This window comes from Lissotriton vulgaris, chromosome 7 (assembly GCF_964263255.1).
Source record: "Lissotriton vulgaris chromosome 7, aLisVul1.2, whole genome shotgun sequence".
In the NCBI taxonomy this organism is placed as follows: domain Eukaryota; kingdom Metazoa; phylum Chordata; class Amphibia; order Caudata; family Salamandridae; genus Lissotriton; species Lissotriton vulgaris.
In genome coordinates, this window is record NC_141695.1 from 176,099,451 (window position 1) to 176,343,243 (window position 243,793).

General features: G+C 46.3%; 2 protein-coding genes across 3 annotated transcripts; one reads left to right on the forward strand and one right to left on the reverse strand.

The window, feature by feature from the left end:
• Window positions 1-29,467: 29,467 nt before the first annotated feature.
• Window positions 29,468-237,753, reverse strand: LOC147701127 (uncharacterized). Of its 2 annotated transcripts, none has more exons than XM_086929894.1 (15): window positions 237,338-237,753; window positions 224,386-224,476; window positions 214,691-214,791; window positions 205,921-206,153; window positions 153,701-153,848; window positions 149,256-149,411; window positions 138,921-139,035; window positions 137,313-137,383; window positions 136,838-136,972; window positions 135,996-136,169; window positions 135,145-135,205; window positions 119,608-119,762; window positions 100,211-100,353; window positions 82,715-82,806; window positions 29,468-35,170 (listed from the first exon to the last, which is right to left on the reverse strand). In XM_086929894.1, the coding sequence occupies exons 1-15, from the start codon at window positions 237,413-237,415 to the stop codon at window positions 35,154-35,156; spliced, it is 1,770 nt and encodes a 589-aa protein (XP_086786020.1). In that variant the 5' UTR covers window positions 237,416-237,753; the 3' UTR covers window positions 29,468-35,153. The 2 variants fall into 2 exon arrangements, with proteins under 2 accessions (XP_086786020.1, XP_086786019.1); XM_086929893.1 differs by having other exon boundaries at window positions 29,468-31,804; window positions 237,338-237,746.
• A 91-nt stretch (window positions 237,754-237,844) lies between these two features.
• LOC147701128 (histone-lysine N-methyltransferase SMYD3-like) lies at window positions 237,845-240,604 on the forward strand. Its single transcript, XM_086929895.1, has one exon. The coding sequence runs from the start codon at window positions 238,041-238,043 to the stop codon at window positions 239,328-239,330; it is 1,290 nt and encodes a 429-aa protein (XP_086786021.1). The 5' UTR covers window positions 237,845-238,040; the 3' UTR covers window positions 239,331-240,604.
• The last annotated feature ends 3,189 nt before the right edge of the window (window positions 240,605-243,793 follow it).

The following is a 243,793-nucleotide window of genomic DNA, read 5'->3' on the forward strand; positions in this document are numbered from 1 at the left end:
TGTGCCCAATGGATGAAAATGAAGAAGTCGCAGTTGCAGTTTTACAGGAGGATCTTTAAGAAACCCTTTGGAAGGCAGAATGTTGGAGAGCCACCTCATCCGTGGATGCCCTAGGAACCACGTTACCTGCACCAGAGAACCGAGTGCATAGGGGTGAAATGAGGTTGGAACCTGCCGTAGACAGCAATGGGAGACTTTGAAGGAGATGCATCTGAAGAAGACTGTGAGGAAGTCCGGTAGGAATGCCAAGAGGAAATGAAGAACCTGCAAGCAGAGGAGACAGAGTCTATGCCACTCGGAGGTGACCAGGAGGCACGGAAGCATAATGCCCACCGAGGTTGAGATGTTCTGATGAGTCGAAGGTGACCTTGTTGCTGCGAGGACCAGGCAATGCTGAAAAAAGACCAGGAGCCATGCACAAGCTGTCCCACATCGGATGTCGGTGTCTAGGTGGTTGGTGTCTGGCTAGAGCACCAACAGGCCTTAGTAGCTGCAACTGGCATGGAAGACGAAAAGGAGCAAACATTGGGACCAGCAAGGTCCAAGGGACTCACCAACAGCAGAAGAGTCCGAGCAGGCTCCGAGCAAGCAAGGGAGTCCACTGAAGCAAAGGAACACAGTCGAGAGGACCCAGACACTGAAGGCACAGGAGTCGCAAGAGGACCTCAAGTAGCTATCCAAAGATGGAGGTCCATGATGCAGAGGATGCAGTGAGGACGCAGATCTTCGACGGAAGAGGTGCTGGATGCTGGAGCTTCTTGTGGCCTGATGATCTCTGGAGTGCAGAGCAAACAAGTCTTGGAAACAGCAAGTTGACGACGTGCACAGGGTTTTGTACCAGATGTTCTGACAAGATACTGGCCTCAAAATTGCAGAGAGGACAGGTCAGGCCGCAAGGAAGTTGCAGAACCACCCCTTTGTTGCGGAGCCTCAGGAAGTCCGCAGGACAACAGGAGCAGCAAACCAGTCAGCTTCGTTGTAGTGCCTGCAGATACAGGGGAGTGACTCCTTCATCCCAGGGGAGATTTCTTCGGGTGTCCTTGATGCCCACAGGTCTGGTGAAGAACCTGGATGAATCACAGACAACAAAGAAGACTTGAAGAACAGGGAGACCAGGAGCAACAGGAGTTTTCCTTTGTGCAGTCTCAGTTCTAAACAAAGTCCAAATGTCCAGAAGATTGAAGAGCAATGTAGTTTCACGGTTGAGTCTTGGTCCATGATGAATCGGAGGACCCACCCACAGGGTAGCCCTTAAGTATTGCTAGGAATGGGTTGGAACTACTTGGGGGTCCCTCCCAGAGAAGAGGCTGGACAGAGGGGAGAGTACTCCCATGTCTTTTGTCCAGTTTCGTGCAAGAGTGGGAACCAAGGAATCCTGAATTGATGATGTATTTAAAAAGCGCAACAATACCCTAAAGTATTTAGGAGTTAACCTTAGAGCAAATGGATTCGGCTCCAATATATTAAGTGTTATGCCCAACCAGCCATATTTTTAGACCCTTTCTAAATGTTTGCAGATCTGTCTCTTTTTTGAATGAGGTTGGTAGAGAGTTCCACAGTTTAACTGTTGTATTGGTGAAGCTCTTACCATCCCACCTGGCCCTTCTTATTCTCGGGATGACAAGATTCAAGAGCTTAGCTGACCTAAAGGATCTTGCTGGGATGTAGGGTTTAAAATGGTTAGCCAGCTGCATTGGCCACAGATTGTTCAATGATACTGGCAACCAGTGGAGATGAAATAAGGCTTTGGTAACAGAGTTAAATTGAGAGATTCCCAAGAGTACTCTTGCTGCAGCATTTTGAACAGTTTGCAGTTTTTCGATACTGGGTAAGGAGTAGTTTATTACCTGCGACTCCAGTTCTGTAGTAGGGGTATCTCTGTTATAGTCATAATCTAGTGAATAGTCCCGCCCATGTGCGTGGACCCCGGAGCAATCAAAAATAATTCTCTTAAGCTGTCTTCTGTGCAGTCCTGCATAGACACTTAAGAGAAAATTAAAGACAAATAATGCAGCCTATACCTACAAGGCTACACTGTCCAGTACTTCAACTAGAAATGCAAAGGATATCCCACCAATATCACATTCAACCCAAACTGCTAAGTTTCACCCAAAGAGAAACTTCCCCTTCACAAACTCCTTGGAACGATAGAGAGGAAGGGATGGCCATTATGTGTCTGGAAAAGGGATACCGTGCCTTTAAGGAACTCTCCAGAGACCCTCGGTATCCCAGAATGCACAGCCAAAGTCCTTTTACTTTCAGTTCTTTTTGAAGGTGTATAAAGCAAGGCCTGTAGCAGACAGTACAGTACCATTTTCTCCACCGGGGAGGAGGGCGGGCGCTTATGACTACAACAGAGATACCCCTACTACAGAACTGGAGTTACAGGTAAGAAACTACTCCTTCTGTAGTAAGGGATCTCTGTGTGTAGTCATAATCTAGTAAATAGAATGGCAAGCCCATCCCAACAACTTATCCGGCGGTGGAGAAAAAAAGACCACACCACTACTGTGCAAACAGATTTCTTAACAAAGCCTGCCCAACCTGAGCATCTGCTCTGGCATCAGAGTCCAGACAGTAGTGCTTAGCAAAGGTATGGACTGACCTCCACGTGGCAGCCCTGCAGATATCTGCAATGGGAACATTACGTAGCACAGCCGTCGTAGCCACTTTGCCCCAGGTGGAATGAGCCTTAGGCTTATCCCCTAAGGTCTTATTAGCCTTGAGGTAACATATTTGGATATAGGACACAATCCACCTAGAGATGGACTGTTTAGAGGTAGCAAGACCAGTCCTAACCGACCCATAGTTGACAAACAATTGGTCTGTCCTACGAATATCCTTGGTCTTATCCAGATAGAATTTCAACACCCTTCTGACATCCAGGGAATGAAGAGATCTTTCCGCTGGAGTGGAAGGATTCTGGAAAAACATAGGTAAAGTTATAGTCTGATTTATATGAAAATCAGAGATCACCTTAGGAAGGAACTTAGGGTGAGTACGCATCACCACCTTAGCAGCATGAAATACAGTATAAGGTTCCTGGCAATACAATGCCTGAATTTCACTCACCCTGCGGGCCGATGTAATGGCCACGGGGAACGCCGCCTTCCACAATAGGTGCTGCAGTGAAGCCTTATGAATAGGTTCAAAATGTTCGTTCATCAACCTGGACAGCACCACATTCAGTTCCCACGAAGGCGAAGGAAACCGAACAGGAGGAAACACTTTCTTCAATCCTTCCAAAAAATCCTTTATTACAGGAATCCGCAAGAAGGATGTCTGTGAAGGGCATTTCCTGTACGCAGTTAATGCTGCGAGGTGAACCTTAATGGAATGAAAATTAAGGCCAGACTGAGCCAAATGCAAAAGGTATTGAAGGATGACATCTTCCTTGCAGGTATTAGACGTGCAACAGATTCAGAACCTCTTCCACTTGTAAGCGTAAGAAGACCTAGTGGAGGGTTGCTTAACCTCCTTCAATATGTCCGTGCAATCCTCAGGAGCCATGCCGCCAAACTCAACGATGAGAGGTTGGGGTGCACCATCTGCCTCCTGAACTTCGTGAGAAGGTCCGGCCGACGCGGCAGTCGCATGTGAGGCAGGAGAGACCGGTGAAGCAGGTCCGTGAACCACCACTGTCTGGGCCATTCCGGAGCGATGAGGATCATCCGTGCCCTGGACTGACACCGCTTGATGAGCACCGTCGGAATCAGGGGAATGGGTGGAAAAGCGTACAGAAAGCTGTTCGACCAGCTGATCCATAACGCGTTCCCCAGAGTCCCCGGTTGGTAATACCTGGCGGCGAAGTCTCTGCATTTTCTGTTTTCGGCGGTGGCGAACAGATCCACGTCTGGAGTGCCCCACCTGGCGAAGATGTCTTCGAGCACCTCGTCGTTTATGACCCACTCATGGTTTTCTTGGATCATCCTGCTGAGTGCGTCCGCCTGAGCATTCTGCACACTTGGCAGATGAGTAGCTGTTATCGTCAGTCCTCTAGCTAGCAGCCAGTGCCAGATCGCCTGCGCATCTTGTGACAGTGTGCGCGATCTCGAGCCCCCCTGCTTGTTGAGGTAATACATTGTGGTTGTATTGTCCGTCTGCCCAGGCGAGGAGTTCGTCTGGAAGGACGGATGAAAGGCCTTCAGTGCCAAGTGAACAGCTCTGAGTTCCAGGAAATTGATGTGATACGTGGATTCCGCTGGGGACCACGTTCCCTGGATCTGTAGATGGTCGGAATGCACTTCCCAGCCATGGAGAGAAGCATCCGTAACGATAGTCTGAATGAGAATGTCCTTGTGAAATGGAACCCCTTTGAGCAGATTCTCTGCTGAGCACCACCATCTCAGGGACTGTTGAGCATGAAGGGACAGCCGGATCCTGTCGTCCCAGCTCCCCCGCTTCTGGTCCCACTGATCCTCCAGACATTCCTGCAGCGGCCTCATGTGGAGGCGTGCATGTGGCGTGAAGAAGATGCAGGAGGCCATCGACCCCAATAGAGAAGACACCGTCCTTACTGTCGTAGTTGGAACCGCCATGAGAGCCTGAGCCTTCCGAAGGATCGATAAGCGTCGCTCCTCCGAAGGAGACACGCTTGCTGTAGGAGTATCGATGGAGGCTCCCAAGTACTGTAGGCACTGGACAGGAGTCTGAACAGACTTGGACATGTTTATTTGCAACCCCAGCTGGCTCAACAGAACGGCAGTCCTGTTGAAGTGCAATTGCGCTTCCTGGAAGGTGGAGGCTTTGATCAACCAGTCGTCCAGGTACGGGTAGACAAACACCTTGTTCTTTCTCAGGTGAGCCGCCACCACTGCCATGCACTTTGAAAAGGTCCTGGGCGCAGACTTCAGTCCAAACGGTAGTACGGTGTACTGATAGTGATTGGTGTCACCCAGAAATCGCAGGAACTTCCGATGTTTCTGTGCAATGGGCACATGGAAGTATGCATCTTGCAGATCTATTGTGCAAAGCAGGTCTCCTCTTTGCAGCTGAGGATAAATCTGGTGCAGAGACGGCATACGAAACTTCTCCCTGCAAATCCATTTGTTTGCTTGTCGCAAATCCAGAATGGGCCTGAACTCGTTCTTGTCTTTCTTGCGCACCAGAAAGAACCAGGAGTAAAGACTCTTTCCCCTTTGAGACAAAGGGACGTCTTCTATCGCCCTTTTTCTTAACAGGGTATCGGCCTCCGCTTGGAGCTCGAGCAGCTGGAACTGCGAGCAAACCGGTGGAATCTCTGGAGGAGGGCTGACGAAAGAATGTATCCATTGCAAACAATATTCAGCACCCCCTTGTCCGGAGTAATTTTTCTCCACTCTGCCAAGTAATGTTGTATGCTTCCCCCCACCGAAGCGGGTAACGGACGAGGAGGAAGTAACACCTCAGGGCCTAGATCCAGCCAGGCCCTTGGGCGTCTAGGAGGACTGCTGGCCGCCTCTGCCCCTCTGGTGCTTCTGGAATGGCCCCCGCTGGTACTGCTGCTGCTGTTGTTGCTGCTGGCCAGCTTGACGACCTTGCCCCCTTCCCTGGGCACCGAAACGTCTCTGGAAGGGACGGAAGGTCTTCCTCTGCTCTTTTGGCTTTTCTAACCCGACGGCCGTCAGGGTTTCTGCCTCTGCCTTCATGCGGGCCATCTCCTAATCCGCATGCTTTCCAAAGAGCGTCGACCCAGAGAACGGCAAGTTGGCAACTCTCTGCTGCGCCTCTGGTTTCAGCGAGGTCAGGCGCAACCAGGCATGGCGCCTCAGGTTAATCCCGTGGCAGTATCCATGAGCCACCAAGAGAGGATTCTGCAGCCGAGCTGATCACCTGATTGGATACCATAAGTGCCCTCATTGATGATTTCCTGGAAGTCCTCCCTCTTGTCCCTAGGAAGGTGCTCCAGAAACTGCTGCAGGACTCCCACAAACACCGGTCGTACCGACCCAAGAGAACTGCGGCGCTAGCAGCTTTCATGGAAGTAGCAGCCGTACCGCAGACTTTTCTTCCCACTGAATCCATCTGACGGCTCTCCTTATCTGGAGGCACCGTAGAAGACGGGGCAGTAGCGTGCTGCTTCCTGGCCGCAGTGACGATTACTGAATCCGGCACTGGGTCTGATCTAAGGAACGCCGGATCGGAGTCTGGGGGCCTGTACTTTTTCTGCAGCCGGGAAGGAGCAGATTTAGTTGTCGCCAGAGTCAGGAAGAGCTCCATAGCCGGTTCCTCCAGCCCTGGCACCAAGGGCAACAAGGGTCGATTGTGCAATGTCTCGAAGATCACCGATGTAGAAGGTGTGGGTACCGTTAGAGTAACCCCCAGCTTTGCTGCCCCTCTCAATAACACCTCTTGAAACGATACGATGTCATCCACCGGTGACACTCTCATATGGGGGAATCCGATAAGGTGGGCGAATATCCCCGGGCACTGGAAGAGTCTGTACGACGGTGCCTTGACCTGTCCCTCCGGTGACGATGTCGGGACCATGTCGAAGATCGAAAGTCACTCCTTGATCGGTGTCTCCGACTGGACCGTGACCTAGACCTCCTAGGCCTCGGGCGATCCACTGGCCGTACAGGAGGCGGAAGCTGCAGAGGTAGAACCGGAATCCTAGGCTGTGGCGGCCCCTTAGGAGGCGAAGGAAAGCGCGGCAGAAATGGAGACCGTGGAGGAGGCCGCGGTGTAAGAAGAGGAGGACGATGAGGACGATGAGGAGGAGGAGGAGGAGGAGGACGAGGAGGAGTCTCCTTGGGCAATGGACGAGGTGTAGGCGTCCTGGGCCTAGAAGACGAATAGGTCTGAGAATATACAGAGTCCGGAGACCTAACCACTCTCCTCTTCTTCTGCGCAGGCCTTGACGAGGATATTCTCGAGGTCGACCTCTTCTCAGACGAGCGCCGGCGCCGCCTCGACCGTGCGCTCGTGGATGCAGAAGACAGGCTGACCACTGAGGCACTGGACACAGTCCTGGCCCGTGATCGCCCACTCAACGTGGCCTTCTCCTTCCTCGACCTCTTTTTCGACGTCGAACGTCACAACGTCGATACGTCCCTCGCCGTCAACCCTCCTCTCCTCGACATCGAGTCGACCTCAACGGCGGTGTCGCCTCGACGGCGAGCGCCGGTGCCTCTTGGACCTATCTCGATATCGATGGAGTCCTCGACGTTAACCTCGTCTGAGGTCTCGACATCAGTCCCCTCGACGTCGAACGGCGACGTTGCTTCGACCCAGAGCCCTGGGGCGACGGGGAGCAGATGGTGGTCATCCCTCTCGACGTCGAAGTCGAAGCCATTGACGTCGACGGAGATCTGTGCCTTTTCCTGGCCTTTTCTTGACTGGGGAGCCCCCCAGAGGCCGAAGCAGGGGCAGAGGACGAAGACCAAGTCCCTCCATGCCCAGACCCACCTGGTTCCTGATGTCTCCTTAGTTCTTCCAGGCCTTGGAGACTAATTTTCTTCCTGGAGAAGGATTGACAAATCTCACAGTCTTCAGGGACATGGGAGGAAGGAAGACAGAGGATACACACTCTTTGAGCGTCCGATTTAGCCTTCTTCCTGGCACACTCAGGGCACTTGTCGAATATAGCTGGCATATTCGACAAAAGAGTGGGCAAAACTGGCCAAAAACCCCAGCAAAAGGAAGAAGCAGTCAGACGTCGAGTGAAACACTCAAAACACTTGAAAAGTGCCAAAAAATTAAAAAACACCCAATGCTCCAGGGTCCTGCTAGTAGGAGCCGGAAAAAAGAACTGAAAGTAAAAGGACTTTGGCTGTGCACTCTGGGATACCGAGGGTCTCTGGAGAGTTCCTTAAAGGCACGGTATCCCTTTTCCAGACACATAATGGCAGCCTATGGGGGCTTGTCTGTCCATCCCTTCCTCTCTATCATTTCAAGGAGTTTGTGAAGGGGAAGTTTCTCTTTGGGTGAAACTTAGCAGTTTGGGTTAAATGTGATATTGGTGGAAATATCCTTTGCATTTCTAATTGAAGTACTAGACAGTGTAGCCTTGTAGGTATAGGCTGCATTATTTGTCTTTAAATTTCTCTTAAGTGTTTATGCAGGACTGCACAGAAGACAGCTTAAGAGAATTATTTTTTATTGCTCCGGGGTCGATGCACATGGGCGGGACTATTCACTAGATTATGACTATACACAGAGATCCCCTACTACAGAAACAGAGCATTGCAGTAATCCAGCCTTGATGATATCAATACGGATACCACAGTTTTCCTTAACTCCGAAGGAATGAAGGGGAGTATTGTCCTGAGAATTTTAAGAATGAAGAAGCGGACCGAAGTGGTGGAGTTGATCTGTGCTTCAAAAGAGAGCTTGGCATCTACAATGACTCCTAGATTTTTGGCTTTAGGTACTGGCTTAGGAAAAGAGCCAAGTTGGACAGGCCAGAGTCAGTCTAGATGGAGGGATTATTACCAAATATAAGGACCTTGGTTTAGAGGAGTTAAGTTTCAGACAGTTGTCTGTCATCCAGCTACCTATGTGGTTCATACAGTCATGAAATCTAGTGGTTGTAGAACTGGGTGAACTGCTCACCGATACAATTATCTAAGTATCGTCCGAGTACGATACAAGAGCATAACCATTGGTTCAAACTGGCGTATGCAAGGAGGGCACCAAATGTGCCCTTCAAAGCAGTCAGGTGGCACTGGCAAGAGCCCCCTCCCTAGCCCAATACACTACCTCCTGTCTGGGAGGGGGGTCACACCTTCCTGTGACCGGAAACCTATTGTTCTACTTGTCCCAGCTCAGCAGCAAAAGGGCAGGACTGTGTCAATGTGGTCAGCAGCAGAACTAGCTTGCTTGCAGACCCTGAAAGGAGGTTACCAGGCGTACAGTCGGGTTCCCTTAGGAGCACCTCAGTACATGGGATCAAACTTCCAACACTGGAATCAGTATTGGGGTATGCATACAACATGCTTGATAACAAACAAGACCAGATCGACATCTCATAATGACTGATGTACACTATAGGTCTAAAAATGGCAGACTGCACGTACAACGCCTGGAGAATAGACTCTGGGGTTTGTAGGAGTGTCCTGCTCATGCAGGGGCACCCTTACGGTTGTAAGCAAGCACCCTTTCCTCAAGACTGAAGCGCCTGCCATAGGGCTGACATATGTTTTAAGTGCAGTGAACTTAGATATAAGGAAACAGATCTGTCGTGAGAGGTGCATCACCAACTCACACAGGCTGCAATGTCAGGCCTGTAGTCACAGTTTGCGTGGACTCCCATGGGTGGCACAATACATGCCGCAGCCCATGGGAGACCCCTGGTGTACCTATGGGTACCATATACTAGGGACTTACAAGGGTCTGCAGTAGCTAAGTGTGCAGGTACTAAAGTACTTACCATGACAATTTAGGGTAGTGAGCACAGTTGCTGGGATCATGATTAGCATGATCCCAGCAGACAAGGTCAAAAACCCACTGACTCCAAACAGAAAAGCAGATTCTACTTTCCTATAGCAAGAAGAACAAACAGGAGAATCTGAAATTAGAGGGCAGAAAGGGGATCAATGTGTTTTGTGTGCATAGACCATAAATGTTGCCCAGCAGCCAACGTAAACTGTCTTGGTAGAGGGAGGCCTGGCTGTCAAGATAACGTTGCAGAGTTCGGAAGTAAGGTCGAAAGCGGTCAACTGTTGTCAATCTCCACACAAGAAGAGGGAGCATTGAGAGGTTCAGGTAGAAAAGCTCCTCCTCCCCTCCCCCACCCTGCTCGACAGAAGATCCTCCCGAAGTGGCAGCCTGATCAGAGGGCCAATGGTCATGCTCAACAGCTCAGGATGCCATACTCTCCATGCTCAATCTAGAGCCACAAGAATGATTCCGGCACGGTCGTTCATGATCTTCTTGAGAACTCTAGGAAGGAGTGATACGGGCAGAAGGCGTACAGGAGGTCTGAGCTACACTCAAGACGAAAAGGGTCCAGAAGTGCTGAAATTGAGCGTTTTTGTCAGTGTCGAACTGATCTAACCAAGGCTTTCCGCACTGTAGAAAGACCTTGCACCACCTCTGGGTGGAGACGCCATTTGTGATCTGCCAGGCATCTTTGGCTGAGTTTGTCCACTCCTGCAATCCGACAACCTGCCAGAAGTTGAACAACTAGGAATATGCCCTGCTTTTCTAGCAATGTCCAGAGATGCAGGGCCTCTGACAAAGGTTCCACGATCCCCACCCCTCTCTGCTTCTTCCATTCCCATATGGCAGTGTAGTCCTTTGTTAACACTTGCATTGGTTTTCCCTGGATGGAGGGTAGAAAGTCTTCGGATTCCGATGGAGACCAGAGTCCTCTGATCTTTGTGAGAAAGTGGCTCTATATACACTGGACCAGAATAAGGTACAGTGTGTATAGAGTCCACAAACCCCAGAGGTATAACAGAGGTTAAAGCCAGGTGTGACCTTACTCTCTAAAGTGGTAGCTTGGTCGAGCAGTAAGACAATACCAGAGGACAGTGTAAAGCATTTGTTGTACACACTCAGTCAGCAAAGGGTTTCACACACTCAAAGACTGAACTCCAGGCCAATTCTTTTTATATCATAGATATAGTTGTTTTATTTTTAGAACCAACAGGTATCAAAACATACTGTTCTCAATATAAAAGGTCTCAGATGAGAACTTTGCAGAAAGTCAATAAACTATGTAAACACCATAGGTACAGGGGTTGCAGAAGGCAACGCAATTCTACACACAATTTAGCATTGAGCTCAACAGGTTTTTCTATATAAACACAGTTGATTACTTTGTAGATTACTTTGGTTGTTCCAGGACTGGAGGTCTAAACTGAAAACAATTTAGTACAAACGTTTAAGTTATTGAAGTGATTTTTCAGGAATATAAAGCTATTTTAAAAGTTCACACTTAGAAACTTTTCAACAGAAATCTGGCAATGTTATCCAATGGGAGAAAATTCAGGTTGCAGGTAAAGTATGATCTTGTTACTTTTGTAATCCAGTACTGGGGCTCCTAGGTCCAGCACTGGGGTCTCAGCTTAAAACAGGTAAGTAATTACGTTTCAGAATTTTTAAAGAATAATTCAAGTTTTCAAAAGAAGACAGAAGAAATTTCACAGAAAAGCACACATTGGATTCCTATCGAGAAAATTCAAGTTACTAGTAAACCCGACTAGGATTACTTTTGCGGAACAGTACTGGGCGACAAGATGCAGTAATGGCTTCTCTCCTGATCACAGGTGAGTACTTCGGAATTCGGTTGATTTTATTTGAATATTTTAAGTTTTCAAAAGTAGGCACTTAAAAGTTTTTTTGAGTCAAACCAGTCAATGTTATCCAATGGCAGGTAAGTGAGTTACCGGTTGCCCGGTGAGTACTCAGCTTTGGAATTTAGGGCTCTGGGCATAGACTCAGGGGTCCCCCAGGGTCAGGTAGGTACAGTTGGTTCACCCTCAGCAGCACAGGGGCAGCCGGGTGCAGAGGTAGTTAGGCCCAATGTTATCCAATGAAGGGCAGGGGGCCTCAAGTTGGTGGCTGCTGGCTAGCAGGCCACGCGGCTGTGGGAGCTGGGCTCCTGGTCACTTGCTCAGGGCAAATGGGGAAGTAGGATAGGGCACAGGTTGTGCTGCCAGGGGCACTCGGGCGGCTGGGTGCAGGGTGCCTTTGAGCCGTTGGGCGCTAAATGTTATTCAATGGGAAAGGTAAAAAGGGAAAAAAGCTGCAGACTCGGGACGGTGATTCTTCAGGTTCGACCACCACTTTAAGAGGTAAGTTGGGATCCTGGAGAAGAAGTAGGTACCCCAAAGGGAGGCCAGGGGGTCGCAGGGCGCCGCGTGCATGGGTGTCTTTGGGTGTCAGGAAATCTTACCCTCGGCTGGTCGTGGTTGGCGATGTTCCTGGTTCTGAGGCTGCAGGCGTCGTCTGATTAGTCGAGGAGGGTCTTTGGGCACTGGAATTCGGGTCCCAGTCACCGGGGGGACGTCCTCGTTGTCTTGGATCACTTGGGCATGGGCCGGGCTCAGCGAGTGCAGAGTCGGCAGTTCTTGAGCTTCCTGGCTGGCACCAAGGGTTGGTTGTTGAAGCAGAGACTCTGCTTATGGGAGTCCCAGTCTTTAAGAGGGTCAAGGCAGGCAGGTCCTCCGGGTGTCCCAAGGTTGCTGTCTGCAGGAGTCGCCGGGATTAAGCAGGAGGAGGTTCCAGGATCGACAGGCCGGTAGGGCTGGGGCCAAGTCAGAGGGTGTAGTCCTGTTATTAGCTGCACAGCGGGTCTTCTTCTTGATCTTCTTTCTTCTTTTCTTATCGGGATCTGAGGAAGGAAGGTTCAGGGTGCCCCTAAATACTAAACTTAATGGCGTTACAGGTAGGGCAAGGGCAGAGACCCTGTCCTGGGGTGGGTACACCCCCTAGCCTGCTCCTCTCCTGTGGGAGGGGGGCAGGAGCCTAGCTGTGATTTGGCAGGGCTCCCCATCCTCAAGATGGGCGGAGTCCAGGGTCGTGCTGCACCTCGCCTCTCCCACCTGAGGGGTGGGGTTGGCACAGGCTGGCACACCCCCCTTCCTGACGTAGGGTTTCCCGCCAGAGTGGGGGTTAGAACCGGTGGGGGCCAGTTGCTGAGTACAGCAAATGGTCTGGAGAAGCTCACAGAGGCGGCATGCCTTTGAAGCTTCCCCCTGCCCATCCTGGTGGAGGAGACCTAGCACCTCGCTCAGGATGGGCATTGTTGCAGGGCCAGGAGAGCGGGGGGCTCTCCACCCAGGGGTCCAGCAAAAGGTCTGCTGTGTGGCAGCCTCTGCAGCCACTCAGGCCAGACTTAGATTGTAGCATAGGTTTTCAGGGGGCATCTCTAAGATGCCCTCTGGTGCATTTTACATTAAATCCCACACTGGCATCACTGCGGGTTTAATGTGCCGAGAAGTTTGGTAGGAAACTTGTCAGTCTTCAGTGTAGCCATTATGGTGCTGTGGAATTTGTACTGACATCCTCCCAGCACCATATACTCTTAATGGCATCACTACACTTACAATGCCCAGGAATGGCCCTCTGTACTGTAGGGGCACAGGGCTCATGCACCTGTGCCTATACCTCTGGCATAGGACACCCAGCTAGAGGGGTGACTGATGTATGCCAGGGCAGTGGGTTCTGTGGGCATGGCACACAGGGATGTGTGCCATGTCGACTCTTTGTTTAGATCTGCACTTAGCCTGCAAAGGCAGTGTGTGGGTGTCAGGGTACAGGGCCCCTGAGGGTGGCACAATAAGTGCTGCAGCCCTCAGGGGTCTTCTCTGGTCACCATGCCCCGAGTACCTAGGGTACCATTTACTAGGGGCTGACAGGTGGCCAGAGAGGCCAATTGGGTTTTAGTTTCAACACAGTTTTTGGGAAGGAACACAGGCCCTTGGTACCTGGTTGACAGGAGCTCAGGGAACACTCAGACAAAGCACATCAGCAGTTCAGAAAAAAAGTGGGGGCATACCAATGCAAGAAAGATGGCACTTTCTCACAATCTTCACATCTCCCTGATGGCCACCCCGTCCCAGGAGTGACACATCTGTCACTAGTATCAGATCTGGTTGGGGAAGGGAGAGGGGTCTGTTGCTGATCCAATCACAGATCATAACCCAACACTCAGTTCCTTTGAAGTTTGTCATGTTATGTTAAATGCATTTGTTTAGCGCTAGAATACCCGAGAGTGTCTTGGCGCTGGCTACAGAGTTCCTCTGAGTTCTGGACTATGTCGCAGAGATTTAACTGATGCTACGTCCAGTGGAATTTCAGGTCCCACTGCAGAGCCCTCATATGCTGTGTCACAACCCAGAAGACCATGAGGCCCAAGATCATCAGAATCGCTTTCACCGAAATTCAGTAAACATCGGTATTATAGACCGAATATCCTGGACTCGCAATTCTGGAGGATAGGCCAGAAACTGCACCATGTCCAGCACAGCACCAATGTAAAGGAATGTCTCAAATGGAATTTAGGTGCGACTTTGGCACATTGATAATAAACCCAAGCACATGAAGGAGTTCTGCCAGTTTGGAGGTGGGAGACGACAGCCTGGGGCGAGACAGAGGAAGACTAGCACCCTTGTCTCTGAAGATGAGCTGCAACCACAACCATCACCTTGGTGAATACCCAAGGGGCGCTGATGAGGCCATAAGGGAGCACAGCGAACTGAATGTTCATGGCCCCCCGTAAACCACAGGTAATGCCTGTGGGCAGGCAGGCAGGAAATGTGGAAGTTTGTGTCCTGCAAGTCCAACAACACAATCTAGTCTTTAGGGTCCAGGGCAGACAGGACCTGTGCAAGAGTTAGCATTGTGAATATCTCCTCCTTGAGGAAAAAGTGAGAGCGCAAGTCAAGGATAGGACGAAGGTCTCCATCCTTGTAAGGCACCAAAAAGTAGCGGAAATAGCAACCAAAACCTCTGGCGTCAGCATTCTCTCTATGGCTCGTTTTGCTAAAAAAGCAGTCACTTCCCGTCGAACAATAGATAGGCGGTCTTCTATCAGCCTGTCGTAAATAGGTGGCATTTAGGAAGGTGTAGGTTCAAAGGGAAGACAATAGACCCTTCTGACAATCTCCAAAACCCACCTGTCGATGCAATGGACTTCCAGCAAGGCAGGCAAGAGAGAATGCTGCCACCAACAGTGTGCCCATGATGGTAAACTGGCAGACTAGGAGGTTTGGAGGCTTCGGCTGATGGGTGGTTTGAAGGCTGACTCGAACGGTGGTCACCTGACCCATGGAGCCAGTAGGAACTGTGTACGCTGCTACATAGGGGCTGGAAAGCTTGTGCACCGCAGTGGCTGGGTGGGTAAGGATGCAGCTGTAAACCCCTTCCGCGGACACTAAAGAAGAGAAATGCAGATAGAGGGTGAAGATGGGCCTTAGAAAGGCCCAAGGACCTGGTCGTAGCCCTGCTGTACATCAAACGTTCCAGCGACTAATCCGCCTCATATCCGAAGAGACAAGAATAATCAAAGGGCATGTCCAAGAGTGGTGGCTGGATATTTACACTGTTGACAAATCTGCTCTGCTGAGTGAGTCAGTGGTGTCTAGTTCACAGAAAATGGTGAACTTGGCTTTACGGAAAAGGAAAAATTATTGAGGAGGCCCCCTTTAGGTAGTTGTCTGGGACAAGGGGGAATAAGTGTAAGAAAAGTAGGATGTCCCATGTTTATGGTTTCACATACGAACGCTGTGACGAGGAGCAGGGAGGCCGTATTTACTCTAAAAGAGCACTGTGGCAAAAGAAAAACCGGAACAGGAGGACAATCTTCAAAAAACTTCCTGGGCATATCCCGGAATAGGTGCAGCCTACTGCAGCGGTTTGCAACCATAACAATTGAAGGAAACTCTACACCAAAGGATATAACGGTGGCTCCCTCGTACAGTGCATAAGGCCTGTCATCCAAAGAAAAAAGATAATCTTCCTTAGAACCTATTGATTTGAGGCCAACAGATCGTATTAGACTGGGGCAACACTTTCCACTGACATTGACAAAAGTGGACGATAAGAGAAAATTATGAACTCTTAAGAATCGGTCCTGAAGAAGGTGTCACATAAAGAAAACCGAAACGCCGCGTCGACCTAAATCTTCGATTCTTGATGTCATGTACCCAAATTGTTTTTATTTATATGCATAATATTGTGTTCATTGATATTCATGTTTTTTACTACTGTTTTTAATATCACGATATATTTTAACTTGTATCAAAAGAATACATTTTTACTTTTTCTACCAGAACTTAATTTGTATTCATATCAGTTTTTATTTAGAGTCACCCTGCAGTAAAAGTATTTTATGTTTTTTCCAATTATGTTTTTTCCAATTTGTTTTTTTATTATGTTTTCCAAGGGTTTATGATTGCCTATATACAAATAAGCATACCAAATAACAACCGTATATCGCTGCCAAATCCAAACTAGATCACCCTAAACTCATACACACGCAGATTTGTCCTATTGGATAACAGGATCTGTGAATCCATAAACGTGGGACATCCTACTTTTCTTGAACTTGGCTTTACCCCTCCCATCGGAAACAGCTTGGGAGAGCAGGGCACAGGCCTCCTTCTGGACCGTGGGCAACACCTGTGCAACCACAACCACAGAGCATAAAAATAGCAGCCCAAAAGACATGCTGTGTTAATGGACCATAATGCCAGGCTGGCATAAGAAAACATTTTCTTTCCTAAGTTGTTCAGCAAAATGGATTCCAGAGAAAATGCGCTAGGATAACTTGGGTTGTGAAGGCCTGGAACACCAAGCTTTCCAGAGTGGGGCAATAGGTGAGGAAGTTTGGGTCCTTTGGAGTCGGGCGGTGGCCTTAATTCTAAGGTAATGAATCGGTGACTATAAGTCTCTATCAGATATCAGCAAGCAAAAAGCTATCAGCTTCTAATCTGTCTCCAAAGCCATAAGAGCACAGCCCAAATTACCTAACACTTTGAACTCTATTCAAACTGTATTGTAACTGACAGTCTACAATCTAATGACCAAAACGTCATGGTTACAACCATACCTCAGAATGTAACATATAAATGATACTTTATCTACTGAAACCAATACACTCCAACCTCCCTTGAGATTAATGTAAGCATGCCCTGCAAAATATCCCCATCTGTACATTTTTGTAGGGTTTGATGTGCTACTGATACTCAGATAAATGTATTGGTTTGGCTTCACTGGATTCAGACACAAGTGGTGAACCTGATGGAGACAATTTACTCTTTGCAGATAATAATTCCAGCCTACAGGACCAGGAAGAAACATAAAAACATCAAAGCCAAGCCTTAGCGCAAGGTTTCCGGAAAGTTTTACTCAAATTTCTGAATCATCTGGTGATAGGTTAGTGCAGTGGTTTTTAACTATTTGCCCTCTGTAAACCCCAAGCAAATCACTATTGGAAAGTGCTGTTGTTGACCCCCACCTAGTAATTTCTATTGCTCAAATTTCGAACCAATACACAAACAATTTACCGAACAAATATACAATTAGGAAATACTGTATTTAATCCAGAATCACAGCAATGCCTTGAGGTATTTCAAGAACTGCTGATAATCTCTATATATTGAGATGGTAAAAACCCACATCGTCCCAAATGTATATTAAGGCCTCAATCAAGAGGAGCGGGGGGTGGGTGAGAGGATGGGGGTACTAACTTGGGCATGAATGCTTCGATTATCCTGGGGACAAGTTTATCCAGAAAGGAGGTCCTACGGAAAAAACATGGAGTTCACTCACTTACCTGGCTGACGTTATGGCAATAGGGGATGTTGTTTTGATGGTAAGCATATGGAGAGTACAACTTTACACTGGCTCGAAGGTGAGTACCAAATTAAGGTCACACTGCAGCATCACATATAGTGCAGGCAGAAACATGTGGATCAGCCACTTTAAAAAACACAACAGGTGACTTGAAGAGGGGTGGTGAAACAAGTAAACATAAGGGTGACAGTTAAGCTTTCACTGTTGCTACAACAAGACTGACAAAAGCGGAGAACATTGGATAGGTCGAAAGCAGTCAACTGTCGCTGCTCGATCTCCAAGCATTTAGGAAAATGCTCAAAGCATGGTTGTTCTAGACAGTTTTACTTGCCTGCTCGGCGCTAGTGCTGAGATACTCCTACAGGAGTGATTTGTGTGCATTATCAAGTACATATAACATAGGTGCTTGTTGTGCAGGCCCAGGTGCAGGACACAGCCCTGCTGCTGTGAAAGGAGGTCCTCCCGAAGGGGCAGCTGAAACCGTGGATATGTGTACATGGTCAGGAAGTCCGGGTATAACAATCTCCTTGCTCAGCCCGAAACCACTAGGAAGACTTAAGCCCGGTCTTTCCTGATCTTTTACATCACTCTGGGCAGGCGAGGGAGGGGCAGAAAGGCATACAGGAGTCCTGATCCCTAATGCTGGCGAACTCCAATACACAAAACTTTTGACAGTGTGTTCTATGCGGTGGCGAATAGATTGAGACAGGGCTCTCCCTGTTCCTGGAAGACAGCCTTTGTCACCTCCAATAGATCCGCTAAGAGCAATCGGCTGAGTTTGTCTGCCTTGGTGTTTAAAGATAATTTTGGGTGTTGGGCAATTCGTGAGATGCCATGAGAGTTCAGCTACTTTCAGAGGTGCAGGTCCTCTTGGCACAGGACCATTATGCCCCGTTTGCTGCAATACCACATAGCAGTCGTGTTGTCTGTGAGAACCTGCACCCAGTTCCCCTCGATAGCTGTGAGGAAAGCCTTCAGTGTCAATTAAATTGTTCGCAACTTCAAGCTGATGCTGAGGTGATCCACTGCCAGAGATTAGAGTCCTCTGATTTCCACCTTTCCGACATAACCTCTACAAACTGCACGGAGGCATCCGTCATGGCTGTTAGCTCTGGTAGCGGTAGGGCGAAGGGTCTGCCACCGGTCCAATCGCGGTTGAGGAGCCACCATTGCAGATCTATTGCAGTTCTCTTTAAAACATCATCGCTGCTGATGGTTTTCCCCTCCTGTGCTGCTTCCCACTGTTCATGATGAGCTCAGCTCGTCATAAGCACAGCTCAACCGTGCCTCATGACGAGCTGAGCTCGTCATGAGCATCGAAGGGGTTAACAACTGGATGGACCTGGATCTGCTCCTTGGTGCAGAGTCTCCAGATCCCACTTCAGAGCCTGCATATGCACCTGGCATAGTCCACAAGCAGGAGGCTAAGAGATCAAAAAGCCTTAGACCTGCTCTCACCTAGACCCGAAGTCAAGGGTTGAAACATCGGTATCATAGCCCAACTGTATTGAACTCGATCAGGAAGAAGGTTGGCTCAGAAGAACACAGTATTTAGGATGGTTCAGATAAAAGGAAGCCATTATGAAGCAGTAAGGTGTTACTTTGGGAAATGAATGGAAAAATCTAACAATGTCAATAGGTTGACCGTTGTCTGGAGAAAGTTTACGACAGTTTAAGGCAAGCCCGCCTTCAGTAGCCAGTCGAGATATGGGAAGGCTGGTACCACTGCAGATGGGCTGCAATCACCACCATTATCTTTGTGAACACATGAGGTGCACTAGTAAAGCAAAGGAGAGCACAGTGGAAGTGCTCTTGGCCTATCTGAAAAAGCAAGAATCGTCTGGGAAGTAAAAATGTGTGTCCTGCAAGTCCAACGTTACAATCCTGTCTTCTACATCCAGAACTTGGGCCAGGGTGAGCATTTTGAACAGTTCTTTAATGAGGAAGAAGTTCAGAGGGTGAGGGTCTAGTATAGGAGTGACTTCTTCGGCACTATAAAGGGAATAACAATCAGTCCAAATTTCTCATCTTTGCCCCCTCTGTACTGCTCCATAGGCTAAGAGAAATTGCACTTCTGTACGAAGTATGGACAACAGATACTCAGGGAGGTGTTGTGGGGTGGGTTAAGGAGTAGCAGTTTTGTACTATCTTGAGCATCTATTTTTTGGACGCAATACTCCTCTAGCAGGGAAGGTGATGTGACCCCCCCCCATCCCTACTGACTGGGTATGTACTTACAAGGACAAATTAAAGTGGTTTTGCGGCAGCCACAATGGGAGCGGTTGGGGTCTGGATAGCACATTGCCTTAGTGGGGTCTGGACACTGCTGAGGGGAATTCCTGACCTTGCCCTCAAAAGGACAGGAGGCTGTTGCTGCTGAGGCCATTATTGGTGCTGCCTTTTCTGCCAACCCCTACTGAAGACTCATGTGGGATGCTGTTGTCTTGGAAACTGCCAAATCCGCTGACCTAGTCTTAGAACCTGTAGTGGTCATGCACACTTTCAAAGAGCTCCAAGGCAGAGTCAGCCTAAGCTCTGAACAGCCCGGTATGGTCAAAGGGCATATCCATGAAGGACCACTAAAGGTCTGATGAGAAGCAGTTGAGCGAATCCAGCCAGGTCACCCAAGTACTACTGCCCTACTGAGACAGTTGACGGTGTCCAGGCTAGACCTGATTTAATATTTCACTCCATCCTGTCCATCCAAAATTAGATTTTGCAAGGCTGGGCGAATTTCCTTTGGGACAGCAGGCAAGATGTCCACCACTGTGTCAATTACTGCGTGTGCATATCTTTCCAGGAGGCGGGATGTGCTTCCGAACCGAAGGGCAATGTCCTTGAGTCAGTAAGGGAAAAAGAAAACTCTTAGCCGTACCTGTTAGACCGGGCATCTTTTGGCGTGTTTCCCCTGTCTTTTTGCTTTCTGAACTCGTTGTTTGGACTCTGTTTTTGCTGGTTTAGTGTCTCTGTGCACTTTCTCACTGCTGTTCAGTGTTAAACGGCAAGTGCTTCAACTGTAAATTAAGTTATGGATTGGTGTTTCTATGATCGGCATTTTTGATATACTGCCAAGTCTCTAGTAAGGTGCACTGGGAGTGCCAGGGCCTGTAAATCAAATGCTACTAGTGTGCCTGCATCACGGAGTGTACCACCCACAAGAGTAGCTCTGTAAAGGTATCTCAAACCTCTCACTGCAGTCTCTGCGTGCAGTTTTTACTGCCATGTCAGCTTGGCAAGCACACCCACTTGGCAAGCCCTAACTTGCCCTTTTATTACATGTAAGTCACCCCAAAGGTAGGCCTAAGGTACCCCTATGGACAGGGTGTAGTGTAGGTGAAAGGTAGGACATGTACTGGTGCGTGACATGTCCTGATAGTGAAATACAGTGTATTTCATTTTTTTCACTAATGAAAGGCTATCTGTCCCAAAGAATGAGAGAAATGTTGTAACATCTTGCAAGCATAACTTCCCATTGGAACAAGATAGATAAATGGAGTTTAGTATGCCTGAACTCACAATGTAAAAATGCATCTTTTAGTTAAGATTTTTATATTGTGTGGTTGAAAATGCCAATTAAGCATTTTCTTGCTCAACCATCCTGTGTGCCTCTGCTGGGATGTGGATTAACTGTCTGGCTTTGGAGTGACAGGGGCTGGGGATGTGTATCCACTGTAGACAGCCACGGGGGTGGGGGAGTTTTGAGGTGTGTCCTGCCTTTCCTGAATGATTCAGGCCTGGGATGAATAGACCTGGGCTGGATTTAGAGTAGTGGGAGGAGATTCATTGCATCTGAATAGGCCTGGTCTGCCTTATAGAATTCTGTCCCCACCTCCTACCAGGAAGCTGGGCCAGAGAGGACAAAACTGGTATGGACTAAGCACAGAGACTCTCTGCCACATAGGTGCAAAAGAAAAGGCTGTATAAATATTGGGGCCCAGACCCCAAATATTTAGAACTCTTATGGCCTGCAGTGGCTGCTTCTGTCTTGGGCAGAGAAAGGACTGGACTGAAATTTCTGCAACTTCTTTGTTTGAGTTTCTCCAACGGCTTGAGGTAGAGCTTACCCCCCCGTTCAAGAAGTTTCAGGAACAGGAAAGACTTCACCTTCCTCTGGGACAGCGTCTCTCAGTTGCCACAGATGGAAATAGAAACCCGATGCAGTCCCCAAGACCGCAGGCAGCTCTGTAACCTGAAGGAACACCACACTCGGCACTACATCCCTGGTCTCCCTGAATACAACTGCCACCGCCACTGAGACACTGCTTGCAGCGCGACCTGTGGGCACTGCACTCCGTACCACCTCGCTTCACTCTGCCATGCTGGTCATACTGACAATGCCATTGCCAGCTAACATTGCTGCGGTGACCTGGGGGCAGCGCTCGTAAGCTACACGCACCACTGCCTCGTCCCACACTGCAGTTCACAGACGCCACTCCCATTGACCGTCGATTTTCGAAGGCCACTGAAGCTTGCACTGTCAGTTAGCACCGCAACAAGCACCACCCGCACCGCAGCACTGGTCTCAAAGATGCCGCTGGACGACCACCACTGACCATCTGCCTGCACAGCGACCTGAGGGCACACACGCAACTCCGCTTCACACTGCAACCCAGAAGACCGCTGCAGTTGGATGGAACAAAAGGTACTGTTTACAAGTCCTCTGATAGCAATGCTGGATCGCCAAAACTGTTGGATACGGGTGTTTTCAGCACTGCAGTAGCACCAGACAGAGCTAAGGACTTCAAGGAATTGCATTTTTAAGGTTATTCTTGCAAAGTGCCTATGTGGATAATTGTATGTTGGATTTTTTATTTTCCTGGTCTTGTTTTACACGGATAAATATTGGATATTTTTCTAAACTGGTGTGGTGTCCTTTTGTAGTGTTTTCACTGTATTAATGTATGTTATGTGCAAATGTTTTTCACACTGCGGTTGAGAGCAGCCTGACTGCTCGAGCCAAGCTACAAAGGTAGTGAGCAGGGGTTATTTTAATTGGACAGGGCAACAACCAGCCAACTAAAGACCCAATTTCTAACACTCCCTATCAGCATTAGTGTTATGGAATGCTTCGTAGTACAACCAGCTAATAAGGGGGCTTGAACCCTCCGGCTCTGCAGATTGGAGAAATTGGGAGTATAATATCTGCATTCAGGGAACAGGCCTGTGTCATCTTGCCACCTGTTTAGTCACTGGAAGGCAAGATCCTGGCGTGGCCCAGGCACCCACCAGAATATCAGTGAGGGCTTCGGAGAACGGAAATAGGGTTGTCCTATAGGGTTGTCCTGATCCCTGGACAACCCAGTCAGGAGACTGGGTTGTCCAGGGATCAGGACCTCAGTCAATACATTAGATTAGAACTCTTGAGCAGAAAGAGTGAAGTCTAGTACATGTACCCGCTCCCTTTATGATAATGGCAAAGGAGGTGGACTCCTCAGATGTTCTTGCCAGATTTGGGGACGAAAGGTCAGTATCTGGCAAGGTACTGAGATTACTGCAATCTTGCAAGACATGAAACAGGTTCTCATCGCCATAATATGCATAGTCCTTGTGAGAAACGTGGTACCCTGGGTGCCTAGGGTCTGGAGGCTGAAGAGGGTCCCCCCCGAGACCCCTTCACTAGGACCGTGCCACTGTCCCTGCAGCTGACATGCCCCTGTGAGGAGAAAAAAATTATCCATTCGAAATGCCACACTGACTGTTTGTCATGCTAGCCAGCAATGCCTAAGATACAAGTCAGTCACCCCTCTAGCAGGCCTTACTAGCCCTGAGGCAGGGTGCACTATATCCCAGGTGTGGGCATATCTGCATGACCAGATATGCCCATACAATATTAGGGTCTATTCCTTAATGTTGTTAGTGCCAGGTAAGCAATAGAGAGTACATGGGCTAGGAACTTAGTTCAACAGATCCATGAAGGCTTCACTGAACCCAGAAGTGTTTGTTACCAAACAGCTCTTAGTAATAAACCATACTGATACCAATATGAGATGTCTCCGAGGGCACTTCAGAGGTGCACCCTGAAAACCTACGGATCCTAATGTGGGCACTGACTGGCATTAGGCACTTGCCACACACAGACATGTTTCTGGACCCTGGGTAGAGAGCCTCCGCTCTCTGAGACCAGAAACTATGCACATCCTGGGCAGAGGTGTCACACCTCCGCCGCTAGGATTGATGGGTAACCATGTGGAAGTGCTCTGGCAGTACGTATAAATTTAACAGTCTGAGATTGGTCGTAGAGACCTACGACCCATCCTTTTTGGGGATCAGGAAGTAAAGTGAGTAAACTCCTGACCCTCGATGTTTTAACGGAACTGGTTCTATAGCTCCTTTTGTTAGAAGAGGTTGTACTTCTTGTTTGAGAAGCTGTTGGTGTTGTAGCAAGAGTTTGTGAATACGAGGTGGAATAATGGGAGGATTGCTGGTAAGCCCCAGGCAATAACCATGTTGGATAATACCCAAAACCCATTTGTCTGTTGTGATGGATTGCCAGATGGGTAGAAACTATTGTAATCTTCCCAAGACAGGTGATAAATGATCGGGGGAAGTGGTAGCAAGTCCCTGTTTGTTAGAGGACTGGGAGGTACGTGTTGGTTTACCTTTTCCTTCAAAATTCTTTCCTCTATAGTTACCCATGTAGAATCCTCTAGAGGGGGATGGTAGTGTTTGTGTGTTATATGAAGATGCAGCTGCATCTGAGGTGTTAAGAGTTATTGTTGATGCCTGCTCTGTGAAAGGAGAGATGAAAGGAACGTCTGGTAGGAGATTGTAGTGCTCCCATAGAATTTGCTACTTGGATGCCTTTTTTCACAGGACTGATCTATTTGAGGCCCAACAAGGTGTTCTTTATCAAATGGTGCATTAAGAATGGTTTGTTGCACCTCTGGTTTGAAACCAGAAATTCTGGGCCATGCATGTTTCCGGAGCATAATGCTAGTGTTGATTTCTCTAGCTGATGTATGTGCAGCATCTAATGCACACCTGATAGATGAATTAGAAATAAATGTCCCCTCTTGAACTATTTCTTGTCCCCTCTTTTTGTGTTCTTCTGGGAGATATTTTAATAATTCTTCAATCTCATCCCAGTGAGCTCTATCGTACCTGGACAAGAGACCCTATGTATTAGCTATGCGCCAATGGTTGGCTGATTGAGCAACTACTCTTCTCTCTGATGCATCTTTAAGTTTGGATTCTTTGTCTGAGGTGGTGCTTCCCCTGATGTTTGGGAATTTGCTCTGCTCTTTTACGGGCAGTAAAGACCACTAATGATTCCAAAGGCAACTGACCCTTGATGAAAACCGGGTCAGATGGAAGGGGTTTATATTTTTTACCTATTCTAGCTGTTAACATACATGCTCTAACTGGGTCTTTAAAAAATATGATTAGTAGGTCTCAAAATACTTTTAAGCATATGCAACATGTGTTGTTCTGTATGTGTTCCCTAATGTTTCAAATAAAAAATCTTTCTCCAGTGCTTCTTTGTGTAAAGGTACTTCATGGTAATTAGCTGTCCTAGCAATTAATTCCTCATATGCAGTATTATCATCAGGAGGGGAAGGTTTGGCTGGATTTAGTTCTGGGCCTGTATCTTGAGGTGAATCTATGTTAGTCATCCCAGGGATCTGGTTGTGGGCGATTATAATTGTTCTCACACCCTCCTACATCAGGATTTGTATGTAATGTGTAGAGGTTCGTTATGTGGTAGTGGGTGTTGGGGAAGAAGGTGCAGGAGTTTAGGGAATATGAATAGGGCTAGCAGGTATGTCCTTTTTCTTCTTGAGAGGAATTATATATTCAGTGTCCGATTTCCTCTTTAAAGGTATTACTGGTTTTGCGGTTATTTGACCTGTATCAGGATTTATGTGAATTTTCCTTAATTTTTCCCCCAAGATCGGCTACAGTAGTTGTAAAGTAGCGTCTTTTTGTTTCGGTTACGAGCTGGATTTCCGTTTTTTCTCTTTTGATCAAGGACGTTTCAGATTTGAAGGGGTGTCATCTCGGCTCGGGCCGACCCAGTAGGCTTGACATGCTGTTTCGGTGCTGAGCAAGAAGGCTGGGTTTTTGAATGAGTCTCTCGGTGCCGACCATGTTATGTTATGTTATGGTAACCTCAATTTATAACGCGCACGGCTACTCGGAAGTGTCCCGGCGCGAAAGCCAACTGGAGGAGACAGACAGGGGCGGACCCGGCTGAAAGATTACTTAAATAACAACGTTTTTGATAGTTTTTTAAACAGTCTGAGGTGGCCAGTGTTCTGCAGTTCAAAGGGCAAGGCATTCCAAGCCCTGGCCACTCGGACAGAAAGGGAGCTGGCCTGCAGGCAATGGTGGCTCAATATCCTTTTGTTTTAGTGGAGTAGGTTTAGTGGGCAAAGGGGCATGGTTACTCATGACACCCTATCCAGCCGGAATGTCTGGGAACTGTAGTTTGATCTCTGAATCAGAGAGCTGGGGAGAGAAGGCCTCTTCTACTTTTGATGCCCTTTCTTCCTGCTCAATATCTTCACCAAAGATATCGAGTGTGTGCTCGATACCTTGTCTTTGCATGTCTCTCTGTTGAGACAATTGGTCCTGTAGAGTCTTCCTCTTAATGTGCTGGGGAGAGACAGACTGTGCACCCCTTATGCTGGTCGGTGCATAGATATTTGGCATGGCATCAAGGACAGAATTTAAACTGTGTCCATGAGAAGCTGGCCTAGTATAAGACGTCCAATAACATAAGTGGGCACCTTGCATCAGTCCAGACAATCATTATGAGGATTTAAGAGGACTTGGACAACCTTAAAAAGCTCACTGAGTGGTAGCTGTGGAGAGCAGCCTTCAGGATAGTCCAGAAGGAGTGTAAAGCAGCTTGTTTTACCAGAATGCATTCTTCTAGTATAGATAAATCGAAAAAGAACCACAAAGTAGTTATAAAAATAATTATTTATTATATAACACCCTTTAACACATAGAAAAATCTCCTACCCAGAGATAAGCACAATGCACACAATACTTTAGCGAAGAAACACAGTAAATAGCACGAAATACAGTGGCTCCATGGGAGGACCAAACCATATACTAAGAAAGTGGTATAAGAACCACAAGACAGTGTTGAGAGGACGTAGAAGTGCTGGGGTCCCAAGGAACCACACAAGGCAAGTAGATAGAGACCACACAGAGAGCGTGTGCAGTGTGAGTACACAACTGTGTGTTCCGCACAACTCTACATGTAAGTCTCAGTCGGATTTTTAAACATTAAGGACCCTTCCCAGTGGACCCTGAAGAAACTTAGTGGAAGACAGAAGGTTGGAGAGCCACCCTACCTGTCTATACCCTAGTACCCATGTTACCTACACCAGGGAAGCTGGGCGCATACATTTTAAGTGGTGTCGGAAACCACAGTAGTTTCCAATGGAGGACTTCAGGAAAGTGCTGCTACTGGAAGAGGAGAAAGTGTCCAGTGGAATCCGAAATTCGAATCTTAATAAGAGGTACCTGCAAGCAGGAGTGACCAGAAGACTTGCAAGACGAATGGCCTCCGATGTTGGGTGATGTAGGATGGCTGACAGTGACCTTGACTCTGCAACTGTGAGGACCAGGCGACACTGAGGAAGACCAGGAGCCATGCACGAGCTGTCCCCAAGAAGGATGTCAAGTACTGAGGGGTCGGTGTCTGGCAGGAGCACCAACAACCCTTGGCAAAGGCAAGCCACGAAGGAATCAAAAGGAGCAACGTCGGGACCAGCAAGTTCAGGGGAGTCAGGGCAGGCCCGAGCAAACAGGGGAGGCCAAGAGAAGCAAAGGTGACCCTCAAATGGACACACAGGCCAGAGGCACAGGAGTCGCTCACAAAAAGATGCAGGCCATGATGCGGTGTGTATGAAGATTCTGGTCACAGCAGATGCTCGAAGTTGGGGCTATTTGGAGCCCGAAGATCTTCTTGGAAAGAAGTCAACAAGCCTTTGCAACTGCAAGTTGACACGATACACAGGGGTTTGGTTATTGCAACCCCCACAAGGAATACTGGCCTCAAACTTGGTGAGAGGGTAGAGCAGGCCTTGGGAGCTGTGGAAAACCACCTCCTGTTTTGTAAAGCCGTTCGGAGTCTGGAGGAGCTCAGGGTCAGCAGACAGGTCGACTTAATTGCTGTGCCTGCGAATGCAGGGGAGTGACTCCTTCACTCCACTTGAGATTCCTTCAGGTGTCTTTGATGCTTCACAGGCCTTGGAAGGTTCCTGTATGATGCACAGGCACAGATGATGCAGCAGACTGGAAGGGAGATGATGCCAGGCCCAAACTAAGTCCTGAGTGCCCAGACGGTCGAAGTGCAGTGATGTCGGATCTGAATCCTATCCCACAATGAATCTAGGGACCCTCACCCAGGTAAGCCCTTAAGTACCCCAGGGAAAGGGTTGGGAAGAACCAGGGGAGGGTCTGGGTAGGGGGGAGGTTGCTCCCATGTCCTTTGTCCAGTTGTGTGCCAGAGCGGGAACAAATGGCTCCCAGAACTGGTTTGAACTGGCCTATGCACAGGGACACCAACTGAGCCCCTCATTCAGACAGAGTAGCGCTGGCAAGCGCACCCACCCAGTCCCAATACCATAAATCCTGTCTGGGAGGTGGTCACAGCTCCCATTGTCCTACCTTCCTCTGCTCGAGCCTGGCTCAGCAACAGGAGGGCAGAATCGTGTCTTTGGTCTGCAGTAACCATTTTGTGCTGTCCGGGTCTAGAAGGCTGGTACCGGGAACACTGAGATCCTAACGGAGGGCTCTTACAGTGGTTGGAATCATACTCTCACACGGTTTACGAGGTGAGGGTATGATTCCAAAATGTTTGATGCCAAACATGATAGGATTCGTTGCAGCCATTCGAGATTGTCATGGAGTAATTACGCTGTGCTCCTCTATATAGTATATGGCTGCTTCACTGACAACCCGGGAGAATGGACTCCGTAGGCTGCAGGGGTGTCCTGCTCATACAGGGGCACCCTCTCACTTAGAACCAAGCACCCTGCCTTTAGAATTGCAAAGGCCTGCTATAGGGGTGACAGGTTTTTAAGTGCAGTGACCCTAGATATAGTAACCCTATATCTTTATTAAGTGATGGTACCACCATTTTACAAGGCTGCTATGGCAGGCCTGTAGTTCCATTCTGAATGGTCTCTCATGGGTGGCATAATACCTGCTCCAGCCCATGGGAGACCTCTGCCATGGGTACCTTAGTACCATATACTAGGGACTGATAAGGGTACCCCAGCATCCAATCTAGGATGTATCTAAGTACAGAAAACAACAGTTTAGGGTGACAACAGATAGATTTGGGTCCTGATTAGCAGGATCCCAGTCAGACTAGTCAAATACAGCTTAGCGCCAGGCAGAAAGGGGGGGATAACCATAGAAGTAGATCCTACTTTCCTACAGTTTCCGTTCTGTTGAGAGAAGGGGACAGAACATGTGGGCCCGAAGGCTGCAGTTAGCGTTTTTTCGAGGATTTACATCAAGTTCTCCTAAATTGCGACACGAAAACGTGGAAGGAGCAATCGAAACAATACAGACGAGGGTAGAGTTAATTGCGCACCAAAGGAATCCCAATTGACTGTTTCAATATGGGAGCGCAGCAATACACGTCTGAACCCGATGGCGGAAAGAAAACAATCTAACAATGGAGTTGATGCCCATTATTAATATCACCGAAAGGAGGAGTCACCTCACCTTGTGACTGGAAAAGACATCTTCAAAGAAAAACAACTTGCAAACATCGGAACCCAACACTAGATGGCAGGAGTATGCCAAGCATGTGTATCTACAGCAGACATGCCTCTTACTAAGGTATTCTCCCTAATCTTGACATTAAGATGGTTCTAGGTCTTAAAAAACGCAGGTGCCTGTGGAAAATGCCAAGGGCACCAAGATGTCCAGTAGAGAGAAACTTTAGCTGGCCCAGAGTAGCGGTCAACATATTACGGTCAAGTGAGCTTCATCTACGTTAGGAGAGTTTTAGCAGATCTTACCAACCCGATTCAGCCTATCAAGGTACATCATCAGGGGAATCTGCTGTTGGTAGTGCAAAAGCATTAGCTGATAACAGTAAAGGGTAAAGTTTCCAGATGCAGTCAGCAGTGTCACATACATGATAGAAGCTAGGTTTCCAATACATCTCCCTCAGGTTAACACATATTTTCAGTTTATCCTTCGGCATCTTCGTTGATTATGGCCAAACACATTAAATATCGTAAACAAGAGAAAGACTTGAACAGGATGGGGTTGTCATTTTTTGTTTATTATTCATTAAACAAAAACAATGCATACAGAACACAACTGACAGAGCTATATATTTGATTAATCAGTAACAGTGCAATTTTAACAGCCATTCTGTATTGTATATTGCAAGTAATAAACTACTAGACATATGAGTCTGCAATGGGTTTAAAATGCAATATTTGCAGACACCAATGTAATTCCATCTTACCTCATTCTCGATTTCTTAGACTAGATATTTTACTTGCCTTCTCCAGTCTTGCAGCTGCACTACAAAAACCCTGGCAGAGCAGTTCTTACTACTCACTATTCTGCAGTTACTACTCAATTTTGTGCGGTCAATCTACTGACAGTTATCCGTCAAAAACTCCCATGCAGAGAAAGACGCTCGTGTCAGTGCAATACTAACGATTTGCTTTAGAAAATAGGATGCTGCATCAAAATCAGAGAATAGATATAACAGCCTGCTAATAACTTTACCACATAAAGTCTGAGTCATATCATCGCAGGCCCACTGGATTAAAATTAATTCAAACTAGGAAAGGAATACAAAATAACATTAAAAAAAATCTCGAAGGCTGCCTTTTCAAAAGGGTGCCAAGCCGGTATTTCCTTTAGATTTGAACAATACACTGCCTCAAAGTTTCTGGCAATACAAGGATAATTATTTTTTTTTTAAACTTGTACGGTATTTGGAAATCTCGTTGTATGGCTCGTGTGCGGTACTGCTGAAGAAGGGACAATAGGGCCGATTCGCAGCATTATAAGAGCCCACATCCAAAAGGAGCATACACAGTCCTTCGATAGTCACACCAAGATATTCGGTGTTCTACAACTTATTTTCAAATGGTGTGCCTTTTTTTATGTAGTGCAACATTGTTTGGGCAAATTTACATAAACTATGGTTAACATAAAATCACATATTGTTCAATTTAAAGTAACTTACTTATACTCCAGCATTTTTCTGCAGTTGCACAATTCTAGACCACACTGACTACCACCCCACTGCCTCGCCCCAAGTACACCAAATAAAAAACTACCTGATTGTAAAAACACTAATTTGGACAAAATCTACAGAACATGAAGATTCATAAAGCAGCACTCACTAGGAAGATATTGCAAGTCTTATCTTCTATATAGTTGATTCCACACCCTACTTCTGAACACAACCCTTCCTGCGAGTTCGCTGTACTACCTATTATCTCACGTATGCATTGAGCGGTGTAAGGATGACCTTTCAGTTCCCTAGGCGAAAGGGAAAACTCTGAAAACAGAATACCCATTGTCCTCAGGGTAATGCAAGAATTTCAGTACACAGAATAGATAACATAAGGAAGACGCCAATCTTTCAAAAATCTAAGCTAACTTGGTATCTGACTAACTTTAGACTGGTTTCAAGTATTCTTTTGCTCTAACACCAAGCTATAACACTGTTGAAGATGGAGTGCATTTATTTTTTCAAAGCAAAATATCTGCTTGTTTTCAATCATTGTGACTCTAATCTTGATAATCAAAAAGATCTTGCTTTATACAATAATATAAGAAATCTCTCTCACCATCGAAAAGATGTGTAGGTGCTTACAGAAGAAAAGAAAGAAAAAAAATCGGCCCAGCCTCTACAGAAGGAATCCGCTTTGGTAAAGAAACAAACCAAGTACAAAGGTAGTATAGACAGGAATGCTGCTTTGAGCACTTTTCTGCTGCACTGGTACAGTGTGGTAAATTGGACGATATGAAACTTTTATTAGTCAGTCAAATCGAAAAATCAGTATACGACCGAACCCAGTGCAACCGTTATCACCAACGTTTTGTGTCAAAAATCGGAAGCGTATGCTGCGTTCCAACTTTTAGAAAACCCACCCATGTCACTATATAGGGTTCAAAAGCAGGCAGAAGAAAGAGCAGCTGCAATCGCAACACGTACATTCAACATCCTGTATGTGGGACAAAATCTAGCATGTGGGCAAGAGTGGGAGAAAAAGCAGCAAAACATCTACAATGTGTGGACAGAATTACCTGCACAAAGTGCAGCCGTGCCCCACCCCTGAAGTGCTACATTAGATCCACTGGACAGCAATCATACAACTGATTAATAATCTTGCAGCCAAAGCCACGAAAACAGTCTTGACAGCCACCATTTATATATGTGCAACAGGCTACAAAGCAGAAAACCACAGCTTGTATCCCATTACACTTAGCGAGATGTGTGTCTCAAATGAAAATAGCATATTTTGTCGTTTAAACACTTTTCATGGGCATTTGAAAACAATTCTGAAGGGAACACCAGTTTAGCTCCACTCCATCAAGCTTTGTTGGTCTGATGCCTCTGAGATGACGGCTGCAAGAAAAGAAACAGCAGAAATGGGAAACAATCCTTGAATTAGTCTACTCTTGCCAAAGATCTATGAGACCATTAGTAAATAGACATTTTGGGAAAGGGATACAAGAACTATCAGTGTTGTCTAGGCACTAAAAGGTGTTTAGACATCCAAGACTTCCTGCAATTAACACTCTTCTCAGGCGCCATAGCCTGCTTACACCAATGGAAACACCACACAGTTCAATGATGTGAAAGTGTCTAAGAATTGCAAACAGAACTGTTCTACAAGAGTTCAACACCAAGCTTTTATACATGCAAGTCGATGCTTATTTTTGTGTGTGCATATTTTTTACATCTTACCCCATCCTCCCTCTCCCACTCTGAAGCTATTGCATAGTCTGGGCGATTACTTTTTCTATGTGCAATTTTTTGTAAGATAGAAAATTGATGAGTTATGTAGGTTTGTCTCTCTTACAAAAAATTGCACATAAAAAAAGTAATTGTCCAGTCTATGCAATAGCTTGACGTAGGAATAAAATAAGTCACAAGCCTGCAAGGGAAGGTGCTTCTTAAGCGACAAATTACTCTACTCGTAACTTCTTGTAATCTATACATTAACTTAGGACACCTTTGCACACAAGCTGCGCGGGTCACTCCCTACTGTATCCATAAGTAGCAAAGCTAAGCTTTATGAAGAGAGGATCCACCATTTCCTTAGGAGGGTTTTCAAATAGACCATACTGCAAATAACCAAGCAGCATAATACCCACTTTGATTGGTCCACTACCTTGATAAAATAAAAGCTACTCACCTGCAGTAGCACCATTACTATTTATCTATAGGTCCCCTTCCACTACCAGCTACTCTCTATCTTTAGTCATTACCAGAAACACAAAGTTAGCCTTTTAAAATGCAGTGAAACCAATGTAATGCACATCAGCCACACCTAATTATAAACGCAGCTCAAAATATTATAAGTCACATGGAATAACCTCTAAGCAGTAAAGTGGCAGGGCAGAATTCGGTACTCAATTTTTCATTTCAGACTATAAACCTGCACCCTTAAGCAAACCGATGAACGTAGGTAGGCTGCACCTTGCTTGCTGATCCTGTTCAACTCTGAGATGAAGGCCAGAATATCAGTCAATAGCTGAATTTAGTTCTCAATTTAATTTTTTTTTGATAATAGTAATGGATTTATCGTACTAACCAAGCTAAAATAACCAGTCTATAGGTGAATCTCTTCTTGCTAATTTATTTGCAAGTGTGACAGGGCAAAAATATACACTGCTTTGACTGCTAAATGCAATAAATAGCAGAGACATTACTAAACAGCAGACCCAGTTAGTCCTAGTAGAGCATGTGATATGAGAGAGGGAATTAAATAAAGGTATGCTTGCTTTCAGCATCTTCTGTCCAGAGTCATTAGGACGTGCTTATATAAAGCCAATTGATCCTTCCTCCTGTGGGGTGCTTTGCATGGCAACATGCACAGACGTACACCAACCTCCTACATCCACGCACAAAGTCAGAATGCCTCAAAAACTGTAATAGAACCCGCTAAAAACCCGCTCCTCACCAGCCAGTGCAAGAGCAGAAGACATAAGATGAGGTTAAAGACCATCCTCTGGCAACATGAGCAGGAATGGGAATCTGTTGGAGCTTAGGCCAACCTCAGCCAGAAAGTATTTTTGCTACCAACAACTCTTCGCTCCAACCAGACATGAGAACTGCATTGGGGTGATAAATCGTGGAGTAAAGAGAAATCAGTTGTTAAACACTACATGCTGGTGAGCCCTTAACCAATATACTGCTACCAGCACAACACCATCTTTATGACTGTAGGTCCTCAATGTTACACAGAGAAGTCAATTATTTAATCAACTAGTATATTCTCGATGAACTACCAGGTGCCAACAGGGTGCAGCAGCAAGGAATCAGAAGAAGGGTTAGAATTTGAGAGTTGACTAACACAACCTAAAAAGACCTTAAGCGTAATCAGGCTGCAGGATGGAGCAAAGAGCACACTAGAGGTAAGAAAGCATGCACTTTACGGAGAAAAATAGAACTCACAAAAGCCTATCCTAAATATCGTTTTCCAGAAGTGGTAGAAAGGATTAAATTAGGAGTGGGGGGTTTCACAGATTTTAAAACGATACTGCACAGTTTCAGGTCCTGCTACAAATTTGCTAAAGTCGGGCAATACTTTGGAAGGTAATCTTTTGTAAAAATAATGCACCCTTTTTTCGTTTCTGCAATTCGCATGCACATTAGATGTCTTCAGACAAAAAATATTCAATCGATAACAAAAAACAAGCTTCTGGAAGAAAGTACCAGATCTGCCTTAATATGGTTTTTCTTTGTATAAATATATACACCAGGACACAAAAATAACAAAGTAGTACTGTTGAGACATGTTCATAGCACAAATGAGGCACTGGCACAGTTTTTCCATTGCTCACAACAGTAACTAATGAGGATACCTCATTAGTCTTCTAACAATTCAAGAAAGACACTGCTTGAGCGTTCACTGGCGTTCCAAGGATGTAACTGGGCTATCAAGGAATGTAGCATGACAGCACCTATCCTTATTTCATAATCCTACTAACCTTCCGTCACTGTGGATGGGATTAGTATCTTATGACAATGGAGGGGAAAACGTATGTTTTACAAAATGAGATCAGTGTTTACAAAGGTGCTCTGTGCATTCCTTCATGTTATAGTGTGCAACGTGTTCCTTTAGCACCGCCCTCCCTACAACTCCTCATGTGCCGACCGAGGTTCAAGCGAACCAGGTTATCAGCGAGTACCTATCCAGATCAGTTTAGTAACAGGCAAGGCATTGCATTTTGGTTGAACACAACACACCAATCCAAGCGAGAAACGATCATCTCTGGTTTAATAAGATCAGTTACAATACAGAATTGATCACAAGGTGTTTGATAAAAATAGAAAGCTATGTTTTCATTACGGCTCTGAAGTGTTGCTTTTCTTCGCCTTCCTCCTCGGAATGAAAGGCACAACAGTCACTTTTGCATACAGGATATTTAGCAACATGAACAGAAGGGGCAGGGTTGCAAATCGGATGGATGGATACCAACTGCTGGAAACATTCTTGGTCTGATCTTTCAAGCAAAGCAAGCAGTGTAGGCTGAGAAGCTGTGCGCAGACACGTAGAAGCCAAGACTTAGGTTCCGAAGGACGACAAAGCTGAGCCTGCGCCGCCGAACAACTCAAGCGGAGGGTCTCCTCAAAACTCAAAACAAAACCATGCAGAATGTAAATCAGTGCTTTTAGAGTGCAGGTGCATGGTGTCGCTGGGCTTTAAAGTTAAACGTGAGCCAGGAGGAGATTCTGAGCCACATCTTCAGGCTACAGCCAACGCTAGGAAGGAAAGGAGAAAAGAATCAAGTCAGGAGGGCGACTTTACTGTGTTCACTTCAAATACTGCAGGCTGCTCTACTGCTCTCACATCACTTTCCTGCAGTTAAATTGTTTTACACAACAGACCACAGGCCAATATAAACAACCACATGACAGAATTGTGCACTCCATTTACGGCAAGAGAACCCCAGGGAGAGCAGAAGGGATTTGCAATGGGCGCACAGAGAAGAGGTTTTAAAGTTTGGGATCCTTGGGCCAATTTTACAGGTCACTTGTTGACCAGGAGTAAACTATGAAGGAATAATACAAGAAAGCATTCCACAACGGCTAATAGTAAACGTCTGGAGAACAGAAAAAAGGAGAGACATTTTAACATAAAATAAGGTGAAAAGGGGAAAGATAATGGAGGACTTCGAAACCAAGCATTCTGACCATCTTTCCCGTGGGCGATGGGAGAGGTTTGAGGTAAGTTATAAATACATCAAGCTGCGGGACTGTTAATATTACATAACAAAAAGTAAAGCTCGCCGATTGCCACCAAAAACAAAATGTAAGAAAAATCGGCCGTCTACACTAAATTACTTTTACGCTCTAAGACAAGAAACTATTAGGAAGGAAATGTACAATCACATAAGACTCCCCAGGACCATAAAGACAGCACTTTAAAGTACACCCAGTATGACCTACAAATCTAACACAAGGCCTCGTTTCCTTACGTGTTTTTCAAGTAATTTAAGAACAAGTAACTACTTACTCTAATGTCCCTTCCAATGTGTAGAAAAATAAGAGTATTCTGTTGCAAAATGGACATTACTGCATGGCTGTAAATGTATTTTGGGTTTGTGAAACCTCTAAACGGGAGCAAAAGCACAAATGTGTCAGCTTGTCACACCAATAAATGGCATGTATGCAACAATGCTTTCAAGAGATTCTCAGATTGTAGTCGAGCTAAACATTGAAGAGAGCTCCCAGCTACAATACAGCAGTAAACCTTTACTGGCCACAAACATTCTACCAAAACAGAGGCCTTCCGAGGGCAGCAATGGGAAATAGGAGATCTCAAACATGGCTTAAGTTCGTAATCCTACTTTTTTTCTCCTACAACAGGAGTCTAATGCAAATATACCAAAAATACAAATCTTTATGCACCTCAGAATATACCTAGCCGGCAAGAAGGAAAATGGGAGGCATGCCTGGGGGAAGTGGGGGTGTAATAGGGGCAGGCAGCAAGTACCACCTGAAAAGGCAATTAACAAACCAATATGTTATATAACAAGGAAGACTAACTTGTCTCAACTCCGAGATTTATAATCACCAAGCAGTGCAGAAATATGGAAAGAGAAGACAAGGCAAGATTGACTTTTGGTAGTCAATGATGACTTGGGTACCTGGTTAGCCAGGTATCTTGTACTGACTTTGTAATATGAATCGAAAAAGTAATACATAAAATGGGCAGATGAGACGTCTTCACCACTGCATAATCTAATAAAATATACCTTTGATTAGGGTCTCCTATAAAAGTCAAAGTTGGGGACCGCCGTAATGTATGGCCCACCCCCTCAATGAGATTGTGAAGACCAAACACTGCTCAGCAGTTCCAGCAGACGCCGGAAAACTGTGATAAGCAGTGGTTCAATAGAAAATGTGGTTTATTACTGAGCATTTCTATAATCTACATTCAAGTGGGTTTGAATAGGTGGGCTAAAACTAGCTTTGTTTAATAAATTGTACACTTGATGGTCATCGTCACACATGCTTATTTTTCTCTGCTATAAACAGACGTTTGAAAAGACAGCTCAGCATCGGCACTGTGCGTATGAAGGACCAACCTTGTGAGCACCTGCACATAAAAAGTGAACCACAAATGGATTCTTGACATTTTTTGATAAGGACACCAGATGCTACCAAAGCAGGCATTCTAATGCAATGCGGCTCACGTGAGAGTAGCAAACATGAATTGTCAATAGCAATACAGTCTGTTCACCATCATAATGTAAAATAATGCATCTCTCCAGACGTCAAATGCCATGCTGTCAGTTTCCATTACTGGCACTCTAGAATAGTTGGTGAATGAATTTAGCGACAAAGTGGCAAGCTAAGAAAATTCTGATTCAGAGGCAGGTTAGTGAAACATCACCAGAAAGAACACAGTACTTACCTTGGTTGACACATTTTCTGGTGAAGACTATCTTACTGCAGATTCCTCACCTTGTGCATTTCCCCAAACGCCAGACTGGGTGTGAAAAATGTCGAAAGCAATTCCTTCACGAGTCGATAGGTGGAGCTGAGCAGCTGTACACCGGATCCTTCCCAGAGCGGGTGTGATGTTGGTGCCACTATATCTGCGCCACCTTCGCACGCCGAGGTCAGTTTCTTTCTGATCTTTGCCTGCGTCGCCATATGTGGAGCCAATAAAAATCTGAAGCACAGTGTGCAGATCTGTAAATTGGGATTAACGAATAGACTACACTAATCCATTCCACAGACGGGGAGAAGGGTGGGAGTCCTGAGGAATTTTCCGTTATAGTCTCGAACACAAAAGTCGTTAATGAAGGTAACTTGTTCTACAGATACAATACCTAACCAGGTGGTGAGTTTGTGGAATGTCTCAGACCAGGTAATCCTGCAGGACAGATATAGTGAAGTTACCTTCCTACCGGACCTGGCTGTCCAGGAAGTAGTGCTTTATAAACATCGAATGAAGCAGCCGGGAAATGTCTAGAAATGGCACACCGCGCACTTGTGCAGTGGTAACAGCTCTTGCGCTGATGGAATGAATACACAATCCTCCTGGGGGTGGCTTCTTGGCTAGCCCATAGGAGATCTTAATGCATTAAAAATCCACTGACAGATGGTTCTCTACTGCACTACTTTGCACTTTTTGACTCCTGGGACACCAACAAAAAGTTGGTCATCCAGACGATGAACCTTAGCACGAACTACATAGAAAGTAGAGAGCCACTTAGGGCCTAGGTGGTGGAGCCATTCTTCCTCCCTGGAGAGATGGAGCATAGAAAGTCAGCAAGCTAATGGATAATCTTATGTGAAAGGGCACGACTACCTTTGGCAGGAATGCAGCTTTTGTCCAGAAAACAAGTATGCCCACAAAGATAAAGTCTGAAATTCGCTCACTTGTCTGGCAAATGTTGTGGCGATTAATGCAGTCTTGATGCTCAGTAAGTAGAGAGGACAATGTGCATCGGTTCAAAGGTAGTTCACATCAGGTAGGTGACAACTAGATTGAGGACCCACTGAGGTATCCAGAAAAGTGTTGATGGTAACATGTGGACTACGCCTTTCTTAAAAGGCATCAGAACAGGTGATTTAAAAAGGGATAGCTGATTTGGCAAAAGTGCGAAGGCTGAAAAATAACCATTAACTGCGGCCACAGCAACGCCTTGATGGGCTAAAGAGAGGCAAAACAAGAGAAAATTAGAGAACTTTGAGTTCAAGGGCTGAATGTTACAGTTTTGGTAGATGCACACCTTGCTGCCAATATTACACCAAATATTTAGGGAGGAGTATCGAAAACCATAAACTGTCACTGTTCGATCTCCATGCATGAAGGTAGAAGTTGTGCGTGACCCAGCCCTGCTGCTGCGACAGGAGATCCTCCTGAAGGGGCAGTTGGATCGGAGGACAAATGCTCATCGTCTGAAGTTCCAGGCACTTTACACTCCTCTGTAGTATCTTAGTATCCTGTCCATGTTAATGTTACACCATTTTCACCACCCACTCAGCCAGGGGAATGTTGCAGTGATGATGCGCTTAGGAATGTTGGGAGCCTGTGAGGAGAAGTCACAGTTGAGTGGGCTGAGCAGCATGCTGGCTGCTCCTGGTGGGGATGATTTACATAACATGTAACCAACTACAATAAAACATCCTGAACTAAATCAACCTGCGTGGACCTCATTACTACATCCCCACCGAGTCCGTAGCCCCTAGGATAACTTGGGCCCAGTCTTTCTTGACCTCTTTCAGTACTCTGGGCAGAAGAGGTAGGAATAAAAAGGCGTGCAGGAGTCTCGAGGTCCAGTTCATCGAGTAAAAAAACCGGGGGCAACTCTAACACGCATACGTTTTGACACTGTGCATTTTCTGCTGTGGCGACTAAATCAAGCAAGGGTTCTCACCCATTTTGGTATATATTCTGCACCACGCAGAGTGCAACTGCCATTCGTGATCCGCTCCGTGTTCTGTGTTCGTCCTCCATGGTGTTTAAAAGATTCTGCCAGGTGGTGGGCGACCTAGGAGAGGCTCTGAGCATTCAGCCATTTCCAGAGTTTTAGAGCCTCCAGGCATAGGAACCATAAAATAGCGCCACCCTGTTTGTTGCAGTATCCCATGGCGCTGTGTTGTCTGTAAGCACGTGTACAGCTGCCATTCCACTTGTGGTCGAACAGCCACCACTGCAGGTCTTTAGAAGTCCACTTCAATACCTGGACAGGACTCCTTGCTGAGCCGACAGACTTCACATTCCACTGCAGAGCCGCATGTGCAACCTGACATGGACTGTTAGCAGGATGCAGTAGGCCAAGAGGTCAGGAGCTTTAGATCTGCTCTCACCGAGAACCAGGTCAAGGGCTGAAACATTGGTATCCTAGCCCAAATGTCCTGGACTCATTGAGGCAGAGGGAAGGCTCGGAAGGGCACAGTATCCAGGATGGCCCGGATGAAGGAGAGCCATTGTGAAGGAGTCAGGTGTGACTTCGGCAAGTAGATGGAGAAACTCAAATAGGTCAACAGGTCAGTCTTTGTCTGGAGGTGGCTTATGACTGCTTAAAACGAGTCCACCTTCAGTAACCAGTGGTTGAGGTATGGAAAGACTGGTAATCCTCCATCTCTGCTGATCGGCTGCGACCACCATCATCACCTTCGTGAACACCTAAGGTGCACTGATCAGGCTATAGGCAAGCAAAGTGCACAGAAAGTGCTTGTGGCCTCCCTGAAACCACATATAGTGTCTGTGGGACTGCAGGGCGTGGATATGGAAATGGGCACGTTGCCGATCCAATGCCCCCATCTAGGCGCCTAGATGCACTCAGACAGATGGACTATTTTACGGTGTCCTAGCCATCAGCGATTGGGTGTTGCAGTGTGCGCCAGGTGTCATTTGGGACAGCTGGCAAATATACAGCACTCTGTCCCATTATGCATGCAAATATCAGCCCAGGAGGCAAATGTGTTGACAGACCTGAGGGAAAAGCGGTCAGGAGGAATCTTGGGAAAACCACTGGAGTTCAGGCAACTAGCAGATGAGTCTACACTAGGATCTACGAGGGTGGGGTGCTGAAGCGTTAAATAGGGATCTAGAAGGGCGGGTTTAGGTAGTCTTGCCACATGTCTATTCACTGGCAGACAAGATCCTGACTTTGCCCAGATGTCCCACAAGAACATCAGTGAGGGCCGCAGACCAAGTGACCAGACACTACAGGATACATCATCATATAGCGACACAGCCCAGTAATAGATCTGTGAGAGATGATGTGTAACCATACTTGGAGGAATAGAACCTAAATGAAAATGATGTTCTATAACTGTCGCTGATGTGTAACAATTGCATATGTGATGATGGAAATGTGATCAGTCTGACGTCCCACATGGGAATCTTAAATGTAAAACCCTAATAAAAAGATTTAAACAAAAAAATAAAATCAGTGAGGGCCGCAGAGAAAGGCAACAATGGTTCTTGGTTGGTTTGTTCTGGGTTAAGGACCTCAGTGAGAACATTAGTTTTCACATTAGTTGTGGGAAGGGTGAGGTCTAATACCACTGCCATCCTCCTGATTATTGTCATAAAAGAAGCAAGAGTCATCAGTTGCCATGGCTGGGTTTGGGAAGAAAAGGGCAGGCCACTGGCCTCCTGAAGGTCATCAAAACAGGCCCCATCACCAAAAGGGTCATCATAGGTATTGTCAGTTGCCTCATCATTATGGAGGGGAGAATACATTTATGGGTTTGGCATTGGGCATATTGTTGTGGCTTCTGGTGTGGGGGGAGGGCGATGGGATTGAAAGTCAGACACACCTATCTGATCAAATTTCAGCACAGGCGTTGAGTTGTATTTGCAGCATCGGCCGCAGGGCCAAGGGAGTGTTGGATGTTACACCGGATCTTGGGTCGGCGACGGCGCGTGCCAGAAGAACAGGCCGAACTCAGATCAAGGCCAAGTGGCACAATCAGCATCAAGGATGGGTCCGCCAGTGGTAACCCAACTGGAGGCCACCTCAGATTTTTGGGGCCCGAAGACAGACCAAATGGACATGCTGGAGCACTGTCATCTCTTGGAGCTGTTGCGGCATGCAGACAGCCCGGGAAAGTCAGGGTGCATTGGGATCAGTTTCGAAGTAAGAGAACGACTCCTCGGGCTGAGAGTGCCCGGGGAGTTCCACAACTCCAAATGGTGAGTGGTGGGACAATGGACATCCATGTTTGGATCTTAGTTTTTTTAATACTATTTTGACCTACTGAAGCCCCGTGACTTCGATGATGACCGGTCAGAGGAGCAACTGCACAAACGCCCCCTCAACTTCATCCAGGACTGCTTCTGCGATCTTTTACAAAGTACTGCAAGGGAGAGTTTTGTATCGGGGTCGCAGATACCCATGTGATTAATTTTCGACAACCCTCACATGACCCAGAGTCATATCTGGATCCAAGACACCAAAGGAGCTCAAGGTCTCAGTCAGAAGGTGTGCAAAGAAAGTAACAGACATCAGCATGCAAATGTGGCGCAGATAGAGTGGGCCTGATGTCACATCTATGATGGGAAGAATCAGGTTCAGTCACACTCGTCACCTACCGACGGGAAAGGGAATAGAAATTGAAAGTTTCCGGTTTCAGTGGGACACATGGATAAATTAACAAGGTGATGAACCTGGGGTTAGAAATCTTATCAGGACAATGCCTACTTACTCTTTATGACTGCTAGATGTGCACCGAGGAGCTGCAGCTATATTTGCCTCATAGGATAAGAGACTCCCATTAAGCATCAAAGCATTTCGAGCAGCTCCTTTCCAGATAAGGACTAATTAACAATGTAGCAACTTTGGTGGTTTGTGCCACAGATCAACCTGCAACTCAATATGCAACACCACATGCCAGCTTTGCACTGTCCTCGGCTTCTTTTCTCTACATCTAATAGGATGGAATGAACTAGACAATTTGTGTAGACGGGATAGTTGGCAAGCAGGAGAATAGGGTTGAACTGATTGCAGACGTAAAATAGGTTATGGGGGATGTTTGTGTAGTGGCTTTAAAGGAAGCTGAATTGTCTGCTCCCATCTGTTTGGAGGCTCCTCTGTAGAAGGAGCGACTAAAGGAGCCTCGTGTTTGTGGGGACTGTAAAGCTCCCATGAATTTGGCAGTCTCCGTATCTTTCTTCATTTTTCCCAGTGCAGTGTCCACAGCCGGGCCAAATAACTGTTGTTGGTTGAACGTCTGGTTAAGGATAGTGGTTTGAACCTCCTTCTTGAAACCTGAGATGCGGAGCCAGGCATGACGCCTAAGGAGCACACTGGTATTAATGGATCTAGAGGCAGTGTCTGCTGCATCAAGTGCACATTTTATTGACGCATTTGAAATTAGTTTACCCTCTTAAATAAGATCATTTGCTTGTGTTTTATATTGGTCAAGCAAATGTAGTAGGGTTTCCAACTGGTCGCAGTGGGCCCGATCATATCTTGCGAGCAGTGCTTGAGTGTTAGCTATGCGCCAGTTGTTAGCTGCTTGGGCAGCTATACTTTTACCAGAAGCGTCTAACAACTTGGACTCTTTATCAGGTGGTGGCGCTTCTCCTGAGGTTTGGGAGGTAGTGCGCTTCCTAGCGTTAGAAACTACCAGAGAATCTAAAGGCAGTTGTCCCTTAATGTAGGCAGGATCTGCGGGGGCAGGCCTATACTTTATTCTAGGGTTTAGAATCCTGGCACGTACTGGATCTTTAAACACTTCAGGGGCATGCTTAATGACTCTTAATCATTTTCAATATTTGCACTGACTTTTGGGACTGCTCAAAGGTATCTAAGAAAGTCCTCTTCTGCCTCAGCTGAGTGCATTGTGACACCATGATAGCTGGCAGCCCTATTAATTAACTGTCCAAAACCAATATGGTCATCTGGAGGAGATGGTTTTGAGGGGTATGTGTGCGGAATTGTGACGTCTGGTATGTCTTGTGGGATAGGGTACTCCCAATAAGGTGGGTCAGTTGACGTGAAAGGGTCATCAGGGTCACCCACTACCCTTATGTCGTCGTCGTCATCATCATCCTCATCATGATGTGGAGATGTAGGAGGTGGAGAAAAATGAGGTGGGAAAGTGTCAATTGGAGGTGTAATAGGTTTAGGTAGAGAAAGTGGGTTAGAAGGAAGTATAGGAGAAGAAGGGGTCATAGGCGATGTGGCAGAGTCCTTCTTCTTTACAGGCACTGGAGGAACATGTGCTGTGTCTAACTTCCTCTTCCTATATGGTCCAGTAGTGACATGTCCTGTCTCTGGATCAATATAAATCTTTTTCTGTTTTGGGTCGACTGGATTCGGATGAAAAAGTTCCTCTTCCTCAGAAACCGCTCTTAGCACCGTTTTTTTCAGTTTGGAGCGGGGTTGGTGTTTGTCTTTGTATTTAGCCGTAGGAGGCGTGATAGTGTCCTTTGGCGTAGCTTTTGGCTCCGAGGATTTTGGTTTTGGAGTTAAAGCTGGTTTCTTCGGTATGGAAACATTAAAAGCATGTTAGTCTACGGGCTTTGAATTTTCAGGCCCGTTTGTCTTTTGAAGGGACGGCTTCGGAACAGATTTCGGAGCCGGGACTTCTTTCATTTTAGGTGCCAAAGGTGCTGGTGGGATCGGTACATGCTGTCGGCTCGGTCCCGAGCTACCGGAAGGCTTTTCGATCTGCCTCAGAGCCGGGCTCGAAGGCAGGGCTTCTGAAGTGTGTTTTCAGTCACGACTGGGCCCAGCAGGCGGAGTCTTGACCTTTGCCTTTGATTTAGGTGGTGGGGTTGGGGTAGGGGTAGGGGCAGTAGTAATCACTCTTTGACCTGGAGTGATGGGGACATCTGAGTCATCTGCCTCTGACACGATTTTGAGATCTTCGGAATCTTCTTCTGGGACATCTGGGCCTTTGTCGAAGATGTCCACTGGTTCCGGAGCGGATTTCTTTATGATGTGTCTTCGGGCCCTTCGATCTCGAATGGTCGTCTTCGATCAAAAGGACGCGCAGGCTGGACAGCTGGACTCGTCGTGTTCAGGTGATAGGCACAAGTTGCAGACCTTGTGCGGAAATTTTGCTCCACACTGGGGGCATTTCTTGAATGGCGTCCTTTCCATGAGTTGTAGGCGTCATGGCGTGGGTAGGCCCAACGGCCCGAGTCGATGACCAGAATCGAGCCGATGAAGTCGCGGCGAAGGTCGAGATGTTTGGAAGTTGACCCGAAGAGTTAAGGAACTTTTTTCGCGTCGAACCGAAGCGGAAAAGTTACATCCAAACCCAATGACGGAAAAAAAAACAATCTAAGGATGAGTCAGTGCCCATGCGCACTATTGTCCAAGGGAGGAGTCACCAATCTCGTGACTACAAAGACTTCTTCCAAGACAACAACAACCTGCAAGCATCTGAGCCCAACACCAGATGGCGATCTAATGCTAAGTGTGAGATCTGCAGCTCATATGCCTCGAACAAAGTTTAATATGCCTGAACTCAGAATGTTAAAATGCATCTTTCAGTGAGGGTGACTTGTATATTCTGTGTTTGTAAGTACCACTTTTGGAAAGTAGGTATTTTCTTGGCTAACTATCCAGTGTGCCTGATAGGGTTGTGTATTGCATGTGGATGACAGGGGCTGGAGATGGGCAGTGGCTCCAGAAGTTTGATGAGTCAGGGCTGGGCTGAATAGTCCTGGGCTGCATTTAGAGTACGGGGAGATTTCCTTTTCACCTGAATAGGCATGGTCTGCCTTCAACAATGCTGTCTCAGTCTCCTGCCAGATAGCTGCACCAGTGAGGACAGAACTGGTTTTGGCTGTGCATAAAAAGTGGGGCCCAGACCGTAGACTTTTGGATCACTTCTTGGAAATCAAGAGGAACCTTTACCAAGGAAAAGAGCCAGAGAAGCGGAGGAGGAATACTGCCCCTGTGCTGTTTGCTGTCTGGGGTTGGCCTGCAGTGGCTGCTTGCTGCCAAGGAAAGGAAACAAAGGACTTTGCTGTTTGGTTTGTCACCTGCTTGATGAAAAGATTTCCAAGGGCTTAAAACTGAACTTGCCTCCTGTTCTGAAATCTCTGGAACACAAAGACTTCACCCATTACGTCTCTCTGCATCTGGAGCTACTGTTTCTGCTGCCACAGAAGGAAACTGCAACACAGACGCCGGTGAGCGACGCTGTAACCTGGACTGAAGCTGTGAGCGCCACTCGTAACGAGCGCAACGCATCACCCGACTTGCAGCGTAGGCCCGATGCCTGCTTCAACATGCCACATCCACCCTGAAGCAGATATTGCGGCCGATGCCTACAATAAAGCAGAGAACGCCGCTTGTAACGTCCCGAGCCGTATCGTAGCCCCGATGCTACATCAACGCGGAGCAGATTCTCGACGTGGGTGACTCCCGAATGCATCGACGTTGCACCGTCGTAAGGAACAGATGCCTCACAGCCTTCGTGACGTCACCTCCCCGACACAGTAAGGAACAGACGCCTCACCTCTCCTGCGCCACAGTAAGGAACATAGGCTTCACCTACCATGGGGTCGTAAGGAACCTACACCGCTCAGCGCCAACGAAGCATCACGTCTCAGACGCCGTGCTGAGTCTTTGCTTTCATCCTTTCCAAGGTACTGTTCTTTGTGGGCCCAACCTTGCGCACTTCACGGTCAGCGAAGTTCTTTGGGATTTTCGTCTAACATGATATTGTTATAACTCCATGTGGAGTCATTTGTTGCTACAAGCTTTATTTGAGTGAATAGCCTATTTTAAGGGTATCTTCATAACTGCATTGTGGATTTTTTTTTCGTTTGGTCTTGTTTGGTTTAGATAAAGAGGACTTATTTTTCTAAAATGGTGTGGTGTCCATTTGTAGTGTTTTCACTGCATTACTGTATGTGCTCACAAATGCTTTACACACTGCCTCCGAGATAAGCCTGATTGCTTGTGCCAAGCTACCAAGGGGGTGAGCAGGGCTTATTTTAGAAGTGTATCCCCCTTACCCGGACTAGAAGCAAGGGTCCCTATTTGGACTAAGGTACCTACCTCTGCAAACTAGAGACCCCCATTTCTAACAGACTTAATATCTATGAGGCAGGGTGCATAATATTTCAAAGTAAGACTTGCAAAAATGTAATGTTGAGCATATTCTTACAATGAAAAGGCACCTGAAGCTTTTTTTCATTGTAGGAGGGCTAATTGTTCAGTAGGAAAGCATTGGGATACAATATTACATTTAATATTATCTTCAAGTAGGCAACACCTACACATTTCATTTCTGGAGTACCTGAAATATTGCTTACGAGCCCATTTTACTGGTGAATTTAGATTTGCAATAAATATTTTGTAAAAAAGGACTGTTTAAAAAGTTATCTTTTACCTGCTTAAGGCTCTGGAGGCGCATTTGTATGAACTTTAACTCTCACCTGGCAGATAAACAGGCCCCTTGATGAGGTGTGAACTTGCTCAAGAGCTGACACACAGGCTTGGGCGTAGGGAGGTGTACTGTTCCTCTGGAAGGATGCCCAACTAAATGAGCTTTAAAAAGGGCTACCCTGTCACAGACAAATGCTAGCTGACACCTAGACGGGGCCATTCTTTTGTCAACCTTGTCAGGCAGGCTCCAATTCCAGTGTGTGTGTGGGGGGGAAGGGGGGTTGGGGGCTACCCCAGAACTTGCAAAGACTGACCACAAAGGAGGCTCTTGGATTTAGACTTAGAGGGGCTGTTTGCAGTAGGGCACACAGGAAGTGCTGTAAAAGTTTGTAGGGCTTCTACTGGGAATGTTTACACTATTGATTAAGGAGTGGCCAACAGTCACTCCCGACCACAAGCTGGTGCCAATTATAAATAAATGAGGCACCGTCAATATTCACCACAGAACACTTGGACTTTTGGAAGAATAAAAGGGGACTGGAACGGCTGTCTGTGATCTAAGAAAAACCTAGAAGACTGAGCTTGTTTTCCGTTTTGTACCTTTGAGTCTCCAAGTGAACCCCTGAGGACCTTGGGGGCTTTATAAGAATCCCTTTGAGGTGGATTGGGACTTACATCAGAAGGTAAAACCTTTCATTAGGATGAACCTGGTTAGTGTATCCGACCAGCGCTCTATCAAGGGCCAGCATCAAATTACACCAAGGTCCTATTCTACTGCAACCACTGTCATTAACACTGTGCTTCTCAACACATTTTCTACTTAAAACGTTAAAAAATCATATCTCCAGTTCCCCATATTGGATTTTTTCCATTCTGGAGTAATTTTTAAATTACATTTTGTTGAAATTTCTCTACTTCGTTTTGTATTTTTTTTATTGTTTTGCATTTAGATTGTATTACTATTTTGGTATTGCATAAATACTTTACAAATTGCCTCTAAGATGAGTGTCTGTGATGCATCAGGGGTTTGAGCAAAAGCTTGTTAAATTACTTTAGTGATTCACTCTGACAAGGCTAGTTATTATTACTGGAGGTGGACTCCCCTGTAAGTCCCAAGTAAATAGTACCCTAGGTCCTAGGTGCTGAAGAGGGTCCACTGGAACCCATTACTGGGACCATGCCACTGCCCTTGCAGCTTACATGGCCCTGTGAGGAGGGAAACAACAACATTGATATGGCACCCTGCCTGGGTGCCATGCCAGCAGCACTGCCTGGAGCCATAGTTAAGTCACCCCTCTAGCAGGCCTCACAGCCCTAAGGCAGGGTGCACTATACATCAGGTGAGGACATATCTGTGAGAAAGTGGCTCTATATATATATATACTGGACCAAAGTAAGGTACAGGGTGTATAGAGGCCACCAACCCCAGAGGTATAACAGAGGTTACAGTCAGGGCTGACCTTATTCTCAAAAGTGGTAGCTTGGTCGAGCAGTAAGGCAGTACCAGAGGACAGTGTAAAGCATTTGTTGTACACACTCAGTCAGCAAAAGGTTTCACACACTCAAAGACTGAACTCCAGGCCAATTGTTTTTATATCCAAAGATATAGTTGTGGTATTTTTAGAACCAACAGGTATCAAAATATACTTTTCTCAATTAGGAGTGTTCTCAGGTAATTACTTTGAAGAAGGGAAATTACTTTGTAAACACAACAGGTACAAGGGTTGCAGTAGGCAACACAATTCTGAACACAATCTAGCATTGAGCTCAATGGGGTTTTCTACAAAAATGCAGTTAATTACTTTGTAGATTACTTTTGTAATTCAAGGACTGGATCCTAGATTCAGTCCTGGGGTGTAAGCTGAAAACAGTTTGGTAAAAACGTTTTGGTTATTAAAATGCTTTTTAAGGAATATAAAGGTATTTTAAAAGTTCACACTTAGAAACTTTTCAGAGAAAATCTAGCAACGTTACAAAATGGGAGAAAATTCAGGTTACAGGTAAAGTATGTTCTCGTTACTTTTGTAATCCAGTACTGGGCTCCTAGGTCCAGCACTGGGATCTCTACTTAAGTCAGGTGAATAATTACGTTCCAGTAGTTGGTACGATTTTTAAGGAATATTTCAAGTTTTCAAAAGTAGACAGAAGACATTTCATAGAAAAGCAGTCAATGGATTCCTATGGAGAATATTCAGGTTACTAGTAAACCCCGGTTAGGATTACTTTGGCGGTTCAGTACTGAGCTACAAGGTACAGTACTGGCTTCTCTCCTGATCACAGGCGAGTACTTCGAAATTCGGTATTCGGCTGATTTTATAGAAATATTTTAGAGTTTCAAAACTTCACACTTAGAAGATCTTTCGAGTCAAACCAGTCAATGTTATCCTATGGCAGGAAAGGGAGTTATCGGCTTCCAGGTGAGTACTCGACCAGTGAAGTTAAGGTTCTAGGTATAGACTCAGGGGTCCCCCAGGGTCAGGTAGGTATAATTGGTATACCCTCAGCGGCACAGGGGCAGCCGGGTGCAGAGGTAGTTAGGCTCAATGTTATCCAATGAGAAGCAGGGGGCCTTCAGTTGGTGCCTGCTGGCTAGCGGGCCACGCAGCTGTGGGAGCTGATCTCCTGGTCACTTGCTCAGGGCAAATGGGGAAGCAGGATAGGACACAGGGTGCACGGCCAGGGGTACTCGGGCTGCTGGGTGTAGGGCGCTTTTGAGGCGTTGGGCACTCACTGTTATTCAATGGGAAAGGTAACAAGCATTTGCAATGCAATAGGTCTCGCATTAGGAAAGTTTGAGCTATTGGTCTTGTAAATGACAATTTTTTTATTTATGTGTCGATTTTAAAAATAGCTAAATTAATAGTTTTGTCATTTACAATGCCAATAGTTATAACTTTTGCAAATGTGACACCTATAGCATTTGTAATGCAACATGTTTTGTATTTACGTGACTTAGATGTATTGATATTACAAATAACAATGGCTTTTAATTTTTTTAAATAATTAATACTGAAATAAAAGTGATTGTAATTTATAATGGCAATAGCTTAAACTTTTGTAAATAACTTTTGTGAAGATTATGTTCTTGGATTTTCATCACAATAAAATACACTGAACAGAAGTGAAATATTAACATCTTTTTGTGACATTTGTAATAAAGCTTGAAACATTGCGAGAACATATTTGAACCAGTTGTTGAATGGTTGCACAGATTGATGCTGTGATGGCGTGGAGTGATGGTGTGGTGGCGACGAGTGATGGTGTGGCGGCGACGAGTGATGCTGTGGTGGTGTAGAGTGATGCTGTGGTGGTGTAGAGTGATGCTGTGGTGGTGTAGAGTGATGCTGTGGTGGTGTAGAGTGATGCTGTGGTGGTGTAGAGTGATGCTGTGGTGGTGTAGAGTGATGCTGTGGTGGTGTAGAGTGATGCTGTGGTGGTGTAGAGTGATGCTGTGGTGGTGTAGAGTGATGCTGTGGTGGTGTAGAGTGATGCTGTGGTGGTGTAGAGTGATGCTGTGGTGGTGTAGAGTGATGCTGTGGTGGTGTAGAGTGATGCTGTGGTGGTGTAGAGTGATGCTGTGGTGGTGTAGAGTGATGCTGTGGTGGTGTAGAGTGATGCTGTGGTGGTGTAGAGTGATGCTGTGGTGGTGTAGAGTGATGCTGTGGTGGTGCTGAGTGATGCTGTGGTGGTGCTGAGTGGTGCTGAGTGATGCTGTGGTGGTGGTGCTGAGTGATGCTGTGGTGGTGGTGCTGAGTGATGCTGTGGTGGTGGTGCTGAGTGATGCTGTGGTGGTGCTGAGTGATGCTGTGGTGGTGCTGAGTGATGCTGTGGTGGTGCTGAGTGATGCTGTGGTGGTGCTGAGTGATGCTGTGGTGGTGCTGAGTGATGCTGTGGTGGTGCTGAGTGATGCTGTGGTGGTGCTGAGTGATGCTGTGGTGGTGCTGAGTGATGCTGTGGTGGTGCTGAGTGATGCTGTGGTGGTGCTGAGTGATGCTGTGGTGGTGCTGAGTGATGATGTGGTGATGCTGAGTGGTGCTGTGGTGGTGCCAAGTGGTGCTGTGGTGGTGCCAAGTGGTGCTGTGGTGGTGCCAAGTGGTGCTGTGGTGGTGCGTGGTGGTGCTGGGGTGGCACTGAGTGAAGCTGTGGCGGTGCTGAGTGATGCTGTGGTGGTGCTGAGTGATGCTGTGGTGGTGCTGAGTGATGCTGTGGTGGTGCTGAGTGATGCTGTGGTGGTGCTGAGTGATGCTGTGGTGGTGCTGAGTGATGCTGTGGTGGTGCTGAGTGATGCTGTGGTGGTGCTGAGTGATGCTGTGGTGGTGCTGAGTGATGCTGTGGTGGTGCTGTGGTGATGCGGACGTCTGGTGGTGTGGCGGTGTTTGTGCCCGGTGAAAGCGTGCACTGATGGCTGGTGGTGTCAGTGCCTGGTGAAAGTGTGCAGTGACGGCCGGTGGTGTGTATGCCTGGTGAAAGCGTGCACTGATGGCTGGAGGTGTGTGTGTGTGCCTGTTGAAAGCGTGCACTGACGGCTGGTGATGTGTGTGTGTCTGGAAGTGTGCACTGAAGGCTGGTGGTGTGTGTGCCTGGTGAAAGTGTGCATTGACGGCTGGTGTTGTGTGTGCCCGTTGAAAGCGTGCACTGACAGCTGGTCGTGTGTGTGCCTGGTGGCAAAGCGTGCAGTGACGGCCAGTGGTGTGTGTGTGTCTGGAAACTTGCACTGACGTCTGGTGGTGTGTGTGTGGTGGAAGCTTGCACTGACGGCTGGTGGCGTTTGTGCCCGGTAAAAGCGTGCACTGACGGCTGGTGGTGTGTGTGCCTGGTGGAAGTGTGCATTGCCAGCTGGTGGTATGTGTGCCTGGTGGAAGCGTGCACTGACGGCTGGTGGTAATAAATGTACCTGTGGGTTTATTGTTATGTGTTGTAATGTTATATTTGGCTGCTTATTTGGTTTAACACAACAGGCACCAAAGTAAGTGTGCATGTTTATCAGTTAAATGCCGAAATATAAAATTTTACACCTTCATTAATTCACAAAACACATAATAGATATGGATAAATACCAGTAAGATGGCCAGAAAATAAATATGGATAAATAAATTGGGAAATTATTTTAAAAAAATGCAATAAAACCCAGAGCCCTGTTTATAGCATGCAAGAAAAAAAATGCAGCAGATGTGCTAGAAGTTGGGGCAACTTTGATTCCCATGCAGGAATCAAAAGCACAAGTACCAAGGGCCTCGTTCTGGAATGTGAATATGGCTAATTACAGTGCGCTGCACCTCCAGTACTCCTGCATGCAGGCCCTGGCTACAACCCGGAAAGTGCAGGTTCATAGTCTGGTGCCATCTCTGCGTGGGTGCAGCTCAGTACTTGCTGCCACCAGGGACCACGCTCACAGAATCTAGTAAGGGCTCTGGGCAGCTGGGTTATGCGTGTGTCCCAGGCCAGCTGTGGCCCGCAGTCGTGACTTCTTCATGCAGAGGCGTTTGCGTGGCACATTACCGGCCAGCCAGACAGGTTGGTGACTCGTGAATGTGGACTGTAACATTTGTAAAGAAGTTCACAATATTTGATCAAATGCCAAAACCACGGTTAAAACCCAGCTATTGAGGTTCAATTGTGAGCAACCTTGCCAGCAGAGCGCATCCCTCCCTGCCCTGCAGTTTATGAAGCACCCAAGAACTGGAAAGCTTTAGTAGAAGTTTCAATTTCGCTTTTGTTTTATTTCCCCGGCTAGTAAAAATAATTGCGATTGTACTTCTTATCTAATAACAAATCTGGAGACCAGTATGCCGGCGTGTAAGTGACGCTATGCCAAACGCACCGATAGCTACTTATACTTTAGTGCCTTCATTTTATTCTGGCAGTTCTAGGTGTTACGGAAAAGAGAAGTACCATGTTTTATAGCTCAGTTTGAGTCATTTGAAGACATCAATAGTCCTGAAGATTACTTTTGCATTTTGCACTGTGGCACGGCGAGGAGGGATGCTGAGAAGTGGTGACCTAACAAATTAACACAGAGAGGGGAGGCAAGCGGAGTCTTAAAGCAGGCGCCTGCTCCGGCCCAGAGTCTTCGGCATGTAATCACACACAAGCATTCGCGCACAGCTCACTGAGAAGATCAAAGCGGCTGAAAGAGGAGAAAGGAGGGGTGAATGCAAGCCGAGGTGACAATAAGGACCGCAAGACTCTCGGTGGAGGGGGAGGGGCAAGCAAGACAGAGGCAGAGCGAGCCAGCGATGCGGAGGAAGAGATCATAAACTAGGCATATCACAGAACTGCATTAAGTAGTACTTATATAAAGTTTTATTTTTGTAAAACTGGCAGTCTGAACTCACATATGTTGAAGTGCTTTCATGCACTATGTGAACTGGCATCAATACATGGTCCAGAAAAAGCAAACAACTGCAATGCTGGCTATGGAATCACACATGCAGGGGAGAACTAACATCACAGAGGTAATTCAAAGACTGTTAACGGGGGCTTTATGTGCCACTCGCCCAAAGCCTGACACTCTGGCCGTTGAAATGTCTGCATGGAGTATATATTGAGATACCAACGGGATTAAATGTTGAAATACAATACCAGTGGCCGGCATGTGGGTGCTGTTTATTTCAGCAACAAATACCAGTAATGTGGCTGTTTTACACAAATAACTTCCGAGCACCTACAATCACATAGAGGTAAAAATATGGCTGTACAGCCCCTAGAGTCTTTTAGACCGTAAGAATGCGCCATTGATTATCCCTGACAAAAGAACCAGAATTTCCCAATTTTGCTTGGTCCGCCGACCCAGTGTGTTTAAAATGAAGCGTTTTTCAGCCATTCTGTTACAACTCCTTTAGAAAATCCCTAAACCCCTGTAAAGAATATGTAGCTGACACCAACATTAGTGGCCTGTGGTACATTATTGACTAAATATGAGCTCAGAAAGAACGTCCCTTATTATGTAGTGTGCCACAAGAGTGAAAGGACCCCGCAAGTAATTGTCCATGGGTTCTGAAGAAAGCCCGCCCCCGTTCAAATTGTTAGTCCCCCACTAAAGTTTATGTCCAATTGTGCCCCTGACAGCAGATGCAGTGTTTTAAACTCTTGTTATGCGAGAGTTGTGGATGGAGGCCTGCGTGCACAATTGTGTTCACACAAAAAATCAAGGATGACAGACATTGCAGAGCTCTGGGGCCTTGTAATTAACTCCCAACCCGGAAGGCGTCTATCTGTACAGTATGATTCCTGGCCACGAGTGAAGAATAACCCACGCATGCCACACCTTCTGGAAGGGACACCATTACCACAGAACGTGGACAGCATGGAAAAGTATCTACAGTTGCACAGTAATTAGTGTGAGCAGAGGGAGAACATGAAGAAATTATGCTATACAGAGCACTGCGATGAGGACAGGTGGGGAGGCAAGTGGAATGCAGAGGGGTGCGGGTGGGGTGAGAGGGCAGGGAAGGTCAGGGAGTGCAGCCCTAGTGAGCCGGAGACAGCAGGGTGAGAGGAAGAGGGGAGTAGGTGTTTTTAGCAAGATGGACAAAGCGGGAAAGTGGAGAGCTGTGAATGCAACAAGCTGCCGTGAAGTGCAGGCGGGGGGCGGGGGGCACAGCCTTTGAAGAGCCAGAGTCAGTGAAGTGAATAATTAGGGGAGGAGAACTGGCAGGCTGATAGGCAGAAGGCTCAGGCAAGCTCGTGCACGAGGCGTGCACTTCCCAAAATCCGCTGGAGAGCCCTTGGCCTTAAGTATGGTTTGGCTGCATTAGGGCTCTTTTCCTATTCCTGCGGAATAGGAAAGGGGCGAGCCCTAAAAGGGAACAAAGGCTGCAGACTTGGGGGACAGTGATTCTTCAGGTGCGACCACCACTTCGAGAGGTAAGTTGGGATCTTGAAGATGAGCTAGGTACCCCAAAGGAAGGCACAGGGCGCCGGGTGCAGGGGTGTCTTTGGGCATCGGGAAATCTTACCCTCGGCTGGTCCCGGTTGGAGAGGTCCTTGGTTCTGAGGCTGCAGGCGTCGTCTGGTTCACCGAGGAGGGTCTTTGGGCACTTGACTTCGGGTCCCAGTCACCGGGGGGACGTCCTCGTGGTCTTGGTTCACTCGGGCCGGACTCGGCGGGTGCGGAGTGAGATGGTCTGGTGTTTCTGGGCTGGCACCCAGAGTATGGTTGTTGAGCAGAGCCTCTGCTTATGGGAGTCCCAGTCTTCAAGAGGGTCCAGGCAGGCAGGTCCTCCGGGGGTCCCAAGGTTGCTGTCTGCAGGAGTCACCGGGATTAAGCAGGAGCAGGTTCCAGGATCGACAGGCCAGTAGGGCTGAGGCCAAGTCGGCTGGGGCCAAGTCAGTTGGGGAAGTCCTGTTAGCAGCTGCACGGCGGGTCTCCTTCTACTTGATCTTCTTTCTTCTTTTCTTATCGGGATCCGAGGAAGGAAGGTTCAGGGAGCCCCTAAATACTGAGTTTAGGGGTGTTACAGGTAGGGTCCTGGGGTGGGTACACCCCCTAGTCTGCTCCTCTCTTGTGGGAGGGGGGCAGGAGCCTAGCTGTGATTGGGCAGGGCTCCCCATCTTCAAGATGGCCGGAGCCCGGGGTCATGCTTCACACCGGCTTTCCCACCTGAGGGGTGGGGTTGGCACCCCCACCCCCCTTCCTGATGTAGGGTTTCCCGCCAGAGTGGGGGTCAGAACCGGTGGGGGCCAGTTGCTGGGTACAGCAAATGGTCTGGAAAAGCTCACAGAGGCGGCAGGCCTTTGAAGCTTGCCCCTGCCCATCCTGGTGGAGGAGACCTAGCACCTCGCCCAGGATGTGCATTGTTGCAGGCCCAGGAGAGCGGGGGGGATCTCCGCCCGGGGGTCCAGCAACATGTCTGCTGTGGGGCAGCCTAGGCAGCCTCTAAGTCCAGACGTTGATTGTAGGTTAGGTTTCAGGGGGCATCTCTAAGATGCTCTCTGGTGCATTTTACATTAAATCTCACACTGGCATCAGTGCGGGTTTAATGTGCTGAGAAGTTTGATACCAAACTTCTCAGTCTTCAGTTGGGCCATCATGGTGCTGTGGAGTTCGTAATGTCGACCTCCCAGTACCATATACTCTTAATGGCACACTGCACTTACAGTGCCCAGGAATAGCCCTGGGTACTGTAGGGGCACAGGGCTCATGCACCTGTGCCCACAGCACTGGCATAGGGCACCCAGCTAGAGGGGTGATTGAGGTATGCCAGGGCAGTGGGTCTTGTGGGCATGGCACACAGGGATGTGTACCATGTCGACTCTTTGTTTAGTTCTGTACTTAGACCCTCAGCCTGCAAAGGCAGTGTGTGGGAGTCAGGGTACAGGGCCCCTAAGGGTGTCACAATAAGTGCTGCAGCCCTTAGGGGTCTTCTCTGGTCACCATGCCCTGGGTACCTAGGGTACAATTTACTAGGGGCTGACAGGTGGCCAGAGACGCCAATTGGGTTTTAGGTTCAACACAGTTTTAGGGAAGGAACACAGGTCCTAGGTACCTGGTTGTCAGGAGCCCAGGGAACACTAAGTCAAAGCACACCAGCAGTTCAGAAAAAAAGTGGGCATCATACCAATGTAAGAAAGATGGCACTTTCTCACACAATCTGCAAAAGCATATAAGCCGCTACAATATTGGAGTCCATTCCTTAATATTGTAAGTGTCAGGGAAGCCATAGAGAGTACATGAGCTAGAAACACGACAACTCTAGATCCAAAGCAACCTGATGGCTTCATTGAACACAGGACTTTTTAGTACCAATCTACTCCTTTCAATAAATCCACACTGATGCCAGTGTGGGATTTATTGTACCATATACCCAGAGGGTACCTCAGAGGTGCCTTCTAAAAACCTACCAACTCAGATGTGGTCGCCTACAGGCTGTAGGCAGCCAGCCACCACCAGAAATGTTTCTGGACCCCTGGGTAGAGAACCCATGCTCACTGGGACCAGAAACAATGCACATCCTGTGCAGAGATGTCACACATCCTCAAACAGGATGGGCCAGTGATCGAAAGGGAAGTTTCAAAGGCCTGCCGCCTTTGTAGTGTGACCTACAAGCCTCTGCTGCTAGCAGCAGATGGCAGCCTCTGGTTTACACCCCTCACTCTGGGCGGGAAAACTCAGGCGAATAGGAGGTGAGACCACCTCTGCCTACTCCACCTCTAAGGTGGGGGAGGTGAAGCACACCTTTCAGCCCCCGCAATCTTGAAGATGGGAAGATCCCTCCAATCAGGGCTAGGTCTATGCCCCCTCCCAAAGGATGATGGCATAATAGAGGGTTTAGTAACCCAGGTAAGGTGCCCATTGGCCCTACATGCTACTCCCCGAAAGCCCTTCCTAAATCTAGGTGGCTCCCCCAGACCTAGAAACTATATCTGCGACGACCTAAGAAGACATCCCTGCAGAGAAGACTGAAGACGACGACTGTCTTGGCTCCAGCAAACCTGCGACCGGTCTTGCAGCCCGCGACTTCTGAAACCCTGGGAGGACTGCTGCCTTCAAAAAAGGCTCCAATCTCCAGTGGACAGAAGACCTGTCCAGAAGAAACAGATTTCAAGGGCTCCGGATCCAGCAGGAACCACGATCTCTGCCGACTCTGCACCCAACGCCCATGGAACGAGTCTAAGTGGCTCACCTGTGCAGTGAAGTCTAACCAGTGATCTGGACCTCATGTTCAGCAGTGGCTGACCTCTCCTGATCTCCATGACGGCGCCTGCAGTGTGAATCTAGAGTCTCTCCCTTGACCACAACCGGCACCAGTAAGACGACTACGACGTCATAATGCACTACTGAACCCGAAGCCCCTTGGCCCTTTGTGAGCTGAACCGAAAGTGCCTCTACAACTTTTCTCATCTGTACTTACCTCTGCGGTCGTTGGTCTCCCTCCAGTAACCTCTGATGCCACGCCTGCAGCCTATTTGCCAAAACAAGAATCCCCAATAAAAAGCACAGGGCACAAGACATAAAAATTACGCCCTGCATCCTGCCGCCACTGTGCCACTGGTGTTGCATGCTTGGTGCTGCTGTGTGGTCCCCCAGTGCTTGTCCTAACCTCCAAAGCTTGGCCCCTGTAACGGATCTAATTACCTACAAGCAGTGTGGCTCCAGGCACCCCCAGTCTCCATTGAAAAGCATAGGGCCGAACTGTGATTTTGACCTCTGCACCTGGCCGCCCCTGAGCCACTGGTAGTGCAGGTCTAATACTCACCTGACCTAAGACTAGAATTGTAAGTGCATTACTTACCTGTTTAACAGCGCTATTGTGTTCCCCATAGGATAACACCGAACTGTGTTGAAAAGTTTCTTAGTGTTGATCTTTCAAAGTAAAAATGTATTTTATTTATAAACATACTTACAGTATTGCAAAGGTCTTGGTCTTAAAATACATGAAAAACAAAGTATAATTTTCTACAACTGGTCTGTATCTCCTTCTGGAGTCGTGTGTCCTTTATTGATCACCGTTATGCAATAAATGTCCTACACTCGTCTGTGTTAGGCCTAAGGCTGGTCGCCCACACAACCACTAGTAGAGCACTTTGGGTTTTACATTGAGCCCTGCATACTTTTGGGGAGCCCCTGGACTATGTGCATGGTATAACCACCGAATTGTAATACAATATACAGAGCCAGCTTCCTACAGTATGTTTTTGCTATGATATCACTTAAGATCCCTGAAATCCAACTGTTCGGTATTGACGCAAGCATTAAAATAGCTCAATACATGGATCTGGGGGGTGGGGGGGGGGATCAGGAGGGAACTATACGTAGACTTAAAGCCTCTAAGCTGTAGGAGACAATAATGAAGGAGGGGGGTCTAGCCTATTACATACTGAAAGCTATTATAATCTCCCACCAGTTGTAATATAGAACTTCTATACGGCTAGGATTTCTAAAAAAACATAAAAAAGGAAATTTGTTATTACTTGAATTGGGAGGCACTCTGGGGCTGAAAACGGACAAATAGGTGCTTTGTTGTGTAGGAATCTGGCACTTTATATAGTGCACCAAAAAGAGGTACACTGTGTAGAGTCCAGGCAAACCCCAATTGGCTTACAGAGGTACACGTAACACAAATGCTCTCTAGTGTGGTAGTGTGGGCGAGCAATTAGGCTTATCAGAGGGTAGTGCTATATATTTATTGCACACACAAAGAAAGTAAGTGAAACACACACAAAATAGAAATCGGACACCAAATTAAAAAAAATACAGATTTTTATATGAATTTAGATACTAAGACCATCAGAACCAGGTAAGTGATTAATTTTTATACGTTTCAGAAGTTGACAGTATAATTTCTGGAGCCTTAATATTATCCCACTGGTGAAAAACATACTGCTTTTGGGCACTTGTCAGCGCTTACGGGACTTTTCTCCTGGACTAAGATGAGCATGGGCAAGGTCCAAGGCAGCACAACAGGTCACTTCGGGCACCACTGAGGTGATCGGGTGCAGAGATGCGTAACAGCGTCAGGTGCCCGACTCACTTCAATGGAGTTTGGTCTGGTTAGAAAGAGGCTACAAACAGGGACTGAGGGGCTAGTCAGGGTGACCCAACAGGGGACTCGGACCTTGAGATACTCAGGCATGTAGGGATACTGCTGGTCCACTTCACCTCGTGCTGTGGGGCACGGGTGCAATGGTGACTTTAAGCGGTGGGTGTGCGCAGCAAGAGACTTTCGGGTTTTGAAGAGGCCTGCAAAAGAGGCTGCAGGCATCGACTGGGAGTCTCGTCTGGACAACTCCAAGGGTAGGTTCAGTCTTTGAGAGTCCCAGGACCCCGTTAGAACTATGGGGCGTGGGTGCAGAGGTGCTTTGAGTTGTCAGGTGGCAGTGGTTGGAGGGTCTTTCTCTTGATTCTGCAGACAAGGGGCAGACAGGACAGCTGTGCCACACTATGTGGATCTCACTGTCCCTGAAGTCCCTCGAAGAGCAGGTCGGACTTCCTCAGCTTTGGTGTTCAGGCGGGACACAATAAGCCTTGGTTGCTGCAAGGGGGTCCTGGAGTCCCCACACTTGGAGGGAGGACAGATCTGACCTGTAGGACTTGCTGTGCATCTGCAGTGTCAGTAGTCTCGGTAAGTGGCAGGATGGAGAACCAAACCTTGCTACTTTGGTGCCTGCGCTGCAGGTTAGTAGCTGTTCTACTCCAAGGGAGTTCTCTGGTAATTTACAGAGCACTTCAAGCCCTCCGGGTTTTTTTGGAGTCTGCATAACGGCAGGACGAGTCAGATTCTCCATGAGGGTTGGGTGGAGCTGGCAAGGCTGGCGCTAGACCAGTAGTTGCTACACGTGTCAATTGTGGCATGTTTTTCTGCCTGCTTATGATCTGTCCAAAGGGGACATTATATTTTGACATATTGTCTTTTGGAACCCTACCCCTTTGGTTGTTGAGGTCCCTCTCTTGGATTAGAGCCATTAGCAGGCGGCCATCTTGACAGGGTGACGCTCCAGCCCTTCTAAGAACCCAATCTACTTAGGTCACATGTCACCACCGCGCAGCGGGAGCGCCGTAGAAGCGCCGAAGAGGCGCCTAAGAAGCCAGTCTGCGCCAGTCCGCGCACCCAGATCCCAGGATCCCTGGTAATGTGGCCGGGAACTTAATCATCTATGATTCCCCATCTTTGCACGAGTTAAGAGCAGTCGTTAACTTTCAATGTCTGCATTCCATGCGCCTCACGGGCACTATGACCAATTGCACTTATTGCAATTGGGAGTTACCATCTAACACCATAGGGAGATACTCCGCTTATAGCACATGGAGGATGTTCCTCCTCAACTGCAGATCATTGCCTAAACATCATACTGAGCTAGCCCTTCTAATAGAAGAACACAAGCCCGATGTACTCTTCCTAACGGAGACTAGGCTCCAATTGGAAGCCGATCCTGCCACTGTATGGGCAATCCCACAAGGCTATACTATAAAGAGATCTGACCGCAATATGGGCAGAGGAGGTGGTCTAGCCATCATTTATAGAGTATAAATGTCGTATTACCCCCACCACATCATCAGTCTGTGAAAGCATGTTCGCTAGAACTATCCCCGACAAACACCTTTACAGGTCTCCTGGTTTATTGACCACCCGGAACGCTAGGTCAGTTTATTTCGAACATGGCTGACCTAGGCGCCAATTTGGCGCTTACCTCGGCGAATTTTACAGTGCTGGGTGATCTAAATCTGCATTTAGATGATCCACGTGATTCCGCAGCCAACAGTCTTCGGCTGAGCTTTCAAGCGATTGATCTGGCTCAAAAGGGATTCCTCCCGACACATAAGGGCCATCTTTTAGATCATGTGTATAGTAATCTTGATGCCCTGAACACTGAAACGCCTCTGCCATTACCCTGGACTGACCACTATTTAATACCTCTTACTTGGGTAACGGGGAGCCCCTCTCCTGCCCAAGAACCCAAAAAACACTGGGGTAGAAAGTGGTCTAAACTTTCTTCCACCAAATGGGAATTTGCGCTTGTCGAACTTAAACCTCTGAAGGCTTCTAATCCTGACACAGCCAGTAGTCATTTTGACAACTGGATCCATAACTCCCTTGACTCAGTCCTCCCGAAGGAATCCTTGCATTGTATAAAGAAGCAAAAAGTAGCCCCCGGTATACCCCTAGAGTAAGGGACATGAAACAATCATGCCGTAAGCTAGAAAGGATCTGGAAACAAGATCGTTCACAGCACAGGAAGGCAGATTATAGAGCCGCAATTAGGCTTTATAAAACCGAAATTAAGGCGGTTCAAGTCCGGTTTTATGAAACAAAAATTAATCTAGCTGCAAACGCTCCTAAGGAAATTTTCTTGATAGCCAAGTCACTGATTTCCCCTCCCCCAGAGCGAGCACCATTAGATGGGGCACTTGCTCATTGTAACAATTTAGCAACTTTTTTTTATCAGAAGATTCAGACCATCTACGCATCTTTTGCCTCTGATAAAATTGAACCTGACACAGCTACAACAGTGAGCTCCAGCACACTGGCAACCTGTATGCTAGAAAAATTTACCCTCCTAGACTCTGTCTCCTTGGATAAAATAATTCCCAATGTCACCTCAGGATCCCCCAGGGACCCAGCACGCCACAGTTCCTTACCTCGGTCATTGATTTAATTCGTCCAGTCATTCTTGATGTTCTTAACACCTCAATCATCTCGAGCAGAGTTCCTACATCTTGGAAATGTGCAATGGTCAGGGCCCTCTTAAAAAAGCCCAATTTGGACCAAAGCAATGTATCCAATTTTCGCCCTATTTCCCTGTTGCCCTGGATGAGCAAACTGGTCGAGAAGCACATTAACAACATCCTAGTGGAATACTTAGAATCCAACGATCTGCTGTGTGCCTCCCAGACGGGATTTTGTCCCCAACATGGGACCGAGACAGCCCTGCTGGCAGTGACCGAGGAAACAAGAATTGTGCTGGACCAGGGAGGGAAGGCAGCCATCATACTGTTAGATCTCAGCGCCGCGTTCGACACGGTTAACCATGCCACTTTATTACATCGACTTAATGGCATGGGATTGTCGGGCGCGGCTCTGACATGGCTCACCTCCTTCCTGGACGAGCGCTTCTTTCAGGTCTTTGAAGGAGAGGCTGTATCCACCAAGCAGCCACTCAGTTGTGGGGTCCCCCAGGGCTCTGCCCTGAGCCCCACACTTTTTAATGTTTACATGAGGCCCCTGGCGGAGATAGTCCATCCATTTGGCGTTCGAATTGTCACCTATGCAGACGACACCCAGCTTGTGGTTTCATTGAACCACGCTGAGGGGTCGTCTAGCACTCTGAGCCCTTGTTTAGAGGCAGTAGCCAGATGGATGGAACTCTCCTTCCTCAGATTAAATGGGGAAAAAACGGAAATCATGTTATTGGGCAATCCTTCACCTACCATCCTGGCCCCCATCTGGCCTATGTGCCTAGGACCCCCCCCCCCCCCCCCCCCCCCCCTTCCAAACCACAGATAAAAAGCCTGGGAGTTTGGCTGGATAGTTCAACTTGATTTCACATTCCAGGCCACCAAAACGTCATCCACCTGCTTTGGTCTGATGAGAATGCTCCGGAAGGTTCTCCCTTTGCTTCCGTTCCAGAAGAATCATGGTTCGGCTCTGATACTTTCCAACCTGGATTACGGTAATGCTCTTTACCTGGGAGCTCCGGTGGCTGCGATCAACAAACTCCAGGTTACCCAAAACTGTGCGGCCCGACTACTTTTCCAAATTCCACGCTGGCAGTCGGCCAAACCTGCTTTGAGGAAGCTGCACTGGCTTCCCGTGGCAGCTAGAATACAGTTTAAAGCCACGTGTCTGTTCCAGAAAGCTATACGGAGAACAGGTCCAGCCATAATGCACCCTCTAGTCACCCCCTACCTCCCCCATAGAGCTCTTCGCTTCAGCTCATTACACTCTGGCCACCACTACTAAGATAAACAAGGCCCGCTGGGGTGGCCGCTCATTCTCACACAATGCTGCGAGAATATGGAATTCCCTTCCTCTTACACTCAGAGAGAACAACAATCTGCTGGCATTTAGAAAGCTTTTAAAAACTCATTTGTTCGGAATAACCTCTTAGCGCCCTGTCCTGTCGCCTTTCTATTTCTAGCCAAAGCGCTGCAAGGCCTCAGGGTAGATTATGCGCTATATAAATATAATTTTCATTTAATTTCATTTCACGGTCTTGTTTTGGGGAAAGAACACTGGCACCAAGGACATGTTTAGCAGGAACCAAGTGCACTTCAGTCAACGTTGCATCAAATACCTGGCAAAAAGTGGGGGGGACTACTGAAACAAAAACCCAGTTACCTACATGTTGATACCTGGTTTGAGGCAGACACTGACCAATGGCTTGTTTGATAATGGGAAGGAGCATGGAAGCCCTTTGAGACCCTGCGCAACAAGTATAGACTCGTCTATTCACAAACACGGAAATACACCAACTTAAACACTGCATAAAGGCGAAGGAATAGTTTCTTAACTAACTCCAGTTCTCTCATAGGGGAATTTCCATGGGGAATTTCCATTATAGATCATAAGCACTGAATGGTCCTGCCCACGTGCGTGGACACCAGAGCACTTTTTCATATTATATCTTAAGTGTAAATGTTCGCCCTTCTTCAGGAAGGCCTGCAGAGTCACTTAAGAATATATTATGCAGCCAATAGGATTAGGCCACAATGGTCCAAAACTTCATCTTTTACTTGAAAAAGGGTCCAGAAGAATTATCTATAGGTATAATTTCATGATGTTTTAAAACAACAAATATCTTTCACAAACCCTTTTATTGGTAGAGCAGAGAGAGGACGGAGAGCAGGACAGTGTAGCCCCATAGGCTGTCATTATACAAGCTACAAATAGAGACTGTGCCTTTAAGAACCCATAAACCACCAGTATCCCATCATGCGGAGCAGGTGGCAGTTGTTTCAGTACTTTTGAGGCAATGTGTGATAATATAAAGGTTCCCTGGTTACTTCTGTCCATTCCACCGGGGAGGAGGGAGGGTTGCATATGACTAGAATGGAAATTCTCCTACAAGAGAACTGGAGTTACAGGTAAGAAACTATTCCTTCTCTCGTTGGGGATTTCCATTTATAGTCATAAGCAGTGAATAGAGTAACAAGTCCATCCCTACTTAAAGTGGTGGAGAAGACACAGTGAACTAAGGCCTAATTTTAAGCAAATGGATTTCTGGGGAAGGCCTGTCCTACTTAAGTGTCCGCTCTAGAATCAGAGTACAGGCAGTAATGCTTGATAAATGTATGAACAGATCTCCATTTGGCTGTGAAGCAAGTATCGGGAATGGGGATATTCCTTAATATAGCAGCTGTAGCCGTTTAAAACTCTAGTGGAGTGTGCTGAAGGTTTAGCTGATAAGAGTTATTAGCTTTCTAATATCACAAAAGGATGCAGGAAACTATCCATCGGGAGATGGAGTTTTTGAATTGGCTAAACCCGTACAGACCGGACCATAGTTGATAAACAACTGGTTCAATTTGAGTATGTCTCGTGTCTTATCGAGGCAGAATTTCAAAACTCTTCTCACATCCAGGGAATGAAGAGTTCTTTCAGCTGGAGTAGAGGTATTCTGAAAGAATGTAGGTAAAGAAATGGTCTGGTTAACATGGAAATCCGAAATAACCTTCGGGAGGAAATTCTCGGGAGTTGTCCTAACCACTTTGCTAGAGCCGAAGACTGAACAGTTCATGAGAATCAAGAGCTTGGATATCGTTAACCCTGCGAGCTGATATTCTACCTACAAGGAAAGTTGTTTTCCAAGAAAGGTGTTCCAGATTACCCTTACTATACAACTTAGATTGCCCATTTGTCTTTGATTATTTACTGTCACTGGTGTGTGTGAAAACATCGTAAACCAACTTCCTGACAATGGTTAGAGAGAGAAGGATATTTCTGGTATTCTGAAGGTTGGTTTCCAAAGCAATTGGACTCATCACTGCTGGGTTTAAGGTTTCTGCTGCTAGCTAACATTTGCTTCTCTATACAGTGATAGAGTGCATTATTTATTTGCTAGGCTTGCCGTCTTTAAAAAGGAGAGATTATTTTCATCCTACGGACCTTGCGGTTCAAATACTCATCAAACAGAGGAAACTGAGAAGGCCAGCTCCTGTGAGATGAAGGGAGAAAGTGCTGTGTATGGAGACACAAGTATACCCATTTGCTTAAAGGTCAGCCATCTATGTGGCCACCATTACCTCTAACAAGCTCTATGGAGCCCTTGCCTCTTATCTTTGCAAACCATTCACATGAGACAGGGACTGAATGTTTCTTTCAAATAGTGAAGGAATCTCCAACCTTTCTGAGCACTGCATCTATATCCATAAAGGATTATACGAATGGATACTTATTTTAAACTGCAGCACTACAACGGTCTAGAAGAGGGTTACTGCTCAGGCTCTCCTCACACATCTGCCTGCTCCAAGATTCCACGCACAACAAGGAGGGATAGGACAATCTGGGAAAGCAACAACTTGGAAGGCCCTAGGCAATCTGCGCTTATTTTGAAAATAAATGTGCCATATAACTCGGTATAAGATGCAGAAAAGTCAAAGAGGATGACAAACAGGATTAGTTACTTACCTGTAATCGTAGTTCTCTTCCAGGGGTATCCTCATCGAAGTCATAAGGATAAGTTACTTACCTGTAATCCTAGTTCTCTTCCAGAGGTATCCTCATCAAAGTCATAAGCACTGAATATTCCCGCCCATGTGCGGGACCCCGGAAACAATATAAAAATATATATGTAAAAACACATATCAGTCGGGGGCAATCCGGATCATTGTGCACGAGTGGCTCAGCTTGCTCACCACCTTCGGGATCAGCGGAAGGGGTGGAAAGGCGTACACAAATTCCCCATACCAGTCGATCAAAAGAGCATTCCCTCTCGTTCCTGGTCGGTAGAACCTTGAGGCGAAGCTTGGGCATTTGCTGTTTACGTCGTCCGCGAAGAGATCTATGGAAGGACGACCCCAATACTGGAAAATGTCTTCTGGCACTTGGTCGTTGAGAACCCAGTCCTCTCTGTCCTCGAAGTGCCGACTTAGTGCGCCCGCCCTCACGTTCTGCTCTCCTGGGAGGTAGACTGCTTGAACAGACAACTTGCGAGCCAGAAGCCAATGCCAGATGCACTGAGCTTCCCGTGATAGAGTCCTTGAGTGTGTTCTTCCCTGCTTGTTCAAATAGTACATCGTGGTGGTATTGTCCGTTTGTACTAGAACCACTTCCTCCTGAAGCGAGGGAAGGAACGCTTTGAGAGCCAGGTGGACTGCTCTCAATTCCAGCAAGTTGATGTGGTAGGTGCTTTCTTTGGACGACCACAGACCCTGCACTTGGAGAGGCCCCATGTGAGCCCCCCAGCCTTGCAAAGACGCGTCTGTGATGATCGTTTGTGCAGGAGGAGGTTGATGTAAGAGAACTCCCACCTGCATGTTCTGCTTCTTTGTCCACCACGGGATGGAAGATCGAGCTACCTCCGACAAAGTGATCTGATCGTCCCAGCGATCTGATTGCTGGTCCCATTTGTCCTCCAGATCCTGCTGAAGAGGGCGCATCCGAAGTCTGGCGTTCGGTACTAAGAAGATGCATGAAGCCATCGACCCTAAGAGGGAAGCTATCTTTCGCACTTTTTGAGTCCTGTTGCGAAGAACTTGCTGGCACTTGAGCGTTATCGAAAACTGTCTCTCTTCTGAAGGAAACACTTTTCCTACCTCGGAGTCTAGCAGAGCTCCTAGGAAGTGAATCTTCTGAGTGGGTTGGGAGACAGACTTGCTGTAGTTGACATGCAGGCCTAGACGCTGACATGTCTGGAATTGATTCCTTACATTGTCTGTAGTTGGACCTTTCAACAGCCAATCGTCTAAGTATGGGTATACGAAGACTCCCCTGCGGCGTAGAGCTGCCGCCACCACTGCGACACACTTCGTGAACACCTTGGGGGCCGACTTCAACCCAAACGGCAGGACTATGAACTGGTAGTGGGAGGTCCCCACCCGGAATCGAAGGAATCTCCTGTGATCGGGCCGTATCGGGACATGAAAATACGCATCTTGAAGGTCCATCGAACACAACCAATCCCCCTTCCTGAGATGTGGATATATTTGGTGAAGCGCCAACATGCGAAACTTTTCTTTTCGTACATGTAGATTGAGGGTTCTCAAGTCCAGAATGGGCCTGTATTCCGCCTTTTGGCGCTTTTTTCTGACCAGAAAATACCTCGAATATACTCCTTTCCCCCTTTGAGCCACCGGCACCCTCTCGATGGCTGATTTTTCGAGGAGTGTTGCTACTTCTTTCTTTAACATTTGTAGCTGGTGGCTTGACGTTGGCATCGGAGGAACGGGTGGAGGTAGACGATGGAAACGAAGACAGTACCCATTCTGCAGCGTAGACAAGACCCATTGGTCTTTTGAAATGGCCTGCCACTCTGTCCTGTGATGTGCAATGCTTCCCCCCACTGGAGTGGACAACGGCGCTGGGGGAAGTGAAGACTCATTGCTTCTGCTGAGGCTTATTGAAGCTGTTGCCTTGGCGCTGATTTCCGTTTCCTTTGGAATTGCGCTTGCCTTTATATTGCGACTTTTGTTGGCTTTGCTGGTTCTGGCCCTTCTGCCAGTGAGGGGTTTGAACCCTCTGCTTCGAAGAGCCCTTGTTGTCAGAACGAACTTCTTCCGGAATACCTTTTTCTTTTCAAGCCCCACGGCTTTAAGGGTGTCTAACTTTGTTTTAATCCTTTGCATCTCCTCTTCAGCACTCGCCCCAAAGAGAGATGTGCCTGAAAAAGGAAATTTAGTATTCTGGCTTGAGCCTCGGGTTTCAATGCTGTAAGGCGCAACCACGAGGATCTCCTCGCTGTGATTCCATGCGCATAACCATGCGCAGCCAGCGTTGCTCCATCTGCCGCCGCCCCTATAATCTGATTGGAGACTTGACTGCCCTCCATCAGAATCTCCTCGAAGTCCTTTCTATCTTCTTGAGGAAGTTTTGCAGAAAACCTCTGAAGCGAATCCCACAGAGATCTATCATATCTGCCCAGCAGAGCTTCCGCATTGGAGACCTTGAGGAAAGAAGCTGAGGTGTTACATACTCTTCTCCCCCATGAGTCTTGTAACTTGCTGTCCTAATCCGGCAGTACCGTGGATGAGGAGGCCACCGCATTGGATTTTATAGCCGCCGCAATAATTACTAAATCTGGCGGCGGATCGGACTTGAGGAACAGAGGATCCTCTTCAGGAGGGCGATATTTCTTGAGAATCCTCGCTGGGACTGACTTCACCGTTGCCGGAGTCAGGAAGACTTCATTAACCGGATCCATTATACCCGGGACCAACGGCAATAAGGGTTTGGGTGCCGTTCTGTGCTGCAGGGTTTCGAAGAGGACCATCGTCTTGATCTGCGGAGCTGTCATAGGCACTCCTAGCTTCAGGGCTCCCCTGCCCAAGATGTCTTGGAACGAGAAAATATCCTCAGGTGGAGATACTCTTGAGCGTGGACTGTTTGTTAGGGTCAGAGAGTAATTCCTGTGAGATCGGGTCCTCGATGAACTTTAAGAGCTATGAGTCCGCCTGGACCTAGATCTTCTACTTGACTGTGTTCTAGAACGAGATCGCTCCCTGTGACTAGATCTTCTTTTACTTGAATGCCCTCTAGAACGAGACCGTTCACTGCGGCGGGAGGTTTGATCTCGATACGCCCTCAACCGATCCGCTGTCTCCTTGTCCTTGGCCCAGTGGTGAAGAGGTCTATACCACCTTGGGGAAAGACCAACAGGAGGAGATTTTTGGGTGCGATCCTTCACTGGCGAACGTGAACATGGAGGAAGCTGATCCGCTTGATCCCGCTGCGACCTTGCAGGGGACTTTGACCTCTCCCTATCCGAATAGCTGTTTTCCCCATCCGAGGATCTGCCACTTCGAGATGCCAAGGAGGATGAGGATAGGCTCACTAGAGACCGTCTAGAGGAAGACCTCGACCGACCTCTCTCTTCTTAGACCCTCCTTCTCTAGGCGGGAGGATCCTGTAATGGTGATTGTTCCACCTCCGCAGCCGATGCTGATCCTGGGGACCCAGTTGAGACCTTAGGACTTGAGACTGGTCCAATGGTTCACTCTCCATCTCATGCACCACCTGCCTCAAAGGCGACCTCTCCTGTGATCTTGTAGGAGAGATGTTCACTGGCTGCGAGTCGCCCCGCTCCCTGGATCTCCGCTGATCCGTCGACGGTGGCTGTTTGGACGCCGAGCAGATAGACGCCCTCTCGACGTCGATCGTGTTCTCCTCGACGCCGACCTCGAGTGTCGATGACTGTCCTTCGACATAGAGCGCCTCGCCGTTGAAGTATGCCTGCTCGATGACGACGGAGGCTGCTTCGACGCCGACCGCCGGTGCTCTGGCGGCGACGGAAGGTGCCTCGACGTCGAATGCCGCTTGACTGAATGCGACGGAGGCTGCCTCGACGTCGAACGCCATTGACAGGGTGTCGACGTGGGCTGCTTCGACGCCGATCGACGATGTGTCGGCAGAGGCTCCCTCGACGCCGAACGACCACGACTAGTCGTTGACGGAGGTTGTCTCGACGCCGAACGCCGGTGGCCAGGCGTCGACGGAGAATGCCTCGACGTCACAGCATGACGATGCTGTTTCAACGTCAGTTGGCTCGCAGTCGAGCTCTTCTGCTTCGACGGCAACCTACCCCTCGACGCTGTCTGTAGCGGAGGTACCTTGGATGTCGACGCTGAAGAAGTCTTCTTCGTCACCGTCGACTGCTTCTTCGACGCCGATCCCGACGCCGAAGGTGAACAAGTCGGGGCTTCTTTCGACGTCCACCGCGCCTTCCGACTTTTCTGCTTCTTGGGCGATCTTCCTCTCTCAGAAAGTCCATAAACTCGTTTGAGAGTTCTGGATGTTAAAACCTGGCAGTGTTCACAGGTTTTCGAAGAATGAGAGTCTGGTAGGCACAGGATACACACTGAATGAGTGTCAGTCTTGGCCATCTTCCTTCCACATGAAGGGCATTTGTCAAAGAGAGAAGGCATTTTGACAGAAAAAACACCTTTTTTAAGCCTAAAAAAGGTAGTAGTAGCACCCTAGGTCTAAAAGACGTTGAGTGAAAGCAAAAATTGTACATTAACAAGAATATTTTTTGACAGAAAGTCAAAAAGAAAGGGAGTTGTTTCACCAGGGTCCTGACTGAAGGAGCCGGAAAGAACAACTGGCCTGACACCCCTGAGGCATGATGGGAAGCCTGGGGTCAGGGCTGCCTTAAAGGCACGGTGCCAGTTTTTTGTTGAAAATGGTTTCATTTTCTATGCTATTGTTTTACAATGCAGCCTGAGGGCTACCAATGTCTATTTATAAGCAATTTTCAGGATTTAGGAGTGGTTTTACTCATTAAAACACAAAGTTCAAGGGAAATTTGATCTAATGTGTTTTTTGTTTCCTTACTAATTGCAGTACATGTACATGTGTTTACATTGTTTTAGCCTCAGTTTTGGAGCTGCATTGGTGTGAGAAAAATAATATATGTATGTACATATATGGGGAGCGAGATATATGTGTTTTTTACATATATATTTTTATATTGTTTCCGGGGTCCCGCACATGGGCGGGAATATTCAGTGCTTATGACTATTGATGAGGATCCCCTGGAAGAGAAGCACTAGAATATTTCCGCCCATTCGTAGGACCCCGGAAACAAAAATATAATATATATATATATATATATATATATATATATATATATATATATATATATATATATATATATATTCACTGAAAAAACCAGAGGTTTCACACCAGTTATAGTTAGGAATTAGCATTTAAAAAACCTATTAAATTCACTGAAAAAAAACAGAGGTTTCACACCAGTTATAGTTAGCTGGAAATTTTACTGACATAAAACCATTGAAATTCCCACGTTATAGTTAGTTGGACTCACTATAACTTGCGCGCCTGCAATGCACTGCTGATGACGTCACATATTACATCACTCATGACATGGTCAGTGACATCACTCATGACATCACTGATGACACCATCCACTGAATGTGTGTCTTTCTCAAAAATAAATATGTTTTATATATGTATATGTAAAGGTCGATGGAAGAATACATGTTTAAATAAAAGTCTTAATGTATGGTTTTTTTTTTTAATTGATTGGTTAACTGACTTATTAAGTGTATCTTACTGAATACATATATTAGTGAGTATTGTTTAAATATTTAAATGTTTGTATCAGTGTTTCACTTTGTGTATAAGTGGCTGGATGGGTTGGTGAGTAGCTACATGTGTGTGTATATGGGTTATTAGATTTTTTTTTTAGTATCAGTATGAGTGTGTGTATGGTTTGGTGGGGGTGTTAGCACATAGATGCATAATTGACTGACTCTCTGTATGTGTTTTGAAAACAGCATTTGTGCAGGACTGTATGGGTGTATGAGTGTGTATATGTGTATGTTAGTGAGTGAATGACTGTCTTACTAGTGTCTTTATCAGTAACTACATATGTTTTAATCTAGTATATATGAACATTGATGTATGTTATGTTATGTTATTTATATTTCTATAGCGCACAGCTGCCCCAGCAAAGGGGCGTCCTGGCGCTTTGACAGGCACTATAACATAACACACAATAAAAGAAAGGGACGACTATTCAGAGGCGGGAAACAGGAAGGTTTTAATCGCCTGCCTAAAGGCGAGCAAGTCATTAAGGGCTCGGATGCACACCGGGAGCGAGTTCCATAGCCCTGCTGCGAGCACCCGGAATGAGCGGCCACCCATTCTACTCAATTTAAAACGGGAGCAAACAGCCAAATGGAGAGCCTCTGATCTCAATGATCTCAGAGGGATGTAGGGAGTAAGTAAATTGGCAAGTGCCGGCGGCGAGGAAAATTTCAGAATTTTAAAGGCCAGGCACAGTGCTTTGAACTTGATCCGCTGTCTGACCGGAAGCCAGTGTAGGGCCGAGATGGTACCAGACACAGAACAGTGTCTGGGGAGGCCCACAATGGCCCGCGCCGCGGCATTTTGCACCCTTTGGAGCCTGGAGGCCTCCGCCTGATTCATCCCTAACATCAGTGAACTTCCGTAGTCCAGCCGCGATAAAATCGATGCCTGGACTACGAGCTGTCTGGTGGGGGGATCAAAGTACTTTAAGACCGGCCTTATGCCCCGCAGGATGCCATAACACGTGGCAGCCACCTTCTTAGTGTGGTCCGTAAAAGTGAGCGCGGGGTCCAGCCAGATGCCTAGATTTTTCACTCCAGAGGCCGGAATCGGAGTAACGCCCAGCTCTGGTGGCCACCACTGGTTTCCCCATAGCTCAGCGTGCTTCCCCAATACCAACACCTCCGTTTTGGTGGCATTCAACTGTAGGCAGTTGGTGCGAAGCCAGCTTGCTACTGCCACAAGACCCGCACGGAATCTGGGGGCCTCCACCTCAGGGTCTCCACTAAGTGTCACCGCCAGCTGCGTGTCGTCAGCATATGAGGTCATCGTCAAACCCCACTGTTTGACGACTGCAGCTAACGGTTTCACATACAGGTTGAACATTGTGGGGCTCAACGAGGAGCCCTGTGGGACTCCCAGCTCCAAGGGATGAGTGATGGATTGGCCTGGTGGTATTGCCACTTTAAAGGTTCGATCAGACAAAAATGATCGAAACCACTGGAGAGCGATGTCAGTGACTCCAGCTTCCTCTAAGCGTTGGATCAGTATATGGTGGGACACAGTATCGAAGGCAGCGCTTAGATCTAATAGCAGAAGCGCTGCTGTACGTCCGGAGTCAAGTACCTGGCGAAGATGTTCAGTGATGTAAAGTAATGCCGTCTCGGTACTGTGTCCTGGCCGGAAGCCATTCTGACTGGGATCCAGAATCTGATTGCGAGCCAGATGCTCAGACAGAACTGAGTTAACGTGGGCTTCCGTTACTTTAGATATCCAAGGCAGTAGGGATATAGGTCGATAATTTTCTGGCAGCCGTGGGTCAGAGTTGGCCTTTTTTAAAATTGGAGTGACTACTGCCTGTTTCCAGGCGGTGGGTACCATTCCATTGGACAGCGACATATTGATGAGATTCAATATGGGAGCTCGGCACAGCGGGGAAAGTGTGCTGATAAGAGCTGGTTTCAGCGGGTCCAGAGGAGAACCCGACTTCACCCTGAGGCTAAGTTTGTCAAAGATCTCAATAGACAAGTCTGGTAGAGTAGCCAGGGTCTCATACCCCAAAGAGTCGGGGTCAATTACCTCTGTATTCAGCCGGCATGGATCAAATCCTCGGTAAATATTTTGCACTTTCTCCAGGAAAAAAGTGGGCAGATTCTCACAGTGGGAATCTGTGCAAATCACCTCCGAGGTGGCTCTTTTTTTCATAAGGTCCTTCAGGACCTTAAAGATCAGTTTAGATGGATTTGTACTGGCTGCAAATTCCTGAGCATAAAATGCGGCCCGAGTTCTGCAAATGGCCCTGTGATATAAGTGAGTATATGTCAGAGTAAGAGATTGTAAGAGTTCCTGTTTAAATAAGTATGTGTTTCTATAAGGGATTGTTTAAGAGAATAAATATCTTTAAATTTCAATAGAAGTAAGGTGGTAGTGTGTGTATAGCTCTATATGGAAATAAATGGATGTTCAATAGTTTATTTGCATGTGTGAGTATGTGTGTGAGTAACTTTTGGATGACTGTTGGTGTGTAACAGGATGTATAGGTGTATCACTACATATGATGAGTGAGTATATGTGTGAGTGAGTATATTGAACTGTTTGTGAATGAGTAGATGTGTATATAGATTGTGTAATTACTGAATTGGTTGTTGTAACTGATATGGTTATCTCCATTTTTAAAAAAATGTTAATTCTATTTTTGAATATGTGTTTCAAGGGTTACATTACAGTGAAAGGAGGTCTGTCACTCTTGTCACAAGGATGGTGTCATCAGTGATGTCATGAGTAATGTCACTGACCATGTCATGAGTGATGTAATATGTGACGTCATCAGCAGTGCATTGCAGGCGCGCAAGTTATAGTGAGTCCAACTAACTATAACGTGGGAATTTCAATGGTTTTATGTCAGTAAAATTTCCAGCTAACTATAACTGGTGTGAAACCTCTGGTTTTTTCAGTGAATTTCATAGGTTTTTTTAACTGCTAATTTTTACCTTTTTATAGGGCTTCATACCTATAATATATAATCATGTCTTTAAGTGAGAAAGGTATGTTTTTCTAAAAATGAACCCTATATTGTATATTAAGATAATATTTTTGTTTTAAAATAGTATTTTCTTTTTTTTTATATATTTGACTTTGGTACGCTCCCGGGGCGCGTACCGGTGAACGCCCCGGTGCGCGTCCCGTCAGCGCACCAACAAAAAAAAAAAGGAAAAAAAATAATGAAAGAGTGAGCATGAGGAATGGGGACAGAGAGAGTGGTCTTAAGACAAAGAGAGCTAGAGGGAGGAACACAGTAGGACTGTGTAATAGATAGTAAGACAGAGGAAAGGTGTAAGAGGAAGTAATTGACAAAAAGAAAATTAATATGGGAGCAAAAGAAGAGATGAAAGAGGAAGAAGACTAAAGCAGAGGTTTTGGGAAAATGTGAATGGGTGATGAAAGTAAAAGGAAGGAGACTTAAGTATGGGGAATGACAGATAGTGACGGAACCAGAGAAAAAAAACAGTAGTGACGGAGGGAAAGAAAATAGCAATGAGTGTAAGTTAAGAGGAGTGAAAGAGGGTGGATATAAATGAATAAGGGTAAGACATGGGGCGTGACAGAGAGAAAGAAGAGAGAGAGTAAAGGAAGTAACAACATGCAAGATATCTACAAAGGAAACTATGTATATTAAATTATAGACTCTGCATTGATACCTACATGTTGGTACTTAAATAAAAAATAATAAAAAAAAAAAGAACAATTAATAAACATACAATTTTTTAAAGTGATTTTTTTCCCATAGTACCCTCCCCGGTGCGCTCCCCGGTGCGCGTACCGGGCGCTCCCCCCGCGAAAATCGAATTTTTTTTTTTGAGACCCCGCGGGGCCCTTTAATGGCCCCCATATCAAACCTAGAGGGTCAGGGGGAGGGGGGGGTCTACCCTGCCCCCTTATGGTCAATTCCCCCCTTTGTTTTTGCCACCTCTTGTGTCTCGATTTTACCGAGACACAAGATGGCGGCCGCTCCGGACTGTTTAGAATGTTTACAGACACCCGGGAGCCAATCAGCTTTCTGCGCGCAAGTCGCGTGGCGCGCCCGGCGTGCTCCCCGGTGCGCGTACCGGAGCGCGCCTATAGATATATATATTTTTTTTAACCTAAATTACTCAAAATCCACTGGAGCACATATCTTGAGACATAGCAAAGGCACATCGGGCTACCAGTCCCTACAATTTTGCCAAGTTTGGTGGAAATCCATTCAGCCGTTCGGGCTAAAAGTGAAATCGACCGCCCTATGGAAATTAACATGGGGAAAACACGTTTTGGGACCCCCCTTTTATCTCGGCCCCTGCTTGACGAATCCCCCCAAACTTTCAGGGAAGGACCGGTGCTCGAAGAGGCCATTTTGACAGCAAGCCTGTCTACAAGACAGCAATCCTGCCTTTCAGCATTGTCCTTTTCACATTGCCTCTTCCTCCCTGTAATTTTTGACACACCCAACGCGTTTCAAAGCAATTAAGCCTCTTCATCAGGGGTTTGGCTTGTAATCATGGCACGATGACAACTCCTTTTTATGCACGCAGTATTTATTAATTAGTGGCACCATGTGGGCCGCGCTAAGAGCGCTTACAAACAGACTGCATGCTGGGACATTCCCTAAGTGGGTTTCAGGGGATCCTCATCAAAGTCATAAGCACTAGAACATTCCCGCCCATGCGTGGGACCCCGGAAACACAATCATATATGCGCCCCACATACATATATATATATATATATATATATATATATATATATACACACATACACAATTGCAGCCTTAACAACAGAGCTGCATAATGCTGTAAGAACTCCCCATTACATCATAACATAAGCATAGGAAACAGGAGAAGCATGTTTTGAAACTGTTTTAATGCTCAGCAGTCAGTAGAAAACTCTCACATAGGACTGAAGCATATACAGCTCCTAGGCTGCATTGCAAAAACACAGTCTAAAAAGACTGAAAAGCTAACTCATAGCAACATAGAGATGAACTGGCACTGTGCCTTTAAGGCAGTCATGACACCCCCAGCTTCCCATCATGCCTCAGGGGTGACAGTTAGGTCAGTAGTTCTTTGCGGTGACTCAAAAAGCCATGGCACTAAGAGTTGACAATAACTTTAAAAACACCAGAATCCTTTTCCCGGGGAGGTGAGAGGGTTGCTTATGACTTTGAGGAGGATACCCCTGGAAGAGAACTAGGATTACAGGTAAGTAACTAATCCTTCTCTTCCAGGGGATCCTCATCAATAGTCACAAGCACTAGAATAGAATAGTGAGAGTTACCTCATCCACCTGCGGGTAAAGGAACATAACTGTAAATTAACCAATCAGCTTAGACAACCAAGCCTGTAAGATAGATCACTATCCGAAAAGATGCCGCAAGGAGGCCTGACCCACTTTAGTATCAGCCCTGGAATCGGATTCTAGGCAGTAATGCCTTGTGAAGGTGTGAATCGATCTCCACGTCGCAGCCTTGCAAATCTCTCACATTGGAATATCATGCAAGAAAGCTACTGTGGCCGCTTTTCCGCTAGTGGAGTGTGCTTTAGGAGACAACAACAAGGGTTTATGAGCCAGCTGGTAAGCCAATTTTATACAGGACACTATCCATCTAGAAATGGATCTTTTAGAAGCTGGGGAGCCTGTTCTCATGGCACCATAATTTAAAAACAATTGTTCCAATTTTCTTATGCCCTTGGTACCCTCTAGATGGAATTTAAGCACATTTTTGAGGTCCAAGGAATGTAGCGACCTCTCCGCAGGAGTCGCGGGCTTTGGAAAAAAGGATGGCAGGGAGATTGACTGACTAATATGAAAATCAGATACAACTTTAGGCAAAAAGTAAGAGTGAGCCCTTAAGACTACCCTGTTGAGGTGAAAGACGGTATAAGGCTCTTTTGCACACAGCGCTTGGATTTTACTTACTCTGCGCTACCAGAAAAGCGGCCTTTCACGTCAGGTGCTGTAAAGAGGCTTTTTGAATGGGCTCAAAAGGAGGACAGGACCAGATTCAACTCCCATGGAGGAGAAGGGTCCTGAACAGGGGGATAGACTTTCTTCAACCCCCTGAAAGAAGTACTTAACCACCTGCATTTGGAAAAAGGAAGGCTGGCTGGGTGATTTTCTGTACGCCGTAATGGTTGACAAATGAATCCTGATTGAAGCATATTTCAAACCTGCTTTAGAAAGATGTAGAAGGTAAGGAAGAATGACATCCTCCTGCCCCTTTGTAGGGTCAAAGTGATTTTCAACACACCAAATGAAGAACCTCTTCCACTTGAACGCATATGACGCTCTAGTGGAGGGCCTCTTAGCCTCTTAAAATGTGCACGCAGTCCTGCGGCAGTTTCAAGTGTCCGTATTGAAGGACCTCAGGAGCCATGCTGCCTAGTTCAGTGAGGGAAGGCTGGGATGGAGAATCTTCCCGTCCATCTTGGTCAGTAGGTCAGCTCTGTAAGGCAGTCTCCTGTGTGGGAGCACCGACAACTTAAGAAGGTCCGGGTACCACCACTGCCGCGGCCAGCCTGGAGCTATCAGAATCATCTTTATGTTGGATCTGATGAGCTCAGGATCAGAGGCAGAGGAGGAAAAGGGGTAGGTAAATGTCCTTGGCCAATCCATCAAAAGCGCATTCCCCCTTGTCCCTGGACGGTGGAACCTGGATGAGAAGGCATGGCATTTTTTGTTTTTATCTTCTGGAAACAAATCTATTGATGGACGACCCCATTGATGGAAAAGATCTGCCACCACCTCGTCGTGTAGCACCCAGTCTGGCTGATCTTCGAAGTGCCGACAGTGCGTCTGCTTTGACATTCTGCTCTCCTGGAAGGTGCACTGCTACTATGGAGAGGTTTCGAGCTAGTAGCCAGTGCCAGATCACTTGGGCCTCCAAGGAGAGAGGACGAGAGCGTCTACCACCCTGCTTGTTTTGATAAAACATGGTGGTCGTGTTGTCTGTTTGGATCAGGACCGAGCTAGACTTGATCGAAAGTAGAAAGGCTTTCAGAGCAAGGTGGACTGCTCGTAGCTCCAACATGTTTATGTGGTAGGACTGTTCCTTTGTGGACCACCTGCCCTGCATTTGAAGGCACCCCATGTGTGTCCCCCATCCCTGCAGAGATGCATCCGTTACCAACGATTGCACTGGAACTGGCTGGTGAAAAGGGACTCCCACCAACAGATTCTGATGGATGATTTTGCTGCTTGGGAGAGCACTATCAATCTTCCAAGCGACCCATTGCTTGATCCCATTTGTCTTCTAGATCTTGCTGCAACGTTCGCATTCTCAGTCGGGCGTTGGGGATGAGAAATATGCAGGAGGCCATTGACCCCGGCAGAAATGCAACTTGTCAGACTGCTGAATGTTCTGTCTCGAGCAGAATCCTGCACTTCTGCTGCATTGAAGAAAGTCCCTCCTCCGAAGGAAACGCGCTTCCTTTAATTGTATCCAGAGTAGATCCTAGATAATGGATCGTCTGGGTGGGCTGCTGCACGGATTTCTCCATGTTGACATGAAGGTCCAGATTGTGTAACTGCTGCAGACAAACTTGGAAGTGGCTCCTTACTTGTCGAGGAGATGGCCCTTTGAGAAGACAATCGTTCAAGTAAGATGAGATTAACAGACCTCTTCTGTGAAGGGAGGCTGCCACCACTGCCATGCACTTGGCAAAGACTCGTGGGACAGACTTGAGCCAGAAGGGTAAGACCTTGTACTGATAATGTTTGTGTCCGACCACAAACCGCAGATACTTGCGATGACGTGGAGCAATGGGTATGTGGAAGTACGCATCTTGGAGGTTCACCGAACACATCCAATTTCCTACTTGCAGTTGTGGACATATATGATGAAGGGCCAACATGCGAAACTTCTCCTTCACAATAACTCTGTTCAGTAGGCGAAGATCCAGGATAGGTCTGAACTTGTGCTCCCGATTTTTTTGGGGCACAAGAAAGTACCTGGAGTAGACTCCCTTCCCCTGCTGCGAGGAAGGAACATCTTCTATGGCTTGCTTTTGTAGAAGGGTTTTCACTTCCTGTGGGAGCAACTTTAGTTGGTGAGGACGACATCTTTTTGGAGGAATGTCCTTTGGAAGCACAAGGAAACTTTTGTGATGCTGCACCACTCTGCCAGATGATGTGAAGCACTTCCTCCCACTGGAGGAAGTGCTTCACTGAACGCCTAGATCAGGTTTTCCTCCTGATCTAGGCGTGGTAGAGGACTGTTGCTGGTAACCACCTCTACCTCTGTTCGATTTATGTCCCAGATATTGGGACTTGCCTTGGTTTTTCCCTTGGGACCATTGAGGGGTTTGAACCCTCTGTTGGTATCCCTTGCACCGGTTGGGCCTGTATCAACGTTTGTATTCTTTTCTCTTTTCCAAGCCTACGGCTTTGAGGGTGTCAAGCTCTGCTTTCATTCTGCTCATCTGTATGAATACCAAACAGAAAAGAGCCAGAAAATGGGAGATTTAGTATCCTCTGTTGATCGCCCGCTTGAGACCTGTCAGCCTCAACCACGAGGATCTTCTGGCGCAGACTCCATGAGCATAAGAATACGCCGATAGCATAGCGCAGTCCGCTGCCGTGCTCATCATTTGGTTTGCAACAAGTGATCCGTCGGTGATAATCTCATCAAAGTCCTTCTGATCCTCTTTTGGCAGCTTCTCCTTGAAGCGGTCCAAGGAGTCCCACAAGGCCCTGTCATAGCGGCCTAACAAAGCGGCCGCACTGGAGACCTTTAGCGACGAAGCCGCCGAGTTGCAAACCTTACGTCCCCAAGAGTCCTGGGACCTGCTTTCCTTATCGGGGGAGCAATGAAGATGCAGTGACAGCATGAGTGTTCCTCACTGCCGCAACGCTCACAGAGTCTGCAGGCGGATCCGTCTTCAAGAAGACAGGGTCTGAGGAAGCCAGCTTGTACTTCTTTTGGATTCGAGCCGGTACTGCCTTGATCGTATCTGGCGTCAGGAAGGTGCCCATCACAGGGTCTAGAATCCCTGGAACCAAGGGGAGCAATGGACAAGAAGCTGCCTTCTGATGCAGAGTCTCAAAGATCACAGTTGTCGCCACCTGAGGGGCGGACATTTCGATGTTCAGCTTCTGAGCCCCTCTCTGAAGCACATCATGGTAGGTGTTGATATCATCTATCAGAGACACCCTCGAGATAGGGCTGTCTGATAATGTAGGGAAATATTCCCTCTTCGACGATCGGGTGGGAGAAGACCACGACAGTGTCCCTCTACTTCTGCGATGGGAACTATGTCTTCGTCCCCGCGACCTGTGTGCGTTCCTCTCGTCTGGGGGAACGTGATCTGTCATGGCTTTGTTCTCGGGGTCTGCCCGTGCGTTCGCCACGTCTAGGGGAGCTCGACCCGTCCACTTCCTGCACCATTCTTTGTAAAGGTGACCTATGGATGGGACTGGCATATTCTTGCATCCGCTGTGCCCCCAGTATCCTTCCAGTGATGCAGGGGAAGAAGCCATCTCAGGGACAAGTGCACAGCAGAGGAAGTCTCCCTTTGCTGTGATGGAGACTGATGAGCAGGTCTGCTGGCTTCTGGAGAGGCTGATCTTGTAGAAGGCGGTCCAGAGGAGTGAGCGGAATAATTGTGTGTAGCTGATTCCGTCACCAGAAAGGCCTTGACGTTGGGTGTGCGCCTCTCAGCGTCAAACCGGACCGTCTCCTCGACGTTGCTCTGCGGTCTGATGTGACCGGTCTCGATGGTTCCTTACTCCTCGACGTCTGTGCTGACGACATCTGGACATCCCTTCTGCTCGACGTTTAACGTCGACCCGACGGCGACTGCCACCGTTCCGATCCAGACGAAGGGTCTTTGCGCGACGAAGGCCTCTTCTTCCTCAACGCCGAACGTAGTCGTGATGACGGCGGAGGGCTCTTCTTCCTCGACGCTGGCGAAGGGGTATCTATCCTTGACGCCGAAGGTCGTCAAAACACCAGCGGAGGGGTGTCTATCCTCTACGCCGAACGTCTAGACCTCTTGGAACCCTTCCTCACCGGAGACCTTCCTCTTGAAGATTTTTCTGCCAACCCATACAGGCGAAAACCTGTCCAAAGTTCTCTTGGACAGGTTTTGGCAATGAGGACAAAGGACCTCATGAGTCTGTTCTGGCCTTCTTTTTACTACAAGAAGGACAAGAGTCACAAAGAGAAGGCATTTTGAGTAGTAAAAAAAGGCCAAAATTGTCAAAAAATGACAGAGCCTTACTTCAGAAGGTGGAAGACGTCGAGGTAAGTCAAAAAAGTTATGAAAAACAAAGATTATTTCTGACTAAAATCAGAAAGAAGTGGAGCTGTGTAACCAGGATCCTTCCTGAAGGAGCCGGAAAGAACAACTGAGCTGTCACCCCTGAGGCATGATTGCATTAAAGGCACGGTGCCAGTTTATCTCCACGTTGCTATGAGTTAGCTTTTCAGTCTTTTTAGACTGTGTTTTTGCAATGCAGCCTGGGAGTTGTATATGCTTCAGTCCTATGTGAGTTTTCTACTGACTGCTGAGCATTAAAACAGTTTAAAATATATATATATATATATATATATATATATATATATATATATATATATATATATATATATATATATATATATATATATATATATATATATATATATATATATATATATATATATATATACACATACATACACACACACACATACATATATGTGGGGCACATATGAGATTGTGTTTCTGGGGTCCCACGCATGGGCGGGAATATTCTAGTGCTTATGACTTTGATGAGGATCCCCTGGAAGAGAAGTGCAGAGTGCAAGCAAGAAAAAAAATACTAAAACCATTTTCAAATTTCTATGAACTGAAAGACACAAACATAGCAAAACCAAAGGGGATGATGGACAGAGTGTTAAACAATGCAAGCACTCACCCCCAGTCAACTGATGTGGGTTTAATCCATTATCCTTCTTTAGCTCACTCCGCCACCCCAGTTCAGACATGGCCACATGGCCATATGCAAATCAGTCTGACCCTGTGCCTCATGGGAACAGTCCAGCCCGAACTGCCAATGCCTTCCCTGGACCAGAAACAAGCATCCTGACGAACATGGCGCAGCTGTGAGTGGGCACGTTTAGTACCAAAATACAGATTCTACTTGCTTTTGACATACACTCTGCCTGCGATGTAAACAAAACATAAAAATAACACTGTAGGAAGTAACAAGCTTTGTTGTAGTCTATATCGCAGGGGTATCAAACATTGTGAACTTTTACATAAACCTCTACAGATATGCATAGATATATAATGCTGCTTTTATCTTACCAGCATGCAACATACCTGCTAATGCCTCCTGCGCAAAATATTTCACATCCACATCTTGGTCTTGTGTTAACCTCTCAAGCACAGGCTTCACTTCATTTTGCAAAGTACTAAAACAAGGGTAATCAAAAGGGAGAAGTTTTCTTTAAACAAACGTCTACATTTGGTTTGTGGGCAACAGGTGTGCTTGAAAAACACTGTTCATAAACAATTTTGCTCACCTACACTAAGATATAGCTAGAGATTAACTTGCAAGAAACAGTATAGCATGCTTGCAGCACATGGCTTGATATGCTGCAGAAGATTTAAAAGGTGGTGCATGAACCTGGCTAGTAGGCATTGTCATTATGCCGAAGTATGCAATCCAGCGGCTACAGATGGTGCAGAATGCGGCTGCGAGGCTGATCAAACATATCTACGCAATCTTCACTGGCTTCCAGTGGAAAGCAGGATTGAATTTAAGGCTTTGACCCTGGCTTATCGGGCACTCCAGGGAAATTTCTCCAATTATCTCAAATTAAGACTCCCCCCAATATAAGCAAGCGCGGTCTCTGCGCTCAAACACGCTTAACTTGCTCTCTGTCCCCCCATTTGCGAAGGCTCGCCTTATTCCCAATGACAATTCAGAGCCCTGCTTTAGGAAACAGCTAAAGATGTGGCTTTTTAAGCAGTAATCTCTTCCACTGCTGCTTTCTTTTATGAATCCCTTAGTTTACTTTTGCTGCTCACTAAGCGCCAGGACACCTCCCTGCGAGGTAGCCGTTTGCGCTATACAAAACTCAGTATTATTATTATTATTATTATTATTATCAGTAAGTCCACGTTGACTATACCATACCATCCTGGCCAGCCACTATCTGATGATGGGTGTGATTTTTTTTTCTAAAATTGCACCCTGCAAAAGAAAACAAGTTACTTACCTGTAACTACAGTTATCCAGTATTGGTGTCTTTCATAGATTCACATGCCTGAATCATTCCCCGTCGCCGAGGCGGGAGTCCCACGGTAACAAATATACAATAGCAGTGCCTTAGTAAAAACTGTAGTAGGCTGACAAGAATAAAGGCCCAAACAGGCCCAAATCTTAGTAGCCTATCTACCTCCTTATGTAAAAATAACTGAAAATAGTTCCAACCAATCAGAAGTCAGCACCCTCTAGAACCTTACCAGCAGAGGCGGTTCTCCTCGAATTTTCTTACCACAAGTGAGAAGTAAGTATCCCCATTAGAGAACTGTCCTGCCCGGGGAGGAGGGTGGGTGCATGTGAATCTATGAAAGACACCAATACTGGATAACTGTAGTTACAGGTAAGTAACTTGTTTTCTTATCCAGTATTGGGGTATCTTTCATAGATTCACATGCCTTAATCAGAGTAGCAAGCAGTAAGTCCAAAAAATGTTGTTTGTGGAAGGTGGGAGACAAAGCGTCAATCTACATATTCCCCACTCATCCGGAAGGTTATAGAGCACCTAAAATATGCACATACATATAAATGCAAAAACCTTCTGATATGAAACAATTATAGCCATTTAACATATTTCACATTTAAGAACAAAATTTGACAATCAGAAACATTAGCAAGTAATATAAGAGACCTTCAAAAGTCTAGCCTTAATGAAGAAGATGTCGAAGAAGATGTCGAAGAACAGCTTCTCCCACTGCTGCATCGTCCTGCGACGCAGATTGTAAGTAGTAGTGTTTTGTGAACGTGTGGACATTCTTCCATGTCGCAGCACGGTAAATGTTCTCCAATGTGACCCCAGGAAACAAGGCTGTAGAAGCCAACATAGTTCTGGCGAAATGTGCTTTCACCTTTCTGAGCAACGGTTTGTTGGCTTTATCATGACAAAATTGTATGACAGAAGACAACCATCTGGCTACCGTTGCTTTAGTAACATCTTGTCCCATCGTGGCTTGGCCATAAGCGATCAACAGCTGATTAGATTTCCTTACATCCTTAGTTCTTTGAAGGTAGAACTTCAAGCCACCTTTTACATCAAGAGAATGTAAAGCTTTTTCTGCCGGTGTAACTGGATACGGGAAAAAAGTCTTAAGCTTTACAGGCTGGTTCAGGTGGAATTGAGACGGTACTTTTGGAATGAATTTTGGATTCGTTCGCAATGTAATGTAATCCTTAGAGTAGTGAAGAAAAGGTGCTGATATTGTGAAAGCCTGGATTTCACTAACCCTCCGGGCTGAGGTGAGGGCTAACAAAAGCGCTACCTCCCAGGTTAAAATTTTTAAATCAGACTTGTGAATTGGTTCAAAAGGTCTCCTCATCAATTGAGATAAAACTGTATTGAGATCCCACTCTGGAGGTGGAGGTCGAACTGGAGGAAAGGCTCAAAATAGCCCTTTTAGAAATAAGTGACGAAGAACAAAGTGATGGCTTGTTAGAACTCTTTCTGAAGCTAGAAATCGCAGCAAGATGGACTTTGATAGATGAGAACACTAGACCTGCTTTAGCTAGTGATAGTAAATAGGGAAGAATATCATCTGGTGGGTCTTGAAGTGGATGTACGTTTATTTGTTTCGCACCAATGACAGAAGCGCTTCCATTTAAAGCGGTATGTTTTGATAGTGCTTTGAGCGGGCTTTAGATAGAACATCTCTACAGTCCTGAGAAATTGTGAGATCTTTGAATTCTAAGAAGTCAGGAGCCATGCGTGCAAGTGAAGGGATTGTGGATCCGGATGCAGAGACCTCTCTCTCTTGTCAACATGGTTAATGTTGGATGGAGGCAAATCGGATGTTGTTGTGACAACAGAAGTAACTCCTGAAACCAATACTGCCTCGGTCAGCGAGGAGCAATTAGGATAAGACTGCAATGTTCCCTCTTCATCTTCTGCAGAACCCTCTGGATTAATGGTATCGGGGGAAAAGCATACGCATAAATCCCTGACCATCGCATGGACAGGGCATTCCCTCTTGATCCCTGTTGAGTCAATCTGCTGGCGTAATAGAGGCATTTGCTGTTCTGTTGTGTTGCAAACAGGTCTAGAGTTGGTGTGTCCCACATTCGGAAGATCCTGTTCACCTGCAACTGATCCAGCTCCCATTCGTGGCAACCTGCGAGAGATCTGCTGAGGTTGTCGGTTAGGGTATTTTGAGTTCCTTTGACATATTCTGCTCTGAGGGTTATGCCATGCTTGATAACCCATTCCCACATCTCTTAAGCTTCCTGCGATAGGGAGAGAGACCTTGTTCCCCCTAGTTTGTTGAGGTAATACATGCTGGTGGTATTGTCCGTACGCACCAGCACCGAGGAGTGCACAATTCTCGGAAGGAATGCTTGCAGAGAGAGAGAAATGGCCCTTAATTCGAGACTGTTAATGTGTTTTTTCTGATAGTGTCGAGACCAACGACCCTGAATTTGAAGGTCTTGAAGATGTCCTACCCACCCCTCCATAGATGCATCCGTAGTCAGGACAAACTCTGGGAAAGTTGTTAGGAACGTGAGGCCTGGAGATAGATTGCTTCTTTTTGACCACCAGTAGAGAGCCTGTATCATTCGTGTGGTCACCTTTATGGAATCGTAGAATGACCCTCCGACTTACTGCAGTGGTCTCATCCTGAGTCTTGCAAGTGGGACTAAACTGATCGCTGAAGACCACATCCCCAGAAGAGAAGCAAATGTTAGGACAGAAACTGACTTTTTTCTTGCAATCAACCTTGCCAGGCTTTGTAATTTGCTCTGTCGATCTTGAGTCAAGAACTCTTTGCATTGTTGGGTGTCTAGTGTTGCTCCCAGAAAGGTCAGAACTTGGAGGGGTTGCAACTGCGACTTGTTGGCATTGAGAGTGAGTCCCAGATTTGAGAAAAGATTGAGGCAACTTTTTACAGCTTGTTTCGTAGCCTGCTTTGATGGACCCTTGAGCTGCCAATCGTCGAGGTATGGTAAGACCTGTATTCCTTGAGACCTCAGTGTGGCTGAGACTGGAGCTAGGCATTTTGTGAATATTCTTGGGGCTGATTTTAGCCAGAACGGAAGCACCTTGAATTGAAAGTGGACGCCAGCCACAGTGAATCGTAGGTATTTCCGATGTTTGGGGTGAATAGTGATATGGAAGTAAGCGTCTTCTAGGTCCAGAGAAGCCATAAAGTCCCCTTCGTTGAGGCAGCTCAACACATCTGTTAACGTCACCATCGGAAAAATCTGTTTCCTCAGAAACTTGTTGAGTCTGCGCAAGTCTAGAATCGGGCGCCACTCCCTCGATTTTTTCTTTAGGAGGAAGAATCAAGAGTAGAATCCTTTCCCTTTTTGCGAGACTGGAACTCTTTCTATTGCATTCTTGCGGAACATCTTTAAGGCTTCTTTGAACAGTAAGTGAAGTCGAGGGGGAGGGGGACCCTTGGGCGGGATTGTAGGTGGTTTCTTTAAGAACTCCAGAGTGTGTCCTCTTCATACAAGGTCGAGGACCCACTAATCTGATGTGATGTTCTGCCATTGTTGGGAAAAGGCTGAGATCTTCGCGCCCACAGGGAGGGAAGAAGGTTGGACTGGCGTACGGCAAAACTCATTGTCGGTAATTGGAGTCACGGCCTTGATTACTCGATCGCCGGCGTCCGCCTTGACGAGAGAAATTATTTGAGGAGGATTGCCTGTATGATGACTGATAATAAGGCTGCGTGTATTGAGATTGGTATTGTCTGTTTTGCTGATTGTGGTAATTTCCTCCCGAGGAAAAACCACGGCCCCTAGATCCTCTGAAAGATCCTCCCTTATATTGCAGGGTACCCAGCGACTTGTCTGTGTCTGTTTTGATGGTCAATAACGCGTCATCTATATGCTTACCAATGAGTGACTCGCCATCATAAGCCATATAAAGAATCTTTGTCTGCACCTCAGGTCAAAACGAGGTCCCTCTGAGCCATCCCTGGCGTCTGAGAACAGCCGATCCTGCTAACTGTCTAAAATTAGTGTTTGCAATGTCTAAGGCGCAATCAATTATTTCCGATGCAGCCCGTTCTCCTTCAAGCACTATCCTCCGTGCTTCCTGCTGACGATCTTCAGGTATCAGTTCCAGAAACTCAGATAATTCTGACCACATCTGGCGGTCATAACGTGCAAAAATTGCCAGAGAATTGGCTGCCTTGATGGATGAAGCAGCATTGGTGGAAAACTGCTTTACTATCAAGTCCAATTGTCTGCCCTCTTTATCTGGGGGTGTAGAGATTGGGGTAGACTGATTTTTTGACCTCTGTTGAGCAGCCTGCGAAATTACCGAATCAGGGAGCGGGTGACCTAGCAGACAAGATGGAGCATTTGGTGTTGCCCGATACTTCTTCACGATTCGAGGAAGGACTGCAGGAATAGAGGCAGGCGTCTTCATAATCTTAAAGCCTTCCTTCCAGATTAAATCTATAATAGGAACAGTCCTGGTGATTCTCCTATACCCTTCTTTAAAGTCGTGAAGAAAACAATCCGACTGTTCAATAGTAACTGGAAGTTCAAACTGCGTAGCAGCTCTTTGCATGATATTATGAAAGCCGCCAATATCCTCCGGTTGAGAGTCAGATGGTTGTGGTATAGGAGGCGAAGGCATGGCAATTACATAGTCATCCCAAGGATCTCTAGGCACATCATCATGCGGTAATTCGCCTTCTTCTCTTCAGTCATCATCTGAAGATGAAGTATCTTGATTACCTTGTGGCATTGGTTCAACAAGGTGTCTTGGTGAGACAGGCTCTTGTGACGGTGGTGGTGGAGTCGGTGTAACCACCAGTACGGAATATGCTACTTACCAGTATGCATCTGTTCTTGGCATGAAGGGCTGCTGACATTCATATCTGTGCATAGATCGCCGCCTAGTGTTGGGTCCGGATGATTGCACATTGTTGTCCTGGAAGAGTCTTCGAAGTATCACGAGATAGGTGGCTCCTCCCCTGGACTACAGTGCGCATGGGCATCCTCTCCATCCCCAGATTGTTTTTCGCCATTGTGGCAGAGATGGAGCGTAATACTGGAAGTGATGACCATGCCTGAAAATGCTTCTGAGAGCTGCAGCTGCGACAGGCACCGGGGAGGAGGGCGGGCGATATGAATGTCAGCAGCCCTTCATGCTAAGAACAGATGCATACTGGTAAGTAGCATATTCCGTTCGAGGCATGAGGGCTGCTGAATTCATATCTGTGCATAGAATAAATAGCAGTTCCCTCCTTACTTGCGGGTGCCCGTGCCAGCTGCAGCAGTCTGAAAGAGAGTCCTGAGAACAGCCTGACCTACAGCAGCTTGCTGTTTGGAGTGTACATCTACGCAGTAGTGTTTGGTGAATGTATGTATAGTGGTCCATGTGGCTGCTGTACATATGTCCTCTAGAGGAATATTACCCAAGAGAGCCATGGAGGCCCCCAATTTGCGTGTGGAATGCGCTCTAGGGGGAACTGTTAGTGTGCGTTTAGCTTTCTGATAACATATCTGGATACATTTAACAATCCACCTGGCTATACCTGATTTGGAGATAGGGTTGCCTTTATGTTGTGGAGAGAATGCAACGAATAGCTGTTTGGTTTTCCGAAAGTCTTTTGTCCTGTCGATGTAATACAGGAGAGCTCTTTTGACATCTAAGGTGTGCAGTGCTCTGTCTGCCACCGAATCTGGGTTAGGAAAGAAAACGGGCAGTTCAATATTTTGGTTGATGTGGAACTGCGAAACCACTTTTGGCATGAATTTAGGGTTGGTGCGAAGCACCACTATTTGCATGGATTTGCAGGTAGGGTTCCTGAATTGTGAGGGCTTGCAGCTCACTGACCATCCGCAGGGATGTAATAGCTATGAGGAAGGCCACCTTCCAGGTGAGGAACTGTATGTCACAGGAATGGAGTGGCTCAAAGGGTGGCCCCATGAGTCTGGTGAGAACGATATTTAAGTTCCAGACTGGTGAAGGGGGGTGTCTGGGAGGGATCACTCTTTTAAGGCCTTCCAAGAAGGCTTTAATGGCAGGTACCCTAAAAACGGAAAGGTGTTGCCTGTTTTGAAGGTAAGCGGCTATGACCGCGAGATGGATCCTGATAGAACTGTACGCCAGGTTGCATTGGTACAGATGCAACAAGTAACATATGATGTTTTGCGTAGATGCGTCCAACGGGTTAATGTTATTGTTGGAGCAGTAAATAACAAACCGCTTCCATTTGGCCGCATAGCAGGCCCTGGTAGTTGGTCGCCTCGCCTCCTTGATGATGTCCATACACTCAGGAGGCAAGTTCAGGTATCCAAACTCTATGACCTCAGGAGCCAAATCGCAAGGTTCAGCTGTTGTGGATCTGGGTGCTGAATGTCGCCATGGCTCTGCGTGAGGAGGCTGGGAGTGAGGTGCAGTCGCTGGTGAGGCACCACCGAAAGTTCCAGGAACGTGGTGTACCAAGCCTGCCGTGCCCACGTTGGAGCAACCAGGATGAGTGTCATGGAGTGCTGTCGCAGTTTGCGCGCCACCAGAGGTATGAGGGGGGCTGGCGGAAAAGCGTACGCAAATCTGCCTGACCAGTTCATCCATATCGCATTGCCCTGAGACTGCGGGTGTGGGAACCTGGCGGCGAAGTTTGGGCATTTTGCGTTCTCGCTTGTGGCGAACAGGTCGATGTCCGGATGACCCCACTGCTGGAAGTACGGACGGAGAACCGACGGGTGGATCTCCCACTCGTGCATCTGATGACTGTGCCTGCTGAGCAGGTCCGCCATCTGGTTGTCGACACCCGGGAGATGCTCCGCCATGAGGAAGATGTTCCTCTGAATGGCCCACTTCCACATGCTCTGGGCTAGGTGAGACAGCTGCGGGGAGTGCGTGCCTCCCTGCTTCTGGATGTAATACATGGCGGTCATGTTGTCCGTCCGGACTAACACGACCTTGTTGCACAGGTGCAACTTGAATGCCTTCAGTGCCATGAAGATCGCCATGAGTTCCAACACATTGATATGCATCCTCTGCTGTTGGGCAGTCCATAGTCCCTGCACTGTGTAGTGGAGGACATGTGCCCCCCAACCCTGGAGAGATGCGTCCGTCGTCAGTACTATCTGTGGTACAGGCTCCTGGAACGGTCGTCCCCTGCAAAGGTTTCGTGGGTTCCACCAATGCAGAGAGTTGTAAGCACGACCGGTCACCAACACTAGGTCTTTTAGATGGCCATGAGCCTGGTTCCACCGACGGGCTAAGCATTCCTGGAGGGGTCGCATGTGCAGCCTCGCGTGCGGGACTATAAATATGCAGGATGCCATCATGCCGATCAGTTGCATGAAAACCTGTGCCGGGAGGAAGTGCTGAGGTTGAAACCTCCGGATGAGCGCCTGTATGCTGTTGACCCTGGCTGCGGCCGGCTGCGCCGTGGCCGACTGGGTGTTTATTGACGCCCCCAGGTACTGCTGGACCTGGGCCGGCTGCAGGTGAGATTTTGCGTAGTTGAGAGAGAACCCTAGACTGTGAAGGAGGTGAATGGTCCGCGACATATCGCAGCCGCACTGTACGGCAGACCTTGCCTGGACGAGCCAGTCGTCCAGGTAGGGATACACGTGAACACCTTCCCTGCGCAAGTGCGCTGCCACAGCCGCTAAGCACTTGGTGAAAACCCTGGGAGCGGTAGTGACCCCGAATGGCAGGACTTTGAACTGGTAATGCTGACTGTTGACTGTGAACCTGAGATACTTTTAGTGGCTTGGGTGAATGGGAATGTGGAAATACGCATCCTTGAGGTCCAGGGTGGCTAGGAAGTCGCCCTGACGGAGCAGCGGCAGGACTTGTTGTAAAGTTAGCATGTGAAAGTGCTCCGAGAGGATGTATTGGTTGAGGGGTCTGAGGTCTAGAATGGGCCTTAGCGACCCGTCCTTTTTTGGAATTAAGAAGTACAGGGAGTACACCCCTGCACCCTTTTCTTCGGCAGGCACCAGTTCTATGGCCCCTTTCTGCAGCATGGAGAGAACTTCTTGCTGCAATAAGTGTGAGTGCTCTGCGGACATAGGACGGCTTCTTGGGGGTATGTTGGGGGGGGGGGGGGGTGGAGGTTAATTCTAGACAATAGCCGTAACGGATAAGTTGTCTCACCCACCTGTCTGTTGTGATGTTTTCCCAGAGTGGCAGGAACTGCTGGAGTCTCCCCCTGACAGGTGTTAGATGGTCGGGGGGCAGTGACAAGGAGTCACTGTTTGTTGGGAGTGGAGGACCTGGCGTTGTTATTGCCGCGGCCTCTCCCTTTGGCGCTGTTCCCACGGTAACCACCTCTGGTGTTTTTAGTGTATGCAGATTGCGTGTTGCCTTTGGTATACTGGGAGTGCTGTAGAGCCTGCCCTCTTGTTGCTCCCCTGTTACCGGAGCAACGAAAGGAACCGCTCCGAAACTGCTGTGACTGGAGAGCCCCCATGGACTTTGCCGTCTCAGTGTCCTTTTTCATTTTCTCGAGTGTGGTGTCCACATCGGGTACAAACAGGAAGTCCGGATTAACCGGCTGATTAAGAAGTGTAGTTTGGATCTCGGGTTTAAACCCAGAGATGCGAAGCCATGCGTGGCGTCGCAGCATCACGCTAGTATTGATTGCTCTCGCTGCAGTGTCCGCTGCGTCCAGTGCGCACTTGATGGACGCATTGGAGATCAGTTTACCCTCTTGTATAACCATTTCCGCAGCCTCTCTGTACATATCAGGCATGTGCTGCATCAATTGCTCCAGGGTGTCGTAGTGCGCCCTGTCGTACCTAGCCAACAGGGCCTGTGTATTGGCTATTCTCCAAGTGTTAGCGGCCTGCGCCGCCACTCGCTTCCCCGATGCCTCAAAGGTTTTGGACTCTTTGTCCGGAGGGGGAGCGTCTCCCGTTGATTGAGAGTTAGCCCTTTTGCGCGCGTTAGCCACCACAAGGGAGTCCAAGGGGAGCTGTCCTTTGATGTAGGTGGGGTCCACTGGAGCAGGCCTGTATTTTTTGTCGATCCGTGGATTTTGTGGGCTCCTTGAAAATGGCTGTGGCATGTTTGAGGACCCCTTTAAGCATGGGCAGTGTTTTGGTGGAGCGTTCAGAAGTGGAGAAGGTGTCGAAGAAGAAGTCCTCATCCACTAGCTCAGCATGCATTTCGACGTCATGATTGAGTGCAGCGCGCTCTATCAATGCATTGAACGCTGCGGTGTCCTCAGTTGGAGATTGTTTGACATTATAGGACTGAGAGTCCGGGGTGACCTGGGGGTCATCAGGGTCATCGCCTTGATCCGCTGCCCCTGACCACTGATTGGAGACATCTTGATCAGTGTCTGTATTGTAAGTGAAGCCCATTTGGCTGTAGTCTGCAGTTAAGTCCTCCTCACTTTGTGTAGGAGAATGAACAGCATGGTGTGAGTAGTCCTGAAGATGTTCAACAAGAACCGGAGAGGTGGGGGAGACCATCTTCTTTTTTTAGTGGAATTTTGTAACCCTCCAAAGGCTGTTCAGGCGCGATCTTCCGCTTGTGGACGGTAAGCCTGCCCGACTCCGAGTCAATGAACAGTTTTGTAGGTTGTCGTAAGAAGGTTCATGATAGACGACCTGTGCATGTGAGGACACCTTTGCCACCTTGGAAGCCTCCTGAGACTTTGGGCGTGCAGTGGGTGGAAGGCCAAACTTTAGTGGCGTCGATCCAGCCTGCTTGGAAGCGGAAGTGCCGGCTTCGTGTTTCTTTGACGCCTGAGTAGGCCGCTCGCTTGAGCGCGTCGAATCGCCCTCAGTGCGCGGTGCGCCTCCGACTTTCGGCGTCGACGATAATTTCGGGGCGACCTTTGCCGCGGCTTCGACCCTCTTCGCCAGCCCATGCTTCAGTCCCGAGAGGGGTGGCTGCAGACCTTTCCCGACAGGAAGTGCCTTGCCCTTTTCGCCATGTTTGGTAGTGGACGCAGGCACCGGCGCCGAGGCCTTCGAGGCGACGGTCTTGGTGTCAGGGCCCTGCTTCAGAATCCCAGTGTTGGCGCCGACGGGTATCTTCGGCGAAGGATCGACGACGGCCTTTGAGGCGGGCGTCGACCCGACCACCATTTTGAGCAGTTTCGGTTTCGATTTCTCCTTCGACTGTTTCGGTTTCACGGAATCGACCGATGGCTCCTTTGAAAGGGTCTTAGCCTGGCTATGAGGCGGGGCTGTAGACCGAAAGGACAGATCTTGGGTAAGGCCTTTCGGCGATGCCTCGACCGGAGCCGGAGCGGGCTGAATGTCAATGATAGGCCCCGGAGCAGTGGGCGGACTCGGTTCACCACCGGAGTCGTCATCAACGGCCGCAAGGGCCTGTTCGTCGTCCCCTATCTCGACGACATCCTGGTCGTGGCCGAACTCCTCGTCTGGCTCGTCCATGTTGAAAGTAGAGTCATGTTCTGACGCCGGTTCCGACGTTTCTTCGGGAACGTCATCTTCCGCCTCTTCCTCATCTTGGAAGAGTTCCTCGTCCCCGGCATCGAAGATGTTTGCAGGTGCCGGAGCCGACTGCCGGGCCGACTGCCTCGCCGCGCGCCGAAGTTTGATAGTCTTCTTAGATCGGAACTTTGAGCAGGCGAAACATTTCGACTCGTCGTGGTCGGGGGACAAGCAGGTGTTGCACACTGGGTGCACATCTAAGTTAGAATATTTGGAATGACACACAGGACACCGCTTAAACGGGGTCCGTTCTATCGTCGATGTAGTTTGGGCCTGAGTCGTCGAGAGTCTTTATTCGACGCCGATCGAAGAACCGAAAGGGCCAGGCACCGAACGAAACAATACCGACGCTAAGAAAGGACTTTTGGCCGAAGGAACAGAAGAGTACAAGTTAATTAACTGGAGTAAGAGATTAGACATCCGAACCCAATGGCGGAAAAAAACAATCTGGGGATGGAGAGGATGCCCATGCGTACTGTAGTCCAGGGGAGGAGCCACCTATCTCGTGATACTTCGAAGACTCTTCCAGGACAACAATGTGCAATCATCCGGACCCAACACTAGGCGGCGATCTATGCACAGATATGAATTCAGCAGCCCTCATGCCTCGAACATTAGGTATCATCGGAGTAGAGGTTGTAGGTGGAAACCTCCGCCGATAATCGGCAAACATGGCTTGGAAATGTTGAATTAATGAAGAAGGAAGATGACCTGTGTCTTCCGAACTTGGTTCTCTATGCGATTGTCTATGATAAGGTGTAGACAAATCTTCCTGATAAAAATGTTCATGGAAGCTTTCATCTTCATCCTGACATTTTATCTGTAATTCTGATGGATGGCGCGCAATCCCAAAAGGGCCGTCCTCCTCATCATCATCTTCATCTTCATCAGAATCTTCTTCCTCTACATAGGTCTCTAAAAAATGTGAGGGTAACAAAGGGGAAATGTTGGTATTTTCCGGTCTATGGTATGTTTTCAACTGAAAATGGGTATAAGCAACAGGAGAAGCTTGAGATTTCTGAGGTAACCCAGACCAAGATTTCAAAGATGGACTTGTGGTTAGAAAAGGGCTCTTCGTCGACATGGGCGTCTGTACCGGAAGCCGGAGGATAAACAATGCTACCTAACATCCCTTAGATCCTATCATAAGGCAATAAGGATGGCTCGGAAAAGCCATATTGCGATGCAACTCGCAGAGGCTGGGAAGGACTCTAAAGTTCTTTTTCAAATCCTGCAAACTTTTACCAAGCCTGTAGCATGCGAGACGGCGGAGATTGCTTACCAAGAACTATGTGACAGGATCTCATCCTTCTTTATGAAGAAAATTGACACGATCTATGCGAAGATATTGGCCACTAAATCAATGGAAGTGGCCGATCTTAACAACCTCCCTCACAATAGTATACAGCAGAACACACTGGCCAATCGTTTAAAAAAACTTTCCCCTTATTTCTTTGGAGGAAGTCATTTCCCTTATAAAAGTAACTAAGAGCGGTAGTCCGCAGGATACTGTCCCCGCCCGGATCATGCCTATGCTGGCTGATATTCTTGGTCCAGACATACAGAAACTGATTAATCTGTCATTAAGCACGGGAGAAGTCCCGAGAGATTGGAAACGGGCATTGGTAAGACCGCTAAGGAAAAATACCACCATTCCTTGGACGGATCTTGCCAACCTGCGACCCATCTCTCTCCTTCCCTTTGCGGGCAAGATGATGGAGAAGTTTGTTAATGGACATCTGTCCAAGTTTGTTGAGGAGACACATGGACTGGATCCCTCTCAGTCGGGTTTCAGGCCGAGACACAGCACCGAGACCACCTTGCTGTCAGTCGCAGACGATCTACGTATGTACCAGGATGGGGGTTATTCCGTCATCCTGGTTCTGCTGGATCTGTCTGCGGCGTTCGACACCGTGTCACATGACATCATGACCACCAGACTTGTCAACATCGGTCTGGAAGGTGTAGCTCTGGCATGGCTGAGGAGTTTCCTGACCGACCGCACCCAGACCGTCACCTTGGGTGCCTACCGGTCAGAGGAGTTGGGGATCTCAAAGGGGGTGCCACAGGGGTCTTGCTTAAGCCCAACCCTGTTTAATATCTATGTGGCCCCCCTGGCAAACATCATGAGATCCCATGGGTTCATCCCTATGTCATACGCGGATGACACCCAACTCCTCTTCCCGTTTAAACATCTTACGGATACGGTCAGGAACTCTTTCTCCTTGGGGATGAAGGCAGTAGCTCACTGGATGGCATCAAACTTCCTGCAATGCAATGTGGCAAAAACGGAGGTGATGCTGTTCGGTGAGGCAAAGCTCCTATGGTCCCCAGACTGGTGGTCGCAAGATCTTGGCCCAGTCCCAGAGCCAAAGCAGGTGGTAAAAAATCTCGGTGTGCGTCTGGACCAGGAGCTTTCTTTAAAACAAAACAGCAATCAAGTAGTGGGCTCATGTTTCCATGTGATCGCTATGCTGAGGAAAGTCTTCCCCTTGCTCCCTGATACAACTAGGAGAACGTTAGTGCAGGCCCTTATACTGAGTCGACTGGACTACTGCAACGGGATGCTCCTATCAGTAAACGAGGGAGTTATTGCGAGATTGCAGGTAGTCCAGAATACGGCGGCCCGTCTTGTCCTAAATCAGCCTCCCCGCACACCATCGTAGCCTCTTCTGAACACCCTACATTGGCTACCCATCAAACAAAGGGTGAAATACAAGATAGGGTGCACTATACATAGAAGTCTCCAGAACAAAGGCCCAGAGTATCTAAATAATAGATTCTCTCTCTATAGGCCTGCTCGATCCTTGAGATCCAGTGAACAAGGTCTTTTCCAAGAGCTAGAAAGACCAGACAAGGTGGAAGAGCTCTGTCCATTGCCGGACCAAGATTGTGGAACAGCCTTCCTCTCTCCTTGAGACTTTGTCAGGAGTATCTCCCATTTAGGAAACAGTTAAAAACATTCTTATTTCCTAATTAATTATTGACATCTGCCTACCTATTGTTACAAGCTGAAAAGGTTCTCAAAGGCGCGGAGATACTCCTCCGGGAGATGATCCTAGCGCGATACAAACCCGCAAATAAATAAAGTTACAACAGCCGACTGTGTCACAGATGGGCTGGTCGTTGACGGAATCGTAGTCGACGGTGCTGCCATCGATGGGCTCTTCATTGACGAGGTCGTAGTCGAATGGGGCCGGTGTCGAAAGACTCTTCGACGACGGGATCTTGAACGACGATGGCTTCGAGGTAGACAGGATTTTCGTCTGTGATGACTAAACTGATGGTACCGTCGTCGACGGGATTAACGAACGACGATTTTGAAGAGGTAGTGTCCTCAGAAGTTTTCTTAGTGGTCGAAATTTTAGAAGACATTATCGTAGAAGTTATAGCTCTAGTAGATACCGTAGTAGAAGAGCTTGAAATAGAAGAAGTCACAGAGACTGTGTGAGAAGACACCAGTGACAGTCTTGACCTGGGCTTTACTCACTGTTTTAGTTGCAGTTAGTAGATTCTGAAGGCGGAGGTAAAGGTGATCCAGCAGGAGGTAAAGATGACCTCCTTGAGTGATCTGAAGCTCTGTGAGAGGATTTATGATGTTTTTTCCCCTCAGGAGAAGAGCTGTCTCTGGATCTGGCTCTTTTGCTGGAAGGAGAGGCCCTGTCCTCCTCATCTGTAGAAGATGATTTGAGACATAAAAGAACTCTTGCCTCCCTGTCCCTGATGGTCTTGGCAGGGAAGGTTCGACAAATCCTACAATTCTTTACAATATGATTAGGATGTAGGCAGTAGATGCATTCCTTGTGCTGGTCATCTACAAGGACCCTCTTTTTACCACAGGTCCTGCAAGCCTGCAAGAGAGCTTTCTTTTCAGACATCCTGAAAGAACAATGAAGAAAAACTGAGTAGGCACGCAGGCAGACTCCCTCCCACACGGCGTGCGGTGAAAATCGGAGGAGAACTGCCTCTGACGGGAAGGTTCTAGAGGGTGCTGACTTCTGATTGGTTGGAACTATTTTCAGTTCTTTTTACATAAGGAGGTAGATCGGCTACTAAGATTTGGGCCTGTTTGGGCCTATAGTCTTGTCATCCTACTACAGTTTTTACTAAGGCACTGCTATTGTATATTTGTTACCGTGGGACTCCCGCCTCGGCGGCGGGGAATGATTCAGGCATGTGAATCTATGAAAGATACCCCAATACTGGATAAAAATCGAAGGTATTCTTGGAATATGGTACTCTCCCTCTCTGGAACATTTCAAGTGAAGTGAAAACTCTAGGGTTGGCTATCAATGGTAAAGTCAGGGCTCGAAAAATCATAAAAATTTTACTGGACCGTCTAATAACTTGAAAATCTACTCAACCTAACTGTAATGAACTTGACCTCGGTCTCTGAAAGCCAAGGAAATGTGACAAGATAACAAGATTTAAAGGCATCTTTACTGCTCAATCTCTTTGTGTGCAATGAAGATGAAGATGCCTTTAAATCTTATTGTCACATTTGCTACGCTTTCAGAGACAGAGGTCAAAAGTCAGTTTGTCTTCTACTCTCCAGAAAGGCGGAGTAGGCCCTAAAATAGCTCATCTGATTAAATCTGGTTCACTATAGCGAGTGCGCAAGAGGATTTTTCTAGCCCTTTAAAGAATGTTCAGGGATTAACCGGTTAAAAAAAATTGAGTAGTACCTGGTCGTACAAGCTCAAAGGACCCGACAGAACCACTGACGCTCATCAGTGACAGGTTGTTTAGCAATAAGCAGGTTTTAAAAACCACCAGTTCATGCTTTTACTATCACAAGACACGCCTTAGAATTCTGTTCTATCTAATGTGGTGAATGTATCTATGCAATTGTGAATGGACTATAGTAACAGCATTTACCTTGCAATCTCAGTTAGAATTCTGGTATTCCTACAAAAAGTGAAAACACCTGTGGCCAGACTACTTATAGGAAGATTCTGTAAATTCCCCCATTAAGAGGCACTCTAATCACTTTGCCTGGCTGCCAATCACTAAAACAAACATGTTCATATGCTTAACCTTAGTTCAGAAAGAAAAATTTACTTCTGTTCTGTAACACTTTTTCTGGTGCATACTGCAGATTTCCCATCTTTTGAATGTCCCCGATGACAGCTCAGAGCTGGATTTTTTGTTGTTGTTTAATAGCAATTGCCCCTGCACGCTAGCATGTGGCACTGTTGTACGCACACTAGCCCTGTAGTGCCCTAGAAGTAACAGTGAGGAGCTGCTCAGAGATGCCACCATTGGCGCCTGGGCCTATTCAAAAGATATGGCTAATCTTGCAGGTAAAAATACCCATCAGAAGCAATCTAACTCCCCACCTTTTCTAGCAGCTTAATGCCATATGTTGCTCCTTGACATCTCAGATCCCTTCATCAAAGTCAACACAACATTTACTAGTTAAATTAAGGGACTGCCCTGTGCTCAAAGAATGCTGTGGAGATGGAAAAACAAACTGACCAACTGGAAATTTGGTGTGTTCTGGTGCTAATAGGTTAAATGACTGCTTTGAAGTAAAATTGAACATTTTCCTCAGTATGAAGCCTATGCAGAATTATTTTCCTTTTTTAGGTGGATAACAAAAATGGTTTAGTGAACATTTTTCTTTAGTACTACTCAAGATGCCATTGATGTGAGAATATCTGAAACTGGGGATAAAGAATTGTTCTTTCACCTAATTTGAACAGTTTTGAAAAGACCATACTTTATTCCATCTGAAACCTATTTCCTAGTATTTAGTAAAAGAAGACCTTGAACATGTAAACACACCACATTACTGAGAGAGAGCTCACTGTAAGACAGGAATGATAGGTGGTATTCTATAGCTGAAGCTCTACTGAAAATTCGCTTGCTCAATTATTAATGAATGAGTAACTCTTCAAACTGCCTGATGAGAAAACTGTAACTGAGAAAAAGGGTGGTAAGCAAGCTCAAACGGTCCCTCATTCTCCCAACTCCTGCTATTATAATGCAGCTCAATTTAGGTTATAAACATTAAAAGCAGCACAAATGAGTCCATTACAGTTGACCATACTTCCAAGATAGGTCTAATACAACAGACCTCTCTTGCCAAAGGCATGAAAGATTATTCACTGTGCCTAGATGAAAATTTCAGTTAGAAAAAGGTCTATAATAAAGTTACATTTCACCTGTTGTCAAGAGTTGGTCCAATTTTCTGCAGGGATTTGGCGACATTGAAGCGAACATTTGCAACAGCATCCCCAGCCATCCGTATAACTGTTGGAAGCATATGTTTAGTAGTGATGTCCTGCCCACACACTTCAGACAAAACCTGTGAATGGGTCCAAAGCAGTATTTCAAAAAATCATCCTGGCAAATGTGTTACATTTCCGAAGAAATTATCAAAGATAAGTTCTTACAAAGTGCAACTCATGCTGTTTCCGTGGACATCCATCAGGATGTAGAAAACTGTTTATAGCATCCTAGGCAGCCTAAGTGGACATTGTAGAAGTTGAGTATGTGGATCCAGTACTCGAGAGTGAAGGCAAATGTAGAGGATGGAATGGGAGTTGCTTTATAATTGTCATTCTTGCTCTAAATGGATCATCTGCAGCTCTGCTAGTAATTTATAATCCGGGGAGTAGTGTTAAATCTGACCACACACCCACAACCATCAAACTTTTAAAATCAATTATTTTCCCCTTTTGAATGTTTTTTTTACAGTCTCTCAGGCACACCTACTTTTAGGACAACCTCTCTCATATGTTTCTTTTTACCAGTTGGAAATGTGTGCAGCTCATGTACATTTGCAGCTTTAAAAAACAAAATTCACTAAGTAGCAAAGGTAAAACTTTTTTTTTATCTTAGTACACTTACCCTCAATGGGGACTTCTCAGTAAGTTCCTTAAATAAAGCACAATTGACCATTTTGTGGTTGCTCACTTCCACTTTTTCTATTTTTTTGGGATCACCTGATGATAATCTTGAACTTCAACACTGGGTACACTGCTATTCAGTCGAAACATGACGAAACAGATTTAACTTTCCTATAAGGCCATTGTTGGAAAAGGATAAGTTACTTACCTGTAATCCTAGTTCTCTTCCAGGGGTATACTCATCAAAGTCATAAGCACTGAATTATCTCCGCCCATAAACGGGAACCCGGAACATATAGCCTAATACATATATATGTGTAAAATATATAGAGTACAAAGTACTAAAAAATTATACAAATACACATGTATAAAAAATAATATGCAGCCCTAAACATAACCAATAGGCTAAGCAAGCCACAATTACATGTCTTTCTGTAGTATGAAAATAACTCATAAAATATACAGTACGAAAAAGACATGAACATTAGTTACATTCTGCTGAAAACACCTTTTATTTTCATCAAAGAAAATAGGTAATGAAAGGCTATTAGCCTATAAGGCTACATAAACAAATAACATCCCTGTACAGAAAAGGGAACTGGCACCTCGCCTTTAAGGCCTCAGAGAATCTGAACACTTTGCCTTTAAGGCCTCTAGGAGAACCCAGCACCCATCATGCCCCACAGGTGACAGTTAGGTCAGTTCTTTTGTACGGTATAAAAACCTGTAGGACCTGCATAGCAAATACAACAGTAACATATCCAACAACTGCCACTGCTCGACCGGGGAGGCGGGAGGGTGCTTATGACTTTGAGGAGTATACCCCTGGAAGAGAACTAGGATTACAGGTAAGTAACTTATCCTTCTCTTCCAGGGATATTCATCAATAGTCATAAGCACTGAATAGAGTAGCAAGCTCATACCCACTACCAAGCGGCCGAGCAGAAAACAGAAAATCACTTTGACCCGGACATATCAGCTAGTATTAGCAAACCAGTTTCTCAATGAGGCTTGCCCAACCTGAGCATCAGCCTGTGTCCGAATCAAGACAGTAATGGCGAGTAAAGGTATGCACTGAACGCCATGTAGCTGCTTTACAAATTTCCACCATCGGAACATTTTAGGAGAGCTGTGGTAGAAGCTTTACCCCTAGTAGAATGAGCCTTTGGCTTCCCCGACAAAAATCTGTTGGCTAGCTGGTAGGCCAGTAGAATACAAGAAACAATCCATCTAGAAATGGATCTTTTGGAAGCTGCATTCCTCGTATTAAACCATTTGTTTGTAGTTAACAAACGGTCTGACTTCCTCAATGTCTTTGTTCTGTCCAAATAAAACTTGAGGACCCTCTTAAGATCTAGAGAATGGAGAGATCTTTCTGGAGGATTCGCAGGATTGGGAAAGAAAGTCGGTAAAGTAATAGTTTGATTAATGTGAAAATCCAATATTACTTTAGGCAGAAAACCAGGATGCGTTCTGAGAACCACCCTGTTAGCATGGAACACAGTGAAAGGTTCCTTACAACAAAGAGCCTGGATTTCGCTCACCCTACGAGCGGATGTAATGGCCTCCAGGAACGCAACTTTCCAAGTCAAATGTTGTAAGGAAGCTTTATGAATAGGCTCGAAAGGAGCTACCATCAACTTATGTCAACACAATGTTAAGCTCCCATGGAGGAGTTCTGATTGGAGGGTACACCTTCCTTAAGCCTTCCAGAAAGTCTCTCACCACCGGAATTCTAAAGAAAGAAGTCTGGTTAGGTGACTTTCTGTAGGCGGTGATAGCTGCTAGATGAACTTTAATAGAGTTAAACTGAAGGTCAGACTTTGCCAAATGCAGCAAATAAGGTAAAATCACCTGCTCTGGACCTTGGATGGGATCATGTCCCTTGTCCACACACCATAAGAAGAATCGCTTCCACTTGAAAGCATATGACTTCCTTGTGGAAGGACGTTTAGCCTCTTTCAGAATATCCATACAGTCTGCATTTAATTGTAGGTGACCATATTGGATGACTTCAGGAGCCATGCTGCCAACTGAAGGGAGGACAAGTTGGGATGGAATACTTTCCCCGCCTGCTTGGACAGAAGATCCGGGCGACATGGCAATCTCTTGTGTGGCACTTCCGATAACTGAAGGAGGTCCGGAAACCACCACTGGCGAGGCCACTCCGGGGCTATTAGAATCATTCTGGAGTTGACCCTGTACATCTTGTTGATCACTGCTGGTATTAATGGGATCGGTGGAAAAGCATACAGTAAGTTCTGGCACCATTCTATCAAAAGGACATTCCCTTGAGATCCTTTCTGGGGAAATCTGGATGCGAAGACGGGGTATTTTGCGTTTCCCGCGTCTGCAAACAGGTCGATGTCTGGAGTTCCCATGCCTGAAAGATGTCGTCTGCGATCTGGTCGTTAAGAACCCAATCGTGGGCCTCGATGAAGTCTCTGCTGAGAAAATCCACCTGAGAATTGAGAGACCCCGGCAGATGTACAGCTACTATTGACAAGTCCCTTGCCAGAAGCCAATTCCAGATGGCTTGAGCCTCCACGGAGAGAGTCCTTGACCGGGTACCTCCCGGTTTGTTCAAATAATACATTGTTGTCGTATTGTCTGTCTGAATCAGAAGGGATCGAGACTTGAACGACGGAAACAGGGACTTGAGCCAGGTGTACAGCTCTTAACTCTAGTTGATTGATGTGGTAACCCCTCTCGGAGTCGGACCAAAGACCTTGTACTTGCAAAGGGCCCATGTGAGCACCCCAACCCTGGAGAGAGGCATCTGTGTCCAGCGTCTGTCTTGGAGGATACTGATGAAACGGCACTCCTTTCATTAAGTGCTATCTCTTCATCCACCATCAGATAGAATCCTTGGCTGCCTGATAAAGACTTATCTGATCCTTCCAGCACCGTGATATCTGCATCCATTGATCTTCTAAACATTGTTGCAGTGGGCGCAAGTGCAATCTTGCGTTTGGCACTATAAAGATGCACGAAGCCATAGACTCCAGCAGAGACGGCACTTGACGAACTGACGGGAATTCTGTATGAAGAAGAATCTGGCATTTTGCTCGGATTGATAACCACCTCTCCTCCGAAAAACACACGTTTACTGTTTTAGTGTTGAGGAGGGAACGCAGATAATGAATCCGTTGCGTAGAGTTTAGTATGGACTTTTTGCAATTGACCTTAAGTCCCAGCTTGTGTAGCAGTTGAAGGCATCTTGAGAGATGATTCTGCAGCAGAGAAGGAGACGAGCTCTTCAGGAGCCAGTCGTCCAAGTAAGGGTAAATGAAAATCCTCTGCTTCCGAAGGAAGGCGGCAACCACAGCCATACACTTGGAGAATGTTCGGGGAGCTGTTTTCAGCCCGAACAGCAGAACTGCATATTGGTAATGCTGAACAGACACTTGAAACCTCAGAAACTTGCGATGTCTCTTTGAAATTGGCACATGAAAGTATGCGTCTTTCAGATCGATGGAACACATCCAATCCCCTTGGTGAAGTTGAGGGAAGATTTGATGAAGTGCCAACATTCGAAATTTTTCTCTTAGAATGTATCTGTTCAACAGCCTCAAATCCAGTATAGGTCTGTACTCTGCAGAGGGACATTTCTCTTGCACAAGGAAAAACAAGAATAAAGCCCCTGATTTCTTTGTGGCTTTGGAACTTTCTCTATGGCTTTTTTGCTCAATAAGGTGTTCACTTCTTTTTGCTGCAAACTTTGGTTCAGAGGAAAAACACTTTTTGGAAATATGGAAGGAGGTGGTTTCTTGAATTTGAGAAGATATCCGTTCTGAACGATGTCGACAACCCACTTGTCCTTTGTCAAATGTCTCCACTCGTCCAGATATAATGCAATGCTTCCTCCCACCGGAGTGGACAACCGCTTTGGAGGAAGGTACATCTCATGGTTTTTGTGGCTGTTTTGAAGCTGTCGACTGCTGTCTGTTTCCGCCTCTGCCACGTCCAGGTCTGTGTTGCTGAAACTGCGACCTCTGTTGAGATTGGCCCTGGTTTTATGAGGACCAGTTCGATGTTTGCCCTCGCTGTTGAAAAGACCGTTTGTCGTAGGAACGAAAGAGACGACAAAACTCTTTCTTTTTTTCCAGGCCAACAGCCTTGAGAGTATCTAGTTCGGTTTTCATTTTAGCCATCTCATCGTCTGCATGTGATCCAAACAGCATTGATCCATTAAAAGGCAAATTAACAATTTTCCTCTGAGCATCAGACTTGAGGCCGATAGAGTAAATACGTTTTAATTTAAAATATTTTTCATTTTGAAAAAAATCAAGACTTCGAAACATTTCAACACAGTCCAATGTTAACCTATGGGCAAAACAATATTGCGGTTACACAGGTAAGTATTAAACTTACAATTCCCATATTAAACGTCAGCAAGGGCCAGGGTCAGGTATATACCAAACCTTCAACACAAGTGGCACGGGGGCAACAGTGTGCAAATTCGACATCGGGATTCCAATTCTTTTCAATAAGGATTCTCCTTTCGTCAAAGAGGCTACAGGTGTGCCAATGAAGGTCGCAGGAGGGAGAACAACGACAGCAGAGTGAAGTAGATATGCAGGGAGCCGTAGGGCCACCGGTGGCTCAGCTCACCAAGGCCCAGGGGCTTTGGGTGCAGGAGTGCCTTTTGACATTGGGAGTATTATTACCGGAGCTGGTCGGGGTGAGACCCTGGATTCACACTGCAGGTGCCAACGTGGAGGTCAGAAGCGGTCAGCCAATGCTGGGCTCGAGGTCAGGTTCACTGGGAGACCTCACTGCACAGGTGGGACACTCCGACTCGGCCGTGGGCGCAGAGTGGGCAGGACACACCCCTGGATCCTGAGTCCTTAGAGTAAGTTTCTTCTGGAAAAGTCCACAGGAGATTGGAGTCTTTTTCGAAGGCAGCAGTCCTCCCAGGTGTTTCAGAGGTTGCTGGCTGCAAGACAGATCGCAGGTTCTGAGAAGCTGGAGAGAGGCCAGTAAGACTGGGGCCAAGGCAGTCAGCGCCTTCAGTCTTCTCTGCAGGGTAGTCTTCTTTCGTCGCCGCAAATATAGTTTCTAGGTCTGGGGGAGCCACCCAAATACTACATTTAGGAGGCATTTTAAGGGAGTAGCAGGTAGAACCAATGGGCATCTTACCTGGAGTGACAACACTTTCTATTATACCACCTGTTAGCAATGGGTGTCTCTAGTTGGCACAGGTAGTTACTTGTGACAAATAGGGACCCTCTCCTCTAGTCAGCGTAAGGGAGTACACTCCTAAAATAACCGCTGCTCACCTGCTTGGAAGCTTGGCACGAGCAGACAGGCTTATCTCAGAGGAAGTGTGTAAAGCATTTGTGAATACGTACAGTAATCAAGTGCCAACACTACAAATGGACACCTCACAGGTTGTATATTTATAAAAATAAGTATCTTTTATATAGATTTACCACAAGACCATAAACGACAAAAATAATCCACAATACTAATAGAAATCTAGAGTTCTTGTTAAAAATGCTTAAATCAAATTTCTGTGCGAGTCGGTAGCCCTGTCCGGCTTCAACGCTGCTTAAATGACAGAGTCTAACAAATCCAGCGGACCGCGTCGGTACGGACCTACTCAAGTGTCGAAAGACTCAGTCACAGTACCTTTACTTGAGGAGTTTGTCACAGTGCAGAAAAGAAAGCGTTGCAGGACGCACTGTCCCTCGATGCGGTGCAGGCAACGGCCCGTTGAGGGAGTCGGTGGGTCTGAGGCATACGTTGCAGGGAGAGACGGTGCTTGCTGTATGCGGTTCAGCGACACAGCCTGATTGTGGGAGCTGGCGTCGATCAGTCCGGGCAGCGATATGAGTCGGGCAGTGGGTCGCGAAGTGTGCGAGCGGTGCCCAACTCCGATGAGTTCATAGGACTCGAAGTCAGCAACAGTGATCGTGTCGGTCAGACCAGTTCAATTTGGTGTAGCGAGGCGTTGCACGTCGCGGTGTCCACAAGTCGCGGTGCAGGCAACGGCTCGGTGACGGCGTCGGAACGGAGTCGGTCAGCTCAGAGCTTGCGTTGTTCGATGAGGACGGTGTTCGATGCAGTGCCTACAGGACACCGGGCCGGTTGTGAGAGTCGGTCACAGCTCCCTGCCTTTGTAGCCACTGAAACCGCATTCCCAGCAGCAATCCACAAAGGCTGGTGAAGTCTACTGGTCCTGTGACTTCGGTCAGGGGGGAAGCTCTTTTCCAAGCCCTTGGGCATCCTTCACAAGTTGAAATAAAGCGCACAAAGCGTCTTTCTCCTTCCTTTGGCAGTCAGGCAACTGCTGCAGGCCAATCCCCCAAGCAGCACTTTAGCTTAGGGATAGTCTTGCATCAGTTTCTTCAGGTTCCTCTCCTCAGCAAAGGTTTCTTCTTGTAGTCCAAAAGTGATCTAACTTCTTGGGATCAGGGTCCCAATATTTATACCCCAAAATCCTTTTTCCTCTGAGGGCAGAGGGGCCTTTGCCCAGTCCAAACCAGTTCTGGAGCACTGTTTACATGACTCCTTCTTTCCTTTCACAGTGCAGGGCAGAAACATCAGACACCCCACAGGAGGTGGAACCAGCATTGTGAAAGAAAAGCACAGCCCTGGAGCACTCTGTTGACATGATTCCTTCTCTCCTTTCACAGTGCAGGGCAGAGACATCAGACGCACCACAGTGGAGGGAAGGCACAGCCCTATTCAGGTCCCAGGTGCAACTCCTGCCTCCCATCTAGATGCAGATCTCTCTATTCACCACTGGGCTAACTCATCCTGTCTCTTGGAATCCCCCAGCCCTGTCACTCACACTCCAGACAATGAATACACAACCTAGCAGAGGCAGGCCTGGATAGTTAAACAAGAAAATACCTACTTTCTAAAAGTGGTATTTTCAAACACAATGTTAAAAACAACTTCAATAAAAGATGCATTTTATCATTCTGAGTCCAGGCATACTAAACTCGAATTTCTACTGTGTTCCCGGAGTCAGTTAGGATTGTAAGATGTAATAATGTAACTGCCCATTGTGGCCTATGGAGAACATGTAGCCTTGCAATAGTGAAAAACGAAAATGGCTGTAATTCACTATTAAAACATGCCACACACACCAGGGGGCTTGTCCTACCTTATACTTACAATGCACCCTGCCCTTGGGCCTACCATAGGTGTGTCTGACATGAAAAAAAGGGAAGGTTTATGGACTGGCAAGTGGGTGCACTTGTCCAGTCAGCAGGGGAGTACCAGACTGCACACAGGCTCTGCAATGGCAGGCCTTAGACACACTTTTACAGGCTGCATCCGTGGGTGGCACAACCAGTACTGCAAGCCCACCAGCAGCATTTGGTTTTCAAGCCCTGGGCACTCCTGGTGCACTGTACTAGGGTCTGACAGGTAAACCAAACCAGCCAAACATGGAATCACTAATCCATACAACAATTTACAATAGGGAACATTTGCACTGTGGCCCTGGACAGCAGTGGCACAGTGCCCAAAGCATCTAACACCAGCAAAAGCACATGAGGCAACAGCAAAAATGGAAGGGAGACCCACGCCATTGGTGCCAGGTCTAACACGTGTCCCCTCCAGCTGAAATGTGGGGAGCACTACCTTGCCTCCTGGGAGATCTCATCACTAAGGTGGAAAAATCTGGACAGACCATCAGCGTTGGAGTGTTTTGTATCAGGTCGGTGTTCCACCGTAAAGTCCATACCCTGTAGGGAAATGAACTACCTCAACATCTTTGGATTCTCACCCCCTCATCTGGATTAACCATCTGAGGGGCCTGTGGTCTGTCTGAACCTGGAAGTGAGTCCCAAACAGGTATGGTCTCAGCGTCTTCAGTGCCCAGACCACAGCAAATGCCTCACGTTCAATAGCACACCACCTCTGTTCCCGTGGAAGTAACCTCCTGTAGTGTAGTTCCTATTTTCCCTATAGGCCCTGCGCATTGGAATAACAAACAGTAGTGTAGACGTAGGACTGAGGTCTTCTAGGTCTCTACTGACTATGTTAGACTTAATTTAGGTTTGCGCCAGCTAGCTCAGAGGTCACTGGAAACTTTCTTGACTGAATAGGAAGTGATCAGCTTCCCTGGCTCAGACAAGAAGGGATTCAGCTTCCGACAACCGCTTAAACATGACAACTTTGCTCCCCAGAATAAGAGTCAATCTCTAGAGTCGTGTGAAACAATAGACAGCTATTTCACTCAGTCAGTTGTGCAGAGTTAATTTCACCAGGGTGCAGAGAATAGAGAGACGGGCGTTTTCAATAAAAGATTATTTATTGAGCTGTCTTCTTTCTCATGCAAGAGAAATGAATTGCCACAATTGCAAGACTTGTTATAATGAAGTGCGTACAGTAAAAGGAGGATTACGAAATAATACTGTAAAAGCATTGATATGGTTTCTTAGCCATAAGATAGTTAAAATGAATAAAATATATACATTCATATATACATTGGCTAACTATCTCAACTGGTGCATCTAAATACGCCTACCCCGGTGTACCGGACCTAAGCCTAATACGTGGGAGGGAGTAAGTAAGTAGCAGTTTAAGTTAAGTTGGTTTTGCCAAGAGTTTGATTCAAGAATTCTCTCCAAGGGTTTAGTCAGCACCGTACCTCTGGAATAGAATGTAGGAGGTCTGGTATCTCCCTCTCAGGACCCGATATCCCAGTCACCCGCAAGGGTAGGCTGGAAACGCCGGAGCTGGATTTTCTCGGCAGGAGAAAAGACAGCGTCTTTCTCAGCACGTCAAAGAGGAGGGGCAGCGTCCGTGGGCTTCTCGCATCTGCTGGGCTTTCTGCAAGGGGACAGCTGTTCCGCTCCAGTATTCACCACCACCGTGTGTTTGCTTAAGGCAACGTTGGTATATTTATGCCTGAAAGGTGCAGAGTTTGACGTAAGTTTTGGACATAAGACCTCAAAAAAGAGGTCACTAAGAACTGGTCGTTCTTACAGTGCTCGCAGGAGTTCTATTACTAATCAAAACAAAGCAAGCGGGGCTTCTGTAATAGAACTACTTGTTTCCAAAGCATTTTATGCTTGATTGTGGCACCTGTATCATCTTTGTAATCATTTTGAACCCAGTTCTGCAAATCATTATTGTAAGAATTGACGCAAAAATGCGAATCGCACACGATTAGTGTCGGGAATTCACGTTCGGCATTTTCAAGCGCCATCTTTAAAGATCTGATTTCAGCTCGCTGAGCCGAACATTTTCTCAGTGATTCAGTTGTTATTTTCGGTCTGAATTTACCGCAGAGCCAGCTACCTTTAACAATTGCGCAGGCTGCATTGTATGATTTATCATCTACATTGTAATGCTGTACAAATCTGTCTGTATAGATTATACAAGAGTACTGTTGGAGAGGCAGAATTTCGATTGGCAGAGGATATTCTTTTTCATATTTTAAATCATTCAGTTTTTTCATGTTCGGGACAAAATAGTATGTCACGTCTTCTGCAGCAAGAGAATTTTCCCACTGTATCCATTTCGGATCTAGTGCCACTGTTTTTAGATTTACTGGGCTGAAAAGCGCCTCTAAGGCTGATTCTGCTGTGAAAACAGTTATTCTTTTGCCTTGGGCTAGTGCTCGTTCTCCCGCTACAGCAGTTTGCACTGCCTTTACAATATTTTCTGTGAGACTGAATGTTTTTTCTGCTTGTGTGTACAAATGTGATTTGTAGGCTATTGGTACCGTTTCTCACTCATTAGAGGTCAGGTACGTAAATCCGCATCTTCCTGGGATGAGCCGGATTACAAGGTTGCGTGTATTGTCACGTGTTTCTAATTTTGTTTTAGCTAACATGTTCGTTTGTAGTGATCACAAAGTTTCTGTGTGTTTTTGAGTCCAGTCGATTGGTTTAAAATCAGGTTTTATTAATTCGTAGAGAGGTTTAATCCTCTCTGCATAGTTTAGAATGTAAGTTCTTGCGAAATTCAGGAAGCCTAGAATCGATTGTAAGTTCTTCAGCGTTTTTGGTGCTTGGAGTACAGCGCACTTCTCTAAGAAGTTGTCCGCTAGGCTTTTTCCTTCACTTGATAATTTGTATCCTAAAAATAAGACTGTTAGATGGGCAATTCGTGACTTTTTAAAGTTGAATTTGTACCCCTCTGCTGCGAATCCAAGTATTATGGTGTTCACGCTTTTCAAGTGAGTATCCAAGTCGTCGTCTGTGAGATAGATGTCATCGACATAAGATAATGCCTCATCATCATATATTTGTAGTAACTCTGTTACTCTGGCTGAGAATAGTCCTGGGCTGTTCTTAAATCCCTGTGGGAGCCTACAGAAATTCTTCTATGACCCCACTATCGAGAAAGCGGTCAAGTACCTGCTTTCTGGTGCAATATTTTGACAAAAGTACCCATTAGATATGTCTAATGTTGTTTTGTATTTTTTGCGAACTATGTTATTCATTAGTGCAGCACTGTGCGAATTTTGTACAGCAAATGTTTTGCAACATGAGTTAAGGTGTCTGTAGTCCAAGACTAGACGATACGAATCGTCTGGTTTGGAGACAGGAAACAAAGGATTGTTCATTTGAGAGGTGCATGTTTCAATCACCCCTTGGTATTCAAGTTGATCTAAAATCTCCCTGACCTGTTTTTTAGCATCTTGCTTAATTGGGTACTGCCTTTGTGCAGTTGGTTGACATTTTAACTGGATTTTGTGAGGAGAGTCCTCATCCCATCCTACATGATATTTATATAATGCAGGTGCTTGAGCTATTGCCCATTTCCTTGCATATATATATTTAGTGTGAATTGGAATAGGATTTGAGAAGGCAGGCATAATAATTTCTTCGCCATGAGGGCACTCCCTGACAAACTCTGGGGGCCAATCTTTCTCGGCTAACAGGATGCCATAGCCTTTTGAGAGGTTATCCCAAAATAGACCCCTTATTTTCCTAGTCTTATCTCCCTCTATACGCAGTGTTATTTCGTATTTCTTATGAGGTTCGCTAACTCTGGTGTCTGCAGTTTCTACTTGAATGTATTCATTTGTGTCCACTGTGTCCAGATGACTCATCAGGATCTTGCGAGCTATGCTGATTTCTGCTGCACTGTCTAGCATTGTCTGTGCCCACTCTCCGTTTTTCAGCTGTGTCCTCAGTATTCTCGGCATGTTCGATTACTCTAATACTGGCTACCTTCTTTCTTGGAAATTCTAATTTTTTACTTTAAGCAGGTTCCTTGTCTTTGGACTTGGTGTGCTCTTCCCTTGGATCTGACTGTCCTCTTCTTTCAGATTTCTGCGAAAAAGATCGAGAGGGACGTGTATCAATACTTTGATATCTATCAGGTTTTTTCAAGTTATCCCTATTTCTAAGGTTAAATCTTTTCTCAGAGTGCTCCCTCTGGGGAGACTGGTGTTCTCGATTCTGAGTTCTTTCTCTCCGTCGAGGAGACCTTGCTCTGGACTGGAAAACTTTTTCTTTGGGAGTGGATTGTTTATTTCCATCCCAGCTCTTTTTTGGAATGTTTAGATTATTTTTAATAAAACTTTTTCAGGATTTTCAAGTAGTTGGGGTTTTACTGGTTTCCTACCCAAACTATCTCTACCTAATTCTTCATAGCATTTTCTATGATTCTGGCAAGTTCAATTGGTTGATCTGTTATATCGGTTTCTTTAAATTTCTGGCAGATCGCCACAGATCCTGCTTCTCCTTTTATGTTGGCTAGTAATATAGCCGAGACCTGCTTGAAGTCTTTCAGTAATTCCATACCAAGAGTTAAACAGGTTCTGGACCGTATTCATTCTGAATTTGTTTTAGCACATCTGGTATTACCGCCATGGACGGAACACCATGTGTTTTTGTGTAAATGGAAGCAAAGACTGTGCCCCAAGTGTCACAGTCCTCCACATGTGGTGCGACCCCCATTGGAAGGCAGATAGTCAGAATTCTGTGTTTCTCAATAGGGGTAGTATTCGGGAATACTGCCTCTATTTGAGTTATTTTTTGTGCTAGCCAGAATGGAATTTGTTCCCGTTTTGCGGGTGTTTTTCCAAGACATGATTGTATGTTCTGTGGTGTGATTTTATTTGTGTTCCCCTGATGAGGGGTTAGCTGTGGAATATTAACAGCTGTTTGGACTGTTGCAGTCCGCATTACATATTGGACTAACTGTCTGTGTATTTTAATTAATAATTTTAGCTGTGCTAAAAGTTCTTCTCTTGACATTTTATCAATGTCTGGAGGTAGTGTGTAGCTGGCTAGAAATGGCCACGTTGCTCCTGGTCTACCTAGTGGACCGAGCCTGGTAATGTGATCATTATGTTTTAGGGCGCCTTTAAACCAGAGCAGGTGCTCTTGGTATTTTAATGGGATTTCAATTTCCTCGAAAGGAGCGTATTCTTCCGGTGGTTCCACCATTTTGTAATAGTGGAACTCGTGTGTTGTAGCGTTTGCCGCTGGAAAGTTTATCCATGAATAGAATACCTCTGTCTGCCGATATTCGTGTGCCTCTATCACGAAAATGACTGTACCACCTCGTGCTGTCAGTCCGTTTTCTATAAGTTTTAAAGTTATAGTTTTTCTTATGTTGACCGGAATGAGGATTGTATCCGGTTCATTAATCCCTGTAACATTGAAACCCGGTTGATTCGCATCTACTGCGACCTCATTGGTTCCGTTGTTATCGCCATTATTTGACATTGTTTTAATGAAAGTTTGCAGAGCAGGTTTCCAAGGAAACAAAAGATTAGGTCCACAATATTTTGGAACACTGTATCCTTCAATGTTGACTAAACCAGAAACCCTACATAGGAATCTCTTCCTACTAAGTTCCGGCGGATTTTAACCTTTCACCCACTCCAGACGTCTATTGGAGTATTTACGGGAGAAAGGGTCTGTGTGAAAAAGCACGACTGAGTTACTCTAACGATTTGGGTTAGTTTTATCGCCTTACCAAACGTTGGGCGCCATGTAGTGTAGTTCCTATTTTCCCTATAGGCCCTGCGCATTGGAATAACATAAACAGTAGTGTAGATGTAGGACTGAGGTCTTCTAGGTCTCTACTGACTATGTTAGACTTAGTTTAGGTTTGCGCCAGCTAGCTCAGGTCACTGGAAACTTTCTTGACTGAATAGGAAGTGATCAGCTTCCCTGGCTCAGACCAGAAGGGATTCAGCTTCCGACAACCGCATAAACAGGACAACTTTGCTCCCCAGAATAAGAGTCAATCTCTAGAGTCGTGTGAAACAATAGACAGCTATTTCACTCAGTCAGTTGTGCAGAGTTAATTTCACCAGGGTGCAGAGAATAGAGAGACGGGCGTTTTCAATAAAAGATATTATTTATTGAGCTGTCTTCTTTCTCATGCAAGAGAAATAAATTGCCACAATTGCAAGACTTGTTATAATGAAAAGTGCGTACAGTAAAAGGAGTATTACGAAATAATACTGTAAAAGCATTGATATGGTTTCTTAGCCATAAGATAGTTAAAATGAATAAAATATATACATTCATATATACATTGGCTAACGATCTCAACTGGTGCTTCTAACTACGCCTACCCCGGTGTACCTGACCTAAGCCTAATACGTGGGAGGGAGTAAGTAAGTAGCAGTTTAAGTTAAGTTGGTTTTGCTTAGAGTTTGATTCAAGAATTCTCTCTAAGGGTTTAGTCAGCAACGTATCTCTGGAATAGAATGTAGGAGGTCTGGTATCTCCCTCTCAGGACCCGATATCCCAGTCACCCGCATGGGTAGGCTGGAAACGCCGGAGCTGGATTTTCTCGGCAGACGAAAAGACAGCGTCTTTCTCAGCGCGTCAAAGAGGAGGGGCAGCGTCCGTGGGCTTCTCGCATCTGCTGGGCTTTCTGCAAGGGGACAGCTGTTCTGCTCCAGTATTCACCACCACCGTGTGTTTGCTTAAGGCAACGTTGGTATATTTATACCTGAAAGGTGCAGAGTTTGACGTACGTTTTGGACATAAGACGTTAATAAAGATGTCACTAAGAACTGGTCGTTCTTACAGTGCTCGCAGGAGTTCTATTACTAATCAAAACAAAGCAAGCGGGGCTTTCCCAGGTTGCTGGGGGTTTGGTGTGTCGAAAGAACTCTGTGTGTTCTCTAGGAATCTAAGGAAGTGGCTTCTGCTGTGTCATGGACTGCAGAGGGGAGTTACTGAAATATGGCTCTGATTATTATGCCATTATAGGGATATTTATTGATTATAGCCGTATAGGGGCATAAGGTCACAATATTGATCGGGTTCCTAGATAAAACACATCACTCCTACTGATGAAGGCTATGGGTTGATCTAGACCCTCCTCATTCATCTGTGACAAAACAGCCCCCACACCATACTCTAAAGCGTCTGTTTGAACGATGAACTCTTTGGAGAAGTTGGGTGCCAGGAGCACGGGCGCTGTGCACATGGCAGCTTTCAGGGCCTCAAAAGCTTTCTGACAGGTGTCAGTCCAAATCACTTTCTTGGGCTGCTTCCTGGAAGTCAGCTCTGTCAAGGGTGCAACAATGACAAACCTCCTGAAGTACCCTGCGAGCCCTAAAAAGGCTCTCATCTCTGTCTGGGTTTTGGGGGGCTCCCAAGCCAGGATGGTTTCAATCTTGCGTTGTAGGGGCGCCACCTGGCCGCTCCCAACTTGGTGTCCCAAGTACACCACGAAACCCTGCCCGATCTGGCACTTACTCGCCTTGATCATGAGGCCTGCCTTTCGCAGCGCCAACAACACCTCGCAGAGGCGGCGCAGATGTTCTTCTCAACTGGTCCTGAACACTGCAATGTCATCCAGGTAGGTAGCACTGAGCTCATCCAGTCCAACCAACACCTGGTTGGCCAACCTCTGAAAGGTGGCAGGGGCATTCTTCATCCCAAAGGGCATAACCTGGAACTGGAAATGCCCATCTGGTGTGGAGAATGCTGACCTCTCCTTTGCCCCATCAGTCAAGGCGATCTGCCAGTACCCAGACGTCAAGTCAAAACGTGCTGCGGTACAGTGCAGCCCCTAGCCAGTCAATGAGCTCATCAGCTCTGGGGATGGGGTGCACGTCAGTCTTCGTGACTGAATTGAGCCATCAGTAGTCCACACAGAACCGGAGTTCGGGTGTGGCACTTGGCGCTGCAGCCTTTGGGACCAAGACCACTGGGCTGGCCCAACGACTGCTAGATTACTCAATCACCCCTAGCGCAAGCATCTTTGAGATCTCCTCTTTGATGCAAGCCCTCACTCTGTAAGTTTTATGCTTCACAGGTAAGCGGTCTCCTGTGTCCACATCATAGACATACAAATCTGTGATGCCAGGGACCAGGGAGATCAAATCAGGGAGTCCCAGCAACTGGCGGCAGTCATTCTGTTGCTCAGGGGTCAGGTTTGAAGAGAGGTTTACACCATCCACTGACCCATCTTGCTCGGTGGCAGACAAGAGGTCAGGAAGAGGCTCAGTTTCCTCCTCCATTCCAGCATCTGTCGCTAGGAGCATGCCCACTTCGGACCTCTCCAAGTGGGGCCTAAGGCGGTTGACAAGCAAGACCCGCAGGGGGTTCCTGGGAGACCGCAAGCCCACCAAGTAGGTAACTGGACTCTTGCGCTCCACAACCTCAAATGGTCCGGTCCACTTATCTTGGAGCACGCAGGGCTCCACTGGGGCCATGAACCACACTTTCTGACCAGGCTGAATCTCTACCAGAGTGGCATTCTGGTCATACCATCTCTTCATCTCCTCCTGGCTGGCTTACAAATTCACCTCAGCGAGCTGTCTGAAACTCAGAGTCTGGTTCCTGAAGGCCAGCATGTAGCTATATACATCTTGGGGAGGTTTCCTGGAAGATTGCTCCTAGCCTTCCATGACCAGACTCAGAGGTCCTCTGACTGGGTGTCCATAGAGAAGCTCAAAGGGACTGAACCCTAGAGATTTCTGTGGCACCACACGGTATGCAAAAAACAGGCATGGTAAAAGGATGTACCACTTACGCCTCATGGGTTCCTCAAGACCCATAATCATGCCCTTTAGGGTTCGGTTGAATCTTTCAACCAACCCATGTCCTTGGGGCTGGTAAGGAGTGGTGCACTTATCCCACACTCCTACCACAGGGACTTCATATACTTGGAAATGAAGTTGGTCCCCCGGTCAGACACTACCTCACGAGGGAATCCTACTCGGGAGAAAATTCCCATCAGTGCTCGTCCCAAAACGGGGGCCGTCACTGTCCTCAGAGGTATGGCTTCCGGGCACCGGGTGGCATGGTCCACCAAGACCAGGATGAACCTGTTGCCCATGGCTGTCTTGGGGTCCAGTGGCCCCACAATGTCAATCCCCACCCGCTCAAAGGGGGTACTGACCACAGGGAATGGCTGGAGAGGAGCCTTCTGCTTCCTCCCACTCTTTCCATTCGCCTGGCAAGTCTGACATGTCCTGCAATGAATGTCTGAACTCTTGCGCCTTTGGGGCCAATGAAAGTGGGTGTCAAGCCTCTCAAAGGTCTTGTCCTGCCCCAAATGTCCTGCCAATGGCACATCATGAGCCAGCCCCAGTAGGAAGGGTCTGAAGCTCTGGGGTACCAACAGCACACGGGCTGACCCAGGCTCAGCAACCTTAGGCTCACTATACAGGAGACCATTCTCCCAGTAGATCCAATGTGATCCAGACTGATCACCTGCTGCCTGGCTTGCAGCCTTTTGCCGCAAGTCCTCAAGAGAAGGGCATTCTCGCTGCTCCCAGCAGAATTCCTCCCTGGAGGGGCATCCTTCCTGCTGCCAAAGGGTCAGCTCAGGCAGGTCCCCCAGTTCAGCTACCTGTTCCCTGGTAGGCTCCAGGGCATCCCCCTCAGGGTCTACCTCCTCCTGGGCAGTGGGAACTTCGGGGGCCGGTTTCCTGCACCCCCTGCCTCTTCTCTCTAAGGCAGGTTCCTGAGCCTCCCTCTCAGGCTCCAGGTCCTCTTGAGCATCCCAAAGGGCTGCCATTGACCGGATGGTCACACACGCTCAGTCAAGCAAACCCACCATCTCCAAGTGAGTACTCTTCTCCACCTTTCCCCAAGGTGAGCTCTCTAAATTGTTCCCCAACAAACAGTCAACAGGCATAGCGGGCCTCACAGCTACCTGAAGAGTACCAGAGACCTCACCCCACTCAAAGGGAACCTGAGCCATTGGACAATGGCTCTCTGTGTTGTCGGCGGCAACAACTCTGCAAAATGCATGAGGGTCAATCTGCTCTTGAGATACCAGCTGTCACACTGGCTCCTGTATCTCTAAGAGCCTCCACCTTATTACCATTGATGGTTACCCACTGCCATATTTCTTAGTGTTAATGGGCAGTTGGGACCTGGGACCTGGGACCACCTCACTTTTCTAAAGAGACAAGGGACATCTCTGCGGGACCCAACCCACCTTGGACACCAATTCCCTCCCCCAAGGCTACACTCTCCATCTGCCGGGGTGGAGCACCAGTGGGTGCTGCTTTTCTCATACATAAAGAGACACATAACTTCAAGACTTTACTGCATTGCTGACAGGCACAGAGAGAATTTTTCAACAAAGAACTAAGTTGGTTCGGTTTTGGGCTTCATTGATGCATTTGTTGAGGTGTTCCTTTTTGCATACTTACTGAACTAGGTTATCCCATCCCACAACTTGTGCAGATGGTCTTGTCGATTTCTGACAGGAGGCAAGCTAGTGGAGTTCATGGTTCCCCACTTTTTTGTCATTCTGACTACTCTGGTTTACATCATTATGCGGTGTATTTGATAGAGGGCTTAGGTTTCCCCAGCCTGATAGGCTGTGGTCGTGAAATGGCCCAAGCCAAAATTGAGAATCTTCAGCCCTTTCAGTTGATCTTTATTTGGTAATTTCCGGTCGTTTTGCCAATTAATTCTCTCTGGGGCTTGAATGTTTTATAAACAACAAGAGAGGATGTGGCCTTACGGTTAGAGCGGTAGACCTCACACCTGGGGAACTGGGTTAGAGTCTTGGCAGGGACGCTCAATATCCTGTGATTCTGGGCAAATTCCTCAATCTACCCATGCCCAACAAAAATGAATTTGTCCTTGTGTAACGCAACTGGTGCTCATGTAAAGCGCTCCAATACCTTTGGGTCAAGTTCAGGCTATAAAAAAAACTCTGGTTAAAAAAAAAATGCAAAGTAATTATCCAGCTCTCCTTTCTTGCTTTACAGGCTAGCAACATATGCTTTCTCAGCCACTTTCAACACTTTTTAAACAAGAGATTTACTATACTTCCTGTAGGAGATAAATAAAGATTATCTAAGAAAATATTTCGGTAATCCCATATTTAGGTAGACTATTCTAATAGTTAATTGGGGAGTTGGGGGGTGAGGAAATCTAGCCATGGCTTCTTTCAAAACTCAAAAATGTTAATTATTATTATTAGTTTTATTATTTTACACTGTTTACACTATTTGTACTTGGAAGAAAGCCAGTCCCTGATTTTTAACTATCTATTTTGTATACCAATCATACCCATTCACGGGCCTTTCATGGTACATTTCCCAGACCATGGAATAGAATCAAGCTTCGAGAAACAACATCTATATTGAAGTAACTGAACTACATTTTTATGGTTTGAGGAATTGCAGCAAAAGGACCAAATAGTTCTAATCTAGGCTGAGAACATTAAGCCCAAAAACACCCATCTCCAGTATTTCTTATATCATTCTCATAGCTGTTGAGCTCAAAAATAGGCATCAGTTGCAATAATTATTCTAACAAATTAGCATTTCATGACAGGCTTACATTGATGCAGAAGAGCGTGGTCATCCGGTGCAGATAATTGGGATCGTTTGACATAGCCAGAACTTTGGGGATGATGGTGGCTTGTGCCCAGTCCTTGCCAAACTTCTCTACCAGTTTTTTCAGGTTGCTGGTGGCTGCCTCACGAATCGCATACACTGGCAATGAAAGTGAAAGATCATTTTAGGATAAGCATTTATTATATGTTTTACAGTGCTTGTAAATGTGTAACTGTGGTGCAACAGTAAAAAATATTTAATTACGTACACCAGTGGTTTTTAGCTTTTTACTTCTTTGAAACCTCACTGAATCACAAATTGAAGCCAGGAAACCCCACCTCAGCAATTTCTATGATTAGCACTTCAAAACAATACACAAATTATGGAATATTTTGTTTCATAAAAAATAAATGAAAATACATTTGAAAAAAAAACGACATTTTAATGGGAAGGATATAATGTTCAAAATTGTGTTTTATTTCCAAAAGACAATGGAATATCTTTTTTGCTCCACTTGCCTGCTCTATTTTTTGTTGGCGCATTAAAGTGCTGCTTTATTAAGCCACCAATCGACCATACTGGATTCTATTTGCTGGCACTCCACCCGTTTGAGGCGAAGGATGTGACTGCCTAACAGCGTTCCCTGATCTCCACCATTCCGGTTCTGGCCCTGCCCTAGAGCCCGTATTCTCAGCCGCAGAGATACAGAGATGGCAGTCGCTGAAAGCTGCTAGGCGCTCCCGCTGTCTGGCACTACTGCTGTGGATTTAACAGCATTTTAGATGTTTTCAATATTTTAATTGTACGAAAATGCCTCTTTTTCCATGGTTAGCCCCTACTTTGTCCTTGAACATTGATGTGGTTTCGATTAAAGTGCAGAGAATCCCTGCCAACCAGATCCCCTGTGCCAGTGCTTGTTCCCTAAAAGCCATGCCATGATTGGCCCTTCAGGCCCCCTGTAAGACCCTAGTAAATATTATCTGGATACCAAGGGCATTGGGACTGAAGAGAATCACTTAGGGACCCCTCACCTGGGCCATGAAGACTGCCACTGCAGCATACATGCCCAGGTTCAGACAAAATCAATAAGGAACACTGCCTGTGTGCCGTGTTAACTAACACTGCCTAAGATATAGGTGTGTCTCCCCTCTAGCAGGCCTTAAAAGCCCTAAGGCGGGGTGCACTATGTGAGAAGTTGGCCCGATATGCAGCGTTCGCTATTCTAGCGACCACTATGTATCGTTCCAAACGTCCCTTATGGTGATTGGTTGTAAGTCAACCTTAGACCAGCTATCCTAGTAGCGTGGATACGAGCAGTCTTCGGGCTAAACTCTAGAGGGCGTGTTAAGCCAGCTGTTATACCATCACATACCCCTTGAACACCAAGTGAAAGGACACCACACAAGTGTTATGAAAATAAACAGTATATTTATTAGAATCACAACAGCCCTGTACTCTTTATGAGGACAGGGTACTAAGCACAGAACCAAAGCTCTTAGAAAATACTTCAAGTGCACAATTAAAACAAGTGCCCGAGGGCACGGAAAGTTTAGTGGTCTCGGGCGGACCCGATAAGGCAAGTCGGAAGCGAGGGACTCGGGACCCTAGAGTAAGGAGGCTATGCAGGCACCGAAATGCCGAAGTTACCTAGCCACGAGGGCTGCGGCTGCACAAGTCTTACAGGCGTCGGGGGGTCTTCGCTGACGAGCCAGGAGCCGGAAGAAAAGGAGTTGCTGGCCGGCGACCAGTGATGAATAGTTCGTAGAGATCCAAGCCTGGGTCAGTGATCGTTGATACCTGAAAGCAGAGGGGACCAAGTTCGTACTACTAGCCAGTAGTCAGAGGGTACCAGGAAGGCACCGGATGGCCGTCACCTCGACTAGGTGAGTGGGCGACGCTAGGCTCTGCAGTCTCACGGACCAGGAGGCGTTGTCGGCGACCAGGATGGAGGTGCGAGCTGTCCCACGAAGGTTGATGCTGTCGGCGTCGCTGGGCCCAGGATTGGGGCAACAAGCCTTGGCAGATCTCAGGGCCACGTGGTGGGCCTAAGATGGCGTCTTGAGTGGACCAGGAGGGTCCGGGGTGCTCCTCTCGAAAAAGGGAGCAAGGGCCGGTCTGGAGCAACCAGACCAGCAGCGTTGGTTGTCGGATGTCGTCAAAGAAGGGCACAAGCCAGCGGCTAGTGACCAGACGACGTGCTGAGCAGCGAGCAGCGAGCAGAAGAGCCCCACGCAGATCGTGGAGATGCTGGGAGACTGCACTTCGGTGCAGGAGCTACTCAGGGTCGGGGCTTCTCGGACCCCAGAGCACTCACCAGAGAATTGCTTCGATGGTCGTGCTGATTAAGAAAGCGTGCAGGTTTTGAGGATGGCCGGTCCCTCGAGGTCTCGTCGCACCCACAGATCTCAGCTGAGCTGACGACGTGGGTAGAGGTCAGAGGTGCCAGGGAAGCCGGTTCTCGTCGAGCTGGGCCGTCGGATCCTTGAGGAAGGACTTGCAGCAAACCGCAGAGTTCTTAGATGGTGCCTGCGGAGGCAGGGTGACTACTCCTTAGCCACAAGGGAGAAATCTTGAGAAGAGTCTCGAAGTCCTTTCGTAGAAAGTATTCTTGATTCAAAGATGATCTGATTTGGAAGGGTCCCCGCTCCGGCCTTTATACTAAAGAAAGGGGTGGGTACATGACTAGGTCCTGCCCTAAGGGTGGGACCAGGAAGGGGGGTAGTTACACCCCTCTCCCCCTGCTGGACTTTCCCCAGGTCAGGGGCTGCGCGCCCCTGGAACTGGTTCTAGCCGGCAGATGCGTAGTGAGCACCGGGGTGCCACTCCGCAGTCACCTTCTTGCAAAGCCCTACCTACCCAGAATACACAAACCCTGTCTGGGACGGTGCGAACACCGCTCTTGACAGGAAACCCTTTGTCCAAGCTCTCCTCGCTGGAAGGACTCCCAGCAGCAGGAGGTCAGACTTGTGTCTGTGGTGGCAGCGTCCATTTTGTGGAGCTGAGGCTTCAGTTAACTTTAACCGGGGTTCACAGTTACGCACATGTCGTGTCCCTCTAGAAGGGCGGAATGCTAACCTCGTCGCCAGTATTGATGAGGGGGCAGCATCCCGATTCGTATGACACCTTACTCGACATGTCTTGATAACGCGATACCGAAGTTACCGATATGATACGCGTTATCATGGAACAGCCATTGGGTCTTGGTTCCGCAAGCTGCAACCGGGCTCGGCTCGTGCCAGAGCCCAATTCACACGGTTCCAGGCACTCTGCCTTCAGGATTGTCAAGGCCTGCCATAGGAGTGACTGAGAGGAACTCGGGTGTCCATTTTAAGGTTAGGTATAGGGATACTACACCTACAGCAACGGGCGAGTACGCCACGTGGCCCCAGCTGTCGTGCAGCCAGTTGTGTCAGATTTAGATGGCCATCCAGGGGTGGCATAATACATGCTTCAGCCCCTGGTAGGCCCTGGGTACACCGATGCCCTGAGTTACAGGGTCTGACAGGGTGGCCCAGTTCCAATTGGGTAATGCACCTAAGGTACACATCAATTTAGCGAGAGAACAGCTAGGCTGTGGGTCTGATTGGCAGGCCCACAGCCCGAGAAAGTCGTAAACCAGTGAAACAAAAGCAAAAAGTCCGGGTGATCATAGGATTGCAGACCCTACTCTCCTACACACTATATCATAGGTGAGGACATATGCAGGAGCAGATGTGCCCCATCAATATTGGGTCCATTTCCTAATATTGTAAGTGCCAAAGAAGCCATAGAGAGTACCTGGGATGGAAACTTGACAACTATTTCCACAGCACCATGATGGCATCACTGAACACAAGAGTGTTTGGTACCAAACAACTCCTTCTAATTAATCCACAATGATGCCAGTATGAGATTACCCTGTATACTCAGAGGGCACCTCAGATGTGCCCCCTGAAAATCTACCAGCGCTGATGTGGTCACTTACCAGCTTTAGGCAGCCTGCCACACACAGACATGTTTCTAGACCCCGGGATGGAGAGCCTCTGCTCTCTCGGACCAGAAACAATGCACATCCTGGGAGTCGGTGTCACACCTCCCGCCCAGGATGGGCACAGTGCTTGTGTGGTGAGCTCCAAAGGCCTGCCGCCTTAGTAATGTGACCCTCAGCCTCTGCTGCTAGCAGCAGATGGCAGCCCCCAGTTCACCCCCCCCAATTTGGGCGAGAAAACCAGTGGAAATTTAGAAAGCCTGGGAGGTGTGTCCACCTTTTCCAACTCCACCCCTCAGGTGGAGGAGGCGAAGTAAAGCACATTTTTCAGTCCCATCCATCTTGAAAATGAGGTATCTCCTCCAATCAGGACTAGGACTAGGACTATGCCCCCTCCCACAGGAGGGTAGCATAATAGAAAGTGCAGTCACCCCAGGTAAGCTACCTGTTACTCCCTTAAAATGTTCCCTAAATCTAGTATTTAGGAGGCTCCCTCAGACCTTGAAACTAGTTACCCGCGACCTAAGAAGGACAAAGAAGATGCCGTACAGCAAAGCCTGAAGACAACTACTGACTTGACCCCACCCCTATCGACCTGTCTCCAACTTCCAAGACACTGTGAGAAGACACCAACAACTTCCAGACACCTGAGGAAAACTGCCTGAACTTTGAAAGAAAAAAAAAACAGAACTCCTGAGGACAGCGGTTCTGTCCCGATGAAAAGGATCAGCAATGTCGCAGGAGGACCCAGAGGGCATGGATGGGGTGATGAACTCTGGATATGTACCCCCGACCGGAGCACCGACTACGGAGGACAAACTGGACCCGATATTGAAGGAGGTGCGTGACACAAGGAAGGCCTTAGAACTCCAGATAGGATCTCTGTCCACAGGCTTATCCCTGCTTAGAGGGGACCACACTAAGACAGCGGAGACGGTCAAGGAGCAGGGAGCAACGCTGGCTGAACTGTTGCCTAAGCAAAAACAGACGGAGGCGGATGTAACACAATTGCAAGCCCAGGTGGCCACATTGATTGATAGAGTGGAAGATGCGGAAGGGAGTGCGCGCCGGAATAACATTCGAGTCATAGGTCTGCCGGAGAAAAGAGAGGAGCCGGATGTGGTGGGTTACATGGAGCAATGGTTTAAAGACAATGTCACCACGGAGGGTCTCTCTGCCCAATACTGCATAGAATGGGTGCATAGAATACAGACTGGCCGACCCAGACCGGGTGCTACCCCAAGGCCCCTCATAGTTACATTTTTTAACTTCCGTGATCGGGATCTCTTACTACAAAAAAGGCCAGACAAGCGGCGCCGCTTAACTTTGAAAACACGAGGGTCTTGCTATTTCCCGACTACACCATGCTGGTACAAAAGCAAAGGGCCTCCTTCATGGCCGTGAAACGTCGACTTAGAGACTTGCAACTCCAGTATGCACTACTATTCCCAGCCCGCCTAAAGGTCATTCATGAGCAGAAATCCTAGGTCCTGGAGACGTTGAAGACTGGTTGGAGGTAATGGAACTTACTAACGAGGAGGAAAAGGAAATGCTTGCAGAGGAGAGGCGGAAGTCAGGCATGGTCTCATCGACTAGACGCAGGGGCAGCAGGCTGCGGAAACCTTCGGAACGTGTGCGGGTCACTTCGCAGCAGATGCAACAGACCAAACAGCAGGCGGTACGGACTATGGCAGCCTTCACGAATGCGCCTAGATCTCTTCACCAATCCTCCTCGGAAGAGGAAGACTCTCATAATTCGGACTCAGAAGGCAGTGTTGCTTTGTTTCCCTCAGCAACACCACAGCTGATTGCAAATCTTTTTGGATGATGGCTTTATACAAGTATTGTAACCTTTATATGTTATTTTTGGCACTGCGAATAGATGAGGTTCCCTCAATCTGGCGCTATAAGTTCCTCTTAACAGGCATGACTCAATATAGCTCTGGCACCGTAGCAGCTTACCATGACAGACGCTACCCACGTTCTAACATGTGCGCGGCGCAGGCCCCCCCCCTCCCCCTCCCCCCCATATGGCATAGGCTCTTTGCAACGTTTCTTTCTGTTTTCTTGATATCATTTTATTTTATTTCTTCCTTGACGACATGTTTGTATGTTAGATTGTTTGTTGGGAGTTTTGGTCCAATACCATCTTCAGGTTGGATCGTGTATTGTGGGGGGTGGGTTGAGGTACGGTCTAAAATTGTCCGCTATTGTTGATATGATGATCAAGAGAAATGTCCTGTTCTACTGTTGCGAGGTGGTTTTTCTGTCCAAATGCATACACAGGGGACATATAAAGTACTGACATGGAACATAAGAGGTATGGGCACGATACATAAACACAGAATACATGCACAGCTACAACGACGCAAGGCACACATAGTTCATCTGCAGGAATCGCACAAGATTGCAAGCGAAGTGGTGAAACTCAGGAAGAAATGGAGAGGTCAAGTGTTCTCTACAATGTACTCTAATTCTGCTAGGGGTGCTACGATTTGGATAAAAAATGGGGTACCCTTTGTTGCGCAGGAGCAGCGTGTGGACAAAATGGGGAGGTATGTCCTTGTTAAGGGTCTACTAGATGGCCAATTAGTGGTGCTTGGTACCTTTTATGCCCCTAATCATGAGCAAGATGCATTATGGACCACACTGAGCGGGGCGTTGGCAGGGTGGGAAGCTTACCCTTGGATACTGGGAGGGGATTGTAATGTGATGTTGGACGTGTTGCTGGATAGGTCACACCCACCAATACAGGGCATCAGTGTACTGAAGCAGGCGGCTGCACTGCGCCAGTGGTTGGAGGGTTGGGATTTACGAGATGTATGGCGCATGCGCCATCCCCTCCATAGGGAATAGTCTTATTACTCCACGGTACATGATCTCCACACGAGAAAAGATAGACTGCTTTGCTTTAGTAGGATAGCCATGCAGATACTTGACTCTACTTACCTTCCCAAGACGTTCTCTGATCATAACTCGTTAGAATCTGTAATCACATGGGGTAGGATACCCATGCCGGTCCCCACTTGGCGCCTATGGCCACAGATGTTAGAGGATTAGGTCTTTTGTGCTGCCCTTGCGAATACTATTACCCATTACTTCTTAGACAACACCAACACAGCCTCGAATAAATTGATAGAATGGGACGCCTCTAAGGAGGTTATACGAGGAAAGGCCATTGGTACGACGGTGGGTGTACGACAGGAATTACATAATTCACTAGTAGAAGTGGAGGAGACAATGGGCATACTTGAAAAAGAGGCAGTCACAAATGCGGAGAAACGTGGACCTTTACAGGAGATGCGCATTTGACACGCTGAACTATTGGAATCCTTAAGGGTAGTAGATTATGCAGCGTTCACACAGCGTGCCCACAGTGAAGCCGACAAGGCGGCTACATTACTTGCCCACATTCTAAGGGCCGACCCCCCAGCTGTGGTCAAGCCTCAGCTTGTTACGGATGATGAGGAAACGATATTTACACAGGGAGGGATAAATGCGGTGTTCCGCAACTATTATGCCGCCTTGTATAGGGCACCTGAGAGACACTCAATACACCAGACGGAGACATTCCTCTCTGACCTCACTTACCCAACAATCCCGGAACCGCTGCGTAAAGGGCTGGTCGGCCATATCACCTCCGAAGAAATCAGAGAAGCAATGAAGGGCCTGCCACGAAACAAAACGCCTGGTATTGACGGGCTCCCCATTGAATTCTAGAACACCTATGCAGAAACATTAGTGCCCCGATTAGAGGAGCTATACAAAGAGGTGTGGGATAAAGGCTCTCTACTTGAAATGAAGGCACAGGCACTGGTCAGTGCGCTTCCAAAACCGGGAAGGGTACACACTGACATGGCAAATTATCGACCATTGTCGCTACTATTCACGGAATACAAAATATTGAGCAAAGTACTGGCGAACAGACTGCTCCAACACCTGTCAAAACTGATCCACGTGGACCAAGCTGAATTTTTGCCGGCACGCAGCACATCCCTAAACATTCGGAAATTACATTACATACTAGCAGAGGCCCCGAAAAGATATACACATGCGGGCTGCTTTTCCCTTGACTTACGGCAGGCCTTTGACTCTATATACTGGGAATACATGTTTCAGGCCATGGGGAAATTCGGCATTCCGGCAGAATATATCACTTGGGTGAGAATAGTATACAATGCCCCTACGGCGCGTACCAGAACAGGGGGACATATATCCCGGACATACACCATACATAAGGGTACGCGTCAGGGATGCCCTTTGTAGACCCTTCTATTTATCTTGGCACGGGAACCATTGGCGATACGCTTGCACCGTGATTTTTTGGATCTAGGGATACGTCTGGGTAATACGACTTATTTGTTTTCAGCGTACGCGGATGATATCCGCAGGTACATGGCAAACCTCCGCACCCCGTTAGGAGCACTCTTTGAGATTTTTCAGAGCTTTGAAGGCGACTTTTAAATATTTAGGAATACAGATATATAAGAAGCACGAAGACATGTTAAAAGGTAATTTGGACAAGGCCATCAGAGCGTTAAGAGCTAGTGTGGCTTTCTGGGGTGCGCTACCACTCTCCATCACGGGCAGAGCAGCCATTGCTAAAATGGTCATGTTGCCGCGCTTGGTTTATTACTTCACAAACTTGCCTTTGCTTGTGCCGCAGCGCACCTTTGCCATGATTAACACTTTGCTTACGGATCTTATTTGGGGCACGGGTAGACGCCGTATCAGCCTCAAAAAGCTGCAGGTTGGAACTGTGGTGGGGGGCTTGGGTGTTCCAGACTTTAGGTGCATATTACTATGCCTGCCAATTGCAATGGTTATCATATTGGACAGCGGGGCGTAACCTACAGAAATTGACTACACCATTGCGGACCTGGAAAACGGGTCGTTACACGCCTTGCTGCTGCCACGAGGTAGGATTTCGTCGGAGCTCCCCATGCTAATACAGACAGCATTACGATGCTGGAGAGTGGCGTTGCACTATACGCAAACGGCGTGTAGCTATGCAGGAAATATATCATTGCTAGGGATCACATTGGCAAGCGGCAGGCTGACACAACGTAAACTAACACCCTGGTTGAAGGTGGGTATAACTACGGTGGCAGATCTGTTTAGGGAGAATACCCTAATGGACCATGACACATTCATGCACCACACGGGAGCCCCGGCGGCTCTATTTTTAACCCAAACGTCACTGATTAGGTTTGTTAAAACACACTGGGCTCCACAGAGGACAGCCTCACCTGACAATGAGTTAATCAAGATGGTGTATTATATGGGTAGCGGGTGTCATCTGATAAAATGGCTATACACTGGGATCAGTGCACACACGAGAATTTCCCTGCTGCCGTTAAAAACCCAATGGGAGGCGGATATAGGCAAAGAACTGTCAGACTGTAGGAGAGTAGGGTCTGCTATCCTATGGTCACCCCAATTTTTGCTTTTTGCTTCACTGGTTTTCGACTTACTGAGGCTGTGGGCCTGCTAATCAGACCCCCAGCCTGCTGTTCTCTCTCTAAATTCACATACATGTACTATAGGTACATAAGCCAATTGTAAATGGACTCCTTGTCAGCCCCTGTACCATGCACTATAGGTGCTCAGGGCATAGGTGCCACCAAGGCCCACCAGGGGCTGAAGCATAGCTTTTGCCACCCCTGGCTGGTTCTTAAATTGACACAACTGGCTGATCACTCAGCTGGGGCAAGTGGGTGTAGTCACCCCTTGCTTAGATATAGTATACCTATATCTAAACCTATATCTGGACACACATAAACCTGTGAGCCACTCCTAGGGAAGGCCTTATCAATCCTGGAGGCTGAGTGCGTGGTTTAATGGGAGATGGAGCTCTAGTATGAGCAGAGCCTGTCTGCAGCTGTCGGGAACAACTCCCTAAGCTGTTCCGGGATAATGCCATACCATATACTTTTAAGTGCCTTATAATCCTCGCGGTTATATAGCAACTTTGGTTTGGCTTTATCAAAACATGTCGTGTAAGGTGTCATACGATTTGGAATACTATCCCCTCGACAGTCCTGTCGACGGGGATAGCATTCCACCCCTCTAGAGGGAGAAGACATGTTACTTTACTGAAACGCGGTTAATTTTTAAAAGAGCCTCAGAACCACAAAATGGATGCTTCTGCCACAGACACGAGTCTGACCTCCTGCTGCTGACCGAAACTCAGCAGAGGAGGCCTGGACAAAGGCTTTCCTGTCGCAGGGAGGTGTTACACCACCCCAGACAGGAGATAGTGGATTGTAGCAGGGAGGTTTGAAAGAAACCAGACACTGCCTGGGGAGCACAAGGCTGCCCCTTGCATAATCCGGCCAAACCGGTTCTGGGGCACACCAGCCCCAGTCCCAGCGCGGCCTGGATCAAAGGAAAGGGGTGTATCCACCCCCTTCCTGGGTCCCACCCATAGGAGGGGACCTAGCATGTAATCCAGCCCCCTAGATTGGTATAAGAATAGGAGCAGTGCCAACGCACTCAGATTATCCTGATGAAACATTTGAAAAGAAACTCTGGACCCTTCGACATCCTACTCAACGTAGAAGACTGAAGAATCTCCCTTGTGGTCAAGGAGTGACCACCCTGTGCAAACAGGCACCATCCAGCACCTCGACGTCTGCTTTGTTGCAGTTCCCGCCGGAACTCGAGCGACAGAGATCGACAAGATCAAGCTTGCCTGCCTTCTTACAGCCCGATCCACAGTCCCTGCAGAGCTGAGACCCGTGGAGGCGACCGGAAGCGTGGGGCACGCCATCTTGAAAAGACCACGAGACGCTGACCGTGCAGCCCACGAGTGACCCTCGAAGCTGTACACCGGGGTTTGAGAAGCCCCAACCCTGAGCCACTCTTGCACCGAAGCTCACCCCTCTACACTCGACGAGTGCTGCGTGGGGCCCTTCTGCTTTCTTTGGCTCGACGCGTTGGCCCAGTCACTTGCCAGCTGGCTTGTGGCCCCTGTGCCGGAGAAAACCTAAAACCGACTTGTGATTCTCGTTGCTCCAGACTTGCACCCGCTCCTCTGAAAAGGAGCACCCGCTCTGACCCTCCTGGTCCGAGTGAGAAGCAATCTTCCAGTCCTGCGTGGATTGCTCTTGCCAATTGTTGTTTGCTCCGATCTTGAAGCCGACAGCGCCGACGGTGAGAGCCTGCGTGGGACAGCTCGTGACCCGCTCCTGGACGTCGCAGATGCCCTAGAGCCCACGTGGCAGCGGAGAGAAGCTCCTTGACAACCACCTGATTGCGCCCGACATTGCCTGGTTTCGTCCTGGTTCCACCCTGGACACTTCTCCTTCATATCGCCTGCAGCATCTTCAGCTTCAAGCACCAAGAACCTGCGTGGCGAAACCTGACGCCACTTCGACCCTATGCACCCGCTTCCTGTGGGTGAGGTAACATTGAAACGCCGGTGTTCCCACACTGGTACACACCTCTAGGGCCTGTGTCTAAAGTTTTGTCCATCTAGGTTCAGAGGAAGTATCCTTAAACTCTTTGTGTAACTTTTACGCACCATTGACTTTGCATTGGTGCATGCGTGTGCTTTATGCGCTGCACCCGAATCCTGCGGGCTTTTCCCGACTTCAGCATTGCTTGTCCAGACTGCTCCCAGCGATTCCCTAGGCCCTAGGCCTAACCACTGTTCTATTGGTATCTCTTATACCACTTTCTTAATATATGGTTTGAGTGGCCACCCGCCCTCATCCATAATTGTGCAACTTTGTATGTTATACTGTGCTTTTGATTTAACGCTTGTGCCCCTTTGCTCATAAAGAGTACTGGGGATTATTTTAGAAATAAACACATTTTTATAATATATACTTGTGTGGTGTCCTTTCATTTGATATTACAGGATTGTGATTGGTAAAACAGCTCGCTTAACACGACCTCTTGAGTTTAGCCTTTAAGGCTGCTTAGTCTATGCTACCATTAAAATAGCTTGTCTATAAGGTTGACTTACAACCAGACACCATAAGGGATTGTTTGGACCGATACAAGGTGGTTCCAGAATTAGAAACATCATATATCAGGCCAACTTCTCACACAGACAGAGAATGGAAGATGGTGCTGGAGCACCACACTAGAATCCCCCGCAACGCCAAGTTCAAATTTATCCAAACGGTGGTGCTGCATCGTGCATATTTGACCCCACACAGACTAGACAAGATGTTCCCCCAGACACGACACTGTTTCCTGAGATGTTCTTTGGAAGGAGCAGGCTTCATACACGTGGTTTGGGAATGCCCGCGTATACGGGGATACTGGGATACGATACGACAAATGACGGCAGCTGCCGCAAATCTTACTCTTACTGATACACTGAAGGAGTGCATCCTGGGGCTCCACACCCGCATCACCACCTACAAAGTGCAATTCAGGATTATTAAACCTTGCCTTTCTATTGGCTATTAGAAACATAACTATGAGGTGGAAATCACGAAAAGCCCCAGAAATTCATATGTGGCACAATGAATTGTCTCGTCTCGTCGTCGTCTCTGAGCCCCACCCTCTTTGAACCCTGGTTAGACAAGCTGTATGTGGACATTGGTGACAGCCTACCAGTCAAAATTAAAATCTAGAGGCAGTTTGACCAAGTCAGAGCCAAACAGCTGAAGAAAGCAAGATGCTGGAATTGGGAGTCAATTAACCCTCTGAAAGCCCAGCCCAGCGGTCTTAGACCCCTAACCTCATACCATGGGTGGTAACAGAGCTGAGGTTTTATGTAGACTACAGAGGCCTCAAGGAAGTAACCAAAACAGATGCACATCCTATTCCTAGAGCCGATGAGCTAACTGACAGGTTGGCTGCCAAATTTCTCAGTAGCTTCAATTTGACATCAGGGTTCTGGCAAATTGGTCTACCCCAGGCCTTTACCACGCATGCGTTACAACGGAATGGTTTTTCTACGCATAAACTTTTTCTCGATTTCTTCCGTGGTGACGTCTGACGTCGTTAAGAGGAAGCGGAAGTTCCTTTCCGTTTACTCTTAAATGACGCCGTTTTCCTGCACATCTCGACGTTTCTTCTGGTGAGGTTTTTTTTGGGGGGGGCGGGTCCTCGTGGTAAAGGCTTTCATGGTAACCACGCATGCGTTGTAATGCATGCGTGATTAAGGTATTTATGGAAACGGGCGCATTGTAGTGGCTGTTTCCCAACTGGAACTTACATAGTTAAAGGATTTCAAAATATACGCAAATCTGGATCTGTGCAGGGGGATTACTTCATTTTTCCAGGTAACTGGGAAAAGTATGTCCCCTGCACACTGCAAGTTAAGCAAAGATTGTTGAATTATAATTAAGGGCCCGGTTTTCCGTTTAAACAGATTTTTACTTATAAAGGCAGACAGAAAACTTTTTTTTCCCTTAGTCTGCATTTATAAATATAAACGGAAAAACACTGAGAAACCAGATTCAGACAATACTGCGGAGCAACCGTGCTCCTGCCCAGGGTTGCCTATTCTGGTGCATAGAGGAATGCAGCTGCCATCTGCACATGAAAGGCGCCTTACTAAGGGGCCAGACTCGTGGTGTAGCCATCCTCGTCTGGCACGCTCTCCCACTGAGGAGTTCATTGCTTTACAGGGTGTGCATTTTCATAGCCCCATTGTTCTTCAGGTAGCGCAGGTGGTAAAGGGGGGTTAATGTCTCTGTTAAAACTAACTGCTACAGCATCAGAATGTATTCACAAGGCTGTGCAGCTGATGCTGAACCATCTGCTGCAAGTTAACTTTAATTGGTGTGCACAATGTGTTGCTGTTGTGACTTTGATGGCCATCTAGGATGAGGGTGGATGGCAGTTTCAGGAATGTTTTCTGATGCTACTAAAAAGCACACCTACGTTTGCCTTGAGGTCGCTGCATCGGCAAGGCTTCATGTGATTCTAGGCATTTCACTTCATTTCCACATGCCTGTAAAGAATGCATATGATCAGATGAAATTCAGCTGGTCCTCAGGTAAAGCTCTCCAAGACCTTTGTGTCGAGTTCCATTGTTCTGCGTGTTTGCTCTTTGGGGAAATGTTTCCTATGTTGAAACAATGCATTTCGCACCCTCCTCCTACCCTCAAAAATATGAACACTCCCCTTAGGTTTTAGCAATTTATAAACAGATGTATCATAGTGTATGCTGGAAAATAATGCTCTTCCTAGAAGAAAATTCTCCCATAAAGGATTCTTATGTAGGTCTAAATCCTACCAAAGTTGTTCTGCAATGAAAAAACAGAATGGGTTGCTCCCCCAAAGACACAGCTTGACATTTGACCTCTGTTTTTGAATGCACAGCAAATGTGACTAGATAAGAAAAAGATTTAAAAGCCCTGTTCACAGAAAGGGAGTTCTATCCTTCCCTAGGGTGAATAGCACCACAGTAATGGTTTCTTAATGCAAGTTACTCAAGGTCTGTTCAGGCCTATGCTCACTTAAAATTATTTTGGCAAAGTTTTCAGATGAATGTATTTTGTATACCTAATTTGAGGTATATACATAAATATATCTAAACTTATATAACACCTGAGTGCAAGTCTGCAGTGTCTGTTTGAATAAATGTGAAAAAATACTAGCCGCAGCGTCTTTTGCTTGCAACAAAAATTTATGTGGATAAATACAGATAAAATTACCAAAAAATAAATATGGATAAATACAGACGGAAATGTTAAAAAAAATATACTATAAAACTAGCAGCCCTAATTAGAATTATTTACATTCAAATGATTGTTTACACAATTTTGCAGTGATCTACATGACAAAGAAATATTACATATCCATTTAAAATATGTAGTTGCATAAAAAAAACCACAAAACCAATACTGCCATGAAACATTTTGAGCACCGCCATATGGAAAAGTGTCAAAAGATCATAAGGAAAAATTACATTAATAGTAGTAGAGGGGGAAATGTAACAGCAGTCCTCTGGTTTTTATGGAAGTTAGGACCAATATGGCAATAATATGGGGGTTCTTAGGAAACTGATAGATTGAATCAGAGCATAGGGTTCAAATCTCCTACAATTATAGCCGGAATGCTTCATGAATCTTTAAAATGTCGGTTCTTCTCAATGGATTATCCGACCAACACATTTCCAATCTTTGTGTACTTGGGGGTCACTTTATAACTAGGACACAGTGGCATCTTCTACTACTGTAGAGTGACTAATTCTTACATCAATATTCAATGATCCAACCCTGTCCAGCTGGACATCTGGACTGCATTTCATACTGCCACTAATGTAGGATCTCCTGGGGTATTTTGGCATCATAGGTTCAGCCTGACCCAAATAGAATCTGGAGTTTAAGTGTTGTCCTATCTGGGAGCCACTTTTAGTTAATACAATTTCAAGGGAGCAAGAGGTAAGAACACAAAATTGTTTGTGTTATCATTCAATAGGTTTTGGTTGAACAGAAGGATGATATGGGCATTCTTTGAGTTGGCTTTCAACACCACAACAGTGAAGCAGATTTTCAAGTAAAATGCTGTAAGTACTACTGGGTTGAAAGGTATTCTTTTAGCGCTATCAACAAAATCATATTAGTTTTACTATAGAAGCACAGACATCAAGTAGGTTTTTACCATGATCCACCAACCAGGCCATACACAAGGTATTTAACTTCTCATCGAAGAATTCAACCCCCTGCAAGGAAACCAAACATTCATTAATCAGCAGCTATTGGGACAGAAGGTGAAACCTAGTTAATGATTTACAGAGGTTTAATATTGGCACATATGTAAGCTATAAAGAGGTTTACTGTTGAAATCATATTTCTGGTGCCGGATATTAACTTCGGCTCAACACCCAGGAGAAGACAAGCGCCATCAAACAAAGTGCTCTGGTTGTCATAATAGACATTGTTCTATGCCTTTACACTTCAATAAACAGGGTAGTCAAGAATGCAGTTTCCAAAAGGACTCCTTCTACTCCTCTGAACAGATCACCATATAAAAACCAACAGGACACAGTTTCAAGAATACAGCTGCAGTAATGTATACAACCCGTTTAAACAAAAGACTAATACCTCAGGCAATTCAACGTGAATAAAACAGACCCCACATTTATTCAATCATGTACCACCCTATTCTAAACATGGTACTATACACGCCACATGTAGCAGTGGATGAAATGCATGAATCTGCGTCGTATTAAAAAATTAAAAAAAACTTCCTATACCACAGGATTGGAGTACTTGCCCATCTATGGTGAATCTATCCCTACTTTACAATCCACCTCCACTTAAAAACATGTTGCTCCACTTAAACCAGCAATACATTGGGAAATTATCAAGAACCAAGTCAGTACCCTGTGACCTTTCAGTTAAATATTGCTTCCTTATTTGCCACACAAGAGCCTAAAACATTTTAGTGCATCACACCTAGGTTTCAAATAAGTGCTGAATTAGTTGATGTAGGACTTCTTGGCCTCTTACCAGTTGGCCTGCTAGCAGAGGCATGTATTCAATAATGGCCAATCTGACTCTCCACTTAGCGTCCTCTGCCAACTCCACGATAGCAGGCAGCAGGGACTGCGAGAGCTGTCGGATCCCAATCACCTCGTTCACACAGTCTAGGTTGGAGATAATGTTGAGTCTCACCTCGGGACACTAACAAAGAAGCAGAAAGTTATGGGTGTGTAAAGGTCTTCCAGTTGTTTTATTATTTTAATGTATTTATAACATACCTTAATCAAAAGCTAAAGGAAAGAATCACACACAAAAAAGCAATGAACAGAGGAAAGTTATGGCGTAGCACACTTATAGGGTAATTAATAAAAGAAATAGTGGAACCAGACAGAGGAGAGAGCATTCCAGACGCTGTTCCAAGACACAGCTTTACATTTCTTACCACAAGGATAGCTAAAGTTTATACAACATAAAGGCCTACCAAGCTAAGAACTGTAATAGCCACAATTCCAATGTTGGTGAGCCATTAAACCACTGATCACATTTTCTGATCTTTAGTCGTGTCTATATTGCACTGAGAAACAAACACTGTGTTCTTAGGTATATTACAAAGCTACTGCTATGGAAAACAGTAACTAGTCAGTTTAGAGCCGGATTTCACTATTCCATGGTGCAAAGCTTTTGCTTCTTGCAAAACCACTTCACAGAAGGCATGCTGAAGGGAGGCTCGGAACACAGGCTGAAACAGTGACATCAGTTTAATGTGCATGGTACCTAGTTCTCAAGGAGGAGTAAGTGCTCCCAAGAAAGGAAATACTTTAAGTACAGCTAATTATGCGACAGCCGATCACAGGAACTTCTCTACTCACCTCATCTTTGAGCTGTGCCAGAAACAGTGGGAGCAGATGTTCAATGGTGTTATCTTTGCCTAGAATTGGAGATAGCCCCATGATGACCGAAGCAAGAGCAGACTTCACGTGCTGATTGGCATCTGAAACCAGTTCCTAAATGATACAACAGAGGAAAGAAGGTTGGAGGTGAATGAGAAAAGAATGCTTTCTGGCAAAGGGACATGGAAAATAACTCCAAGAACACAAATTATGGAGCTTCACAACCATCTCTACACTTACAGTCCGGCTTTTTAGCACCACCAGAAGTCAGAAATAGGCTTTCAAACATACAAGAATTAAGCAATTGAATGCTACATTTGTAAGCACCAAAATTACACTACCATGCATAATGAGGAGTTGGCCAAACTGGTGATTCTGATCATTGATGTTCTGAACTGAAGGGCAGAGGACCAGAAAAGTCTCCTTGCCTGAATGCTGCATTCAAAACACCTACCTTCACACATGGTAAAATCTGTGTCATGATGACATTTTCACGGCAGTCAGCTGATAAATTCTCACAGAATTCTGTGAACACAAATTGGAGAACGCCAGAGTTACTGGAATAATCAGACCGTGCTATTCATGTTATGGAGTAGTTATATATTAAGTTTCATAAGATTGCAGGAGGTATGTGGACTTCTCTAAGAATTTGTTCAAGAATGTAAAGAAAGGTCAGCACCATAAAGGTACTCCAGACACATGCAAGGAACAAAAAAGGGAGACAAAATATTAATTTAATGGGATCATAAAGGAAACAAGCGGTAGTAAACTTTTGTGAGATTTGAGAGTAAGGGTCTTCAGTGGATTCTCTTTGAACAACATTTACAAATGTTAATAACAAGAATGAAGGAGTTTCTACTGTGATAGTGAGAGTTACAGGACTTATGAAAAGATAAATGGAATAAAGAGGGAGCTTGAGAATTGGGCAACCTCCAAGTAAAAGCAAATCAAATAAACAGAGAAATGAGGCATCAAACCAAAATTCTATGTTTTTAAATGCAAGGGGTTAAGTCATAATTCAGAGCACCGGCATACAGAATCCAAATACAGTTAAATTCAAATTTTCTAAGTGCTTGGAGAAATATGTGGCACAGACGAAAGATAGTATACAGAAATATTCATCTTGCGCTTGGTAAAGCCAGTGGACCCAAAATCTAAATCACTGCTTGCATTCATTTTTTGGTTTTAACTCCAGAATTGGCAAGCCTCCTTTATATGCAGGTATTATTTGTTTGTCTCTAAAAAACCAACATTAAAACCATTTGCCTTTCTGGAACAAAGGAAAGATCAATTTGGTGATCCTAATATGTTCTGATAAATTGTAATGGAGCTTACTATGCCTCAACTTGATCTTAAATTTCATTATCTGTATGGGATACAAAAGAAGCAGCTTCATTAGAAAATGTGGTTCAATGCCTTTTTCTAGGCATTTGGTCTAAATGCATGTCAATCTCAGCAAGGAAGATAACACCTTGAATATGCCATGACAGTATATGTGGGCCTATAGGCCCGGTAGATCAGCTGCAGTACTCATAAGACCAAAAGGCACACCCTGAAAGTCCTACAGCTTGTTTTAGGAAAGCTATTTAATACTTTTCTGCATTGAATCAAGTATGGATTGGTTTTCTGTCCTAAGCAATACTGAGGTGCTTGCAGTTTTCCACAAACCACCTTTCTCATTATGCTGTATTTCACATTCAGAGTAAGACGACTGTGCAAAGAGGTGCTGCCACATCACTGCTGAGATGATCGCAAAGCATGGTTGCGGAGACACGGATTTCATTAGCAAGAATTGGTTCATGATAGATTCAAAATAGAAAAATGAAACAGTAGGCAACATTTTTGTAAAAACAAATGAGGAGCAGGGTGGCATGGTGTCGCTTTTTTACGGCATGCGCAAAACGTGCTGCGGTCCATGAGCTAAGAGGCCAAGTAACCTTTTATATTAAAAAAACTGTGAAAATGCCTCGGGATCGCTAAAGTAGCATTTAATTTGAGGTTTAGTCATTAAACATGGAATTGTCATGTGTGAAGTGTCTAAAATCACAGCACAGATTCTCACCTTTAACCTTGTGGGACGCAGCAGCACGGACTTCAGCCTCACAATCCTTCATCAGGTTCTGAAAGGCTGGCACAAGATCTGTTTTTGTTATCTCTGGACCTACAGCTTTTTGAAGCTAGAAGTGCAAAATAGATTTTATGGCAGTTTCTTAAACAATTTCTTGAAATTGTTAAATGAGCAAAACACTCCAAGAGAAATGAAGATTGTTACATATTGAAATAAGAAACATTTCCCTGCTTTTATGTTTCAAGCCAGACCACCATATTTCAATTGGCAATAAAAAAACATCACTTGTCACCCCACAAAACACATGGACAATGTAGAATAAAGGTATTTTCTGTTTCACTTTGGGGAAATTCCGAATATTCACACAACTACAAGTACCAAAGACAGAACAAAAAAAGAGGATGGAACGACTGTATAGAAAATAGTTAGCTAGTTAGGGCTGCCTCACAGAGGGGGGGGTTAAGTGGGGGCTGGACCGGTGGGGAGCGCTCAGATGCCTTCGTCCTGGCTCATGCAGTGCCAGGTAACCTCAGTGGTAGGTGGTGGGAGGGTTTTGAGAGGGGTGGTGCAGGCTCATGGGGGCTCCTCCCCGCGCAGTTAGATTTTGTACTTTTCTCCACGGTGCAGAGTTTGAACTTTGTCATCGGTTTCAAAGAAAGTCTGCACATGTCCAATCATAAGCTTAATGAGCTTGTGAAATCCGAACCACCTCCCTTCCCGAAGGAGCAGGCTAACTTTTGCTCAAATGATTGGAAACATTAACTCCTGCTGCCCAATATAAAATGTAGGTGCAGTGGTGAATTTCCGAGTTAATCTCATGACAAAAAGCAAGGGACACCTGGCTGTTGTGCAGGATGTCTGCTGGCATGGTGTCACAAGCAGGGATGGGTGGCAGACTATATAGCGGGATCTTCTTGCCCAGGTGCAAGGATCCCAGGCATGTGTTGTGGGCGGGAATGGGAACAGGCGGGAGGGAATGTATTGATGGGAATAAACACTACGGTAAAAGAGGACCTCGGGGAAATTTATAGACCTTGCTCTGGGTACAATCCCCAAAGAACCTAGAAACAACAAAAAGTACCAGAGGGTCTGAAACCAAACACAGCTCAAAGGTGTACGCTAACCGCCTGATCAACCACAGTCCCCTAATCACCCAGGGGTCAAAAATGATTCGACACAAAAGGCTCTCAAGGGATGAGGAAAATACCCATCAGTCACCATACGGATCCGCCCTTCATCATTTGGGATTTTATCCGGACCACCCGTCTGAGAAAATCAGTGCCACAATCAAAGGATGACCTGGTGGTAAGGAGGTCCCTTAGGTGGTTATTAATTACAGTGTGGTCTACCACTCGATCTTAATGAGTGGAAAAAGACATGGGACTGGGGCGTGCAGTGCATATAAATGTGAGTGAGAAAGAAACCAAGACAAAAAAAGTGTATTAAAATTGGTCAAAAGAGCACAGAACAATATTTATTCTGTGTATGCTCTCAATACCAAGGTTAAAAATATATATAACCTTAGGCAGTCGAGTTAGGTAGACTGTCTGAGGTAGGGTCGGTCGACATGTTTCAGCAAACATGGACTATTACGTCCTTGCTTTCATCAGGACCAGGAATTTGATGTTAGTGCTACTGCACAACGTGAATAAATCATCAAGTGAAAAAGTGACAAAAGGAAAAAAGAAGAACAAACAAGTGCATAAAGTCACCTGTATAGTAACCCTGGGCGGAGTTGGCGGAGTGGGGCTTCGCGGAGCTACGCGAAGTGGGCGAGAAACTACGCCCACCTCCGCACTCCGCGTAGCCCCACTCCGCAAACACCACTGGCCGCCAGCCCCGCCACCCGCCTCCCTCCCGCCCTCCCTAAATACTTTAAATTAAAGGGGACAAATAATTTTAAATGCACTTACCTTGCCCGCCGCTGCCCGCCGCGTCCCCGGGGCTCGCTATCTTCCGTCTTCCGTCTTCTTTATTAATGCGCATGCGCGGGCGGCCGCGCATTTCTCACGAGAAAATGCGCATGCGCGGCCGCCCGCGCATGCGCATTAATAAAGAAGACGGAAGACGGAAGATAGCCAGCCCCGGGGACGCGGCGGGCAGCGGCGGGCAAGGTAAGTGCATTTTAAATTATTTGTCTCCTTTAATTTAAAGTATTTAGGGAGGGCGGGAGGGAGGCGGGTGGCGGCCAGCTACGCTCCGTCTGCGGAGCGTGCGTAGTGCCGCCTGGCTACGCCAGCTCCGCAAAATGCGGAGTAGGCGGCACTACGCACACTCCGTGCACGGAGCGTAGCTGGCCGCCCACCCCTACTGTATAGTCCAAATGCCATTACAGTTAGTGCCGTTCACTGTGGAGAAAATAAAGGAAGTGAGTGTCAGGTTAGGCTATCTGTATCCTATGAGCTATAGTGGAAGTCCATCATCTATGGATCAATATGAAATCACACTGAAAAGATGTTGACATATGTACTCTTATTATTAGAGAGTCAGTTGTCATCCATTCGGAAATACATATTATCCAAACGACATATAGTTCTTACCTTAATCTGTAAGGTAGACTTGCCTCACCCCACCTGGCAGCGGCTCAGGGGAAAATGAAGCACCGCTCTAAAAAACATGTGAAGCACATGTAAAACATAGTGTGCACAACAGTATACAAACACCTCTCTACCATCAATGACCGGGAATCAGCGAGATTCACATTGATCTCTAATGCTGCCGTTCCCAAGTGTGAAGGAGAAACGCCTCCCTTGTGTGAGACGTACTCGTTTGAGAACGGAGCATGACCGCGAGTAATCAGGTGGGGAGCAGCTCGTCTTACCTCTCCGTCGGTACTCCGTGGCCGGCGTCCTAGCCGACTGGGGAGGTACCGGAAGGCAAGATCGAAGCTGTATTTCAAACGCGCTGCCATTGGTGGACAGATCACGTGGTACGTACGGACGTGTGTTCTTATTGGTTCCGCTCGCGTCTAAAATATTACAAGCATGCCCATTGGTGGTCCCAGAGTAAACCAGTAATATGATAGGTAGAATGGCGGCCAAGCTGGGCGAGGTCTAATTGTATATGTCGGTTGTCAAGGAAACTGAGGTGACAGTGTAAATGAATGCGATATCAGACGCATATGTACGAGGTTAAGTTGTAAACAGATTAAGAAGACAGCACGCGTTTCATCTTCAGAGTACAGCCTCGTGACATGTGCTGTCATGAAATACACAGTAGGTGTGTATTGAAAGGGATTACATCTGAAAGAAATATTGACCAATGTAGACCTAGGTGATTTGCACAGTAAATCCATGCGCTCATGCACTATTTGGTTAAAGTAGACATGGTGTGACTGTCCACGTGGTGGGCAAGAGACCACGATGGGGTGGTGTATATTAGTCAAAGGAAAACTGTGCGAAAGACCAGAAAGGTTCAGTAATGACAAATTCATATAGTTGGTAATATCTCACTTTAGAGAATACATTGAAATATGACAGACTACAGGGTGGACCATGGGATTTCATCATTCAGACCCTCATGATGTGTATTAAGTTTTAGTACCCATCTTTGCTCTTTAATCAATAGGTACTTAGCCACATCCGCTGTGTGTGATGGAATGAAGGGTTGTTCCAGGACAGTCCAATGAAATTCCGTAGCTAGATGTTTTGCTTCCAGGAAGTGGGTGGTTAGTTTCGTGGCCTGTCTAGCACATCGAATGGTGCTTTTGTGTTCCGATATTCTTATTCGGACTTTCCTTGTGGTCATACCCACATACTTATATCCACAGGGGCAGGTTATCAGATAGATCAGACGGTCACTACTTATGCACAGAACATCCGAAGATGCCATATTTTTACACCTTACCAAAGGTCCATAAAGAACAGCGACCACCCCCAGGACGCCCCATAATATCGGGGATAGGATCGGCCCTGGAACCCCTCTCCACTTTCGTGGATCATTTTCTGGGACCGATGGTGCAAGAAATGCCCACGTATCTTAAAGATACGACGGATTTGTTAAGACTAATACCAGACATCGAGTTCAACATGAATACCGACCTCTTGGTCTCTTTTGACGTAGAGGCACTTTACACCTCCATCCCTCAGGATGAGACATTGGACGTTGTACACCAATTATTGGATTCCAGGGATCTGAACAGCATTACACCAGTCCAGTTCATAATGGCCTGCGCCACATTGGCTATGAAACAGAACTTCTTTCAATTTGAAGAGCAGGTCTACTTACAAACGTCTGGAACCAGAATGGGGAGCGTTTATGCTCCCAGCTTGGCGAATTTATACGTTCACTCATTCGAACAAGAACACATCTTGAATGATCGCAATCCCTTTATCGATAACCTGAGGACCTGGAAAAGGTATATCGATGACATTTTTGTAACTTGGAGAGGGACAAAAGAAAAATGCATCGAATTCCTGAGTTGGCTCAGCAGCAGAAACAATCATTTGAAGTTCACCATTGAAATAGGTCATCAAGAACTGGCTTTTCTCGACCTATTAATCATTGCGAAACCAGAGGGCTTACAAACAGAGCTCTATAGAAAACCCACCTCCAGAAATTCACTATTACTGTTTGATAGCCACCATCCGAAATCTCTGAAGGAGAATCTTCCTTTTGGCCAGTTTTTACGGGTTCAGAGAAACTGTTCAACAGCCACGGCATTTAAGAAACACTCCAGCATCTTGAGTACTCAACTGGTTGCCCCCCCAGACTAGTCCAACAATCCATGAAACGAGCAATGAACAATAACCGGCAAGCTCTGTTGGAACCCAGACCCCCTAAGACTACACTGGATCGACTAACTTTTGTTCATACTTTTGGGAATCTCTGCAACAAAATCCAGAGTATGGTTCGGAAACACTGGCCGATTCTGAATTCGGGACGTTTGACCCTTCCACGTCCCCTAGTCTCCTTCAAAAGGGGTCCCAACCTGAAAGACAGACTGGTGCACACCAGACTACTTGAAGACCAACCAAGAGCTGTAGGTTCGCTATGGAACCTCCCTCCAGTTCAGGGACATCACCCCTGCGGGAATTGTCAAGTGTGTGCGCAGACGACAAAATCGCTCGAAATTGATATTGGCACATCAAGACCTTGGAAGCAGACGAAGTTTACCAACTGCAATAGTGACCGTCTGATCTATCTGATATCCTGCCCCTGTGGATATAAGTATGTGGGTATGACCACAAGGAAAGTCCGAATAAGAATATCGGAACACAAAAGCACCATTCGATGTGCTAGACAGGCCACGAAACTAACCACCCACTTCCTGGAAGCAAAACATCTAGCTACGGAATTTCATTGGACTGTCCTGGAACAACCCTTCATTCCATCACACACAGCAGATGTGGCTAAGTACCTATTGATTAAAGAACAAAGATGGGTACTAAAATTTAATACACATCATGAGGGTCTGAATGATGAAATCCCATGGTCCACCCTGTAGTCTGTCATATTTCAATGTATTCTCTAAACTGAGATATTACCAACTATATGAATTTGTCATTACTGAACCTTTCTGGTCTTTCGCACAGTTTTCCTTTGACTAATATACACCACCCCATCGTGGTCTCTTGCCCACCACGTGGACAGTCACACCATGTCTACTTTAACCAAATAGTGCATGAGCGCATGGATTTACTGTGCAAATCACCTAGGTCTACATTGGTCAATATTTCTTTCAGATGTAATCCCTTTCAATACACACCTACTGTGTATTTCATGACAGCACATGTCACGAGGCTGTACTCTGAAGATGAAACACGTGCTGTCTTCTTAATCTGTTTACAACTTTGCCTCGTACATATGCGTCTGATATCGCATTCATTTACACTGTCACCTCAGTTTCCTTGACAACCGACATATACAATTAGACCTCGCCCAGCTTGGCCGCCATTCTACCTATCATATTACTGGTTTACTCTGGGACCACCAATGGGCATGCTTGTAATATTTTAGACGCGAGCGGAACCAATAAGAACACACGTCCGTACGTACCACGTGATCTGTCCACCAATGGCAGCGCGTTTGAAATACAGCTTCGATCTTGCCTTCCGGTACCTCCCCAGTCGGCTAGGACGCCGGCCACGGAGTACCGACGGAGAGGTAAGACGAGCTGCTCCCCCCCTGATTACTCGCGGTCATGCTCCGTTCTCAAACGAGTACGTCTCACACAAGGGAGGCGTTTCTCCTTCACACTTGGGAACGGCAGCATTAGAGATCAATGCGAATCTCGCTGATTCCCGGTCATTGATGGTAGAGAGGCGTTTGTATACTGTTGTGCACACTATGTTTTACATGTGCTTCACATGTTTTTTAGAGCGGTGCTTCATTTTCCCCTGAGCCGCTGCCAGGTGGGGTGAGGCAAGTCTACCTTACAGATTAAGGTAAGAACTATATGTCGTTTGGATAATAATATGTATTTCCGAATGGATGACAACTGACTCATAATAAGAGTACATATGTCAACATCTTTTCAGTGTGATTTCATATTGATCCATAGATGATGGACTTACTCTATAGCTCATAGGATACAGATAGCCTAACCTGACACTCACTTCCTTTATTTTCTCCACAGTGAACGGCACTAACTGTAATGGCATTTGGACTATACAGGTGACTTTATGCACTTGTTTCTTCTTCTTTTTTCCTTTTGTCACTTTTTCACTTGATGATTTATTCACGTTGTGCAGTAGCACTAGCATCAAAGTCCTGGTCCTGATGAAAGCAAGGACGTAATAGTCCATGTTTGCTGAAACATGTCGACCGACCCTACCTCAGACAGTCTACCTAACTTGACTGCCTAAGGTTATATATATTTTTAACCTTGGTATTGAGAGCATACACAGAATAAATATCGTTCCGTGCTCTTTTGACCAATTTTAATACACTTTTTTGTCTTGGTTTCTTTCTCACTCACATTTATATGCACTGCACGCCCCAGTCCCATGTCTTTTTCCACTCATTAAGATCGAGTGGTAGACCACACTGTAATTAATAACCACCTAAGGGACCTCCTTACCACCAGGTCATCCTTTGATTGTGGCACTGATTTTCTCGGACGGGTGGTCCGGATAAAATCCCAAATGATGAAGGGCGGATCCGTATGGTGACTGATGGGTATTTTCCTCATCCCTTGAGAGCCTTTTGTGTCGAATCATTTTTGACCCCTGGGTGATTAGGGGACTGTGGTTGATCAGGCGGTTAGCGTACACCTTTGAGCTGTGTTTGGTTTCAGACCCTCTGGTACTTTTTGTTGTTTCAATGTATTGATGGGAACAGGCGGGGAGGGAATGTATTGATGAGCTGTCGTCATGCCCGAGGTCTGCATATAGCACCAGCTCGTGTATACCTGCACCCAGTTTATTGCTTTATTCACTCTCCTTGTATGTGCTAACCCTTGTGCTAAACCCCAGATACTCTGTTCTTAATCTAGCCCTTTGTGCATAGCCCCACCTACCACCTTGTTCATGATCTTAACTGTACTTAGCCCCACCCCTACATGTTAGCGCAAAATATATTACCCTCATCCTCCAACACGGTTCCCTAATCCCCGCACGGAGCCCTGCATCCTCCTGTGCTTGACTGTCAGTGCCCCGCACTTCACTTAAGCCCCCTTGGGATTATTTCTGCTTAATTTATGTTGCCAGTTTGTTTTATTTGGAAATACTTTTTACTTGTTATGCCACTGAAGTATTTGCATTGCGAGATTACACTTATGAAATGTAAGTATGCTTGCTCAACCCCCTGATAACTGTATTTTGTAAAGTACGATTTGAAGAACCCTGTTCTGGTAGACATGATTCTGCACAACTCTGCCCATGTTTCATTTGCACCTTACAGCCGAACAGAATCTGCGAGGGACTCTTACTTAAATAGTTGAGATGGACTACGATTCTATTTATGTAAAAGAATTGGAAATGGGAATAATTATAAGGGGCACATTCACAATGCTCATTCCTATCTCATATAGTCTCCTTCAAAATTTCCATCTACAGTTTCCCCCAGAAAGCAGGACTGTAAATTATTCGATGAGGTACCTTTGTTCTTGCTAAAGACTGATACAAAAACTAAGCAATTACGTATTTTGAATCAACCTGTCTTTGCAGCCAAGGAAAGCCAGATTACTCCTCAAAGATGTTTAACCAATATGTACTGCATTATGTTTGCAAATCAATGTGAAAATAGTTTGCTTACTTTGTGGCATTTTAACTGTATCTAGTGGTTATAACTGAAAAACACATCCAGCACGTAGTAGTCAAAAGAAATCAAACCATGGCCTTGACCATCATTTTGCTACCACAATATTTAGTGTTGTGTAGCCATTATCGACTGAATGCTTTATCATAGAAAACGTATATCTCAAACTGACATACATAATTAAAAGTTCCACTTCCCTACGGACTTTGTTACTAAGTTTTCATGTGACAAGTGGAACAAGCATTAAAAATGCAATATGCCTTTTATTAAGTTAAAGCCATTTGCTTTGCCATACAATACCATTAGCAAAGCAAATGGTTTTAACTTACTCTAAGGCAAGACCTTTTGCATTTTCAATGCTTGTTATTATGTGAAGTTCCTTGTGGTCAATTTGTATTAGCTCTACAGCAGAATCCCAGCCAGTGAATAGCCTTAAATAGGAATGCAAAAAGAAGTGAAATGCCTCCAAGGAGCAAACAGAATTGTCTCTTCGGATGTACTACGGGCTCTAGAAGTGTAGTTTTCTGGTGGATTGAGAATTAAAATGCTAAAGTCAGAAGGCAAAATCATTGAGCGGGAAGAACCAGGTTGGTGTATCTGATTCCATCAAGGCCAACCTGAAATTGTGCCTAGGTCCCAATCTACTAAACCTGCTACCTGTTCCATTTTTTCTAAAGCAGTTTTGGATTTTTTTGGGATGCATTTTGCCTTTATCACCGTTTTGGCACTGCATATTTTACACGTCACCTTAAATTAAGACTGTCTGCTCTGTGCCACATCTAACAGGGGGTTCCGCTCAGGTTAATTTAGTGCCTTTGAGGGTTCTCCCTGACAGGGGCTGTAATTACTCCCTGGGGTGGGCAGTCACCCAACCCAAACAATCACATTTCTTACACCGTTCAGTTTTTTTTGTCCAGTAGCAGAGAGCAAAGATTCCAGTGGGAATTATTTTAATGCCCCAGCTTGACAGATCTGCAGGAAACCTGCCATACTAAGCCCAACTCCCACTGGGATAACGAAACTTGAGCCCCCTGCTAGGTACATGGAGGGGCCCCTCTCCGGTCTGAATCAGGAGCTCTCAGGCCAGGTACTATGCTTGGGGGGAGGGTTGGGGGCCTGGAAGACACCGACCTCCGCACTGCAGGAGCTGACGGAACCTATGTTACGCCACTGCCAACTCTTATATCACTTTCATATAGTTTACTTAATATTAGTTTAACGGTGCCAAAGTCATTAAGAATACCAAACCCAAACACAGCTTTTCAACTGAAACTGATTTAACCAGCGCTCTGTGTATGCATGTATCTCCTTGATTAGGTTAATATAATTTGAATAATTTCGTACCCCTCAAAAATATAATAAATCATGCAACTAACTAAATAGAAATAAAATCCATAACGTAAAACCAGTGACACTACCTCAGTTTCCCAGAAGTTAAGAATAAGCAGGCAACATCTTTCTCTGCCTTGAAGGCTGCAGCCTTCACATTTTCAGGTTTAGGTGAAGTACTGGCCAAACACGATTTACTTAAAAAGTTCTCCTTCACCATCTGCACAGCCACAGAAGATTTTGAACACAAGTGCATCTCATCCAATTCTAGGTAATCAAAACGACTACCTTGGAATGATTTATCTCCACAATTATGTTGTATATGAATGGAGTTACACATATCATGCCCAGAATATTGAAACTTTTCTAATAGTAGTTGAAAATTAAAAAGCACATGTACATAAAATGCAGCAGACATTCAAGCCTATTATGTACATTGACTGAAAATCCACAGGATCCAAAATATGCAGAAGGCCAACAACAGTTATAAAATATAGAATATCATGTGCACATCCAATTAAAAACGTGCGCAATTTTGAAATGTACATTTTCAAAATACTTAAAATCAATGTAAAAGGAGGACAACTTTACACAGAAATAATTATTATGAGGCAATCCTTACGCAAAGGCGTGACCTATGCAAGTAGTTGATCTAATGTCATTCAGATCACCCAAGACAAATAAATGTATATAATTTACAGCTCTTAGCTCTGTACTGTAAATTATACCAAACCCAAGAATGTGGTACCACAACTAAAGTAGAAACTGATACAACGCAGCTGTTCCAAATAAAATCATCACCTCAGTGAACTTGTCTGCCACCATGTATCGCACACGCCAAGACTTGTCCTCCGTTGCTTGCCGTAATGTAGGCATCACTAAAGATTCCAAGTCCTCCTGAGGAAGTAGCTGTGCAATATTGACGCAAGCTTCGACTGCTAATAAGCGCACAGAGTCCTGAAGGATTAAAAATGCAAACAGTTTAGAATTTAGAGCTAAACTTGCAAGAAGTGGCCTTTTAAAAATGATTTTTACTAGGCTCCTGCTTGTGTAGTACGTCAACAGAGGTCATGCCAAAAGGAATCAAAGACAACAATCTCATAATGGATCCCACATACTTTTTTATTAAAATATGAAACCAGACACATTGAAACTAATATGTTAGTTGTTATATTTACAAGTATTTTTTCACACGCAAATGGCAGTGTTTAACTAAACACTACAGGAATCGTGTTGGATTGAACTCTGCTGTATCCATTTACTTAAATGTTTATTTGTGCCCTACACTTGACATTACAGCAAGAATGAACACACATCATATATACACATCTTGTGCCAGTGCTGTACACTACAATGAGACGGCCAGCCTTTCAGAGGTGCAGGACTCGCAGTGGACTATATTTTCTTGCGAAACAAGCTGTATCCTCAGAGCTCGCAGACTTGTTATCCAAGAATTCCCAAACTACTATCACTGAATCAGAATTTCCAAGGTTCGACTCAATTGCTAGGGAGAAAGTAGTTAGTGGGTAAGGCAATTGGGTTCTAAGGACATTGCAGAGAGAACTAGCAGATATGTTCTCCAAGGGCCTGTAATGGCTGGGTTAGTGGAGATATTCCCCTAAACCCACCTTCAACAAACCAGGGCACAATTCCCGCCTGGATTATATACTGGTGGAAACGTCTGAATGGGCCAGAATTGTAGATTTTAAGGTTTTCCCGCATGATGATAGCGACCATAACGCGTTGAGCCTAAAAATTTCCGTCCCCGGTGTTACATTTTCTACGCAGGGAGGTGATGACCCCATGAACCCGAGCATGATTTTATCTAGTAACCGGCGCAGAGTCCGATGGTCTAAAACTGTAGGAAGTCCTATGGATCTCCAGAGGCTCTATGCAATGACTGTTCCAGTCTTGCAAAAAGTTGAAACTCATTCACCAACTCCCATCAGAGGAGAGCCACAGAGATCTTGGTTCAATTAATTTGGAGTAGTGTAGTAACCTAGCTGAGGTGCTGAATCCTATGCAGAGGGCAAAGAAAGGGAAGGGGATGCGCGCCTCATGGTATAATGCTGCCTGCAGGAAGGCTAAAACCGACCTACTTGAGGCCATGAAGCAACATGATAACATTTCACTGGTCAGAGCTAAGAGGAAGGAGTATAAATACCTTATTTCTAATGCCAAGATAGAATGGGATGAAGACAACTGGACAGACATGACGGCCGCTCTCAAGTTTCGAGACACCCGGAAATTCTGGCAGATCATCAAAAATGTTAAATGTCGTATACTTGTAAAGCGCACAGCTGCCCCAGCAAAGGGGCGTCCCAGCGCTGTATACCGCTGGGGAACCCATCCTGGCTTTCCCTGTGAGATGGTCCCTCCTGGGCATCTCCAAGGTGAAGACAAGCATCCCCGGCGCTGATGGGGCCGTTAGTAGAGATTAAGCAAGCTATTGCCCAGAGTTGCTGAGTGGGACCCATGGTTGGAGTAGGCACCGAGGCGAGAATTATCGAGTCCGCTCACCATGGCCCAAGACCCTGCCGCATCGGGAATCGAACCCTGGTCCTGGGTCGAACTGGTCCTGGGTCGACCTCTGCTTCCGGGTCTGCCGCCTCTAACCAGTGAGCCACACCACTCTACTTGTGTACGTCCGAACCCACTCTGGCAGTAGAGGCAAATATTGCACATAGTGCATGGGAGGATCACTTTAGATCTTTGTATGCCCAAGTCACTGTAGATCCCTCTGGTGACCAGGTATGACCCCTGCGCCATTTCCTGAAACGGATAAATTCACCCTGGCAGAGGTTGGGGCAGCCATCGCCAGACTCGCTGCAGAAAAAGCCCCAGGGTTGGATAAACTCCCTGGTGACCTATTTAAAAACAACCCCATTGTCTGGGTTCCTTACCTACAGGTCTTATTTAACGCAATTCTTGGAGGAATGATGGTGCCTATTACTTGGCTGGGGGCAGAGATTGTTCCCATTTTCAAGAAGGGTTCACCTCTGCTCCCAGTCAACTACAGGCCCATCAGTCTAATAGACGTCCCCCAAAAGATCTTTGCTAGGCTGATCTTGGATCGCCTCTTAGAATGGATGCTAGACCACTCAGTCCTGAGCCCCAATCAAGCAGGGTTCAGGAACAAAGTATCCACTATAGATCAAATCTTTCGTCTTACCACCCTGTTCTGGAAAACGGTACAGTTGGAGGGTGGCAGCCTCTACACTGTATTCGTTGACCTACGAGCAGCTTTTGATCTTGTACCTCGTAGTAAACTTTGGTCTGTGCTCTCCGGCCAGGGGGTCCCGCAACATCTCAAACATGGTTGTAAGACTACACACTGACAACTATGCACAGGTCAGATGTGGCAGGGAGGGAATACTGTCCAACAGATTCCCCGTTGGCAGGGGGGTAAGACAGGGTTGTGTGCTTGCACCGACCCTGTTCTGCCTCTATGTCAACGGGGTAATCGCCCACTTGAATGGGGTTGAAAATAGGGACACCCCTAAACTCGGAGGCAGCAGGGTGCCGGCGATTATGTTTGCAGACGACACCCTGCTGCTGTCCAAGTCGCCAAATGGGTTACAGTGAGTTCTCAATGGTTTCGAGGCATTTTGTAAAGATCATGGCCTCGAGATCAATGCACTGAAGACAAAATATATGGTCTTCAACCCACCATCTAAAACTCGCTCTAATCCGTATATTGGTGCCAATAGGTTAGAGAGGGTCCGAACCTTCGAGTACTTGGGGATTACTCTAAATGAAAAAATGTCGTGGGGGCACCAAAGGGAGAAGTCACAGTTAAAACTGGCTCAAATAGCAGGCGGAATTATCAAGCTAGTTACTAAAAATAAATCTTCCTCTAAGCCGGTTGGTCCCCCATTAGAGATCTATAGAGCACAGGCTAGGGGTGCTGTCATGTATGGAAGTGAACTCTGGGGCTACACGTGTAATCAAGATTTAGTGGCAATAGAGAATAAATTAATTAGACATCTCCTATCACTTCCCCCTAGCACTCCCCTGTTGCCAATGAGACTGGACTTGGGCTTGAGACCCCTTGACGAAGATATTGGACTACGGCCCTTAATATTCTGGCGCAGGATATGGACTGTACCTGAGCTAGTTAACTATAGGCAAGAACTCCAAGAAATTCTTACTCTACCAAATGTTGGGAAAATTCCCCGATTAATATACATAAAGACAGAACTAGGGAAACTAGGGTTACCCACTTTATGGTCTGACCCATTGTCATCATGTTCCCGGGTCACGCAGAAACAGCTTATTAATCATTACCGGGAAAGCAAACTTGCTACACATCTGCAAAGAACAGGCCTAGGTACTTTAACGATATCATTCTTAAATACTAAGGACATCTACAGGTTTGAAACTGTTTTAGATGTTATATTGCCAACTACCATTAGGAAACTGTATCTTCAATGGAGGTATGGCAGTTTGCCGATATGGACGTATACCTGTAAATGGGCTGAATCTTCCCCGACCCATTGCCCAGGTTGCAAATCTGAACAGGAAACTGATTTGCACATATTGTTTTTTTGCAATGCATACGCGCAGGAGGAGGAAATGGATTGTTCCAGTGTGTAAAGATCTGGGGTTCTCCCACTGCTTGCATGCATATAGGGTGTTTAAGACCGATCTGTCTGGGCATATAGTTTTCGCTTTAGCTAAATATTTGGGGATTTTTGGCTCAAGAGAAGACACTTTTTAGTTGGAGATGTATGACAATTGTCAAAATACAATTTTATAACAATGACAATGTTTGTATGTTAAAGGCCGGGTCCTATTCTTATTCCTGTGTATTGGCTTTATACGTTCTAATGTTTTATTATTTTAACATTTTAACTACAATGTTTTTAATGTATGTACCTGTATCTTTTCTGGCATATGGCGCCGAAATAAAGATCTTGATGATCATGATGAGATATGTTAGAAGTGTTTACAAAACACTAAACTTGAGAGGTATTCCAGGTACTGACACATTTATTCAATAAACAATAAGGATAGTACACGGTTGTTCATTTCTAAATATCACCAAATTTTCAACTTGATGTTCCGGAGTCCGGTATCCCACATTATCTACACAACCCTGAAAAGAAATACTAAACTGTTTGCAGTGTAAATGGTAGCCAGCTTTGAAAATGGAAAAAGTGAACCCCTGTGTGTGGACAGCATACAGGATTTGAAGGGGTTTATTACCTTCACCCTTCCAAAACCAGCATAAATAATAAACAAACCTGCTCATCAGATGCAAGGTTTGAGAACATTGGGATGATCTCACTCTTGACATGTTCCAGTTCCAATACTTTTGCAAATTCTCCCAGCTTAGAAGCTGCTGCTCGGCGCACCATGGGAGTATCATCAGAGCACAGGTTACGGAAATGCCTGCAATGAAGAGACTATTTTTGTTTTTATTGCTCAATATTCCAATACAACTGTATATGTTTTATGCTAATTCCACTATGATATACAGTGTAATATATTAAATACATAACAGGTAACAATATAGCCATCTCAGTTTCTTTGTTCAACCTTATGGTTTATTATAGGACTACAAATACTCAATAAAAAATAGGACCAAATTACGCACATGGGAGGGAGGGAGGGAGTGAGTGTGCGTGCGTGTGTGTGTGTGTGTTCACTGAAAAACCATAGATTTCACACACGTTATATTTAGGAATTAGCATTTAAAAAACCTTGCAAATTCACTGAAAAAACCATAGGTTTCACACATGTTATAGTTAGCTGGACATTTCACTCATACAAAACCATTGAAATTCCCCCGTTATAGTTAGTTCAGCTAACTATAACTCGTGTGCCCGCAATGCACTGCTGAGAACGTCACATATTACATCACTCATGACATGGTCAGTGACATCACTCAAGACATCACTGATGACATCTCAAATGAGATCACTGATGACATCACTGATGACATCATCCTTGTGAAAGAGTGGCAGACCTCTCACCATAATATAACCTTTGATACATACATTCAAAAATAGAAACTACAATTTTGAAAAGAATGGAGATACCAATACCAGTTACAACAACCTGTTCAGTAATTCCACCATCTACATGCACATCCACTCATTCACCAACAGTTCTATATAGTCACTCATACATGTACTCACTCATTATATGTAGTCATACACCTATACATCCTGTTACACACCGATACTCATCCATACAGTTACTCACACACATACTCACATGCAAATCAACTATCAAACATCCATTTACTTGCTTATACAGCTATACCCCCAGAGTCAGCCGCTTCGGTGCTTTCTCCCGTTAGCGCTCTGCTCACGCTGGTGTGCTTACGCTCTGCACTCACCTTTGGAGTTTGTTGGTGGCGCGAGCGTTTATTCCTCGTCTGTTTGTGCCCTCGTTCTCCCGTTATTCAAAGGGCTGCCTTTTTCCTGTTCTCAACACCGCAGCGCGTTTCCTGCTGCCTTGTCTGTCCCTGGATACACCCTCTGCCTTCGGGAGACTTTACTCGTCTTAGTCACGCCCCAGGGAGTGGTTTTTGGCCTCCTGTCCCTCCCTCACAGCCCTTGTTAACCCTCGGATGCCTTCCCTTTTTCTAGGGATTTTCATAATGGAATTAGACAGCTCTCCAGAGCAAGTCTAGGATATTGAAGAGGGCGAAGTCTTCAAGAAGGATTTAAACAAATTTATAAATACTTCTGTAGAAAACGTTGTTGAAGTCTCCATGAAACGCATGTCTAAGAGTATGGAAAATACCATGATAAGCCTAGTGTCCAAGGCACTGGCCCAGTCTGCGGGGAAAAGCAGAAAAAGAAAGGTGGTTTCCTCTGCTTCTATACGAGCTTCAAAGACTGCGTCTGGGTTGTCTAGCGAGGCTCCCTCGCATCCGAATAAGGACTTCGTGCCTCCCAGGCCTCCTATGATGGAGGGGTTTGTTGGTACAGAGGGCAAGCGAAAAGAAAGTGAAGCACGCAGAGTCGCTAAAACAAAAATTGGTTATTTCCACCATTCTGGACACGGATGACGATGACAATATGCCTGACGCAGATGATTTATTTAATGTTTTTATTTTTCTGAACCCCCCCCCCGTAAAAAAGCCAAGTCCGATTCTTTCTCCTTCGAGCCAGTTTTTGACTCTGAAGGGCTCCCTATATTTGACCCCTCGTCCATTCGCCATCCAAATTCTACTGAATGGTTGCCCGCTTCTCATGTGGGAGAGTATATATCGGCCAGACTTCACCTTCCTTTAGAGTCCACTGTTAGGTCTAGACTAAAATCTGAGTGTCCCAAAGCTTCTCTGCCGGAAAAAATTACTCTTGTTCCTGCAAATGACCAGCCATTACTTACCTTCTTATCAAAATTTGGAAAAGATCCGCAGAAGGGAGTTGACAAGGCCTAGTCTACTTGCCAGGACAAACATCTGGACGTAGTGGGTCCACTAGCACGCATTTTTTACATGGCCGAGTCAGCCCGTCTTGATGGTTCTGACCACTCAGCGGAGGATGTGTCCATGTGGGCTCAACGTGCTTTTTGTTTGTTGGGAAATGCCAATGCCGCCATCACGCACGAACTGCGCAAAGGCCTTCTCATTAAACTGGATCCCAAAATAGCCAATCTTGCCCTTTGCACCCTGGTTCCAAAGCTAATGGACTCCTTTTCGGAGAGAATCTTATCCATGACCTCAGTTGTTTTGTCTTAACTTTTGCTTCTCTAGATAAGGCGCAACAATCAATAAAGAAAGTCTTCGCTCCTCTGGTTTTTGGACGGGGTCGGGGCAGAGGCAGGGGTCGCTCTTCTGGCCGTCCCTACAACAACATAGGCTCCAGGGGTTCCCTACAACAATTCACAGGAATACAAACCCCAGTTCTACCCTCAGTGGGGTAGAGGTTTCCGAGGCAGAGGGCAGAAGAACTACCGTAACAACAACTCCGACCAACAAGGTAAGACTTTCTCCTCCTCCTCCGGTAGGGGGTCGTCTAAAACTGTTCTTACCATTTATTTTATTTATTTATTTAGGCGATTTCTAGAGCGCCTGGTGACCCAAGGGCATCCCCGCGCTGTGTGACTTGAAATCCTATTGAGGGGGGGGAGAGGAGGTAAGGTGACCGAAGGGTGTTATTTGGGAAACAGATGGGTCTTAAGTTTTTTACGAAAGGCAAGGTAGTTGGATTCCAGTCTGAGGGCGCGAGGGAGTGCGTTCCAGGCCTTAGCCGCTTGAACGGAGAATTGTCGACCTCCTGTGCGGGCTCTTTTGAATCTGGGGGTGCTGACTAGATTCTCATTTTGAGATCGTAGTGATCTGGTTGCTGTGTAAGGTGTGATCATTTTACTAAGGATCGCTGGACCAGATCCGTTGTAGAGCTTATGTGTTATACACATTGCTTTAAAGTGCACCCTTTGGCGTACAGGGAGCCAGTGCAGGGATTTGAGGGCTGGTTTGGCCGATAATCTGGAGGGGGTGTTGGTAATTATGCGAGCTGCCGCGTTCTGTGTCCGCTGGAGTTTCGTGATGGTAGACTCGGGGGCTCCTAGGTAGACCAGATTGCTATAGTCCAGACGGGACAACACTAGTCCCTGGATAAGGAGCTTTCTGGACATGGGTGGAAGTAAGGGCAGGATTTTACGGGTCGTGCGCATAAGCCCAAAGCATGTGCCCGAGGTTTTGGTTGCCTGGGTTTTCATCGTAAGCTGTGGCTCAAGCCACACCCCGAGTGTCTTGATTTCAGGTTTAGGGGGGGGAATTTCTCCAAACACATCGGGCCAAAGTGTGGGGGGGATGGTTGTCCATTGGTTGCCAAGTAGCATTACTTCTGTCTTTGTCCCATTCAGTTTAAGTGAGGAGTCGTTCATCCAGTTGTGTATACCTATGAGGCAGTTGGTCAGGTTTTCAGGATGGTCAATCAGCTGGGACAAGGAGACGACTAGTTGGGTGTCGTCAGCGTAACTCACCATTTTGATGTTAAATGGTGTTACCACGTCCTCAAGGGGGGCCATATAGACATTAAAAAGCGTCGGGCTTAGGGAAGAGCCCTGGGGGACGCCGCTGGTGAGTGGGAGGGTGGATGAGTGGTGGTTGTCGTCCCACACTTGAAAAGTGCGTCCTGTCAGAAAGGATTCAATCCATTTGATTGCTGTCCCGGTGAGTCCTGCATTTGCCAGTCTATGCAGAAGGACACGGTGGTTGACCGTGTCAAAGGCTGCACTTAGATCCAGGAGGATCACTGCCACTGATCCTCCTGAATCCAGTAAGCCCCTTGCCTCTTCAATGACTGCGAGGAGTGCGGTGTCCGTTCCATGTCCTGGGCGAAATCCGGTTTGGGATTGTCGGAGCAGGTTATTTGTTTCAAGGAACTGGGAGAGTTGGATGTTTACCAGTTTCTCGGTGACTTTGCTAATGCCAGGGAGTAGGGATATTGGTCTATAGTTGGACAAGTCCGATGGATCTAGCTGGGGTTTTTTTAAGAGTGCCTTAACCACAGCACTCTTCCAGCTGTCGGGAACAGTTCCGTGGGTGAGCGAGCAATTAATGATGTCCGTAATAGTTGGTACTATTACTGAGGCTATGGTTTTGAGGAACCTAATAGGGGCTGGGTCCAAAGGGGATCCACTTTTCATTTTTGTTAGGGTTCGCTCAACCTCTAAGGGAGTGACAGGTCGGAAAGTCTGAAGCAAGGGACGACAGGTGCTTTCAGTCTGTTCGAGGGGGGTGCGGCTTTCCGTGGGGCTAGGGGAGCCGGGGGATGGGAGGGAGGCCAGGATGCGGGTGATTTTATCGTTGAAGAAGTTAGCTAGCTCATTACTTCTATCAACTTTGGGGGTGTTGGAGGGGGAAGTGGTGGGGACCTTGAGCAGCTCTTTGACGATTAAAAAGGATTCACGAGCTGAATTGGATGCTTCTTGTATACGTGTGTCATAGTATGACGCTTTGGCTGATTTAATGGCCTCTTTGTAAAGTTTGACCGTAGACTGGTAGGCTTCTTTGTTGGCATGTTGCCAGGTCTTTCTCCAGAGTCGTTCGGCTCTTTTGCAGTTTTTACGAAGCGTTCTTAGGTCTGCGGAATACCATGGTGCTGAGCCATGTTTGCCGTTTTTATCTTCCCTGTTTCTGAGTGGGAGTACTAGGTCTAGGGAGGCTGTAATCCAGTCCCTGAATCTTCTGTCCGCCGTAGTTGGATCTTCGGCGTGAGCAGGGATGTTTTTTTCAAGGGTCTGAGCCCAATCGTCCGTGGAGAGTCTAGACCAGGTCCTATCCTTACTGAAGGTGGGGGGAGTACGGTTTTTCGTAAAGGTTCCTGGTAGTTGGAAAGGAACTAGGAAGTGGTCTGTCCAAGGGAGGGGGAGGGCCTCCTTTGCTAGCATCAAGGGCGAGCTGGTAAACACAGGGTCTAATAGGTGGCCCTTGGTGTGGGTGGCTCCGGTGTTTAGTAAGCGGATATCAAAGGCTGCTAGATCATGGATTAAATCAATGGCTACCGAGTCGGCCGGGTCTTCTAGATGGATGTTCAAGTCCCCAACTATCATATAGTTTGATAGGGAGTGGGCCTGAGTTGTGACTAGGTCCAGAAGAGAGCAGGCGAAGGGGCCTGGGGTGCCGGGGGGGCGATAAACGAGAAGTCCTGTTAGGGAAGTGGTTGGGTTGAGTGTGATGGTAAAATACAGACTTTCTGCATCGGTAATGTGTGCGTCATGGGTTTTGCAGAGGAGGTGTTCTCGATGAATGATAGCTACCCCGCCTCCTCTGCCTAGAGGGCGGGGTAGGAATTGAATACAGTAGCCCTGTGGTGTTGCAAGTACCATGTCAGATTGTGAATGAGGGCCAAGCCATGTTTCCGTGAGGAAGAGTATATCAATTCCCTGATCTTCTATGATGTCGGTAATCTGAGTCGCATGTTTTGGGAGGGAACGACAATTTAGAGAGGCAAGGTTGAGGGTGGCGGGTTTCCTGGGTTTAATGGGTAGCGAGAGCTGCACTGGTTTGCATAAGGAGCAACGAGTGAAAGGTCCCTTGAGATTATGGATGTAACCACAGGAGGGTGGGGGAGGTCTGAGGCTCAATAGATCTCTGCGGGAGTACTTTATAGTTGGATGAAGGGATTCGTGCAGGGGTTCTGGCCCTAGGCCCGGTCGTGCGCGGACGGGCGCAGACGGGCTTGCCTTAGGCGCGCCTTCGGCGCGCAAACGGCGCTCCCGCTGCGCTCGTCCGCTGCGCTGGTGGGGGCGGCACATTTGTCGTGAATGGTAGAGGGCGTGGCCTCGCAGGGGGCGTGGCTACACCTTGCCGCGCTGGCGGTGATGGCGTTTTCCGAGTTGCTCTGGGGCTCTGGCTGGCGCTAGAGGCAGCGTTTCACCAGGTGAGCTCGTGAGGATTACGTGATTAAAAGCAATTGACAATTTTTAAAATCAGACAAAACAAATGCGTGAGCGAGTGGCTAACCTCCGGCTTCCGCCTCAGAGGGAGTTTCAGGTCTTATGATTCGTTGCGCTATGTAGCGTTTTTTTATAGTGGATCCTGGGTGGGCGTGGCCTCGCAGGGGGCGTGGCTACACCTTGCCGCGCTGGCGGTGATGGCGTTTTCCGAGTTGCTCTGGGGCTCTGGCTGGCGCTAGAGGCAGCGTTTCACCAGGTGAGCTCGTGAGGATTACGTGATTAAAAGCAATTGACAATTTTTAAAATCAGACAAAACAAATGCGTGGGCGAGTGGCTAACCTCCGGCTTCCGCCTCAGAGGGAGTTTCAGGTCTTATGATTCGTTGCGCTATGTAGCGTTTTTTTATAGTGGTTCCTGGGTGGGCGTGGCCTCGCAGGGGGCGTGGCTACACCTTGCCGCGCTGGCGGTGATGGCGTTTTCCGAGTTGCTCTGGGGCTCTGGCTGGCGCTAGAGGCAGCGTTTCACCAGGTGAGCTCGTGAGGATTACGTGATTAAAAGCAATTGACAATTTTTAAAATCAGACAAAACAAATGCGTGAGCGAGTGGCTAACCTCTGGCTTCCGCCTCAGAGGGAGTTTCAGGTCTTATGATTCGTTGCGCTATGTAGCGTTTTTTTATAGTGGTTCCTGGGTGGGCAAGGCCTCGCAGGGGGCGTGGCTACACCTTGCCGCGCTGGCGGTGATGGCGTTTTCCGAGTTGCTCTGGGGCTCTGGCTGGCGCTAGAGGCAGCGTTTCACCAGGTGAGCTCGTGAGGATTACGTGATTAAAAGCAATTGACAATTTTTAAAATCAGACAAAACAAATGCGTGGGCGAGTGGCTAACCTCCGGCTTCCGCCTCAGAGGGAGTTTCAGGTCTTACGATTCGTTGCGCTATGTAGCGTTTTTTTATAGTGGTTCCTGGGTGGGCGTGGCCTCGCAGGGGGCGTGGCTACACCTTGCCGCGCTGGCGGTGATGGCGTTTTCCGAGTTGCTCTGGGGCTCTGGCTGGCGCTAGAGGCAGCGTTTCACCAGGTGAGCTCGTGAGGATTACGTGATTAAAAGCAATTGACAATTTTTAAAATCAGACAAAACAAATGCGTGAGCGAGTGGCTAACCTCCGGCTTCCGCCTCAGAGGGAGTTTCAGGTCTTATGATGAATGAACTATGGTGAAAATGGTGAACTATCAGCACAGATCCTTGGGTTCTCAACACGGTTCAGGGTTATCTTATAGAGCTCTATTCGCCGCCTATCCAGACTTCTTTTCCCCCTCCTCTAGTTTTCTCCTCTGACATGGCTCTTCTAATCTCAGACAAAATACAGTCCCTTCTTCAAAACAAGCCATCCAGATTTGTGGAAGTTGAAGAAATTGATGTACATAAACAGCATTCATTTCCCTTCTTCTCCCACTCCTCTCCCTGTGAGCACCATGAATACCGTAAAACTATTGACCGTATCGCTCTGCCAGTAAGAGCCCATACCCCTATGCATATGTACAGCCATTCTAGGCACCATGGCCCTTTACCCATTGGAATCCCCGGCTTCCCTCCTGCGCGTATCCTAAACCCCCTCTCTCATGCATAGGCCATGAAACCCTCTCCCCCTGTGCGACCCTGCTGCGAAAGGCAACTCTCCTGCTTGACCCGCACAAAACCCCCCCATTCCCTCTTGAAGAGGCATCCTTCGCCTTAGCTGACGTAGCCCTCCCCAGCTGCACCTGACTGCCCCCGCTCTCTCTTGTACTGGTCGTAAGATCTCTCTCTCTCTCTCTATGTGACTCTGTCCCCGTGTCCACCCTGGCTCTCCCTCCCTTCTCCTCACATGGGCAAGCCGTAAAACTTCTTCTGCAAGATCCTGTCCTTGAGAGTCATGGCCGCGCCTGACCAACACCTCCTTTCTTTCCATGAATGCCCCTCTGTTGACAAGCCTTCCCTCCGCGCTCGATTGTCCACGCGGCATGACTACCACTCCTTTGATGACCCCTTCCCCCGAGTCCGGCTGACCACACATGTCCGAGGCCATCGCCTAAGCCAGGAGATACCATTTACTGCCCTTATTGTATAAAGTCACTCCTCTTCAAAGGACCCACTATTGATCCTAGCCACCCCACCCCCTGGGCTATGATCAGGCGCACACATCCTAAACAGTTGACGGAACACTCAGCTGCGTGATTGCCCTCCCCTCTTATCAGCAGGTCAAGGGTTCCTATTGTGAACATATGTGGGGTAGGATTGACACGAGGATTATAGGGATGTCTTTCTTTTGCGTCACACTGTCCTGATTGTACTATCAAGTGTTTTGTAAGGTATAAAAGAAAGAGTCTCAGCTCACTTGTTAGAGCACCTCCCGAAAGACACTGTGTTTCGTGTCCGAAATGACTGGTTCTCCTCATGAGAATTAAACTCTGTTCTTGATTCCTGCTTCCAGCGCCCGTCTCTTTATTTGGTAATTATTCAACATGGGAACTAAGAGGCGGTTTGCGCCAGCGGCCTGGGCATCGATAGAATTATGGGCTCATGTTCCACAATTGGCGTCCCAACGCGGGGTCCATCAGTGACATAAGGTTCGGTAAGAGAGATCCAGACGAAGAAGTGAACATCTAAATGATCGGGGTATGCCTGCCTTGAGAGGGCCCTCGCCCGGCTGCCGATCGAAAGAACTTCACCAATTCTGAACGGACCTCTCTTGAGTGACCTATTGTCCTGACTGGAATCCCACAGGAATGCTACATGGAGTAAGAGAACGATCGGGCGCTGGAGGAGGGAGATGAAGAACTGTCCGTATGGTCCGGTCCGGGTAAGATTAAGTAGGGTGTTTTTACGCCTGATTGGTAGGGTGGTTCTATCCACCTGATTGATTGATTGTTTGTATTGAAATCGGTATTTGTATACTGATATTGTTGGTATTGGTTCATTTAGCTTTGAATGCTACTTGACATATTGGTTCTCTTTTGAGAACGAGACATTCTCTGTTTGCAAACAGCGGCGAATAGGAACGTCGTCCCTCTTTGCAGATAGAGAAGGGTAGGTAATGCAGACTTTTGTCCCCGTTGTAATCCGTCATGCCTACTTTTCTCCCCACTGGATTGTTTGAAATCGATTAATAATCGATTGTTGCTCTTTGAGATCTTCCCTGTCTACAAACTGAGACGAGTAGAAATATTCTGTCTTCCTTTCTGGATAGCGAAGGGCAGGTAATGCAGACGTTTGTCCCCGTTGTAATCCGTCATGCCTGTTTTTCTCCCCACTGATTGGTTGGTTGCCTGGACATTGTTGTTCCAGGAATTGTTTCGTTTGAGGTATTTTCTGCCTGCAAACAACGTGGAGTAGAAATATTCTATCTAGTCTTTGCAAGTAGTAAAGGGTAGGTTATGCCCCTTTGTGAATTCGTCAGTCCTACCCACTCCCCACTGTTTGGTTATTTGGGGGGTAGCTCGCTTGGTCCGCCCAGGAGACTACCCTTATGGAGGACATATGCTCCCCGCTCATGGGCCATTTAGTGGAAGTAGACCATCTGGTCCGTCCAGGAGGCTACCCTAGTAAATGGAAGTACATCGCTCGGTCTGTCCAGGATGATACCCTAATGAAGGAATATATGTTCCCCTTTTGATCGATAATCTCGTTCCACCCCGGACCATTTATTGGAGGGAACTCGTCTGGTCCGTCCAGAGGTACCCCCTAGTGAAAAGGACACATAAAAAATATGAAGTGATCACCGTTCCCTACTAACAGAAAACTTTAGCTCGAAACACGCTAAGGAAGAGAAAGAAAAATAAAAAGAAATCAGGCCAAGTCAGTAACCCCCTGATGAGCTTTTGACTTCACTAAAAATAAGAAACATTAGAAATAGTTTGTAATAAGAAATATAAAATGGCGAAAAGTTTGGCAGCAAAGATAGCCACGAGGTAGCTAGGCTCTACTGCCTATTCCTGCTCCCAACATGTCTGCCTCATTGCCCGCCACGCCCAAATAACGGTCACATGAAATAGAAACAACTCAATAGGTACCTACCCCCATTCCGGAAGCTCCCGAAGTGCAACAGGTCCGCGGTTACGCCCATCCGGAAGGCGAGGCCTCGAGGCACGAGGGGCTCGCCTGGCCGCGGTCAGTAGGAGATGATGTTGGGCAGGCGGTCCAAAGAATGACAAGGACCTCTCCATCTCTCCTCTTCTGCCGCCCCGCAGGCCGTGGGGAGAGAGGGGGCTGTCTTGCCTCGGCCACCGACCACCCCTCTCTCTCACCCGATCCGGCTTTCGTTGAAGGACGAAGTCAAAGCGAGGATGGCGGCATTTCTTTGTGCTATAATGGCCGCAACTACACCCAACGCCTGACAGTTGCAGGTAGTCCCGCCACATGCCATCGCCTGCATAGTTACAGGTAGTCCCGCCACATGTCGACGCCTGGACGATTGTAGGTAGTCCCGCTGTCATATGGATACTTCATTACATATATTGCGTTAAGTTAGCATGAGTGTATTACATGTTTAAACAGCCGTTTTGCCTTCGGCTTCAGTTTTGCACACGACACGTACTTGTTGTTGTAGCTTTCACCCTAAAAGCGGCGAGTTGCTTTATTTGAGAATAATATGTTATTCCTATGCTATCAGCTTTGCCTGGTACACTTGGTACAACTGTCTGCACACTGAGAGCTGCACACTCTAAGATTAACCTAACACAAGGTTGCTAGGAGGTCTGATCCTCGCACCACATTAGACATTAGACATAACACAAATAATGTTGATGCCAACATTTTGGGCTCTACGCGGGTTTAAGATAGAGTTACACGGAATGAACGCAGACACTTGGTGCTGCGCATGAAGAGAGCTGGTAGCGGTTGATGTGAACTGCTCCTACTGACATTGAGAGGTATGGGGTCGCCCTGCTAAAGCCCGAATGAGACCTTCTTAGATATAAAATAATATGCTAGATAGGGTGCGCGAAATATAGGTGCTAGAGATTTCTATAGGTTTTGCATTATATCATGCTAGCACCTTTTGCTTACTATGGATTAGTGACTATGCTGCTGACTATGGTTTTTATAATCTGCATTTTGGTATTATACAAGATACTGCGTTTGAGAACTTTGCATTGAATAATAAATATTTCAAACTTGCACTTGTGTTCTTTGACTCTCAGTTTTGGTTTGAAATGATTATATAACGAAAGAGTGTTCATGTGTTCCACGACTCCTGAGGTATTCTAAAGATCATGTTCTGGTTTGTCTAATACATGTATCATTCCATAATGATCCATGAGACACTGTAGCTAGCTAGGTAACGAGATTTCTGACACTGAGATGAGTTTTTGGATCATCCTAACTCACTAAGGTTCTAGATCTCTATGCACAGTTCTGTGGGAGAACGGAAACCCTGCTACATGGCGCCCAACGGATTGGTTGGCCGTATTTCATGACACTCGAGTAGTATATCATTCAAACCTTAACACCTTCATACCCGTTTCCGGTAAACGGTGGTGTCGGAAAAACCTACCTATTTTTGAAATAGGTCTTTTCAAGCTTGAATTCTTCTGTAAACGGTTTCTTTGAATTACTACCCAGTTGTGCTATAAACTGTTCTTTGTCTCTTTTCACTTCCTTTGCCACCATGGCCGTGGAAATTGCGCAGCATAGCCGCATCGCGGTTCGCGACCACTTGCGGACATACGATGTCCCTGTGGACGGCTTGGCTGTGGTTCTAGTGGTGAGTGCGGAACATGCGTACCCGTACGAATTATTTTATTCCTGGGTAACATTTCCGGCTGTGGACGCTAATTCGGGCGTCTTCCATTCATACACTCCCTCGGCAGTACCGGCGGCTTATGCTCCGTACAGGGCACTGGAAGTACCTATTGACGCTTGGCAGCACGGTGTTTGGTTTGGTGGCGCCCTACCCCATTCTTTGAACGCTACGAGGTTAGGTCCTTTGTCCATTCCGGGCACAAATTGGCCCGCCTTGGGTGGATTTACTCCTCATCCTAATCGCGCCACGTGTAACGTGGGCGACCTGAGACGTCTTCATGAGGTCTCGGTTGGAGTGATTAGAGCTCTTGTTCATTACATTAGTCGTAATATTCAAGGCGCAGCCCCCGCAGGTGCGCAGCTTCGAGCAGAACAGGCTGGTTTGAAAATCAGTCCTGTCTTGGTGAATTCCGTTATGGGCAGAAAGCCAGATAGTACGGATGAATTTCCTTACTGGCTTGCCGAGAAATTCGACCAGTTAGAGGCTGTGTTTCCTAATACGACTCCGAGTGAAAAACACCGGATTCTTACGCTTAGTTTACCGAAGGAAATAGCCCCGGAACTTGCTGACTGTGAGACATGGGGTAAGACATTTGCAGCGGTTTACTCGAGGTGCTTTGGCACACCTTCAGTTTCGAACCTGTCTGCAATCCTCAAACGTGTTCAGGATGATCACGGACCTGAGTCGGCGGTTGAGTTGGGTATGCGCCTGAACGGTTCATTTGAGACAGTTTGCGGTATTATCCTTGCCAATGTAAAAGGGGATGCAGTGAACTTTCAGGTGGCCAATGGTCTGGCGTTAGTACCCGATGCCGAGAAACCCCGTCAGCTGGCAAGAATTATTGTGGCGGCTTATAAAATGGTTGGCCGCAATTCTAAGGGTGCGAAGGTTTTTCTTGAAAAAGAAAAGAAGCAGCCCCAGGGGCAGTCTTCGGAAACAGGTGGACAGCCCAAGTCCAAAAAACAAACTTGGCCAAAAAAGCAGAATCAGGGTAAGCAACAGCAACAACAGACAAAGGTCTCTAGTCCGGCGCCTTCACAACCTACGCAGTCGGAGCGAGTTTATGAATTGCGCGATCGCGCTACGATTAAATCGCCTGACAGATATCAGTCTTCTGACCAACGCTCTCCTCGTTCCTTTCAGGACTCATCGGCTACATCAACCGGTGGTGGAGGGGGCGGCAGGGGCAGGGGTGGTCAGCAAGGACGTGGCCAGCCCCGCACGCGAAGTGAAGGGGACCAGCGGAACGACTCTACGCCAAAGAGACCGCAGTTTGCCAAGAAGAAAGTCGCTGCCTTAACGGCGCATCGATATGCCCCAGATAGTGAGAACGCGGCTTCGGAATCTGACGTGGGCTCTGACCTTGCTGGACAGCGCGGCGGAGATTACCATAGTGAGAGAGGCCCTCCGTCCACTGTTGAAGGTGACAGCGACTGACACTTATGTTGTAATCGAAACAGCTGATACACATGTTGCTCCCCCTGAAAGACTTTTTGAAATTGTCCTGTTAATTGAAGGTGACATGCAGCGAACTGTAAAAGGGGTATTCTGGGAAAACCTTTCAGATACGTATGACATTTTGCTTTCGGAGGCTGACTGGCCCCCACCTTTTGTTCTCGCAGCTCCGCGAGGGGAGGAGGTAATCCTCCCCAGTTTCGCGCACACTGTACCGAGAGTGGAAGCGCTGCATTTTGCAGAAGAGTGGGCTCTGGCGCTTGCGCCGGCTGTGTACCGAAATCAGTGTGGCTGGGATAAATTGTCCCCTAGCCATGAGATTCCTTTACGGTCACAGCCTCAGCCACAACCCCAGTACCCCATACGGCGTGAAGCTAAAGCTTCGGTCGCGGCTATCCTTGAACAATTGGAATATCAAGGTGTAATTGAAACATGTGTGTCACCAATGAATAATCCCCTTTTTACTGTTAACAAGCCGGACGGCTCATATCGTCTGGTTTTGGATTACCGGCATTTGAACTCGCATTGCCGTAACTGTGCAGTACAGAATACTCACGGCTCTGCCCTAGTGAATAGTCTGGAGCGTAAACGGTTCAAAACCACGCTTGACATTTCCAATGGTTTTTATGCACATAGATTAGATGGTCTAAGTTCCCAATGGACCAGTTTTACATGCGGCGGCGTACAAAAAATGTTTAAACGACTCCCAATGGGATATAAAAATAGTCCTGGAGTGTTTTCCGCCCGCATAGTCTCTCTTTTGGAGAGTTTCGATCCAGTTGCATGTTCGTATGTGGATGACATTTATCTCACAGACGACGAGCTTTGGGTGCATCTGTGTCGAGTAAACAGCATAATTTGTAACTTTGCAGATATGGGTTACAAGTTTAACTTTGCAAAATCACACATTGCGGAGTACACAGTGTTGTTTCTAGGTTATGAACTTAACCATGAAGGAAAAGGATTGGCTCCTCACTTCCTGGAGAAGTGCGCGCAGTTGCGCTCTCCGACAACGCTGAAAAAATTACAGTCCTTACTGGGTTTTTTAAATTTCGGGAGGACATACATTCCGGAATATGCCCAGCGTATCAAGCCTTTATATGCCTTGGTACAACCATCTTTTTCCAAATCATGCTGGCTGCCAGAGCATTCAGCCATTCTGCAATCTTTGCAGGCTGATTTGCTCACTTCTGACTACTTACAGACCCGTGATAACCAGACTAACCTGGTGATAAGAATTATCCCTGGGACGGTGGGTTTCACGTACCTGACTTTTAATGAGGGGGATACCGTACCTATTGCTTACAAGTCACACTTGTACACTTCGGCTGAACTGCGTTTTTCCACTGTGGAGAAAGTGTTAACGGCTGTGCAGATGGCAATTCTTAAAGAACGTGCCCTGTCGCAGGGAAAGCGCATGTTGGTTGTTACCCCGTGTCCTGCATTGGAGGCGGTCACGAAAGCCAGTGTACCTAATTCTAAAGCTTTGCACCCTCGGTGGATTCAGTGGGCTACATCCTTGACATCTCAGGATGTCACGTTTATTTTTGACGCCGCTTTACGGTCGCAGGAGTATTTACAGTATGAATTTGTTCATCCTGCTCCTTTAGCAATGCGGCCGTTGGAGGATTTCCATTGTATCATTTACACGGATGGTTCGGCGCAGGTTGCGCATGGCTCTAAACATGCCTACGTTTCCGCTTGCGCCATTGTGGTCGGTGCAATGGTGAACGATGAGTTCAAGTCCAGTGTCGTGCACACGCAGACGCTTGGAGACTGCACCGCACAATTAGCAGAGCTCCGTGCTCTTATGCTCGCATTGGAGTACGCAGATCCTAGTGTGACGACTCTAATCGTAAGTGATTCTTACTACTGTGTCCAGTCTTACAATGAGAACTTGTTCTTTTGGATTCAGAATGATTTTCGTGATTCCAAAGGTAGTACAATAAAACATAAAATGATCTGGGTCCGAGTGGCGGAACTTAAAGAGAAACTGCCACTCGTGTTTGTGATTCATACTCTCGGCCACCAGCGCGTGGGAGTCCACGCTGTTGGCAATTCGCTTGCTGATGAGGCAGCGAAGTCTGCGGTATCAAAATATTTAGTTGCAGCGGTCACGAGGTCCAAGAGCAAAATAGATGACGACATCTTGGCGGCTGTTGCTGCCACATCGAAGGGAGGTAAATATCCTGCGGGGTTCCCTTCGAAATACACATACCACTTAAGTCCCGATAAGGTTCCTTATGTGATAATTCCTGAAGTTGGAGAGCGTCTGATTCCCAACTCGGATCGCAGGGCTTCTCTGATTACAGCGGCTCATGAAGGTGTGGCGTCTGCGCATGCGGGCGTCTCAGCCACTGTATCACAGCTACAACAGAGGTTCTGGTGGCGGGGACTGTACAAACAGACGCGCGATTATGTCCTTATGTGTGACATTTGTCAGCAGATTAAGCCTTCTACTGCTGCGCGTCCGCCTCAGACAAAGTTGTACATTTCTAATAAACCGCTTGGTTGTGTTTATTTGGATCACTGCGGTCCTTTCTCTTCTGATACTGCGTATAAATACATCTTAGTAGCAGTCGACTCATGCACACGCTTTGTGTGGTTATGGCCGCATCGCAGCGCTGATTCACGGACTGTCATTAAGGATTTGCGTGTCTTTGTGGGAATCTTTGCTTGTGGTGCTTTCCATTCGGACCAGGGTCCGGCTTTCGCCTCTAAGGCGTATAAGGATGCTATGGTTTCGTTGGGAGTACAGGTGAAGTTTTCAAGCCCCTACAGGCCTGAGGGCAATTCTGTGGTAGAAAGAATGAACCGCGACTTAAAGCAATCTTTGACAGCCCGAGTTATAGGCACTGGTAGAAACTGGCTGACCCACCTCTATGGCGTGCAGCGTGCGCTTAATAATCTCCCTAGAAGGTCTCTGGGTGGGCGGACCCCATACGAAATGCTCTTTGGTATCAAGATGTACGTCCCTGACCTTGATGGTGCAGACTGCCAGGCCCAGGCCGCGGCCTTTGACGTAGATGAACATTGCAATGTTTTACAGGATCTACAAAAGACCAGAGACAGTCTTGCAAAGGAACACTTGCCCTCCACGTCGGATGATGCGTTGCAGCTCCCGGTAGTTGGCTGGCTACCCCAAGTTGGAGAACTGGTTCGAGAGAAGATCGATAACAAAAAGGAGTTCGGTCCCTCATATCGAGCGCCAGTTCGGGTCCTTGGAGTGAAGGGCACAAGAACAGTCATTTTACCACCACTTCCAGGTCGTAAAGAAAACAGATTTATTTCTATTGACAATGTCAAGACACACAGGGTGGCCGATTCTTCATAGCATGACACCGGCTGTTTCCTGTCCTTCCATGGTGAGGAACTCTGTGCTGGCTATTACATCTGGTGCAGATCAGGAGGTGTCCCTCGAGATGCCTGCTATATCCAATCCTTTATTAAATACTATTCCTCTTGCTAACATTGATGAGCGGACATATGCAGATCCTGCTGATTTATCTGTGTCTGATCTAAATGCTCGTTTGGCTAACCAGTCAAGATTCTCTTTTGACTCTGATTCGGAACTTTCAAAGAAACCATCGACTATTGCAAAATATGCCACGTTGTTTAAAAAACATTTTTTAATTCCACCTTGGACCTACGTTTGGCTGATACTATTTTCATTTTATCTTTTTATGTCAATTGGTTTTGTGTTTTATTTTTTCCGCTTGATTGATGGCCATTATGTGAAAGAAAGAACAGGAATTCGGTACCTTAATGGAACATTGGCCCCTCTTTCCTCCTCACATTCAGCACACAGGCTACGGAGAGACTTGATAACAGTAGAAATTACTGCTTGGCCTGTCCTTGATGGGATTGTGTGGGATGCGGTTAGGTTTCAGATACATGGCCCCACAGAAGTTATTAATGTTCCTAATGTGCTTAGAGTAAACATGGGAGATGTGATTAAGCAAAATATTCGTTCTGATGATTGGTATCTTCAGGCCGTAGAAGCATTGTTCTCTGATTTGAAATATTATGCGGCCTTTGATGATGAGGATTTGTATTTAGATTCTGTCAATTATGGTGATTTGTTTTGTTACCAACATTATGGAAATCATTTCTTGCACAAGACAAGTTCCAGGCGGGTTCCTGTGAATTACACTCAGTGGGAACATTGCCCTGCTCCTTTACAGGGGAGCTCAAGTACTTTTCTGGGAAAATACTCTTACTTTACAGATTTTAATCAATCAAATCCTGAGTCTTTTTACTTCAAGGTGAAACAGAAATCCATGCCAAAAGTTAGACTGACTGACACAAAATTGTTGTATTCAAAGTCCTTTCTAGAAAGGTTATCTGTGGATGGCTATGAGTTATGGAAGGATGCTATTGACCTTAAATCGGTTTGGGGTACCAAAGATTGGCAGGTACAAGGCACTGAGGCTTTGCATCGTGCATGTCTCATCCCGAATCACATGTTGTTTTTAAATTCGACTATTTCCCAAACAACATGTTTTGGATTGGCTACATCTAAAAAATTAAATACCCCTACTATCCCTGATTTGGAAGAATATTCAGGTTGGAGTAATTTCACTACATTGCCCATAAGTGAGGTACAAGCACTTTTGCAGAATTCCTCCTTTAATATTTCCAGTTTTGATCCGGATGGGTGGCTTTTATGGCAAAGAAGCTCTGATTCTTGCCAAAGTCGTTTTTTGGGTTTGTCTGAGGGTTTTACACGCATCAGGCCAGATCCCAGGTTTGACTCAGATCACACTGTTACAACTTATTCAGTAGGCAAATTGTGTCAGAACTGGTTACAACATTCCACTTTAGCTGCAGTTAAACTGCATCTGTCCCAGTTGAATGAGAACATAGAGTTAAATGATTTTATAAAAGGCCCGACTATGGGTAGGTCTAAACGCTTTATTTATGCTATTTATAATGAAATTTGGAAATTTTCAAGAGTCGAAGCAGCTAAACGCCTGAGGGCTATTGATCAAGCCAATTTGGAAAAAGTGCTTGCAGTGGTCGATAATAGTATTAACACGCTTTCTTCCAGAATTTACACATTGGATAATATTGTTTCTTCTGTTGTTGATATTGTACATGATGAAGTGTCCACGTTATACCATGGTCAAAATCAATTACGTTCTGTAATGCAGTTTGCCTGGACTCTACAGACAATTAAGGCTGGTCGAGTTCCCTGGACCTCATTGAACGTTTCATCACTTTTTGCTCCTTTTAATCTTACTGAGAAACAGCGCATGCTTTCAATGCGTGATGCTTCATTTTCTATGCTACATATTGAAAAGCTAGAGTCCTTGCCTTTCTCTGTTGCTGAAACCACTACTGCCACATGGCTTATTCATGGATTAATTACATTACCATTCCCTTTATATAAATTTACTAACTGTATGCGTTATATTGCTATAGGACGATATGAACCGCTAGGCAATGCATTCCTACATGAGGCATGGTCATTACCATACACATACAGATGTCTGAAAGATGGAAAAGAGGTTAATCTTAATGGTGAGGAATGCACACAGTCACCTGACCATTCATTAATATGCAGACACATTCAGTTACACGGTTCTTGTAATCAGGACCGCCCAAATTTAGCATGTGTTTTAAAAGGCACGCCAGTTCCAGCAGTAGTGCCCACATTTACATTATTAGCTAATGGTAGTTATTTGCTTTTAAACAACGAATTATGTTGTGGTTTATTAATTGGTGTGGCTTATATAGTTACTGTATCAGAGCGTGTAGTGTGCTGCAAGAACGTGCTACACCCACCCACGCATGGCTCTTCAGATGTCTCCATCTGGCCACGGATCCCAACCTTGGAAGCGAAATTCAATGGTTTAAGCAGAATAAGGGCCCTTTTGTCTCAAAAACAAGTGACCCTGAGTTCGGCCCGGGAAACTTATGTCCTTCACATAGCCAACACCCGCACAGAGGTGCAGGCGCTCTTAAACACTGATTTGCCATTCCATTTCTGCGAGCTGGTACACCAGATTTTTAATGCTTCTTCAACGACTGGCCTTGCACATTTTTTTAAACTAGTAAGCAGTGGCCTCGTGACTACGTTTGAAAAAGTTTTTGGTATCATTCCCACGTTTTTCCACACTATTTTTTCGAGTTTGTTTGGTGGACTACCTGTTTTGCTGGCTGTGGCCGCAGGCTTTCTGTTGGTGTTTTTCTTCATAAAACATGGATGCCCATCCTGCCCAAGACGCCGTTCAACGCCTCCTGACACTGTGCCGTAATCGGATGCTCAATTACTATGGAACATTGCCGCTTGCAGCATTAAGCACGGCCTATAGATTGTCATTTCGGTTCACCGACTTCACGTGTGTCCAACCTGTGTTTCACTGCCTAAACTGCGAGTTCGATTGGGCCATTGATTTGTGCCTATGCTTGAGGACTGCTCCTGACGTCGATTTTGATCAGCTAATGCGTCCCGTGGTGGCTCATGAGTTGATCTGTTCTGGCGAGAGAGTTATGGCCTTGGCAGCGATAAATGGAGTTCTAGGCCAATGGGAGATCTCTGCAGCGGCGAATGCCTTTCTGACACACAGCGATCTGGTGAACCCACCGAGTTGTCCTCTGACGTTGCAGGAGGATCCGATGCTGGAGGAGCACGTATGTTCTTTCCCATTGCTAAATTGGATGGCTGAACTATTTTCGGATGATGGCAGTGATTTCATACTGGAGGCTGTTGCAACTTTCTTTGCATATACTTTCCAATCGTGAGATGCCTGGGAGGAATGCTTTGTGGTGAAATATGACTTTCCCCTCGCTGAATTGGAGAGATGAACTATGTTCAGCTGATGGAGAGTTCACTCACGTGATGTCGCTGGAGATAAAGTCTAGGTGGCACATGACTTTGGATATCGGATAAGTGCCTTGGTTTTTCTCTTACAAACATTTGAAAGGATGAGACCTGGTTCTACATTTCGTAATTTTGAGACCTGGCGGATAACTTTTGATTCAAGGGTTTATTGTGTTTTTTTTTTTATTTAGAATTGAGGCCACTGTAGGCATTTATACATATTCATTCATACATATTCATTCATACATATTTTTAGCTTATTTTTGCTCAAAATTATTGAATTTTGCTTTCAAATTTTGTATCTGATTTAGTATTGCCTTTTCCCTTATGATTGGCGGTGCTCGGACCAATGGGGGGGTGTCATATGGATACTTCATTACATATATTGCGTTAAGTTAGCATGAGTGTATTACATGTTTAAACAGCCGTTTTGCCTTCGGCTTCAGTTTTGCACACGACACGTACTTGTTGTTGTAGCTTTCACCCTAGAAGCGGCGAGTTGCTTTATTTGAGAATAATATGTTATTCCTATGCTATCAGCTTTGCCTGGTACACTTGGTACAACTGTCTGCACACTGAGAGCTGCACACTCTAAGATTAACCTAACACAAGGTTGCTAGGAGGTCTGATCCTCGCACCACATTAGACATTAGACATAACACAAATAATGTTGATGCCAACATTTTGGGCTCTACGCGGGTTTAAGATAGAGTTACACGGAATGAACGCAGACACTTGGTGCTGCGCATGAAGAGAGCTGGTAGCGGTTGATGTGAACTGCTCCTACTGACATTGAGAGGTATGGGGTCGCCCTGCTAAAGCCCGAATGAGACCTTCTTAGATATAAAATAATATGCTAGATAGGGTGCGCGAAATATAGGTGCTAGAGATTTCTATAGGTTTTGCATTATATCATGCTAGCACCTTTTGCTTACTATGGATTAGTGACTATGCTGCTGACTATGGTTTTTATAATCTGCATTTTGGTATTATACAAGATACTGCGTTTGAGAACTTTGCATTGAATAATAAATATTTCAAACTTGCACTTGTGTTCTTTGACTCTCAGTTTTGGTTTGAAATGATTATATAACAAAAGAGTGTTCATGTGTTCCACGACTCCTGAGGTATTCTAAAGATCATGTTCTGGTTTGTCTAATACATGTATCATTCCATAATGATCCATGAGACACTGTAGCTAGCTAGGTAACGAGATTTCTGACACTGAGATGAGTTTTTGGATCATCCTAACTCACTAAGGTTCTAGATCTCTATGCACAGTTCTGTGGGAGAACGGAAACCCTGCTACACCGCCACATGTCAGGAGAAAAGGGGGGGGGCTGTCTTGCCTCAGCCGCCGACCACCCCCCCCATCTTCAATAGCCAGCACGGCCAATGTCGAAGCGACGGAGCCGAGGAACGGCGCGGGGTCGCTGGAAGGGGGAGGCGGCGCGAACGAGCCTCCCCCACCTCCCTCCAGGTGGAGGCTTCCAGCGACACCCCAATGCTCTTACTTAACCCCTTCAGCGCTAATGACAAGGGTAACTCGTCATGGAGTTTCCATTGATTTCAATGGAAATTACATTGAAGTTCCAGAAGAAGCATAGCAGCCAAGTGGTTAAAGAGGGTCAACATCAAAAAGCGGTCTTCTGCCCAGGACGGGCACACGCCCCATGCCTTCTCTCCTCAACCTTGAAGATTCTATAAGAGCCGGGGGGCACCCCGATCCCTCCGCATGGGCGCCCCCGCCCCCTTCACTGGGAACCACGACATTGGTGCAACTCCTGCCGGCGCCAGCTTCAGTTTGGAAATGGCTAAAATGCAGCCACGGCACAGACTTGTTCAGTTCCGGTGGAACACCAGAATGACCCGGTAGGAAAATTGTTGCCGCCCTCCCCACTCTTTGACTAATGGCCCATATTGTTAGAACTGTTAACCACATGATTCAAAACTTTTTGAACTTCCAACGGAAGGCTCTGGTCCAACCACGAGTCATTGGAGACATTCTGACTGTGCTGGAACTCGCCTGACCCCACCCAAAATGGCGCCGACACAAAATGAGACTTTTTGAATAAACTTTGTTGCACCCTGATTGCGCAGCTTTTTGTCCCGAGATATATATGCAGTTTTTGGATAATGAAAGTAGATATGAAGGATGTTGAGTATGTGCTTGGACAATGAACTGACTTAGGGTGGGTACTGATTATGATTTGGAAAATGAATTGGTGTAATTTAGGTAACGAATGAACATTGGATAATGAATTTATGAATTTATTAAAGATGAATTACTGACATGCATCATGCTTGCTCTGTAGGGAAGTTTAATACAATTTTACTGCACTGCTGCACTTTATGCAATGAACTGCCACCAATTTCGTTCTTCTTATGTACAGTTTCAATCTGCTTTGTAGCCGGCCCACTGAGTTGTAGGCCTGTATTTGTACCTCAACACTTTTTATTAAAAGTATTTTGAAAAAGAAAGCATGGTTGTAGCAGTTGCATTAATGAGTTTTGGATGTCTTACTACTGTGAGCGAAGAATAAGTATGATGAAAGATGTAGATCAAAAAGGGATCAGATATCTAGCAGCTACATTATGTGTCACAGGCAGCCAGAAAAGTGTTTTAGACACCCTTAAAACGACACCACCGAAATGCCACCTGACCGTCACCCTTGCACCTGACGAAGAGGGTTGCGACCAAGTAACTCATGTAGATACGCAGATCGTCAATGATTATCTATCTGACATTACTGGTCCCTCTGGGCTTAAACGCCGAGATGGTAAAGAAAGGCGGTACGAGGAGATAGGTCGAGTAAGTGGTAGGTAAAAACATTTTCGGACTACTGCATGCTGATGTACTTTGAATGCTGCCCCCCACCCCTTCTTTTTCCTCCCTTCTGCAGGTCACGTCAGAACGTCGGCTGAAGTGTGGGAGAGCGATGGTCGGACCACCGACTAAAAGGGAAAGAGGGAATAAGTGTGTAGTCCTCATAACGATAAGTTTTAAAAAGACGTAGACTTAAACATGACTGTTCCTCCTTAGAACATAGCGACTGAGAGGATGGACTGACATAGAAACTGGACAGGTACTGAATGACGAAAAATTGACTAGAAATGACGCGTTAAATAATGTAACTGGACGTTTGACTAGGTAGGGAAAGGACAAAGAAAAATATACGGGTAAGGGTTGCCACGGCACCACCCGTCTGGGAAGTTAGAAATGTTGCTGATGTTCAAAATGCACTGCCCCCCTTTCTCACACTCTTATAGATATAGCCAAGCTGCCCGACTGTTCTCCCGATCAATACTTGCCGTTGCCTCAGCCTGGAGAACTTCCCACCAAAGGAAGGAACTGAAAATGGTTTAAGATCCAACCATGGGTAACTAGCACGACCAGGTTAATTTCTGATCGACCAACCGAGGTGTGAGTATTGGCAATTGGGAACGCTCGCAGACGTGACAAGCGAGAAGAAAAAGGAGGGAAGGGTAGAAAGAGCTAAGCACGTAGATAAATAGGATAGTAAAGATACGTAGGATATATAAAACAGATCTTGTTGGCTAACAATTGTTTCCTGTCTTGTCGTGAATGTCTTATATATGTGTAATACATGTGCCGTCTTCCCTGTCTGAGTTTGTGTGTGTGTAATGTACGGATTTATGTCTTCCCTCTGTCTGTATTTGCGTGTTACCTGACCTTTGCTGTTCTGTGTTGTGAGCGCACTAAATGACCTATTTCCGTACACGTCTCTCTCTCTCTCTCTCTCACCACCCCCTTATCTCTCTCTCTCTCTCTCTACATGTCATACGTGTACCGAATGGCTCGTTTAGATTGCGGACGACTCTCACTCTCTATGAGAGTCTCCCTATTTTCTCTCCCTCTTTTTGGTAAAATTGTGCCCCACCGGCACCAGTCTGATTTGATACATATTGAACGCGAAGGTGATCAGCGAAATTGACCGAAACTAAAATGATTGTATCTCGCCATATTACTGCCTCTCCTTTCTGCAAAATGAATGAACTTGAATTGGCTGAGAAAGAAAGGACAGGTAAGACGACTAAAGTCCCCCAAATCTGGCCATTTATAGGGGAACTGTATGTCCATGGCACCTTATGTCTGTTCTTCAGAGGCGAACGCCAACGTCTAGATTGACCCCCAATGCCCAGATTGCCCCACCCCCCCCCCCTTTTGCACCCAAGCGCGAGCGCCCGAAGCATCCCCGCCCCATTTTGATAGACCCCAGTCGCTGTCCTGGATATAAACATGATGACCATGAGTAACTGTTGACCATCGAGAAAATATTGTTTTGCCTGACTCTCGATGATGGCACCCCCGCCCTGTTTGAAAAGGTTAGCCAGTCCTGAAGTGAAATGCTCCGTAATGTTGAATATGATGAAATGCACAGTTGATGGGAATATCATTTATCCTCACTTGAGTTATAAATAGGACGATGAATAAACCTGCCATGAACTCAGTAGGAATGCTGACACATGCACTGCTTGGTAATGGACCTCTGACTGTGACCAATGAGCGTATCTCCCAAATGCGTAGAATTGAGGGAGGAATTCACATGCGTAGATACCTTCTTCTGCCATTTCTCTAAAACCTTGTCTTGTACCTATTCAAAGATTCACGATCACCGAAGGAGATGGGTCAGATGTGATGTACAGCCTGACTGCAGATCTTGGGACACGTGTGACCTCGACCAAAGGTGGAGCCGCAGAGCAACAGGATACGGGACGAGACCGCAATTTCAACGTGGAAAATGAAAAATGATGGGCCGCCTTGAAGCCCTCCGTCTGCTAACCCACGTGTGCCTGGAGTCTCCGTCCCCCTTCTTTGGGCTCGATTGATGGGCCTGCCTGCTTGTTATCCTTTGCTCCCTTGGTCCCTTTTGTGTGTCCCAGGAACTCTGACCCAACTCCGCTCTTTCTCTCTCCTATCGACTATTTGAACCACACTCACCCTCTTTTCCACGTGACTTTTTGCCAAAGGAAAGAACCGCATTCCAGTGGGAATAGGGTGTTGCCACGGAAATGTAGGTGCCGAGCATAAGGCGCCGCCAAACGGATTGTTTAGGGAACAGGACTGTGGTCTAACAGCAGAGGACTGACCGCACCCTGCAACGCGTAAGGATAGAACCGAGCTGGACCTATAGCTCCACCGCCGGTGCTCAACAGCGCCAACGAAAGTACTCGGACTAGAGCCTACCAGTGATGGCTCAATGATAAAAAGACACTGTGACGAAGAAATCTTGTGTATTGAACTGAATTCCGCTCTCAACTACCTGGTCAAAACTGTTCATTGGTCACATTTTTAAGTTAGAAAGATTTATGCTATGTAGTGCGTTTAATTGTCAGGAACACAACGAAAATGCAATTTCCTATGTGCTACATTCTGCCCATCACCTCGACTGTCTATGATTATACGCCAAATGTTAGTATCGACAAAATGCTAATTCATCAACGATGCCTGACTACCTGTAAACCCATCAATTACAAAAATGACTGCTGTAATGTAAAAAGGGGCGACTGTGGAAGTTGAAGAAATTGATGTACATAAACAGCATTCATTTCCCTTCTTCTCCCACTCCTCTCCCTGTGAGCACCATGAATACCGTAAAACTATTGACCGTATCGCTCTGCCAGTAAGAGCCCATACCCCTATGCATATGTACAGCCATTCTAGGCACCATGGCCCTTTACCCATTGGAATCCCCGGCTTCCCTCCTGCGCGTATCCTAAACCCCCTCTCTCATGCATAGGCCATGAAACCCTCTCCCCCTGTGCGACCCTGCTGCGAAAGGCAACTCTCCTGCTTGACCCGCACAAAACCCCCCCATTCCCTCTTGAAGAGGCATCCTTCGCCTTAGCTGACGTAGCCCTCCCCAGCTGCACCTGACTGCCCCCGCTCTCTCTTGTACTGGTCGTAAGATCTCTCTCTCTCTCTCTCTATGTGACTCTGTCCCCGTGTCCACCCTGGCTCTCCCTCCCTTCTCCTCACATGGGCAAGCCGTAAAACTTCTTCTGCAAGATCCTGTCCTTGAGAGTCATGGCCGCGCCTGACCAACACCTCCTTTCTTTCCATGAATGCCCCTCTGTTGACAAGCCTTCCCTCCGCGCTCGATTGTCCACGCGGCATGACTACCACACCTTTGATGACCCCTTCCCCCGAGTCCGGCTGACCACACATGTCCGAGGCCATCGCCTAAGCCAGGAGATACCATTTACTGCCCTTATTGTATAAAGTCACTCCTCTTCAAAGGACCCACTATTGATCCTAGCCACCCCACCCCCTGGGCTATGATCAGGCGCACACATCCTAAACAGTTGACGGAACACTCAGCTGCGTGATTGCCCTCCCCTCTTATCAGCAGGTCAAGGGTTCCTATTGTGAACATATGTGGGGTAGGATTGACACGAGGATTATAGGGATGTCTTTCTTTTGCGTCACACTGTCCTGATTGTACTATCAAGTGTTTTGTAAGGTATAAAAGAAAGAGTCTCAGCTCACTTGTTAGAGCACCTCCCGAAAGACACTGTGTTTCGTGTCCGAAATGACTGGCTCTCCTCATGAGAATTAAACTCTGTTCTTGATTCCTGCTTCCAGCGCCCGTCTCTTTATTTGGTAATTATTCAACATGGGAGCTAAGAGGCGGTTTGCGCCAGCGGCCTGGGCATCGATAGAATTATGGGCTCATGTTCCACAGATTTCTCCCTTCGACTCCTCAGGCTTTCACAGCTCCATTTTTCTAGTCCAAAAGAAAAACAATAATCTCCATCCAGTAATAAACTTAAAATGGTTCAATCAATTTGTGGTGTACCGCCACTTCAAAATGGAGAAGATTCTTCACTTACCGGACACCCTTCGTCCCAACGATTGGATGGTGCGGCTGGATTTACAAGATGCTTACCTTACCGTTCCCATCCACCCCTCCCACTCGAAGTTTCTGCAATTCCAGTGGTCGGGCGTGACGTACAGATTCACTTCTCTTCCTTTCGGTCTTTCCTCAGCACCCTGGTGCTTTACAAAACTCCTGAAACTGGCTGTCGCCTTTCTTCGGGCTCTCGGAATCAGACTCATCATTTACCTGGACGACATTCTTATCATGAACACAGACAAACAGCTCCTATTGACTCTTCTTATGGATCTAGGGTTTCTCATCAATCTCGAGAAGTCATCCCTTATCCCGTCCCAGAACATGGAATTCTTGGGTTTTCTGGTAGACTCTATCGCAGCCTCTCTCCGTCTCCCTCAGGCGAAGGTCTCCACAATCAAGTCAGAGATTGCTTCAGTTCTCCGAACATCTCTTATATCCCTCCGGTCCTTAGCAAGGATCATCGGTCTCCTCTCTTCTTCTATTCAGGCCATCTTTCCAGGCCCTCTGCATTATCAAGCCCTTCAACGTTTAAAAATCAAACACATGCGTCAAGGTCTGGCTTACACCGATCTTCTCGCTTTGGATCAAGAGTCCCGCAACGAACTTCAATGGTGGACAGACCATTTAGATGTGTGGAACGGACGGATGTATGACGTTACAACGCATGCTTTTACCACGCATAGTGCTTTGGGGCGCTGGATAGTGAATAATTTAATTTACTATTCCAACTCCAGTCCCCGTGGATAGTAGGGAAGGTGTTGGATAGTACATTAAACCTATTCCCTATCCTAGAGCGCCCCCCAGCGCAATGCGTTGTAATGGTTTGCGTTGTAAAAGTTGCGTCGTAAAGGCACTGCGTGGTAAAAGTTAGGTTGTAAAGGATGTTTCCCGGAACGGACACACTATCTTCGCTTCGGCCCCAGATCTTGTGTTAGAGTCCAATGCCAGCCTGTCGGGTTGGGGCGCCCGTTGTGGTCCAATATCGACTGGAGGTACATGGTCTCTCGAGGAGTCCAGATTGCACACCAATTGTTTAGAGTTGCTTGCAGGTTCCTTTGCAATCCAAAGCCTCTCAAAGAATAGGATCCACTGTTCCATTCTGCTCCGAATGGACAATGTTTCTGCGGTCCGTTACATAAACCACCTCGGGGGTACCAAATCTAAACCTCTGGCAGAGCTGGTGAAAAGTCTTTGGGAATAGTGTCTGTCAAACCAACTTTCTTTGACGGCGGAGTATCTTTCAGGAGACCTCAACTCTGTGGCGGATTGGCATTCGCTTTTTCTCCGAGACTCCAGCGATTGGTAGCTGCTTCTGTCCGTTTTCCTTTCTCTCTCTCAAAAATGGATTCCTTTTTTCATAGACCTCTTTGCATCCCATCTCAACTCTCAGTTGCCCCGTTTCTTCAGTTGACGGCCGGATGCTTCAGCCTTGGCAACAGATGCTTTCCTCCAGGACTGGTCGCGCCATCTCAATTACGCCTTTCCTCCCTTTCTCATGATCAGCAGAGTTCTGTCCCAAGTTCGTCGTCAGTCGTCCTCCTTGGTCCTAGTAGCCCCCTTCTGGCAATCTCAAATCTGGTTCCCTTCTCTACTGGAAATGGCAGTGGATTTTCCAGTCCTTCTTCCGTCATGCGACGACTTGCTCTTGAGTCCTCAAGGCGTTCAACACAACCTCATTCTGGACAACTCCCTGACTCTGTCGGCCTGGAAAATTTCCAGCCTGCCCCTTCTGACGTCCTCATTTCACAAGAGGCTGCTCTCTTTATCAGCCAAGCCTGGGCTCCCGGGACTTCCAAAGCCTATAAATCAGCCTGGTCTCTTTGGACAAGCTGGTGTCTGGAAAGGAATATCGATCCTCTTTCAGCCCCTCTGAATTTTGTGGTCAACTTTTTGGCCTCTGAGGCCAGTTCAGGTAAGTCTTACCGCACAATAAATCTCCATCGTTCAGCGATTTCACTTAATCATGCACCTATTGATGGCAAACCAGCGGGCGTTCATCCATTGATTTGCCGTTTACTAAAAAGGAGTTTGTTGTTCCAAACCTCCATTGGCTAAGTATTCCTCTTTATGGGATGTTTCTGTTGTTCTCAAACTGTTTTCTGATTGGCCAGATAATTATGCTCTCTCCCTCAAAATGTTATCTGCTAAGCTTACAATGTTGTTGTGTTTAGTTTCTATTAAACGTGTCTCTAATGTTAGAGCGTTAGATATTTCTTCTCGCCAATTCTCCCCCACAGGTGTAGTGTTCCAAATTCACTGACGGACTAAAAGACATTTGGATTCTGTTTTTTAACCCATATTTCCCTTCACATCCCAAGTTGTCTGTTGGACAATGTTTAAAACTATATGAACAAAGGACTTCTGATCTCAGGGCGTCCTCTCATTCACAACTCCTTATCTCCTTCCGTAAACCCCACCTTCCTGTTTCCTCCCCTACCCATACCCGCTGGGTTTGTTAGGTTATGTCCCTTGCGAGCAACGATGTCTCCGTTTTTGGAGCTCATTCCACCAGAGGAGCCATGGCCTCCAAGGCCTTTTGGGCAGGCTCCCGTCTGGAGGACCTTCTGAGATCAGCAGACTGGACCAATGACAATGTTTTCCGTACGTTCTATTGCAAACCAATTAATACTGTGGCTTCTGTTGTTGTTGATATGCTTTAAACAAGCATAATAGGAGCCTCCGGTCTGACCATAAAATGTAGATTTTCCTAGTTGTTATGACGGAAAGTCTTAATTTTATTAAAGACAGAGAGGCAAGTATTATCCCACCGCTACACTTCTAATTTTGTGTTCTCCCTCCCTTCAGCGAATCCGGCCCTGCCGCCTGCTTCTTCATAGGATGACTTCTCTCTACCATCTTCGATCTTCACCTCCACATTTTTTCCCTCCTGTCCGTCTGGTTCCATCGCCTAGGATTCAAGCTGGTTGTTTCTTCTGGATTACACGGTTTCAAGAAGTTTGTTCCTGGACTTTGGCGTTTGCTCTTGTTGTTGGAATTCTACCTTTACTTTCTGACTATCGAAAAGAGGAAGCTGCGCAGTCAGTGGTGACTCTTATTACTGTGCTTGGTTATGATTGGTCAGTAGATATCATTTTTTCTATGCTCCCATTGGCCAGTTTGTTCTCTTAGGCCCCTGGGAACTGTAGTTTTTATCACTTATCTTGGCTGCTGTTGGAACAAAGCAAGATAAGAAAAGCATAATACTCGCCTCAGTGTCTTTAATAAAATTAAGACTTTCCGTCATAACAACTAGGAAAATCTACATTATGCAACATGGGATTCTGACTGTTGGCTAATAACTGGACGTTTCATCACTATATACTAGTATTCACCATCTTGACAGTCTAAGGGTGGTCCAATACTATCTGGGTAACAGACCAATCCAAATGTCAGAGCACAATAAGATGTTGTTAGCCATTATTGCCTACTGTCTGAACAATAATTTCTTTATGTTCAACAGATCAGGGGTGTTGCTATGAGGGCCTGCTTTTTTCCCCAGTTATGCCGGTCTGCATATGGGCTACTGGGAGGAGCAGGTCCTCCATGGCATTTTTCACAACATCTGTGTTGAGCATATTGTACTTTGGTATAGATATATTGATGATATATTTTTGATATGGCGAGGCTCTCAACAGCAGGCTGTGGACTTCATTGCACAGATTAATAACAATGCATTCAATCTTTCATTTACTTTCAACATTAGCCAGAAAAGTATTTACTTTTTGGATGTGGAGACTGTCGTCAACAAAGACAAACTAGAGATAGTTTTGTACAGAAAACCCACGGCAGGCAACACGGTGCTGCATGCCAAAAGTAACCATCCAGCGCATCTGATACGCAATATCCCCTACGGGGAGCTACTGCGTATCAGACGCATTTGCAGTACGGATCTTCAATGCCGACAAGCACAAGAGGCCAGCAAAGTATGATTTCTACCTAGAGGTTATACTGCTACTGCTGTAGATAATGCCATCAGAAAAGCCAATCTAGTCTTGAGGAAAGAGGCTTTCACATGCAAGAGAACTCGGGTAGCAAACTCCAATGCAACAAGACAGCCTACCAGGCTTATTTGGACATACACCAGGCAGCATTAAGCTCTACGAAAAAATTGTCAATAAACATTGGAGCTTAGTGCGTCACGATCCAGTCATTGGGGAGTCCATGACAAATAAACAAGAAATAGCTTTCAGGAACGCACGCTCTATGAGCTAGGCTCTGGTTAAATCCAGTCCTGAGGTGGCAGCACTCACCACATGGTTGCAGGCCAGTAAGGGCTTTAGAAAGTGCTCCACCTGTAAAGCTTGCAAACATGGAGTCAGCAGAACTGATTTCACTACACCTTTTTCTGACATCCCTCGTTCTATCAGTAAACAGCTGACTTGTAAGACTGAGTTTGCGGTCTATGTGCTGGTGTGTCCGTGTGGCCTGTAATATGTTGGTAGTACCAAATTGCATGTTCACAAACGGATACTCCAGCACATTAGGGCCATTAACATCAATGATGCTGCGTACCCAATCGCTCGGCATTTTAAAGAGAAACATGAAAACAAAAGTCAGTTACTTCAGTACTTTGTGATAGATGCTGTCACCCCCTTCCTCAGAAGGGGAGGTAATCTTACGAACACTAGAAACTAGGTATATCATAGAATTGGACTGTAAGACCCCGCTAGGCCTCAATGCCAGTGAAGATTTTGATACCCGTCTCTAGTTTTGATTTCTAATTTATATCCCACCATTGTGAGCATGGAAAAAAATTGTCATTTTCCATTGTCTTGTTAACAGTCTGGCTTTGGGTGGTCCAATAATGTGTTCTCCCTCTCCTACAGATTATCTATGTTAATTTTTCACTGGATCTGTTCCTTTACAATCAGTTTTACCTATATGGTTTTTATTCACTTATGCACATGTTTTTGCACTATCATGTACTGGGTTCGCACTACAACATCAGATAGGCATAGTCGTCCCTATAATTATACAGTAGGGATGTTCTTGGAAATTAACCCACTTGGGTTGTATTTTTGCACATTGCTTTATTTGCACTTAAGTTGTACAAGAAGGACATGTTTAAATAATTAATTTATTTCATGCATCTTTTCCATTAAGTCATATATTGTAAAATTATGCTTTTAGGCTTCTTTTTGTATACCGGGACTTGTTTTTATGGGTAAATACAATCCATCCTCATGGGGGTCTCTGAAAGTTTTGATCGCATGAGTTTTGACCCACTTGGGTTTAATTAAACTGCACTTTGCAATATTTGCACAATTGCATTGGAATTTATACTTGGAAAAATGATGTTCGCTATATAATGAATTTATTCATGTATTTTTAAGATATGCTTTTATGCTGTCTTCCTTTATAAAGGTTTTACTCTTATGCAGAATGTGCTTACATTTACATCGGGTTTCCTGTAGATTAGGAACTTGTGAATCTTTTTACACTGCCTATTATGTTGCATGTAGTGACATCCAATCATGTGTCAGCTTCTAAATGCACTTTTGTACTTTAAATAATGCTTGCTTCTGATTTGGCGTTGTGTGACCAAGGCCTCTGGGTAGGCCGAAACGTTATGCTGGCAGGCTGCGCTAACATCTAAAGCATCTCTGGGCCGGCTCTCGCTTCTTTCCCTGTGTAACCTCGGGCACGAGGGGGTTTCTGGAAGCTTGGAACGAGTTCTAAGATAGATATATATATATATATTATATATATATTTTTTTTGTATATATCTTTTTGTGATGGGGATGGCCTCAGTACCGTAATATATTAAGTGTTTGGGGTAACTGTCATGAACAGTCTGAAAATGTCTTGCAACCGGGTAATTTTGATCCTTGTTAATTATAGCCCGGATATGTTGCAGAATTTATTTGTGTACAGACAGTTTGGTACTCCCCATGTATTTTAAATGACAACTGCACTCTAAGACATAAACTGAAAATTCTGTTTTACAAGTTAAATGTGGTTTGATTTCCCTAAATTTGTTAGAGAAGGCAGTTGTAAAGATTTTTACATCAATATTATATATAGTATTTTATGAATTGAGGTTGTATCGAAGTTTTTGTAAAGCAACAATAGGCAAATTAAATGTCTTTTTAAGGGATATATTTAATATTTGTGAACATTTTCTATATTTACTTGGTTTTAATGATTGGTCTTAGGCATAAGGTTTTTAACTGTTGTGTTTTATCTCCAATCATTTTAAATAGGGTTTTTATGGTATATTTGATCGTAATATTATATGTATACATCAATTGTTTCTTTTCTTTTAAGATCCCCCATGACATTTGTTATAAAATCAGCTATTTAATATTCAAATCGACTATTTGCACACTTTGTTGAAGCCCTAGTTCTTTTTGCACTTTAAAGCATTGAGGCACTTTATAATAAGGTACTGTAGCACATAGTCACTTTACTTGCTGATATAGGCCATTATGAAGAAAAGTTATAATATTGAAGGGTTCGAAAATGCCGAAAGTATGGATCAAACAAACAGAATGAAAACACATGCATTATGAAAGTGTATGGTTTCAATTCAGTGATGTTACATTACGAACCTATTAGAAATATCAGATTTCAAAGAAAATGTGACGTTTTGTGTTTGGTATCAGGATGTTATTGAACAATACATTCTTCATCTTTTCATTCTATTTTCATTCCCACGTTTAGGGAGCACTTTTTTGATTTTTACACAATTTAAATTCATGAATATGACTTGGAGCTCTACCCAATGTGGCATTTACGCCGTTATTTGTTGAGGTACAACAACATTGGATTGCATTGATTATATTAATTGTATGTGTACAGCTCTAAATATAATTTATATTACAGGTAAATATGGATTAAGGTTGTTCCTTGATGACAAAACTAAGCAATTGACTCACTTTCTATTTCCATGAATTTACTAAGCACTAGTACTTTAAAAAGCAGGAGAAATTGTTGAGCGTTGTCATGTGATCAAGGACATACTAATCATAATTTCTATGGCAAAATGAACCCCCTCATTTTGTTCCTTTGCAAATAAATGTTTTAAGTGTTACCACTTTATTCCAATCAAGATGACTTCAGGTGTGCCATACTTTTGTCATAAGTATGACTGTTAGCGCTCTAGTTGTTCTTTAGAACACTCTGGGACACTCTGTCATTGGGCTATACTTGGGCTACATCTGGGGGATATTTGTGCTACATTTGGGCTCTTTTGTCTCTGGTGGCCATATTGGGAGACTTATCTGTTATAAAGTTTCCTAATTTACTCATTTACTACAGTCTCCTCAGTAGGAAATACTTTCAGTTTTCTACTTTGGTTCCATCAAGAAGGCATTCAGATGTGACACACATTTGCCATAAATTCAGAATGTTACCAAGCTAGTTGCTTATTAGATAACTGTAGTAAAGCTACTGCTCACCAGGGAAGTCTGCTGCTGGTATTGAAAGTGCATGTTTCAGTCTGCATGTCAGAATTTTTTTATGAAATAGAAGAGGATTTGAGAAGTCACTCAAAATGTGCCCTAATTTTTTTTCTGAAGCACTAATCATACTTTCTATGGCAAAATGAACTCCCTCATTTTGTTCCTTTTTTTAATTAAATGTTTTCAAACTTACCACTTCATTCCAATCAAGATGGCACTTTAGACTAAGCCCAATAATGCTATCAAGATGGCCGCCTGGTAGGAGCTCTGGTCCGGAGCCCCCAGTGCTGGGGATCCCTTTCCAGGAATTATCCCTGATAGCACGCACCACCGCCGGCGAGAAAAACGAGCAACCGGACCGTAACAAGTAACTGGATTGAACACCGTAAAACACGGACCTGCAACAGTGACGGCTGGGACCCCAGCAGCCTCGGCGGAACGCAGGACGGCTGGAATTGAGCCGAGTTGAGAATCCGACCCGCCTGAAGTTCACCATCGCCTGTACCCGACCCGCCTGAAGATCACCACGCTTGCACCGGTACTGAGACCGGAACGATGATGAGGACGCCTGGGAAGCGCCTGACAGACGACTGCATCCCAGTGCCCCCTTGAGTGTGGAGCTGCCCTGCTTGCCTGCAATCACCGCCGGCAAGTGATCAGTGTCACTGAAGCCGCCGGGGCGGGTGACAAGCGGACGGGAGTGGGCGTTATCAGAACAGGAGCGGGTGATAGAGGGCGCGCCGGCGGGAGGATTTCCTCCCTCCCCCCCCACCCCCCTCCCTCCCCCCCTCCCAGTGGATCAACGAGATCGGTGCATTCAGCACCCAGAACGAGATCGGTGCATTCGGCACCCAGAACGAGATCTGTGCATTCGGCACCCAGAACGGCTCCTGTGTGCCCTGTTTGTGTGTGTTGGGCAGCGTTTCAGGCGGGAGGCTGTGGAGCAACGAGAAGGGAGCAATGGGCATTTAAGCGGCTCCGGTGTGCCCTGTCTGCAGCAGCGGTCCGGCGGGAGGCACCCCCCTCTCTGTGGAGCAACGAGAAGGGAGCAATGACCATCTAAGCGGCTCCGGTGTGCTCTGTCTGCGGCAGCGGTCCGGCGGGAGGCTTCTCCCCCCATTCCTGGGCCCCAGTGTGCCCTGTCTGTGTGTTTTTAGGCAGATTTCAGGCGGGAGGCTTCCCCCCCTCTCCCCCCTCCCAGTGGATCGGCGAGAACGGAGCAATTGGGAGAGGCTCCGGTGTACCCTGTTTGGGTGTGTTAGGCAACCATTACGCAACTTTGGAGGTGCCTGTTCTGGGCAGCAGCGTCAGTGAAGCCTCGGAAGGTAACTGCACGTATAGCTATCACTCTAAATAATCATGCCGATTTTTCACTCTCTGCATACTGCACGCAAAACTACTTGAACAGCGGCAGGGACGACTAGGAAGGTAACTGCACGCAAATCTTTCACCTAATTCTCATTTTCAAAACTCCATTGTTCAAAATGGCGGGGGTCTAAAAACAAAAAACTAAGGCAATAAATCACCTACTGTGCCCACGAGGCTCCTTCAAGATAAGACTCCCTCGCAGCATGAAAGTGAAACTACCCTCCCTGCTCACAAAGCAATCACAATAAACAGAGGACTAATGTCTCCTTCCTCCCTATGTGGCGGCCATTTTTGTTTTGTTCAGTATCTCTCTCGGGTCGCCATCTTGGACTAGTCATTGTTGCTGGGCTATTAATTAATTCACTATCTGAACTGACACTAAGAACTCACCACTTTAGACTAAGCCCAACTACTATACTGTACTTTGATACACACCTATTTGTGTCATGTATCCAACTGCTTGCATTTGTATTCTGCTTTATATTTTTTATATATTATTTATAGGTTTATATTTTAACAGAACTATTCCTCCAATTGTACTCTGCACTACTCTGCACAATTCTGCAACCTGCCCCCATTATTTCACTTTTCTCTCCTGTAATTTACCGACTGCTACCTCATATATTGTATATTTTATCAGAACTATTCCTCTAATTGTACTCTGCACTACTCTGCACAATTCTGCAACCTGCACCCATTTTCCACTTTTCTCTCCTGTAATTTACTGACTGCTACCTCATATATTATGGTCGATCACTAGTGGCACTTTTGCTCCCTAGGGTCATTTTTGATCCGCGTAACTTGGTGCTGGCATCTGTATCTTGCATTCAGCACATTTATGCAACCTGCACACACCTCACTTTTCTCTCCTGTAATGCACTGATTGCTACCTCTTATATGCTGGTCGTCTCACTAGTGTCATTTTTGCCCGCTAGTGCCATTTCTGATCCATGTAACCTGTTGTGTTTGCATTTGCATCTTGCTCCTGCATATCATTATTGTTCACCCTCCCGCACTACCTTTGCTGCCATACCAACATGGATCCCATCGGCAAGCACACATATAAAATCAACTAACCATCCGTGCTCACCAAAAAAGCTGCTAAACGCTTTAAAACACGACTTCCTTAGGTCCCACCCAGAAACACCCTTTGCCGACACCTACTTCTCATCGGTCAATGAACCCTTGAACACCGACATCATTTTCCACACCACGCGCAGAGCTCAATGGAAAAAAGCGTTCCTCACCCTACTCACCGTCTCCACCACCAGGAAATCCGCCCATGGCCTAACACTCTCCATCACACCATCCCAACTCTTCCCAGGCAGAACCACCATCACTATTTACAATAACGGGATTGTCCTAATTCAAGCGACAGACAGGAACCTGGAACTACTTGACAACCTGTTCCCCACTCTCAAAGAGCACCTTTCCAACCCTCGGACTTACACGCATATCACCTCCTGTCCTATCTCCCCTGACGCCACAGCACCCACCCTTAACTCTCCTAACCCAGCTCAGCACCAGTACGACACTCACCTCACCTTCACACCCGGCACCACAGTCAATTACCCACCCGTTGCAGCTACCCCTCCCCGCCCCTCAATCACAGACATAGATCTCGCCCCTTCATACACCACCTGCTCCCCATCCCCCTACCAACCCTCGTACCTCCGCTCATCTTCCCATATCCCCCCCCACACTTTGCACTCCCGTCCAGTCCTCTGCACCAATCCTCTCAGAACACCCCTCCTCCCCCAACGGCACCCCACACAACATGACTCTCTCTCCGCCTATCTCCCCCCCACACTTAGCACTCCCGTCACGCCTAGCCCGCACCCCTCCTTCAACCTTTCACCCCCTCGCTCACTCCCCACTATCCCACCTCCTCCCCCACAACAGCCAGCCTCCACATCGCCCCCATTTACCCTTCCCCCCCTAGCACTGATGCCCTTCCCAATAACGCCAACACCAACCCTAACACCTATCCTCTCGCTAACACATCCAACCCCATCACCGGCTCCACCTCTCCACCCCAATTCCCCCCAGTCTCCAGCAACCTATTCGCCTGTTCACCGCCAGTACCCCCCCCCCCTACCCCGCGCCCATCATCACGCTGGACATGATTATGTCCACCCTCCTCCAAATGAAAGAAGAACTACACTCCATCAAAGAGTTTATCATCACATACCCCAGACACCCCCCTCCCACCACCACTCTTACACCTAATAACACATCCCCCGCACCTCCTACTTGCCCTACCACACAACACTCCACACACCGGACCTCTATCCCCCCTCGCAATACCACCAATCGCAATACCAATCGCAATCACATTACCACCAAGCGTAATACTCCCTCTACACCAAACAACACTTCCTCCGCACCTCCTACTCGCCTTATCACACAACTCTCGCCACACTGGACCTCTACCCCCTCTCGCAATACCACCAATCGCCCCAGACGCACTACCAACACGATTTCAGACCATGACGTACACACCCTTCTCCACTCTTGCATCCCGGCTCCCCAAAATCGACTAGCCACCAACCACATGTCCATCCCAACGATTATCTCTAACCCCCTCAGGCACCAAAAGGATAACAGAGGCGCCGTCCCCAACAACCTCACTAATGTACCCCTCATTATAGAACCGTCCTCCACCCTTTGCACCCCTAGCCTTAAATGCATACTTCTCAACTGCAGATCGGCCCAAAGACATTCCGCGGAGGTCGCTGACCTCATCATGTCTCTGGAACCGGATCTAGTCATTCTGACTGAAACATGGCTGTCTGATTCCTCTACACCTATCTTGGATATCCTAGTCCCCCCCAACTACTGTATCATTAGACTTGACAGGACCAAAAAGACAGGCGGTGGAATTGCCTGTATCTACAGAAGCAACCTCTCAGTCTCTAAAGCGTCCGCCCCCTCTCTTACTTCCTGTGAATACTTCTGCCTTGATGTCATCAGCGAAAGCAAACCGGTATGCTCACTACACATTATTTACCACCCACCTGGGGACAAGCTCTCCTTCGTCCAACAACTCATGGATACAATATCAGCCAACTCAGGACGGCAGAACACCCAAATTTTCCTTGGCGACTACAATCTCCACTGGAATGACAGCAGTGACACAGTGGTAAACAGCCTCAAAAGCTTCCTCAACGCACTTGATCTCAACCAAATATGCAATAGCCCGACCCATGAGAGGGGTTCTATCCTTGACCTTATCATCTCCAAAGAGGACGCTATTCAACTTGTGTCAATCCAACCTTGTGACTGGTCAGATCATCATATTGTCTCCTTCCTCATCAATGAAAAAATTAAATTTAACCCAGTTCAACCCTCTAAGCCCAAAGTTTGGAAAAGAGACTTGAAGAAACTCAACCCAAACTCCTTACCGCCTAACAGCTGCAATCTCCTACTTCCCCCCTTCCGGCGCTACGGACGTTCAACTCCTGACTGACCACTATCTCAATGCTATGTCCACAATAATCAATGAGGCGGCACCCATGCAACTGAAAAGAGTTCCGTCCAAGATTTCCAACCCATGGTATGACGGGAGCCTCAATGAGGATAGACGGGCCATGCGAATGGCAGAGCGCACTTGGAGGTCAGCCCCTTCTGCAGTGCACCTAGAAAGTCTAAAGAAACAGAGAAACGCCTACTTCAGGAAAATAAAACGCTCAAAAAGAGATTTCTTCAGCCTCCAGCTCGCCCAAGCAAAAAACCGCCCAAGAAAATTGTTTGAGTTAATCAGAACACAATCCAAAGAAAAACCCCAGACACTCAGCACCATGGGCGTTACACCTTCCTGCGAAGACTTCTCTGCCTTCTTTATCCAAAAAACTGACAAGATAAGAAGCGATCTCCTCAATGACGCAATCCTTTACTCCAACCCCCGACACACAGCACTGCCTGAACCAAAGAACAATGCTACTTGGTCATCCTTTGGCACCTACTCCGAAGAAGAAATTGGCAGATTGCTCAGCACCCTGAAACCATCCAATCACCTCACTGACCCCCTTCCTGCTAACGCTGTAAAAGACTTTACCCCTTTGCTCCTCCCACTCTGGACTAAGATTATCAATAGCTCTCTTCAACAAGGATCCATCCCCAACGCCCTCAAAGTCGGGCAAGTCACACAGCTACTAAAAAAAACAACAGCAGACCCCACTGATCTAAACAATTACCGCCCTATTACAAATATCCCCACCCTCGCTAAACTGTTGGAAAAATGCGTACAGCTACAACTGACTAAACACATAGATAAGTTTGATCTCCTCAACGCTCATCAGTCAGGCTTCCGAGCAGGGCACAGTACCGAAACTGCCATGACTCACATAGTGGACGACGCCCTCCAAATCCTAGACCAAAACGATACCTGCCTCCTCATCCTTCTGGATCTCTCCTCAGCATTCGATACAGTTAAACATGAGAACTTACTCGAACTGTTAAACACAAGAATGGGCATATCTGGGACTGTTCAAGTGGTTCACCTCCTTTCTACACAACCGGTCACAAAGACTCAAAAGTAACAACCTGTTGTCCTCTCCGGTACCGGTATCGCTAGGCGTCCCTCAAGGATCCTCCCTCTCCCCAACACTGTTCAACCTAGTTATGGAACCTCTCACTACTTTGCTACAGACATCCAATGTTCACTTTCACATGTATGCCGACGACACCCAACTTTATCTCAAAATACAATCTCCCAAGGACATCATGCTTCTGAACACCACGATCAGAAACACCCAATCCTGGCTTGCAGAGAATCACCTCAAACTCAATGCGCTGAAGACTGAGTTCCTCCTGATCTCACCTCCCGCAAAAATCTCCACGGCTCAAACATAGCTTAAGCACTTAACGGCTCTAAATGTACAACCTATCGTCGTAGACTCAGCAAAATCTTTAGGCATAACACTTGACGCCAATCTCAACATGCAGCAGCACATCAGCAAGGCAACCAAAGGAGCGAACTACCAAATCAACACCTTGAGAAAACTTAAACCCTTCCTTCCGGCCAAAGACTTCCAAACTGCAGTACAATCTGTAGTCATCCCGCACATAGAATACGGTAGCACCGCCCTCTGCGGGCTCCCCCTAACTACAACGGCACCCCTAAGAGCGTCCCTTAACGCTGCAGCGAGACTCATCACTGGCTCAAAAAAACACTCGCATATCTCCCCTGACTTTAAATACCTGAACTGGCTACCTTTTGAAGCCAGAATACATCTGAAAATCGCCTGCATGACACACAAGGCTGTACACATGAACTCACCCGCCTACCTCACTCAAAAGCTGACAATTTCGGGTGGCTCTAGAACTACTAGAAGCACAAACAATCTTCTTCTGAAGCCTCGAAGATTTCGGAAGGAAAAAACCTATAAAACGCTCCTTTTCAGGAATGGCACCCAGGATCTGGAACTCACTCCCACCTGAAACCAGGCTCATCTCCTCCAACAAACTTTTTAAGAAAGAAGTAAAAGCGATCCTCATGGCTAAATACACATGATCTACTATTCTGTATTTCTCATGAATCTGCTCTGTAAGACATGCCTGACCCCCTTGGCCTATTTGTATTACTTATATTATCGACTTACTTGATTGTATACGTTCCCTCTTTGTATATTGTTATATTGTTGACGCACCTGTTTGACCTTGTATATTGTTATATTGTTGACGCACCTGTTTGACTTTGCACACTGTACCCACCTCGTCGATCCCCACTTTTGTACTACTGATGCACCTGTGGGACTATACATCCTGCACTCACCCACCTCAACTATGCCCACCTTTATGCTATCTCCAAAAATTTTAAACACGCTTAAGCAAGTATGTCCTCCTTATTTTTGTACTTTATATTATTGGCGCAACTGTTTGACTATGCACCGTGTACCGACACTACCTCTCCTATGACCTACCTCATGTTTTTGACCTACCTATGTAACTAAGCACCTTGTATCTAACTACCTCAATTATTACATTGTATTACTCTATCACCCCCGCGTCCTTGTAAAGCGCTCTGATATCTGCAAAGATCTTGTTCGCGCTATATAAAACTTTCAAAATAAAAATGGCTTCTGGTGTGCCATACTTTTGTCATAAGTAAGACTGTTAGCGCTCTAGTTGTTCTTTAGAACACTCTGGGACATTCTGTCATTGGGCTATACTTGGGCTACATCTGGGTGATATTTGGGCTACATTTGGGCTCTTTTGTCTCTGGTGACCATCTTGGGAGGCTGCATGTCAGTATTTTTTAATGAAATAGAAGAGGATATGAGAAGTCACTCAAAATGTGCCCTAATTTTTCTTTAAGCAGCACTAATCATACTTTCTATGGCAAAATATACCCCCTCATTTTGCTCCTTTTTAAATTAAATGTTTTAAGAGTTACCACTTTATTCCAATCAAGATGGCTTCAGGTGTGCCATACCTTTGTAATAAGTAGGACTGTTAGCGCTCTAGTTGTTCTTTAGAACACTCTGGGAAGCTGCAGTAGAACACAAAGGAATAAACTGACAGTCTCTGTCCTTGTTGGATGTACATGTTTTACTGAGAATGTCAGACTTCATTCTCACATGACTGAGAAAGATAATGTGAATTTACAGAAAATATGCTTTCAGTTTAGCTTACAGATCCCTTTCCAAACCACTGTGGGAAAAGCATGAGATAAAAGTTTTCTTTCAAACATGATTCATGATATCCCAGCAGAAGGTTTTTTTACATGGTAAAATCGCCTTAGAACACACCACAATTCCTAAACTGAGTATGGTACCATTAACAAATGATTTATAATGTAACTAAAGTCCTAAAACCTTCTATTTACTGCAATGCTTTTTAATGAGGTGCCATCATGTATATAGGTCCCAAGATGGCTGCCAACACTTCTTGGATGAAGTGCCGACAGCCAATTAGATCTCACGATGAGATGTGTGGTTAGGCTCCGCCCAGATATATATTTTTTCTTTTGATTTTCCTCAGGAACTACTGGAGGGATTCACACCATTTAACCAAAAGGGTGATCTGCGTACCAGACCCTATAATTTTCCCAAATTTGGTGTAATTCCGTTCAGCGTTTCGGGCTGTAGCAGTGTCTAATCGTCCTATGAAAATGAACATGGGGAAAACACGTTTTGGGATCCCCCCTTTTTTCTCTGCCCCGCTTGACTAATCTTTCCGAGACTTTCAGGAAAGGAGCAGAGCGGGCCATTTTCTTTGAGAAATTCGCGAAGATTCAACAGCCGGCGCCAAAGTTATTCCCAATAGAATGTTGCGGATTTCCTATGGAAACTAGGTCCTAACTATAACTACCTACTGGCGACCGCCAGTAGGATATATACATATATATATATATATATATATATATATATATATATATATATATATCTCCACACAATCCAACTTTGTGTCATCAGAAGAAACGGCAAGCACGCAGGTAATCCGGTATTATAAGTGTTTTTATTTGCAACCCCCCTCACCCCAGACAGACGTGTTTCGCTATAGAAGAAACAAAAATAATTATATATATATATATATATATATATATATATATATATATATTTTTTTTTTTGTAGCTGTCCTGTTCAATTGTCCCAAACACAAGAGCAGCTCACGAAGAGGTTTGGGAAGAGGGGGTACAGCAAGCCTGTTTTGAAGGCAGCAATGGTAAAGGCCAACAGTAAACCGAGAGAGCATTTGCTGGTTGCCAATAAGACTGTTAGAAAGGAACCACCAATCCAAGAACAACAGTTACGCTTCATTACTAGGTATAACAAGCAGCACAGGGAGTTGAGATTCATAATCCAGAAACATTGGCATGTTCTACCTGGAGACAATTTTCTAAAATACAAGTTAGGGAGAGGTCCTCTAATAACATTCCGGAGGGCCAGATCCCTAAGGGGAGAACTGGTAATAAACAGTCCAGGAACTCAAACATCGACTTGGCTAAGCGAGAGTAAGGGTTTTAGGAAATGCCACAAGTGCAAGGCGTGTACCTATGGGGAGAATACCACAGAAGTACCCCATCCATTTTCTGAGTGTAAGTGGCACATCAATAAACCATTAAACTTTAAAAGTCAATTCGTAGTGTACACACTTCTGTGTAGCTGCTTGAAATTGTACATAGGAAGTACCATCAGAGGATCTTGCAGCATGTGCGAGCAATCAAGAATGGGGATCGGGCATACCCCATGGCAAGGCATTTTCAGAAGTTCCATTCCAATAACTTGGAGGACCTGCCATAATTTGTTTTTCATCAAGTGCCATCAAGATTGAGAGGAGGGAATAGAGAGAGATGCCGGAGACAGCTTTAATCTCGACACATTATCCGTTTCAACTGCGAGATACCTAAATGGTCACAATACAGAAAAAGAGCTCCATGTACATTTGTAAATCTGCCAAGAGTACCGAGAGGGTATGTAACACGGACTGTTCACAGACTAAGAAAGTAGAAAGATCTCTCTTTGTTAGCTCTCACTTGCATTTGCAATGAAATGTTTTAGAAGTTTTTTCAGCCTCTTAACATGAAGTAAATATTGTTTCATTTTTTCACCTGGCACTTTACAGTTTTAGCACTTTTAGGATAGGGTCATCACTTGTTGCCCAAGATAGGGATCGGGCATTTGCCTTACTCCATTAAGATAGAAGAAATATTTGAATTGAATTATACATTTATTAATGTGAGTCAATATTGCTGAGATCCCTTCCCAAATTTTAGCTGATAGATATAAATTTGAGGTACTATTATTGAGTGGAATAGTGACTCAGTACAGGCTACATAGTGCTGTGCATGTTCATTAGTATGACTTTGAACAGTAATGAAATAAAGTGAGCTGCCGATGTGACATATGTTGAACAATAGAGCACTGGCCGTGTTCTCACCAAGTAGGGAAAAAAAAAGTTGTCATCAACACTTTTTACTATGATGTGTGTTTTAACATTTGTGCCTATGGTTGGTCCTGTGTAGCGATTGCCGCAGGCACCATAGGGTGGATAAATCAGGTACTGGCCAAAGGCTGTCAACAAATGATATAAAGCTACAGGATGATGGTATTTTAAAACCTGTGCAACTTTGGAGATGTTTTAGATTTGACATCAGCAAGGCATTGGCTGAGTGAGAGAAAAAAAGTTGTATAAAGATGATATTTTAACACTTTTTAGGTCTCACCTGAGCCAGCACATGCGCTGCACTGTGAGACATTTAGTATTGGGGGTTTCAATTTGCCACCAGACCTTGCTGGCCTCAAGCTTGTGGTTACGCGCACAGCCGCCATCTGCCTCCTTTCGCGCGATCGCTGCTGCGTGCTTACCACAGAGCGTGTCCTCGCGATCACATTTGCTTTCACAGCTGCGCAGCCGTTACTTTTACGGCCAATGCTTGTTCTTTGAGGTGAAATATGACCTGGTTGTCAGCTCTAGCTTCCAGCAAGATCTGCCCCACCCTTATCTCCCGGTCAGCTGTTTATCCCCCCCCCCCCCCCAACCATTTCTTTCCATTAAGTGTGTTGTTCTTCTATCCCTCCACGTTGATTGGTTCTGAAGCCTTTGGTCCTGCTAATGTTTGGTGTGCACACGGGTCGTTTCTTGCTGCCTGGTTACTGTCCCGCAGCAGCCAGTACTGAGCCGCGGAACCAGCCACAATAACCGACACCGCTCTACTCCCATAGCAATTTTAGAGACTACACGACCGCCACCGTCCCTTGAACACATACTTGCACTAGTCCCAGACACACTGTGTAGGAGAGTAGGGTCTGCTATCCTATGGTCACCCCAATTTTTGCTTTTTGCTTCACTGGTTTTCGACTTACTAAGGCTGTGGGCCTGCTAATCAGACCCCCAGCCTGCTGTTCTCTCTCTAAATTTATAATACATGTGCTATAGGTACATACCACAATTGGAAATGGACTCCTTGTCAGCCCCTGTACCATGCACTATAGGTGCTCAGGGCATAGGTGCCACCAAGGCCTACCAGGGGCTGAAGCATAGCTTTTGCCACCCCTGGCTGGTTCTTAAATTGACACAACTGGCTGATCACTCAGCTGGGGCAAGTGGGTGTAGTCACCCCTTGCTTAGATATAGTATACCTATATCTAAACCTATATCTGGACACATATATAAGCCTGTAAGCCACTCCTATGGAAGGCCTCATCAATCCTGGGGGCAGAGTGCGTGGTTTTATGTGAGATGGAGCTCTGGCATGAGCTGAGCCTGTCTGCAGCTGTCGGGAACAACTCCCTAAGCTGATCCGGGATAACGCCATACCATATACTCTTAAGCGCCTTATAATCCTCGCGGTTATATAGCAACTTTGGTTTGGCTTTATCAAAACATGTCGTGTAAGGTGTCATACGAATTGGAATACTACCCCCTCGCCAGTTCTGGCGACGGGGGTAGCATTCCACCCTTCTAGAGGGATAAGACATGTTACTGTACTGAAACGCGGTTGATTTAAAATGAGCCTCAGATCCACAAAATGGATGCCCCTGCCACAGACACGGGTCTGGCCTCCTGCTGCTGACCGAAACTCAGCAAATGGTGGCCTGGACAAAGGGTTTCCTGTCGCAGGGCGGTGTTAAACCACCCCAGACAGGAGATAGTGGATTGTAGCAGGGAGGTTTCAAAGAAACCAGACACTGCCTGGGGAGCACAAGGCTGCCCCTTGCATAATCCGGCCAAACCGGTTATGGGGCCTCCCAGCCCCAGTCCCAGCGCGGCCTGGATCAAAGGAAAGGGGTGTAACCACCCCCTTCCTGGGTCCCACCCATAGGAGGGGACCTAGCAGGATGTCCAGCCCACCAGATTCGAATAAGAGTGGGAGCAGTGCCAATGCAACTCAGATCATCCTGAAGAAACATAAGAAACGAATTCTGGACCCTTCGACATTCTACTCAACATAGAAGACTGAAGAATCTCCCTTGTGGTCAAGGAGTGACCACCCTGTGCAAACAGGCACCATCCAGCCCTCGACCCTTGCTTTGTTGCAGTTCCCGCCGGAACTCGAGCGACAGAGATCGACGAGATCAAGCTTGCCTGCCTTCTCCCTGCCCGATCCACAGTCCCTGCAGAGCTGAGACCAGTGGAGGCGACCGGAAGCGTGGGGCACGCCATCTTGAAAAGGCCACGAGACGCTGACCGTGCAGCCCACGAGTAATCCTCGAAGCTGTGCACCGGGGTTAGAGAAGCCCCCACCCCGAGCTACACTTGCACCAAAGCTACCCCCTCCACACTCAACGAGTGCTGCGTGGGGCCCTTCTGCTTGTGTTGGCTCGACGCGTTGGCCCGGTCACTTGCCAGCTGGCTTGTGGCCCCTGTGCCGACGAAAACTTGAATACGACTCGCTTTTCTGGTTGTTCCAGATCTGCACCAGCTCCTGTAAAAAGGAGCCCCCACTCTGACCCTCCTGGTTCGAGTGATAAGCAATCTCCCGGTTCCGCGTGGATTGCTTTTGCCAAGTGCTGTTTGCTGCAATCTTGAAGCCGACGGTGCTGACGGCGAGAGCCTACGTGGGACAGATCGTGACCTGCTCCTGGACGTCGCAGATGCCCCAGAGCCCACGTGACAACGGAGAGAAGCCTATCGACAACCACCTGATTGCGCCCGACATTGCCTGGTTCCGTCCTGGTTCCACCCTGGTCACTGCTGAGTGACCCAGACTCTGTCCCCTCTGCTTTCAGGTACTTTTCGACTTCGATCCACCCTTGGATCACACCGGACACTTCTGCTTCACATCGCCTGCAGCTTCTTCAGCTCCAAGCACCAAGAGCCTGCGTGTCAAAACCCGACGCCACTTCGACCCTGTGCACCCACGGCCTGTGGGTGAGGTAACATTGCAACGCCGGTGTTCCTACACTGGTACACACCTCTAGGGCCTGTGTCTTGAGTTTTGTTCCTCTAGGTTCAGCGGAAGTATCTTTTAACTCACTTTGTGTAACTTTTACGCACCATTGACATTGCATTGGTGCAAGCCGCACTTTCCGTGCTGCACCCGAATTCCGTGGGCTACTCCCGACTTCAGCATTGCTAGTCCTGACTGCTCCCAGCGATTCTCTAGGCCCTAGGCCTAACCACTGTTCGATTGGTATCTCTTATACCACTTTCTTAGTATATGGTTTGAGTGGCCACCGGCCCTCATCCAAAATTGTGCAACTTTGTATGTTATACTGTGCTTTTGATTTAACGCTTGTGCCCCTTTCCTCATAAAGAGTACTGGAGAGTAATTTAGAAATAAATACATATATTTTTATAATATATACTTGTGTGGTGTCCTTTCATTTGATTACAGGATTGTATGTGGTAAAACAGCTCGCTTAACACGACCTCTTAAGTTAAGCCTTTAAGGCTGCTTAGTCCATGCTACCACTAGGATAGCTTGTCTACAAGGTTGACTTACAACCAGACATCTTTGGGGTTTGTTTGGACTGATACCAAGTGGTTCCAGAATTGGAAACACTACATATCAGGCCAACTTCTCACACACTGTATTCGTATTTTTCATATGCAGTCCAAGTAGCATTGTACAGTCTTAGTCTAGCCCCTCGACCATCCCTGTACTGTCTTTCTAGTGCTTTCTGGTTGTGGTGGCTACTGTCACGGCCTTAGACCATCAACAGTATCCTGTGGCTGACCAGTAGAAATGAGGACACCATGCTTGCGCATCCGCCCCCTATGCTGGGTTGTATCTTCCCTAATGCTTGCTCCCCAAGAGGTCTCCATTGTCTGGCCGCATCTCTTGTGATGGTGTCGGTGCCCTTTCCACAGCTCCTCCATACAATGCTGTCTTCTGTTTTTGGCTCTCTAGTGAGTAATTGGAACTTACATGTAATTATACCACGTGTTCTTTATGCACCGTGCAGTTACATTGCATGTACCAGCCTCATTTTTTATGCACTAATGGAAACTACATTTGAGGGCGATGTTAGCCAAATCCCCAAGATCGTTGTTTTTCAGGTGGCAGTGCTATAATATAGATTGTCTGGAATGTTGCTCTGGATAGCGTCATACTCTGTACTCGGCAGACGCAACATCTTAGCCAAAATGATAGCATTAGCCTGGCTGGTAAATGCAGATCACTCCCACAACCCTAATGGAAGTCCAGGCCAAATAATTATGTCCATGTTTAATAAATGAAGGTTCTGTGTTGTACTGAAAAATATTGTGCAAATTGAGCAAGGACCTATGATTTTTCTAAAATATATAAAAGGTTGCTTTACGTCAACAGAAAATCGAGGTGCTGTTTCAACCAACTGTATCAAAATCACAACAAAACAGTAGGAAGGAGCGTGAAAGTGCATCCAGTTGCATAATGTCTGTTGGTACCTTTCGGGAGGACAGACAGTCAGGTGTCTCATGCCTTGATGACCGCAGTTAAATCCAAGACATGTTTATTTGCTTACTGTACTATACTGACTCTTATGGCCCTATTAGATAAAGTAGCTCCTACCAAGGTCTACAATCTAATCTATGACCTAGGCCATGTTATGTTGTATTCTGAAGCACACACATTAATTTTCAATCTGAAGTATGTATTAACATTTTCATTGTCGTGAAGCTTTAAAGGGCTATCTTTTTAATATACATCTTTTGGACTACATTGAAATACAGTAATCCAAGATACCAAGGTCTTAATGGATGTGTTTTCCAATTTGTGTTCTGACATTATACATGGCTAAGGTGCATGACAACTACAATTTTGTAACTGTTAGCCAGAGTTGCCTCCAGTTTGAATCTGAACAGTCACTTACAACTTTATCTGCATGTTCTTAATGGTTCATGTTGCCACGATTGAACGTAAAATACCACAGTTGACAGGGTGAGTTGAAGACTCTGAAAGTGCTGTAGTTAAACTTGCAATTCCACAGTTGGTATGGTAAAAAGTAAAATGTTACAAATTCTGCTGCAAAACAATAACAAGCATAATTGGGAATGATCTCTCTCTTCAATTTCCCCGTTGTTTGGCCATTTGATGGCTGAATGATTCCATAGTGGAAGAGCTTCCTGGGGGAAATTATATATCTAGAATTGTTCGTCAAGCACTTGGTTAGGACAACTAAGAATGGATTTTTGATACCATTAATACCATATGTGTAAATCCGAACACCAGCATCTTTAGTTGTACATTATTTGACACACATTCATTTAACAAACTGATTGATGAGGTTTTTATGGAGCTAAAGGTAGGACACGATATAGAAAGTAGGGATGCAGTCTTTATGGGGCGACTTATAGAACATGATATAGAAAACAGTGATATCCTTTCTATGGAGCTAATGATAGGACATGCTATATATAAGGCTATAGAAAGTAGCACGTTTCCTAGAATTAAATTGATTAACAATCAAATTTATGATTTAAATACACATACTAATGTAGTGCTTCGGCAATTTGAATAGACACACTTAGCTTATTCTAAGAATTTTCCTTGTCGAAAGTTATTCCTGTGGAAATGTTTTGATCGAAGGCATTGTTTTGTTAGGCTCTTAAGCAGGACAACAGTCATTTGTTAAAATACTGCACATGTAAAAAAAAAAAAAATTAGGGCATTTTTTTTCTAAAGCAGTGAATAAGTCTGTTTGATGGAAGTAACTGGGATTTGTTTGATTGTACAGTTACCACAGACTTTCTTGTGGCAGATCATACTTACTTTTTGGGAGGGATAGGATAATCTTATGTCAAGCTGTTCCTTTCTGCTGAAAAGCAATTCATACCATTTGATAACCAACAAAATCATGGATTGGAATAGCTGAACTTTTTTTGTGTGAAGACTCACTCAATTATTGTGTTGGTTTATGTACCTTGATGTTTCCTGATATATTTCATACCAGGGACGTGATTTGTTTATTTTTTAAGTTTTATTTTCTGAAATATCCGATGTTATCCATCTTATGCTTTTTCCAATCTGAAACCAGCATTGGCATGGCCAATAGGTTTCGCTTTTGGGACCTTATAAGGATTTAGTTTCGCAGCACAATATCCTTGGTGCAACATCAGCGGTTGCATGGCTAAACCTTGTACCTTATAAGTGTTTAGCCATGCAACAGTTGATGTTGTTGCACCACAGATATTGTGCTGCATAACTAGATACTTATAAGGTCCCAAAAGCAAGACCTATTGGCTATGCCAATGTTTGTTTAACTTGTCAGTGTTTTAAAGGTGTTTCCAATAATGATTTTATATGGAAAATATGTTGTGCACTCTGCACTTTATCTGTATAATTTTGCACATTACTATTCAAAAGTACTGTATCAATTTTAGGCACTTTACGCATTACAATAAGTCGCAATTGCTAGTAACAGTGAAAGCAACTGATATTATTGATGCATTGTTACTTTTGAAACAATGTTCAAACTATGCACTGTTGTTTTGCACTGTCACTTTAAAATTTCAAAATGGGTAGGGGCTACAAATTGGTATGAAAATGGCAGTGATACAGGTTTGACGAAGACTGCGGAGGCAGTTGAAACGCGTTACCTGATTATCATGACTTTCAAATAAATCAGTTTGCAAGCTATCCTGAGCGTGCTAGAGTCTGTTTTCGCATACCAGGAAATAAATAATATATATATATATATATATATATATATATATATATATATCCCAAAGAGACACTTGAGCACATCGCGCTGCTGTGCCATCCGGCGTGCTGGCCCCTGTGCAGCTCCTCACTCCCTCTCCATGCTTTTACCAGATCGGACACATGTCGGGGCCACTCCGCCCCTTAATCATGGATATTCCTTCACACAGGCATCAGACGCTCACCTTGGTAATTCAAAACATTTTTATTGGATTAATCCACCCTGACGTTATCGTCAAGCAGACTGCTGGGCGATATAGACCTTGAAGGTGAGCTACAATTTGCCCTTTAGTTTTCTGCCTCTCTGGATCTATCTATCTTTCTATCTATATCACACACCTACAAAGATGGTAGGAGGTTTTATTAGAAATAGGATAGCTAATTCAGTCCCAACTGCTATAAATCTGTAAAAGCCTTCAAAGGTAAATAAGACTATAGTAAACCATCCCACGTTCACATAAGATCAAATGTGTCCTCAAAGGACAGCTTGTTATATTAAAGTCTCAGTTGTATCAATATACAAATCATAGATTTTGAATTTAAGCATATGACAAGCCTCTGTCCTCTTGAGGAAGTACGGGGCAATACAGACAGGTCATGCTCTAGACACCTGAGAACTCTACATTACAGTTAAACTTGCATAAATTAACACTGCGTCCTAAACAATTTTTTAAAAGGACAGTATGCAAAATGTAGTTCCAAACACAAACACCTAAAAAGGATTAAATACCTGGGAGAAGAGGTTTTGAGAGGTGTGTGGGGGGGGGGGGGGGGGGGGGGGTTTCAGGGGGTAGGGGGGAAGACTAGAAGTTAATCAAACTCACTGTCTCAGCTCCGCTTTTACAGTACTGGAGACGCGTGGGTAACACACACTGAAAAGTCCACAGGCTGAGGTTCGGGAAGTAAACCAGTCCCCACTGGCTAGTCGCTTCACTAAGGGGACAAAATGAGCTTCCAGGTCAGATGGAGAGTGCTCATGAGAGATGGCCCGCAAGGAATCCACAGCTTTGTCTCGGACCACAGTCTCTTCAACTGTTGCCAGGCTCTCAAGAGGAGGCTGCAAAGACAAGTTAGAAGAGGTTTGATTCACACTCAAAAAGGCACATTTCATGCTTACACTTTACAAATACATTTTTATACACCTATTCTAGGTGCCATGGAACACATAAATCTACAGGTTTTATTTTTATTATGAAATACTTTCTATAAGTTTCCCTTGCATTGTTAAAGTGTGTGGCTACCCGGTCATCTTGGTAGCATGTGACCTCACTCAGAGGAGGCGATTCAGTTGCTACCAGCACGCCATTTTTTGCATACAGATTATAAAGGACTCCATGCTGGCATTGAATAGGTCTTCCAACCCTCGGTGAAGTATTAAATGTAGGTATTTTAAGACATTCAGCATCCACCTCATTGCAGATTCGCACTGACTGTCCATGGTAGTAATCTGGAATGCCGACAGGGCCTCATACTTATCCCAGTTGATTTTGTACTTGGAGAACAGGGAGAAGTTATGGATCAGTGAAATCGATGCTGGAAGAAAATGCATCTGTGTAGGAGAGTTTTAGCAAATGGTCATAGGCATATAAAAATAATTTTACATTTCACTGGGGTATCTCGTTATTTTTATTGACATACGTAAAGCCACTGAAAGAGGTTAAAGCGCTAGTAGGAACAGATGGGGAGAGATTGGGCACTTATAACTACCACATTCACAGCTGCTACATATCAGCATGTTCACTACTTGCTGCTTTTGGCCGGCTGGTTCCGGGAGCTCTAGCCAGTCGCTGTAATGGTTTAATTGAGCAGTTAAAGAATGATTTAAACCACACAAAGGCTTTGTCAGTAATTCCTATTGAGGAGATGCAGTTGATCAAGATAGTTTGATCAATTGTTTTCAAATATATGTTGAAGCAAGTGACAGGTCCAGGAGGAGAAGCTCACCAGGAAGGCTTTAGATGCTAGTTATCTTTAAACTGAGAAGAGGGGCCTAAAACCGTCCTCTTTACTGTGTCTAGAACGAAAGTCTACCTAGGTCCGAGTCCAAGATGCGGCTATTGTAGGAAGCTGGCTTTCTGTTGAAGTAACCCCCCTCTTTTTGCCAGACTACTGATGCACTTTGACTTGATGTGACCAATCAGGTTCCCAGGGCCTGAAATATTTACCAAAACTGTACATTGCACCCCAATTGGCACCTATCTGGCCACATGTCAGTCCCTTGTAAAAGGCACCTAGGTTCTGCGGCCAGGGAAGGCCTCTAATGGCTGCAGCACTTATTGTGCCACCTTAGAGGCCATGTGTTTTTTTCTCTCTCTCCGACTTTTCAAGTGCAGTAATACCATTAAGAGTATATGGTGCTGAGAGTTTGTCATAAACTCCACTGTACCATAATGGCTTTACTGAAAACTGGGGGGTTTGGCATCAAACTTCTCAGCACATTAAACCCACACTCATGCCAGTGTGGGATTTAATGAAAAATGCACACAGAAGGCATGTTAGAGATGCCCCCTGAAAAGCAACCAGCCTCTGGTGGGTTCCCTGACTGGTACACACCAGCCTGCCACCATGAGACAGGTCTCTGTACCCCTGGGGTGGGAGCCTTTGCTCCCCGAGCCCAGAAACAAAGTCTTTCCTGGGTGGAGGTGGTCACACCTCTCCAGGCCAGGAAGAGCCATCTGTGGCAGGGGAGCTTCAAAGGCCTTGCTGCCTTTGTAATGTGACCCCCTCTCCCCTCCCTTTCGTCAGGAAGACAAGCGGGAAATATTAGCACAGTCCAGAAGGTATGCTCACCTCTGCCAATCCCACCCCTCAGGTGGGGGAGACTAGGTGAAGCCCACTCTTCAGTGTTCGCCATCTTGCACTTTCCAATCAGGATTAGGATTGTGCCCAATGCCCCACGTGGAATGAGCACACAAAGGGTGTAGTCACCCTAGGGTCAGTAGCCCATTGACTACTGACCTTGTGACCCCTAAAACGCCCCATAAATACAGTATTTAGGGGACAGCCCTGAACCAAGAAAGAAGATTCCCACAACCTAAGAAGGACGAAAGAAGACGCCCAGCAGAGGAGACTGCAGAGAAGAACTGACTTGGCTCCAGCCCAACCGGCCAGTCTGCAGTTTCCAGAGATCCTGTGCCAAAAGTTGCCTTGTCCTGCAGCAAACGCCCTCCGGAACACTTATTAGTACTGACTTCAAAAAAGACTGGATCTCCTATGAACAGCAGCTCTGTTCAAAAGTAATAGCCAAGAAAGACTCTGAACCTGCTGAGGACAAAAGAAGCCCAACGCCTGGAACCACCCCTGCACCCGACGCCTATGGCCAGAGTCAAAGTGGCCCACCGGTCCCAGCATTCCAGAGTCCTAGTAACCCCTCCAGGACTCCCAGACGTCACCTGCAGCCTCTGCATGGGGACATCTCCCCGAGTGGAACGGTAAGGTGAAACCAGACCTCAAAAGACACCTCTGCATGCAGCCTCCCTGGAGAGAGAAACCTGAGGTGCTCCTACGTCCCTGAGCCCTCCAACTTACCTGCCCAGCTGTTGGTTCCTCCCGGAAGTCTTCCTGGACCGAGCCTGCAGCCAAAATCCAAAACCGGCAAATCCCATTGAAAACAACAGGGCACCTGACGCCAAAATAGCACCTTGCACACAGCCGCTGCTGGTGCACTTTGGGGGTTAACTCCGATCCCCCTTTGCCCTGAGCCTAACACCAGGAGCTCTGCTCCCACAACAATTTGGCCTGGTCGTGAGCAGCCACCAACTGGAGGCCCCCTATCCCCCACTGGATAACATTGGGCCACAGCACTCTGCACCCGGCCGCCCTAGTGCAGCTGAGGGTGTTTTGAGAGTGAATCCTTGACCCTGGGGGAACGCTTGTTTGAACCCCAGAACACCAATTCCCACAACTAAGTACTTACCTGTTAACCAATAACTTCATTTCTCTCCATAGGAACACATGGATTGCTTTTCCATGAAAAATGTTTTAAGTGTGGAGTTGGTTTTTGTATTGAACTTTAAGAAACTGGGAAGAACAAAAAAATTGATTACTTACCTTTTCTCTAGAAGTCCCAGTGTGATATCTAGGTGTATCACACGGAGTAGAAAAAGTATTCCAGAAAGTAATCTGCAAAGTAATTTAAAGTAACCTAACAGTAATTTCCACTGTATTGAAAGCATTTACAAACATGTAACAAAGTCATTCATTCAACTTGCTTGTATTGTTCAACCTGCCATGAATATTATTTTATACACTTACTTATGCCAGACTTGCTTGGTTCTAGGAAATAAATAAAATTAAATTATATTCTGTCTTTGAGTGTGTGACATCGTTTGCTGATTGAGTGTGTACAACAAATGCTTAACACTACCCTCTGATAATCGCTTACTGCTCACCCACACTACCACAAATAGAGAGTAAGGTGCTATCTACTTTTACCTCTGCTACCTTTGTGGTACCACTAGACTATATGCACACTATACCTCTTTTTGGTATAGTATATACAGAGCCAGCTTCCTACAGCTATTATCTTGGTAAAAGCAAGAAGGAGTGTGATCAGCCTGCAGTTCTGCAATACAACAGGACGAAGATTTACCTGCAATAAGATTTATGTTATTCATTTATGTTAATTTCCATAACTTTGGCAAAAATATCTCTGATAGTCAGGAATTGATGAAGTCTTCCAGTGGTGAAAAATTGGCTGGAACCAGAGACTCGAGCCTTGACACCAGGAAAGGATACCTGGGGTGGAACCAGAAAAGAACTTCATCAAAGTACAGACCTCTACATGACTTATCAGTGGGTGTGTTGTCACCTTGTGAATAGAAGGCTTATTGGCATGAAAGAGATCGGAGGGTGCAACAGCAGGTTTGCTTGTCTAATAATCTCATGTTGTAGAACATTGAATAATAAAAGGAGATCCTTGTTATGTTTTTTTGAGGGGGTACGGGGGTTGAGAATTGTGAACTGTAGGTGGGAGACATAAACCAACCCACTACAGAGAAAAGCTATGCATTTATCAACAATAATTCCATTTTAAGAGCTTCATTCTTCAATCTAGAATAAGAGATTGAAAAACAATCAAGATGTTGAACAAACTTTTGAATCAATTTGTGGGAAAGCTTTCAAATGTTGGGGTGCGGGTTCGGATCTCATGTGCGACATATGAAGGTTATAAATGTGGCAGGAGATGGGGCGAAACCCAATTCAGGGGGGCACCAATCTCTTGTCCATAGCTGCTGAGCTTTTCTGAACAGCAGAATCTCAGTTTTATCACCATTCAATTACAGACAATTATTCGTCATCCAGGAAGCTATCTGTCATCAGCGTAAGATATTATCTCAAAGTCACATCCTTTGACAATCTGAGTCCACATAGATGTTCAATAATGTGGGGCTCAAGAAAGAGCCTTGGGGGACCCCTATATTGATAGGCATTGTATGTGACATATAATCTATAAACCACTGTAGAGCTTTACAACAGATGCCTATCACATGCAACCTGTAGATCAGTAAAGCATGACATACTGGAAAAAGCAACTGACAAGTCAAACAGCACCAGCACTGCTTGAATGCCAACATCTAGAGACAATCTGATGGAGTCAGTAACTGCAACCAGAGCGCTATCTGTACTATGGAAAGTTCTGAACCCATACTGAGAAGGATCAACAATCTCATGCTCTACCAAATAAGTGGTAAGCTGTTGTGTACCGAAACCTTCCAGAATTTTTCCTGAAAGTGGAAGGAGCGAAATGGGGAGATAATTGGAAAAGTTCCATGGATCGACATTAGGGTTTTTTTTTTTTTACATCTGAGGAACCTGCACAGCTTTTCAAGCCATCAGAATTTGGGTAGCATCCAAGAACAAGTTAAAAAGAGAACTAATAGAAGGTGCAATCAGGTTTGACAAACTGTGTGTAAAACCTCATGGGCATGTGTCAGGTGAGTCTGATTTAAGTTTCCCGAACAGCCCCTGAATTTGGTCTAGGGTAAAGGGTTCAAATCTATCCAAATAGAAAGTGCTATCAGGAGGAGGCGACTCATCTACCTACCTAAAGAGATCATGAAAAATCAGATAAATTAGGTTTAATATCTCTTTGCAGTGATCCGCAAGGGAATCGCATAATTCCTGGGAAGCAGGGCAGGCACGAAAACAGGCGTGAGGCTTCACTTCATAAAAAACTTTTTAAAGTTATTTAGCCGAGTTGCCTGTGTGATCAATAATGGTAAAAAAAAACATTTTTTACGTGCCACTCTAGATTTCCTGTGGTAGCTGGTAAGCATGGATTTATATGCTTCTTCATCACAGGAGGTTTTTGGTCTGGCACCATCTTCTTTAAAACTTTTTCATGTGGCTGTGTCTATTCTTAGCTCTGTGGAATACTATGGCACATGGACTACTGGTAGTCGAAGCCTGCTTGAGAGGGGTAATCCTTACAAACACTAAGTTGAGAGAACCATTGTACTCAGAGTCAAGTTTATGTTGTTGACCTGTGTAATCTCCAAGGATTGAAAAGCCTTGGAGGAGTAGTCTGAGGAGACTAGCTTTCATTGTCTTGAGGCCCCTCTACAGACTAACTTATCTATCTAAAGTGTGACCTGCCTCATGAGTGGGGCAGACTTCTTTCTCTTTGAGACCGAACTTTTCCATGTCAGTTAAGAGTTGGGCAACCTCAAAGTTCAAGGAATCATACATGTGGAAATTAAATCCCCCTTAGAGGAGGGAGTTATTTGTTGCCAGTACACTTGGGGCAATATATTCAGCTAGCCGGTGGATAAACGCTTTCTTGATTCCAGGTGCGTGATAAATAAGCGCACCCTTCCAGTGGTCTTCTGTAGAGAACTCGATTTTATAAATACACAGTTCCCCCAGTAAGATAACAGGGTGCAAACCAAGGAGACATTGGCTTTGTCCCGTAAAGCAACGGCAACACTACCTCCGGTAAGGATTTTCTATCCTGTCTTATCAAATGATAGTGGTCAGGGAGTCCTAGAGGTATACACAATAGAGGTAAAGAATTCAGCAGTTTCAGTAAAAAAGGAAACATATATATATTTACACACTGAGTACAGGCGTTTTAAAACTTTTGGAGAAATTAAGCAAAGAAAGATGAAAAGAAGCAATCAACTGACCATCTCAGTGAACTTCTTTCCTTCCCGCACAGCCCTGCCTGGTAGCTGCTGCCCATGATCCTAGCAGGTTTGAGAGTTTGAGGCCCTCCTCCATCCGCAGACACCCGCATGCGCCTAATTCCTGGTGGTCCAGTGGGGAGCATCTCTGCTCTGTGCTCTGTCTTTTTGCTTTCTGTCTTTTTCTCCTCTGAACTCATTTTTTTAACCTTCCTTTCATCTTGTCACCTCTTCATGTCCCTGCCGCTACTCGCCCCCATCCCCCCCCTCCCCCCGGCTCTCCTTCAGCACCGCTTTCCTGTCTCCCAGTTGTCCAGGCCTCACACTACTTAATGGCGACCGCTGCTCTGCACCAAGGACCCTGGTCCACGGACCATCCACCACTACAGCGCCACCATCCTCCACGCCCTTAACACAGGACGCTACTGCACCTGCCACCTCGTGTAGCCCTTTCTCCTGCCAAAACTGAAGCAGCACCTTCGCACACTAAACCAACCCAACACACAACCCACAAAAAACCACACTGATCGCCTCAGCTGTATCCTAATTAACACAAGTTCCGTTCCCAAACATGCCTTAGAGATCTGGGATCTGCTCGACTCAGTCTCCCCTGACATCACCTTCCTCACGGAAACCTGCATGAACGGCACCTCAGCCCCAGACATCGCCATCACCATCCCAGACTGCTCCAAAATCATCCACAAGGACTGTTCCGCCAGACCAGGAGGAGGCATCACCATTGTATACACAAAAACACCCTCCGCATCACAACCAGCTTGGGTGACAACTCAACCAACATGGAGTAGCTCCACTTCCAGATACAAACCAACCTTAATACCTCCATCCGCGGTACCCTCAGCTACAGACCTCCCGGACCCCGCCACCAGTTCAGTGAATCCCCAATAAGACTTCATTGCACGCCACTCTCTCAAATCCACGGACTACATCCTCCTCGGAGACCTAAATTTCCACCTGGAGAACCTCAACAACCACAACACATCATCCCTACTGGAGAACCTCACCACCATCAGACTCAAGGAACTGGTCACCTCTCCAACTCACTCAGCAGGACACACACTCGACCCCATCTGATCCGCAAGCAGCAATATCTCCTTTAGCCACACCCCTGAACTACAGTAGACCGACCACCGATGAGTCCATGGGGTCTGCAGCTCTCGGAAACCAAATCCCCTCCACCCTAAACATCGTAATGATCCTGGAATCCTCGCTCGCAATGAAGCACCAGATCAACAGCGTCTCATCCTCCTGCCTCCACAAGCTTCACCTGCTCCGAAAGATCTTCAAGTGGGTCCCTCACGAGACAAGTAAAATAGTCACCCACAAGCTCGTCAGCAGCAGACTCTTTGCCTGCACTATGAAAAAACTCCAAAAGCTGCAAAACATCCAAAGTGCCTCCGCCAGACTCATTATGAACATTCCTTTGCCGCAGCCACAACACGGACCACCTGAGAGATCTCAACTGGCTACCTGTCAACAAAAGGATCACCTACAAGCTTCTCATGCACACCTATAAAGCCCTACACAATGCCGGACCGGCATACCTCAACCACCTCTTTCCTTCCACATCCCACCAGACATCTCCACTCTGCCCCTCAGGCCCTGGCCACCATCCCACGGATCTGCAGAACCACAAATGGAGGAGTATTCTTCTCCTACCTCGCTGCAAAGGTCTGAACTCCCTTCCTCTGCATCTAAGGCAATCACCATCACTGCCTCAATTCACGAAGGATCTCAAGACCTGGCTCTTCGACTGAACAGCAGACCCCTGAGAATCTTATGGGTGAGTAGTTGCGCTCTACAAAACCCTGATTGATTGATTTACCAAGAGTGCATTAACGCTTTTATCTGAAAATTCATTAAAAATATACAGCCCAGACATTAGAAATTATGCAAAGTAAGGAATAAATCAATGAAATAGTCTGTAGGGGAAATTTCACAACGTATGAAACTAATGGTGTTCACGCATACTTAGCTACTTCAGAGCCTCTTTCAAGACCATTGGAATTAAAAATAAAAATATTTTAACAGTTTAGCTTAGTATAAAGTTTCCATGCAACATTTTGTATTAAGGACATCAATGTCATTAATTTTTTTAATGTTCAATTTCCACTATGTGTGATCATCACACACAGTGTCTGATACTCCAAACACTGAGCACCTAAACAAGCTCTTTATTGTGGTTTGTGGATTGATTCAGTATGTGAAAAAACTTCAAGTAAACAACGGCTGACTGAACTTACACAGAACACACAGAGGTTCTTTGCGCTGGCAGAAGGGGTATGACTAAAATGCCCTGTAGGTATTTTTTTAATGTTTACAACACAAAGAAAGCAGGCTCGAGCACAGATATAAATGGTTGTTCCCAAGTTGTATGACAACCTAACTTTCAATGCAAGATAATGGTGCTACAAAAATGCCACTCTCAGAGGTGTTCAGGACTGAAACTTACCAGTAAGCAGTGAACATATTCTGGACCGCCAACTAGAGTGGTAAAAGTTCCCAGTTGTTCAGCAAGAGCAAGAAGCACTTCATCTTCATCATAAATTGTGTCTAAAAGAGAAAAAGAGAACAGTTCATATGCATAGCACAAATCATATTCTTCAAGAGGGCTTAACTAAAACCCTTTAATAGTCAGCTAAGTGTGTATCCACATAAGGCAATTCCTATGCAATAAGAACAACCACACTTATGACAACTAAGTTCAAACAAATATATAGGTTAAAACAAAAACTGCCATGGAAAAACAATGCAAAAAAGAAAAATCTAAAACACAACAAGTTAACCTTTTAAGTTAGACTGGAGCAAGATTCAGAGGTCATTTAATACATGCCACCACTGCCAGTTTACCTGCACCAAATATCTTATCTGGATTCCACTCTCCAAGAGCCCCAATCTTCTCCAACATCATCTTAAGTTATGAACTTTCCATCTCCCTCCAAATAAGTGATGACATGCCCAATTCATATGATTTCCCAATTACAGCCATTAGCAGCACTGGCCACATTATTCAATGTAGGACCGCTGTATTTACAACCATATTTACCTCAGTCTATTACTTTTCGCTAATAGTAAAGTGCTAATGTGCCTAAATGTGCAAAACGCATAAAGATCCTTAATTTTATGCAACCGACAATTGCCCAAAAAGGGAAAACCAATACTCTCTTAACCCTTTCGCTGCGGCGGCTATTCCGCCGCAGTGCCAAGGGGCTGGAGGGGGCCGCGCGGCGCTCCGATTCTGGTGACGGAATCGCTCCGTCACGCCCCTCGAGTAAGCTGTGCTTGTGACGGAACCGTTCCGTCACCAGCACAGCCCACCCGAGGGGCGTGACGGATCGGTTCCGTAACCAGCGTGGGAGGGGTTAAATGGCTGTATTGTTTACCTTTCAATGCGTTGATAAGATAAACAATCACACAGATAATGTTATCGTTTTTATTGAACAGTATTCCCAGAGTCTAAAACAATACCCAACAGCTTCTGCAGTGGTTCTTATTTTGGCATTTTTAAACAAGGAACATAAATATCTCGTCCTTATAGACAACAGTTTGGGACATATAATATGTATAAGAGATTTCAACTGTAGAACCACAGAGACAGGCTGTATTTCCTTCAAGAATTTGGTTCCACTTCCCTTCAAACTTCTAGATCGGAATGTACAACAATCTGAATCTTTAAAACGTATTTTTTTACATGACCTGGCAAGTTTAGAACTAGATAATCTTGGCCCTATGCAATGTAAGTGTCAATTATGAAGTCTTTGTGCTTATATTTTGCAGCTTGTGTCAGATCGACGACCCACTAATTAGTAGTATGTGTCGCAGATAAGGTTTTTCTGAACATAATGGTTCATTTGCCCCAATGTCTGTGCGTCAGGCAGATCGTAGAGTTCTTGTCATCTCAATAATTTGTGCAAATCTGTATCTTTATATATAGCTTTCCCCAATTCTTCATATATTAGATATTTTAGTGAAGAGGAGTCAACCTTGGCACAATCGACGACTTAGTTCACAGTACTAGTATAATGCAGTGATACCAGCGATTTTAGGCCTAATTCTAGTCTCATGATACAGTGAGGAGTTGCCGACCGTAAATGCAAACATGAGGTGTACACATTTCAAAAAGATTTTATTGAAATTGGAGATAACCTTGTTGTTCATTAGGGGGGGCGTGGCTAAGCAGCATGCCGTGCTAGACGTGTGGCCCGGGAGCTCTCCACACGACGAGACCAAAATCCGACGAAAAATCCTACCACAACACTCCAAATTACCGAAAAACGTGTGGCGGACAGCCCGGAGGCACTTGTGCTGGACGGCAGGTGGTTTGAGTAGATCCAGGGCAGAGAAATCGGAGGTTCATCCGACGGCTGGGTGGCGATCCAGCAAAGCAGTATGGCGGCCCAGCGGTGAGAGCCGTGCTCGGGAGGCGGAGGAGTGCGCCGCGGAGCCTGTGCTCCTGCACCGGTGAAGATGCAGACCGGCGGCGCAAGGAGAACGGGTGACCACATCTGATCATGGTGAGCCCCGGCTGTGCGGGGTGCCGGAGCCTGGACACCCCCCGGACATCCCAACACAAGATGGCGGATAGTATGGGAGGTCGGGACGAGAGCCACGGTAGACATTGAGGGGGAGCGCGACACAAGACAACGGAGAGCGATTCCCCTGCTGCGGCCACCAGTGGGACAGCGAGGGCACAGGGAAGATCCGCCGAGCCACGAGGACCTTCCACGGTGAGCTGGTACACGCGCACCCTTTCCCTAAAATGGCGGATTGATCCGGCGACCGAGACGGCCGGACCACGGAGGTGGCGCCCAGCAGGACGGTTCTCCTATACGGCCTGAGGGACATGCAGTGAGGCCACCGGGAGAACCTCGGGAGAAGGTGAGGAGCCCCCCTGCTGCCCGGTGCTGCCTGCCCCAAGATGGCGGCCGTATCGCCTTAGCGGTCGCAAGCTGTGTGGGGGCCTGCACAGGCACAGAACCACTTCAACCCGGGGGGGCCCAGCAAGGAAGAGGGGGACCCCCGAAGTGCCGGACAGTGAGGCAAAAGGCTGCCGACCCCCCCACAGACACGCAGCCACAGGAGAAGCGAGGGGTGGCGGAGCAGGGAGACGGGCACCGGCGCCACGTTCGCGCCGCAAGGAAAAGACGGAGGTGAGGTCTGGAGCGGCATGGTAGGAGCAACGCTAGGACCAGAGGGGCGCAGAGCTGCAGGCGGCGGAGAGGGTAAGCGGTCACCCAGCCCTCCACGTCCAGCGATATAGAGGCCACCGAGGAGGGGATAGCCCACGAACCACAACCTGTACCCGAACCACTAGACATAGAGCAGACTCTCTCCCCCCCCACTCCCAAGCGAAGTGAACCTTACCCCGCTCGTCGGGTGAGAGGCCCTGGACACAAGCCGACCCACGGAGGGGCCCTACCTGGGATTGCACTACAGCGGGGCGGCCACTCATCGCTGCACCCCCAACACGCGTCCTCAAGAGTCAGAGGACGGAGAAAAGCTGTCTGGTAGTCGGGATCCGCACTCGCGGGGAAAGCGGAGGTCGCGGAAACCACCACTGCAGGGTGGCGCAAGCTAACACCACCTCACGGCGGTCACCGGTGGGTCAGGGAGACCGGTGGCGAACGAACCGAGCTGCACCATCGGATGCCCTACCCAGGGCGAGCTTGGGGGACGGCACAATCACTTGGTAGCGAAAAGTACTACTTTGTGGGGGAGACGAGAACAATACCGGGCCCCCACGGGTACAGGCGGGAGCAGAGAGACAATACCTCCACAACTCCACCAGCATTGTAAGCTGTACATTGCCGCACCCTTGCATTGCTGATCCACTGCGGCAAATATGGGGAAAAAAGATCCGCCACTCAGACCACCGAAACAGGGCCCGATGGACAACTTTGCGGCGCCACGGCAGGCCAGGGGGAACCCGGACACATCCTCTGAAGGGCCCGTAGACACTGGGACATTACTCGCAGCGATCCAGGCATCGAGAACAGACATACAAGAATCACGGGCGGCGCTGGAAGTCAAAATTGGCGAGGTGGGATCTGAGGTCACTCTCCTGCGCCAGGATTTCAGGAACCTCTCGGCCAGAGTGACGGAGACGGAATCATGCACGATCACCACGATCCGAAAAGACATGGCAGAGCTTCAAGCCTCCCACAGACAGCTAATGTGGACGATGATGCTGAAAACAGGGCACGCCGCAACAACCTGCGATTTGTAGGATTTAGAGAAGGAATTGAGGGGAACAACATGTCGGCGTTCCTACACACATGGCTCAAGGAAACCTTCCCGGAGGCGCAATTCTCGACGTGCTTCGTGATTGAGAGAGCGCACAGAGCATTACTGGCGAAAACGCCAGAGGGGGCGAGACCCAGACCGGTGATCGCACGTTTCCTCAACTTCGCAGATAGAGACTTGATCTTGAGGGAAGCGAGGAAGCTAGGAGACATCAGGTTGGAAAATACTAATATCATGATCTTCCCGGATTATAGCCAGGAGGTACAGAAGCAGAGACGCTCATTTGACTCGGTAAAGGCTAAACTCAGATCCATGAACATTACCTACATGCTGCTCTTCCCTGCAAAGCTCAAAGTCATTTATAAGGACAAAGCAATCTTCTTTAACCACCCGGAGGATGCTTGGCAGTGGTTGGAGGAAAGGCCGATCTTAAATAGTAGGGAAACTGCAGGGCGCGAGGAACTGGAAAAAAACGTGAGAGAAAAGTCACAATGGGGCCTGCCTAAACAGCAAAGGAAGAAATCCAGAAGGACATACTCTCGCACCACAGGAACCCCGTACTGAGCACGCACATCGGCGGGGGGGAGGAGGGGGAGGTCGGAGTCTCCGGGCACCCCTGGCACAGCTGACCTACGACTCCGTGGATCACGCAAACAGGCCTGCTCGGAAGGAGACAATGAAGAGGATATAGAACTCGGAGACTCGGATGCCGAGGCTGATGAGCTGGACAATCATCAAAATTCTGTCCACCCCCTAGTGACTGTGATTCGCAACATGGAGCAGGAGAACTCCGACAAAATCAGCGGGGCAGAAACGTCTACACAAGACTCGCATTCCTGAACACTGTTGAAGTGGACTAATGGGAACGTCGGCCGGGGAGACCGGCGGCACGCAAGTTAACGCTACCTCTTTTATTTCTCTTATTCTTATTTTCTTTGGGGTATCGGTTGATAGTTATAAGTTTTCTTGTGTTTCAGATCTTGACCAAAGATACGTCTGGGCGCTCAGCCCGGTTGATTTGTTCTACTACATCCTGCCGAGACGGGATCTGTGAGACATAACTGAATAGAGGGAGGGAGAGGGTGGGCGACAGACCGACCCCTGCTGAAAGCTCGGTCCTCTGTGGGGATGAGTCTGGAAGGGGAGGGAGGTGGGGAGGGGGGGTCACGGGGGGGAAAGCATTCAACAAGTTGGGGTTGGGAGGGGGAGGCGGGGGGGAACAGCCACAATCATACGAGCTAAAGCACCACTGTTGGCACATTTCTCGGACACCTACGGGACGAGAGTCATTCCACACCATGGCAGGTACACTAACTGAACCACGACAGGAAGGCAGGGGGGTATCAATCCTCACATGGAATGTAAACGGCCTGGGGTCCAGAATAAAGAGGGGACTGGTGAACGCATATATCAAGAGGGTGGCTCCGGACTTTGTGCTCCTGCAAGAGATGCACCTCAGAGGTGACAAATGCGCATTTATAGCGAGAGGGAGGTACGCAGTCCTGGGAAAGAGGGGTACACGACAGACTCCAGAGGAGTAGCGGTGCTGGTCAATAAATCGTTCCCTTTCAACACAACACGTACATGGTGCGACCCACAAGGTACATACGCAGGAGTGCAGGGAGTATGGAGGAGACAAAAATACACAGTGATTTCGGTTTATGCGCCACCGAAACTACAGGCGCGCACACTCAAGGCTATCGCCTCCATCCTCCTGGAGACGGCGGACACGATACAAACGGTGGGAGGGGACTTTAACGACGTAATGTCTGAGGAGCTCGACCGCACAGGGCCAACACGGAGGAGAGGGGCACAGACAGCGTTGTCGCAACACATGGATACACTGGGTCTCACAGACATTTGGAGATGGCGACACCCTACACAAGAAGCATACTCCTTCTATTCTGGGGCACATAAAGTATTCTCTAGATTAGACTACATATTTATAGCTAGGCAATATCTCACGGTGGGTGACGAGGTGGTTTATAAAGCGAGGGGGATCTCGGATCACTCGCCATTATATGCGAAGCTAGGGGCAGACAGGGGGAAGAGAGGCTCAGAGTGGCGCCTGGCAGCATGGGACCTCCAGAAGCCAGAGATCATAAGGGGGCTTAGGGCCGACATTACAGTGTACGTGGCAGAGAACGAAGGCTCTGTCAGTTCCGGGACGACCTTTGTGGGAGGCAATGAAGCCGGTTCTGCGGGACAGAGCACAGAGTAGACTGAGGTATGAGCGGAGGAAGCAACAAGCAGAAACAGCCGAACTAGAAAACACAATACTGCACTTGGAGGAGGAATATCAGACACACAAAGGGGAGGGTACCCTAAGACAATTGATAGACAAACAGCGGTAGTACAGGGAGATAGTCTCTAACGAGGCTCGGACACAAGCACTGGCAACCCTCCACCGGTTGTATGACGTGGGTGACAAATCGGGCAGTCTCCTAGCATGGTCAAGCAGGAAAGAAAGTGCAGCTAGGTGGGTAGAACAGATCAGACAGGATGATGGTCACCTGGTGAACACTGAACAGGAGATAGCCGACACCTTTGCGTCTCATTACGAACACTTCTACAAGGCTAGAGACCTCGGGACCGACGTTGAGGCATTACAATACATGGGAGAGGTGGATCTGCCTACACTGGCAGCCAAAACTAGCTCGGCGCTGGAGGCGGAGATCACACTCGATGAGATTTCGGAGGCCATAAACAAACTTAAAACGGGGAAGACACCGGGGCCGAACGGGTTCCCTGCGGAATTCTTTAAACACACATCAGATCTGTTGACGCGACACCTCAAGGCCGTATACACTGATTCTTACCAGGAGGGACGTCTCCCATCAGACCTTACATTAGCCACCATAGTCCCGATTTACAAGTGGGGCAAGCCCAAGGACGAGTGTGCCTCGTACCGCCCCATTTCCCTCCTTAACATGGAGGTGAAGATTTTGGCAACGGTCCTGGCAGCGCGCCTGAGATCGGTGATTCCTGATCTCATACACGCGGACCAATCTGGATTCCTACCTGATAGAGCAACTAAGCTCAACCTTAGACGCACACACAATTGGCTCCAGGAAGTCAAAGACAGGGAGGAACCCCACTGGTTCCTATCCTTGGACGCAGAAAAAGCGTTTGACGCAGTACACTGGCCCTTTCTTATGGCGGCGCTTCAACGGTTCGGACTAGGCCCAAAATTCCAGGGTTGGATAAGGTTATTGTATACAGCCCCAAAAGCCTGTGTGCGGGTGAATGGCCGGCTCTCCCGAGAGTTTCAGGTGTCCAGGGGAACGAGGCAGGGGTGCCCACTGTCCCCTCTCTTGTTCACGTTAACGATTGAAGTCCTGGCGGCCAGGATTAGACAAAACCCGGACATTAGTGGCTTCTCTTGGGACACGCTAGGGGGAACGCAAGAAAAAATATCACTATATGCCGATGACGTGCTATTATACATAACCGAACCAGAGAGATCGATCCCAGAGCTGTTCAGAGAGCTGGAAGGCTTTGGAGCAAGGGCGGGCCATACCATTAATTGGAATAAGTCAGTCCTCTACGACCCACAGGGGGCCGACAAGTGGGGGATCTTGCCTGAACAATTGCTCACCACCGCAGAGGGGTTTCAATACTTGGGTGTATATGTCACCCTGGATGGGGCGCTTTCATTGAGCAGAAATGTAGAGCGAGTTATGTCCAACGCAATGGAGGACATGAACAGATGGAGACAATTGCCGCTCACCCTACTAGGCAGGGCAGCAATGTACAAAATGATCACCCTCCCAAAATTCCTCTATGCACTTCAGAAGGAGTACTACCCACTCCCGGCTACGGCACTCCCCAAAATACATGCAGACCTGCGTTCGTTCCGGTGGCTGGGGAAGCAACCTCGAATCGCCCTCCAGACACTCCCACGGCACCAATACAGCGGGGGGATCTCACTACCTAATATAGAGGCGTATTACTGGGCAGAACACCTGACACCCATAAATGATTGGATTCACGCCCCGGCCGAACACCCGACATATGCGCTGGAGCGGCACAAGCTGTCACCTCATAACATACTCTATTACCTGTACGGGGGAAGGTGCGGAGATCGCTCCTACCGGCAACAACGATCACGCTGCGGGCCTGGACACGAGCCAGAAGACGTATGGGATGGGAGGGTAGACCGACACGACAGACACCGCTGTGGCAATGCCAATGGCGGTCAGAACTTAAAAAGCTGAAGGGATTCCAAAGGTGGGACAATATAGGTATTTCACATATTGGGGATGTGATATGTAAGGGTGAATTGAAATCGTTCACCATGTTACAGGTAGAATTTGGACTACATCGCTCACAACGCTTCAAACACACCCAGCTGGCACATGCATTGAGGGCACAAAATATCACACTCACGGACATACCGGAATACGCTCCACTAGAAGGTAGACTCCTTCAGGAACAAATGGTACATCAGGCGGTCTCCCTCACATACAAGACACTAACCAACAACATGCTAGGCGACTTAAGGAAACTGAGAGGGATCTGGGAGGCAGACGTGGGGGAGATGGAAGACCTAGCTTGGGAGATAGTCCTGATGCATCCCCGGGAGGTTGCGATCAAATCAAGGCTGCGGCTCATTCAGTGGAATGTACTACACCGGACATATTTCGATAGAGTACGTCTCCTCAAGGCTGGGAAAATAACAGATCCCACGTGTCTCAGATGCCGACAGCAGCAAGGGGACTTTTATCACACTATATCGTCTTGCGACAAAATACAAGTATAATGGGCTCACATCTTCACGGAATTAGGGGAAGTCCTGGGTGTGGACTTAGTGCGGGACCCCAAGCTGGCGTTGTTGGGCATGACAAATGAGGTGGACCTGCCACGCCCACTACTTATTTTCCTGGTACTAGCACTAGTGGTAGCCAGGAGGGACATCGCGAAACATTGGGGAGCCGAAGAGACACCAGAGGTAGAGGAATGGAGGAGGGGGTTGGATCTATACATGATGGCAGAAAGAGTGACATACAAGGCCAGAGGCTGCCCCAGGAAATTCAGGAAAGTGTGGGCAAAATGGAGACAATACCATGGTCTTGAAGGAGGTCAGTGGGGGGGGGGTAGGCTGTTCACCGTGGGCAGCGATCAAGAGTGGGACTGAACATGACCCTGTAACGACAGATAGGGGAGGTGAACAACGCCAAGAGGATACCAACGTGAGGAGTATTGTAATGCTCTGTAGAGTGCTGTCGGGAGGGGGAAATCAGAGCAGTGTGAGGCTCTGATTATGGGGACGAGGAATCCATTTTAAGGTGCTACGAAAGGTATGATGTGGCGATTTACATGTTGGGGAATGTTTTCTTGGTTTTACAGAACTCAGTTGGGGGGGAGGGGGGGGGGGGGGATAAAAGTATAAAATGCGGGGATTTTGACGTGACATGGAAAGCCCGAAGGGAAGATTACACAAAACGTTTTGGTGACTGATCAAGGATGCGCCGCCCGGCCTCCGGGATGTGGGCTTAAGGGCCGTGCTACAGGTTTTAATCTATGTATAGACCCGGGGGCTGATATGGAAACGATGTTACAGGGCTGATGATACCTGTGTGCTTCCTGCTACAAAAATAAAGGTTTTTTTTTAAAAAAAACCTTGTTGTTCATTACCTGGGATGCATACAAATGATATAGAACCAGTTTCATGTGTAGTGTTTTGGGTGATGGATTCATCTCCGCCCTATGTTAAGAATCCAACTAACCTCAGAATAAGGAAAATAAATATAAGGCAGAGATGTGATCAGACATTTTGTTTACAACACAAGTACTTAGCCTAATCTTGTTGACAACTACCTGGACTAAAGCATTCATGAACTGATATGAAATTCCTGGAGCATTTGTAATATAGAAAACAACCTAAATATAGTCAGTACCTACCTGTAAGGAACGGTAGAAGTTCACTGCGTGTTCGTTCCACTCCCAAAGCCAAGGCAATTGTGGATAGTTTCTTGATGCTGTTCAGCCGAAGCTATGTGGAAGTAAAAAAATGAAAAAATATTACAAGATCAAAAGCAGCTTTTTTTTGTAAATGGAGTCTTTAAATATTGCTTCAATCTACCAATCCAATATTCCAGGGGAATGCAACATAGCAAATTACTTTCAACTCTTCAAGATTCTCAACTAATGGCGGGAGCTCCAAGATAAATCACACCTTTACTGTACTCATGTAACTAAGACTGTCTCTCACATACCAGCCACAATTACTTCAAAACTTTCAATCAACTTTTCCACTATATCTGGCATTTAAACACAAAACAGGATGCAGATTTTTTTCTTTTGTTCCAGATAACCTTATGCCCAGACGTGGCAAGGTCTAATGAATAACTTGCACACACAAAATTTGCCATCTACTGTGCTTAAGAGAACCTAAAAGTAAAGTAAAACACAAAAGGCAGTACCTTATTGCAAAGCATTACAATTCTACAGCTGCTCTAAACATCTACACAAAGGAATGCATCAATCTAATCATAAGTAGTGCAAAAAGTCTCACCATCAAACACCACATACGTCAATTGCTGCATAATTCCAAACACCCTCTTCATTAAAAGGGAAACTGTACAAAACTCCACACTGTTCAATATACTCACATTCAGATCAGGGAGTTGAAATCTATTATAGGGGCTAAAATGGTCATTGTGAAACAGAACACAAGAGGAGTCTACTTACAAACTACTAGTGCCTCTGCTTTCTTAAGTCAAATGGAATGATAAAAGACTTGCAAAAGCCAGGTGTTACCTGGGACTCAAATTACATTCCTAGGTATTATTAATAACCCAAGGCTATGTCCAATTACTGAAAAGGACATCTTTCATTCAAGACTTGCTTATTCTGTGGCTGTACTTACAAACAAACAAACCAGGTAAAAAGAAAAAGTCATAATATACACTTTGCTTCTTACATAATGTTTTCCTCGGTTCTCTCCTGACAGCGACTTTAGTTCCCTCCTATTCTTGCTTATGCAATGGGTAGTGAACATGGTACTTGAATACCCAACTCCGCTAAATGTGCACCTGGATCAACCAGTCAAACTTGTTTTATCAGTCATTTCTAAATGGGAATTGAATTATAGAACAGACCCGGGATAACTCCAACAAGCTGGTTCTGTAGCCAAACCTACACAAACCACCCCGATACAAAAAAGAATGAGATTAACCTTTCTTAAACAGTCTTCATCATCTACATGGAAACACCTGGAAAGGCCATCAGCACTGGCATTTACCAGTCCCAGGTCTGTGCTCCACTATAAAGGCCATACCCTGTAGGAAGATGGACCATCTCAACAGTTCGGGGTTTCCACCTTTCTCTTTTTCTGCACCAGCCATCTGAGAGGGTTGTGGTCAGTTAGAACAAGAAGTGCGAACCAAATAAGTATGGTTTCAATGTCTTAAGGGACCAAACTATAGCAATGGTTTCGCTCTCAATGGCACTCCAACGCTGCTCTCTGAGGAGTAACCTCCTGCTAATAAAAGCAAAATCACTGGGCTGGGATCGGACTACTACTATCCCATGTTCAGAGGCATCTGTCTGCACTATGAACTGCTTAGAATAATTGGAAGTTTTCAGAATGTGTGCCGGGCATATAGCTACCATCAGAATGTCAAAAGCCTTTTGACAGATCACTGTCCAGTTTACCTTCTTAGGCAGTTTCTTGGAGATCAACTGTGTGAGGGGGGTGTCTTAGTGGCACCATACCCCTTGTAAATGTAAATGTGTGTGTCTTGTAAAGCGCACTGCTACCCGGAGGCGTCCTGGCGCTATAGACCGCTGGGGAACCTGTCCTGGCTTTCCCTGTGAGATGTTCCCTCCTGGGTATCTCCAAGGTGAAACCAGGCATCCCTGGCGTTTGTGGGGGGCCATTGTGGAGATGAGGCAAGCTAATGCCCAGAGTTGCCGAGTGTGATCCCTGGTTAGAGTAGGCACCGAGGTGAGAATTATCGAGTCCGCTGACCCTGCCGCGTCGGGAATTGAACCCTGGTCCCGGGCCGTCCTCTGCTTCCGGGTCTGCCGCCTCTAACCAGTGAGCCACACCACTCCACTATCTCAACCCTCGTGTACAACCCAGTCAAGCAAAGGAATCGAGTCTTGAGTCTGGGCAGTTGAAGCTACATAGTCCACAATTGTCTGGATCTGGGGTTGTAAGGGCTGAACGTGGTCTCCACCTAGAAGGTGGCCCAAGTATATCACAGAGCCCTGTCCTACCTAGCACTTGCTTGCCTTGATAGGTGGATCCGGTGATCCTGCCAAGTGGAGCTATAAACCGCAATATCATCAATATATACTGCACTAAAAGTCTCTAACCCAGCAATGACTTTATTCGCCAACCTTTGGAAGTAGGCTGGGGCATTCTTTAGTCCAAATGGCATTACTGCAAATTGGTAATGTCCATCAGGGGTCGAGAATGCTGGTTTTATTTTTGTTCCAGGGGTCTGGCCAATCTGCCAGTACACTGATGTTAAATCAAAAGTACTAAGAAGTGTGGCTGCCCCTAACCTATCATTTTGTTAATCTGCCCTTGGGATAGGGTGTGCACATCTGTCTTAGTGAAGACCTCTATAGTCCACAGAAACCCAGCTCTGGTTTAACACCCTTGGAATGAGGTTTGGGGACTAAGACCACTGGGCTGGTCCGGGGACGTTCTGAGGGCTCAATCACCCCTAACTCCAGTATCTTGCTGACTTCAGCTCTGATGCTCTCCTTAACTTGATCAGACGGTCTTTATATTTTGTTTTAGAAAGGTGTATTGTCTTAAGTGTCCACAAGGGTACACCAGGTAGTCTGACCATGGGTTAGGGAGAAGAGCTCAGCATACTGCGCCAGGGCCGCCCTGTAGTCAGCCTGCTGTTGGGCAGAGAGGGTGTGAGAAGACAACTCCATCTACTGACCCATCTTTAGGACTATGGGAGAGGAGGTCAAGGAGAGGTTCACTCTCTTCTTCATGATCCTCATCAGCATGGACAAATCATCCCAATCATGGAAAAGACTGAAGCTTCCTTCTAGTGCCTAGGTAGGTGACCTCACCTTTTAAGGATAGGGTAAGGGACACTCCATTTGTCCTGGAGTGCCCTGGGACCCAAAACCTCCAGTACCCAAACCTTCTGCCCTGATGAACTCCACAGTGCAGCCTTTTGGTACATCCATCTCCTTCTGAGTTTTTCCAGGTAGTACCATGATTATGCCTTTCATGGTTTTGTTAAATCCGTCAACTAAACTATTGCAGTGTGGATAATATGGGGTAGTGAACTTGTAGGTCACACCGCACTCATTCCACATTGCCTTTAGGTAACCAGAGATGAAGTTACTACCCCCATATGACACCACCTCCTCAGAAAAGCCCACTCTTGTAAAGATACTTAAGAAGGCCCTGGCAACTGCAGGAACAGTGACGGTTCCTAAGTGGAATAGCTTCAGGGTACTAGGTAGCATGATCCATTACCACCAGTATAAACCTATTCCCTAATAGCACAGGAGTTATAAAACTCCTTCACCTTCTGGGACATAAGTTTTGGCCTGCCCAAGATGCACAGCTATGGGATGTAGGAATTTTCTATACTGCTGAGGCACCACCACTCTCTTAGTGGCCTCAATGTACAGGTGTCCCTCCTACCAATAGGTTCGGTGGGAGCCACTGACCTCTCCCTTTTCCTGGTCAGCAAATTGTTGTTTCAGGCTCTCAATAGTAGGACATATATCCTTGGCACAGATCTTCCCTAGAGGGCCCCCCTGAACCTAGGAGCTCTGCCAGCTAAAGCCTACGTTCTTGGGGGGGTCAGTTTCTTCTGAGGCTGACAGGTCTTCGCCCTGAGGAGAGGGGACCTCAGGTTTTGTCCAATTTGAAGTTGATTTCCCAGATGTCTTGCCTTTTCGCTTGGAGGACTAGGTCTTTATTCCAGTTCCTCTTTTTCACCCTGAGCTTTGCACAGTGCTCCTGTTTTTACACACATTCAAGTATACCTAGCATGGCTGCAACATGGGTTTTCGTTTCGACCTCAGCCCAGGCTATGGACTCAAGATCATTTCCTGGCAGACAGGCTACAAGAATTGCAAAGGCTACAACCACCTTCTTAGTTTTATCAGTAAAGCTGCATGTCAGTGGGAGTGTTTGTGGGAATTTAAATGTAAAATCTGCTGATTACAAATTACAGTGTGCTACCACTTCATTCTTTAGTTATGTATTTATTAAAAGAGATAGGTTTTTAAACATGATTTGAGAAACACTCCTGCCCCGGCCCTGATCAAAATTATGTTAATGAACTAAGAGGCAAGTCAGGGGTCATGTGTATCCTATATGTGGCTAGATTTGTATTATATATAGAAAAAAGTTTAGTCTCTTAAATCAAGAAAAGTTTTTTGTACAGCTAACAAGCTGAACTCGCACATTTGAAGGTGCTCTCATGTGTGATAATGAAGAAAATAGTGGCTCTAATTAAATTGTTTGCACCCGATCCTATCATTTGAAACCAGTTTATGGGTCAAGAGCATTACAAATAGGTTGTGCAGATTATTTATGTCACTAGATCTACAGGTCTACCAACAGTTTTATGATTTTTCAAGGCCTGGAGTAAGAACAAGGTACTGAATTGCGTTCTAAACCACACTGGGTTAAAACAATAATCTTCACTGAATTCTAATTCCCACCTCTGCACCAGGAATAGGGTACTGTAATTCTTAGGTTTACTCAGGGGGGACAGAATACTTGAGCGAGAGGGTGTAGCCCCTTCTGCAGAGCGCAGTCCAGGAGACAATTGTGCATTTGCTTCCCATAAATTGAATTTCGTTCATTATTTCTGTTGAGCGGCTACTTCTTTTTTATTAAATATACTCTTAAAAGTCTCAACCAATGATTTTGCACGCTGCAGATTTGTGACCAGACTATTTAGAAATAACTTAACCCTATCCCTGCATCTAACACTCCTTCAAACTCAGCCACGCAGCAGATATGGACAGTGTGCATTTTGTATCTTATCCTAGCCTTGTTTAAACAATCGGCTAAGAAATACAGCATGCCTGGTCCATAGTACAATGCAGTGGCTGAAATAACAAGCTAGTGCAACAATATTCAATGTAAAATGTTTCATTACAGATCAACCACCTTTTAAATATGGGAAATAGTATAAAATGTACAACATAGCTCCAGAACTAGGATGAGTGCCCTGATCACTCTCAGTTGCAAGGTTGCTTCAGCTAAGAAATATTAACCAACAAGATCTTAAATATTCCAATATAAGCAATCATTGACAAAGCAAAAATGAAGGTGTGATAGTTAATTATATTTTCTTATGGGAAGCATATGCCTCAAAATAGAAAGGAAATAAAAAATAATACAATATGAATCACCTAAAAGTGCTCGCTCGGTTTTCAATTTAAAAAAAAACGTGCTGGTGCAGCGGTTTAATATCGATATGTTTTCAATAGCAAGCCTTTTGATTGTAGCAGACATTTTATAATCATTTCATGAGACAAGATTAAATTACCACCTAGCCAAGCACTCAAATTGCTGACAGATACTATGTTACAAAGTCAAATAGCCAGTATTCAACGTTAATATTAAATAAAATTAAATAAAAAGCACACAAAGAAAAAAAACATAATGGAACCTTTCCAATTTGCTAAATGTTATCTCCTTAAAGAAGTAGTGGTGGCCTTCTTAAAATTGAAGCACACCATTAAAAAAGATTGCCACCAATACCCAAGGAACCGATCAAGAACCCTTTAAATTTGACCAGCTTCCATTCATCTAAATCTCACTTCTTTAGTTAACGAAACCTGATGGATCACAAGGTTAGCCATGGATTTCCTACTAGATGGCCAACTTTATGAACAGACCCAACTTACAACTGGAAAGCCTGACAGTTAAGACAATTAAATGCTTGTCGGTTTCAGGCAGGTAGACTGGGTTCTGCTACAAAACTGCTTTACCGCATTAAGCAAAACCTAAAAATCTAGCCAAGCGGCCAGTCTTTCACTGGCAGCCTTTATTTATGTAGGGCAACTAACACCCTAAGGCAGTGATTCCCAAACTGTGCGCCGCGGCGCCCCGGTGCGCCGTTATGAGGAGCCAGGGGCGCCGCGGCGCAATGTGGGAAATTGCAGCACTCGCTGTTGGAGGCCAGCTCACATTTCTTTGAAGTCCTGAAGAGGCTTCAACAGCTCCTCCCAGACCTGCAGTCTGTCAATTAGCCCCATTGTCATTCTGTCTGTGGCGATTCTCTCACACAGAATGACAATGGTCCATACTGCAGTTACAGAAGCCTAGCGCACGCACTGCAGGATTGCATTACCTTGGGGAGACATGGAGACTTGTTATTTCGATTTTTCATTATTGAAACTGTTCTTGCTATCCCACGTTCTGTCCGGTGTTCAGAAGAATTAATGATAAACAAACTAATTTCAACGTATGTGCCACTGAAACAGGAGCCATGCTTTGGGGTTCAGGGTGCGCAATTTACTTTGAAATACGCGGCTAATGGTAACGACTTCCGAGTTATTTACATGCCTGCAATTATAAGACCATCATACAAAAAGTCAGTTTAACTCTGGCGATTAATGTACCTCCTTGAGAGATATCTAAACTTTGACTAATCCCAGTTTTGACTCATCATAAAGTAGAGCAGAGGGACATGTGCCTCTTGCAAATCACAGAGTGTAACATGCTGCTTAAAGAATTGTTTTTATGTAGATGGTTCAGGGTTGCTTTGGAAAATAATAAAAAAGTATTAGTAAGGACAACCCCCAACCACAATGTTATGTTTTGAACCCTGAGTTTGTATTTCTCCAGGCTAAAACACTCTTAACATATAGTTAGGAATTGAGCACTTATGTGGCTGCAGTTTTTTCCTCACAATTATTGATTTGCCACATAACCCGTTATCTGTTGCATAATCTGCAGATTTTAGCAGAAAAAATGAGTTTCTAGCAGAAAGGATCAAACGTTTCTAAAAAAGTGGTGAAATGTATTCACGCGCCATGTGAATGGTAGTGTATGTGTGTGTGCTCTCTTGTGCTTTGCTATGATGACTTGAATGTGCTCTGCTGCATTTGCTACTTGGAAGTGTGTGTACTCAGCATCTGCAGAAATAATTTGTGCTTTGCTGCAATTGCAGCTACAGCTTGTCTCTGGTCTGCTGTATTTGCATCATTGGTGCATGCAGGCATGCGTGAGCTCTGTTATATGTGCTGTATTGGCATGTTTGTGCTCCGTTTAAATTTGCTACATTCATCAATATCCTCCTCTTTGTGGTTCAATATGCTTGATTAGCCTTTTGCGGTCGCAAACAGCATGACTCTGCAAATCAGACCGTTTGCAATTGAAAAAGACTTTGTACATATGGCCCTAAGTTCCTTTCTTGTTTACAGCACGGGGAACTCGATACTCACTACATACTTGTGGTGTGGGTGGGTGCAGGGTCAGAGGCCTGGTGGAGAGCGTTGGGTGGGTGGGTGAGTGCAGGGTCAGGGGCCTGGTGGAGAACGCTGGGTGGGTGCAAGGCAGAGGGGAGAAGGGTGCAAGGCAGAGGGGAGGAGGGTGCAAGGCGGAGGGGAGGAGGGTGCAAGGCGGAGGGGAGGAGGCTGCAAGGCGGAGGGTGAGAAGGGTGCAAGGCGGAGGGTGAGAAGGGTGCAAGGCAGAGGGGAGGAGGGTGCAAGGCAGAGGGGAGGAGGGTGCAAGGCAGAGGGGAGGAGGGTGCAAGGCAGAGGGGAGGAGGGTGCAAGGCAGAGGGGAGGAGGGTGCAAGGCAGAGGGGAGGAGGGTGCAAGGCAGAGGGGAGGAGGGTGCAAGGCAGAGGGGAGGAGGGTGCAAGGCAGAGGGGAGGAGGGTGCAAGGCAGAGGGGAGGAGGGTGCAAGGCAGAGGGGAGGAGGGTGCAAGGCAGAGGGGAGGAGGGTGCAAGGCAGAGGGGAGAAGGGTGCAAGGCAGAGGGGAGAAGGGTGCAAAGCAGAGGGGAGAAGGGTGCAAGGCAGAAAAGGGTGCAAGGCGGAGGCGGAGGGGGAGAAGGGTGCAAGGGGGAGGGTGAGAAGGGTGCAAGGCAGAGGGGAGAAGGGTGCAAGGCAGAGGGGAGAAGGGTGCAAGGCAGAGGGGAGAAGGGTGCAAGGCAGAGGGGAGAAGGGTGCAAGGCAGAGGGGGGGAGAAGGGTGCAAGGCAGAGGGGAGAAGGGTGCAAGGCAGAGGGGAGAAGGGTGCAAGGCAGAGGGGAGAAGGGTGCAAGGTAGAAAAGGGTGCAAGGCGGAGGCGGATGGTAGAAGGGTGCAAGGGGGAGGGTGAGAAGGGTGTAAGGCAGAGGGGAGAAGGGTGCAAGGAGGATGGTGATGAAGTTAAAAATGTGCCCCCCCCACCCCTCTGGAAACATTTCTGCGGACGCCCATGATCAGAGCCCACCCCACGTAAACCTCTTGTAACGCAATAGAGCTCCTTGAGCTTTTCTCTAGTCTGGTTACTTTTAGTGGGAGTGCTTTATACTACTCTATGAAGGTGTTGTATGCATTGAGATGTACTTTATAAGATCTTTGTGATTGCAAATAACGTTTTATGATAGTGATGGCTACTCTCTGAATCCTTCATCACGTCTAGGCTTGATTCTTCATGTAGACCAGTGGTTCCCAAAGAAAGCGCCGCGGCACCACGGTGCGCAGTTAAAAAAATGGTGGGGAGCCACGGCCAACTGCCAATTAGGTCAAGGGAGCCACGGGTCAAAAAAGTTTGGGAACCACTGCCCTAAGGCGTCTAGGCAACTAACCACATGAACTAACTGACGTTTCAATTTAAGGCTCGTCTAGCTTAGGGAAGCTATAGGGTATATAACCAGGTATTTAGGCCTTCTCTGAAAGAGTATATAACAAAAAAGGGTATGGCTCCTAAGCAGTAAGGCTGAGCACTCATTAACTAACAACCACAAATAATGCCAATACTGCTAATTATTTGAAATTATTTATATCCAAAGACGCGTGGACATACCATCAGACCATCTTTAAGCTCATTAGTAGCTTTTATTTGAATATTCCATTTTTTTTTATCATATACAAAAACCATTTCATACATGTGGTGAATACTTCATATGAACACTACACGCAACGAAAGAATAAATACATAAATTACACTAACGTTCAACAATTCTCCTCACTCTCATCACATCACTTATTCAACATCCAATCAACCACACTCTCAAAAGAAAAACATTAAACATTCATACTTGTGAGTCTTAAACCAAACAATATTGCTGTAAATCACGATTTCTTTTGTATCCTATACAATATTTACACATTTCCGGATTTGATTGTACAATCTCATTTCCAACGATACAACAAATAAGTTATTTAAAGGCAGTTATTGAAAGCAAATGTTTGGTAGTTCCACGGTCCACGCGTTTCAACCCCGCTTTATTCTAGGGTTCTCATCAGGACCAACCTTACTGCAAAAAACAACGAAAAACCAGTCAAAGATCCACCTTAATACCTATTTCTACATCACTGTGCCACCAGTATTACCTCTGTAAAAGCTTACCTCAATCCCATATGCCCACCAAGTTCTAGTTCCTTAACTGGTGAATTGAAGAGTGATTAATCTAATCCAAGCACCAAAAAGGAAAAGAAGAAAAAATACAAAATAATAAATAAACAATATCTGTCCTGTCAATAACACTACGGGCTCCCAAAACTATGCCCCATGGTGCTCAATCGGAATCATGTAACTAACTTGGAATTGCTTTACCAATGGTTTAAAAGTTCCATGTTAGTATATGTTTTCCGCTAGAGTAGTGTTACCCCTCAACGTCCTGTCCAAAGAATTTAATAATGCCTGATGTTAGATGTCAGTTTCCCTCATGCCATCGCTTTTTATCACAAGCTTCAAAAATAATTTCAAATAATTAGCAGTATTGGCATTATTTGTGGTTGTTGGTTCTCTGAAGGAGAGTAGTTTAGGCGCGTTTTTGAGCTTTGTAGGCAGACGATTCCACAGTCTGGTTGTGATGTTTATAAAGATTTTACCGCTCAATTTCAGGAGTCGGGGTTTAGGCACCTTCACCAGTTTATGAGAAGAGGACTGAAGATTTCGAGATGGAATATACCATTGGAAATGATCTGTCAGATAATCAGGGCCATGATTATGTAACGCCTTAAAGGCGATGCACAATGCCTTGAAATTGATATGTTTTTCCACAGGCAGCCAGTGTAGAGCACTGAGGGTCTGCTTGGCTGAAGTGTGTTTAGATATGCCAAAAAGCAGCAGGGCTGCAGAGTTTTGGAGAACCTGCAGTTTAACCAGAAATGCCTTATTTATACCAACCAGGAGTGTGTTACAGTAGTCCCGCTTAGACAGAACTAGTGCCAACACCACTATTTTCTGTAGTTCTGGTGGTATATATGGAAACAAAATCTCAGAATTTTCCATTGTAGATGATGTGAGCGCCTTCACGTGGTGAGAAAAGGGCAGGATAGTGTCAAAAATTACTCCCAGGTTTTTCGCCTTGGTGCTGGAACGGGAAGAGGACCCAACTCCGCAGGCCAATAGTCAGTGAACCAAAAGGATGGGTCTCTGCCAAAAAGTGAAACTTCGGTCTTATTAGAGTTTAACTTGAGGCAGTTATCCGACATCCATCTACTCACGTGTCGCGTACAGGCTTTAAAGTTATAGGCTGACGGAGCTCAAAAAGGCAGACTCCTAAGGAGGTACGGATGAAGGATCACCCACGAACGGGTGTGTGGGAACTACGGGTCTGCGAATATGAGCACTGGACGGGGGGGAGATGGGGCAGAGGGGGGTAGGGGGGAGGGCTTTCTTTTTTGGGGATAATTGCTGCACGTATGGTCTTTGCATGCCTTTGCTGGCCAAGTTGGCCATTGAATATTATGTCCACCCCCCTTGGGGTTGTACTTATCTACCACTTGCTTTTTGTCGCTACTGGACCGCATAACCTGTGCAGTGTATGTTTTGTCTTGATTGTGTTGCTCTCAGTAAAAAGATTTAAACCTAAAGTTATAGGCTGTGTCATGATTATTATTCGAAATGGAGACAATAATCTGGGTGTCATCTGCATATGATACCATCGCAAAACATAGGATTTAATCAATCGGGCCAAAGGTGTAACATACACATTAAAAAGGGTTGGGCTCAGGGACGAACCCTGTGGTACCCCACAAGAGAGCCCAGAGCAATGGGACCTGAAACCATCCACTTCGACGAATTGTTCACAGTCTGACAGGAAGGAAGTGAGATGCCTGTGCCTGCTATCGCCATTTCTTGAAGGCGACTTTATCAGGAGGCTGTGGTCTACTGTATCGAATGCTGATGAAAGATCCAGCAGTATCAGGGGAGCCAAGCCTCCTTTATCTAATGCGCGCCTGATTTCTTGTCGTTGTGATCAAAGCAAGCTCAGTACTGAGCTTGCGCCTAAAGCCATACTGCGTTGAATCCAGAATGTGATTATTATTAATTACGGTGGGCAGTTCTTGGTTCATGTGTTTTTCAAAGATTTAAGCTAGAGTAGCAAACGAGAGATTGAAAATAATTGCCTGGATCTATTTTATCCAAGTTAGATTTTTTTTTAAAGTGGTGGTGGGGTTCTCCCCCCCCCCCCCCCCCCCAATAGCGATTCGAACTACTTAAAAGTTTGATCCGAAAATTATATTTACCATTCACGCTGCTTCAGAATTTACCAAATGCTACGTGCTTTCCCCTACGCGTCAATGTGCTACTTATTTTAGCGTCCTCTATAAATGTTTAATAAGATAATAAATTAGGCAAAACGTAATGCCGAATATCAGAATCAGAATATTTTTATTGTTGAATTAATAAAAATCCTTACAATTAGAAAAAAATACAATTAGCGAATGTCCGCAATACAATTTGCATAAAAGATCAAAAGCGACGATTGATATCAGAGTTAAAAACAGTTAAAACTTAAACTCTACGACGGACCTTCCCACTAACAACGTAGAGATTTATGGAATGAGCATGGGGGATAATACATGAAGAGTGAGCCTCAGGCAATGCTTTAAAAGATCATACACGGACCTGCAGCTGTTTCCCAGTCTCTATCATAAATGTAAGACCCCTGCAAGTCAGAATTGGTGATGATCCTCCCAGCCAGATTATAACCGCTTGGCGACATGTCGTGCTTTAGAATCCAGGAGCAGAGACAAATGCAGTGTCAATATGACAATCCGCTCTTGTAAATTTTCTTATCCCCATTTGTTTCTTGTGTAAGAGACATTAGTCACATACTTCATGACGTACTCCACATCGCTATGTTAGTACCCAACAAACTACTATATACAAAGAGATAAGACTTTTTCGCGGCTACCGAATGAGCATGTAACAATTTTAAAAAATAAATAACGGGCGGCAACTTAGGCATCGCATTTTAAATGCACAATCAGAGGCATTGTTAGATAACCTTCATGTGCATATGGATCAGTTGTTTAGGCAGAGCAAGTTTTGGACGTTTGACCTGTATAAGTAGAAGGAGCTCCACTGAGCAAATACAAAACAATCCGACAGCGACCTCAAGAAAGCGGGTTTAAAGCAGACGAGGGAGCCTACTACCATTCGCTACAAAACAAGTGGAAGGGGTAGCATCGCTACTAACACTGAAAAACTTTCATTATGGAAGACGTATTTTACGTTGGTCACTCCCACGCAGACAGCACCCTCTCCCAGGCCACTCTCCTACTACTCTTCCACATAGTCACCGAGCACGCCCCCTCACTCCTGGCTCCCTGTAAGTAAAGGACCCCTCAGTGCCTCCAAGCACTACTTTCACAGAAGTGCAGCAGACCAGGGTCCTGGCTGCCTCTCCTGTCACCTGGCCTTCTTCATGTGGAAGCCCACTCGTGCCCCTCACCTGCACATCCTCGTTACGCAGCTCGTCGATGAGCACGGCGATGGGGTAGAGGGAGTCGTCGCCATCGGCCGCCGCCATCTTACGGATCTTCCGGGCCACGCAGATGGAAAGGCTACAAACAGTACCGTACACCGTCACCGGGAGTTGCGCCGATAGATTGAGGAGAGCGCCCCACACCAATGCGTAATGGCGCTGGACGCAACAGAGTACCCAATCATACGGCAGACTGTCACAGTCAGCCAATCGATGTCGGCTGTCAGGCTACGACGGCTATCTCTGTGGACGAAGCCAATGGGAACCCCCAAAACCAATGCTACCCAATCCAAAGCGTTCTATTAGACATAAACAAAGATCATGAGTTGGTGTCCGTTTTCTTTGATCTTGGCTTCTAGTACCATCGAGTTGAAATAAAAGACAGACTAGAAAGACGCAGAGATATGTGGGGTTGGACACTGATCAAACCGTTAGCCAATACGGAAGTCGTAAATCCCAGAAAGCCACGCCCTCTGAGTTCACTCATCGGTATATAAACGGTTAATCCGTTGGATTTTTAGGAGTTTCGTCTTCACTGTGGGCATTTCCGCGATAATGAAGAAATATTATTAACGGAAGGCATTAAAATACAAATGACCCAGTGTTGTGTACGTTTCACAGAGGAAACAAAGTCCAGCTTTGTGGCGTAGTACAACAACCCTGCTTGTCCATGGCAGAGAGGAAGTTTGAGAAGTTCCAGAGCCCTGGTAAAGGCAATGGTCTGCGAGCAACAGCATGCCTGCTTCCTGGGGATTTGCTGTATACAGCCGAGCCCTTCGTCTACACGACTTGCAAGAGCGGTGGGCGCTTGGCATGTGACTTTTGCTTGGGAGTGCCAGACCGTCTCTTGCGATGCTCCAGCTGTAAATCTGTCAAATACTGTGGCACACGCTGTCAGACGGGAGCATGGCCAGACCATCGTAGAGAATGCAAATGTTTGAAAAGCATTCAGCCCAAAGAGCCTGCTAAAACTGTTCGACTCATTGGCAGGGCCATTTTTAAACTGCTCAAGAAATTGCCATGCCCTTCAGAAGAGCTCTACTCATTGTCCGAGCTACAATCTAACATATCAGAACTCAATGACGAAATGAGAGAAGGGCTCACCCAACTGGCCATAATGTTGCAGTACTATCTCAAGGAGGAAATCCCTGATCCTTCATCTCTGCCTGCAGACCTGAACATTTTAGAATTATTTGCTAAAGTGGCCTGCAACACGTTCTCCATCTGTAACGCTGAGATGCAAGATGTTGGTGCTGGCATCTATCCCAGCATGTCCCTACTGAATCATGACTGTACCCCAAACTGCGTCATTGTTTTTGAGGGGAAACACCTTCTCCTTCGTGCAGCCAAAGAGATCCAGGCAGGAGAAGAGCTCACCATTAGCTATGTGGATTTGATGATGCCTAGCAAAGAGAGACAGAGCGAGCTGAAACGGCAGTATTCATTTGAATGCAGATGTCATAATTGTCAAACACAAGCTGCTGATGAATTAATGGTTGCTGGTAACAAACAAGCTGCCATGGAAACCAAAACAGCAAAACTGAAAGCACTGCAGCTACAGAGTGATGGAAAATGGGAAGAGAGTTTAGCCATTTGCAGATCCATCCTACTTTCTAATGATGGCCGCCTACCAGATAGAAATGTTTATCAGGTTGGAGTGCTTGACTGTGCCATGGATGCCTGCATTTCTGGTGGTTTGTATGAGGAGGCATGCATGTATGGTAAACGAACCCTAGAAGCTTACAGACTGTATTATCCAGCCATGAGTCCAGTTAAGGCTATCCAGCTGATGAAAGTGGGTAAGTTGCAGTACCTTCACGATAAACTGCCAGAAGCTCTTCAAACAATGAAAAAGGCCCTTGATATTCTGAAGGTAACTCATGGAAGAAATCACAGGCTTACTCTGGAGTTAACGTATATGCTGGAAGACTGTGAAGCTGCACAACGTACAGTGAAGTAGCCAAATCTGAGCTTCAGTTTGAACAAATAATAGGTTTACACATTGTTAGGTTTTTGCCTTATCCATGATAAAGCAGAAGCAGTGATACATTCTCCCAACTTGGAATAGTGCAGAGAAAATGCTACCAAAAAGGTTTACTGAAAGCATAAAATCTTAAAAGCAGAATTAGAATAGACACCTAGCATGTGAACCAAAACAAAGATGACAAGCCAGCTTGGGAAATATGTTCTGCGGCACTGGGTGCAGACTAGACAACAGGTGCCATATAAAGCATCAACGCTGATGATATAGGACTGTGTGTCCATTAGACTCAAGACCGAAAATAGCATGTGATAAACATTGAAGTTGGATGAAAAGGAAAAAATAATCCGTGCTGCACCAAAATATGAATGCAGCATCAACTAGTGGTTAAAGGGTTTTCTGCGGAACACAGTAAAACTCGAAATTGTATCTGAACAGACATGAATAAGATCTAAAGGTAGATTGTTATTTGATGAGTCTGTGGCCGTTCAGGATGGTGCCGGAACAAATATATCTGATTTAATTTTCCTTCCAGTACGATTGGGCCAGACTTAACTTTTGAGTTCAGAAATAGTGTGTGAAAAGTTGATTATTATATTATAAGATGTTATACAATATATTAGTTTATTTTGGTGATGGCTTCATATTTAAAGCCTGACCTTGTCTAATCACATCAATTCATATTGATTTGAGAATAGTAAGGATCACAACACTCACAAGTGTTAATACGGATTTTGGTAAAACAGTTATATGATCTGAATGCCTCCCAACAAGGAAAACATGGATCTAATTTTTGCAATCCTTCTATCAAGGGCATTACTAAAGTATTTATCGCTAAAGAGTTGTGCATGCCTAGGTCATTGGAAGCACAGGTTTAACCCATGATTAGAGATTTTTGATCCATTCATATGTGGATTTTTATTAAGTGTTAATACATGGTTTGGTTTAAATCATCAAGTATACTCTGGATAATTACCAGTTCTTGGTGACTGGCATGCCTGTTTTCTCTTGCTATTTCGTAAATTACCTTTGTAGGAAATTTTATAATTCAACACAATTAGTAACAGATTTACATGAATGCACCGATAATACCGCTCAATGCAGGTGATATTGTCCTGCATATCTATGGGTAATTTAGGAGAATGATTATGTTCTGCAGTTTGTTGGCTAAAATGACCAAGTTTTGTATTTTTGTACAAATAGTAATAATTGCCATTCATACCAAATAAAGTTTATTTTGGAATTTAAAGAAAGTGTGGTGTGTGTGGAAGACTTTTCATGTGATAAAGTATGCTACATGCAATACATGCATTTAACGGCTTCAGAGCCTAGGAAAAGTAGAGCAACTTTTTGAATGGCAATGATTGCAGATGTGTGCTTGATTGCCATGTTTTCTGTTTAGAAACCCCCTGCTTTCTCACATCGTCAATACTACCAGGACAGAGAGTTTCAAGTTTATTTTTATTTGCTTTGGTACTCAACTGAGAACCACAAATAATTTAAACATAAAATTCAGGTTTTTTACAACAGTAACATTTCTTGTGCTAATACAATGTTAAAAAAGGTTTTAAAAATGTATAAAAGTTATAACAGACAAATTCATTTGGCGGGAATTTACATAAAGTGATCAGTTCCTTTGCTAAGTTAATCATACATTTGATGTATATGGCTTGCAGATACCGCTTCCTTGACGTTACCACCTTTGGATTTGGACAGACAAACATTAGATGCTCGGCATCTTACTCTCCTCCATTACACAAATTACATTTAGAGTTTTCCAATTTTGACTGGTAATATACCGAACCGGAGCAGAACAATCGCTCTCCTGACAGTATGGTTTAGGTTGAAAGCAACGTACTGTTGATTTTTCTTGTATGTTATAGTTTCAGTGAAATTCTTATATGTAGATAGTTTAGAGCAATGCAAAAAGTCAAGATCAAAGCTAAGTCTTGAGGTGAAATGTTTCAAAAAGAGTTTAAGCTGGGATGGTGTCCAAGCTAGCAGCTAATCGGTATTAATCTCTGCTAGTTTAAAGGCAACTGACATGTTCTTCTTAAAAACGTGTTTGGATGAGTCACAATCAATTGTTTCTGTTTTGAGCAGAGATCGAAGAGTTCCTTCCTCAGCGTGCAGGAGATTATATGCCCACCTGATGACATTAGCAATTCCTCGAGAGTAGGAGCTGGTTAGTGAGAACTCGAGGCGGAGAGCTTGTACTGGAACAGCCTGTGACACCTTCGTTAGTCTCCGTAATATTTTCCCTTCTTTTAGGTCTAGGAAGTTCCATTGGTTTATGGAAATATTTTCCAAGGCATATGATAGTACAGGCGGTATCTTGACACTATATACCTTAAGCAGGGAAGGGAAATGCCTGTGTCCTGACGCTGCGTATAATCTTGAAAGAGCTCTCGCGTGTACATCAGCTTTCCTGGTCAGGTTCACAGTGTGTGGCCGATTTTGTAGAGACTTGGTGAAGATTCTGCCTAGATAGGTGTATTCATTTACTTCTTCCACCTTGTCTCCCCCGAGGGTCCAGTTATACTTTGAACTCTTTTTCTTTCCTGAAAACGAAACTATTTTTGTTTTAGTAATGTTAGGGATTAAGTCATTTTCCTCCGTATATTTGTTCAGTGCCTGGAGATTGCTTTGTAGTCCAAATGGTGTTAAATCTAATATGACAATATCGTCTGCGTATAACAGCGTATGTATGTTATGGGAGGCAACTTTTGGTGGAAAATTGCGTGCTTGCTGGAGACATTGAGGCATATCACTGAGATAGAGTGAAAACAGTAGAGGAGCAAGAAGTCTCCCTGTTTGAGGTCATTAGGGGTCGGGATAGGGCTAGTTAATCCCTTTTCTCTCCCCATTTGAACCTGGCACCAGGTGTCTGTATGCAGTGATATTAATATTCGGAGTAACTGGTCAGGGATACCCGTTTTACTAAGTTTTTCCCAGAGTATTCTCCTGTCCACTCTATCAAACTCAGTCAAAGTCAATAAAAGCTGCGTAAACAGCCTGAGATTTGATGGACACATATTTATCTAGGATAGTTTGCAGCATGGCAATATTGTCAGTGACTTCATGCTTTGGTCTAAAACCTGCTTGATATCGAGGGATCAGTCCAGATGAGAAGGCCCAGTTTTTAAGTTGATCCAGGATCACCTGAACTGCTTGAACGTGTTGCTGGCTGGGCGTGCGACCACACGGAAATCTGCTTCTGCCTTTAACCCCCGAGGGAATCTCTGACCTCGCCGGACCCGCTTCGCGGGTCCCGCAGCGCCGTGAAGGCTAAGGCTGCTGTTTCTTGAGCAAGGAGAACTGCGGAGGAACGGACAGGAAGAGAGCCGGCGGGGCTGCGAGCATAGGCAGGGACTCCAGTCTCCAGGAGCCCCTGCGCGCCCATTCCACACACCTGGGCTGCTCTCCCCGCTGGCCACGCCCCCGCTCTGTCCTGAAAACCGGGTTGTATCAGCAGACCCGTGGATCACCTGAACTGCTTGAACGTGTTGCTGGCTGGGCGTGCGACCACACGGAAATCTGCTTCTGCCTTTAACCCCCGAGGGAATCTCTGACCTCGCCGGACCCGCTTCGCGGGTCCCGCAGCGCCGTGAAGGCTAAGGCTGCTGTTTCTTGAGCAAGGAGAACTGCGGAGGAACGGACAGGAAGAGAGCCGGCGGGGCTGCGAGCATAGGCAGGGACTCCAGTCTCCAGGAGCCCCTGCGCGCCCATTCCACACACCTGGGCTGCTCTCCCCGCTGGCCACGCCCCCCGCTCTGTCCTGAAAACCGGGTTGTATCAGCAGACCCGTGGATCACCTGAACTGCTTGAACGTGTTGCTGGCTGGGCGTGCGACCACACGGAAATCTGCTTCTGCCTTTAACCCCCGAGGGAATCTCTGACCTCGCCGGACCCGCTTCGCGGGTCCCGCAGCGCCGTGAAGGCTAAGGCTGCTGTTTCTTGAGCAAGGAGAACTGCGGAGGAACGGACAGGAAGAGAGCCGGCGGGGCTGCGAGCGTAGGCAGGGACTCCAGTCTCCAGGAGCCCCTGCGCGCCCATTCCACACACCTGGGCTGCTCTCCCCGCTGGCCACACCCCCCTGTCCACCAACCAATGATAGACGCTGACAGTGAATAAAACTGATCACAACTCCCGCTTCGCGGGAGGGCGCCGGGAGAAGCCCGGGACAAGGGCGGGACCGTCTGTGGCCGTCAGGGGCCGAAGGAGGCCGGGCTGGGCCACCCCCCTTATCAGTGACCCACAGCAATCATTCCAGTAAGTGACATTGACTTATAGTTTCTGACTGGTGGGAAGCATGGCAACGTCTGTGTCAACAAGTGCTGTTAATGGCCATTTGACAACTCTTCCGATTGAGTTTGGTCCTCAAGCGATAGGCCCTCTAGATAAATTCTTTTTTAACCGGTCATTGACAATTGACAAAGAGT

Bases quoted from the DNA above. Each gene is read 5' to 3' on its own strand.
- LOC147701127 (XM_086929893.1), bottom strand. From the start codon at position 237,415: ATGGCGGCGGCCGATGGCGACGACTCCCTCTACCCCATCGCCGTGCTC. The intron at 153,849-205,920 runs GTGAGTTTGATT...TCTTCATTGCAG, and splicing joins GTAAAAGCGGAGCTGAGACA to GCATTTCCGTAACCTGTGCT. The intron at 100,354-119,607 runs GTAAGCCTGTCA...ACCCATTCACAG, and splicing joins CCACGCTCTTCTGCATCAAT to GTTTTGTCTGAAGTGTGTGG.
- LOC147701128 (XM_086929895.1), top strand. From the start codon at position 238,041: ATGGCAGAGAGGAAGTTTGAGAAGTTCCAGAGCCCTGGTAAAGGCAAT.